Below are 288,358 nucleotides of genomic sequence, written 5' to 3'. Positions count from 1 at the left end.
CAGGTCACAGGCAATCTCAGCAACACCAGTTTTAGTGTGAGAGTGGGAAGTCAGAGAGCAAGAGCTGAAGTTTGAGAAGCGAAAGAGAAATGGATAGACTATATAGATCACTCTCTCAGAGTCTAGATGAGAAGGGGAGGAGAAGGTTGGGTAGCTAGGAGAGGAGTAGACAAGTGGTTCAGGGAAGGTTTTCTAGGACGAGAACCTTAGGAATAAGATAACGGGCAGAGAAAAACAGAGGAATCAAAAGCGAGACTCTAGGGATACAGCAAGGTTACTGAACCTCGGCACTACCAACATTTGGGACCAGGTAATTCTTTGCTGCAGAGGGCTGTGCTGTGCATTGTAAGATGTTTAGCAGCATCTCTGGCCTCTACCCACCAGATGCCGATAGCACACACCACCACCACTACCACCACTCTAGTTGTGACAACCAAAAATGTCTCCAGACATTGCCAAATGTCCCCTGGGGGAGCAAAATTGCCCCTGGTTGAGAACCACTGGGATACAGGATGGGGAGGATAAGAGGGAATAACTGATGGAAAAAGACTGCCAAGCAGCAGCACTGAAACAGAGGGCACTGGGCAAGGGACTGGCCTCAAACAGCAGCAGAAGCACCTCATCCTCTGAGACAAGAGGAAAGAGCAGCTCTGGGGAGAGATGGATTAATCAATTTACAGATGGAGCCAGAAGCTGCAGAAAATCAGCCAGAAGGCCCTCCATATTTGCAGTGGAGTGGAGGCAAGGCTGTGTGCTGAGTATGAGTGGTGACGATTTAGCGGCAGAGTTGAGAACAGTGGCTAGGGATTGTAACAATTAACAGGGACTGGTAGCTGGCAGGTCACACCAGAGAAGACCAATTGAAGTTGGAAACCATCATATTCCCTTCTCTCCCTGAGAATGCTAAAATGCACCTTCCCATAGAAATCACCTTCTACATACTGATTATAGTCCCAAAGAGCTCACAAGTCTATATGAATTAACAGCATCATGGAAAGAATAGACTCCTGAGGTTTACCTGGGAAACTAACCCCATTTTTTTAAATAACATAGTTCCTATAATATGAACTGTGTTCTATACAATCAATATCTAAATGAACTTCTGGAAAATAATCTGTTCAAGTTAGAGGTTGCCTGTAGTTGCAATTACTTCCTGGTTCTTTTTTTTTTTTTTTTTTTTTTGTGAGGCAGATCAGCCCTGAGCTAACATCCATGCTAATCCTCCTCTTTTTGCTGAGGAAGACTGGCTCTGAGCTAACATCTATTGCCAATTCTCCTCCTTTTTTTTCCCCAAAGCCCCAGTAGATAGTTGTATGTCATAGTTGCACATCCTTCTAGTTGCTGTATGTGGGACGCGGCCTCAGCATGGCCGGAGAAGTGGTGCGTTGGTGCACGCCTGGGATCCGAACTCAGGCTGCCAGTAGCGGAGCGCGTGCACTCAACCGCTAAGCCATGGGGCCGGCCCTACTTCCTGGTTCTTAACTGGATGAACTACTTCCTGACCAACAGTCAGGAAGACTAGAACACAAAGGAGTGACTGAAAAGACAAAAGCTTATTAAACGAGATTCTTCACAGGGCAAAGACCTGCTCACTCCTGCCCTCTAAACCAAGGGCTGCAAACTCAAATGATTATGGGACCAGGAAATTGGAGACAGTGCCTCAAGTCCATGCATGGGAAAGAAGCTGGAAGTGAACCACCAGCATAAAGCCAAGAGATACACAAGGCTGTCCTTCAGCGAATAAGAAAAAAGAAAAGCTACACACAGCAGCCCAGGGCTTTGTGTAGAAGGAATGACCAAAGCAAAAAGGAAAACCCAAGTCTTTGCTCTACCACAGATATTGATTCTAAATTCAATATCTGACCTCTGGATGCCAGAAACCCATCTGAGAATAGACCAAAACCTCTCCAGGAGCAGTGAACCCAAAGGGTCCCATCAGAGACAAATGCAAAACCACCCAAAGGAGCATCCCAAAAGACAGGCCCAGGCAAATAATTCCTAAATTGTCAAATATTGCAAACTACACAAAGAAACAAGCAAAACTTGGAGAGATAGAGGAAAGACAAATGGGAGATTTCATTCCTCAAGAACAACTAAGAAAATAATCCAAAGGAGACAAACATAACTATATTTTAAAATATTCCAAGAAAAGATGAGAAAATGCCCTTATAAAAAATTAAAAAGTAGATTTGAAAGAAAACAACACAGAAATTTTTACATTTAAAAATACAGTCAAGGGCTGGCCCCGTGGCTTAGCAGTTAAGTGCGCGTGCTCCGCTGCTGGCGGCCTGGGTTCGGATCCCGGGTGTGCACCAACGCACCGCTTCTCTGGCCATGCTGAGGCCACGTCCCACACACAGCAACTAGAAGGATGTGCAGCTATGACATACAACTAGCTACTGGGGCTTTGGGGGAAAAAAATAAATAAAATTAAAAAAATTAAAAATACAGTCAAATGTTTTTAGGGAAAATTCTCAATAAATAGATTAACCAATGAGTCTATTGCTAAACATAGCTCAACATTGCTAGACATAGCTAAAGAGAAATTAGTGAAGTCTAAGATGGGTGTCAGAAAATCACCAGAAGTAAAAATGGAAAATATTAAAGAAAATTTAAGCAACATGGAGGATACAATGAAAAACTCCAATATATATCTAAATAACCATTCCAAAAATGGAAAATGGAGAAGCAATGTTTAAAAAGATAATAACTCGAGCCAGCCCTGATGGCCTAGTGATTAAAGCTCAGTGCTCTCACCACTCCCACAGCCCGGATTCAGTTCCCAGTAACGGAACCACACCACTCATCAGCAGCCATGCTGTGACAGCAGCTCACATATAAGAACTAGAAGGACTTACCACTAGGTTATACAACTATGTACTGTGGCTTTGGGGAGGGAAAAAAAAAAAAGAGGAAGAGTGGCAACAGATATTAGCTCACAGCAAATCTTTCCCAGCAAAAAATATAAAAATAAAAAGATAATGGTTAAGAGTTTTTTCCACAACTGAAGGCATCATGAGTCTTCAGACTGACGGAGTACACCAAATAAAAGCAGGATAAATAAAAACCAATCTACATCTAGAGATATCGCAAAGAAACTGCAGATCAAAAACAAGGAAAAAATCTTAAAGGTAGCCCAAGAGAAGAGATAATTACCTACCTACAAAGAAACTACACCTGAACTGACTAAAGACTTCTTATTAAGAAGACTTGTCAAAACACAAGAGAAGAACATTATCAAAGTGTTGAGGGAAAATAATTGTCAATGTAAATTCTGTACCCAGCTCAACACTCATTCAAGAGAAAAAGTGAAGTAAAGACACTTTCAGAAACACCAAGACCAAGTTTACCACTAACAGGCCTTTAGTGAAAGAAACACTTAAGAACATTTTTTATAAAGAAGGAAACTGAACCCAAAAGGAAGAAATAGGTGAATGAAGAACAGTGAGCAAAGAAATTTGGAAAACATGTAGATTAGCTAATATTCACTATTTTCATAGGCTTCAGGTAGCTTAAGGCAAAACTAAAGCATAGATAACTAACATGGAAGAGGGGATGAGGGTTAAAAGGTAAACTATTCTAAAATCTTTGTCTTATTCAGGAGGATAGTTATAATAATTAAGCTTAGACTTAGTTAAATGTACATGTGAAAATTTTAAGGGTAACCAAACTTCTGTCTTCCACCCTAGAATAAGAAAGCTGGAAGGATCATAGTCGCCTGCCCTTACAAGGAAAAGAGCTGGACTAATTTCAAATTCATGACTTGCTTTAAATCCCTCATAGAACAACCAGTTGGCTCAAAATCTTAGGAGAGACAGGGCCTCCAAGGAAAGAGAAGACAACCTTGTACTCACCTGGGGTAGACTGCAACTGGATACTGATAAGAGGAGTTCAGCTAGAATAACCGGCAAATTGATAAAAACCTGAAGTGGCTTGCCAAAGGGACAGCGTGAAACCACTGGGGGTGGCAGAAACTGGGGAGACCCCAACCTTCTGCAGGGTCTTCCTCCACCAGCCCCACCAGGCACTCACAGAGAGGAAAGAGCCCTGAGGAGGGCCCATTGTGATGCAAACGTGGGGGGAAGGGAACTGCAGCTGTGCCTCAGGAGCCAGAAATACACTCAGATCCTTCTCTCCCTATCTCCACTAGGGAAGAAAAGCCTTCATCCGTGAAAGAAAGGCCAATAAGCACTTCTACCCTTAAAGCATTGGTGAAAACTCACTGCAGCTGGGGGAAGGGGTTGGCACCCTACTCCTGGGAGAGGGGCAGGATTCCACATTGAGCCCACCACAACAGCCAGGGGAGGGGCAAGATCTTGGGACACTGATACAGGTCTAAACCTGAGGTTTAATCAGAACAAAAGACCATACCCCACCATCACTCCCTACCTCCAAGCTCACCAACTTCCAGTAATAAGTAAACAGCAGAATACTACTGGCAGAGAAACAGGAGAAGAACAAGAGCATGTAAGGAGACCCTCTCTAAGCCACAGTTCAAAAGGAAGACCTGAAACTCAAAACAAAATAAACCAACTCCTCCTAATCACCAAGTCTGTCTATGAGAATTTGAAGCCTGAGGTACACTGAGGGTAACCACTGCAACAACCAAACTCAAACCCAGCCCAACTCCTAACTAGATTAACTCAAATCCCAGCACTAAAGGCCTAGCACAAGGAAAGACATGCCCATTTATAGACATAAATATTATGTATCTCAGTCTCTATTGTTCTACAAAATAAGTCAGGCTTGCAACAAAAAAATCACGAGGCATAAGAAAAGGCAAAGAAAAAACAACACTCAGAAAAAACAAAGAACATATCAGAACTAGACAGAGAATCAGATGTTGGAAATATCTAGAATGAAATTTAAAATACTATGAGTAACATATTTAGGGATCTAACCCAAAAGGAGAACAACATGCAAAACCAAATGAGTAATTCAGTAGAGAGATGGGAACTATAAGAAAGAATAAAATTAAAGTGCTAAAAATGAAAAACACAGTTAAGAGAAATGAAGAGTGCCTTCAACGAACTCTTAGTAGACTCAACCTAGTCAAGGAAAGAATCAACGAACTTGAAGATAGGTCAATAGAAATTACCCCAACCAAAACACTGAGTGAAAACAAAACATTCAAGAGCTGTGGGACATTATCAAACATACTGGTAATTGGAAACACAGACATAGGAGAGTGAAAGAGATAAAAGAAATATTTGAAGAGATAATGGTTGAAAATATTCCAAAATATTAATAATGAGATATCTAACCACTGGGATATCTAAATCCCAGGTGATCAGAGATTAGGAAGGAAGATAAATACGGAAAAAAAAAAAAATTTATTGCCACCACTCAGCACCAACACCACTCGAGACTGACTCCGTAAGCTCTGCTATTGCCACTCCTTAAAAACCAAACACCTCTGTCAACATGATCACCAGGTCATCAATTCAACTACACATGATGGCTACCTCACAATGCTCATCTCCATATGCAAGTCTCACCTGTGTAAATGACTGGTCAAACCTAGGTCACAAGCCTGTATCCTAGCTGTAAAAGAGATTGGGGCTGTGAGTTTTCTGGGAAAGTGGAACCCATAATGTAAGAAATTACCAAAATGTAGAGGGCATATTTAAAAGTCTACTACAGCATGCTAAAAAAAAAAAGAAAACCATCCATCTAACTGACCAGCTATTACTGTATGGTGGATTCTTTGGTGAAGTCATTGCATCCCCAGAGGGCCTTTCTGTAAGGCAAATATTTTACCTCAATGTGGTAACACTTTTAAAACCAGCTTTCCAATCTGAGGGACATAAGCAGTAATGGGGGGGGTGTGAAGCCACATGATAAATAAGCAAATATCTTCACAGAATGGTGGTTTTGTTAATGGTAAGTAGTATACAATGCAGAGATATCCAAACACAATTATGCACACACACACAAGAGTTTATTATGGAATAGAACTCAGCATTTCAATGAATTCATGCACTAATCCTGAAAAAACTCAAAAGAAATGTCACTCTCACAGTTGTCGACTTTGGCCTCCCCCTCATCTGCCACACTGTAAACATTGGTAGAAAAGTTTCAGGAGCCCCACAGGGAGTCATCAGCACCTAGTCATACACCAATATGGATCCAATTATAACACAGTTATGTCTGAGACTAGTGACTAGATATAGGACAAGCATGTCAACAGGGCAAGCAGAGAGGAAGATCCACTAAATATGTACCTGACAGAGAAGAGAAGCCACTGAACAAGGAAGGCACTGACATGAGAAGATAGGGAGGGGCCAGAGAAGAGGCACCTTTCATAAGAGAACTATTTATTGAGCATTTCCTATGTGCCAGGCAATGGGCTAGATGCTGAGGAGACAATAGTCAACACTCCATGCCTCCACGGAGCATACATGAGAAAACCAATTCCATCTGTTGATCCATTTTTCGAAAGGCCCACCCATATTTAAACTCCTGGTCTTAGTATTTACTTCGTATGCTCTCAGAGAAAAGTAAAAATGGACAGAAAAAAGCCAAAAGATGGCCATGAAGAAAGAAAATCAAGATCCTGGGATGGAGCTGGGGTAAAGGCATCAAAGCAAGACATGCAACACATAAATCCACGTGATTTCTTGCTATCCTCCCAGCTTTATATGTTCATTCTTAGCTCTATGTCTTTGAATACACCATCTGCCGGAAAACTCCTTCCCACCACCTGATATTCTGGGCCTCCTTTAAGACTCTTCACAAACAGTCAGGAATCACTGCCTTTCCCTATTCCCTTAAATCTGTATTAAGGGCACCCCTCCTGGCCTAGAACACCAACACCCTGTATTTCCACCTGAACGTGCATACCATCCTGGACTTCAGCCATTGTTTTCTGCCTCTTCTGCTGGATTACAAACTCCATGAGGGCACAACACTGCAGCTTGGCTGTGCATCTCCATCACTTACCATGATGCTGACATCCGTTCAGTTGCCTGAACACTTACACCAAGACCCCCAAACCGTTACCCTATCATAAGGTCAGCCAAAGACAGACAACGACGGCCTTCCTTTACCAACCCTGTGCAGAGGGACAGATTCGAAAGCACAACTCGAAATCAAGGGCAGTTGCTTTGGATGCTCAAGAAGCTGCTAGCACAAAATCATCAGCTTCAAACTCTAAAACCTGAGATGAGGCAACACTTTTAAAATAAATGTCCTAGGCTGGATAGGAAGTGAAAAAAGTAATGACACAAACCACTGCAAACTCTTCAAGCTACCAGCGCCAGGGGAAAAAAAAAAAAAAGATTAAAGCAACCAGGAAAGAATACAGAGCAGGTATAGCATGGTTCAAAAAAGCCTCAGAACTCAAGGCCAAAGTGAACTAAGCTAGAGGCTGCATCAAAATATAGATTTCAAAGGAAATGTTTGAAGGAGGAGGTGATGCTGTGGCTATTCTTGGTCTATGTGGAGGGGGAAAGCGGGCAACAGCATTCTATACAAGCACAAAGTGACAACTTTACACCGAGGGAGACCTGGATGAAAGCTCATTCAGTCATCAAGGCAAGCAAAAATTGAGCATGACTGAAGATTTCCAAAAAAGAACTGAACATGTAGGGACACTTACTGCAGAAAGAGAAAGAAACAAATCAGGATATATAAAATAACACCTTTACAGCACTTTTATATACATAAGCTCGCTTGAACATAAGCAGCTTGACAGAGACCAGTTTAACATAAAAGATAAGGTCAAAGAATGTGAACCCAACTTGAAAATGGTACTTTTGTTAAAGATTAGTGCTCCTAAACAATATTAACAAAATTCTCTAAAAACAGTGTAGGTGCTCAAATGAGATTTCATAAAATATGAAATAGCATAAATGCTGAAAAATATTAAACTAGATCTAAGACATTGTATTTGGGGGGAAAAAAGAATAAAGCAAATTCAACGTTGATATTTAATGAAACATTTCATTAAAATATTAAATACCTTGAGCAGATTAAAAGTGTCTGGGGGAAAAAACCAGCAAAAAGTTATGTTTAAATATGGAAGAAAGCTAAAACTGTCAGAAAAAAAAATTTTAACTCAGTTATAAATAGAAATGATTTCCTATATAAGGTTAACAGAATGGTGAAGGAAAAAGAAGCAGAGGAGCCTTTAGAAAATTAAAGGTAATTTCTATAAAAACAATGAAAAGAGTATCATAGACAACAATCAATCACGGAAGCAGTTGCAAAAATTTTAATGAGATGAGGGAAGAATATTTTACGTTGCAGAGATTATGACCTTTTTATTAAATTATCAAGGTTCCATTGAGCTAAAACTCGTTTTGGGAGGCATTTCACGTCATATCCCTGCTTAAAACCTTCAAAGCTTCCCAGGAGATTTAGGACAAGTTCAAAAACCCAGCAGATAGCCTACTAAGCCTTTTCAAGACCTGGCCCCAGCCTACTTCTGCTGGTCACCTGCTTTTCTACTTTCCAGCCATTCAGGATTTCTTTCAGTTCTTTCAAAGGTTGTGTTTCAAAAGCCTCTCTCTCTCACCTTGCCTGAGGGCATTTGGACCTTCAGACAGGAAAACTTATTTCCCCAACTAGACCAGGTCTTTCTCATCCTTAAGGTCTCACTTTAATGTTACCTCCTCAGTGTGGCCTTCCTACCTGCTCCCCCCAGGACAAATCCCCCATCCCTATCCTGTTTATATATTCCCACAGTGCCCTGTACTTCTCCTCTGCCTATATCTCAAGACTAAATTCTTTGAGGGCAGGACCTACTTCCCTTGTATGTACCACTCTATCCAGCCTCTATCACAGTTTGGTACACTATAGACATTCAATAAATATTTGCTAAATGAAGGACAGATCCTCAGGATGTAGGGCAGGTTATCTTAGAAACAATCGATAAAGTATGAAATACCAATTTGCACAAAATTAGCTTTTGTCTACCTCAACTATTTTCAATTTATTATTAACAATTAAAATAAAAGTTCTTTTCGTTTGCAATGCTAATCTTAAATTTTACTGGTAATATTACTAATAATAATTACTAGCAATTAAAGTTAATATGTCCCATGTTCCACAAGAGGCTGTCAAACCAGGGTGGCATGTGTGGATCAAGTCTAGGATATGTCACACATGAACCAGCTTTTGTAATCGCTGAAGGATTCCATTCATCAGGAAGCTAGTTTCTACTATTGGTCAATATCGGGGTATCTGGGCAAATTCAGGTTAAGTTGTTCTTCAACTATTACTTTTCACCATTTTTTATCTGCCATATCTTCCTCACATGATTGTGTGTGTGCTTAATCTGATTATTATAATATGATTTTACACTGCCAAGAACTTAATCTTTAGGCATAATACAAAATCTAAAATTGCAACTTACCTAAAATAATTTAAGGCAGTCTTAAAAAAAAAAAAACAACATAATGTATTCATCCATATGTTTTGTTAACTGCCAGAAACCAAAGTTCTTACTTTCAAAATCACTATTTCCCTCTAAGTCAAAAAAAGTTACATTGTCAGAAAGCACTTCATATGTTACTATTTGATATTAGGCCTTTCTCTTACACAGGATACAAAGCAACAACAGAATCATAGAGCCATAGCTGTTAAACAGTTAAAAAAAAAATAAACCTATTTCAAACCAGTTATGATTGAATTTACAGTAAATTATTATCATCAGAGCAGTGCTGTGCCCTATCTGTTTGTTATTAAAAATCCAGACACAAACTACCACACAAGGAGTTATTGATTTACCTGCCTGGCACTTGTAAGGGTCACTTTCCATAGAGAAAAGTTCATATAAAAGCAATGAAAGTTAGACAGTTTCCAAAACACTTTACTTCCAACCAAACCACTGCATTCCTCTCTTATGTGTACTCCAAAAACAACATCCCTAAGCTATCCTATCAGCAGTGTCCATCTACACACAGTACGCTGAGCCAAGGAGAACACCTGGAAATGTGGGGGAGATCAGCCTACCTTGTACAACTCGTTCCTAAGTTAGCTTTACTCCCCTGCCCACCCTTGGGGGTATCTAAAAAGAAAATGATGCAGGCAGGAAAAAGCAGCTATGGTACCTTGCAGGTTAAGTTGATGCTTAATCCCACTACAATCCAGTCTGAAGCAATGCAGAAAGTAGACAATGTGTTGAACATCTGAATTTAATGAAGCCCGCTCTACGCTTGCACAGTAGACATGAATCTCTCAGGGGGGATTAGCGCTCAAACAATAAAATGTACAATGTTATTGGCTTAAAATCAAGAAAACCAATTATTTTGCCCATGGTCTTAAATCTTAAAGGAATGTTTTCTTGCCCAATAATTATATTGGGCAAAAAATAATTATATTTTACCTTGATTTCTTATTCCTGCTTTTCCAACATATCACTAAGAACATTGTATTTTATTTGCTTGTTTAAAAAAGAGCACAACAAAATCAAATCAAAACCACAAAGACAATAATTTATACCATTTGCAGTACTGTCCTTTATATTCTGCTATGTATTAAGTTTAGGCAAAAACTTTTGAAAATATAAAAAGTGCTAAGAAATTGTAATATGTGCAAGAAGATATTTTTAAAAGATATCTTTTATGTTTTAAAGATATGTTTAAAGGGGCCCGCCCCGAGGCTTAGCGGTTAAGTGTGCGCGCTCCGCTACTGGCGGCCGGGGTTCGGATCCCGGGCGCGCACCGACGCATCGCTTCTCCGGCCACGCTGAGGCCGCGTCCCACATACAGCAACTAGAAGGATGTGCAACTATAACATACAACTATCTACTGGGGCTTTGGGGGGGAAAAAAAAGGAGGAGGATTGGCAATAGATGTTAGCTCAGAGCCGGTCTTCCTCAGCAAAAAGAGGAGGATTAGCATGGATGTTAGCTCAGGGCTGATCTTCCTCACAAAATAAATAAATTAATTAATTAAGATATGTTTAAAGATCTACATAACTTCGTTTATCGGTGTCTGATGATAAAGAAATCTAGATGGAAGCAAGTAAATAAGGTAGAAAATGCGCGTGTGGCAGGAGGGATCTTTTCGGGGTAATGGAAATGTTCTAAAATTGGATTGTAGTGATGGTTACACAACTCCATAAATTTACCCAAAAAAATCATTCAATAGTACACACTTAAAACAGGTGAATTTTATGGTATGTAACGTATACCTCAATAAAGCTGTTAAAAATGCATATTGAAAACCCATACTTGGCAAAGAAATCCACAAGGACTTATGTATAGGTCCCATCTTTGTAGAACAACTGTCCTGCTTTGGCCAAGATGACTTCCAGCCCTGAGGTTCTACAATATTCATCACTCCTTTCTAACTTTAATAAGTGACAAAAGTGATTTTCATCAATTACAGAATAAGATGTTAAGTTCTTTTCCTCCCTAACATGGACCTCTGAGCATCCTTTGGGCTAAGCAACTGTTTAGCTCTCTTATGATGGGTCTTCTTTAAACACACACACAATCACAAGAAGCTTTAAGTAGCAGAAAATTCTACTTTCAAGTAGAAAAATTTTTGTCAGCATCCAACTTCTATGTATTACGAAGCAGCAATAACATATACCTCTGTAGACTTCACCTCCAGATTTTATTTCACTGAAGTCATTACAATCACAGAAGAGATATCCATCTACAAATTGTAATGGCTGCCATTTTACTTCAAGAGTGCATCTAAACCACAAAATTGACTTCAAGGAATATCTTCATAACATTTATTAGTGTAGCAAATTTAATCAAAGTCAGTCAAAAGTTATAACGGAACATGCAGAAACATGAAACACCAAGCGGTTAATTAGAAACAGCTACCTCATTTTGGTTGTAAATAATTATGTACCACCTTCATTTATGCAGCAACAGAACTAATGGCCCTATGTTAGAAAAGTGTGCACTGCCAGGTGTCCTATCCAGCAGTGCTGATGAATCTGAGTTCAGCCTCCCATATGACTAAAGGTCAGAAGGTCTTGCCAACTTAGTGCGTGAACTCTAGGAGGCATATTTTATACCTCTAGTACCGCCCCAGGGGTGACTTACTTTAGGAACTCAAAATATGTTTGAGAAATCAGATTCCTAAAGAGAAGCAGAAAGCATGTTTTTGAAGAGCCCAGGTTCAAGTTAGACCGGTTTGGATGGAAATTTGGCCTTTGCTGCTGACTAGCTGGGTAATCTGGGCAAATTATTTTCTCTCTGAGCCCATTTAGTCAAGTGTATACTGGAAATAAGAAAAACATCTATCTCATAGAGATGTTGTGAGAACACACATATTCATGCAAGTAAATTATTTGCCATAGTATCTGGTGTCCAGTAAGGCTCAATAAATAGAATATTATAATTTAACTATTATAGAGAAGACTGCCCAAAAGAGAGATCACATCCAAAACTTGATTCTAATTAGATCTATCTCAAACACAAATGTTTCTAAGAGCTTAATTCAAAGTGTTGACAATCCATTTCAAAGACCTGAATGGGCTAAGTCCTTTTAACCTAATAAATAATTTTCTGTTAATTCCCAAATCTGAATTGTCAAAATGTTATCAGGCTCTTTAGGTAGAAACTCCTCACTCTCAGCTTTCACACCCGCCAACAGAATTACATCCAAGTTCATATCTCAGTATTAAAAGAAGTGCTATGCCTGAAATTTACACAATGTTATAAACCATTGTGACCTCAATAATAAAAATATAAAAGAAAAAATAAGTGTACAAACTTGAATTAGAAATGATGCCAGACCTTTGAGTTATCCATGCACTGCTCTATATAAAAGAAATATTCTAGAAATTATCAAGAACTTAAATTCAAACACTAAAGTAATGCATCACCAACAAAAGACTTCTAATGTTGAGTTTAAGATTGAAAGTAAATTGAAAAAGCCTCTCAAACAAAAAGTTTAAATGTTGTTGTCTTTTAATTGCATTATTTTCATAAATTGAAATATGTGATCCAACTGACACCATCATCAGATGATAAAGAACTTTTCAGATTCTATCTCCTCCTCTAGCAAGGAATTTGATGTTGCCAAAAAATAAAACTTCAGAACCTAAAATAAAACTCTGAGTAAACAGCCTTTTCTACTTAGAAAGCAAATTAATACTTCAAATTTTGCTATTCTTTTACCAAAGTTAAGGGTTACCTAAAGGATTTCCCTCACATTTTGGATCCATGCATGTGGATTTGTTTGTTCTTAAATGCCTTGTTATTATTTGACACAAATTTATTACATAAAAAGTCATGTCCCTACACTAACTGCCAAAAATAAAATACTATACTAGCATACTTTCTAATATCCAGAAGAAATAAAGGAAACCACCACCAAAGTTACCAAAATGGAAGGGGAAAATAGGTGAACTTTTAACAGCCACACTGAAGACGGCTTATGTTCTCTGCTCATTTCCTTACAAATTTCCTACAGCCATATTCTCAGATATAGCTGAATTTCCTATCCCAAAGTAAATTGAAATGTAAATCACAATGAAAGGTTAAATTTCTGCGAGAGAAGCCACTGTCATTTCCAACAATGCAACTATTGTTGAAAGAGAGTCTCTCACAGATTCTTGGACACAGTGGTGAAGCAAGGCTGAGAGGAAAAAAAGCATACTTGAAGGAATTTCTCCACCTCTGTATTTCAATTCGTAATGTAACAGTACTGCACCTTCAAAGTAGAAATACCATGCAAAATCTGGTTCTCATTAAATGAGACTGCCTTAACCCCATGCAGCATATTTGAAACAGAATACATCTGATTCGCAATCAGTCAACCTTCTATTACTCATCTATGCAAGATGGCCCTGCAATTTCCCTCAATGGGAGCCTTTTCTTTTAAAACCCCAGGGAATACTGTAGATGCCACACTCCGATTTAAATGACTCCAAGAAAATTACTATGAAAAAATAATGGCATATTTAGTCCAAGGAACTTGCATAAGTAAAAATCTCTACCACAAGTCCTAAACCACGAATAAATCTGAGCAGGAAAAAAAAAGGGGACTCCTTTCTGGAGAAAGAATGCTTATTTCTAATTGTTTTTCTTAATCCATCAAGTTTTGTTTTTAAGAATTAGGCTTAGGAAACACGCTAAATAAGCAAAATTTGAATACTAAACTGTTTATATATATATGTCAAATTAATTGTTGCACTGATTATGTTAAAAAGGCAAGACAATTCAAAGTATTTGACATTCTCTCCAATTGAAGACCCTCCAACTCCTCTGAAATGGTAGATTATTTAACACTCTTGGAATGATTAACTTTATTTAGCATGCCTCTTTTGGCGTTCTATTACTTAATACAGCCAAACTGAATTTTTTTATCCTAATTAAGTTTCCTTGTACTTGTGAAATGCTCAGCATACACTGTGCTGGCAGCTTTAGTTCTACAGCTTCTCTCTTCTGGCTCCTTCCCCCCTGACCCACCCCCCACCCCTTCCACCCCTCAAAAAAAAAAAAAAAAAAACAGATTTCCTTCCCAAATGTTCTCTTCTCTGCATTTGTCAACAGAAACACCCACTGGCGGTGTCAAACTGGTAATACCGCTGCAGGCTTCCTTACTCCTGTTCCAGTGTCAACGCCAAAAATGCTCAAACCTAAAACAGTACTTTTAATAAAGAAATTAAAAGGATTGCTAAGGTACTCAACTATCATGTTCTCAAAAGGAGGCACACCTTTAAAAAAATTTATTATTAATGAACCGTAATTAAGCTGTTAAATATAAGATTATACTACCCCCCTTCAACACTAAACATAGAGACAAGTAAACATAGGTTCTTCACATTTTATGAACATTTGAAAACACGGGAATTAAAAATTTATATCTAAATGTCATTTACATATAATTCCGAATAGCCTCGGTAAAGATGTCTTTTTTGTAACCCCACAGCAAGAAAGGAACAACCTGGAAATGTTCCAGCAGATGTTACCTAAAACGATAATCCTATTCTATACATACTTATGTCTCCTGTTTCAGTCAAATGCTCTCAGACAAATTAATTTGTGTAATCTTTTACATTAACTACATAATCATTACGTCCAAACGAACCTAATTTAGATGCACGGGAAGAAATTATTCTGTGTCTGCAATACTTTCTAAAATCAGCTTAAATTTCAGCCAATTAAAATAGATTGTGTTAACAGAACACTGATCTGCAACTACTTAAATATCACAGCATCCGTCTAATCTCACTGTGGAGATACTAAGGTCAGGCTTTTCTTATTCAGGCATATGTGCTTTATAACACTCACGTGAAGCGAAAAACACACGCTTCAAAAGGAAGATCTGCCTTTACACTGAAATATGTTCAGGTTATTTTTCCCCCAACGTGGGCACAAAACGTGTCAATGCGAGCTGGACCTGTTCTTTCTGGGAAATGGTTCCAAACCCCAGGATTTCATTTCTATGAGTGTGCAACGGGTATGAAGGTCTGGGAAGGGGCCAATTTCGGCTTCTCCCCACTCTGCCAGTCGTGAACTTCAAAGCGACGCCTGAAACTTGTTCGGGGGAGGCTGGAGGAGCCGCGGGGCAGGCAGTGGGGCGCTCGCCCACCCTCGCGGGCAGCCAAGGTCAGCAGGGCCGGGGCCGCGGCTCGCAGCCCCCGGCGGGTCCCGGGCTCCCTCGGAACTCGGGCAGGGGGCCGCAGCGCGCAGGCTCGTGCTCGGGGCCAGCGGGAAGGGGCTTCCCTCGCCGCAAGCCCGGGGGAGCTCGTGCCGCGGGGGCGGCGGGGCGGGGACGCCGCAAACCCGCCGCAGAAGGGAGCCCCGCGGGGAGGCCTCGACCCGCCGCCCCTCCTCACACCCTCCCGTCTCCCACCCCCCAAAATACAGCCCCAGCCCCGCGCCGGGGAAGCCCTTCCAGCGGCGCAATGGGGCGCTGGGGAGGGGCCACTCCGGGATGGGGCGCCCTTCGCCGCGTCTCCCCGTTCTGGGGCGACCCGCGCCGCCGCCCCTTCTCAGGTCTGCCCGGGGGGACCGGGTGGGTCCCCTCTCTCGGGAGAAGCTAGGTGGGCGCGGAGCGCATGTGAAGGCAAGAGGGCCTGGAGGGCGGGTGGCGGCGCGACTACTCACCCCGCCGAGTCCCCCACCTCCAGCCGGAGACCCCACAGCTCCTGAGGCCGCCGTCGCCGCTTTACCTTCCCCAGCGGCAGCGACAACTAATCGAAACCTCCGGCCCCGCCCTCTCGCAGAGGCGAACGCGCAGCCTAATTTGCTAACTGCCCCGCCCCGGCCGTCCCGTTCGGGCCAATGGAGAAGCTCCTCATATCCCGCCAGGTCCCGCCTCCGCCCCGCCCACTTCTGGTAGGAGCCAATGCGGAGAGAGCGCTCGTCCTCGGGTTCGGGCTCGCGCGCCCCGCCCGTGCCGCTCGTGCTCGGGTTCCCGAAGCCGAAGACGGCTGGTTCCTTGTATAAGCTCGCCTGCGCGCGCACGCGTGCGTCGCGCCTTCTGGCGCGCCAGGTTTGGTTGCCCCGCCAGGCCCTAGCAACCTGGGCTGGGTGACGGGGCGGGGCCCAGCCGCGAGCTATAGGGGGAAGGGGGTGTTGGGGCGAGAAGATCTTGACCGGGAAAGGGGCGGCTGCGGGGGTGGGGGGCCGAGGAGGCCCGGGAATCCGCCTGTCACTGCGGAAAAAAAGGGGGAATCCTGCCTGCAGCGCAGCTATCCTGGCCTCCCTCCGGAGGAACACGTGCGGGGGGGTAGGGAAGAGTGGGGAGAGCACATTTGGGGCAACAGCCGAGGCACTACTTGGAAATAAAGGATGGAGGACGGTTTATCTCTGTAGATGGTAAAAATGATATCGAAGTCCATTGCTGCTGCTGCCCAACTGTTGCAGCTGCGCGTGCACACACACGCACATATATACACACATTTATACACACATTCACACGTACACTCATCCATCAGCCTACAATCCCTTGGGTGAATTAGGAGCAAAGAACTAGTAGTCTGAGGATTCCTTACACAGCAGCTGGATGCATGCGAAGGGCTGTTGCAGCAGTGGCAGCAGCGGCAACCCACAGCTCCGCTTCGGTCCAATGCTCCGCCACGCAAGATTCCCCAGCTGGCATGAAAGCAATGAAGTCATCGCCCAACCAGTAGAAATGTACAGATCTTAATACCTACCACGGATCAGGTTTCCAATGAGGATGAAGAGGTGATGAAATGGAAGGAGATACATTTCCAATGCCAGTTTTTGAAAATTAAGAAAAATAATTTTTAAAAGACATTGCAGACAAATCTATGTAAAGCTGCATAATAATTCCCACTTAAAGCAAAGAGGAAAAATAGATTTTTTCCTAGTATTTAGGGAAAGCATAGAAAATAAGCAGTGTATGAGGTCATAGCAGCCACCAAATTAGAAATATGCAGTACTGTACTGTAATGGAAAATAGATAATCTTGGATAAAATCCACTTAATCTATTCCTGTCATGAATCTGGTAACAATATGTAACAATATGCTGGGTTTGGCCACTGGGTGCTAAGCCAACAGGGTTTTCTTTTTCATAAAATGGTGAATATTTGATGAGGAAACGAAGGTGCCTGCTTTCTCTTCAGCTTTTCAGGAAGCATATTAGAAAATTTTACAGGTAGGAACAATGAATTAGCAGTGAGGGAAAATGGAGTCAGGCAACGGCACAGAGTTTTTTAGTCTCCTGCCTCCTCCAGATGCAAAGTAACAGCACTGTGACCTCAAGCTTCACCCGTGTGGAGCCAGAATTCCTGGAGCAGTCACTCCATTTTCATCCCTGTATGTTAGTGCCTTTGTCCCAGGAACTGCAGCAGCAATTACCTTTGAATCAGAGGAAGAATGGTTTATCTGTATAGCTTCAGAATAAGATAAGGAAAAACCAGTGACTGAAGATCTGTTAATTTAGGTCCAATTTAATCTTAAAGGGTAATATTAGATGCTTTATAATGTGCCATCCCGTATATACAAATATGACCTTCCACTTAGGGACGTTTGCTCTGGTCTGGCTTTGAGTAGTGGTGAGGGGTTTCTTGGAGCCACATCCAGTTCAATTAATTGCAATTTTGATCAAAAGCGTGTATTTTCTAGGTTAGTAAGAGTTAAAAATACCATGCTGCCATTTAACTGAGCTCTTTTCTTATGTAGAAAGAGCACTAATACCACTGAATGAAAGCCTGATATGAGCGAAGAACTTTACATGCATTTAGAGTTGCCAGATAAAATACAGGAGGCCTGTTTAGTTTGAATTTCAGATAAGGAATAATTTTTTAGTAGAAGTATGTATTTTTATCCTGGATACATGTGAGACAAGGGTAGAAGACTAAATAAGCTTTCTAATCATTGTCAAAAAAAAAAACAAACCATTTTTGAAATGCCCCTCCGGACGCAGACCTCATAATGCAATCAGGATCTGGGAGAAAAGCTTAAGAGCCAAATCAATGTGTAAATTTGTAGTGTTTGTAGAAAGAGGCACGCATACTCATACTAAAAAATTATTTACTCTTTATCTGAAATTCACATTTAACTAGGCATCTTCTATTTGTATTTGCTAAATCTGGCAACCCTACATACATTATCTCTGAGCCTCATGATTCTCTGCAAGATTCTCTGTCAGGTCACCTTTTCCCAGATGAAGAAACAGCTTCAGAGCCTCCCCAGCCTCTATTTGCTCCTTCCTCCTTATAATAGAACCCCAGCTGTGTTCAGGTATCTACGCTTCCAGGGCGGTGGTGCTTATTAGTCTTAATCAATGTTTGGCCTAATTAGACTAAAGGAAAGGACTTAACATCCTGTGATTTGAGAGAGAGATTTTCCCTGTCTATCCTGCTGGATGAACAAGGAAGCAAGCACCCCGGTTGCCACTGGCAGCCATTTTGTGACTACGAGGAAAACCAGCCTAGGTCAAAGCCTATATATTAAGTGAGGCAGGTTGAAAAATAGAAAGAAAGAGAAAAAAAAACTGGGTTCTTGATGACACCACCGAGTTGCTTAATTAAACAAATTCTGCCTTTTCCTTGCATTTAAGACAGTTTGAGTCAGAGTTTCTATTAGATGTCTCAGAAGCATCCTGCTACAGATCCCCTGTGTGCTACTCATTATGGGACTCAATAATAAATAAACAAGTGGTCACCAAGATGTAAGAGATTTTTATCCTAGATATATGTGGGACAATTCCAGAAAATGAAACAAGCCTTCTAATCTTTGTCAAAGGTACTTATGCAATGCCCATCTGGGCCTAGACCTCATAATGCAATCAAGACCTAGGAGAAAAGCTTAAGAATCAAATCAATGTGTAAATTTGTATTGTTTGTAGGAAAAGGTGAGCATTAGTTATTCCTTGGCCCTGCTCAGACCTTAAATCAGACTGTCAGATCTTACATGTTTTCATTTAAAGTTCATACCATTTGGGAAAATGTCATTTTAGAAATGTGAGTCTAGTACCTCGTTTTAAACTATTAAAACCTCTCTCCCCGTCCTCCAGGCACTAAGTTTAACCACAAGCAGTGTAGAAAGAACAGAAATGTCAGCCTTGAAAGACCCAAGAGGGAAAACCACATCAGAATAGAATGCCATGTGAAAGTGGATGGTTGGTAACACAGTGTAGCTTAGTGGCTAAAACCACAGACTCGGGAGCCAGATTGCCTGCATTTAAATGCCAGCTCTAGTCATGTCCTTGGGCAAATTGCTCAACTTCTCTGTGCCTCAGTTTCCTCCTCTGTAAAATGGGGATGATGATGATACTAATAGTGCTCACCTCATAGGTCTATGTGAGTGGCTATTTGTGAAATGCCTAGCAGAGTATCTGGCCCATGGTAAGGACTTTATGAGGATTAGCTGTTACCGAGCAGGCTCAATTCTCTGGGGTATAAACTTGAAGCAGTTTATTTTTCACCAATCACGACTTCGAACCATGTTTTTCTGGCGAATTTGCCTTTTGTGTCCCTTTACATCTTGGACAGTTTTTCTGACTTTAAGGTCTTTTTCAGCTATTAAAAATCAATCCAATTTAAAACTCGAATGTTGCGTTTGATTTAAATCCTGTGTCCACGCCCCACTTCCCGCCATCATCACCTGCCTAGCTTGTGGCTCAAGGCACCTGAAGTGACCAGGGGGTGTGGTGGGCCCTTTCGTTTCTACTCCAGTTCCTTGTAGGGCATGCTCAGTTCCCTCACCAAACCTAATTCCTCTGACCACAGGGGTTCATAGGAAGCAGAGGGGAGAAGGAGCCCTCAGCTCTTCTCTTAACAACCCATGAACATCACCCCCCCACTTTCCTACCCACTTCTCCCCACCCCTCATCTTGGCTGTAGTTGACCTCTGCATAGAGGGTATCTGAATGATGGGTGTAAATCTCCCTTTCAGCTCCCATCCCCAGAGCCACTACCCACAGCCTCTAGCTGTCACTTCTCTGATGGAAGCCCTCCTAGGTGGGGGCAACAGGAAAAATCTCTCTAAAAATACTGTTACCCATGTGTCAACAATACACAGAAAACAAGTCAGAATCTCCTAAGGTCAACTCAATCAGTTAGAGCTCCAATAACTCAAAGAACCACTCCAGCATCCACAAAGAATGTTTCCATGTTTGCTGCCTGGACCTGAATAATGGTTTCAATGGTTTGAATAGTGTGTGATCTTGGACAAGTTACTCTCTCTGTGTCTCAGTCTCCTTATCTGTACTAGGGAAATAATAATGGCTTGTTATGAAGATTAATGTAGGGTTAGATGAGTTCATGCATGTAAAGTGTTTAAGGCAGTGCTGGCACAAAGAAACTGATCGATAAAGGCTAGCTGCTATTATTATACGCCAGGCATTGTGCATACATCATCTCTTTTAATTCTCACATTAACCTTATGAGCAATGTCTTAGTTTGGGTTTCCCCAAAAGCAGACCCTGAGACAAGGATTTAAGTATAAGTAGTTTTATTTGAGGGTTGATCCCAAGAAACACCAGAAGATGAGTGGGCAAGTGAGACAGGGAAGAGAAGGAAGCCAATAATAGGTGTGTTATCAAGCCAGTTGCTGATGTGGGCGACTGGAGCTCAGCAGAATTTGCTGGGGAGCTCTGGGAGATGATGTAGAATCTTCTCCCCTCCCAGAAGGTGAGGAAGCTGGAGTGTTTGTCCACCACATTGAAAGCTCTTCCAGGCATTAACTCTCCAGCATTTCCGGTTCTCCCTATGTGCAGGTGGAGTGTGCTCCCACAGCCGGGGAAAGAACCTCGGGCAGAGAGTCCCAGGTGATCACAATAAGTGGCATTGGGCGGGTGGAGGTGAGTGCCATGGAGACATGGCTGGGGCAATGACAGTATGTCCCCCAGCTAAGAATATTATTATGCCCATTTTACAGAAAACATATTTTACAGAATTGTAGCCATCTTAGGAAATGTTCTCCAACCACAGGCTGGCAGCAGAAATAGTGGAGAATAATATGAATTCCACATTTGATGAGCAATCGTGGAGAAATTTAAACCTTTGAGGAAGAAGCCTGAAACTTAGCTATTATGAGGATCCTCTGAGATAATAATTACATCTAGAAGCTTCCCCCAAACCCCTCCTTCCCTGCCCCATGTTCAATCCCCTGGTGTGGCTGTGGATTCCCTGGTCTACCTTCGTCTAGGAAGCCCAGATCATTTGAGATCAGTGGTATCCAGGGAGCTGGAGTGTGGCAGTGCTAATAGATGGTGTTACTGATGTAGAAGGGCTTTTTATTTCAAGAGGAATATCTAATAAGATAATGGAGATACGCTGTCGTTGGCTTTGTAAGAAGTGAGCCAGCTAATTTTATAGAGAGCAGCAGGAAAATAACAGTGAGAATTGGGGCACACAACGGACAGTAATTCTAGCATCTTTCCATCTGGCTTAAATAATTTAATAGTTCCATACACCCCTGACCTGATGATTTTAGGTATAAAGGCAGTCCCCAACATCCAGTTCCCCTTCTTCCCCAAGATAATGCACAATAAATTATGAAAGAGATTTAAAGCCAGAGGAGTATGTCAGAAATACTTGTTGCCTCAGATACCTGTTTCTACTGAACGTTCATAATTCTACATAATTTTTAAATATCAATAAATTAATTTTTCATGTGTTAATGTCTCAATTCAAATGAAACCAGATTTCCTTAGTTAAACAGCAGTCTTTTACATCTTTTAGTCTAAAGATCTTTCTTTAGAAATAATATTAATCAACATTTATTGAGTGTTTACTGTGTGCCAGGCATGGTGCTGAACATTTTGCATGGATTAGCTCATTTAATCCTCACAATACCCCTATAAAGTCATGTAGTGGTTTTAAGATATCCCCACAAATTTTTCCTCCTACTCCTTCCTTCAAAATGTAGAGCTAAATTCCCCTTTCTTTGAGCGTGGGCTACACTTAGTGACTCACTCCTAACAAATAGAGTATGACAGAAGTGATGGTCATAGATGGTCATGACCTGAGACTAGGTCATAAAAGGTGTTGCAGCTTCCTCCTTGTGCTCTCTCTTGGATCACTCACTGTGGGGGAAGCCAGCTGTGTGTTGTAAGGACACTCTCAAGACACCCTGTGAAGAGACCATGGGGTGAGGAACTGAAGCCTCCTGTCGATAGCCAGCGAGGAACTGCCAACAGCCATGTGAATGCTCCATCGTGGAAGCAGATCGTGCAGCCCCAGTCAAGCCTTCAGGTGACTGCAGCCCTGGTTAACATCCTGACTACAACCTCATGAGAGATCCTGAGCCAGAGCCACCCAGCTCAGCCACTCCTGAATTCCTGACCCACAGAAATTATGAGATAACAAATGTTTGTTGTTTTAAGCCACTGAGTTTTTGGGTAATTTGTTATGCGGCAATGGGTAATTAATGCAAGTGGATCCTATCTTCATTTTACAGATGAGGTTTTAGTAACTTGCCCAAGCTCATCCAGGCAGCAGGCAGTGGAACCAGGATGCAAACCCAGGCAACTGACTCCAGAAGCCTAATCCTTAACCACTAAGCTATACCCTCTCAGCAGTAGAAACCATTTATGTAATGGTGCTATGTGCCAGCAACTTTCCTTATGCTGTCTCATTTACTCCCACAACAGCTTCTGCAAGGAAGACTTTTTTCTGCCTTTCAAAGGCATCAAAGTAAAGTTACCATCTTCTTATGGGAATCGAATGATAATGCCATGCATGAAAGTATATGAGTGAGGCAACACTGTTGTCCATGTCAGTTTTGTCCTTTGTTTACTTTTTTTTATTACTGTGAGGTGGCTTGATAAGCACCTTACTAATATCTTTCCCTCAAAGGGTTTTGAAAGTTTAAAATGACCCCAAATGATGCCCTTCCCTTGAATATATGCAGATAGACTGAGACATAATATATAACATATATTATCTCAAGATTTTAATTAAAAATGGAAAAATTAAAAACACACAGCATTTAATTTGTAAAAGAAACAAATGAGTTCATAGAGTCTAAGTACTAAAAAGTAATAAAATGGCTGTGCCTTTCATTTTCTAGGTTTAATATCAGACCTGACAATGCAATTTCACAGACTTTTTATAAGGTGCCTTGGAATTCTGGGCTAGTTATATAAAAACACGTACAGTGGAAAACATATTGATCTTACTTCTTTTCAACTCCATAAAACAATCCTCGCTCTTTTAAAATGTTCTAATATAATAATGAGTCATTAGCATAACATTGGTCTTCTGTGTACACTCCTATTCGGTATCTGCACAACGTAAAATAAAGCAGAGATTGAGTAAAGTGCAATAGTTACTCTCATTGCAAAAGTGGAAAAAATCTTCTAATGGGCCTCAAATATCCAGTTTTGTCACCTATATTGATCAATGTAACATAATGGCTTTGCATTGAAAATAAAGATTGTCTTATTCATTTTTGTTTTCCCAGTGCCTAGCATGGGACCTGACACTCAATAAGTGTTTGCTGAATGAGTGAACCAATCAATGAAGTGATTGATGAGTTCCCACATCATCCTGTGCTATGTAGATACACAATAGAGAAAAAATTAAGGATTCAGACAATCACCTGAAGAATATACATTTTAAAAAAAGAAGAAGAAAAGAAAGATGAACACAAAGTGGCTAGGTAAATTGAGGCTATCCCATTTGGAGGAGGCGGCTGGGAATAAAAAGGTGTGGGAGCTGTGGAGTGAACCTGATCTACCTGTACAATTGCCTCAAGTCTTGATTTCATTTCTCCCAAAGAAATTCTTGACCAGCTTTACAGATTAAAATCCAAGATGGCGTCCAACATCCTTGAGGAAATGAAAAGGTACAATGCCTATTTTATTCATTAGTCAGCCTTTTTACTATCAAGGAACACAACTTTCAGTTCAAAATGTATAAGTTTTTATTACATTCTCAAGCAAAGGCAAAGATATGATCTGAAGCACATTAAATAATATGCATCAGAGAGCACAATCTTTATAGAGTTTGTTTCTCCAGCAACTTCTTCACTAAATTTTCATAGATTTCATTTTTAATATAATGACAAAAGATCAAGTTCACCTTATTTCATATATTTGTCAAATATAATTTTTACAAGGTAGATTGAAATAAGAAGAAAACTGTCCACATTTTTAAATAAAACTCAAAATATACTACTTTGTCTACTGATGACTGTAAGTTACTTTGAAATGTATAAAAAAACCAAGATGGATTGATGGATGGATAGAGGGATGGATGAATGGATAGATATGGAATGAAACAAATAGAGTAAAATGTTAATTGTAGAATCTGGGTGGTGGGTATGTGGATGTTCACTGCAATTCTTTCAACTTTTAGAATTTTGAAAATTTTGATTAAAATGTCAGGAAAAATGCTGCTTTTATGGAAATACATATGTTGCTTTATGATTTCAAGTTCAGGATTTCATGCAAAGTCATGACCAAAATACTGCTAGCCAGCCTCAGTATTCCAACTTAACTAGGACCGGATACAAATACACACACACACAACATAAATCATTAACTTTCATTGCCATGATAATCCCAAAACAGAGATCATTTATTATTCTATACATGTCTGTAGGATTTTCTGCTGAATCCACCCACCATCTGCACCATAGAACCTACCAAAATTTGACTTAAAGCTGCCCCAGGCAGTATGTATATATATAGTTCCTCATTTATTTTATTTCTTATATTTAGGGCTGTGCCTACCTGTGTGTTATTCTTTTCTCCAAACCAGATAGAGGTAAGAATTACTGTCTATAGAAGAATAAACCTAACTGGACACACCTCTATCCTAGAAAAATGCTCAGTGGGTGCCTTCAGTGGACTAGAAGGACAATCTTGCACACATAAATTATTTTAAAGAATATTAGCTTCTGAGATAGTATAGCTACCAAGTTTAGAGGGGACAGCAGGGAAAAAAATGATCATAAAGACAAATAGAAAAAAATCTTTAAACTTGGGAAATTGGGGATGTGAAGGATGATAAATAATCACTATGGCAAACTGTGTTTTCCAAAGATGGCTACAACAATATCTCTCATCCCACATGTCCTTCTTATAGTGTGACTTTGACACTCCTGCCATCGAGGGGTGGGGGGGGTCTATGTCCCCTCCTCTTGAATCTGGGCTGGCTTGTGACTATGGTGAAAGTGACATTGTGTGATTTCCAAGGCTAGGTTACAAAAGGCAATACAGCTTCCACTTGGTTCTTTTGGGGAGCTCATTGTTTTTACCTAACCATCCTATTGTGAGGAAGCCCAAGCCACCCTGTAGAGAGGTCACCATGGAAAGGAACCAACAGCCAGTCCCAACTTACCATGTGTATCACTTTTGAAAGTGTATCCTCCAGCCCTAGGAGAGCCACCCCAGCTGATGCCACCTGGAATAGAGACAATGAGTCTGCACCAAGCTCTGCTCAAACTGAGATTCATGATCAAAGTAAATAATTGGAAGCCACTGCATTTGGGGGTAGTTTGTTATGCAGCAATAGATAATTGATACAACGCCTTAGACAAAAACATGTGAATCTACACACACTGGCTTCCAAAATCAAGAGAACAACTATATTACTGTACTAATAGGAGAAAGAGATTTTGCAAGCAATTGACATCGATCAATAATCCAACTATTTCACTTAAACCAATTTTGTTAGTCTCTCACATATGAAACCTTTTTTTGTGTGTGTGAGGAAGATTAGCCCTGAGCTAACATCCGATGCCAATCCTCCTTTTTTTGCTGAGGAAGGTTGGCCCTGGGCTAACATCTGTGCCCATCTTCTTCCACTTTATATGGGACGCCGCCACAGCATGGCTGGACAAGCGGTGCATCAGTGCATGCCCGGGATCCGAACCTGTGAACCCCAGGCCACTGAAGTGGAGCGCGCACACTTAACCACTATGCCACCGGACTGGCCCCCATATGAAACCTTTCTTTCATGAAAACTGCTAGCAAATGCCAGGTTGGCTTGAGTTCATGCATCCAACAAAGATTAATGAGAGGCTATGATATAGAAAACACTGCACTTATCACAGTGGGGATACACAAATGGAGCAGCCAATCATCATAAGCTATATTTTCCTTATTATTTCTCCCTCAAACTGCTAACAAACATGGACGTAATCAAAAAGTAATCATGAAAAAAGGAAGAAAAGGCTATTACTTTACTGATTCATAAGTAAGGCAATCAACTCCTGAAAACATTGCATAGACTAACAACAACAACAAAAAAAGTAAGGTTATTGTCTCACTAATCAATTTCACTAGTGTAAAAGATATAACTTCAAGACTTTGTGGATAGGAGATTTCAATGTGTCTTGTTGTCTATTCGCTGGCTTCCAGGCAAAAGAGTACCTAACTAAACATACCAAATAAATGGTTGCAATATCTCAGTCCTCTCCGGAAACTTGATCTATAATGAATGCATTTACACAGCCAAGAGCAAGGAGTGGTGTTGGTTTTAGGGGTCACAGCCTCCCTTTCTGCTCCTTTTTCCAGCCTCCACATCATCACAGGTTCAGTACCCACCCCGTGCTCTCCTACCCTCTCCCTTTCAAAAGTAGCTCTGAGAAAAACCCCTGAAAAATCCATTGAAACTCACTGATAAATGGCTGTTAATGTGTTATATGTAATCTTTCCTGGTAGTTTGCACTTTAACAGTGAAGTAACCAATCAATCAATCAATCAATCAACAATGCAGAAGCAAAGCCTCTCATTACAAAATTCCAAGATTTAGTGAGACCACCAGCATTGTTCATGATAGTCAAAAAGTGGGAACAACCCAAATGTCCATCAACTAATGAATGGATAAACAAAATGCAGTATATCCATAGAATGGAATATTGTTTGGCAATAAAAAGGAATGAAGTACTGGTACATACTACAACACAGATGAACCTTGAAGACACTATGCTCAGTGAAAGAGGTCAGACACAAAAGGTCACATATTGTGTGATGCCATTTATATGAAATATCCAGAATAGGCAAAACCATAGAGACAGAAAGTAGATTGGTGGTTGTCTAAGGCTGGGGTGAGGGGTGGGGAGCTGGAGGGAAACGGGGAGTGACTGCTAATTGATATGGGATTTCTTTTTGGGGTGATGAAAATGTTCAAAAATTGAATGTAGTGATAGTTGCACAACTCTGTGACTATACTAAAAACCATTGAATTAGACACCTTAAATGGGTGAATTGTATGGGTTGTGAACTATATCTCAATAAAGTTGTTATTTAAAAAATGGGTTCAGGAGAATGTACGAGAGGTTACACTATAAAAGTCCCCAGCCCTGCTGCTATGTGCTACTCTGGTCTATCCCCTCGCTACTCAAATGTGGTCCTTGGACCAGCGGCACTAGCATCACCTGAGAGCTTGTTAGAAATGCAGAATCTCAAACTCAGATCCCCTGAGACAGAATCCATTCCTTGGGCAATGTCTTTTTAGCTGACCAAAAGCTTTTAAAAAGTTTTCAGCTATGTAGAACTGCAGACACTCCATCGGTGTTGCAAAACAAAGCAGGGAAAAGCAAATGATGTTTGTTCCCTTCAAGAAGAGGAATGGCTCTCATAAAATGCATGGTAAAGTAATTTATGGGTACCTGCTGCTTTCAGAAAGCAGAAGGCACTGTAGGACTGGGGGTGGGTGAATGGAGGGTGACTGCTCACGAGTACAGTGTTTCTTTTGGGGGCAAAGAAAATGTTCTGGAATTAGATAGTGGTGATCAATGCACAACTTTGTGAATATACTAAAAACCACTGAACTGTACGATTTAAAAGAGTGAACATTATGGTATGTGAATTACTGTATATTTCAATAAAGTTGTTATTTTAAAAAGTCAGTGAGACAAACAGGAGAGGCATTTTGTAGAGCTGGTAGTAGTACTTTTTAGCGCCTAGAAATTCCACTTAATTCCTTTATACCAGGGTTTCTCAATCTCAGCACTATTGATGTTTTGGGCTAGATCATTCTTTGTGGTGGGGGCTGCCCTGTGCACTGTGGGATGTTTAGCAGCATCCCTGGCTTCTACGCACTAGATGCCAGCAGCGCCCTCCCCCCAGTTGTGACAACCAAAAGTGCCTCCAGACAAGGCAGCCGTTGCCAAATTTCCCCTGAGGCCCCAAATCCCACCTGCTTGAGAACCACAGACTTGGACACAGTTGGCCACACTTTTATGATAAGGAAGCTTTTCCTTAAAATGAATCTGATTCTGTGGCTTTGAGAAAATTTCTTCTTGTTCTTTTCTCAGTGGAGATGGTAAATAAGTGGTCAAATTCTTAGAACAACTTTTCAGATGCCTAAAGCCTTTATTTGTTGATGGCCTTTCGCTTGTTCACTTTTGCGACATTTCCTCTTCTGCCCCATTTTTCAAGTCTGGAATTCTTTTTACAACAATCCAATTGACCTTTATCTACTTCTTAGAGTTGCTTTTAAAATGAGAAGCCAAAATGAAACATAATGTGTGTCTCCATCAGGTCCAAGCAGGAAAAGAGAACCCACTCTAGATATACCAAATAGAAAGAACTTACTGGAAGGAATTGCTTACAAAAGAGTTGGAAGGGCTGAAGAAGTAAAAGGGGAAAGATGAGGTTACCCAGAGATTACTGATTCAGGAAGCCTTCCCACTCCTCGGACTGGAAAGCAAAAGGGCAAATGGGGTTCCCTTGACCCCAGAAAGGCTGGGCTGCTGGGGTTGTTGGTGTTCTAAATGCTGCACTCCTTGCATGAAGCCAAGCACCTGTATTCCCACTGAAGCTGCAGGAATCCCACCGTGACCCCAACAAAGGGGGTTTTTTATGACACGGCGAAACTATGATGTAATGTTCACTAAAAAAAAGCAAAACTTATGTGATGACAACTGCCTTTTTTTCTTTTTTTGTGAGGAAGATCGGCCCTGAGCTAACATCTGCCAATCCTCCTCTATTTTGCCGAGGAAGACTGGCCCTGGGCTAACATCCGTGCCCATCTTCCTCTACTTTATATGGGATGCCGCCACGGCATGGCCGGACAAGCGGTGCGTCAGTGCACGCCCGGGATCCGAACCGGCGAACCCCAGGCCGCCGCAGCAGAGCGCGCGCACTTAACCGCTTGCGCCACTGGGCCGACCGCAACTGCCATTTTTTTGAGCGATTACTAGGTGCAGGCATTTTACACGCATTGTCTCATTTAACAAGATAATTCTCACAGAAACCCTATGGGGTAGGTATACATTATCTCCACTTTACAGGTGAGAAAGTGGAGACTCTTAGAAAAGTTAAGTTTCCATTAACATGCGAGCTCATGACGGAAAGGTTTTCTCTCTCTTTTTCACCCTCATATTCCCAGTGCTACATAATAGTCATTTTTTGAATGAATGAATGAAAGTTTCACCACTAAGAAGTGGCAGAGACAGAACTCAAACCAAGTCCTTCTGCCTTCGGAGTTCATGTTCTTAATTCCAACACACTGCTGCCTCCCAGAAGTCCAGCGTGAGCTTAACTATGGGTGGGGGGCGTATATATATAGCAGAGAAGATTAGAAAAAGTATGCTAAGATGCTAACAATGATTCTCTGATTACTTCTGGTTGGTGGACTTATGGGTGATTTTTCCCCTGCTTTTATACCTTTTCTGTACTATGCATATTTTTTTACAGTAAACATAAGTTGCTTTTATAGTCAGAATGAATAAATAATTGAATTCACCTCTTTTCTTAAAACTAAGTGATGAAGAGAGGCAGGCTCTTCTTCTTCCTGATTGCCATGGCATGTCTGCTGGAGGTTGCCATGGGAGAAATTGAAAGGTCTTGGTCTCAGCCCAGCTTCTGTGCTCAGCCACAGGTACGCGAACCTGTTGGCCCACGGATTGCAGTCTGTCACTCCTCCTGTTGAATGAATCAGTGCAGATGGGAATAGCAGTTTAAGCAGGTGTGCTTTTTGATTTTACACTATAAATTCCTAGTTATCATCATTTTGTATTTTGAGTGTCATGATAGGCACCTTGGTGCACCACGCCGAGCCTCCTTCAGTGAAGGGCTTGTTGTCTCAGAAGCTGGGAGTGCTGTCGACGGGCGGTCTCAAGCTATCAGCCATTTAAGGAGGTGCATCAGCTACAGAGAGCCACCTGGCCCAGGTGGCCTGCATCCGATGACTGATGGATGCGAGGTTATAAAGGCTGGGCCATCTTGACCCAACCCAGGACAAAGCTCCAGACCTTCCCTGAGGCTGTGGTTGGGCCTGTATGACAGATGGACTTCTCCCTCTGCCCACTCCTGCTTCCTGCCCCTCCCTAGCACAGGGAGTGACCTCCAGGGCACTCCCTAATAAACATCCTGTGTCCATCCTGTGTCCCCAGTCTGCTTCCTGGGGAACCCAACCTGTGACAAGTCTCAATTCTTATTTTATTTTTTTCACTAAAAATTCATCTCATATACAATAGAGAAAGTGGAAGATTATAGGAGGAAATGAGGAATGAAAGGGCATTTTATAATTTAGCAAGATATCAACACAGATAGCTAGCTTTTCCATTAACCCAAAAGGCTCCATTGTTGCTTGGCAGCTCTAGGATAATGTCTAAAGCATTGCTCCTCTCAGAGGAATCTGAAATGGAAAAGCCTTCCTAACCTGCACCTTCTCGAAAAAAATGTAATCTAGTGTGGCTATTTTGGGGTTAGTGGCCCTTCTGTTCTACTCAAATCTTCTTCCTCGTGGGAGATGTACTGGTCACAGTGATGTCCCCATTTCTCGACCATCTGCCTACCCAGTGGCCCCAGGCTTTATCCAACTTGCTACCAGAAGAAATCCTTATAGCTCTTAAGATAAAATGCAAGGAAAGCCAAAGTCGGGCCATTCTTCTAAAGTAGACTAAATTTCTACAATGGAAGATTCTTGCTTCTGGGACAGGAATGGAAAGAAAGAGCGTGGAGGCTGTGTGCTGCTCCAGAACACAGCAGGGAAGAAAGAAAGTTATTAGAAGCATCGGCTGGTAGTAGTAGGAAAGGAAGTAGGTGGGCCATCACTGGGTCCAGCTAAAGAACCAAGAAGGGGTTGAGGGAGCATCCCAGGCCCCATAAAGTGCCCTGTCACAACTCTCTGCTGTCCCCCAGGCCCCCCAGCCTGCTCCCAGCCCCATCTATCAGCCCATCCCTGACCACTTACCATATTGCACACCTCTGCTGCTGGGCACAGAAGCTTCTACCTGTACCTTGGTGTTAGGGAAGTGACCACTTCCAGTGCCCTGCAGGTGGGGAGGGGAGAAGAGGAGGATCCACAGGGAGATAAATCCCTGGCATTCCAAGTCAGACTTGTCAATACATTTTTCCAAAGAAACACTGCTATCGTAAAACGGTGTTTGTGCTCTCTGATACTACTGTGCTTCTGAGACATAGGTTAAATGTGCTTTTCCAGCTTGATCTGGGCCCTTAATCAACCTCTATAACCCTGTTTCTGAGAGAAATGGCCATCAATTTAAAAATAAACTTTCAGGGCCAGCACCGAGGCGTAGTGGTTAAGTTCCGCTTCAGCAGCCCAGGTTCGCAGGTTTGGATGCTGGGCGCAGACCTATGCACCACTCATCAAGCCATGCTGTGGTGGTGACCCACATACAAAATAGAGGAAGACTGGCATAGATGTTAGCTCAGGGGGAATATTCCTCAAGCAAAAAAAAGAGGAAGATTGGCAACAGATGTTAGCTCAGGGCCAATCTTCCTTACCAAAAAAATAAATAAATAAACTTTTGGAGCAAAACGTCTGTGTAAGTTGAAGCCTCCCCTCCTCCTCCCATTCTCCTCCTCCTCCTCTTCCTCACACACACGTACATATATATGTCAGACATTAAGCATTAATCAAAGGTTATAATCCTTACAAGTTTCTAAAAATATGAGTTTCAGTTAATATGTATTAAATTCCTTCATTTGTTAATTAAGTTGCAGCAAATTTCTATAGACTGAGAGAATGTATAAGGAAGGAAACCTGTGTGCAGGCCCACCCCTGCAGAACCACACTCAGATTACACACGCATATCGTGAGCTTGCTGTGAGCTCTGCTGCTCACCAGCAGGGTGACCCTGGGCAAGTATCTTTCCCTCTTTAAGTCTTGGTTTCCTCATAATTTTACCTTCCTTAGATTCGTTAGAGCTCAAAAAATATCAGATTTTATTACCATAATGTGACTCCCACTTAAATGATTGCAACCAGGCCTATATTACGCAGCAACCGAAAGGTTTCTTTACCTCTATTTCAGATTAAATACGATTCCAAAAGGTTTCTTTCAAAATGTCAAATTGGGGAAAAGAATCAGTCATAGTTAAACAATTTGAGGGAGCAATGGTGCCAAACTGACACCATCTTGGAAATCCTCTGTCTATATTTAATGTTTAATCTAACTTTTTTTATTTTGCTTTGCATTTTGTCCTGTTGAAAGTATCCAGTTGTAGTGGTGTCTGTTACTCAGATACCTGAATCATAAATATGTGCAAATCATGGGCAAAACCCTGACCCCACACCCTCTTTCCAGTTTTGTGCACTTTTTGCTTCTCTTGTAACCCGCATAAAAGTCAGCACTCTACATAATCCAGTCTACATACTGAGTGGCATTCAAAGCAGCACAGCCCAGCCTCCAGAAGTAACTATGCTTCACTGGAGTCCTTAGAAACCAACAAGGCAGGCCCAATTTGCAACTCCCACAATACTTACAATCTAGTTCTCCCCTTCCTCTCGCTTGCAATATCTCTCTCATCATGTAAGTGCCATGAATTCCTCAATCCTTCATTCTCCACTTAAAATTCTACAAAATCTCTCTACAACAGCTAACCTACATGAATTTGTACCTTTTTTAAAAATTTTTTATTGATATCATAATAGTTTATAACATTGTGAGATTCCAGTCGTACATTATTATTTGTCAGTTACCATATAAATGCGCCCCTTCATCCCTTGTGCCCACCCCCCAACTCCCTTCCCCCTGGTAACCACCAAACTGTTCTCTCTGTCGTGTGTTAGTTTATATTCCACATAGGAGAGAGGTCATACAGTGTTTGTCTTTCTCTGTCTGGCTTATTTCACTTAACATAATACCCTCCAGGTCCGTCCATGTTGTTGCAAATGGGATGATTTTGTCTTTTGTTATGGCTGAGTAGTATTCCATTGTATATATATACTGCATCTTCTTTATTCAATCATCTGTTGAGGGACACTTGGGTTGCTTCCGCTTCTTGGCTATGGTGAATAATGCTGCAATGAACATAGGGGTGCGTAAGCCTCTTCGCATTGTTGATTTCAAGTTCTTTGGATAAATACACAGAAGTAGGATAGCTGGATCATAAGGTATTTCTATTTTTAATTTTTTGTATTTTCTCCCTTTTTGACTGCCTCCCCAGTTCACTCTTCTCTTCTCCCTGCTAGCAGCTCTTGCTCCCCTTTCCATAGCAATCTTGTTAAACACAGTTGTGCGCCTTGCAATTCTCCAGCTCTTTCTCTTCATTACAACAATAGCCTCAGAATTTTTCACAGGAGGGGTTTCATGGAAGGAATTGTGTTACCCCAAAATTCATATGTTGATGTCCTGACCCCCAATATAACTGTATTTGAAGGGAGGGCCTTTAAAGTGGTAATTAAGGTTAAATGAGGTCATAAGGATGGGGCCCTAATCCAATAGGACTGGAGTCCTTATAAGAAGAGGAAGAGACACCAGGGATGCACATGCTCAGAGGCAAGGCCACATGTGGACACAGCGAGAAGGTGGCCATCTGCAAGCCAAGGAGAGAGGCCTCAGGAGAAACCAACCCTGCTGACATCTTGATCTTGGACTTCTATCCTCCAGTGAAAAAATAAATTTGTGTTGTTTAAGCCCCCCAGTCTGTGGTACTTTGTTATGACAGTCCCAGGAAACTAATACAAAGGGCTTAGGGCAACAAACTGGTCTAGGTAACCGCCCCTAAGGACTATGATTACATCAACACACTGTTTTTATTTAGACTGTATATTTATATAAGGTAGCTTCCAGGAAGGTGAGGGCTGAAGAGATGACTTCTAGCATTCAAGCCCCCCACAAGGCCCCTCTGTCCATGACCAAATCCATCTAAACCTCATCTCATTTACTTTGAGCTTATTGCCCCATCCACTCTGTGACCTAATTTCTCATCATTTCCCAGCTCTGAAGTCTGCTCGATCCTAACCAAGGGAACCTGCCTCCTTTTGACCACGGCCTCTATGACTGGGCCTCAGCGTACTTTCATCAAAGAAATGCTCATGCCATTTCCTGTAAGACTCAGTAGTCAGTGCATGTACTTACAGCACTGAACCCAAACAAGAGAGGTAGACATTCCTCCGCTGTATTAGCTTGCTAGGGCTGCCACAACAAAGTACCACACATGGAGGGGCTTAAACAACAGAAATTTATTGTCTCACAGTTCTGGAGGCCAGAGGTCTGAGATCCTTCTGATCTCAGGTTGGTTCCTCCCGAGAGCTGTGAGGAAGAATCTGTTCCATGCCTCTTCCTAGCTTCCGCTGGTTTGCTGGCAATCTTTGGCATTCCTTGGCTTATAGATGTATCATCCCGATCTCTGCCTTCCTGTTCACATGGCATTCTCCTTGTGTTCGTGTCCGTATCTAAATTTCCCCTTTTCATAAGGATATAATCACATTGGATGAGGGGCCCACCCTATCCTGTATGACCTCATCTTAATTAATTATGTCTGCAGCAACCTTATTTCTAAATAAGGTCACATTCTGAGGGACTGAGGGTTAGGACTTCAACATATGAATTTGGAAGGGGCACAATTCAACCCATAACTCCCACCTTATGCAAAAATACACCTGAAGATTCCCAGAGCACTTTAAACCCATCTGCTCCTCCTCGCTACTCCTCCATGGGAGCTGAAGATAAAAGGGAAAATGGCAGAGAACGCCACGGTAGAAAGGCCGTGCTGTTTTTAAAGAGGATTTGTGAGCATATTGTCTCTGCATCTCACCTTTCTCAGTTGTGACATGAAGGGGCTGGGAGCACTAAGTTGCTGATGATACTTCTAATTCAAAAATTCTCCAATTTATGGAAATAAAGTACTTCAATTTCAGTGATGAAAGGGGGTGAAATTAAAAGTTCCAAAGCAGGAATTCTTCCCCTGAGATCCATGGATTTATTTCTAGAGGGGTCCACTGTTCCCCCAAATTACATACAAAATGCGGATTGGTTGTGTATACCCCTACACATTTCTTAGGAGATGGTCCACATTTTTCATCAGATTTTCAAAGAGGCCATGCCTCCCAAGAGTTACAACCTCTGTTTGAGAGACTAAAAGGCTCGTGTCCAGCAGAGCTGACCACTCAGTGACCACCAGTTCCCTCTTGCACCCAAGCAGCACTGCAGTGGGCTGAGGCCTCCCCCAATCACCTGCAGCTTTTCTTAGGAATGGGGCTTCCCACTTGTCATCACCACTTCTGCTGTCATCCCTGACTTGACTTCACTCAACCTGCCCTATTCCCCTCACCCCTGAGGCGAGTCTATGGTGCCTGATGAGCCTCTACTTCTTTGTGGGCCAATTGCCCTGCATTCTAAACCTAATTATTTGCTCTCTTCCTGCCTCCATCTCCCAGTCTTAGCTGAAAACTGTGTCTGTCCAGACACCAAGACTCCAGATCTCCAACTCCTCCCTCTATCAGACATCAGAGCGGGTCATGGTGGGGAAGGGCCTGATCCCTGAGCTGCTGTGCATTTGGCCCCCCCATTGGGAGTTTAGCTGGACCAAGGCTGAAGGCAAAGTCTAGGGGCAAAGGAGAGTAAGCAGGTTTAGAGTGTCTGGGACCCGGCCCAAGGTTCCTGTTTTGGAGCAACATGGGTTATGGAGAGCCAGAGGGACAAATCTACTCAGAGTCGCTGGAGACTCCACTGGAAAGACCAAATAGAGACATTCATTCCAAAGGCTAGAGACAGGATCTAGATTGTCGTGCAGCTAAGAGTTATGACTCAGAGGGAGCCCAAACTCAGATGAAAAGCAGGTCAGGGAAAAGTGAGAAGGGTCCAGGACCATCCTCATAGTTGGTCTAAGGTATCCGTTTATATAAAGGCAGTAGAGTGGTTCAGAGCAGAGACTCTGGGCCCTGACTGCTTAAGTTCAAATTCTGGCTCAGCCACTTCCCAGTTGACCCTGGGCAAGTTACTTAAAATAAGTCATACCTCAGTTTACTCATCTACAAAATTGTTGTTAGTGCCATCGAGTCAATTCCGACTCCTAGTAACCCTGTGTACAGGGGAGCTGAACCCTGCCTGGTCTTTCTGTACCATCCTCTCACCTTCCAGTGCTGTATGAGACAATGCTCCACTGCTCTTCATGTGGTTTTCACGGCCAATTATTTGGGAAGTGGGTGGCCAGGTCCTTCTTCCTAGTCTGTCTTAGTCTGGAAGCTCCGCTGAAACCTGTCCACCATAGGTGACCTTGCTGGCATTTGAAATACCGGTAGCAGAGCTTTCAGCATCACAGCAACATGCAGCTGCCACAGTATGACAACCCACAGATGGCTGGTGTGGTTCCCTGACCGGGAAACGAACCGGGGCTGCGGTGGTGAGAGCTCCAAATCTTAACTAGACCACCAGGGCTGACTCAGCTACAAAATAGGAAATACTAATCATACTTACCTCTGGGGGTTGTTGAGAGGATTAAGTGAATTAGCACCTGTGAAGGTTTAGAACAGTGCCTGGCACACAGTAAGCGCCAAGTGTTAGCTGATATTATTATAAAGTCAGCACATGATGATTCACAGACAGGCACTTGAGAGATCAACATCCATGTGAACACATCAACTAAAACCACCATTTCTCCACCATTCTGGATCCGCTGCAGGCCTCCAATGACACCAACGATAGCAACACACCAGCCCAGAAGAAGCCTGAGTAGCTCACGTGTCACACGCTACTTCAAGATGCCAGACTGGGAATGCCAGCTCCTTGACTCACATCTGCTCAGCTTCTCCCTCCCAGAACCTCTGCCCAGCTTTTTACTGTCTAATTTGCAAACTCTGCCCCCTTACCCAAAAGCATGCACGATCCTAACTCCCTCCCAGCCCTGATGACCCAGTTAACCACCCAGTGCGTTCTTCACTCATACCCAAGTCTCCTGTTTACCTTCTGCCAAGTCCATTGTTCCAAACGTCCAAGCTGAATCTTTCTAACCATCTCACTTTTTATTCAGGTGGCCTACTGACCTTTTCTAGAGGACGTCACGGAGCAGTAATGCTTCTACAAGTTTAGGTTGTTCAACTTCACCCGCATGTTTAAAGCTGTTGTGTAGCCTTTGAATCATCTCTTTGTCTCCAACACTCTCTAAGACAGCTCTTCCAAAACTTCCCTCTCCCTTCAAGCCCCTAATCTTTCCCACCTCCCTTATCCGCGACTTACGCCACCCTCTACTTTACTCACACCAGGCCAGCAACTGGCTATCTTCCTCCTTCTCCGCATCTATCTCTTTCTTTCTTCTTCACTGTTTTGGTAGAAGTGTTGGTCCTCTTTTTAAAGGCAAACCCCTCCTGAAATGAAATATAATTCATGATCCTGGGTTAGATCACACATTGGGGAGGGGGAACATTTGCTGTAAAGAACAGTATTGGGACAGTCAGTAAAATTTGAATATGAACTCTATATTAGAAAAGTATTGTATCAATATTAAATGTCCTCAATTTGATGATTGCACTGTGGTTACCTAGGGAAATGTTCTTGTTTTTAGGCGATATTGTACCTACATTTTTAGGGGAGAAGGTGATGACATCTGGAATTTACTCTCCAATAGTTGAGCAAAATATATATATGTGTGTATATATGTAAATAATGAGTAATGTGTATATTATTATATATTTTATATATACATATATTTGAAAAAAGAGATAAAACATATAGGGCATAATGCTAACAACGAGCAGATCTAGGGAAAGGAAGTCAGGAGTTCACTGTAATATTCATGCAACATTTCTATAGTCCTGAAATTTTTTCAAAATAAATTTTAATTAAAAACCAGGCTGTACTCCAGGTGAGTTCAGTAACTCATTTAGCTTCTCTGAAGCTCCTCTTGAATAGAATTTCTAGATAGAATCACTTGAATTGAATGCATTTGTTAAGTCCTTTTTAGGCATACATGTACAATACAAGCACATATAACTTTATCAGTTCATGCATGAAAACGTCAAGGATTCAGTGAAGGATCAGTTTAAGTAATAATATATTCGGCATGCTGGCTTTCTCAGCTAACTACTGTTAATTGCTATTTAAGAAGATTTTTATTGCTTCCAAAGAAATAAAAAAAAATTTTAATAAAAAGAAGGCAAACTCCTTCCCTTGGTGCTCATGATTTAAATCCTTCCCGCCCTCTTCCTGGTTATCGGCCCTACAAGATTCGTTCTCTTTCCAGTTCTTGAAGCCACATCACTTGTTTCCTCCATTATTCAATTACATGCAGGACTTCACTATCCTGGAAAAGCCTTTCACTGCCTCCTGTAGTTACCATTCCATTTCTCTCTGTTCTTTACTGCTCTACTTCATGAACACGTGGTCAATATTCCCTGCTTTTCTGCTGAAAATTTTATGGTGCAGACAGAATGAAAATATGGAGACAAAGCAGGAGTGACCCATGGAGCCAAGGGTTTTGCAAAATCCGATCCAACTCAATAAACATTAACTGCATTAGTCACAGTGTCAGACCCCCAGGATACAAACTGAATCAAACATGGCAGTGTCAGTAATTGGCTCAAGGTCACAGATAGTAATTGATGGAGCCCAGACTTAAACCCAGGCGTGTGACTCCAGAATCTCCCTTTGAGGGGATAATTTGATGGCCAATGGAGGGGAAAGAAATGTGCTGTGGGGTTGCCGAGGAAGACACACTTAATTACTTGTGTCATTTCAAGATAGATGAGAAATGAGCGAACTGGTAAAATGATAGCTTCCCGAAAGAGATGGTGAAGATTCCAGGGCCTGGGCGTCTGTGACTGGCCAGAGCTGAGAGAAAGCTAGAGACCATTAGAAACTCTTCTGGACTTGGTACTGTCCTGCCCAAAGCATGCTAGGTGGGCAAGCAACTGCCAAAGCCCATGGAAATCTGACTCTCCCTCTTGTACTGGTCAGCATGGCCTTAGAAGATTCACCCCGAGCTAACATCCCTGCAAACCTTCCTCTATTTTTTAGTATGTGGGCTGCCAGCGCAGCATGGCCACTAACAGAGCCGTGTAGGTCCACACCCGGGAACCAAACCTGGGTTACCAAAGCAGAGCCCGCTGAACTTAACCACTAGGCCACTGGGGCTGGACTGCACTTCTTTTTCTTAATCATTCATTTCAAAAAGCAGGTACAATCCTGTGACCTCTAAGACAGCTCCCGAATCTGAATCGGCAGCTGTGACTTGCCTCTCAAGTCCCCAGTCTCAAATTTCCTGCTTTGGCTGGCCACTTAGATGTCACTTGAGGCTCAAAATTTATACAAGTGAACTTCTGCTAATCTTCCCAAAGCTGCCTGCCCCTCCCAATGCCGCTATGCCCTTAAGGACACCACTGTTCCCCCAACCCTTGGAGCCCTCTTCAATTTCTCCTTAGTCTTCTAGATATAACAGTTGCCAAGTTTTGTCAATGATTTCCCAGTTTATTTTCATTTCTTCCCTTATTTTCACTGCTGGGGCCATGGTCCTAGTTCAGGCCATTGCCTCCATGTCTTTCAACAATGACTTTGACCTCTGAACAGCCCCTCCTGTCTCTGGCTCTCTCTCCTCTTCAGTCACCCCTGTGTGGAGTTGCCAAGCTGATCTGCCTAAATCACAGCTTGAATCCTGTCACTGCTTAGCTAAGAAAAGCTATGACTGCCCACGCTCTACAAAGAGAGATCCAGGCTCCTCAAGGGACTTGGGAGGCCTTTTGCAGGCTGCTCTTTGCCTGGCAGGTAGAGGCAAGAGCAGAATGATCCAGAGGGAGAGAAGCTTCAGGCTTAACAGAGTCCTGCTCCAACCAGCTCGCCCTCCTGGGGCAGAACTGTGGACCCACCAAACACTCTCCTGACCATCCAGGATACCCCACTCTGTGACCACTGTGCTTTGAAACATTCAGTTTTCACTGTTTGGAGTGCTAACCTTCTTCCAGCCCACTACAAAGATCCCAGCCAGCATCAAGACCCCATTCCATTCCCACACTTCCAAGAAGCTTTCCCAGCATCTTCCCACTGTTCCTTCCCTCTTCTGAATGTCTCTAAAGTAGTCTGTTTCTAATACCACTCATTTACGCATCAATCTTCCACTGCCATCGCTATATTTCTTACACGGGCACGTTGAATTGTTAGTTTTCTCCATCTTTTTATGGTCAGTACCAAGCAAGTACTGACATATAACTTAAAAAGTTATATTTAATGACTATCTGCACAATAGTTAACATTGTTAAATTTTTAAGTATTTCAAACATACAGAAGAGTAAAGACACCAATATAACAGACACCCATGCTACCAACACCCAGATTCAACAGATGCTAATATTTAACAAAATTTGCTTCAGAAATCTTAAAAAAGAAAGAAAATTAAAACGTTACAGAGAATAGTTAAAACCCACCTCCCTCCCCCAACCCATAAATATGCTTGTTCCTTCCCTTTCTCTCCAGAGGCCATCACTGCCCTCATTCCCATGAATGTTTGAACTTCTAATGATATTTCCATAAATAATAATATATATAATTGTGTGCTTTAAAATTTTACACTAATATCATATTGTATCTATCTGTTCTGATGTTGCTTTTTTTCCACCTTCACAAAGGTTATGTCTTTGAGATTTATTCAGGTTGATACCTTCATTCACTGGGCCTGTCGTTCATCATAACAGTTGAATCAGTCAGTCCCTATGAGAAAGAGCTGGTGTACCCAAAAGATTGGACTGAAGAGAGTCCACTGAAGGGACTCTTTCTAGAGATGTGGGCAGGGTTAAGGGAACCAACAGGGATAGCGAAGCCCCAGGGACCAGCAGTGTCAGGAAGCTTTTGCACAGATCACCTTTGCTCCGAATGCGTCCTTCATTGCCAGCTCCATGACAACGGATCTGAGCCCTTTAAATACCTTGCCTTGGCCAGCTGGCACGATGTCAGTAGAGGTGGGGGCATGACACTGCAGGAGGAAAGGGTTTTGCTTCCCGCTCAGCAGGCTCCCGCAATGCGCACAGCTTCTGCAGTGTCCAGCAGCCAGCAGGTTCCCCTGGTAACCTCCTCCGGTAGGTTTGCAGCCTCCAGTGAGAGGCCTCCCTGTGAGCGGCTTTGCCTGGCACCCTAGAGGGACGATTCCCAGCAAGTTCTGGAGCATGGATTTCCAGCAAGTTCCACTGGTGCAGCACCACAGTGACTTCTCTGCTGTTTAGTGAGCCATGGCTGTGCCCTCTTACGAGGCTTGGAGGGAGAGGGCTCTTCCTTGGGTGCTCTATGGCAGCCATAGGGCAGTGGCTGCTCTCATATCAGCTATGCCTATGTTTCAGAGTTCTCTTGACTTCTTACTAGCCAACCTCTTGTTATTCCAATCCCCTGTTATAGTTAATAATTCTTTATATTAAACTTTCTCTGTTCAAACTACTGTGTGACTCCTCTCTCTTGATTGGCCCCAAACTGGTACATAGTCATCACTCCTATGCTTGAAGGGCCCGGGGGAGGGGACAGCTACTGAAAGCAGTGAGAAACGCAGTTATAGGAGAGTGGCTCCCTCATCAGGAGAATGATACATAAATGGAGGTTTATTCATACAATGGAATATGATACAACAGTTATGCTGGGTAGTGGCCATTTGCCACTCCCACACATTCTCAACCCTTCTCCGTCCTGCTCTGTATCTGGGAAACTGACCATAGGGTGCTGGTAAGCGGTTGACACAAGCACCATGGGAAAAAAATTTTTAAGATTTGTAGTGTTTGCTGATTTCCCTGGCATCAGTACTCCCACCATGGCCAATTCCAATTTATCGATGTGACATCACTGAACATGGAGCTGGGAGGAGGTGCTCATAATTGGCTCCAGCACATCCATGGAGGCTGACCTCTAAGGACTGCAAACTCCAGGCTCCCTTGCCCTCTGCCAATGGGAGTAACAGCAGGAGATGAGAGGGGGACTGAGAGAGCCCCTCTCTCCCCTGCTTCCTCCCTAACAGGCTATGGTTTGGGTGTTATTGTGTTTCTCTCCTCACAAGAGGCCTAGATAGGTTGTTTCTGCTCTCTCTCTATTACATAACAAGGCTGTGGTGAGCATCTTTGTGCATGTCTCCTTGACCCGTGTGTGAGAATTTCTCCAGCAGTAGGGTTGCCAGATCAAATATAGAATGCCCACTTAAGTTTGAATTTCAGAAAAACACCAAATAATTTTTTATTTTAAGTTTGTCCAAAATAGTGCATGGGTCATATTTATACTAAAAAATCATTCATTGTTTACCTGAAAATAAAATTTAACTGGGAGTCCTGTTTTGTTTTTGTTTTTGCTAAATCTGGCGACTCTACCTGGGGAAAGTTCTAGAAGTGGAATTTCTGTGTGGACATTGTTCTTCCTAAAAGAATATCTCCAACATGGTTTGGGGTCTGTAAATTATGTAAGATGAATTGGTTTCATGTTCTTTGGATATTCCTCAATTGAGTTTTCAGTCATCTGTAACCCCATGTTGGGTCTTCCTTTTGACGGGGTTCAGGGCAGGCTGCCCCAAGATGCACTACTCTGGTATGTGGATTATTTTGAGCTGAAGACAATAAAGGCTCAGAAGACTCAGGAAGAATATTTGACCTTCCTCCAAACTGCCTAAAAGAATTTAACATAGAAGGCCTGTTCCAGGAAGGAGCTAATACCATATGATAGCTATAGTATAACGTAAAATAGGTGTGCTAGAAAGACACCAACAAGCCCATTGTTAGCCCAGCAAAACTTGCTTAACAAACATTTGCATTTCCATCTCCATGTAAATTGTCTTCCTCCCCTCTGAAATCCCAAACCACTACCCCCAACATCCTCCTTGTCTTTAGCTGAAGATACTTAAGCTAGTAGCTTCTGCCAGATGGCCAAGTCGCTCAGTTTTTCCTGAGTTTCTCCCATGTATACAGGTTACTAAACATTGTTTGATTTTCTCCTGCTAACCTGCCTTTTTAATTATTTGACCAGCCATAAGAACCTCAGGGTAAAGGGGGAGAGGAATTCTCCCTTTTCCCCCCAACAGTTTAACATGGCTTGACAGTGGGTGAGGCCACGGCCACGTGATGACCAAGTAGACACGGGGCTCTCAGGTGCGGTGGAGCAAGACAGGCATATAAGACCTGTCCCCGGAGGAGGCTGAGGAGCGTGCTCTTGTCTCAAACTCTGGATCCCTGGACTCATCCTTCTACCCTTGTCCACCGGCAAATGCTTCTGAAGGGGCCAGTGGGAGTTCAGATTCGGGGCCCAGCTCCTTTCCCTTCCGGAGTCCCCTCCCCCTGGGACCCAGTGCCCAGAAGCCTGACTCTGGGGTCCCAACCAGGCTTACATCCTGAGCATCACACTTAATCTTCCCCCAGTCTCCCTGGTAAGTCTTGTCTGTGTGGGGGAGTTTCTTTGCTGCCAGGGAGTGACCTTTATCACAAAGCAAGGTGACAAATTAATGCCCAGAAAGGCATTAAAGATGGTGAAATGTGTTGCCTCCCAGGAGCATTTGTGTTTTAAGCAGTAATTCAAACGGCTGGAGTTCTGACAATGGATTTTAAGAGACAATTTCAGAGAACCTTTCTGACACATGTAAATCTTTCTTTCTCCCCTTCCGGAGGAAAGTCCTTGTCTTCTTTTTTACCACTCCTCCACAAGCTTATTTTATTTTTCCTCATCCAGAAGAGTTGCTAACCTTCTGATTTTGGAGATGGAGAGTTTTAAAAAGGTCCAGATCTAGCAGGAGATTGTGTCGGATCCTGTGTGTTTGCCCGGCTTCTTCCTAGCTACAGGAAAAGCAGTGGCTTTAGAATTGTCCCACAGTGCCATCTGCTGCCGGAAAGAGCAGGCACTGCAACATCCTTTAGCGTGTATTTTACAAAAGCAGTTTTTTTCTTAAAGGGACCAAAGATTATTTTGGTTTGGTTAGCTTTGCTCTGCTTTGTTTTGTAACACTGATGAACAGCTGCGCTTCTACATAACTGAAAACTTTTCAAAAGCTTTATGGTGATTAAGAAGATATTGCCCAGGGAGTGGATTCTGTCTCAGGGGGTCTGGGTCTGAGAGTCTGCATTTCTAACAAGCTCTCAGGTGATGCCAACACCGCTGGTCCGAGAACCATATTTGAGTAGCAAGGGGATAGACTAGACTAACACACGCCCCTGGGCAGGGGACTTTTATAAACAACCCTCCTTGGAGATGTGGATTTAAAATAGGTCGGGATCAAGCCTAAGATTGCTGTGTTTGATTTGGGTTCCCTGGCTTCCTTCCAGCCACGAGGAAAATAGTCGCTTATAGTTGTCCCACAGTGCCATCTGCTGTCTGAAAGCAGCAGGCACCTGGAAGTTATTTTGCTGTATATTTTATCAGACCAGTTCCTTCTCTCGAAGGGAACCAAGATTATTTGTTTCCTTGGTTGTTTTGTTTTGTAACACTAATGAATTTCTGCAGTTCTATATAACTAAAACTTTTAAAAGCCTCAAAGTTTTTTAGGAGCATTTAGATATGAATTTTAGAATTTCTTTGAGCACTTGAATGATCTAAAGTTTTGATTTTTATGTCTTCATTTGATGGTGCCAGAAATGATGTTTTCATTCAATTAGGCTGTTGGAGGAGGAAAATCGTTTCCCCTCTACCATTCTAGGTTCTTGGCTGAGACCCCCGTGTAATAAAAGACAAATTAACAGGAGAAAAACAAACAGAAGTTTAATAATATGTGTACCTCCTATATACATGAGAGAGACCCAGGAAAACTGAGTAACTCCCAGAAATGGCCCACGCCATCACCTTCAATACCATTTCCAGCTAAAGACAAAAGAAGATGTTGGGGAGGAGGGGGCAGTTATGGGGGGTGACCAGGAAAAGCACAGTAAAAAGGGTAAGGTTATTATGCAGCTTTAAGTCCTGCCTTCTCCATAGGTAAGATTTTTCTAGAGATTTGGCCATCCCCCTCTTCCAGTACAGAGAGGGTGATCCCCTTACAAATGGAGATTTCCGTTATAAATGTAAATGTCTCTTACAAAAGGGTAACTTCTACTTGGTTTTCAGAGCTTTTCCTATGTCTGCTGTTTCTTTAAAATAACTCAGAATAATCCTTATGCCAGAGAGGCATATTTTGGGGTGGCATAGGTTTTCACTCCATCAATATTTTTGGAGCATCTACTGGGGGCAAAGCTTTGTGCCTGGAACTTTGCTGGGACTCATGTAAGGAGAGCTCCCCAGGGATGGGGCTGGAGCAGTACAAAGTTCTGGTGGGTCACGAGGGAGCTGCTGGAGGGCCAAGCTTCCCCCTTGGAGAGAGAAATCTCGGAGGGGCTTCTTGGTGTCATGGGGGGAAAGATGCCAGAGAGCGGCCATCTCTCTCCCCGGGGTCTGGAAAGTAATCAGCTCTAGCAGGGACATTTACAGGCCACACCCAGTATCAGGGCACCAACCAGAAAGCCTGTCTCACCACAGTAACAGCTGTGGCTTTGAGACAGGGTTTTCAAGTCTACAAAGCCCCCACTGTGTTTTGTGTGGAAACAGTGAAAGCGCCTCTCCTTCCACTTGGTGTGATCCGTTGTCACAAGGGCGCAAATTCAAGATTGCTCTGCCCCAAACTCCTGCTGAGTTTATAATGAAACAATATTCCCACTTTTTAAAAAAACCCTCCTCCTTTACCCATAGAACTTAGACATGATTCTAAGGGAGCAAGGCCATGGGATAAATTTGAGTGCTGATTCCTTTCTGGGAGTTGCTCCTCACATAGCTAAGGCTCTGTCACTGCACCAAGTTTGGTTCTCTATTCCTGTAGGATGAGTTCATTCCTAGGAGGCTCCTCAAGCTGTGCCTGAGTCTGGCCCTTTTCAGTTGCAAGAGTCAGAAACCCAAGTCAACTGGCTTAAGCTAAAAAGGAGAAATGTATTACTGGGAAATCCCGGGGTGAACTTCAGGCATGGAGGGATCCAGGGGCCCACAAGATGTTAGCAGAGCTTTCTCTATTTGCAACTCTTAGTTCTGCTTCTTTCTCTGTTTGGCTTCATTTTCTCCCAGATTATGAGGGCTTCCTCCCTGCGGTTGAGAATGTGACCAGTAAAACCTTCCAGCTTATAGAATCGCAGCTTGAGATCCAAGGAAAACGAGAGTTGCTCTCATTCCTGGCAGCCATATATGTGATTCTCCGAGACGCACTCTGATGGGCCTCATTTGAGTCATATGCTCATCCTTTGAATAAATCAGTGACCAAGGGGAGGGGGTAGTGGAGTCAAGTGCTGTGGTGGCCTGTCTCCAAGATGGCCCCCAATGATCCCCACCTCTTGGTATTAATGCCCTAGTGTAATGTCCCCCTGAATTGGTCTGTGTGACCAATAGAAAAAGGCAGATGTGATGGTATGTGACTTCTGACACCAGGTCACAAAAAGCCCTGCAACTTTCTCTTGGTCTTTCTCTTGGATCATTCCCTCTGGGGAAAGCCAGCTGCACGTCCCAAGGAAAGGCCCATGTGGCAAGGAACTAAGGTCTCTGGCCAACAACTAGCAAGGGTCTGAGGCCTCCTGCTAACAGCCATGTGAGTGAGCTTGGAAGCGGATCCTTCAGCCCCATTCAAGCCTTCAGATGACTGTAGTCCCAGCCAACATCTGGCCTGCCACCTCATGAGCCAGAGCCACCCAGCTAAGCCATTTATGAATTCTTGATCCACGGAAATTGTGAGATAATAAATGTTTGCTGTTGTAAGCTACTAAGTCTTGAGGGAATGTGTTATGCAGCAATAGATGACTGGAACATGTGCCAACCTTTGTGGTCAGGGAAACCAGGCGATATAATTGGAAGCCCCCACCAGAACCAGAACCAGACTGAATGGGACAAGTGGCAGTTTCCCAAAGGAAAGCTGGGGTGCCAATACCAGAAAAATGCAGATCTTGCTGATCCATGAAAGGAGGCTGGGCAGGCCAAAATAACAGCTGCCCAATACCCTCCCTCATACAAGTGGGAGTTCAGCTGCCTGCCAGGCTTCGAACCTGCCCATGTGGGCCTTGGCTCCAGTTACGACCACTACTAGAGGATAAACTAGCAAATGTACTAAGTTATTCCTGGTCCTAATTTTCCCTGTTACCAAGAGATGGGGCTTGGGTGCCAGCTGTGTGACCATGGGCAAGTTACCTCTCTAAGACTCAGCTTCCTCATCTGTAAAATGGGGTAACAGGTGTATCTGTCTCTTGGGGTGGTGTTTAGGATTAAATAAACATATGTGCTTAGCCCAGTACTCCCATGTGATGAATCCTAATACGTGTTGCTCTTAGTATTATTTATATTTGTAGTAGGCTAAATAATGCCCCTTGAATATATTAGATACAATCCCCCAAACCTGGGAATACTGCCTCATATGGTAAAGACTTTACAGATGTGATTAAGCTAAGGAATTTGAGATAGGGAGATTATCCTGGATTATCTGGATTGGCCCTAAATGCAATCACAAGGGTCCTCACGAGAGGGAGGCAGAAGGAGATTACAGACACACAAAAGAGGAGAAGGCAACGTGACCACAGAGGCGGAGGTTGAAGTGATGCTGCCACGAGCCAAGGAATGCTGGCAGCCACCAGAAGGAGGAATAGGCAAGGTAAAGATTGTCCCTAGAACCTCCAGAGGGAGCATGGTGCTGTCAACACCTTGATTTCAGCCCAGTGAAACTGATTTCAAACTTCTGGCCTCCAGAACTGAAAGAGAATAAATTTTGGTTGATTTAAGCCACCAAGTTTGTGGTAATTTCTTACAACAGCCATAGGAAACTAATGCAGTATTATTATCTAAAAAGCCACCTGCAGGGGCTGGCCCCATGGCCTAGTGGTTAAGTTCAGCATGCTCCACTTCAGTGGCCCAGGTTTGGTTCCCAGGCGTGGACCTATGCTACTTGTCAGCGGCCAGGCTGTGGTGGCAACCCACATAAGAAATAGAGGAGGACTGGCACAAATGTTAGCTCAGGGCGAGTCTTCCTCAAGCAAAAAGAGGAAGATTGGCCGCAGATGTTAGCTCAGGGCGAATCTTCCTCAGCAAAAACAATAAATAAAAATAAATGAATAAATAAAAAGCCACCTGCAGGTGTCCAATCCATGGCAGGCAATATAAAAGAAGATGTAGAAATGGGCATGGCTTAGAAATTAGTAGACTTCTTCACAATTCCTGACCTTTCCTATGAAATATATAGAAATATCCTATAATATATAAATGCAGATATTCACTTTCATTTGGAAAGCTAAAGAGATAAGAAGAACTTGGCAGAAAATTTGACCTGAAAGTTCCAAAAAGGGAAAAAGAAATAAAAAAATGGTACTTATGCTTCCTTACTACCAATGGCATAAACTTCTGAGGCACCTACTCTCCTAAAAAAAACTTTAAGTTGCATTAACACACACCAGTTTCGGTTCTCTTTTCTGAAAACCCTCTTTAGTAGAATGCTTCTTTACCAGCTTGTTGTTATCATCTTCAAATTTTGGTAGACTGAGAATATTGCTAGTAAAATTTGTCAATGGAGCGAAGATTTATCTAAGCCATCTATTCAAATCCTCTTTGCAGGCTTCTATTTCAGGAATGTAATTAAAATTGACTACGGTAGCTTGAATTCTCAAGGGATATAATCTCTGCTGGCCGATCTCTTTTGTGGATTCCATTTCAATGTTATAGTAATTACAAATTTCATCTAATTAAAACTCCTACTTTGTGGTCTTTCTCCTACCTTTTATGCCTTGACAGTCCTAAGGTGAGCCTGGCAATGTTGGCTTTGTGTGTGCATCATGCTTGCATTTCTCTGAGTACTCACAGGCAGTTCTGCTATGTAGAAAATTAGAATTTGTGCCTTCAAATTCATATGGTCTGGGGGACTACTTCCAGCAAATGCTGCCCCCACTGATGGGAGATCTGTAGCTCTAATGTCTTGGTTCTCACCAAGCCACCTTCAAAACTACCCTATCCTGGGTGCTAGGGCAAAGTAGGTTAGAACTACAGGGCACAGACACCTGGGGGTTATACAGACAAAACCCCAGATGGTACAGCCACAGAGGCAAGAGCTCCTGCTGTGCACTGATTTAATTGTTGTGTGTGGATACCAAAAATAGAAGCAGATTCTACCTCTCCTTTTGTGGCTTCCCACTAATGACATAATGATGGAGCAAATCTCAAAACTTCCAGAGCTTAAAAATCCTGATTTTGCAGTAATTGAGTTCCTTTAAAATTGTCATGACCATGTGACACAATGACAAAGGAGGTGGTTGTGAGAGGCACAAACCTAGCAGAACAATAGCAGGTAAAAGAAAGAGGCCCGCAGCCCATATGCCCAATACGTGGACATCATGCGTGGCAGGTGGCTAGGCCAAGGCTCACGTGCACGAGGGGATCTGAATGTGAGATCTTTTTAAACCTCGAATTATACACCATGATTTTCAGTGTTTGGATCATCTGAGTCTTGACACCCTTATCTCACGAATGCTGAAACTTTATCACGACTTTTCATCTGTGGCCAGACACATGCTATTTATCTCCTGCGGCTGACTCCGCTTTGGGTTCTTGTTCAGTTTGTTCTAAACTGAAAATAAAATTACATTTAAAGATAACTGCTCAAGGTCAGACACTTGGTGGGTAGTAGGGTAAAGGGAGGTCCCTGAAGCCAACCAGATCCTTCCACTATGCCACACTGTCTGCCTAAGAGGCGGGACACAGATTTATTCATGGAACCCATTACTCACTAGAAAATTCAGAGGCAATACAAGAAGGCAGGTTGTCGGTTACAGTAATATAATAATATTTTTTCAAATGATCATTGTAGCTGCTACCACATCTAATAATTACAATTAAACTTCCTTAATGACTACACCAGTAACATTGACTTTCTGGTTGAGCTGAAGCATATTATTGTATTTTCTATAATGAAAAGTCCGTAAAACAAATTAATTGTGTAGAGAAGACTATTGAGTGGAGAGGCTGTATTCATTCCCTTTAGAGGCAATCATTTACATACAACATGTAAACACTTGATATGCTAAATATAAGCACTAAATCAATATGCTGATGGCAGAAATTTTTATCTGTTTGTTACAACTGGTTTCCTGGGAAATGCTTATTAGTCCAATTACCGATGCTATATATTCTTGAAAGCATGAAAACTTGATTTGTTTTAGATGAAAATATTCCTACTGTTCTCCAAATGAATATGCTATTCTTACTTCAGTGTAATTATAGAGTTTGACTACTTCTAAAGTAGTAGAAGTCTAGTCTTACCATGTCATTTTATGAGTTAGTAAAGTGAGGCTCAAAAGCTTCAATGATGGGAATATACATCATTTTGTGACAATCAGGTTACTGGCATAGACTTGAGCAGTTTCTTTCATGAGTACAAAGAAGGTTCAAAGTCATTGGCACTTCCTGCTGCTGCCGCCACTGTAAGCTTCTACTTCTGCCACCTATTTCTCCCACACCCGTTTGGTTGGTATGGTCGATTGGCACTTGGCATGCATTTCAACCTCATTCTCATGTGTATGCTGTACCACAAGGGCTAAAAAGCTAAAAACCACACTCCCAAGGTGGAAGTGAGGTGGAAGTCTCAGTGTTACTGCTGGCAAGCACAATCCTGAAGACATGGGGGTTTATGCACCCAAGATCTGGGGTCTAGTCAGAGTGATAGGTGCCAAAAGGCCATTGCAGCCATGGAAACTAGATTTTAGCTGTGCATCCACTCATTACAGTTGCAGTCCCTGCTCTTCACTTATTTCTTCACTGCACTCTGCTTTCTGGCCTCTCAGGCAAAAGTGGCTACTAGGACTTCCTGTCTCCCCCCTTCAGCTACTCTGGGCTGCTCTAGGACAGCTGGAGGACCCAGGACTCTATGCCCACCTTGTCCCCTGCACTTTCTGCAAATGGAAGCTGGTGGGGGGCCCCAGGAGATTTAATTCTTTTCTTGCAAAAATAAATAAATAAATGTACATCATTTCTAGAGAAAAAATGTATCTTCCTCATAATACAAAGTTGGATAGATAGCATAGGAAAAAATATGGAAGCCCTTGAAAACTTTTGCACTTGATCTTGTCAACACAAATAATCCATAACCAATATACCAAACAATAAGCCAAAATTTGGGGTGAGTTTGTTATGAGCCAGGTCTGAGGACTATAGCCCAGGCAGCTTCCTTCCCCCAAGGAAGGAAGCACGCCAAAGAAGTGGGGTGTACAAAGTGGTTATATACTGTCTCGGAACAAAGAGCATACAACATGTATGACAGGAAGGTCCCTTCTACTACTGTCACAAGATGCTTAGCTAGCACAGCAGGTCAGTGGTCACAAGGTGAGCACAGCAGGTTGGTAACTAACCGTTAGTTTCCAGGAAGAGATGCTTATCCTTAAAGAAATGCCAATATAGGGGGAAGCTACATCCCTATCTTTAAGGGCATCATTCTTGTCCTTGGGACATTGTAAACGTTTCAAGCAGATGAACAATGCATGCTCAATAGGCCATGTCAGGCCTTTCTGGAAAAATAAGGTCAGGCTGAATTAGTTTTAAACCAAATGACTTCCTCATATACTAATATATACTATAGCTTTTCATTTATTCATCAATCTGGTAAGAAACAGGCATCAATTAAATGTTTTTAGCATGATGACAGTGGTGTTTCAGAATGATAAGTCTAGCAAGAATTAGAGAAGTGAGCCAGCCCTGATGGCCCAGTGGTTGAAGTTCAGCACTCTCACTGCTTTGGCAGCCTGGGTTCCTTTCCCGGTCATGGAACCACACCACTCATCTGTCAGTTGCCATGCTGTGGCGGCGGCTCACGTAGAAGAACTAGAGGATTTACAACTAGGATATATAACCATGCACTGGGGGGCTTTGGGGAGGGAAAAAAAAAGAGGAAGACTGGCAACAGATGTTAGCTCAGGGCGAATCTTTCCCTGCAAAAAAAAAAAAAAGAATTAGAGGAGAAGAAAGTGGAATCAGGTAAGCTATCTAGGCGGCTCTTTTCACAGAGCATTGCTCCATTCATTTGACAGCTACTTATCAAGTTGTTATTACTCCCTGCACTGCACCAGATGCTGAGGATACAAAAGAAGCAAGACTGACCCTGCCTTAGAGAAGCATGCAGTAATTAAGTGAGAAATGACAATCCAGCGTAGTAAATGCTAAATAGTGGATACTCTGCAAACACACCAAGGACGACTAGAGAAAGCAACATTTAAGCTGACAGCTGAAGGATGAGTCAGGAGTGACTCAGCTGAAGGATGAGGTGAAGTGGTGGGAAGAGCCATCTAGGCAGAGGGAAGAGCACATTCAAAGGCTCAGAGGTGAGGGAGAGAGAGCTTCTTTGAGGAACTGAAAAAAGTTCAGTACGTCTAGAGCCTCTGACTTAGAGGATGGGGAAGAGGAGTGGGAAATGGGTAGAGATGAGGTAGGAGAAAGAGAACGAAGCCTTGAAGGGCTTTCCAAGCCTGCTGAGGAGTTCAGGATTTCTCTAAGGAGCAATAGGCAGCTGCTTAAGCAGAGCAGTGACACGATTACATTTGCGTTGTAGAAATTCATTCTGGCTGCCATATGGAAAATGGATTGCACAGGAGGAAACTGGAGGTTGAGAGACCAGCTGGGAGGCTGCTGCCCTAGGCCAGGGAGAGACAATGATGGCCTAGATTAGGGCAGTAGCAGATGGCAATGGAAGGGACCCAAAACACCTTTCAAAGAGGGATCTTCAAGACATTCCTTTGTACAATTTTTCTAAAAACTAATTTTAGTTTTTCAAATCGTGTAAGTAGAATTGTGGGTTTTGATACACCTTTTACTTGTCCACACTGGAGTGGCCTAGCCACTGGACACTTATTAACAGGCACCACCACACGCTCAGCGGCAACTGCTGAAATAAATGGCTTAGGGCCATAGAGAATATAACCAATTCCTATAGGCAGTCTTGCAAAATTAAATCAATTATGTGATGCCAAATATCTCCCTTGTTTCTCCAACTGAATTCGTAGTTTCTAAAAGGCAAGGCTTGTGGTATGAGATGACCCTGGAGAGGAAGGAAGGGATCAGCTCATGGAGGACCTTATAAACCACAGGAGGGACTTTTGTCTTTATCTGAAGAACAACGGGAAGCCATGGAGGGATTCTAGGTAGGGAACTGACATGATCAGACATGCATTATTTTTCTTGCATATTAAAAAAACTTTTTATATTAAAAATTCCAACATACTCAAAAGTATAGAGAATAAATATAACAAACCACCATATACTCATCACCCCACTTTTAACATTTCCCACACTTGATTCTTCTATCCCTTTTTTTCTTCTCTCACTCTCTTTTTTTTTTTTTTGGTGAGGGAGATTGGCTGTGGGCTAACATCTGTTGCCAACCCTCCTCTTTTTGCTTGAGGAAGATTGTCCCTGAGCTAACATCTGTGCCAATCTTCCTCTGTTTTGTATGTGGGATGCCACCACAGCATGGCTTGATGAGCAACGTGTAGGTCTGCGGCTGGGATCTTGGCCTGCAAACCCTGGGCTGCCAAAGTGGAGCATGCGAACTTAACCACTACTCCACCAGGCTGGCCCCTTTTCTCTCTTTTTAAAATTGAAATATTTTAAAATAAATCACAGACATTATGACATTTTACCCCTAAAACCTTCAGTGTGTATATCTAATAAATAACAATTTCTCACATAACCACAATGCCATTATTACGTCTAATAAAATTATCAATAGCTCCTTAACACCATCTAATACCCACCCCATATTCAAATTCCCCAATGGTCTCAAAAATGCCTTTTTATTTTCTACAGTTGATTTCTCTTAATCAGGATCTAAGCAAGATCCTCACATTGTGTTTATTAAGTCTCTTAAATCTATTTTCCTTTACTTTACAACAGTCTTCCCTCCCTTTTTTTGTTTCATACCACTGGCTTTTGGAAGAAACCAGGTGAGTTGTCTTGTGGAATATTCCACCCTCTGAATTAGTCTGGTTGCTTCCTCATGACAGTGTTTAACTTGTTCCTCTATCTCCCATATTTCCTCTAAAGTAGAAGTTAGATCTAAAGGCTTGATTGGACTCAGGTTCAATGGTTTGGAGAATACAGCATTTCATAGGTAATTCAAGGTACTTCATATTGATCACATCTAGAGGCATATAATGTCAGTCATCTCCCTTTTAGATTGAGCAGTGGGTTCAGGTGATGACAGTCTGATCCATCTATTGTTAAGATGTTTGTCCTTTACAAACAGTGAGTAGTCATTGGGGGTGATACTTTGGCACCCTGATAGTGTCTAGTTCCATGGAAGCCTTTCCTCTAATGGTTTTAGCATTCCTTGATGATTATTTGTATCAGTTATTTCATTAGGAGTATCAAAGTGGTGATTTTATAATTCTGTCATTCCTCTTGTGCTTATTAGCTGGAATTCTGTAAAGAACTTTTTTCCATTGACTAGGACTATTTGGCAATCCTAAAACAAGATTACTATGCTTAATAAAGGCTAATTCTTTCCCCTTCACTACCAATTTTCAAAGTAAGGTGTTGATAACCTAGCTACTTCCAATGGCAACAAATAAGTCTTTTTGTTTGTTTTGGCATTCTCTTTTTATATTATCAACTTGAACTCATGGATTTTTATATACTCAATATGTTTTAATCCATTCTGTGATTATTTTTTTATGCCCAAATTGTCCTATTTTAGGCCATTGGGGGCCCCTCAAGGTGGTTCCTGTTTCCTTTTGACACAACTCATTAGTCTTTGATAACTTTCTTGCTACCTGGCAAAAAAGGAGTCATCTCATGCATTTCATGCCCCAGACCTGGAATGAGCCATTTCTCCATGGAGCCTGGGTTCCTTTTAATGGAGAATGGCATTTAAAGACCATAGTCTGAGTGCTAGGAGTAGATTTGCTTGTGAATAGATCACTTAGACTACAGTGAGAACAGAATATAGGAGGGCAGAGTGGATATAGGTGGACCAATTAGGAAGCTATAGCAGTAGCCTAGGCCAGATGGCTTGGATAAGAGAGGTGGTGATGGAGATGGGGTGAAGTGGATGGACTTGAGAGCTATCAAAGAGGTGCAATTGACAGGGCTTGGTGAAGCATTGGAAATGATGGGTAACAGAAAAGGAGATGTCAGGGTTGACTCATAGCTTTCTGGTAGAATCATTTCTGGGAATCAATTATTAGAATTGATTCCCAGAGCATTGTTAGAATCAATTGATTCTGTCATTCCAATTGAAAAAATAAAAATGGTAAACTGATTTTTTCACAGAGAAAAAAGAATGTTGGAGAGGACTGGATATGTGTGGGATAAATTCAATAAATTCAATTGGGGGCCTGATGAGTTTGAAAAGCCTTTGAGCCATTCAAGAGACGTCACGTAGAGGGTGAATACAGAGGTCTGGCACTCACTGGAATGAACATAAAGGTTTGTGTGTAAGGCATCTATGCATAAGTGGCTGTTTCACTTTTTTCTTAACAAACTCTGGTTCTTTATATACTATGAATATTAATTCTTTGACTGCAAAATATGTTGCAAATATTTTCTACTAGTCTACTGCCTATCTTTAAACTTGTACTGTCTTTTAAAATGGGACAGGGCCTGCCCCGTGGCTTAGTGGTTAAGTGCGCGCGCTCTGCTGCTGCCGGCCCAGGGTTCGGATCCCGGGCTTGCACGGATGCACCGCTTCTCCGGCCATGCTGAGGCCGCGTCCCACGTACAGCAACTAGAAGGATGTGCAGCTATGACATACAACTATCTACTTGGGCTTTGGGGGAAAAAAATAAAGAAATAAAAATTAAAAAACATAAAATAAAATGGGACAGAAGGTTTTACTTTTTACTTAGTTAAAATTATCAATATATCCCTTGATGGTTTGTGAACTTTTTTCTTGCTCAGGATGACTGAGTCTACATCAGGTTTATAAACACATTCCCATATATATTCTTTTCATATTTTTAGAGATTTTTTTTTTACAGTTATACCCTTAATCCATCGGGAATTCCTTTTTGTTTATCCTGTGAGGTATGGATCTTTTTTTCCTAAAGGATAGCCAATTGTTCCAACACTTCTAACTGACCAGGCCATCCTTTGCCCACTGATTTGAAATACCACCTTTATCGTACACTAGCTTCTCATAGAAATGAGTCTGTTTCCAAACTCGCTATTCTGTTTCATCAATTTAGTTTCTTCATCAGTACCATACTGTTTTATTTATATAGTTTTAGAGAACATTTTGATATCTGGTGAAGTGTTTTATCTCTAATTGGGTACTATTAATTTCTAGTTCTGAGATTCAACTCTCCTCTTCTGCTAAAGAATCCATAAGGTCCACTCTGTTTGCTAGTATTTGTCATTACAAAATCTCAATGTACACATTACAGTTCCTAGGTTTACTGGAAATTTTCCTTTACATTTTAGATTGAGAAAAGATTATAATCTTAGCCTCAGTCTGTCTTAAATCAACACGATGCTGGTGGATCCTGGGACACTTCCCATCAGCCAAACCTCTCCATGGGGTCTAGATTCTGGTGAATTTCTAACAGTATTTATTTCCTTTTTGAACTCGGGTTTGGATTTGGGGGTCTTTCCCTGTTAATTTTGACTAATCTCTAGCTACCCATTAAGTATCTCTATTAGACTACAGAATTGAGGTATCTCAGACTTTTTTTTTTGGAAGACTGGCCCTAGGCTAACACCTGTTGCCAAACCTCCTCTTTTTGCTTGAGGAAGATTGGCCCTGAGCTAACATCTGTGCTAATCTTCCTCTACTTAGTATATGGGACGCTGCCACAGCATGGCTTGATGAGTGGTTTAGGTCCGCGCCCAGGATCCGAACCTGTCAACCCCAGGCTGCCAAAGCGGAGCACGCCGAACTTAACCACTACACCACTGGGTCAGCCCCTCAAACTTTTTGTATTTAGTTGAATGTTATCAAATGTTAGCTTTGCTTTTATTCCGACAGGCAGGCAAACTCTTCCCCGCTGTCAGAATTTAAGCAGCAAGAGAGCACAGAGGAAAATGTCTGACTTTTAAGCAGCTTTTGGGTTTCTTTTAGAAAAATGTTTTTCAGTGCCCCCAGACCATTAAGGCATCTGTGTGAGTGAAAGCTTTATGTGAAGCTAACTTTGTAGCTAGGAAAAGAGGGGTGGCTTCACTGCTATGACTTGCCCACCACATTTTTTTTTCAACTAGAAAAATGAAATATCTTTTAACTTGGAAAAAAATAGCATGACATGAATCTTATAAAGATGTGACTATTAAAAGTTTCCATCATTCATCAAAATCTTTATCATTTAAACTATTATAAGGATTTTTTAAAATGTGAAAAAAATGAAACAGAAATTAGTTATGAAAATAGCCTTTGTCAGAAATCCTTCAAGCCTAGAGCCTGCCACATGTACAGAATTGTGAAACTGATTAGACTTCAGTCTTTTTACAAAAGGAGTTTTTTTTAAAAAAGCACTTATTTACATACTAATGAGACAAGTCATTTGCATGCTCATTGAATGTGTCACAAATCTGCAAACTCACCTTGCCCTCACCGACAAAATTCCGTAATACATTTGTATATTTTTTTCCCTCAGTCCTTTATAGGGACTATAGTGACTTCTTCGTCTCTTGCCTGAAATTTTCCCAGGCAGAATTAGTCATTTTTCTCATAGGAGACTGTCCTTACCTCTGTAGGTATCAGTTTACTTGCTTACCTTCCTTTCAAACCTCCGAGTTCCTCAGCACCAAACAATATTCTGCGATAGTTGTGCTCAATAAATCGAATGAATGAAGGAATATTAAAAGTTGAGATTTTCTTTCTTTCTTTCTTTTTTCTGCTGAGGAAGATTCGCCCTGAGCTAACCTCTGTTGCCAATCTTCTTTTTTCTTGAGGAAGATTCACCTCGAGCCAACATCTGTGGCCAATCTGCCTCTATTTTGTATGTGGGTCACTGCCATGGCATGGCTGATGAGTGGTGTAGGTCTACACCTGGGATCTGAACCCACGAACCTGGGCTGCCAAAGTGGAGTGCGCCGAACCCAGCCACTATGCCACCAGGCCCTAAAAGTTGAGATTTTCTTATGTTTCTCTTCTTGATATTCCCGTCCTTATTCTTTTCCTTAATATGCTCTCAGAATCTTTTCAATCATAGTAGTGTCTTGTTTTTCACAGTGTTTTGCATTTTCTTAAGTAGTTTCCTTCATCTGTTTCTTTTCACTCTTTCAACTCTCTTTTACTGGGCAGGTAGATCCTCCCTCCCCCATTTTTGTCAATGAGGAAACAGACACCCAGAAATGCCAAGTTCCATAAGATTGCCCAATTAGTAAGAGAATCAGAAATGCATCCTTGGTTTTCTGACAAGTAGTCTAATGTTTTTTTCCATGATACAACAGTTTTTCTACAATATCTTCTATTTTCCAGAGATTTAGTCAAGTTATAATATAAAAAAAGATTCAAAGCAAATAGCATTTTAATGTGAAACTTTGAAAACTTTTCTCTGAATGGGGGAAAAATACAAAAATGACTATTCTTACCACTTCTAATTCATCATTCTTGAATATCTTAAATATTGCACAATTTAAAATTTATTAAAAGAATAGTTTAAATGGCAAAGTCTACTCTTAAACCACCAACTTCGTATTTTCTTTAATTCCTGCTCTAAACAATAGTATTTGTTTTAATCTGAAAAAAACCCAAATCTTGATTTTTTTTTTTGCTGGTACTCTAAAACACATACAAAAATTACACTGGCATGATTCACAGATTTTTGGATGAACTATGATGTCCCCTTGTAACATCCACATGAAAAGTTTTCTTTTTTTTTTTTTTGTGAGGAAGATCAGCCCTGAGCTAACATCCATGCTAATCCTCCTCTTTTTGCTGAGGAAGACCGGTTCTGAGCTAACATATATTGCCAATCCTCCTCCTTTTTTTTCCTCCCCCAAAGCCCCAGTAGATAGTTGTATGTCATAGTTGCACATCTTCTAGTTGCTGTATGTAGGACGTGGCCTCGGCATGGCCGGAGAAGTGGTGTGTCGGTGCGTGCCCGGGATGCGAACCCGGGCCCCCAGTAGCAGAGCGCGTGCACTTAACCGCTAAGCCGTGGGGCCGGCCCTTAAAAGTTCTCTAAATTATATAAAGAAAGAAAGCAATACCAAAATATGTTCTTGATTATTAGCCATTTCTTGAACTGGTGCAGGCAAATGCATGAATGTTCCAAAATTATTTATCTATTGATTTGGAACTTGGCATATATTGTTCCACAGAATTGGTGTTCCCAGAATTTCTTCCCTTGTTCCTCTTTTTGTCTTCAACTACATGTTCTCCTTGGATGACCCCAGCTCCTCCTATGGCTTCACCTTCTAGGTGCCAGCTTACAACTGCCAACATTTTAACTCCAGCTGTGATCAAAGCTCTTCACTAAAAATTCTCTCAGGCTACTTAATACCTCTCCCTTGATGTCTCAACCAAACTGAACACGCACTCATTATTCCTCCACTTATTGGTGTTCTGTCTCCTCCCTCCCACCCCCTCCACAAACCCCGGAGGACCCTCTTCTCTATTCCCAGGGCAACTACCTTGTCCAAGTCTTTATCTCTGGCCTGGTTTGTCCCAAGAGCATCTTATCTGATCTTTGGTTCACTTCTCTTTTGGTTCACCTATCATCCATTCTTCGCACTGCTGTTGGAGTTTCCCTCCCAAAACCAAATCTGACAATCCAATTTCCCCACTTAAAAACCTCCCCTGGAGAAGAGACAAATCTCCCATGCAGAGGAATTCCAAATAATTTATGTAGATACCCCACCCTCAAGGAGGTGGAGCTTAACTCACACACACACCTCTCTTGAGTGTGGGCTGCACTTAGTGACTTCTTTCCAAAGAGTAGAGTATGGAAATTGTGGGGGTTCAGGGGTGAGGGGAGTAACTTTACAGTGGAGAAGCCTGGCAAACACTATCTCAGCCAGGTGATCAAGGTCAACATCACCAGTGATAAGTCATATCGATAGCACATACCCTTCATATGACATGATAATAATGGCATTTCACCTCTGTGGTCTTCTTCACAGAAATGCATAACCCCCATCTAATTATGAGAAAAACACAAGACAAATTCCAATAGAGGGACGTTCTACAAAATACCTAACCAGTCCTCCTCAAAACTGTCAGGGTCATCGAAAACACGGACAGTCTGAGAAACTATCATAGGCAAGAGGAACCTAAGGAGATATGACAACTAACTGTGATATGGTATCCTGGATGGGATCTTGGAACAGAAAAAAGACACTGGGTAAAAACTAAGGAAATCTGAATAAACTATGGGCTTTAGTTAATAATAATAAGGTATCAATATTGGTTCATTAATTGTGACAAATGTACCATACCAATGAAAGATGTTAACAATAGGGAAAACTGGGTATGGGGTCTGTGGGAACTCTCTGTACTATCTTCCCAACTTTTATGTAGATCTAAAACTATCCCAAAATAAAAAATTTAAATAAATTTTTTAGAAAAGGAAAAAAAAAAACCCCTCTGCTGACTACCTGTTACCTATAGGATAAATCCAAATCCAATATTACTGACATTGGAAAACCCTTCACAATCTGGCCCATCTACCACTTTAGACTAGTTTTCTGCCACTTTCTACATATTCAATGCTCTACCCTCAATTAACTTTTTACTGTTCTCCAAATGTACCAGATTTCAGCGTATTCGTTGGGTCAATGATTAGGTCTGCCCACAAAGTCCTGTTTAACCCAAATACACATGATGTGTTGGTGGTACTCAATCTAAAAGACATTAGGTATTCCCAGCTTCTTGAAAGAGCAAAGTGAACTGCCTTCTCTGGTACCTTGCCAATCGCCCAGACAACCTCCCATACAATATCTTCTGCCTCTACCGCTATAGGACATTGGTCTTTCAAATAATTCCAGTAAGATCAGGCGAAATATTAACAAAGACAAAAACCAGTTTTGATCTCGATTTTATAGGTTTTGCAGTATAATCTCAATTTTGTAAAAACATACAAACCAAAAAGAGTATTTATGCCCAGGAAAAGAGAAAAAGAACAGGAAGGAAATTCATTAAAATGTAAACTATGTGTATTCCCAAGTGGTGGATTATAGACAATATTTCTCTCTTTTTTGTGCATTCTCATATTTCCTTTTTAAAAATTATGTATATAATGTACATGTATAAATGTGTAAAAATATGTATAAAATGTATATAATTTAAAAAATAGGGGGCCGGCCCCGTGGCTTAGCAGTTAAGTGCACGCGCTCCGCTGCTGGCGGCCTGGGTTCGGATCCCGGGCGCGCACCGACGCACCACTTCTCCGGCCATGCTGAGGCCGCGTCCCACATACAGCAACTAGAAGGATGTGCAGCTATGACCTACAACTATCTACTGGGGCTTTGGAGGGAAAAAATAAATAAATAAAATCTTTAAAAATAAAAAATAAAAATGTATATCAAATATATGTACTTTTTATTTTAAAGCCAAAAACAGAAACAAATGCAGTATAACAGTCACACATGTCAATAAAATAGAACCCTACAGAAGTTCTCCACACACCACCTCCTTGACCATGACCCTCAACCTCCTCCCCAGAGGTAACTCCTAATTCCTGATAATCAAGCCTTGTTTTTCATGTTTCTTTGTTTGTGTTTTGCCCCTAGCTATGCATCCTGCATTTGAATATTGTCTGAGTGGAATCACATCATTTGGGTTCTGTTTCTTTCTCTCTCTCTCTCACTCTTGCTCCCTCTCTTCTTTTGCTTAACATGATGTTTTTGAGATTTCATCCATGTCACAGTGTGTGGCTGTGTATTTTCATTGCTATAGAGTATTCATTCCACTGAACGGATATGCCACAATATATATTTCCAGTTTACTTTAGATGGACTTGGGGTTTTTGTTTTGGGCACAATGACACATCACGTTGCCATGAACATTCTTAAACGTTTACCTTGTTTACAATGTGCATGCACAAGTTTTTCCAGGGTTTATACACAAGATTAGAACTGCTGGGCCATAGGCTGTGTTTATCTTCGACTTTATTAGATAGTGCCAAACTGTTTTCTAAAGCATTTGTACCATTTATACTCCCACCAGTAGTGTATGAGAGTTCCTACACTCCATATTTTTATCAAAACCTGATATTGTCAGTGTTTTTTTTTTAACACCTTTTTATTGATGTATAATAGGCATTCTTTTCAAAGACTGCAAATTAAAATTTTTGCCAATCTGGAGTTTGTAGTGGTGCCCCACCGTGGCTTCAACTTGCATTTCCCTGATTGCTAATGAGGTTAATGACTGCTTAATATATTTATACTTAAAAACAAAAACAGAAAGTGAAATTTAAGTAAATACGCTATTTACAACACTGACAAAAATGCATCGTACTTTTTCTTTTTTCTTGGAAGTGCATAGACCTTAGGACAGTTTAACTCTACTTACCTACCTCCCAATTTATATCCAGGGTGATTATATACACCAGTTTGCCCAGCAAAGTCCTGGTTTACGCTTGTTGTCCTTGTGTAACTATCAATGTCTCACTCTTTCACTCTTGAACTGTCCCACATTGTACATAAAATAATATGGTCATCCTACTCATATGTCATTGTATTATGTATTTTTATTCTCTCTATCTCTGTCTCTCTCTGTGTGTCTCTGTGTCTCTCTCTCTCTTATATGTGTCCTCCCAAAATTCATATGTTGAAGCCCGAACCCCCAATATGATGGTATTAGGAGAAGGGACCTTTGGGAGGTGATTACGTTTAGATGAGGTCATAAGGGTGGAGCCCCTGTGATGCAATTAGTACTTTTATAAGAAGAGGAAGAGGTGCCAGAGCCTCCTCTCTCCACCATGTGAGCACACAGCAAGAAGGCAGTGGCCTGCAAGCCAGGAAGAGGGCCCTCACCAGAGCCTCCTCTCTCCACCATGTGAGCACACAGCAAGAAGGCAGTGGTCTGCAAGCCAGGAAGAGGGCCCTCACCAGAGCTTGACTATGCTGGCACCCTGATCTCAGACTTCCAATCTCCAGAACCGTGAGAAATAAATTTCTGTACTTTAAGCCACTTAGTCTATGGTATTTTATTATGTCAGCCCACGCTGACTAAGACAGATATATATCTCCCTCAAGACATCATTATATTGTTTCATGCAGTCAATATTCATTTAGACTTACCCATCTGTTTACCGTTTCATTAGCCTTCAATCCTTTTTGCATCTCTGGTCTTCCCTCTGGGATCATTTTTCTTCTGTCTAAAGAACTCACTTTAGTATTCACTTCAGTGCAGGTCTTCAAGAAACTCATCCTGTCAGTTTTTGTTTGTCTTCAATCTTGGAGAATATTTTCAGTGGGTATGGAATTTCAGGTTGGCAGTTATTTTATTTCAGCACATTGAAATTTGCCCACAGGCCGTAGTTTGCCAACCCTTCTTCTATCCAATAAGTCTTTTTTTTTTTTTTTGGTGAGGAAGAGCGGCCCTGAGCTCACATCTGTTGCCAATCTTCCTCTTTTTGCTTGAGGAAGATTGTCCTTGAGCTAACAATTGTGCCAGTCCTCCTCTATTTTGTGTGTGGGATGCCACCACAACACAGCTTTATGAGCAGCGTGTAGGTCTGCAACCAGGATCCAAACCCGTGAACCCCAGGCCGCTGAAGCAGGCTGCCAAAGTGGAGCATGTGAACTTAACCACTATGACCCTGGGCCGGCCCCCAAATGATATTTTTTTTAAAACTTTTTAAAAATTGAGATATAACATATGTACAGTAAAGTGCACAAATCTTAAGTGCGCAGCTTGATTAATTTCTGCCTATGTCTAAGCCCATCTTACCCCAACCCAGATCAATATACAGGATGTTCCCGACACCTCAGAAGTCCCTCTCATGTCCCGAGTCAGTAGTCCATCCCCCAAGGGTGACTACTATTCGGACTGCTGGAACTGTAGATTAGTGTTGCTTAAAAAAAGAAAAAGAGGGGCCGGCCCGGTGGCGCAAGCGGTTAAGTGCGCGCGCTCCGCTGCGGCGGCCCGGGGTTCGCTGGTTCGGATCCCGGGCGCGCACCGATGCACTGCTTGGCAAGCCATGCTGTGGCGGCGTCCCATATAAAGTAGAGGAAGATGGGCACAGATGTTAGCCCAGGGCCGTCTTCCTCAGCAAAAAAAAGAGGAGGATTGGCGGATGTTAGCACAGGGCTGATATCCTCACAAAAAAAAAAAAAAAGAAAAAAAAAAAACCCCAGATATCTCTGATAATCTCCTAGTTACCTAAATATAGTGAAGTTTCCTCTGGCATTGATTGGTGGCCAACGCCTCCTACTTGCAATTCCAAGCTTATCCTGTCTCTTGTCTAGCTTCCCTTTTTCCCATCCTCTAAGTTTAGATGAATACCAATGTCCTAGTTATTAATTTATCGATTCTGGGAAACTACGTTGTAATACCGGAGCGGGTCTCTGCACACCACGTTTTCTCCTTTGGCAGCTGGCTCGATGTTAGGCTCTGCCGATAGGGGGTGCTGGAGGACTTTTCTGCTTCCTGTTTGCTTGTTTGTTTCTGCTTCCCATTGCTGCGATGGATGGCTTGATCGGCTTGGTGTGCAACTGGCTCCCGTGGCGTTCTCCGGGCGGTGGGCTGCTCTTCCAGCTCCTCAGAGCCACCTTGGGCGCATGACGTGTTCTTGCAGCAGTCGCCCCATCTCCTTAGAGGTCTGAATCTCAGCTCGGCGGGGGCGGGGGCGGGGGACCTCCTCGAACTTTCTAAGTTCCTTCTTCGTTCACTTTTACCTCAGCCCTGGAAGTGGCAGCCTCTTTCCGCAGTAGTTATTTCTGTTAGACGTTTGAGTTCGCTACATTTCAGTAGTTAACCACCCGTTGCCTAGTTAACAATTCTTTATATTCAACGTTACCTGTTCAGATCACTGGTGTGGTTCCTGTTTCCTGACTGGACCTTGATTCTGATTTTGATCCTCCCCGCTCTGTCTCTCTATCCCTCCCTTATAAATCTCTCCCAAATCCATGACTTTCAAATTTATATCTCCAGCTGTAACTTTCTCTAAGATTCCAGTTTAGCATGATCAGTTGTAAGCTTGCTCTGATTTTCTTCCACCACTTCCTTCTCCTGCTGTGATATTGTGATTTATAATAAATATATATTTGGTCTTCTACCATTCCTGGCACAGAGCTCCTAAAACCCTTGGAATTTCCTGGATAAGAGCCATGAAAGTGCCTTTTGTTATGTTAATGAAGTGACTTTTGGAAAGCCCTTAGGTAACAAGAATGGGGCTGGTTGCCAGGGGAACCAATCAGGAGATTAGAGGATTGGAACTTTCAGTCCCTGGAGGCCTGCCCCCATTCCTTACCTTGAGGGAGAAGAGAGAGGCTGGAGGTTGAATCAATCACCAATGGCCAATGATTTAATCAACCATGACTATGTAATGAAACCTCTATAAAAACCCCCAAAGGATGGGATTTGGAGAGCTTTCGGTTTGGGGAACGTCTGGAGGTGCTGGCAGAGTGGCCCCTTGGAGAGAGCATGGAAGGTCCGGGCCCTTTCCCCACACCTCGCCGTGTGCATCTCTTCCGTTTGGCTGTTCCTGAGTTATATTCTTCTATAATAAACCGGCATTCTATTAAGTAAAATGTTTCTCTGCGTTCTGTGAGCCGCTATAGCAAATTAATTAAACCCGAGGAGGCGGTCGTGGGAACCTCTGATTTATAGCCAGTTGGTCAGGTCAGAGGTAGAGGTAACAACCTGGACTTGCAGTTGGCATCCTGAGTTGGAGGGGGTCACTGGAACCTCCAATTTGTAGCCATTTGGTCAGAAGCACAGATGATAATCTGGACTTGAGACTGGCATCTGAAGTGCGGTGGGGACAGTCTTATGAACCCTTAACCTGTGGAATCAATGCTATCTCCGGGTAGGTAGTGTCAGAATTGGGTTAATTGTAGGCCACTCAGCTGGTGTCAGAGCATTGTTTACTGGTGTGCGAGGAACCTCTCCACACATGTTGAAATTGGTGACTAGAACCCCAATTACTTGTGTTTTTCACTTCTGTCAAATACACAGTCCCATCCTCCTCCTTTGCAAGTCACAGACCTGAGTCATCTTTGAATACTGAAGCCACAGAAGAGCGAAGTATCAGTTATGGCATCCTATCTTTTAATTCTATCTTATCTACAACAATCTTGTAATTGGCCCTCCCTTTCCCTTCCCACCGTGACTGCCTTAAGTCGGGTACTCATTACAGGTCTCCAGTATATAGACTCTACATATGCTCCAGATACACTACTTTATACCTGGGGAAGTGCAGCTCTAATCATATCATTCTCCTCAAAAACCTAGGTGGCTCCCCATGTTCTAGTAAATAACATCCAGACTGCTTTGCCTGACCTTCAAGGCCCTCCACGAAATGGAATCAGCCAGCTTTTACCAAATCACTCCATTCTATGCTCTTTGCTCCAGCCAAATTGAGTGACTTGCTGTTTCCAATGCATCTCTCAAATTTCTTTACCTTTGTGCTTTTGCCTGAGAAAGCCCTTTGGAGCTTCCCCATGAAGTCTTCCCGAATGCATCCTTTTGTCTAGAAAGAAATCCCTCTGTGCCTCTACTTAACTCTCTAAACAGTTGACCTACACCTGTTCCAGCATCTTTTCTGTCATATCTCAGTATCCGGTGGGGGCAGGTCAATTATACCTGGACCTGGCCCCTCCCTAGTTGTGGGACAACAGCTTAGGGGAGCTGGAAAGACAGTGAGAGTGGACATATCAAGGGGCTTGAGGTCTAAGAGCAAATTACCATTGATTCACAGACAGAAGCAGAGGATAAGGGACCCAGGATGAAGTAGCCGGCATCCTCAGTAAATCATAGTAATCCCAGGAAGGTGAGGTTTGAAAGTGCAGATTATTTGGCATCAGGGAACGTCATCCAGAGGAATGAACAAGGCACCATCTAGTAGCTACAATTCGGTGACAGTTCCCCACTTCGTGCAAGGACCTCAGGCCAAAGAAAAGATATACTGTGCAAGTTACTAGAACCGAAAACGAGGAGCAGAGGCCAAGGTAGAATCCAATGATAAGATCTCGAGCCCCTAGTAGGGGACTGAGATGTTAAGCAAGTTTCCAGAACAGGAACTCAGGTGCAGTGATGAAGTCAGAATCTTGGATATAAGAATTAAGGCCCCACAGCCCGGTGGCGTAGCGATTAAGTGCATGCGCTTGGCCGCTGGCGGCCTGGGTTCAGACCCCGGGCGCACACTGATGCACCGTTTGTCAGGCCATGCTGTGGCGGTGTCCCATATAAAAAGTGAAGGAAGATGGGCACAGATGTTAGCCCAGGGCCAATCTTGCTCAGCAAAAAGAGGAGGATTGGCATGGATGTTAGCTCAGGGCTGATCTTCCTCACAAAAACAAAAACAAACAAACAAGAAAATTAAGGCCCCCATGTCAGAACCAAATGATGAGGAAGGGCAGCTGGGTGCTTATGTCCAGACTTCCAGGGGCTGGAGTCTGTTAAATTCATCCTGGGACCTGGATCAGTATTGATTTTACAGGTGTAGGCAAGACCTGACACATTCCTTTCTCCCTTACAATTATTTGTGCTGTATATATATGTTACCTCCTCCACTGGTGTGCGTGTTCCTGAGGCCAGAGCTTTCTCTTGTTCACCTTATTATATCTCCCATTGTACCTAATTCAGTGCATTGCACATAGTGAAAGTGGCTGGTAAATATTTGTTGAGTGAGGAAAGGAATAGGCCTGGATCTCTGGAGGGAAGAAATAGGGAAGGGAGTGTGGTTGTTGGGGATGAAGAAGCAGTTGTGCATTCAAAAAGCATAGTTCTGGCCCCAAAGACCTGCACAGGCAATGAGATGAGATGCGAAGTTAGGACCAGGGAGGCGTGAGAGAGATGCCAGGCTAGAGCAGGGTGAGCTGGGTTTAGGGGATGAAAACCCAACTCTGGCAAAGTTGGGAGAGAAGGGGAGTTGTGGGGGGTGCCCTGGGTAGCTACTTGTATGAAGGAGATTATATATGTAGAGATTTTATATATATAGAGAGAGAGAGAGAGAGAAGTCAGAGAGTAGCTGAAAGTGGAAACTTACTAAGTACATAAATTAGGAGATAATTATATGCACAACACAGTGGTTATTTACCTCATGGAAAGATTTGCTATAGGGTTGCTATTAAAAACAAAAATAACAACAAAAGACAAGGTCTAGTGAGACATTTGACATTTGATTAAATTCCACTGGCAAAAAAATTTTATGTATGGTTTTTCAGAAATACATCCACAAGTTCAAGTGAGTATATGCTTTCTTATTTTTCCATTTTCTTTAATTATGAAATCTTTGATGTATAACATGTTTTTAATGGGCTTTAGGTGCATAGATTTGGATTAATTATAATCCTTGGTTCAGGACTACTCTCATCATTGGTCCATTTATGACCCTTTCTAACTACTATGTCTGTCTGTCTATCTGTCTATCTATCTGTCTATCTATCTGTCTATTCCTCCATCTATCTAATTAAATTTAGAAATAAATAAGCTCCAGTGAACCTACCACCTAACGTGAAAGCTAGGACTCCTACAACAACATACAGCCAGGTATGTGGTCTTCAGCCGTTTCATCCCTGCTTCTCCTGAGCTGAGAGAACCTCTGAATCCTGTTAGTCATTCTCTTACTTCCCTTGATCTCATCTGTATTTAGACCTAAAAGTCCTTTTTTTTTTAACAATTTTTTTGTGTGTGTGTGAGGAAGATCAGCCCTGAGCTAACATCCACGCCAATCCTGCTGTTTTTTTTGCTGAGGAAGACCGGCCGTGAGCTAACATCTATTGCCAATCCTCCTCCTTTTTTTTTTCCCCTTTTTCTCCCCAAAGCCCCAGTAGATAGTTGTATGTCATAGTTGCACATCCTGCTAGTTGCTGTATGTGGGACGCGGCCTCAGCATGGCCTGACAAGCGGTGCATCGGTGCACACCCGGGATCCGAACCCGGGCTGCCAGTAGCAGAGCACCCACACTTAACTGCTAAGCCACAGGGCCGGCCCCTAAAAGTCCATCTTTAATTTTAGTTGTTTTTAATTTTTTAAAATGGTGTCAAGTTGTATGGAATATTTGCGGACTTACTCTTTTCACTGAATATTATACTGCTGAGATTTGTCCTTGTTGGTATGTGTTGCTGTAGTTTATTCATTTTTGACTGGGTATAATATTCTATTGTATGAATATACTACAGTTGATCAATCCACTCTTTCGTTGTTGGGTATTTGGGTTATTTTCAGGTTTTTGCTATTGTGAACAATGCTACTATGACCATATATGTACATGTCTCCTAGGATACATGTGTAAGAGTTTCTCTGTGATATGTTGATCATAGAGCATGTGAATGTTCAACTTCATGATATCAGGTCAAACTACTTTCTAAAATGATTATATCAATATACACTCCTAACAGCAGTATATAAAAGATTCCCTTGATCTGTATCCTTTTCAGGAGTTGGTATTGTCAGACTCTTAAATTTTTGCCAACGAATAGGTGTAAAATGTTTTGCATGTGATCCTGGTCTTGATTTGAATTTCCCTGATCATTAATGGTGTTTAACATCTTTTCACATGTTCATTGGTTATATGTGTTTTCTCGTCTGTTCATGCCTGTCTTAGTCCATTCAGGCAGCTATAACAGAATATCATAGACTGGGTGGCTTATAAACAATAGAAATTTATTTCTCATGTTTCTAGAGGCTGGGAAGTCCAAGATCAGGGTGTTGGCAGATTTGGTGTCTGGTGAGAGCCTGCGTCCTGTTTCATACATAACCATCTTCTCTTTGTGTCCTCACGTGGTGGAAAGGGAGCTCTCTGGGGTCTCTTTTATAAGGGCACTAATCTGTGGCCGGCCCCCTGGCTTAGCGGTTAAGTGTGTGTGCTCCGCTACTGGCGGCCTGGGTTCGGATCCCGGGCACGCACCAACGCACCGCTTGTCCGGCCATGCTGAGGCAGCGTCCCACATACAACAACTAGCAGGATGTGCAACTATGATATACAACTATCTACTGGGGCTTTGGGGAGGAAAGAAAAAAAAGGAGGAGGATCGGCAATAGATGTTAGCTCACAGCCGGTCTTCTTAAGCAAAAAGAGGAGGATTAGCATGGATGTTAGCTCAGGGCTGATCTTCCTCACACACACACACACACACACAAAAACATTAATATAAGGGCACTAATCTCATTCACAAGGGCTCCACCCTCATGACCTGATCCTCATGACCTGAGCCTCCCAAAGCCTCCACCTCTAATACCATCACATTGGGGGTTAGGATTTCAACATATGAATTTTGGGGGATCGCACATTCAGTTCATAACAATGCTTTTTGCCCATTTTTCCATTTGGTTACTCGTGTTTTCCTTATTTCTTTGTAGGAGTTTTTTATCTATTCTAGTTATATGGATTGCAAATATCTTCTCCCAGTTTGTAATTTGGGAGGAGAGCTGTATCTGGGATTGCTGGTCTATTCTAGTACCATGTAATTGTCCTAATTACTATAGCTTCATAATTAGTCCTGAGATCTGGGAGACCAAATCTTTTCTACTTCAGAAGTATTCTGGCTATTTTTGGTCATTTCCCTTTAAAGCTATAAGGCTGTTGTTCTCATCTGGGAGCAATTTTATCACCCCCTCCTCCTGGGACATTGGCAATGTCTATAGTCATTTTTGATTGTCACAACTTGGTGGGTGGCGGGGAGGGATAGGTTTCCACTGGCATGTAGTAGGTAAAGGCCAGGGATGATGCAAGACCTCCTAAAATGTGCACAGGAAAACTCCTCCAGGACAAAAAATTGTTTGTGGGGCTGGCCCCGTGGCGTAGTGGTTAAGTTCTGTGTGCTCTGCTTTGGCGACCCAGGTTCGTGGGTTCCAATCCCGGGTGCGGACCTACACCACTCGTCAGCCATGCTGTGGCGGCAACCCACATACAAAATAGAGGAAGATTGGCACAGAGGTTAGCTCAGGGTGAATCTTCCTCAGCAAAAAAAAAAAAAAAAAAAAATAAGTGAAAAATAATCAAGGTGTGATCAATATATCAAGGGTGAGAAACCCTGACATAAAGTTTAGAATCAGCTTATCAGAGTTCTTGAAAAAAACCCATTGGAGTTTTGATTGGAATTGCACTGAATCTACAGATTAATCTGGAGAAAATTGATTGAATATATGAATCATTTCTAGGTGTTGTTTTTTTCAAGAACCAACTTTCAGGTTTGCTAGTCTTTATTCTATCTTTGTCTTTCATTTCTTTGATATTCTCACTTGTTGTTTTTCTTTTTTTTTTTTTGGTGGGGAAGATTAGCCCTGAGCTAACATCTGTGCCATTCTTCCTCTATTTCATATGGGGGACGCCGCCACAGCATGGCTTGAGGAGTGGTGTGTAGGTCCATGCCCGGGATCTGAACTTGCAAACCCTGGGCTGCCAAAGCGGAACGTGCAAACTTAACCACTATACCACTACTAATTCTCACTTGTTTTTATTTTTTCTTCTACTTTCCTAAGGTTTATTCTTTTTTTTTTAACTTCTTAAGTTGGACAATTAACTAATTAATTTTAAGCTTTTCCTATTTTTTACTCTAGGCATCTAGGGTTATAAAAATTAAGTTATAAAGCATAATAATAAAAATTAATATCTGGGAACCAACCACCTATCTTTTGTTTTCTGATTCTGAACCCTTCCCTTTTATCTTTTCCTTATTAATAGCATATTTTGCCAGTTCTTTTTTTGTTATCCATTCCTTATCTCTATAGGACTGTTATTTCTTCATAGGTGGGTGGTCTTTTGTCTGGGGGCTTTTTATTCTGCTGCTGTTGCTGTTAAAGTACTGTGACTTTGTTTTATCTGGGTCTCATTATGGGTTAGTTTGAGTCAACAAGTATATATTTTATGGTAGGAGTTATAGGGTCCCAAAAATTAGAAAACCTCATTTTCATCCTGAAGGAGCTAATCATTTTATTCAGAAAGCCAACATATAAAAAAATAGATAGAAGGGGCTGGCCCGGTGGCATAGTGGTTAGATTCTCACACGCTACTTTGGCGGCCCGGGGTTCAAAGGTTCGGATCCTGGGTGCGGACCTACACACCGCTCATCAAGCCATGCTGTGGCAGCGTCCCATATACAGAACAGAGGAGGATTGGCATGGATGTTAGCTCAGGGACAATCTTCCTCAAGCAAAAAGAGGAAGATTGGCAACAGATATTAGCTCAGAGCCAATCTTCCTCACCAGAAAAAAAAAAAAAAGAAAAACATAACAAAGCCAAAAAAATACCATATAGAATTCTGTCTGATTATGTAATGTTGAAATTGGCAAAATACTCACCCAAAACCTTGTGTGGATACTTTTTGTTTTAGTCCATGGAATACAGAATAAGGAGATCTTTAGCTGTGTATCTAAGCTGCGTAGACTGTTAGATTTACTTTTTTGCCATTTAATTTTACCTCTTTAAGAATCTAATACTCAATTTTAAGACCAGAAGCTGTTTTGAGATCAAATCATTTATAGCAGTAGTTCTTAACCTTCGCTGCCCATCAGAATCCTGGGGATTTTTTTTTTATTTTTTAGGAATATCAGCCCTGAGCTAACATCCGATGCCAATCCTCCTCTTTTTGCTGAGGAAGATTGGCCCTGGGCTAACATCTGTGCCCATCTTCCTCTACTTTATATGGGATACCACGACAGCATGGCCTGACAAGCGGTGCGTCAGTGGGCGCCCGAGATCCAAACCTGTGAACCCTGGGCCGCCACAGCGGAGCGCTCGGACTTAACTGATCCGCCACCCGGCCTGCCCTGAAATCCTGGGGAGTTTTAAAAAAATATCTATGCTAGGGCCGGCCCTGTGGCTTAGCGGTTAAGTGCGCGCGCTCCGCTGTTGGCGGCCCTGGTTCGGATCCCGGGCGCGCACCGACGTACCGCTTCTCCGGCCACGCTGAGGCCGAGTCCCACATACAGCAACTAAAAGGATGTGCAGTTATGACATACAACTATCTACTGGGGCTTTGGGGGGAAAAAAATAAAAAAAAAAACCAAAAAAACCCAAAAAATATCTATGCCCAATTCCAGAGTAATGAGAATCACCTGGAGTGCTTGTGAAACATACAGATTCCCAAGCACCTGCTCTGAAGAGTCAAAATGAGTAGGTCTAGAGCAAGGTCCTGGGCTCTGAATGATTAATGAGCGCTCTAGGTGATTCTCAAGATCAAGCCAGTCTGGGAAACACTGATTTAGACCAGTGCTTCTCAAACTTTAATATGCACACAAATTGCCTGAGTGTCTTGTTAAAATGAAGATTCTGATTCAGTGGGTTTGGTGTGGGGCGTGAGATTCTGTCTTTTTAACAAACTCTCAGATGCTGCTGAAGCTGCTGGTCCATCCTTTGAGTAGATTTAGAACAATTCTGTGTAATAGAACTTTCTTTGAGATGGAAATGTTCTGCACTGTCCAATATGATAGCCACTAGCCACATGTAGTTATACAGCACTTGAAATGAGGCTAGTATGACTGAGGGACTAAATTTTTAATTTTATTTCATTTTAATTACTTTAAAGTTAAATTCAAATAGCTACATGTGGCTAGTGGCTACCATATTAGAAGCCAGATTTAGAACAAACATCCTTCAGGATATCTTGCTGAAAGAACTCTAGAATCATTTCAGGTTGGTAAGTTATGCTGATTTCTCAGAGCTTTGATTTAGAAATCAGCATTCTCATAGAGTAAAAGCTGTGGGTGAATATTATTCCTGGAAGCCTCAATAGTCGTGCTGTCTTTATAGTATGCTTTCTAGGAAATTTTTATTTATCTCAACCTGTGCAATTTGGCTACTAAAGTTTGTTTCTCATTTACAAAGTTTTCCAAAGTCATCAACACTTAAGAAAGGGAGTTAGGATAACTCATTTATTGAGATATTTGTTGTTGAAAAAACTCCCTCTAAAATAATCCTGAATGTCCGATTCAGAAATAGTAAAACATACTTGGGACTGTTCGCAACTCTATTTACTAAGGATTTAAAATACTTAAGGCTGTTCACACCAAAAATATTTGCAGTCATTTCCTTAGAGAGACCGCCAGAAAGCTAGCCCATCCTGTGCTGCCAAAACGTTTTATGAAAATTTAGAGCTTGCCTGTTATTTGTGGAAACCGTGCTAGCAAATGGGTAGACGACAAGGACTTGATTGTTCATGACACTAAACCTTTAACGTGTTGTGTCGTGCTTTGGAAGTTCGCAAACTTAGGCTTGGTATATTTTCTTTCCCCTTTCCTAGTCGATGCTATATAATAAAAAAGGTTTGCACACTGTGGGTTTACACAAAGCATCCCACAAAACCACAACTTTCCATCTTCTTTTCTCAGTCACCTGGGTTGAGGTCCTCGGCGCTAGAGGGGAGAAGAGAGGCCATTGAGAGCATTGTGCTATTCAAGGCCTGTTGGACCCTGGGCTTTAGACCATGTGGTTGCCTGACTCCCTCCCTCTAGATGCCTAGAGGCGACGTTTGGAAAGACAACTTGCTGGGAATATGAAGGAGAGTTTGGTGGAAATTTCCAAAAGCCAGGAGCTAAAGAATTACTTTAAGAAAAGGAGGAAAGTAAGTGTTCTCCGAGTGAATTTCATGTTAGCTTGTCTAATTTCACTGTGCCCTATATTCCAAGTTTACGGTATTTTGCATAAGGGATTATTTTTATTCATTTATGTAAACATGTAAGAGTCCATTTGCTCAACAAGTGAATACCTATCGGTGCCTATAATCAATGTGTTAACTTCATCGATAGCTCTAACCGTTAAGATGGCTTGTTTATTTGTCTGCAGACTGTATGCAGGTAAGCACAGGACCTGGCATGTAGTAGGCTCAGTAAATACTTCCTGCCTGAATGAGGAATGAATGTGCACAGGGTGTCCTGCACATGCATTACAATGCCAGACGCTGGCTTCAGACAGGTTGTGTGGACAGCCCGAGAGGGGCTTATGCCTGGCTGGTGGGGTTGTTTTCCACTCACTTTGGAATCCAGTGCACTTTAATTTTTTTTTTTTTTTTTTGCTGAGGAAGATTTGCCCTGAGCTAACATCTGTTACCAATCTCCCTCTTTTTTTTTTGCTTGAGGAAGATTCGCCCTGAGCTAACATCTGTGCCAGTCTTCCTCTACTTTGTATGTGGGTTGCTGCCTCAGCATGGCTGACAAGTGGTGTAGGTCTGCACCCGGGATCCAAACCTGTGAACCTGAGCCGCGAAAGTGGAGTGTGCTGAACTTAATCACTACGCCATTGGGCCGGCCCCCCAGTGCACTTTAAATCAGTCACAGATCCAGGAAGGAGCAGAGCCAGATTTAACCCAGGTCCCTCGACTCCCCATGCTTTCCATATTACTCTCGTGACAGACTCTATTCAGAAATCTTGTCCTTTGGAAATAGAGGTACTGCTGTAAAACCTGTACAGTGTTTGAATTGTGGTTCTATCTTTCTGAATTCAAGCCTTTGAATGCCGAAGTGCCCAAAGCATTGTCTTTTTTCCTTTGCATCCACTTGCTCATTAACTCCACATTGCTGTTGTTATTGTTCTTCATTTTTTTTTTCCAATTCTTTTCTTTTCTTTTTTTTTTAATTTTTTGTTTATTGCAGTAACATTGGTTTATAACATTGTAAAAATTTCAGGTGTACATCATTGTACTTCTATTTCTGCATAGATTACATCATGTTCACCACCAAAATACTAATTACAACCCATCACCACACACATGTACCGAATTATCCCTTTCACCCTCCTCCCTCCCCCCTTCCCCTCTGGTAACCACCAATCCAATCTCTGTCCCTATGTGTTTGTTTATTGTTGTTATTATCTACTACTTAATGAAGGAAATCATGCGGTATTTGCCATAAGAAATGATGAAATCCAGCCATTTGTGACAACATGGATGGACATTGAGGGTATAATGCAAAGTGAAATAAGTCAGAGGGAGAAGTTCTTCATTTTTTTAATCCTTCCTAAATCTCCATGAGACATTATGTGGATTCTAAAGCATTCTTAACTTACCCTGTTATTTCAAGGAAGTAATTTAAAATATTTTAAAAGGGTAAGCCTTTGTTTTTGAGTTTCTCTAATGTGTGTTTTGTTTTGTTTTTTAGTGGGTTTAGACCAGTATTTCTCAATCTTTTTTTTCCTTTTTCTAAATTGAAGTATAATTGACATATAACATTTTATTAGTTTCAGGTGTACAACATAATGATTCAATATTTGTATATATTATGAAATGATCAGCACAATAAGTCCAGTTAACATCCATCACCACATAGCTACAAATTTTTTTTCTTGTGATGAGAATGTTTAAGATCTACTCTCTTAGCAACTTTCAAATATACAATACAGTATTATTAAGTATAGTCCCCATGCTGTACATTACATTCCCAGGACTTAGTTTTTTTTATAACTAGAAGTTCGTACTTTTTGACCACCTTCACCCGTTCTTTCCCCCTAACCCCGTGCCTCTGGCAATCACCAAACCGTTCTCTGTATCTGTGAGCTTGGTTTTTCTAATGTGTGCTTTTCAATGAAGCAGTGTCGATTCCATATTTACACCTTTTCAATTCCCCACTTAAAAATATGTTTGTTCCTCTAGTTGCCTCTTGAGCATGGTCTTACTTTATTTTGGATGCTTTTCTGATTTTATTTTGCCTAAATTCTTTGAAGTTAATGTCAGTCTTAAATATCAGCATCGAGCAACCCTTGATAAACTAACATTGGGGCTTCTCAAACTTTAACCTCCATCAGAATCCCCTAGAGGACTTGTTAAAACTCACATTGCTGGGCCTCACCTCAGTGTTTCTGGTTCAATGGGTCTGGGGTGGGCCTGAGACTTTGCATTTTTGACAAGTTCCCAGATGAGGCAGATAACTGCTGGTCTGGGGACCACGCTTTGAGAACTGCTGACCTAACAGATCTAGGCATTGTATTTCGACATTGTACAGCTGCTGACATCATAAAATGAGAGACAAGTAGGCATTATGTGCCTCCTGATGGAAGAACACACTATCTACTACCCAGGAAGTGGTTTTGCAGGAAAAGAAAATAGAACTTGAATCTTACCAAGCTGTAAATTACCAATTTATAGGAAATATAGGGGACAGAGTAATGTATTAAAGCATGGGGATGCAATTAGCAAAATCCAGACCATGGGAAACCCAGATTCTTCAACTAACAAATTGCAAGGGGGAAAAAAAAGAGAGGTGGAGGAGGAACCTATAGATTAAAAGGGACTTCAAAGGATATCATCCAATTGCAATGTGTGGACCTTATTTGCATCCTTGTTTTTCTAAAGCTGTAAAAAAAGTATGATATTTTATGAGACGATTGGAGATTTGAACAGTGAATGGATATTTGATGATATTAAGAAATTATTTCTAATTATTTAGGTGGTATTATGGTTATGTGATTGTGGTAGACAGGATAATGCCTTTCCCCAAAGACGTCCACATCCTAATCTCTGCAACCTGAGAATATGTGGCAAAAGGGACTTTGCAGATGTGATTAAGTTAAAGATCTTGTATGAGGAAATTATTTTGGAGTATGTGAGTGCCCAATGTAATCATAGGGTCCTTATGAAAGAAAGAGCGGGGCAGGAGAGTCAGAGTCAGAGGAGATGTGATGATGGATGTAAAGGTCAGAGTGAGAGAAAGAAAGAGCGAGATTTGAAGATACTGTACTGCTGGCTTTGTAGATGGAGGAAGTGGCCACAAGCCAAAGAATGCAGGTGGTGTCTGGAAGCTGGAAAGGCAAGGAAACTGATTCTCCTCTAGAGCCTTCAAAAGGAACACAGCCCTGCCTACCCATTTTGGACTTCTGACCTCCGGAACTGTAAGATAATAAACTTCTGTTGTTTTAAGCCGCTAAGTTTGTGGTAATTTGTTATAGCAGTGATAGAACACTAATATGGTTATGTTACGTTATAAAAAGAGTCCTCTTTTAGAGATACATAATGAAATATTTACAAAATAAATGATATGATGTCTAGAATTGGTTTCAAAATAATAGGGGACGGGGAGATTGGAGAGGGGTGTGGATGAGGCAAGATTGGCTATTATCGTTGGGACTGAGTGATGGGTGCATAGGGTACATTATACCGTTGAACTTTTGTGTGTTTTAAAAATTAAACACATACACACACACAAGAAAAAAATATTTAAGTCTAAGTGTTATGACCTAAAAGACTTCTGAAGACCTAGGTTGGTGAAATCCTATCTGGACTTACTCAGGGGTGGTAACACAGCCAGAGCGAAAGTATTATCAGGACCGAAGTGAGAGGGGCTATTGGTCAAGCTGATGCTGGGACTCAAGAAGACCTAAGGAAGGCGGCCTAGGAAAGACAGGGGCTGGAAGGGAAGTGAATGGTGTGAGACCCCAGGGAAGTGGAAGAGGTGAACCAGCAAAGACATTGATATGCACAAAGGAACAGAAAGACAGTGAATTGAACCAGTCAAGAAGCGAAGAACATTTCATGCTCAACAGGGCAAAAAATGCTATGTGCTATCTCTTAGGCTCCCAGTTGCCTTGGCCTTCCAGGGTAGGCAGGTGACCACTTCTGTCCACCACTTTCCCAGTTTTCTTGAACCCACAGTCCCCTAATTATATTCTTCGTTTTGTCAGATACCATTGCCTGCTATTTCCAACATTGGCTATGTTAGTTTGCCTTTCTCCCTTTCCAGTCAATTTCTCTTGGTGGTTTGCTTTATTTTGTGTTTGTTTTTGGCACGGTAGAGGCAAACAACAAACAAAACCTAATTTCCCAAATCTATGGAATACATGGAATGCAAAGGGTCTCTAAATGTTTGTCTTTCCAACTACCATGTTGGTTTAGAAATCTGTATTCAGACAGAGGACCCCAAAGGGAAGAAGAGTCAATAGTTTACCTACACAGTACCCCGCACAGGTATGAAGTGAAAGGAGAAGGAGAAAATAATTGGAAGACAAATTACAATAGCTCTTAATCAAAAAGACCAGCTTGTGGGCAAGAGGGGGACAGCGAAGTTGTCTGCAACACTTGCTAAGAGTGAGGTGATGCTTCAACAATAGGGATATAATGTTAAATGAAAGAAGCCAGACACAAAAGCGGACATACTGTAGAAGTCCATTGGTAAGATATCCAAGAACAGGCAAAGTTAATCTATAGTGATAGAAGTCAGAATAATGGTTACTTGCGGGGGGCGATGTTCTTAACTGGGAGGAGTTATAAGATTTTCTGGAGTGCTGGAAATGTCTGTCCCTTGATGTCAGTGTGAATATATAGGTGGATTTGTTGTTAGTGCCGTTGCGTCGATTCTGACTCCTAGCGCCCCTGTGGACAGCAGAGGGAACACTGCCCGGTCTTTCTGCACCATCCTCTCACCTTGCAGCACTATATCACACAATGCTCTGCTGCATTCATAGGGTCGTCATGGCCAGTTTTTTTTGGAAGTGGGTGGCCAGGTCCTTCTTCCTAGTCTGTGTTAGTCTGGAAGCTCCACTGAAACCTGTCCACCATGGGTGACCCTGCTGATATTTGAAATATCGGTGGCACAGCTTTCAGCATCACAGCAACATGCAGCCGCCACAGTATGACAACACACAGACGGGCGGTGTGGTTCTCTGACCGCGAAATGAACCTGGTTCCTGGTGGTGAGAGCACTGAATCTTAACCACTAGACCACCAGGGCTGGCTACATAGGTGCGTACATATGTAAAGATTAATTGAGCTGTACATTTATGATTTGTGTGCTTTATTGCATGTAAGTTAAAGCTCAATTCAGGAACATTTGTTGAAGTGGCCTTGTGAGGTTGTCAATCCAGCCGGCCCGCTGCCCACTCTGGTCCTCATCTCCCTCCCTGTGACCATCAAACCCTAACTTTTGTGACTGTTCCCAGCCTCTGCCCACTCCAGCCCACGCTTTCCAGGGCTGCTGCTGGACCAGCAGTGGCCTCCTGCAGGTGCCCACCTCGTCGCAGGCTGCTGTTGCAGAGGTCAGGCTTCCATTAGCAGAGGTGAGCAGAGCCCTCGGACTGTAGCACCAGCTAGAGGGGGTGCGGGGATCTGCAACTCTAAGGTGTAGTTGCTTACTAACCGGCAATTGGCTTCCCGTCATCCAGTGAATAAGGTTCAAACACCTTAGCACGGCACTCAAAATCCTCTCTAAATTGACCCCTTCTTATTTTGTTTGGCACAATGAACCTTTCACTGTTCAAAGACCGTGCAGTGACTTTTCATTACTTTGTGCACACGCTGTTCCCTATGAGCTTCCATGTCATTTGGCAAACTGCATTCTTCCCCTCTCAGTTCAAATGTCACCTCTTTTACCCTCTTAAGAAATAGGCACATGAGGAACTAATAATTGTGGAGTGTTTATTATCAATAAACAGACAGCATTTAGGTGCTTTTCATACATTATCTTCTTTAACCTTTAAGACAATATCTCCAAGTTGATTTTATCCACCCTTAGCTCATAGTATTATAGTGACTTGTTTACACATAACAGGCTGTGAAACCCTTCAGTGCTATTGACACAGTGCCTTGGGTCTATAGGGTCTTATAGAAATATTTGAAACCCCTACCCCATCTTCTCAATTGGTTGGCCCGAAATATGAAAAGAAAACTATTTCAATAATGGTCCCAGCAGGAACAGAAGGTACAGTCATATGTGATTTTAAAGAGAATTGAATGAATTATTTACTGAGGTGTGGGTAAGTTTAAAGGAACTAATAAGGGATGCTGAGGTTGCCCAGGGATTAGGAGAAACTGGAAGCTGGAAGCTGTACCTGCTCCTCCCCCTTCCTGAAGACCCAGTGAGAACCAGCCCCTGAAAGGGGAGCCCCTGCTGGAAGCTGTCATTGTGGAGCCACTGCCACTGCCAGACCGAGGTCCTAGGCAGGAAGGGAGTGGGGAAGAAATCTCTCTCTCTCTCCCCTCACTCCCCACCTCCCTCACGTGGCTTCAGTCACTCCTGATGGTACCTGCCGTTGGCCAAACCGGCTGACAAAGAGCCAGAATGATGCACTACTGAAGGTAGGTCCCCGGGGCACAGAGTAAGGCAAAGAAGGGTGAAAATGCAGGGGGTGGGGGGATGGCTCACGTGGAGAATAACCAGCACAAAAAGTGTAAAATCAAAATTAATAAATGTTTTAATTAAATGTCCAAAGGTCATTATATCAGCTGGTCAGCTACAATTCCATTCATCTGGTTATACAGTATTACCTGGGTACATCTAAAAATGTTTGATATGATGCAGGGTGTGATAAGATCTTAGTTCTTTTGAAGATCTTAAACCGCGCCCCCCTTCTCCCTCCTCTTTGGACTGAGTGTAAACTCCTGGAGTGTTCAATTTGTCTTATTCATCCTGGTGTCCCCACCTCTAGCAGAGCCGCATACAAGAAGCATTCAATAAATGTTTAGTGTTTGAATGAAGGACTGAGTGAATGTAATAATGGCCAAGTGTAGTGTATAATGTTCATTGAGGCTATGCCAGTTTTCACAGCATATAAAATACTTGACTTGGCCAAAGTCAGCTTAGATCTCACACATTTTATTGGTAAAAGACTAATTTATGTCTAAAAAGAAGTGTGGGGATCAGTTAAGACCATGTGGTTTTCTGATAGATTTGAGTAGCACTTTCTCATCTGTTAAGTAAGTGTGGCAGATTTTATTATCCCCATTTTTAAAATGAAAAAAGCTGAGGCATGGAAAGATTCGAAAGAAATGTAGTTAGTGGATAATAGACTCGGGATTAAAGCGAGACTCCTGATGCAGCCGTGTCCTTCGACAAGACACAGCCTTCCTGTTAGACCAGCGTCTCTCTCTTCATATCACAGACGGCACCTCTTGATATTTTTCCAAGGAAGTTACTATTTTGAAGTCGGGAAAAGAGGTTTATTGTGACCAACAATAACAATACTAAAAACAATTTATATCTACTGATATGTGCTCTTGGTTTAATGGGGAAAAAGGGACAATTCGTTAGAAACAAGGATCCGAAGGTGTTTGCAGACTTAGTTACTATTTTAATTAATTTATTAGTTATTTAATACCTACTATATGGACTTTTTCACTACGGTGAAAATATGAATTCACGGTGAGTTTACCAGGAATACCTTGGATCTGTAGTGTCTGCCAGGCTTAGTTAGGCTTCTGTGTTTTAGGGAGAAGGGAGCACATGAAGTGGGGAAACTAGAGGGAGTCTTCGCTAATCATCCTAAAACTTTAACTTGACCTATGCAAATATCCTTTCAATCTAAGCATGTGTGCTGATGGAAATCTAGATTAAACTTGCTTATATAGGAAAGATCATCTTTTCATTCAGATGGACTAATATTAAATTCTAGAGAAAGGAAGTAATCAAACACATTTGCAACACAGGAGTATTTTGCATTGGATTTGGGCTGGATGGGGGTGACATATCTTCTTTAAGGTTGTCACAGGTTTTGGGCTGAGTCAGGAGAACTATAGGAGCAAATTGACAGAAGCAAATCTGAGGCTTGAAAAATAATCATGAAAATTTGGATTTTACCAGCCTTAGCTCATATTCTTTCAGTTCAATAGTCTCCTTATTTTCACATTTTCTAGGCAAAATTAATTGAACATCATAATAGTAGGTATTCATTCATCCATTTATCCATTCACTCATTCAACAACTATTTATCAAATTCCTACTATGTGCAAAACACTTCCATACAATGTAAAAGAAACAGTGATGTTCTGACCTAGGCTTACATTAAAAAGCAGTCTCAAGTTTATTTTGGCAAGGGAGGAAAAGCAGGGTATAAGTAAATAAATTATATACATAGTTTATAATAAAACCATATAATTGATGACAAAGGTGGAAAGGTTAGCTAGGAAAGGCCCAATGTTCAGAAGCTGATTCTGCCACTTATTTGCTATGTAATATTCAATTTCCTCATCTGTAAAATGGGAATAAGGGTACCTACCTTATAAGAACTTGATGAAAGAACATTGTGAATATTGGAAATTGTGTATCTGAAGAGGCTAGCGTGATTCTCAGCAAAGAGTGGGTGCTCAATAGATGGTAGCTATTGTTATTATCGATAATTCATATTTAATATAACAAAGAGTCACACTGCTATAAATCCTTTGGTGAACATAGTCATTGAGAAGATGTCCTAATATAGATGATGTGAATTATACTTTTAGAGTAAGGGCTTCAGTAATTTCATGTTAAAAACAGAAATACAGGAAGTAGATGAGGCATCTGTGAGACAGGCAATTTAACAATTAGACTAGTATTCCTACAATTTAATAAAGGGTCCATATATGTAAAAGAGGTATAAATGATAACCCAAATCTTCTACGTATAGAATGTAGAGATGAATTTCTAATATTTCCATTGCATCAGGATTAGAAAGATAGTGGCCACTAAGAATTTAAGTCCCCCCTAGCCCTGCTGTAGCCCATACTAAGGGTTTGCTTAGATTAAACCTCTTTCTTTTTTTTTGCTGATGAAGATTAGCCTTGAGCTAACATCTGTGCCAATCTTCCTCTACTTTATATGTGGGTCACCGCCACAGCATGACTGAGGAGTGGCGTAGGTCCGTGTCGGAGATCTGAACCCTCAAACCAGGCCGCGAAGCAGAGTGCGCAGAACTTAACCACTATGCCACCCAGCTGGCCCCTAATTTCTCTCTGTTAAAGATACTTTTCTCTTTTAAAAACACTTTTGAGAGGCCAGCCTGGTGGTGCAAGCAATTAAGTGCCGGCGCTCTGCTTGGGCAGCCCAGGGTTTGCAGGCCTGGATCCCAGGTGTGGGCGTGGACCTATGTACTGCTTGTCAAGCCATGCTGTGGCGTGTCCCATATAAAGTAGAGGAAGATGGGCATGGATGTTAGCTCAGGGCCAATCTTCCTCAGCAAAAAGAAAAAAAAAAGGAGGATTGGCATCAGATGTTAGCTCAGGGTTGACCTTCCTCACAAAAATAAAATAAAAATGCTTTTGAACCTTCATTTTAGACCATTTCAACATTCCCTCCTATGTGATAATATACAATTGATAGACCAAATCTCTCTAATATTTGCATATCAATGGCCCAGTTTTTCTCTTTTCGCCATAAAGTTTTCCTGAATTTTGCATTAACATTTATTCATTTTTAGAGGATCCAAGAACAATCAGAGCAATTTTATTTTGTGCCATTCACTAATGTTTAGATACAATAAAAAAACACTTTAATTTGGCCCTTGTTTAATATTGCAGAAGTTGCATATGAAAATAATTTTATTCTGCATTGTAGAAAATGAATATATTCCACGGGTTTTTTTTTAAGTTTTAGGTTCTGATCTCCAAATTATGATTTAAAAAATACATCATGCCCTATATACTAAGTTAAGGCGGTCACGGATGCAAAACTACATCCAGCTTTTGAAAGAGTTGGAGAGAGAGAAAAGGCCTGCCAATGGTTTACTTTTGGCTAACGCAGCACATTGTATTATTTTTCAAACAAAAGTTTTAAATCTGCTTCTACCCAACCTCACAACGAGGGATGGGATGTTTTTCTCCGGTTTTCTGTTTACTACATTTTGTGCTGAGAGCTTCGTGGGCCATTTTAGAGCTATTTTTACGCCCGCCCCCTCCTCCTCGGTGCGACCTCCACCTGTGTAACCGCCCCGCCCGGGGCGAGGGGGATCCAACAGAGGAGACCCCAAAACGCACTCTTGAGGACACTCCGAGCACCCTTAAACCAGTGAGCAAAATTTTTTCCCCCTCTGGGTGAATCTAGTTCCCGTTAGCTCAAGCCTGGGTTTAGAGGAACAACTAAATCCAAAATGTGGAGCTGGAGGGGAATGCGTGGCAAAAACCCATGGAAAAAAAAAAGCTGTTTCAAGGAATATGCTGCAACCCACGAAGGAGTGGCTTTGCTCAGGCTGCTCTAACGAGCTGCTTTTTCCTTGCTCATAGAACTTGCTTGAGTTTCTAGGGAAGCGCCTGCCTTTTCGGTGCGTGGCCAGGGTGGGTGGTGGCCAAGAGTCGAAGGCGATGGCCAAGGGGAGCGGATTCCCGGGATGGAACTTGACGCGGACACCGGGGGGGTCCAGCTGGGGGCCCACCACGGTCTTGGGTGCACGGGCTGCGACTGGCTTTTTTTTGGCGGGAGGGCGGATGGTGGGGGGAGGATGAGGGAAAACTGCCAAGGGCTTTCCTGGGCTCGCAGTGGCTCATCTCCCGCCACCTCTCGCGCGAGCTTCCGGCTGGGTCCCGGGCTCGGGCCCCGCACGCGGCGGCGGTCAAAGGGCGCGCTTGCGGCAACCGCAGGGCACGCGGGCTGGCTGGGGCGGGGGCGGGGCGGCGGTGGCGGTTGCGGGGCATGCGCGGCTCTGAGCGCGGCTTCTCAAACATGGCGGCGGCGGTGTGAAGACCGGTACCGGCTCGCGGGACCAGTGTGACAGGATTTCGCTCCTTTCGCCGACGAGACTCGAGGTGCGTGGAGACTCCGGGCCCCGTGAGGACCAGAGACGCGGAGCCGTGGCGTCCGGGCTCTGGCCGTTGTCCGCGGGCGGGCGGGTGGCTGGGAGGCTTCGGCGGCGCGTCCCGCGCGAGGAACGCCCCCTCACCGCCCCGCGGGGTCCGGCCTCGGCTCGGCCCCGCACCCCCGTCACCCACCCTCGGCGTTCTCACCCCCGAGACCAGGGCTTCCCTGCCCCACGGAGCGCCCTCCGCGAAGCCCCCCAACCGCTCTCGCGGCGCCCCTCACACTCCCCCGAGGCCCCGTCGCCAGGCGCGGGCCCATCCCGCTCGCGGCGTTTGGGCGCCGGGCAGTTCTCCTCCAACCGCCCCCGGCCCGAAGCGCGGACAGCACCCTCCCGAGCATCCTCCCGCCGTGGGTGGGGCCCCGGGGCAGCGCGGATGGGCGGCGGGGCTGACTTGGCAGGTCTGGGCTGAAACCCGCCCGGTGGCCTGCCGGGGACTTGTGAGGTAACTTTTGGAGTTTGGGAGGGAAACGTCAGCCCGGAAGGATGCGCCTGTGGCGGAGCGCGGGCTCGGGCCCGGGTGCCAGGTGCCCGTCGGGCTCGCGCCCCGGGGCTCCGGGCGGTTGGAGGGGGTGGGGAGGGTGCGCCGGTGGCTGGCCTTCGGGGTGGGGAGCGGGGCGGCAGGGCGCGGCCCTCCGGAGGGCGGGGGCCGGAGAGCGGGGCTCCAACTGTCCCGAGGAGCCGCGAGGCGGCCGCCGTGCTCTCGCGGCATGACTGGGTCTAGGGACCGTTGCTGCCTTCGTTTCGAGACAGCGTTCTCGCTTTTTCCACCTGGATAGTGGTTGTGCTACATCCTAGTGTGAATCGCGCGCGAGAGAGCGAGTAGGCGAACGTAATAGATTTTGCGCCTTGAGGTTGTACATAGCTTTAAATTCGGTCCCCAACCCCGCCCCCCAAATGTTTGGGCGGCACAGGTATTTAGTTACAAGTTCCCATTTAAGACTATTGATTTTATTAAAAGGTTGTAAAACATTTGTCATTCATTGCAAAATGCGATTGCAATTTGAAATTAGTTTCTGCTTTGAAGAATTAGAAGATTGGCATTTATGACTTACCTGTAGGGTGACATTAGGACATCTCTAGAAAGTGAATGGATCGGTTAGTAGGGGAAACTGAGGCAGGGGAAATGAGTACTTCCTTATGAGCATATGATTTACAAAATTATTGGAGATAGTTTTCTTTCCCAAAACAACTGCAAATGCTGCTGCATTTTTAATACTCTCAGAGCTATTCATATTTCTGTTTTGGGGAAAGAGTATTATAAGACGTGTAACATTTGTGGAATACAACTTCTGTGACAAGCAGTTGTATTATAACAATAGTTCATAGATGCATATTTAATTTTTTTCAATAACTGCTTGGGAATGTTCTTAGTAATGACAGTTTTGTCTTTCTTGTTCTTAATTGCTTATTAAATAACGTATTTCCAAGGATGAATGGTCTTTCATTCTGTTTGTGGTTTTGTATATTTAATGGGAGGAATGTGAAAATGAGCTTTTGGAAATGAGTCCAGTTGGGCTTTTGAGAAAGGAGTGAGTTTATGGGCATTCACCTGATGCCTTGTATTTGTTTGGCTATAGCTTTATCTATAGTCTTCAAAACAGTCTGATAGAAATTTTTCAAAAACTTGATCAAACACCATTTAAAAAATGGCTTTGAAATTTTTGAATAAATTTCGTATATAGTACGCATCCTTATAAGGTTCTTAAGAATGTATACCTGTTTCCCCCAGAGAACCTGATTTATTTTGAAATTGATAGTTTGGAAAAAAGGGTTAATGTAACTGAACTACATTATGTGTGAGGATGCTTTAAAGCTAATGATGCCATAATATGTACAGAAAACATTGGAGTCAGTCTTAAAAAAGAGGTGCTATCAGTTTTTCTCATGAGGTAGTTGGTCAGTCCTTTTGATTTATGCTTCAATCAACACATCTTTATTAAGTGCCTGTGCTGTCTGTAGTATGGAGTTCAGTTCAATGTACAGTTATTCAGAGGCTGCTATGTGTGCTGGTTTCTGAGTGTTTAAGGCTTCTCATCAGTAGTTTATTCCTGAAAATTTCAAGATTATAGCTAAGAAAATCGATATGAATGTAAAACAAGTAGTCCTTTTATTTCAAGGACAAATTCTGGGAGTCACTGTTTTGGTCATAATTCTGTAAACAGAATTCTGGGTGTAACTTTGAATTTTTTCTGACTTGTGTGATATTAACTTTGTCCCTCTTTTATTATGATTATATAAAGCTATACATTTTTATGAGAGATTATTTTCTGGGTCAAACAGATAACATATTGATTAGGCTTGAGGGGGAAAAATGAGTTACTGGTATAAATTGAAATCAGTGTGTGTTCTGGAGATGGGGTATTTTTAATGCTAAATAACTTCACTTTTATGACCAAGTAGTTTAGGCTGTAACCAGATATTAACTGACTGATCATTTACAGCACTTTCTTTTTTCAAAATGTTTCAGAAATCTCTCTGAGCTCAAAGATAACAAATAAAGGTTATAGTGGTCAGCTATAAGCCAGATGTGACTCTCATTTTCTTTTGGGTTTGTTCCTTTTTAAAAAGCTGCCTGCGTGTTTCTCCCAGATGCTTCCTATCACCCCTCTTCCTGCCCCTGTTCCCTTTGCTGTTGGTGTCTGTTTCCGCATCAGTGAAATGGTCAGGGTAATCCTGTGCTGCCTTACTGAGAAATAATTGATAGTAAAATGCCTTGAAAATGCTGAGTAAATACCAAGTCTTTTGAATGAAAATGACATAGTCCCTTGTTCCATTTAAGGAAGGTCCAAATCGCAATTTCAGTTTGAGCTTTTGGGTGGTGGGGAGAGAGGGAGAGAGGAGGCAAATTTCACTTGAATGTTTTACTGCCCCTCTCCTTGGGTTAATAGAAATGACTGTTGTAACTTTAGTGACTGGAACACTGGCGGATGCAAGGGATCTTCTCCTATTTGAGTTATTAGTCCCTTCTAGTCCTTTTTTTGCTAGGTTACCCTGTCTGCTCCTTTTTCCCCCTTTATGCCAGCTCTATTCTCATTCCAGTTGTGAATGGAAATCCGAGGTCATCTTCTCTATTAGCTCCCCTCCCTGGGAGTCTCATTGTCTCCTCATAGTCATATTCCTGGTTTTTAGGATATATAAGATATGAACAAAGTGAGCTCTGCCAGCCATCAACGTTAGAGCCATGAAGCTGTGGTCGGAATATTGGTCTGGCATTGCCAGGAGATGTTTTGTAGTTTGGAGTGAGCAAATCAAACACCTCTAAGAATTTTAGGAACATTATTAATGTCAGAAAATTACTACATAATATCTTAGAATTTGAAGCGATTGTTGATTTCAGGAGCCAAAAACCTGGAAATTTTGAAAATGGCACTTTTGGTGATTTTCAAAGAAAAAGTTTATCCTTTCCTGGCTTGGAGTCTTAATATTTATGATCCTTTTGTTTTGGGGAAATAGATGAAAGGAACCACTGATGTTTATCTTAGATTAAAATGGGTTGGTGTAATTTGGTGGTAAGTAAATTTTCCAGGCTCTAACTGGTTTGGGCTTTGGTTATTATTCTAAGTGTAGAAATGCCTTTATTGTAGTGAAAACATCTCATTTTTAAAACGATAGCAGGGGTGTTGGTTCTTAAAGCGGGATAACTTGAGAAAATTTCAGAAACCATTTAAGATTTGAAATGTGTATATGTTCTTTGGTTTTCATGAGTAAGGCATTTTTGCTTACTTTATGTTTTCTAATATAAGTAAACCTTGGCCACCTTAGAAATACTACTACTACTGATTTTTATGCTAAGTGATTTCTACTAAACATATATTCCTAAACCTTTCTCTTCCATTTTTTGGGCATGTGATGAAAAGGTTTTAACATTAGAAATTAGGATATCTTACTGTGTGAAAAGTGAAAGATTTGAGGCTCCTGTAAGCAGTTTATATGATGGTGCTGTTCAACTTAATTTCATACTCTTCTGACCTAGGCTAAGCTATATGAATTCCTTATTTAACCAATGAGTGGGGCAAAAAAAAGGAAGAATAAGTTTTGTATGAGTAAAGAGCTGGGAAACATTTGAAGGTAGAGAGCATTTGACTACCTACTACTTGTGACCTGTGTTTATGGCTGTGGCTCTGCCCCTTCTTAAGTTTATAGGAGCAAATTGTTGTAAGAGCGGAAAGAGAGTGCCTACCTTTTGTAGTAACGTGCCATCGTAAACTTCAGAAGGGACAGATATATTGCAATTCTAGGGCATACCTTGAGGATGCTTTCTTTTCACAGGGAAAAGTTGATGGGACTTTCTTTGCTTCTTGTCTTTAGAATACATATTTGACTTTTCTCGACCTCTGCTTCTCATAAGGATTGACTGGTGCTGAATTCCAGACATAAACAGCTCCATTTTCTTGGTATGTACCTTCTAGCCTTGACGTAGTCTTTTAAGCACATGTATTGACAAAATTCTTATTTTTTTTAACATTTGTTCACTTTTCCCACCTTTCTTCATTTTTAGCTGATTTAAGATTTTGATTATATATTTAGTTTTAAATTAAGCAGTGAGTGAATCAAATGTATTTCTTCAGTTTTCTTGCCTCTCTGAATACAGTTGTAAACATGTGCCCTTTGCTGTGAAACTGTTCTTTTTTTCTTTTGAAAGATTTAAAGTATTATTTGCAGTATTTTTCAATATACTGTAAAGTTATTTGAACAGTAGTGATCAGTATTTTTATTTTTTATTAACTTGATAGAATTTCATAAATCTGTTTAAATGAAACACATTGTCTTTGATGGTTATTAAAAGAATTAAAATATAGTACTCAATAATGATAAGTACATTTATATATTGCTTGGTTTTAGATTAGAAACTCTGATTTGAGATTTTTTGTGTTGAGATTTTAAGAGGTTGTAGAAATATTTAAATGGGTAATTTACTGACACCTGCCTCGTGTTTGAAGTATTGTCAGGGATGTTGAGTTTTCTGGTCACTTCAGACTGTGGTTTATTGCATGCTTTTCTGTAGTCTGTTGTCTGGCAGGGGTTGTTGTTGTCATCATTTCCATTATTTCTTGTAGGGCCGGTGTTAGAAACCATAAATCTAGACTGCTGTGATAATAGAAACAGGCTGTAACCTGACCCAGTTCTTTTGTCAAAATGTCGCAGAGAGCTGCCTGTAGTAAATTGACATGCCCTGCTATTAACTCCAGTCCTCCGCAAATGTTGGCGGGCAGCAGGTCTTTGGGCAATTAGCCTATGGCTGTGCTTCAAAACCTTAGGAATTTACAACTATAAACTGGGATTTTGGCAACACTTTACATGTCTTTCATTTATCAGTTTTCTGACATGACATACTTCTTAACCAAGTGCATAGCTTTCACATAAATTATTTTAAAATTGCAAGTGATTAATTATTTTACCGTGTAGGCTATAATTTTTTAGATAATTTAAATTAAAAATTCTTGAAAATTGTTCTTTTCTTCTTGGGTTTGTTTTGACGCAGAAAAACATTAATTTCTAATTTGTTGGGATAGACTTTACTAAAGCATAATTAAAATTGCTCCTTTAGAAACCTTAATTTCCTCCAGAAGGCTGGATTTGATAAATCCTTACTACTAAAAATGTTCATTCTTAATATTGATTATGCACAATTCAGAGATAGAATTTTATTTTTAAAGGTAATTACAACATTAGAATTTAGGTTTTTTTCCTGATTCCTTTTGTAGATGTATCAGAAAACGGGAAATTTGATTATTTGCTTGAGTGAATTGAGTAGATACTTGTGAAATCTTAAAGTGATGAATCACGTCCAATTCAACAATAGCCAATGGCTCTATACACTTTTTCTATCCTGTACTAGGATAACCACCATTTCTCAAGCAAAATTTTAGTTAAACGAGCCAGCTTCTCTTTGTCAAAGGAAAATATATAGTTATAATGTATTCAAATTAAATCAATATATGTTTTTGCGTTTAGGTATAAATATGAAGTACTTCTTGAAACCAAAGTAATAAACTATTTTGAAGTCAAAATGAAAAACTTAAAGGTGTGATTTTATGCAGTTAACTCAATCTTCCATATTATCTGCTCTTGCATATTGACAGGGCAATAAAGAGCTTTTTTGGTTGTTATTCAAGTTTGAAAACAGTGTCTTTATAACAAGATAGACTAACAAAGAAAAAAAAAGTTTTACTTGTGCTATTTCATTTATAATCTCTGGTGAATTATGTGTATGTATAATTTCCATCACTTATTCCAACATTTTCTTTAAAACGACCAGCAAACATATTTGTGAACCTCTCTTAGCCCTGCAACTTCTTATACTATTGATATATTTAAGGGGGTATAATGAAATACTTTTGCAGTTAGATTATGTTGTGTGTAGGAACTATGCCTTTTCTCTTTTTTTGTGAAGATTGGTTTAAAGCACATATTTTAGTTCCAACTGTTATGTAATTGGAATTTATAAACTGAATTCTGGTACAGCAAATATTCCTAGTTGTTCTTCTCCCTGAAAAAAAAATACTGATAATAGTAACACATTTATACTGGGGCCTGTCTTTTTGAGACCTCAAACATCCTGGAAATCAAATTCAGAGAAAAAAATAAAGGTCTATCAGATGTCAAGAAGGAGAGAGACAATGGGAAGTGGGGGACTGTCTCAGATCTCACAGAATTTTCTCCTTAGCCCGTTGACCTAGACTTATGTGTAATTAAGACAGCAGATGAGACGTTGCAGAAAGGGAATGGAGAAGAGCAACAATGACAGCCAAAAGAAAAATCTCACCCCAAGTTTTTTTAAAACCACAATGTTCTGGGACTATATGGTTTAGGTATAAGTAGCCCGTGGTGTGGCAGATTTTATTTATTCATTTAGCAAGCATTTTGGGGGCCCTACTATGTGATAGATACTGTGGATAGACACTGCACAATACAGAGATGAAGCAGACATGATACTGTCCCCAAAAGCTTATTGTCTTGCTGGGGAGATAAGGCATGTACACAAACATAACAGAAGCAATTTTAGAGTAATGGTTAAGCATTCATGGACCTAGGTTTAAATCTATCTGGGTGATCTTGTGCAGGTCTTGGAGCCTCAATATCCTTAACTTTCAAATGGACATTAATAACAGTATCAACCCTACGGGCTTGTAATAAGCCTTAGATAAGAAAAATGTATACAGGCCTTATTAGGGTACCAGAGATTTAGCAAGAGCTCAGTAAGTGACAGCTCTTAGTATTTATTATTATCACTGCCAGCAACACCGTCGTTAGACCCCAGGGACCATAATCTTTATTTTTTTCCTGCCCTCATGGATCCATTCTGTTCAGGGTGCATGGTGTGTCTCCTTACTTCTCCCTTTCAAAGCATGTACAGTGTATTGGAGCCCTGTCTTTTGGTGTCTGCCAAACCTAGGTTTGAATCATTTTTCTTTCACTGCCAGCTTTCTGATCTTCAAGAATCAGCAGAACTTGGTAACTGATAGGATATTGGACAAAGGAGAAGATGAAGCAAAGATGGCTTCTAATTCAGAAGGATTGGGAGTTTGTAATACCTATTAAAATAGGAAGCAAAGGAAGAGAGCTCATTTTGGAGGGCATACAAGTTTGATTTTTAAAATATGTAGTGTTTGAGGTGATTGTGAGGCATTCACAATCAAGATTGATGTTCAGTTGTTTAGACTGGAAATTTTGGAGAGAGATTGGGACTAGAGATGCTGATATAGGAGTCATTCACATATGGGTGTTGCATCAGCCATGGAGGAGAATGAGATTCTAGACTCTAAAATTTATAGAGGGCCAGCCCGGTGGCTTAGCGGTTAAGTGCGTGTGCTCCGCTGCTGGCGGCCCGGGTTCGGATCCTGGGCATGCACCGATGCTCCGCTTCTCCGGCCATGCTGAGGCCGCGTCCCACATACAGCACCTGGAAGGATGTGCAGCTATGACATACAACTCTCTACTGGGGCTTTGGGAGAAAAAAAAATAAATAAATAAAATAAATAAAATTAAAAAAATTAAAATTTCTAGAATCTAAGGGAAGAGACTGAATGACTAGAGAAGATCAATGGCTGGGACAGAGGGAGGAAGTAGACACAGAGGGATAATAGAGATAGGACAACCAGGGAATAACATATGCCTGAGGCTCAGAGAGAAGAGGTGTCTGGAATGAGGGGTGACCTATCACGGAGGGCTCCTGAAGTGTCAAGGAGAATGAGGACTGAAGCACTGAAATGGGGTTTGATGTCTGGGAGGTAATTAGGGCCTTGGAAAGCAGTTATAGGAGAAGAGGGAAGGTAGGGGCCAGATTGCAGAAAGTGAGGTATCCCAGCAACTCTTTATTATGAATGTTATCGTTATGTTTATTACCAAAACCCTGGTCAACAGGAAAAGGTTAGTCTGGTAAATATATAATATAGTTGAGAATCTTTCCTACACCGATAAAAATTTGATGTTGTTTCAATTTTAGGTCAATTTACTTTTTCAAAAAATGTGGATTTTAATATCGACCAAATGGGAGGTTCAGTGAACAAGCCTAATAATGAATGCTTAAGTTTAGACATTATTCCCACCTGTGGGACTTCTGTCTGGGAAATATGGCAGCAAACCTTGCTGTTGATATGGGAACAAATTTATTTTTTCAGCTTAACATCTGTATTTTGTTTATTTTTATACTCTTTTAGGTTAATATTCCATAATTCCATCCGTTTTATAACATCTGACCAATGGCCTAAAGTTGAAAAGGGCCCTGGGAGATTTCTTGCTTGTCAGACTTGTTTAGTTCCTGTCCTTGTCAAAATGTTTGCCCTTATTGGCTCTTCAGGTAGTGGTCTCTAATTTGAGACCCAAGCTGTATTACCTTATCTTCAAAACAAAACAAAACAAATGGAAGGGCAAAAACCCCCAAACAAACCAAACAAATAATGGAAGGGCCCTATAATCGTAGAATTATAGACTCATTAACTTGCTAAATAGTCCTTTAAAACTGTCTTTCTCAAAAAAACTAGAATTTTCCCCAGAATCAGATAAGAGTAATGGGAGTTTTAGGTTTAATAATTCCACTATTAATCACTGTTTACATTGTTTAATCGTATTGAGAGAATGGTTTAAAACAATGCAAGACCTTTCAAAGCATTTGTTGATCTCTTATTAGCTGTTTTTTTTTTTTTTGTGAGAAAGATCAGCCCTGAGCTAACATCCATGCTAATCCTCCTCTTTTTGCTGAGGAAGACCGGCTCTGAGCTAACATCTACTGCCAATCTTCCTCCTTTTTTTTCCCCCCCAAAGCCCCAGTAGATAGTTGTACGTCATAGTTGCACATCCTTCTAGTTGCTGTATGTGGGACGCGGCCTCAGCATGGCCGGAGAACCAGTGCCTCGGTGCGCACCCGGGATCCGAACCCGGGCCGCCAGTAGCGGAGCGCTCGCACTTAACCGCTAAGCCACCGGGCCGGCCCTCTTATTAGCTCTTAATTCTATAACAAGATATAATCTGCAAAACAAAAAATTGTTTTGTAAAAGATCCCAGACTCTCGATGCCTTCTCAAAGCCTGCTAGAAAAACTACTAGATTTAGTGTAACTTTGGTCTTTTGGTAAAGGATATGTCAATGTCAGACAGTATAAAATAGTGCTAACCTAATACCTTTTTTGGGGGGCCTTATTTATACTTGAATTTTTTTTATGCAATGGAGTTACTCCTTATATGCATTTAGTGAAGCACCTTCTCTTTATGCTGACAAAAACAAAACAAAGCTTTTAATTTTTTTTTTCCTCTCCAAAATTTTCTCTCTCATGTAACATGGAGAACTACTTTGGGGATCTTATTTGAGTTTTTCTTAAAGTGCTGAAGCAGTTTAAAGTATATTGAGAGCCAAGTTAAAACTTCTCTGTAGTTTCCTCTGCAGACTACCACTGAGGAAGTGAGGTGTGTCTTGATTTCTAAAAGAATGTCAGGCTCCTAATTTTTTCCAGAAATATAGCAGCTGTGCTGTCTGCATATCTGGTATGTAAGTCATATAGACATGTTCTTAACTCCACAGTATATCTTTACTTGTGGTATTCTGAGGATTCAGCTGTGAGTTGATGCTATCCAGCATTTACCAACAGATCATGGTCTCTTCCTTCAACTTCTATAATCTCTACCATTGTATTGTGACTGAAAGACATAGATGAATTACAGTATAATTCTGGGGCATTTTAAGAGGGTCAATAGAACTGTTACAAAGTATAGTCAAAGATAGTTTCTATTAAATTAGCCAGTATTCCTTTATATCAGAATCTGTACAAATTCCTCCTAGTATTCAGTTGTAGGAAAATGTTTATCTATTCTATTGAATTTGTATGTACTTTTATCTTATAGTGAGACTTATATAGACCAGAGAAAAATTAATCATTCAGGTTGAGTACTAAATTTTTTCCAACAAATCATTTTTATTTGCTCTTTTTAATAATATTAATAATAACAAAAAAAGCCCCACCCTGTTATAAGTGTATTTTTATATTGGACCTGCTAATCCTTTTTAAAAATAGCATGGTATGAGACGTAACAATTATATAGAAAATGGGGAGAAGTTTTGGTGGTCATACATTATAAAAAAATAATGTTTAATAAATATAGTCATAAACTTAAAAATTACCCCCAAATCCTAGAAAATGGATTTTCCTCTCCTTGGTGTTTATCACTTTTTAGATTGCGAAATAAGCAATAACTTTTGTCCTGTTTTGAGTGTTAATCTTGAGAATAGTGGAGCTTTTCCTTAAGGCACGAACTTTTAAAAGGCGTTTCTTATTGTCCAATTTTCATTTTAGCTAAAAATGTTGGCTTTATGAACTTATAATATGGGCAGAATTTCATTTGAAGATTATTGATATATGGAATTTGGAAAGCGTACATTTAAAAGTGATTCAAATGTGTATTGTATATGGATTTACATATATGATTTTTAAAAATTGAAAGGATATACACCAGATGGTTAACAGCAGGTATTGTTTGATGGTGGGATTATAGGTGATTTTTTTCCCTTTTACTTATATGTATTCTAAGTTTTTGGGGAGTGATGAATGTGTAAAAGAGAAGGAAAAAAACATTCTAGTTTCTAGGAGTCCACAAAAACCATATTGGTTCACAAAGGGCCAAAAGCTATTTCCAATACTTACCAACTCTAAAGGAAATAATATATTCATGAGTAATTATACCTCAAAGTCATTCAACACGGGGTGACATCAAGTTTCTTTTGGCTTTAGCTAGAATATATAAGTTTTCTGATAATGCTCATGGCTGCTTTCTTTGGTAATTATATGTTTGGGTGTTACAAATATATGTATATATTTATTTATTACTGCCTAATTTAAGAGTGACTTAAACGTGGGTTTGTTTCTTTAAACCCCTTTTTGATGTATACTTTGGAAGAGAATAATTAAGTAATGCTCAGGAATCAAAGTAGGAATATAGTTTCATTTTACAACATAGTTAATGTTTCATTTTACAACATAATTAATGTTAAGTGTTAATGCTGAAACTCACTCAGTTCAGGGAATTTTAATTAGGGTAGATGGGGTAGGATAGAAAAAAGTCTTTGAGCTTCCACTTGTTCATGATATTATGCTAGGTACTCTACCTACACTATCTCATTTCAATTTTCATGACTACTTTGTGAAGTATAGATAGTATTAGCCTTAATTTACACATGGGAAAACCAAGACTCAGGGAGATGAAGTAAATTGTAATGGCTTTAAGCACTTGAAATAGTATTTCTACGTAATTGATATGGCTACCAGTAGCCATCACAGTATAAATTATTCCTTTAAGAATATATTGTTAAAATATATTTGTTAAATTTATGTGATAGGTCAGCATTGCATATATAGAGCTTCTTAATAATATAACAACATTTAGGGATTATTAAAAATCAGGGTAGGGGCTGGCCTGATGGCGTAGTGGTTAAGTTTGTGTGCTCTGCTTTGGCGGCCCAGGGTTTGCAGGTTTGGATCCTGGACGTACCACTCATCAAGCCATGCTGTGGTGGCATCCCATATATGAAGTAGAGGAAGATTGGCAACAGATGTTAGCTCAGGGCCACTCTTCCTCACCAGAAAAAAAAAAAAATCAGTACATCCCCCCCATGAAAATAACTTTCTTTGATTATTTAATACATACCATTGTAAAGGATTCAAATAATATGTAAAAATATAAGGAAGAGAATAGAGGTCACCTAAAACTCACCATCTTGTGATGCAAAAAAGGAGGATCACCAAAATATTTTTGCATTACTTTATGCAAACTTACACACCATTTTATACAAATAGGATTATATCACATGGGATATATTTATAAAATACACCCCCTACTCCCCACCCCCAGTCAGCCCACACCATCATCTTTACCTTCCCAGGTAGGACACAAGCCTCCTAACAACCTAGTATGTGTCCTATGTTTCTCTTCATGCTTAAGTAATCTTTTACTCATATAATCCTATACAGACCTATATATACACTTATAGTGAAATTTTAGTCATGATTTAGTCACTGTCAGTGAACATTTGAGTACTTTTTTAAGTGCAGAGCTTTGTGCTAGCTGTGGGAGAGCTACAAGGAAGAGTAATGTATGGTGTATATTCTCAGTCACTTGACAATCTGTGAGAAGAGATGAGCAGGTAAACAATTTGTATTATATGAGACTTGCTTTGATATCTGCTAAATGTTGGGTGGAAACACAGCCTGGGAACCCAGCAGGGGAGCTCCCAGAGGGTAGAGGCCTTGCCCTGTTGGTTCTTGTGGGCATAAATCCTTGACACATGGGATTATGCCCACATGTCTGTAAATAAAGTCATGTGTTCAAGTGGAACAAAAAACATTATTCTGTTGACTGGTTTAAATAATGGATTAGCTCTTGTGGTTTGAGAACCCAATAGAGAAGCAGTTTGTTTATTTGCTTTGTTTCTTTGGAATGGAATTATCTATTCTCCCATTTAATTTTTTGTTTCCTTTAAGGTTTGGGCATTTTTGTAAGAAAGAGGAGGCTGTAATATACAGTTTTGTCTGTATAGTACATGGTAGTTTGAAGTTTAAGATAGTTTAAGTAGTTGGTGATACTTGCTAATACAGAAATCCTTTGCTCAAAAGTAAGCTTAAGCGTTCACTTTGATGTTACATCCAATGCCTAGATTGAATGAGAATTTACATATTTGCATATGCCAAATATAAAACTTGGATAGTAGGAATATTGGGGAGAGTTAGGGGGGAAAACAAATCCACAATGAAATGTATGAATTTCAGAATATTTGAAAAGAAATATTGTTTCATTAAAGGTTGGTGAATATCACTCAGTTGTTCAGTTTGAATCTACCTTGTGCTTAGCACTGTTCTAGGTGCTGTGGAATATGTATAAAGGAAATAAAACAGGGCCAGGATCAAATTCTCTTAAAGGGAAAACTATTTCATTTAACATTGAAATGATTGGTCTAGTGAAACATGGAAGCTCCATGGCTCAAGAGGGAAACCAGTAAAGGTTGTGTACTTTATAGTGAAAGAAAACTATTTAGGGCAAATGATTTTGATTTTATTGTGACCCTGAAAGAATCCTTAAATTACTGCAGTGGACACAAAGCACACTTTTGATGGTGTCTTCAGAGAACTCACTGCACTTTAACACCATGATGATTGAAAGGGAAAACTTATTGAATAACTGACTCATTTCCTAAACAGTTTGAGTTCTTTTTGTATATCAGAGTCTTTACTTGGTATGACTTTGGACTTCACAAAAGGATATGTCTCCTCAGTAGTGCTGAATGACTATGATAATTGAAAAGGAAAAGTTTCCAATATGGCTAATCTCAGACTAGAGGGATTTGGAATTCTTCCTATCTTTATCTGGGGATAAGTATTTATTTTATTCCTTGGTCTGTGGTTCTACCTCTAAAATAAGTGGTTTGGATTCCAAAGCATTGCTTTTGAAGTTAAGAATATTTGCTTTGTGTTTAACTCTGACAGTTCTGTTTTGTAGAAATACTTGTTTTATATTTCCACCAGCAATATATGAGAGTTCCAGTTGTTCCACATTCTCATCGACATTTGGTATTGTCAGTCTTTTAAGTTTTAGCCATTTATGTAGTGGTGTCTCACTGTGGTTTTAATTTGTGCTTCCCTGAACAATACTATTGATGTTGAGCATCTTTTCATGTGCTTATTGACCGTTTGTATATGTTCTTTAGCAAAGTGATTGTCTAAATCTTTTGCCAATTATGTTTTTATTGGGTTGTTTACCTTTTTTAAGTTGAGTTGTAAGAGTTCTTCATATATTCTGGATACAAATATTTTTATCAGATATGTGTTTTGCAAATATTTTCTCCCATTCCGTAGCTTATCCTTTTATTTTCTTAACAGTGTCATTTGAAGAGCAGTTGTTAGTTTTGATGAAGTCCAGTTTATCAATTTTTTCTTTTATGTGTTGTGCTTTTTTGTGTCACGTCTAAGAAATCATTGCCTAACTCAGAGTCACAAGATCTCTATTCTCCTCTAGAAATTTTCTATTTTTAGGCTTTACATTTAGATTTATGATCTATTTCAAGGTAATTTTTGTGTATTAACTTGTGAGGTAAGTTTTGTTTTTCATTTTTTTATATATGGATATGTTTCAGCACCGTTTGTTGGAAAAAAAAAAAAACAAAAATATCCTTTCTCTGTTGAATTACCTGGGCACATTGGTTGAGAAAATGTTGACTATATCTATATGGATCTTTCAGGACTCTATTCTGTTCCTTTGATCTCTCCTTATGCCAGTACCACTCTGTCTTGATTAAATAGTGCCTTTGGATAAACAGAAAATTTAATCACGATTAAATCCAGTTTATCAGTATTTTCTTTTATGGTTAGTGCATTTTTACGCCTATCCAAGAAATCTTCCAACTTGTGAACATGGTACATGGGTTTATTTATTTCGGTCTTCAAAGATTTACTTTTAATCATCTCTATATGTACATGTATCTTCATCTTCTAGGATTATGAAATCATTTACTCAACTAATGGGAGCAATTGATACCAGTTGAGATTAAGCAGTCACTTAAGAGTTAGACATTTGAGAAAAGGACATAGGAACCTGGGTATACCTTCTATGTGTGACCCATCCCTCAGTTTTTTGGACTGAACCCCTTTGTATAGTAGTGGGACTTACCTTAATGTAACTCACAACTTTTTGCCCTCTGGGTTGGTAAATGCCTTCGCTCCCTACCTGGATTACAGCTCCTCTCCCTTTACTATCTGCTTGGATTCAGCACCCTCTATATGTTTTCACTTTTTCTTTTTCTTTGTTTTTTGCCTCTTTGAGAATGTATATTTTTAAATTATTTTATTGAGGTCATAATGGTTTATAACTGTGAAATTTCAGGTTACGTTATTATTTATCAGTTTCTGTATAGACTGCATTGTGCTCACCACAAATAGTCTATTATTATTTTTTTTTTTTTGTGAGGAAGATTTGCCCCTGAGCTAATGTGGCTGACGAGTGGTGTAGGTCCGTGCCTGGGATCTGAACCTGTGAACCTGGGCCCCCGAAGTGGAGCGCTCCAAACTTAACTACTGTGCCATGGGGCTGGCCCCCACCAGTATAATTTTTATCCGTCACCATATATATGTGCCCCTTTACCCCTTTCACCCAAGCCCCTTCCCCTCTGGTAACCACTAATCTGTTCTCTTTGTCCATGTGTTTATCTTCCACATGAGTGAAATCATGCATTGTTTGTCTTTCTCTGTCTGGCTGTTAAGCGAAATAGCTTAACATAATGCGCTGAAGGTCCATCCATCTTGTTGCAAATGGGATGATTTTGTCTTTTTTTTATGGCTGAGTAGTATTCCGTTGAATATATATACATCTTCTTTATCCATTCATCAGTTGATGGGCACTTGGGTTGCTTCCACGTCTTGGCTATTGTGAATAATGCTGCGATGAACATAGGGGTGCATAAGTCTCTTTGAATTGTTGATTTCAAGTTCTTTGGATAAATACCCAGTAGTGGGATAGCTGGATCATATGGTATTTCTATTTTTAATTTTTTGAGAAATCTCCATACTGTTTTCCATACTGGCTGCACCAGTTTGCATTCCCACCAGCAGTGTATGAGGGTTCTCTTTTCTCCACATCCTCTCCAATATTTGTTATTTTTTGTCTTGGTAATTTTTTTTTTTTTTTTGAGGAAGATCAGCCCTGAGCTAACATCCGTGCTAATCCTCCTCTTTTTGCTGAGGAAGACCGGCTCTGAGCTAACATCTATTGCCAACCCTCCTCTTTTTTTTCCCCAAAGCCCCAGTAGACAGTTGCATGTCATAGCTGCACATCCTTCTAGTTGCTGTATGTGGGATATGGCCCCAGCATAGCCGGAGAAACGGTGCGTCAGTGCGCGCCCGGGATCCGAACCTGGGCTGCCAGTAGCGGAGCGCGCACACTTAACCGCTAAGCCACGGGGCCGGCCCCTGTCTTGGTAATTATAGCCATTCTGACAGGTGTAAGGTGATATCTCCTTGTAGTTTTGATTTGCATTTCCCTAATAATTAGTGATGTTGGACATTTTTTCACGTGCCTGTTGGCCATCTGTATGTCTTTGGAAAATGTCTGTTCAGATCCTCTGCCCGTTTTTTGATTGGGTGGTTTGTTGTATGAGTTCTTTATATATTTTGGAGATTACCCCCTTGTTGGATGTGTGATTTGCAAATATTTTCTCCCAGTTGGTGGGTTGTCTTTTTGTTTTGTTCATGGTTTCCTTTGCCTTGCAGAAGCTCTTTAGTCTGATGTAGTCCCATTTGTTTATTTTTTCTTTTGTTTCTCTTGCTGGAGTAGACATGGTATTCGAGATGCTGCTAAGATCGATGTCAAAGAGTGTACTGCCTATATTTTCTTCTAAGAGTTTTATGGTTTCACGTCTTACCTTCAGGTCTTTAATCCATTTTGAGTTAATTTTTGTGTATGGTGTAAGATAATGGTCTACTTTCATCTTTTGCATGTGGTTGTCCAGTTTTCCCAGCACCATTTGTTGAAGAGACTTTCCTTTCTCCATTGTATGTTCTTAGTTCTTTTGTCGAAGATCAGCTGTCCATAGATGTGTGGTTTTATTTCTGGGCTTTCAGTTCTGTTCCATTGATCTGTGTGTCTGTTTTTGTGCCAGTACTATGCTGCTTTGATTACTATAGCTTTGTAGTATATTTTGAAGTCAGAGATTATGATGCCTCCAGCTTTGTTCTTTTTTCTCAGGATTACATTAGCTATTTGGGGTCTTTTGTTGTTCCATATAAATTTTTAGGATTCTTTGTTCTATTTCAGTGAACAATGTCATTGGGATTCTGATTGGGATTGCATTGAATCTGTAGATTGCTTTAGGTAATATGAACATTTTAACTATGTTTATTCTTCCAATCCGTGAGCATGGAATGTGTTTCCATTTCTTTATGTCATCTTTGATTTCTTTCAATAATGTCTTATAGTTTTCAGTGTATAGGTCTTTCACCTCCTTGGTTAAATTTATTCCTAGATATTTTATTCTTTTTGTTGGATTGTAAATGGGATTGTATTCTTGAGTTCTCTTTCTGCTGTTTCATTATTAGAGTATAGAAATGCAACTGATTTTTGTAAGTTGATTTTGTACGCTGCAACTTTGTTGTAGTTGTTGATTATTTCTAATAGTTTTCTGATGGATTCTTTAGGGTTTTCTATATATAGAATCATGTCATCTGCAAACAGTGATAGTTTCACTTCTTCCTTTCCAATTTGGATACCTTTTATTTCTTTTTCTTGCCCAATTGCTCTGGCCAAAACATCCAGTGCTATGTGGAATAAGAGTGGTGAGTGGGCACCCTTGTCTTGTTCCTGTTCTATGCCTTTCAGTTTTTCCCCATTGAGTATGATGTTGGCTGTGGGTTTGTCATATATGGCCTTTATTACGTTGAGGTACTTTTCTTGTATACCTATTTTAATGAGAGTTTTTATCATAAATGGATGTTGGATCTTGTCAGATGCTTTCTCTGCATCTATAGAGATGATCGTGTAATTTTTATACCTCATTTTGTTAATGTGGTGTATCACATTGATTGATTTGCGGATGTTGAACCATCTCTGCGTCCCTGAAATAAATCCCACTTGATCATGGTGTATGATCCTTTTAATGTATTGCTGTATTTGGTTTGCCAATATTTTGTTGAGGATTTTTGCATCTATGTTCATCAGCAATATTGGCCTGTAATTTTCCTTCTTTGTGTTTTACCTTGTCTGGTTTTGGTATCAGAGTAATGTTGTCCTCATAGAATGAGTTAGGAAGCATTCCATCTTCTTCAATTTTTTGGACTAGTTTGAGAAGGATAGATATTAAATCATCTTTGAATGTTTGGTAGAATTCTCCAGAAAAGCCATCTCATCCTGGACTTTTGTTTTTTGGGAGGTTTTTGATTACTGTTTCAATCTTTTTACTTGTGATTGGTCTATTCAGATTCTCTACTTCTTGATTCAGTTTGAGAGGTTGTATGAGTCTAAGAATTTATCCATTTCTTCTAGGTTATCCAATTTGTTGGCATATGGTTTTTCATAGTATTATCTTATAATCCTTTGTATTTCTGTGGTATCCTTCGTAATTTCTCCTCTTTCCTTTTTAATTTTATTTATTTGAGCCTTCTCTCTTTTTTTGTTAGTCAGTCTGGCTAAGGGGTTGTCAATATTGTTTATCTTCCCCAAGAACCAGCTCTTTGTTTCATTAATCCTTTCTACTGTTTTTTTTTGGTTTCAATTTCATTTATTTCTGCTCTAATTTTTATTATTTCCCTCCTTCTGCTGACTTTGGGCTTTGTTTGTTCTTTTTCTAGTTCTGTTAGGTATAGTTTCAGATTACTTATTTGAGGGGCCAGCATGGTGGCGTAGTGGTTAAGTTTGACTGCTCTGCTTTGGTGGCCTGGGGTTCATGGGTTTGGATCCCGGGCATGGACCTACACACCACTCATCAAACCATGCTGTGGCGGCGTCCCACATACAAAATAGAGGAAGATTGACACAGATGGTAGCTTAGGGCCAATCCCCCCCCCCCAAAAAAAAAGAAAAAAGATTACTTATTTGAGATTTTTCTTATTTGTTAAGGTGCGCCTGTATTGTTAGGAATTTCCATCTTAGGACTGCTTTTGTTGTATCCGATATGAATTGGTATGGTGTATTTTCATTTTCATTTGTCTCCAGATATTTTTTGATTTCTCCTTTAATTTCTTCATTGATCCATTGGTTGTTCAGTAGCATGTTGTTTAGTCTCCACATATTTGTCACTTTTCTGGCTTTTTTCTTGTAGTTGATTTCTAGTTTCATAACATTATGGTCTGAAAAGATACTTGACATGATTTCAATCTTCTTAAATTTATTGAGGCTTGTCTTGTTTCCCAACATATAGTCTATCTTTGAGAATGTTCCATGTGCACTTGAGAAGAATGTGTATTTTGCTGTTTTTGGATGGAGTGTTCTATATATATCTATTAAGTCCATCTGGTCTAGTTTTTCATTTAATTCCACTGTTTCCTTGTTGACTTTCTATCTGGATGATCTATCCATTGATGTAAGTGGGGTGTTGAGGTCCCCTGCTATTACTGTGTTGCTGTTAATTTTTCCCTTTAGGTCTGTTAATAGTTGCTTTATGTACTTTGGTGCTACTGTGTTAGGTACATATGTATTCATAAGTGTTATGTCCTGTTGATGGAATGTTCCTTTTATCATTATATACTGCCCTCCTTTGTCTCTCATTGCCTTTTTTTATCTTGAAGTCTACTTTGTCTGATATAAGTATGGCAACACCTGCTTTCTTTTGTTTGCCATTCGCTTGGAGTATCATCTTTCATCCCTTCACTCTGAGCCTATGTTTGTCTTTAGAGCTGAGATGTGTTTCCTGGAGGCAGCATATTGTTGGGTCTTGTTTTTTAATCCATGCAGCTCCTCTGTTTCTTTTGGTTGGAGAATTCAGTCCATATGCATTTAGAGTGATTATTGATATATGAGGGCTTAATATTGCCATTTTATCTCTTGTTTTCCAGTTGTTCTATATTTCCCTTTTTTCTCTTCCCATGTATTTCTGACTGCCATTTCAGTTTGGTGATTTTCTGTGATGATTTTCTCAGTTTTCTCTTTATTTATCATTTGTGTTTCTGTTCCGATTTTTTGTTTAGTGTTTACCATGAGGTTTGTATAAAAGATCTTGTAGATGAAATAGTCCATTTTCTCCATTAGCCTAAGCAGGTTCCATCCTTTTCGTCTTTCCTAAGTTACTCTTGTCACAAATTATTCTGTTTTGTGTTGTGACTTTGTGATTAAAATGAAGTGTTGATAGTTATTTTTGATGCGTTCCTTCCCTTTATCTTTAGTGTTATAATTGTTTGCTAACATGTTCTGATAGAGAGCTGCAATTTTCTCAGAAAATCTGTTTATCTCCTTGCTCAAGGCTTTATAAACCTTTTCTTTTTTGTTTCATATATGAGGGAATTCTTGATCATTTCTTGTGGGAGGAGGTCTTATGGCAATGAACTCCCTCAGCTTTTGTTTATCTGGGAAAGATTTTATTTCTCCGTCATGTCTGAAGGATAGTTTCGCTGGATAGAGTATTCTTGGCTGAAAGTTTTTGTCTTTCAGTACTTTGAATATATCATTCTACTCTCTCCTAGCCTATAAGGTTTCTCCTGAGAAGTCTGCTGAAAGCCTGATAGGGGTTCCTTTGTAGATTATTCTCTTCTGCCTTGCTGCCCTTAAAATTTTTCTTTGTCGTTGACTTCTGCCAGTTTTCCTAATACATGTCTTGGAGAAGGTCTTTTTGCATTGATGTAATTGGGAGTTTTATTGGCTTCATTTACTTGAAATTCCAGTTCCTTCCCCAGATTTGGGAAGTTCACAGCTATTATTTCTTTGAAAAAGCTCTCTGCTCCTTTCTCCCCCTCTTCTGTTGCATTTCCTGATTGAATCGGATATTTCTGGGAGGATTTCTTTATTTTTTTTTAAGTCTTAGTTCTCTCTCCTCTTCCACCTGAAACATTTCTATATTTCTGTCCTCTAAATTCCTAATTCTGTCCTCCATAATGTCAGCTCTGTTTTTTACGATTTCTAGATTGTTTTTTATCTCATTCATTGTGTTCTTCATCTCCAGCATTTCTGTTTGGTTCTTTTTAGACTTTCAGTCTCTTTTGTGAAGAATTCCTTCTGCTCCTTAATTTTATTCCTGAGTTCATTGAACTGTCTTTCTGAGTTTGCTTGTAACTCGTTGAGTTTTTTATGATAACTATTTTGAATTCTCTGTCATTTAGATTGTAAATTTCTGTGACTTCAGGATTGGTTTCTGGAGACTTGTCATTTTCCTTCTGATCTGGAGTGTTAATGTATTTCTTCATGGTGCTTGATGAAGTGGACCTTTGCCGGTGCATAGTGGTAGTATCTGGTCGCAGATTCCACCTCCCACCATTGCGGGCGGGGGAGGAGCTGTGTTTTTTGAACCCACCGCATCCTCTGGAAGTTGTGCCTGTCTGCTAGAAGTTCTGCCTATAGGGCTCATCTGTGTTTGCCTGCTGGCCACCGCTACTTGGCAGGTCACACACACAGGTGCAGGTGCTCTGGTGTGGATCTGCTGCCCTGGCCATCCGGTGGAGCTGGTACACCAGGCAGGAGGGGAGGGGAGAGGTGCTTTCTTTCACATGTGTGAGCCTGCTCTGCACTCACTGGCAGCCCGCCTGGGCTGCTGGGCTTGATGGGGGTGCCCATGCAGTGGCTAAGCTGCCTTGGTGTGGAATGTTCCCACGGGCTGGAATGCAGCTCTGAAAGCGAAAGCATTACTGCAGAGGCCTGCCTGTTCCTCCGCCTCCTCTTAGAGTCATGCGCCACTGCTGCATGAGGACCCACGACTTAGATTGCTGCTGCTGGAGCAGGGGAAAAGATGTGCTCACCTCCTTCCACTGCTTCCTAGGGATCCAGTACCCCTACCTTCAGACGTATGGCTGTGTGGATCTCTCAGATGTCCTGTTGTGTTGTGTGGGTATCCTCTGTTGGTTAATGAATGTCCTTTTGGTTGTATCTTAGGGGGGAGAGACTAAAGGAACAGCTCACTCCACCGTGATGCTGACGTCACTCCTCCTCACTTTGTCCTTTTCCTTAGGCACTAGGCTATAATCCTTAATTGACAACACCCTAGCAGTGATATCAGCTATTCAACCCTTTTAATTATTCCAATCTGACTTTCAGAGGAGATGTCTGGGAAGGGGAGGTAATGCTTTGTGAGTCTTCTGTGTATGGATGGCTCCTGAAGCCGTTGGCCCTGAGGGACTCTAAAGGGAGATGAGAGCCCAGAAGGAACCTGAGCAACTCGGGCATTTCATGATCAAGTAGGAGAGGCAGGAGCCTCTTTAGTCTCAACTCATTTTGTGTCTTCAGTTTGAAATTCCTCTCTTGTCTTCTCTAATCATTGAAATGTCCTTCTTTAAAGGACTAGTTCAAGTGCCACTTCCTTTGAGAACGGTTCTTTTATATTTCCAATTAATTGTGCCTTCTATCTTCCCACAGAGCACCACTCTTACCTCTCTTAATAAAGCCTATATTTTATTCTGCTTTGTTCAATAATTATTTGTTAATATGTCTCTCCCACTAGATTTCCAGCTCTTTTGTAGTAGATTGTGTATCTTCTGTCCACACAGCACCAAGCACATAAGAATTCTGTAAATATTTGTTATAAAATGACTGGATCACACCTGGAAACAGATGGTGGTGATAGAGAAAGGAACAAGAAAGGCTTCAAGAAGGAGATTGCATTTATGCAATTAAGGCCTATTGCATTAGGCCTTAAAGGATAGATAGAATTTCAAGAAGCAGAAGAGGAGGAAAAGATTTTCTATGCAGATAGAGCAACATGGTGAGTTTTGGGCTAGGCCACAGGGTAGCTGTAGGCAATAGATGTCAGCTGGCTCTGAAATTGTGAGGGGCCTTAAATATGCTCCACAGAAGATTTTTTTGTTCAATTCAGTAGTCATTGAGATTATTGAAGCAAGAGGGTGATTTGGGCAGAAAACTATATGTCTGGCATTATGTATTAGGTAGGTTGGGGTGGACAAAGACCCTTGTGGCAAGATGAGTTAGGCAGCTATGGTGTTAGGTCAAGCAGGAGCTAATGAGAGTGTAAACCAGTTAGTGGCAGGGGAAAGGGAAGTGAGAGAGTGCATGTTGGCCACTGATTGAATGTGTGAGTGAAAAAGAAAACCTCACATTCAATCATACCTGGGGTTTTAAGGCCAAGTACCTGGAACTGTAGTGGTGTTAGTAAGAGAAACAAAAATGTCAGAAGGAGGAAGTTTGGGGGAGGTGATGCTTAAATGTAAGTCCGTTGAGTCAGAGGTGCAGAAGATGTTCTGGGTGGCTTAATGAATGTATTCTCCATAGGCTTCCTTTAAATAACAAATTACCCTCCATTATACATATCATCATGTTCTGACTACAGGCACACAGAGTAATGGGAGATAGATATCCTTTTGCCATATTATGTATTTCCGTGTACGTACCTCCTTTATAGCACTCGTGTTGTGTTTTGTTCATATGCCTATTTCTAACTAGATGGAATTGTTGGAGGGCAGGGACCAATGTTTATTTATCTTTGTTGTAGAGTGCCTGGCGTATCAAGGACATGCAGGAAAAGTTTGAATTAATGAATGAATTAGTGGCTCAAAATAGAGAGACCTTCTAACAAGTAGTTGTCTTGTTAGAAGACTTGACTCTTGCAGTTCTTACAAGTTTCACCAACACAGTCATCATTCTTCCACTTCTCAGTAACATGGGCTTAAGTGGGCTTTTGAGATAGGCCTCAGTTTGAATCCCAACTTTACCAACTTTCCATCTGCTCTTTTTTTTTTTTTTTTTGAACAGATGGAAGAATATTTATTTCACACAACATGCAGGGAAAATTTTGTGCTTCAATGGAAAATTGCATTGTCTAGAGCACACCTTTCTGGGTTATCTTCTTCTGATTCTATGGGAGTTATTTTACAACTGTATAAGTTTTAGATAATTGATAGCAAAGCAAAATAATTCTAGTCTATAGACATGCAAATGAATTATGTCCAGTAGAGGGACAGCTCTTCCCCACTGTCACTCACCCCTATGGAAAAACCAGTCTGCCTCTGTTTATATGTTCATTTCAATATTCGTTCCATCTGCTCTTTTTTATTCATTTAACCATAAAATTCACCCTTTTAAAGTGTACAGTTCACTGGTTTTTAGGGTATTCACAAGACTGTGCAACCATCACCACTATCTAATTCTGGAACATTTTCATCGCCCCCGAAAAGAAACCTGTTACCCATACCCATACCCATTAGCAGTCACTCCCCAGTCCCTGTTCCTGCAGACCCTGGCAACTAATAATCTACTGAACTTACCATTTTTTTATTCAAGGGAAAGAGATGAAAATGATCTAATTCTATAACTGATTTCTAGTAATACTACCCTTCAGTTAATACTACCAAATGTATTGTGCTAAAAGGAGGCATTAATTAATTTTTCTTGTAGGAAAGAATACCAGAAAGGGATATCATGGGACAAACAGCGAATGAAGGTAAGATTTACTTGTCTAAAGATGATAATATTTTTAGTTATTCGTTTGGAATGAATATCTTCTGGTAGACTGAACTTTTGAAAAAAAGCCTTTTTCAAAATAAAGTTATAGGAGATGTTAGGTGCTTGGAATTGAAATTTTAAAACTGAATAGCTATGAAAAGTAATCTTGTCTTCCCTTTCTAGTTTTATAAATGAGAAAACTGACACTCAGGAGGTTAAGTGAACAGGTCATGTAACAATCTGTAACAAAGCCAAAATCAGAATCCAAATCTTCTACCTCTAATATGAGTGATTAAAAAATGCTTCATCCTGGGGCTGGCCCCGTGGCTTAGCGGTTAAGTGCGCGCGCTCCGCTGCTGGCGGCCTGGGTTCGGATCCCGGGTGCGCTCAAACGCACCGCTTCTCCAGCCATGCTGAGGCCGCGTCCCACGTGCAGCAGCTAGAAGGATGTGCAGCTATGACGTACAACTATCTAATGGGGCTTTGGGGGAAAAAAAATAAATAAAATCTTTAAAAAAAAAAAAAATGCTTCATCCTGTCTTGCTCTAGTGAGAAGTCTGCTCACTGTCCCATGAATATGCCTCACTCATTTGCACTCTCTGTTTTGAGTTGTATTTTCTTTTCCCTAATACATTCTCCACACCTTTGCCATCCAAAATCCTGTTCTTCCTTCAAGACCCAGTTCAAGTCATGTGTCTCTCATGACTTTTTCTCTGGCTGAATGCTGAATCTTGTCCTCTGTTCTCAGTTTTGTCAAGTGATTAGTTTCGTGTAGTCTCTGTAACAAGACTCTTAGCTTCTCTAGAGCAGGAACCATGCCTTTACAGTTTCTTTCCTATTAGAAAATCTTATTGTAGAACTATTTAATAGATATAAATGTATATTTTCTTTGTACTAGTCAAATCATTTAAACAGAAAGCAGCCCATAGGGGCTGGCCCTGTGGCATAGTGGTTAAGTTCATTGTGCTCCGTTTTGGCGGTCCAGGTTTGTAGATTTGAATCCCAGGCGTGGACATACACTATCATAAAGCCACACTGTGGCAGCGACCCACAAATCAAATCGAGGAAGATTGGCACAGATGTTAGCTCTGGGCAAATCTTCCTCAAGAAAAAAAAAAAAAGAAGAAGAAAATAAGAGGAATACTGGCAACAGATGTTAGCTCAAGACCAATCTTCCTCCCAAAAAAAAAAAAGAAAGAAAGAAAGAAAGCAGCCCATATGTCCCAGACCCTCAAGTGTTCATATATCTTGAAAAGTCACTCAGTCTTAACCAGAAAGTAGATCTGTTACCTTAAATGGTATACCTGGCATCACTTATAGATCCTTCTTTAAGAAGCTTATCACTTGACAGTTCAAGCATCAATAAGGATAAAACAGCAATAGATGGAAACACATCAAGTATGGTTAAATCCATGAGTTCATAATGATACTAAAAAACAAAACAAACGTTATTGGTTATTTGTGGAGAATGCTAGGGATCCAACTCATTGTTTTGAAAACTAGAAAATAAAGGAAAAGAATAAAGCGTTGATTGTGACTTCCCTATGTGGTCTGTACCTCAGGTTAGTTAAATTGTTGAAGAGGGGAGGTTTTTGTCTATAGAAGTTTTCTGGCTAATAAAGACAGGATGATAAAATTAGCATACCTCCATTTTGCAACCTCTAATGAACTAATGGATCTAGGCAATAGCCATTCATGGCTGCGCATGTCACAAAAAAAGAAAGAATTAGATATTAGGAGCCTCCTGTGAGAAGTACACACCACCACCTGTGAAGTCATCTGCCACAGCCCCTCACCCCCGCAAAAAACCAAACCTGAATTTGATTAAGCTCTTCTGGATGGAAATATCAATACCAATTTAGAGAAAATATGAGGATCAGAAGAACCTGGCACCATGAGGAGACAGTCAGCAAAATCCAGACTAGAAAACTAACTGGTATCATCAGCAAGAAAATTGCTAGGGGAAGCAGAAAAAAAAAAGAGGAGGAGGAGCCTATGGATAAAAAAAACTTAAGAGCTATATTGACCATTAATATGTATAGACTTTATGTGGATCCTGATTCAGACAGACATGCTTAAAATAATTAAGACAAGTGGAGAAATATGAACACTGACTGCTTTTTTGATGATATTAAGACATTATGGTTAATTTTTTTCAGCATAATACCAGTATTATGATTAATTTTTTAAAAATGAGTCCTTTAAGAGATACATACTGTAATATATGTGGATGAAATAATATAATATCAGATTTGGTGAAGTCACAAGATCCAGCACTGTTTGATCTCCTCAGCTTGGTGCAGAGAAGACACTGCTTAGTTCGTTGAATTACATTGTATTCTAGCTTCCCTGTTATGTTGTTTTTTGTGTGTGAGAAAGATCAGCCCTGAGCTAACATCCAATGCCAATCCTCCTCTTTTTTTTTTTTTTTTTTGCTGAGGAAGACTGGCCCTGAGCTAACATCTGTGCCCATCTTCCTCTCCTTTATATGAGATGCTGCCACAGCATGGCTTGACAAGTGGTGTGTCAGTGTGTGCCCGGGATCCGGGCCTGCGAACCCTGGGCAACCGAAGCGGAGTGTGTGCACTTATCAGCTTGCGCCACCGGGCCAGCCCCTTCCCTGTTATATTTTAAACTCTCAAAAGTATCCACTTTATTTCTAGGGCATGTTAATTTAAACATTGTAAGGATCAGCTCAGCTCCTTGTGGTTTGTTCATTCATTCATCTAACAAAAATGCTTGAGGGTGTTGTACGTGCCAGGTCCTGTTCTAGGCACTGAGGATACAGCAGTGAACTAAATGGACAAAGTAAAATAAATAAATCCCTGTCCTTTTGGAGCTTACATTTGAGTGGAGTGAGACATACAATAAACAAAATAAAGGAGCAAATTATAAGGTGCATAGTATATTAGAAAGTGAAGTCCTATGCAGAAAATGAGGATATTAATTATAAAATTAAAACTGGCTCCTATTATAAAATAGTTTTAGTTTATAGTCTTTCTAAGTGCTCTTTCAGACTATGGCTGTGGCTTTTCAGTATTGTTCACTGTTTTCTTTTTGCTTTTTTTTTAGAATCAATGGATGTCAAGAAGGAGAATCAAGAGAAAGCTCCTCATTCAGGCACATCTTCTGTACAAAATGGTAGGTTTTAAAGTAGTCCAATACACCATATTTTTCTTCCTCAGTGTTAATATGAACTCTTTTCTTACTGCTTTTGGTATAGTCTATGTACAGTAAACTCCTATAAATATAAAATCTAAATAATAGGAAAGGTCAAAAAATAGTATTTGATTTTGAAAAATTTTCTTTGGTTTTACTTAGAGATAAATTGGTATGGGATTAAGTAAAAAGATAGCCATGTATTTCAATGCAAAGTTTGCCAAATTAAAGATATCTAGTTATTAATTACCATGTATTACCAATTTAAAATAATTTGATTATTAATAAAAACTCTTCTAACAGAGTCAATGTGAAAGTCCGTTTTTTGATGGTTCAGTGGATAAAAGCTTAGGCATTGGGAGGTTTGACAGACCTGTTCTAGAATCCTGGCCTCATTCTTTACTGGCCTTGTGACCCTACTGGCAAATTACTCTAAGTTCTTAGTCTCTTTTTTCTTTTCTGTAGCATGAGATAATACTACTTATCTCGTGGAACTATTGGAATTAAATAAAGAAAATGAATGTAAAGCACTTAATATAATAATACCTAGGCATATAGTAAATGTTCAGTAAATGTTAGCTTTATTAACCCTGAGTTATTAATTCATGTTTTAAGTTCCTTATTGTGAACAGCATATGTATATAGCACTGCATCAGAGTCAAGAGATAGAACCTGACCTATTGCACCCACTCTTTTTCTTTTTATTTGGTGAGGAATATCAGCCCTGAGCTAACATCCATGCCAACCCTCCTCTTTTTTGCTGAGGGAGACTGGCCCTGGGCTAACATCTGTGCCTATCTTCCCCCACTTTATATGGGACGCTGCCACAGCATGGCCTGAGAAGTGGTGCCTTGGTGCGCACCCGGCATCCGAACCCAGGCCGCCGGCAGCGGAGCGCGTGCACTTAACCGCTACGCCACGAGGCCGGCCCCCTATTGCACCTACTCTTAAGGAAAATGAGAAAATAAGTCATATGCACGCAGAAGGCTGGATAAAATAATACGGTAGCAAACTTACTCTGTTTACCAGAGATTTCTAGGCAAACCTCTTGCCCCTTGTCTTTCTGTTGTACCTGCCCTGCCAGCCCCACTCTTGGAGTAGTTCACCCATGACTTTCTGTTCTACAGGAAGATTGCCTGTAGAGGTAATCCTCGTGGAATCATTCTATTTCACTGTAGCTGGGTCCTCAGTGCTTCCTTCGCTCTCTTTCCCATTGGCCTTATTTGTTCTTCAGCTCTTCTCTCCAACCCCAAAACCCTCCAAGGAAATGGAGGCCATTAGGTTCATTGGGTTAGAACCTTCTTCCTCATTCCTACAAATTCCTATCCATTTTTTTAATATAACTGTTTTATTGAGATACAATTCACATAGCATACAATTCACCCATTTAAAGTATACATTTCAGTAGTTCTCAGTATATTCAGAGTTGTGCAACCATCACCACAATTAATTTTAGAACATTTTCATCACCCTAAAAAGAAATCCTATACCCAGTTAGCAGTCACTCCCCATTTTACCCCCAGTGCCTCTCCCCTCCTCCAGCTCTAGGCAACCACTTACCTACTTTCTGTCTCTATAGATTTGCCTATTCTGGAAATTTCATAAAAATAGATTTAAAAAATATATTCTTAAAGGTCGAAACTAGTAACTTTTCAAAATTTTCAAACTTTTGATTAAAAAAATGATATTACTTAATTGAATTGACAGACATCTGCAAATATTTCTCAGGGCTCTGACCCTAACATCTCATCTTAGAAATCGGTGAGTGACTGCTAGAAGGTAAGCTCAAGAGAGCCAGGATTTTTGTCTGTTTTATTAACTGCTACATCTGTAGTACCTAGGACAGTGCTTGGCACATAGTGGTCACCTTTTATAGGAATGCAGTGATGAATGAGACAAACACGATTCCTGCCCTCTTTGAGCTTAGAGGGCAAGACAGACATTAAACAAATGCCCAATTACATTTTGTGATAAGTGCTATGAAGTAGTGGATGCTGATCATTTAGCTGAGAAGCTTCCAGTTCTAGATATTTTCCCCGTCTTCTTTACATAGCCTCTGAACCCAAACCTAGTGCTGGTGGAAGACATTAGAATTCTGATTTGCTCTAGAGAAGACCAGAGGGGCTCATATAGATTGTGTTCAGTTTGCTAAAAGGTGTTTGGGCCAATGTATGGACTAGAATAGAGTACAAGTCAAACAAGGACCATGGACATGTGCGAATAACAATCAGATCACAAGGTTATTTGTGTACACCTGTCTCATGAACAAACCTGTCAGTTCCCAGGCCTCTTTTCTGAGAGATAATAACCCCCAGTCAGTCAATGAGGATAAGATGCAGAGGCAGACTAGGACCTCAGGCTTGGCTAAGACTTTCTGACTATTTTGCCTCCTGGTCAGGAATTCCAGCTGTGGTGGTGTTTTAGAGGTGTCAAATCTAAATTAGTAAAGCCTGTTGCTGTGTGTTTCCCCTATGTTACTAGTAGAGTTTCAGCACATAGGCAGCCAAGCTGAACAGTTTTGAAGACTAAAAATTTTGCCTTATGAATAAAGAAAAAAAATTAAGGCTCCAATGGTTAAATGCTACATATGGTCATTAGCTAGCAATGTGATGGGAAATGTTTATGTTACAGAACACCAATATAAAGGATTTGCTGGCTCAAATGACAGCCCATTCAGAGACACATGATGATAGAATATTAAAAAAAATTGTGTTAGAGAGATGGATTATTTTCCATTGTCATTGAAAAATTTTACAAGTGTAATTGGTTTATGGAAGACTCTTAGTTTTTGGGGGTATAATTGTGAAATGGCTTTAGTTTTCCAGTCATTACGTTCAACTTACACTCCTTTCTCCCTGGAATATTGGCTGCTTAACATCTTATTCAGATTTTTACCCCCATTCGTGTTTTGTGTTCTTTCTTTTTTAATGCTCTCCAAGATCATATGGCAGTAGAGCTTCAGTTAGAAACTTGGGTCTTCTGATTGTCAGATTAGTGCTTAGGAGGTCATTAAAATAACCTGGTCAGTTTAATTTTAGAGCCATGGATCTCAGTTTTCCTTTTTGACAAAGCTATTCAGTATTCATAAATTTAGTCACAACCATGACCTTTAGTTTTATAATAACACATACCATTTATTGAGTGATTTACATGTATGCTACTTCACTTAATTCTCAAAATATCTGTCACCATATATATTACTTTCCCCACTTTATAGATGAAGGAACTGAGGCTGAGAAAGTGAAATGCCTTCTTCTCAGGGTTACATTGCTAGTAAGAGGCAGAGCTGGACTGGAAGAAGGCAGGTTCGACTCCAGAGCCCATATTCTTGACATTCTGCTCCATGCCTTTCAGCACTGTGGTAGTGCTCGCTTCACATCATCTGAAAGTAGAATTAAACCCAGTATTTTTTTTCAATGTAACAATCTCTTAGATTTATTGTTAAGTTAAAAAAACGTAGGGTGTACAGTGTTATGTAAGACACTTAATACCATATATAACACATGTATATATACATATAAGTGCATACACACACATTATGGTGGTGTGCTAAAGCTGGCTCACACTGGCTTGGGAGAGCCAGTTGTGCACGTCTTGCCACCTTTGTGGTTGGTGACTTCGCCTTGGCACCTTGCAATCACCATACTGGTAGTATTTACACCACAGAAATCCGCAAACACTACCCATCAGGCTTTTTTTTGTTTGTATTTTCTGGAAAGCTGGTTGTTAAACATTTATCAGCACTCCATTTGTGTGTGTGTATGTGTGTCTAAGTGTTATATCCTTTGAAGGATATATAAGAGGCCGGTAAATGCAGATTCTTGCAGGAAGGGGAACTGTCAAACCCGTTACTTTTATAGTGAAGAAATTAAACGAGTATAGAAAAACCTCATGGTTGATAAGAATTAAACTTTGTATGAATTAATAGTACCTTTAATAACTGCTATCAAGTCTTTCTCTCAGTGTCTTGGCAGTCTGATTAGCACAGTGAATTGAAGTGTTCAAGCCAGGCAAAGTACACTGCTTTCTGACCTCCTCTAGCATTAAAAAATACCATGAAGACTAAGTGAGGGAAAAGTCAGCAAGAGTTTGTAGAAAATGTAGATCATTAAAATAATCCATATCAGTGACTGCACCGATGACTGGTTTACTGCTGTGTTCTGCCACCATATTTTTAACACCCTGGATGGTAAAATTCTGTTAGCTCACACACCTAAACACCTTTAGCTCTCCATGAAAAACAAAGAAGTGCCTTCACAGTAATGGGATGAAATGATAAAAACACGTTTTGAGTAAATTTATATTAGAGACAGATGAGTAGAATTTGCTATTACTCTGTAAAAAGTCCTTTAGTTGTTTCTCGAGTCCACATTTTTAGAGTCCCTGTGCTGTAGTCATTACATTGAAAGGATCTGGATTGTAATTTATATCAGAGCCATTATTATCAGGAAGTTGTCTGCTTTGTAATTTCCATGCTGGTAATCAAATGTAGATGAGGAAGTTTGAATCTGCTCTTTAGGGAGTATTTTTTTTTTTAAAGTAGGAAACTAAAACCCATTTTATTCCTGAAAGTTAATATACATATTGTATATACTAAAAAACTATTTTGTACATGTTTTTTTTCCAGATGATTTCCAGTGGGACAGTTACTTGAAAGAGACTGGATCTTTAAGTGCTCCTTCAGAGTGTTTCAGACAGGTATGCCAAAATTCTGTAGATGTTATATATATTAACGTAAACTGTTAACTTGTCAAAGGGTGTCTGTTTGATTGTTAGGTTCTGGTAGTGTGAGGAGATAGTGGGATTGATGATAGTGCCACTTAAGAGCCAGATGGTTTCTTTGCATTCATTCACTAAGAATTTACTCATGGGGCTGGCTCAGTGGCGTAGTGGTTAAGTTCGCATGCTCTGCTTCTGGCAGCCCAGGGTTCACAGGTTTGCATTCCTCGCGGACCTACGCACCGCTTACCAAGCCATGCTGTGGCAGGTATCCCTCATACAGTAGAAGAGGATGGGCATGGATGTTAGCCCAGGGCCAGTCTTCCTTAGCGAAAAAGAGGAGGATTGGCAACAGATGTTAGCTCAGGGCTAATCTTCCTCACAAAAAAAAAAAAAAAAGAATTTACTCTGTCAGGTATACTAAGTCCTTATGACTACCTATCTGGAGGGAAAGACAGACATGTAAATAATTAATTATGAGAAGTGTGTTAACTCTGTACTGGGAGGGCTCACAGAAGAGGTGCTATCCGAGATGGTTGCAATGAGGGGAAGGATATTCCAGGCAGACAGACCATCCAAAGCAAAGATGCATGGGTGTACAAGAACCTAAGTGCTGAGGGATGGCATGGAGTGGCTGGAACACAATGTGGGAATGAGGTTAAAGGTGTGGGGGCTTTTAAACTGTACTCTAGACTTGGACTTTATCTTAGGCAATGGTGAGCTGCTGGTGGGTTCATTTCAGGAAGAATAGCCTAATCAGATTCTTTTTTTTTTTTTTTTTGTGAGGAAGATCGGCCCTGAGCTAACATCTGCCAATCCTCTTCTTTTTGCTGAGGAAGACTGGCCCTGGGCTAACATCCACGCCCATCTTCCTCTACTGTATATGGGATGCCGCCACAGCATGGCTTGCCAAGCGGTGCGTTGGTGCGCGCCTGAGATCCGAACCGGCGAACCCCAGGCTGCCGCAGTGGAGCGTGCAACTGCTTGTGCCACCTGGCTGGCCCCCAAGATTCTTATTTTAGAAAGCCCCTCAGGGTGCATTTTAGAGGCTGTATTTGGATTGCCTGGAAGTGGGCAGATGAGTAAGACCAGCAGTGGGCAGTGGTTTTATGCTGCATGTCAAGCCAAGGAGAGGATTTGGAGATCTTTTTCTTGACCCTTATACACACCTCTTACTTTGCTCATTATCTGCTGTGACTGTTGCTTAAAACGTTCCTCAGGTATTCTTGTAACATAACTGACCATTTGTTTTTCTTATAGTTGATGCATCCTAACAAAATTTTATTTGTATATAAATATGTAGTCCAAGATTCCACCGGCTAATGACTTCAAAGTTGGTATGAAATTGGAAGCCCATGACCCTCGCAATGTGACTTCAGTATGTATTGCCACGGTCGTAGGAATTACTGGTGCCAGGCTACGTTTAAGACTGGACGGTAGTGACAACAGAAATGATTTTTGGAGGCTCGTTGATTCTCCAGACATACAGCCTGTTGGGACATGTGAAAAGGAAGGGGACTTACTTCAGCCTCCACTGGGTAAGGATACACAGTTTTTAAAATAATATGTTCTTGCTACTGTAATATTCAGTAGAAATAGTTTTAAGTGATCTTTTAAAAATCTCTTCTAGGCGTTCTTGCAAATTGATAGTCAGGTGGTTACTGTGGAGAATGTATGAGAGAGGAACTCAGTACTATATGTTATAGAGTTTCACTTGAGTACACATTTGGCATATGTTTGTTGAAGGTTCCCCACTCCAGGGCAAGACTCATGCTGTCTTCAAACTTGGAATGTCAAAAGCAGCTCTACTAGATTACACATGCAGATTCAGAAACCCTTCTTAGGTGAAGTTTGTAGCATTTTGATACAAGTCACTTACTCCCTCAGTATTGTCCACTGAGCCATTCAGCATGTTCAGTATGGGGGTGAGCACAGGGGAAGGGTATGATTCCACATCCAGACTCTAGTTTCAGACTTGGGAATTACATTACACCTATAGTGGGAAGAACTTATAGAGACAGGTAGGAGTCAGTACCTTTAGGTCTTTGAAAAGGAAGAGATGGATGGAACTTTTCAGCAAAGGTTTTTAAGTACAAAGCTCTCAATTTTGGCCAAGTTTTTAAAAGGTAAAAAGTATGTGACTCTAATTTGGGACAAAACTTTTCTTTTTAAATACTTAGGCATACCATGATATTCTGTAGAAAATAAGTGATTTAGTTTATTGTATCATTCCTACAATTCTGAGTGAATGGTGGGTATTGGTTTTTATTTGTTTCTTCTTTATAATACTGAAAATGAAAATTCTCTATTATAAAGCAGAATGAGAGAATGGATTTTTTGTCTTCTACTGGTAAAAAATTCCCTGACAACCCAAAATTTAAGATATTAATAATAACCACTCTTTCAGCAATACCTTTTTATACTGTCCTTGCTCTAATGGTTAATTATTCCTAATTTGGTTTAAAATATGTAAAAAAATCTAATCGGAGATGCGTTATTCCAAGAAGATAGTTTAGGTTGTGTGTTTTCTGCTTTTTGCCTTCTTTTCTTTCTTCATGTCATTCACGTTTTTGTTGTTTATTTTTGTAATATTTCTTTGATCATACAGAGTTCTATAAGAGATGTAAGTGTAAACCTGAAGCTTGGTACTTCCCTGTTTGTATTTTATGTCTCTGTTTGCAATATAATATGTTTTTGTATTTTCTTTAAAGGAAATGCAGCTATTGTGATTGTCAGCATTTCAAACACATAGCCAAATCTATGGTCATTCTTTTTTCAGATTACTTTGAGTTTACTGTATTAATTAAAAATATGAAATACATAGCAATGTGTGCTTATTAGTATATATTTTGACAGTACATATAAAAAATACATGATTTTTGCCAATTTGCTCATTAGGTGCTTTTGAATAGTTTATTTTCCATTTTAATATAACACAACTTATTTAATTTTCCTTTTTGAAAGGTTTATTTATTTAAACCTTAAAGGTTATTATTTTAAAGATTTTTAAGTTTTAACATACAAGCAGACAAGTATACAAATCATAAGTGTACAGCTTATAAATAAACACACCTGTATAACCACCACCCAAATCAAGAAATAGAACATTATCAGCACCCCAGAAGCCCCATTCCTGCTGATCTCCAGTCATAACCTCCCCCTTCCCAAAGGTAACCACTGTCCAGACTTCCTAACATCATAGATTAGTTTTATCTGTGTTTGCATTTTTTACATGCACTTTCATCTATTTTTGGCCTTTTAATTTATGTTTGACTTTAGGCAATTATAGAATTTAAAAAAATGTTAAATTAAGCACAATCATAATGCCTAATGTAATAGAATAAGATGGAGGTTAAGAGAGAGGCATAAGGACCAAAGAATGAATCTTATGCAATAGTCTAACCACAGTCTGGAAAATCCGTGCTGTGGATAACTATTTATTAGATATCACTAATAGTATTGTTTTATTATAAGAGAATATATAACAAAACCCCTTCCCCCCATTTTTTTCTAGCAACAATCATTTCCCTAGTCAGATTAAGGAGGTTTTAGTATAAGATTATTATAGAATGACTGTCTGTCTGAACTTTTTTGCATATTTTGTCCTATTCATGGACCTGTTGTTAGTGATTCATATGCCTCCCTATCTTAATGCATGTATCCATCAGGGATGCATGCCAAGTTCTCTCCAATTCTCGCATCAAGGCAGGCAAGTGTTGCATGAAACAGATTGCCCCCAGAAAACAGTAAAACTAGCAGACCCCTGTTCTCTGCTGCATGTGCCAGATGCTGTGATATTCACCATTAATTGATGAGATCTCTAGAAAAGATACCTATTGAGTCTGTTTTGATTGCATCTGATATAAGTTCTAAAAGAAGATCATGTTTAGTGTGTATAAAGATTGCTAAAGTGACAACTGTCTTTTTCCCTAACATATTGTATGAAAAATTTCAAACATACAGAAAAGGTGAAAGAATTTTACACTGAAAACCCACATACCCACTACCTTATCATTTTACAGTACTTGCTTTATCACTTAATTATTCATCTGTCCTATCAATTTATCAATCCATCTTATTTTTAAATGCATTTCAGAGTAAGTTGTTGATGTCAGTACATTTTCTCTAAATACTTTACCATGCATATCATTAACTAGAGTTCAATGTTTGTTTACAGTTTTTTTCTTTTGGGGTGAAATTTACATACAGTGAAATGCACCATCGTTAAGTGTATATTTGCTGAGTTTGACTGAAAACTGTCTTTTTCTGAAAGGAAATAAAGCAAGGGCTCTGAGGAAAATGAGGGGCAGGAAGTCTTTTGCAGCCTTTGCCCTGCTTGTGTGGCTGTTGGTGTGGAATGGAAGCTCTCTTTGGGTTCTGGCTTGGATCACCTCTAGTATTGTGGCCCATTCCCAACATATACATGTATGTTGGTGAACCTTAGCTAATGGCTTCTCTAAAATGAGAGTTTCTACCCCCCGCTGTAGCCAAACAATATAGTGGGTACAGTAGCACTGATTGGAGGGTGCATCTGCTCCTCTTGCCCATTTCCTGAGTTCCTCAATTAGAAAATCATTCTCTGGAGGAGAATGGTAAATGAAACCTATTTTTATACTAACTTGCTGTAATATTACAGGGAGGCTTTTTTATGATACTGATTTATTTTATATAATAGGGTACCAGATGAATACATCTTCTTGGCCAATGTTCCTCTTACGAACGCTGAGTGGATCTGAAATGGCACCTGCAACATTCTTTAAGAAGGTAAGAAAGGTGTTATAAAAAGCTTCCATCAACTGGGCTATGGTTTTATTATTTTAATGGGAGTGCTTATTAAATGCTTTGTCTTCTCTGACATGGAAAAGCAAAAATGCTTTTTAAATTACTAGATTGGCAAGTGTATTAGTCTCCTAGGGTTGTCATAACAAAATACCACAGACTGGGTGGCTTAAACAACAGAAATTTATTTTTTCATAGTTCTGGAAGCTAGAAGTCCAAGATCAAAGTGCCATCGGGGTTGGTTTCTGGTGAGGCCTCTCTCCTCAGCTTATAGATGGCCACCTTTTTGCTGTGTCCTCATGTGGCTTCTTCTCTGTGCATGCACGGAAGGAGAGGGATCTGGGGTTTCTCTTCCTCTTCTTATAAGGACACCAGTGCTATCAGATTAGGATCCTACCCTTATGACCTCATTTAGCCTTTATTACCTCCTTAAAGGCCCTATCTCTAAATACAGTCACATTGGGGGTTAGGGTTTCAATTTATGAATTTTGGGAGGACACTATTCAGTCCATAACAGTGGCTTAAACAAGAGAAATTTATTTTCTCACAGCTCTGGAGGCTAGAAGACTGAGATCAAGGTGTCGGCAGGTTTGATTTCTTTTGAGGCCTCTCTCCTTGCCTTGTAGATGGCTAATCTCCTCTTTGTGTCTTCTCATGCTCTGTGTGTCTGTGTCCTAATTTCCTCCTCTTACAAGAATACCAGTCATATTGGATTAGGGCTCACCCTCATGGCCTCATTTTAACTTAATTACCTCTTTAAAGACCCCATCTCCAAATTCAGTCACATTCTGAGGTACTGGGAGTTAAAACTTAAACATGAATTTTGAGGGTAGGACACAATTCAGCTCATAACAGCAAGTCATAAAAAAGACTCAATTATAGTCACCCTCTAGTCAAAATGAGTACCCTTTTTCTTGACCTTAGATATGAAAGGGGTGTTCTACTAGAAGCAAATGTTTATTACTATTTTTTTTTTTTTTTTTTTTTTTGGTGAGGAAGACTAGCCTTGAGCTAACATCTGTTGCCAATCCTCCTCTTTTACTGAGGAAGATTGGCCTTGGGCTAACATCCATGCCCATCTTCCTCTACTTTATATGTGGGATGCTTGCCACAGCATGGCTTGGTAAGCGGTGTGTAGGTCTGTGCCTGGGATCCGAACCTGTGAACCCCAGGCCGCCAAAGCAGAGCGTGTGAACTTAACCACTACGCCACTGGGCCGGCCTCCATTACTATTTTTTATTTACCTTCAGAAGTGAAGCTTCTCCTCACTTTGCTATGTTAGTCATCCCTTTGATATTGGAGAAGATGATGATGGGCCAAAAAACCACTCGAAAGTTACTTGGAGAGATTTGGTTTCAGAAGTAAAAAGAATGTTAAAAACAGTCATCAGAAAGAATTTGTTATAAGGAAATACTGATTATATAACAAAGAGGGAAAATTCCAAAAATTGTTTATGCTCTTGAGAAATGTTGAAAAGAGTACACTGTGTTAAGAAACAATGAATAAAAGCCAAGTTTTAGTTAAATTATGGGTCAAAATATTTCTTACCCTCTTTCCTGATTGTTTTCTCAATCACTTAAATTTTATTACAACTATTCATATCAGGAATGGTAAACATTGATCATAGTTTTAAAAAACTTTTGAAGAAGATTAAAGACATAAGGATATGAAACATCAATTAATAATGACTCCTGCATTAAGAAAATTCTTTGAGTGCAGCTTTGCGCAGCATGAATGCTGAAAGTGGGCTTGCACTACCAGCACGAGGCACAGGCAAATGCAAGCCCTTTGGGCAATGTGTAAAGCGTGTATGAGAATAGCTAATAACAAAAGAGATGTTTAGCAGCAGTCTTTATTAAATGCCTAATAGCTTGGGCTGTGGCTTTAGAAAAGCCATTGGATCTATTTTACTTATCACTTTGCTTTATCAGCTAGTTACATGCCACATGTCATACACATTATGTTTTTCATTTTTAAAATTATAAAAGTAATTCACGTTTGTGTAGGGGAAAGAAATAAAACTAAACACTTAGCTAGAGTGAAAAATGAGTGTCCCTTTATCCTGTCCATTCCACTTTTCTCTCTAAATTGAAGTTTTTTTTGTGTTCTTCCAGACATTTTTCTGTGTCCATAAATACATATGGACTTTTATTTTTTATTTTATTTAAAATTTTTTTTTTTTTTTTTGTGAGGAAGATCAACCCTGAACTAACATCCATGTCAATCCTCCTCTTTTTTTGCTGAGGAAGACTGGCCCTGGGCTAGCATCCGTGCCCATCTTCCTCCACTTTATATGGGACTCCGCCACAGCATGGCCTGACAAGCGGTGCATCGGTGCGCACCCGGGATCCGAACCCCGGGCCAGCAGCGGAGCCTGTGCACTTAACCGCTTCACCTCGGGGCCGGCCCGGGGCTTTTATTTTTTTAAACATAAATTGGAATACATTGTTTTGTTATTTAGTTTTTCCCCTAAAATATGCATATTTTGGAAATCTTTCCATTTCGTTTCATATGTATTTGAGGTTGTATTTTACTCTTCTGTGGTATGGATTACCATAATTGATTTAACCTCTCCCCAAGGATGGATGTTTAGGTTATCTCCATATTCTTGTTTAAATTGTCTACAGTGAGCATTCTTGTATAGAGTTTTTTGTATAAGTGTGAATGGCTGCATTCGTAGAAGTAGAATTGCTAGTTCAAAGGGAATGTATGCTTTGAGTGTTGATATATATTGTTAAATTGCATCCCAAAAGGGTGTTCCAAGCTATGCTCCACTATTAGTGTATAGATATGTTCGTATTTCCACACCTTCACTAACATTGAATATTATCAATCTTTTAAAATTTTGTGAATCTTTTTTTTGGGAGGTGAGGATGAGGATGGTATCCCATTGTTGTAATTTGCATTGAACTGGTTACCAGTGAAATTGAGCTTTTAAAATGTGTTTAATGGCCTTTTATTTTTCTGTGAATTGCCTGATTATAGCCTTTGCCTGTTTTTGCATTGGATTTATTTTCTTACTCTTACTGATTTGTGGGTGCCCTTTTCAGCAACTCTTGAAAGTTGGCCAGGAGCCATCTTAAATCCCCACTTCTTGACTCTGGACTCTGGATAGCCAATTAACTAGGAAGGCCTACGCGCTTAGCTTCCTAATTATTTCTTTGTTATGTCTCTTCTTTCTAACCTTTCCACCACTGCCCTTCATGCAGGCTTTCCTCTTGCCTGGACTGTTCAACTAGCCTTATGACTGCCTCTTATCTTCACCCTTCCATACAACTGCTAGAAATATCTGACACAACAGTCTTACCACGTCATTCCCCTGTTTAAAATTTTTTTGAAGTTCCCGGTTGCACTCAGGATGAAGTATAAGTTTGTTAATATGACCTTTAAGGAGCTGTATGATCTGGTTTACGGCTGCCCCTCCTTGCTTTGGATTTTATGTTCTATATTGCTTATAATAGCCTGTTGATACCGTGTTCGTCTTTAGAGCTGGTTATCTTTGGTTAACTCCTATTTTTCTTTTAAGATTCGAGCCAGGCATTAAATCCTCTAAGATACCTTCCCTCATTCCCCCTTTTCATTCTTATAATTCTGTAGCACCTTGTGCGTATCTCAATCTCTGTAGGTATTGGATTATATTGTTATTTTCACTGTCTCTTGCTTCCTAGACTAGAGTTCCTTTTGAACAGTTAACATGTCTGTATTTTCATTGCCTGTAATAGGTCCTGGTACATACTTGTTTGTTAAATGAAGGAAGAAAGGATGGGGAGTGCAGGAAGATGAATACATATAGAAGAAGATGGGTTTAGTTTTGGACATGTTGAGGTGCCTTTGGGAAATTTGAAGAGGGATGACTACCACCAGACTGTTGGAAGTAAAGTGTTTAGAACCTAGAAACAAGATTTGGCTTGGGTACTTGGATTTGGGAGTTTTTAGCTTAAATAGTAGTGATGGAAGCCTTGAGCATGAATGAGCTAGTCCCGAGAGAATATATAGAAGGAGAGGAGAGGAGTGTCAAGGTTAGAACCTTGAGAAATACCCACTCACCTTTAGATGTATAAGTACCCATATCAGGTACTTAATAGAGGTCAGTTAAGAGGAAAGCTAATTCTTGACTATTTGGTGGATAGGAAGTTCGTCAGTTACGTTAACAAGAACTAAAAACCAGGTGAAAAGTGTCCTCAGAGTTAAATATGTAATTGTGGGGGCAGAATATTGATAGAGTTCATTCCTGATGGCCTCATTTTACTCTGTGAAATAGGAAACTGACAAAGGCTGGAGGGGAGGATTCATATATAGATTGAAGGTCTGCTATGTTCCCACACTAAGGCAGAGAGCTTCCTCTCTGGTTAGGGAGAAAATCAGTTAACAAATAAAATAATGAACATATAATGAGGACACATTATTAGTCTTAAGACGAATAGTAAAGGTTTGGACTGCTATGTAAGACGGGAGAAGGAACAGCCTGGGAACACATGACAGTATTTTGGAGGGTTCAGCTAACGATTAAGACTAAATGTGTGTGTGGCACTACATGTAATAAGCATGTGGGACTTTTCTCCAGCAGTGCTCAGCAACTAAGTATAAATAGGTAAAGTGGATGGTGATTTTCAACTAATGTTTGGAGATAACAGAACAAAGATAAGGGAATAAGTTGGTTTTGGGTGCTGAAAAGAAAGTGGTGACATGATGCTGTATAACCTGGACGTGAAAGGGTGTGAGAGAATGTTACAGTGTTTGGTTCTCTTCTCTTCTTTATCTGTATCAGTGGTTCTCAACCTGGAAGGGGGGCAATTTTCCCCCTAGGGGACATTTGGCAATGTCTGGGGACATCTTTGGTTGTCACAGCTTTGTGTGTGGGGGGGTGCTACTTACATTTAGTGGGTAGAGAACAGAGATGCTGCTAAACATCCTACAATGCACAGAACAGCCCCCACAACAGAATGTTCTGGCCCCAAATGGTAATAGTGCCAAGGTTGAGAAACTCTGATGTGTATTAATTCCTTGGTGATCTCCTCTAATTCCTGGCTTTAAATACAGTTTATATTCATATGACTTTCAGATTTGTATTTCCTATCCAGACGTTTTGCTCCCAACTCAGACTTGTATATCCAGCCTACCTACTCAGCATCCCCACTTGGATGTCTAATAGACTTCTTGAACTGCTCCACCTGCAGCCTTTCCCATCTCAGGGAGTGGCAGCTATCCTTCCAGTTTCTCAGGCCAAAAACCTTGGTGCTTATTTCTTCCACACATTACATCCAGTCCATAAGGAAATCCTATTGGCTCTACCTTCAAAATATATTCAGAATTCAATTACTTTTTGTTATCTCCGTTGCTATCAGACTGGTACAAGCTGCCTTTATCTCTTACCTGGATTACTGCAGTAGCCTCCTCATTGGTCTCTTTATTTATAATCTTAATAGTCTGTAGTCAACACAGCAACCAGAGTTCCTTTTAAAAAAAATAAGTGAGATTATATCACTCCTCTGCTTAAAACCGTCCAGGGGCTCCCCATTTTACTCTGAGTAAAAGCCAGAGTCCTTACAGTGGCCTCACAGCTCTACGTGATATGACTCCTCATTATCTCTCTGATCTCGTTTCTTCCTGCTCTCCCACTTAGTATGTATACTATATTTTAGCCACACTCGTTTCCTTGTTCTTTGAACATTTCAGACATGTCTCCTGCTTTAGGGTCTTGGCCTTGGCTGTTCTTTCTGCCTAGAACACTCTTCCTCTAGATAACTGCACAGTTAATAATCACCTCCTTCAGGTTTCTGCTCACATGTCACCTTCCATATGAGGCTTGTCCTGATTACCCTATTTAAAATTGCACAGCCCCTCCTCTACATTACTCGCTGGATCTCCCTTACTCTGCTCCACTCTCTTTTTTTGAATAGTACTTATCATTTCTAACATAGAATATATTTTAGCTATTTTTTTATGTTTCTTGTCTTTCTCTTTATTACCATGTGAGCACCACATGGGAGGGGTTGTCTGTTTTGCTAGTTAATATATATCAAGAACCTTTAGTAGTGTCTGGCATGTAGTAGGCACTCAGTAAATATTTATAAATAAATGAAGGTTAAAGGACTAGAATTCTTTCTCTCTCTCTCTTTCTCTGTCTCTTCCTTTCTTTTTTTATGAAGTCACATTGGTTTAGAACATTATATAAATTTCAAATGTACATCATATTTTGACTTACATATAGACTGCATTGTTTTCACCACTGAAAATCTAGTTGCCATCTGTCACTGTACACATGTGCCCCTTTACCCCTTTTGCCCTCCCCCTGCCCCCTTCCCCTCTGGTAACCATCAATCTGGTCTCCGTATCTGTGTGTGTGTGTGTGTGTTTTTAACTTAGTGAAACCATACTGTATTTGTCTTTCTCCGTCTGACTTATTTCGCTTAGCATAATACCCTCAAGGTCCATCCATGTTGTTGCAAATGACAAGATTTCGTCCTTTTTATGGCCGAGTAATATTCCATTGTGTGTGTGTGTGTGTGTGTGTGTATACACACACACACACACACGTGCCATATCTTCTTTATTTATTCATCTGTTGATGGACACTTAGGTTGCTTCCAAGTCTTAGCTGTTGTGAATAATGCTGCAATGAACATAGGAGTGCATATATCTTTTTTAATTAGTGTTTTTGTGTTCTTTGGATAAGTACCCAGAAGTGGAATAGCTGGATCGTATGGTAGTTTATTTTTAATTTTTTGAGGAATCTTGAGACTGTTTTCCATAGTGGCTGTACCAATTTACATTCCTACCAGCAGTGTACGATGGTTCATTTTTCTCCACATCCTCTCCAACACTTTTTATTTCTTTTTAATAATAGCCATTCTTGATGAGATCAAAGAAGTAGCAGATTAAAAGTAAGGAAGTAGAAGTTAAGGATAGGAGTTTGTGGTCAGAGGTAGACTCTGGGAATACAGCTGTAAACAAAGCAGTAGAAAACTCCCACCCTTATGGAGCTTACCTTCTACTGGGGAAATGTATAATTAACCATGTTGAATAAATGAAATATATATTATGTTTGATAGTTGTACATGCTAAGGAGAAGGGAGGGTGACATTTTAGATAGGTTGACCAGGAAGGTCTTGCTGAGAAGGTGCCATTTGAGTGAAGATCTGAAGAAAGGGAAAGAGTGAACCATGAGGCTACAAGGGTAATGCAGGTTATGCTGCGACTGGCTTTGGTGTTGGTGGGATATGGGAAGAAATAGCCTTTAAGGAGAACCATATTGTATGTAAGCAAGGAGGGAGGTTAAAACAGCATTCTTTACTGGCCACCTTCTAGACCAGAATCATTTTTTTCTCACAATAAAAGAAAAGAGAATGATCCCTTGTTTATTTTAACTATTGCTTTTGCAAATTATATCTTTGTGCTTAGGAAGTCATTCAAGAACTGATGATGACAAACCATGTTCTTTAAAAACATATTTAAAAGCAACTTTGTATCATTACCTTTCATGGACGGCAGAGGGAACCATTTTGCCGATTATCTAAATCTGGAGGTAGCTTGTTTTGAGATAAAGCCCTTTCATTTACTATGTTATGGAAAAAGAGCAGTTCCTTTGATTTTTTTTTTTTTTAATAAAAATTTGTTTTTCTTCCAGACCTCTGTTAATTATTTGTATGGCTGTACTAATGTGAGTAAATTTGATAGAGTATTCATGAAATTTAGAAGAATTAATAAACAGTATGAAAATCTTCAGAGAATAAATTGTATTTTGTCCATAATCGTTTTCTTGTTTTTGTTACTTGCCAGCTAATAGTGGTGTTGATAACATACTGTCACATTGGAATATGTCTTTTTAGGTTATACATTTGAATGTTAAAAGTAGTTTGGTTTTCCTGCTCATTCCTGTCTTAATTCTGTTTTGTAGCAGAAAATGTATATTGCCATTTGAACTTAGTTTGCTTTGTTATAGAAAGTCTTTACCCTGTTACATGACAGTGTAAGGTCCTGGGATCTTTATGTGCGCCTTGAATGTTTTCTGCATTCTATGAATGTCCAGCACAAATTTATCAACTGCCCAGGTTATCCTTTGTTAAATCCAGCCCTCCCTCCTTTTTTTCTTCCCATGTATAGTAATAGACAATTGACCTTTAGCCCCTTCATGAAGTGGCAGTCTGTAACTCTGCTTCTTACTTGCCACTATTTAGTTATCAAATACTTTGATCTTTGATCAAGCTCAGTTTTGCCCTGCTGACTTTCAGGGTGGTTTTTAAGAATCAAATTAAGAATATGTGATTAAAAGGACTTTGAAGGCTAATAATTAAGGAACTTTCATATTGCCACTGTGTAAAGGATAACAGTGGAAAAGTATGGGATGATGAGATGGGTTTAAAGGGGCATTAAAAAAGAAACCAACCTACCAGATATGTTTTTTAAATTATATTTTGGTGAAAGAATTAGTTGAGACTTTGTTTACTGTTCTTCAGGTGATTCTTTAGTTCCTTCATTTTTTGAAAAAAATGCCTGCTGTTGGGTACTGTGCTGGAAATAACAATGCGAATTAGATGTAGTACCTGCTTTTGAGAATCCCTTAGTATCATAGAGGAGTGAACACATTTCAATAGTAGTTTCACAATTGAAGGCAAGAGCACCTCTGTTTGAAGTGGGCCTGAGAGTGGGCAGGAGTTGGTCAGGGAAGCCTTAAAGAGGGCAGGAGAGCTGAGCTTTTAGGTGGATCAGTTGGAGTTGGCCAGGCAGATGATGGGGTAGGGTGTTCCAAGGAGTTGGCTGCCTAGATTTAAAACCTAGCTCTGATACTTATGATGTATTCTTAGGCAATTATGCATAGGTTTTATCATCTATAAAATGGGGATAATGATTGCACTGACTTCATAGGGTTGTTGTGAGAATTAAATGAATATATGTAGAAACATTTAAAACAGTTCCTGACATGTACCAAATAACTGAGGGTTAACTTTTAATGTTACTGTTCTAGAGATCTAGGGGTTAGAATTGGCAGGTTGTGGTATTTGAATGTATTAAGGGAAAAGGATGCATCTAGGGCAGTGGTTCTCAGCCTTGGATGCACATTAGAATCACCAGGAGAATTAAAACGTGCTGATGCCTGGGCCCCACCCCAGATCAGTTTAGTCAGTATCGCTGGCAGTGTGGCCCCAGGTGATTCTAATGTTCAGTCGGGCTGAGAACCACTGGTCTAGGACTATTTCCAGGCTTCTGGCTTGGGTGACTGGATTGCTGATGGTGCCATTTACTAGGATAAAAAGCAAATTGAAAGAAAAGATGTTGCTTTTAACATAGTACTTGGGCTTTCTAAGAATCCTATTAGCATTTGCATGCTTTAACTTTTTGTTTTTTTATTTTATTTTAAATTTTTTTGTGAGGAAGATCAGCCCCGAGCTAACATCCATGCTAATCCTCCTCGTTTTGCTGAGGAAGACTGGCTCTGAGCTAACATCTATTGCCAATCCTCCTCCTTTTTTTTTTTCCCCCAAAGCCCCAGTAGATAGTTGTATGTCATAGTTGCACATCCTTCTAGTTGCTGTATGTGGGACGCAGCCTCAGCATGGCTGGAGAAGCGGTGCGTCTAACTTTTTGTAACTAAGGAATACTTTTTTTAATATTGGTTTCTGGATTGGATATCATAAATGACCTCAGACTACATGACTTGTATGTTCTTGTGTCTGCATTTTATACTTTGAGTTTCTTTTTGGATATTATCTGCTGCTGTTCCTTCTCTTTAGACTTAACCACCTTTCACGATACCCTATAATTTACATATTTATTAGGTTTGTTTGACTCCCTCTTTTAAAATTTCTTGTTGATTTTTCCACCCCTCTCCTCCACCCAGTCCCCAGCCACTACTGCCACCACCACTAGAATGTAAGCTCCACCAGAGCAGGGATCCTTGGTATTTTTGTTGACCAATGAATCCTAAATTCTTGGTACATAATGTGTAACACATATTTCTTTTTTCTTTCTTTTTTTTTTTTGAGGAAGATTGGCCCTGAGCCAACATCTGTGCCAGTCTTACTCTTATTTTATATGTGGGACGCTGCCATAGCATGGCTTGATGAATGGTATGTAGGTCTGCACCCAGAATCTGAACCCGTGAACCCCGGGCTGCTGAAGCGGAGCATGTGAACTTAACCACTACACCACCAGGCCGGCCCCAATATAATGCATATTTCTTAAATGAATGAATGAATTACTATCAGGCTGGTTTTGCTTTCTTCCAGGTTCTTGGCTCTGCTCCAGAGTGAGATGTTGTAGAGCAGAGTTTCAGAGAGATCTGTGAGAAAACTGTTTTCTTCCTGTATTTAATTGATAAGTATGGAACTTAATTTTTGGTTGTTAAAGGTTGTAAGAATACAATTGAGCAAATGTTTCTTAATATACCTTAACAATGAAAAATTTTTTTTCAATGTTTTGGTAGGAACCACCAAAGCCACCTCTAAATAATTTTAAAGTGGGAATGAAACTTGAAGCTGTAGACAAAAAGAACCCTTATCTGATCTGCCCTGCAACTATTAGAGATGTTAAAGGAGATGAAGTTTATATCACATTCGATGGCTGGAGTGGAGCTTTTGATTATTGGTGCAAGTACGATTGTCGAGATATTTTCCCAGTTGGGTGGTGTCACCTGACAGGAGATGTATTACAACCACCAGGATCTCATGGTAAGATAATAAGTAATAACGTGTTCTTTTATTTTACTGACCTTAGATCTAACTGTATTGGCATTGAGGTTAGGACTAAATGCTCAATTGGAGCAGTAGGCAGAACAGTGAGGGCGCTGTACGGGCTAGAGAACCTAGAGGTAAAAGAAGGCTATGATTAGAATTCTTGAGGGCCAGCCCAGCATCATAGTCTCAATTGAGAGTCCATACTGGAGAATATGGGCAAAGCTACAAGTCACAGTTGGACCGTTGAAGCCTTGCTACTATCAGCATTTTGGGGTGTTCAGCTACCTTTGTAGTTGATATTAAATTTAAAATTACACATGGTATTCCATTGTTTGTATCTTGAAGATAGTTTTTAAGAGGTTGGGCATAATAACTTACATGTTCTACATGGTTTTGGTGATTTTTTCAGTTTAATTGATACTTTGATAGTCTTAAGTAAAATCTACACATCAGTGAAAATTTTCAACTCTATAGAAGCCATCATAGATTAGGATGTTATTTTAGTCATGTTTTATCAGCTGTAATGCCTTGCTTCCTAAGTTGAATACTATGATCGTCTAGATATTTTCTTTCAGAGAAAAGTCATCAAAATATTGAAGCTCCTTGGTGACTCTCCCAAGGACTTAGTCATTCCTAACCTGGTCTTCTGTGATGGAATAATTGCTGAGATTTAAGTGGGGTCTAAGCACGGAACCCAATCATTGGCCTAAGTTAAATATAAACTTGTTAGTGGAATCAAATGTTAACATACTTAAAACTTACCCTACTAAATTTATTTATTTATATCAGAATAAAAGAAAGATGGGTATAGAAAATGAGTAGGTAAGATGTGTGGAGGAGGGCAGTGGCTAGGTAAGAGCATATAGCCATATTATTCTTGTCACTGCTGTTAGAATCTTCTGTAATTTGGGACTTTTAATACATCCCATTATACTACAATACATACCGTGATGTTCTTTTTATTAGATACCTCTTTTACTAGTTCCCTGCTGCCGTAATTTTAGGAAACAGATATTAATGGTTGATTTTTGTAAAATTTAGTATGATAACGGATCTATATGCATATGATACTAAGATGAATAAGGCATAGTCTCTGCCCTGAAGAAGTTTACCTTCTAGTGGGAGAGGGATGAATGGAGGGATAGACTTTTTAAAAAAATATGATACAAAATTAGCAATGCAAAAATAGATATGTATGCTAGATATGAAGGTGGCCCAAAGATATCCAGTCTGTTTAGGCTGGAGGGAAAGGTGTTTGTGTAAAGGAAAGCTTCACAAAAAGACACATTATGTGACTATTAAGAGAGGAGAAGGATTTTGCTGGGCAGAATGGAGATAAAGGTAGGGTGGCTACATCACAAAGGTGTAAAATTGCACAGTTTATCTTGAAAACTGATTAGTTCAGTTTGGGACACGGTGACTTTGGAGTGTGTGACCAGGAATGCTGTTGTCCTCCAGTATTTGGTCTTTCTTTTTTTTCTTAGTAACATAATTTGGCTGCCTAATATAAAGACTGTATTACCACCCGTCCTAGCAGTTAGATATAGCCATGAGACTAAGCCTGGTCAATGGGATAAAAGCACAGGTAATGTGTTCTACTTTCAGGAAGTTATTACAGAGAGATGAATGTACCTTTCTCTCTTTCTTCTTCCTGCTTCTATCCTGCTGCTCAGAATGTGGTTGTTTTGGATGGTGCTCCATCTTGGACCATGAAATGACGACCATGTTCTAGGCATAGTGGAGTGCAAAGCAGAAAGGAGCCAGAGTCCCTGAGAACTTTGTGGAGCAGAACTTTCATATTAGCTTGTTCCATACTGTTATTTGAGAGAAATAAGCTTCTATGTTATATAAACCACTATTCTTTTAGGTTTTTCTTTTACTGTTAGTTGAACTTAATCCTAACTGATTCAGGGTAACTGTAGGACATCCAGGTGGACATGTCCATTGGATAGCTAGCTGCACATGCAGGCATGGAACCTAAAAGAGATAGTTCTTGGTTGACAAAGCAGTTTTGAGGGTCATCATGTTCATTCAAACAAATGTTTTTTGTGTCAGGTGGGATTATACATGCTGGCAGGGGGAGGGGCTGGCAGTTTACACATCCTATTGATAGCAGTAAGTGGTAGCAGTTTTGGTGTGGTTTTAATTGTTCATGTGTAACAAGTAGAGGTAGAAGAGGACCAGTGACAGAACCTTGTGGATCAACATTTCAAACAATAATTCGCACACTTGAATTACCTGGGGGAGTTTGTTAAAAGGCTGGTGCCCTGGAACTCACATCCAGGGGTTCTGAATCAGTAGGTCCAGAGTGGGACTGAGGTGTTTCCATTGCTCATGGTTTGAGGCTCAAATTTTGAGAAACACAAAAATAAGGGATGGGTAGAAGATAGAAGTCAATTTAGGATACTGAGAAAAAGTGTACATAGATGTAGGAGAGTCACTAGGTTGTTTCCTCGAACAACAGGAGAGGAAGGATTTTTAAGGAGTATTCAGCACTATCAAATGCAGCATAAAAGTCAAGAGGAGGGCTCATTAGTGGTCCTAAGTAAAAGCATGTTTACTAGACTTCTTTGAAAAGGCAGATTCAGAGAGTAGAGGAGTAAACAGGAGATGCAAAGCACTTTTAAAAAATGTGGCTTCACCAATACTTTCTGAGATCTGCCTCCTCTGTCCTTTACCCCACTAGACATTTCACCCGTTAAGGTGAAATTTAGAAACCTTACCTTGATGATGTTCCTTTATCCTCCACCATTTATAATATAAATGTTCCTTTACCCTCCACCATTCTATTATGGTCTTAAATATTTCCTCTACACTCATTGAGAATGGCATTAGACAGTGTTATAATTTTTGCTTCAACCATTAAACATGATTTAGAAAACTCAAGGAGAGAAGGAAAGTCTATTGTATTTACCCACCCTTTTGCCCTTTCAATTGTTCTTCCTTCCTAATTTTCAAAGATTTCTTATTTTATCATTTTCTTTCTGTTTAAAGAACTTGTTTTAGTCATTCTTTTAGAGTAGGTCAGCTGGCAACAAGTTCTTAGTTTTCCTTCATCCAAGAATGTCTTTATTTCCCCTTCATTCTTGAAGGGTAGTTGTTAGATATAGAATTCTAGGTTGACAGTTTTCTTTCAACACTTGAAAAATGTTGTCCACCTTCCTTCTGGCTTCCGTGGTTTCTGATGAGAAGTTTGCTGTCATTCGAATTGTTTTTCCCCTATAAATTGCATTATGATTATGGGTCTTTTTTTCCTTGTTCTTCCAGTGTTTACTTTATGCTTTATCTATTTTGTGACTACATTATCAGTTTTGTACAAATTTTGAACTGTTACAGCTTCTTGGTCAGTTGAACCTTCTGTAGTAACCTTTATGGAATTTTTTTTCTTTTTTTACCTTAAAGTCTACTTTATCTATTAATGTACCTATACCGGCTTTTGTTTTGTTGGTGTTCTTGTTCTCTGTCTCTCTCTCTGTCTAATGTTCAGCCTTTATCTAATCCTTATATGAAAAGATGGCTTTCTTGCAAATAGTTGAGTTTTGATCTTTTGGCCAGTCAGCCAGTCTGTCTTTTAACTGGAGCTTTTAATCTATTTATATTTATCGTGATTACAAATATATTTGGTTTCCAGTGTGCCACCTTATTTTGTGCTTTTTATTTGTCCTGCCTTTTCTGTGTTTTATTTTTGTTTCTTATCCTTTTTTGGATTTTTTTCCCCTCTTCTTATTTGGAAGTTATACACTCTATTTTCTGTTCTTTTAATACTCTAGGAATTTTAACATGCTTTCTTAACTTAATGGAAATCTGACAATCAATATCTTTATTCTGCACTAAGACAATAAAAGGAACTTAGAATATTCTACCCATTTACCCTCTTCAAATTCAAGAGAAATGTTGAAATAAATTATGGTATAGTTATTTTTTACAATAATATAGAACAATTTACAAGAATGAGAATGTTTCTCTTTACTAAGAAAGAAAGCTCTCCAAGATGTATTAAGTAAAAAAAGCAATCCCTCAAAATACACACAGTATAAGACCATTAAGTCAAAACAAAACAAATATGTATTTCTATATGTAAACATAGATGTACGTATATAAATACATAGAAAAGATCTGAAAGGATATATATGAAATCTGTAATAGTAATTATTTTTGGAAAGGAGTGTAGAGTGATAAAGGAAGTAGTAATGGGAACTTTTGCTTTTGTCTGTGGCTTTTTTTTTTGAACAAAAATTATTTGTATGTTACATTTGTACTTTAAATTAACAATTTTAGTTTGAAAAGGGATTATCCTGCACATACTACTTTCTTGCCTACCTTTTCGTAATATATTGTGACTGTATTCCCAAGTAAAATATATCCCTACAAATTCAATTTTATTTCTATGTTGTATTCTTTCATATGGCTATACCATAATTTATTTAACCAAACTTCTATTTTGTTTGACATTTAGAATGTTTCCAGATTTATGTTATTAAACTAGATGATGTGATGAATATGTCTTCGCATACTTCTCTAATTATTTTCATAGGATAAATTTGCTGGGTCAGGTGGTATGTTTCTAAGGCTGTGTTTCCCAGATATGTATACCCATTTCCATTCCTCCTTCTCTAATCAACTCTGGGCATTATCTTGTAAAAATAACAAGCTAAAAATTACCTTTTCACACTTTTTTCTTAGAATGTTCCTTTTCTTGTTGATTTGTTTGAGTGCTTCATTTATTACACATATCAACCCTTTGTCATAAAGGTAAAAAATTTTTTTCAGTCATTTGCCTTTGTAATGTTATTATGATCTTTTAAAAATGTACAGGAATATTAAATTTATTGATTTAAATATTAAATAATTTAAAGACAGAGTTAAAGAACTTCAAAAGGCACAAATAATATTAAAGTAATTGAATTTCATAAATTTAAAAAAATCTGTTGTTTTTGTTCATTTTGGCTATTTCTTAAACAGACTGGAAGTGTTTGTTTTTCAATATTTATATAATTGCTTTTCCAACATATTTTTAAGATATACACTTAAAACTTTTTCAAATAATTAGTGACTAAAGACAATTCACTTGCATAGTTTCTTAAAGAAATGTAGTGAGGCATCCATGAATGCTACTTGATTTGACTTTAGATTAAAAAACTACTTATTTAAGCTTTACTGGTTTTCTTTTCAAAGGTAGTAATAAAGTTTAATTTACTTTAACACTTTTTCTAACAAAATCTTTTACCCCCTTCGTTAACACTTCTATAATCAGAAACAGCCAAGTTTTTATCAGGTCTGTCATTGGTAGAAAAACCCACTGAGAAACATACCTTGGATAGAAAATTCAGCAAGCTGTGTGGCTTTTTTTCTCTTGTTTATTTAGGTTTTTCTTTCTTGGCTCTTGTTATGACCCTACAATCTTTCAAAGCCCTTTGCTTTTGGTTGATGCTGTCACAGCTCATCAGATTTATTCTGGCGACCTGTACAGGGTGTCTGGTGAAAAAGAGGAAAGAAATATGTATGCTGCTGTGTCCTTGGCAACTTAAAGAAGGCTGAGTCAAGTAAACTAAAACAAGGCCCATTGTAGATTTTCTTCTTGCAGAATTTATTTGATCTTGCTGTTTTTTATTTCAACTTCTTCCCCCCACCCCATTGTATCTTATATCTTAGTGCTCTCTAAAAAAATGATTAAAATTTAGGAATGCCCTCAAAGCTACTGATTTCTTCTCCTATTGCCCTTCCTTTGTCTGTGGCATATACAGTTAGAGGAATTTCTAGCCAGTCATCGCATTAAAGTCCGAATATTTAATACATGAAGGAGCAAGACTTAGAATCCAGCAACTTAGACTACTGTTATTTTAAAGGCTATGTGTTATTTATTTATTTATTTTAAAATCTTTTTCCTGTCTTTATTTGGGAAAATTTGTAAATAAATAGGTTACTATTTTGTTTATGTAATTTTGTTTATGATCACAATAAATCTAGGCTTTTAGTCTTTTGAGAAATTCAGAAGCAGAGGATTCTTTTAAAAAATTTGTCCCCATATAAATTCTTTTCTAATATTGTGGCATATTCAAAAATTTTTTTCTTAATATAAACTGCTACATTGTAAACCATTCTACCTGGCTTTAAAGGTATTTAAATACTTTTCAAGTTAACTATATAAGTTAAATTTTGAACTTAAATAGTTTCTAAAACGTTGGTGAATTAGTTTTATTTAGCTTAACTTCAGACTTATGCATCATAGATGGTAAATTAATGACCTACACTGGTCTGAAGTGTCATCTTGTAGCCTAATTCTTTAAGCAATTGTGACCATACAGACCAGGAAGGAGAGCAGTAAACTTCCAGATGCTTTGAGTATAAAGTTGCGGGATCCCAAGGGTATAGAGGAATTCCTCTGGTCCAAAGGGAACTGTGGAGGAAGGGAAAACCTAGAATCAGGAAGGTGTACCCAAGCATTCCTGTCTAGTGGCACCATAGGCTATCAGTGACCATCTTAACTCTTTTCTTGATAAAATCCTTCAGTTTATTGGGTTCCCTCAGACATAAATTGTATGAATAGGAACTTTCTTCTTAAGATTAAAGTAAAAATATTTAAATAGATTTTAAGTGTAATTATGTTGGGCACTGTTAACTTCTTTGAGTACTGGTTTTATTTTATGTTGTGTGTGTCTGGGCACACGCACGCGTGTGTGGGTAGTTTAGTTTTTTCTTAATTAAAATTTTAAGGGAGTAGGTTTTAAAATCTAGACTTGATCTTCTTAAAAAATGTAACTAGTCATTTTATATAGTAGTCTAATTTTGTCAAGTCCTTCCTATGTTAACATTTTCCTTCTCAACTGTTTCAAAGTTAGTCTTTTGAGAAGTATTTCAGAGCTTCTATTGAGCAAACAAGAAGTAGCTCTACTCCCCACCCCTACCTCATTCTTATTTTTTAAAAAAAGAAAACCAGAAATCATGGCTGCTTTTGCTCTTTGTTCAGACGTGTGCAGAGGAGTATGTGGTTTCTGTAACTTGTTCTTCACCTCTCTCTAAATTTTAAAATTAAGATTTTATAGTTTTTAGGACATATCTTTACCAACTATTTTCCTCCTTTTGTCCGACTTTGTATGTTCAGTAAAAACCACATAAAGCAGCACTTTTCATTTCTCTATGTTATGGTGGGTCAGAAGTAACAGAGGTACATATAATTAAGGCTGTAAAAAGTTCAAGGTGTGTCAGTTCCACCAGAAAGCTTCTGAATAAACACTCAAATATTTGTTTAGATTTTTGCCCTTAATGTAGCTTATAATAAAATATGGACTAATATACGTAGTATATTCAGTACTCTTCTTGTTTGGTATAAATGAAATAGTTAGAAATGTTATCAACCCAAACAACTCACGCAAAGGCCCTGAAATTTAAAACAGCTGATGTTTTCTTTTTCATACGAACAGCTTGGAACAAATGTTTTGCTTGTGCAAATAAGATGGCTATTATGATGCAAAGAAGTATCTTGAAAAAAAGCAAGTGTCCTTTCTCTGTTTTAAGTATTTCAGCTAACTACTGCAGTAATTGCAAGCAGAGCCTGGAGCTTCTTGTTTCTGTTCTATGATATATTTTAACAAGTTCTCTTGAGACTATTAAAATGTCTTGGTTTTTAGGACATGTGGTCCAGCGGGGATAACTTTGTCTACAGATGCAATGGGTTGGCAGTTAGATTTTGCATGTCTTCTCATTTCTTTCCAGATTCTCTGACCCAGGGTAACCTTTGGTTCTTCTCTAAAGGCAGGAGTGAAGGAAGTTTGAGCAGGTGACTGATGATCACTGTCTATACAGCCCACAGACAATATGCGAATTACTTTAGCAGTCTTCTTAGTCCCCTCCTCCCACTCCCCCCACTTAAACCAACAAATGCAAATAGGTTCATCCTCATTTGCTGGAAATTCAGGCTTGCTCTGGCAACATGGGCTTTGTTGTTGACTCGCTTTCTCCAGAAAGGCATTTTTATTCCTAGTAAAAGAGAAAGGCTATCAAGTGGAACCTAAATCACCTTAATGGTAAATACAGCAACAACTTGTTTCTCTGGAATATTTCTAAAGGTAGGAATTACCCCAAAAGTTTCTTTATATTGTAGTTGAAGTGTGGTTATAAAGAAATTCATTGTCTGCTTTGTTAGCTTTTGTATACTAAATATGCCAGTCATTTCAAAAAAATCTCAAAAAATTTTTATCTCAAAAAATCCTCTATTTTGGATTTTTATCTCAAAAAATCCTCTATTTTGTTCTAAATATTACCTATTGAAGTTGTTGGCACTCTTATTTGGTTAGTCACTTCTAAAAATTGTTGTATGGTACAAGGGAAAAGTCAGTCTTTGGTTATTTCCACCATAAAAATGGTTTAAAATAAAAAAGGAACAATCCTGTTGTAAGTCCAACTTGATCATTTAAATCTCCAGTTTGTAAAGGGAAGTGTTACCAAATTTTTTTCTGTAGCTTTGAGGAACATGACATGATTTTTTGCTGGTATTACATGAGACTTATTAAAAGTGTTTTTATTATATAGAAAAGTGGATAACTTTTAATAGTAATTAAATATTGTGTCAATACATTTAATGTGCTTTGTGGAAATTATAGCGGTGACTGCTATGTTTTTTTTTTTTAACAGCATAGTAGAAGTCTCTCTATAGAAGTCTTTCAATAAGAAAAAAGATGCTATGGTTTAAAAACTGAGTGGCTTTTAAAAGCTCAGTATTGTTAGATGAATTATGAATTGACCTGAAATAACTGAAGTTGCTTCTTTTCGTGTGAACTTTCTTCTGAAAATATTAAAGGTTTTGGAAATTGTCATCTTTGTAATTAATGTCATTGTGACCCAAATCTTGGTTTCTTTTGAAATGAGCAGATACGAGTAGTGATTGTGAAATAAAATGGTCTTCATGGAAAGCACCCCCCATGAAGCTGAAGGGAGTAGTTTACAAAGCATTTATGATTGGCAAGTAGAAAACAAATATATTTTTTAAACAACACTCTTAAAGCCCTTCTAAATTCTAATTCTGATTTCTAGATTGTTCTTGCATTTTTATGATTTCCTTTCTAGGCTGAATACTTAGGAGATATAATTATATAACAGGGTAGGAGAACCATGAAAATTCTACTAAATTAGATTTTCTTATTTTAATTTAGCATATATGCCAAGAAAAAAGGTACTGTCATTTAGGTATGGAGATAACTTTAACTGGACTTTTGTATTTTGTTTAAGTTAGAGAGCTGTCCTTTAATCTTTCAATTGTGTTGGGTGAAATTTTTCCCAGTGACATTTTTACAAGTTTTCAATAACCTTAAGATAAAATATTCTGTGTTTTATAAGGTGTATGAAGAGTTTCTTCGCTCTTTTTAAATCTGTTTATCTTAGATCTCCAAGCCCTGTTTTGAAATGAGGGAGTGAATCAAAGCTATAGATCCTTTCAGTGTATTTGGTTGTGGTTTAGTTGTCCAGACATAATTTTTAAAAGTTGCTGGAGGGCCGGCCTGGTGGCGTAGTGGTTGAGTTCCTGCTCTCTGCTTTGGTGCCTCGGAGTTTGCGGGTTCGGATCCCAGGTGCAGACTTACACACCACTCATCCAGCGTACATATACATGTACAAAGTAGAGGAGGATTGGCACAGATGTTAGCTCAGGGCCAGTCTTCCTCAAGCAAAAAGAGGAAGATTGGCAACAGATGTTAGCTCAGGGCCAATCTTCCTCACCAAAAAAAAAAAAAAAAAGTTGCTGGAAAAGACATAGCAGCACTTCCCAAATGGGAATGCTCTGTGAGACCCCAAAAGCAAACTCTTTTAAATGAGATCTGTACTTTTCTGAGTGAATGATTCATTTCTTTTTGTGGGAGCTATCTTTTGTTATATGTTTAAGGTATTTTTAATACTATAAAACTGTGATTCTTGCTGTTAAGAGGAAAACCTACATGGTTCATCAAAGAGACTTAGGAAGGACAGTGGAGGAGCTAGGGCAACAGGGTTGAGCTTGTTCACACTATTGGACTCTGACCATGCCAACCAAACCATCTCTGCTTGGTAAATGAGCAGGGAACTCGGCAGAGCCCTCAGATTAGAATAGGTAACTTGATGCAAAGTCCAACAGGGGGTAAAATATGAAAAGAGAGGTCCCATTTCCATAAAAACTGAGACAGCTACCACTAAAAATTAGAGGCCTCGTTTTCCTTTGTAACTTCTCCAGTGTTTGCCATCCTTTTTCCTTGTAGTGATTAGTTGTAAAACAAATAAACCTTTAAAAATGAAACGTGGGAGCTCAAAAAGGACCTTTATGCTTGCTTTGGGTACAGTAGGAAAGTGAGAGAGTGAAAAAGCAGTATCGTAGAGAAGTCTTTAAGTGATGATAAAAGGAAGAGCGATAAGCAGATACCTGTAGGAGGCAGGATTGACATGTGTTGGGGGGTCTGCCCAAGACAGAGAGTGCCCTTGCTGCTATGAATGAGAGTGGACACTGTGTGTCTCTGCAGGTCAACTGCTTGGGCAAATACAGATGCTTTTACCATATGTTTGGCTGAGTCAGCTTCTCTGAAAGATTTCTGCCTGTGGTACTAAGGGAATTGACTCTTTAATTCTGAAATTGCTGGAGACTTGTGCTGCAGATTTCTAAAGGTCACTGCGGGTATGCAGTCAGCCTGCATGGGTATTTCTAATGTTCATGTATGCTAGTCTTAAAAGTTGTATGGCTTTTTATCAAAATAGAATATTGTAATGCTTATGTTGAATAATTTTTTTCTTTAGAGACATCTAAATATTTAGAATGGCTGGGTCTATTAGTCAAAAAAGTGGCTAAGTTATTTATCTTTGTTGGGCATTTTATATTTTTAATGACAAAATTAGTATTTATTGTAGAACATTTAGAAAACAAAGATAAGTGATAAGAGTAAAATCTAAAAATTGTTTGTATTCCTGCCATCTGGATATAATCGCTGCTAATATTTTGGTATATAAGCCTTAGGGTATTTTAATTAAAAAATCAGAAATGTTAATTGCCAATAGTCATTGAGACCAACTGAGGACATCTTCAAAAGCCTATGTTGTATTCTGTTCTGTGTACACAGAATTGTATTGGTTTGGTCCCGTCTACTTAAGTATTCTTACTCTGTTATTCTAGTAATTAATAGACATAAAATGTGTTTTGATTGTAAACATTGAATTAGAGAAAATCCACAAGAAAATTTAGAGTAAAGAATATCAGAAGGTACTCCTCCGATACTCGATGCAGTTTTTTTTTCTTAAGAGTGTCTTCAGCCAAGAGAACTGAAAAAACTAAAGCACCTACACGCTGGATTATTAAGGGCATGTGGATAATTTGTTTTCAGTACTACTTTAAATATTTTTCTTTGTGGTTTACACGTGAGCTCCCTCAAATTTGAACCTGAAAAAAATGTTTAACCAAACTATTTAATTCTGAGTTTTGTTTAAAAGAAAATATTTTAATTAAAAGACCATGTTTTTTCATTTTTTCCCCTCACTGCTTAAAAATAGTATTCAGTTTAAGCAAAGAGCATGGTGGGGTGGGCAGTGGGCAGCGGGGGGTTTGGGTGAGAGAGTCCTGAATGTGAATCTCAGTTCTACCACTTCTAGACTAGATGTGTGATACTGGATTGGATATTACTTATCTCACTGAGCCTCTTTCTTTATATGTAAAATGGAGATAATACTTGCTTTACAAAAGTGTAAAGACAAATTTTAATAATATATGCAAAGTCTCTGGCCCATTTGAAATATACAAATTTCTCTTCCTTTTTTTCCCTCTGTTTTTTTTTTAATGAGATGAAATTCGCATACCATAAAATTAACCGTGTTTTTTTTGTGTGTGTGTGTGAGGAAGATTGGCCCTGAGCTAACATCTGTTGCCAATCCTCCTCTTTTTTGCTGAGGAAGATTGGCTCTGAGCTAACATCTGTGCCATCTTCCTCTATTTTGTATATGGGATGCCGCCACAGCATGGCTTGATGAGTGGTGCGTTGGCCCACGCCCGGGATTCGAACCTGTGAACCCTGGGCCACCAAAACAGAGCGTGCAAACTAAACCACTACGTCACCAGGCTGGTCCCCAAAATTAACCATTTTAAAATGCACAATTCAGGGGCACTTAGTACATTCACAGTGTTGTGCAACTACCACCTCTGTCTAGTTCCAAAACATTTTCATCACCCTAAAAGGAAATCCCATACCCATTAAGCAGTTGCTCCCCATTCCCTCCTCCCTCTTTCCCCTGCTAACCACCAGTCTGTATTCTGTTTCTATGGACTTAGCTCTTCTAGATAGTTCATGTAAATGGAATCATACAGTATGTGATTTTGTGTCTGGCTTCTTTCACTTAGCATAACGTCCTCAAGGTTTATCCATGCCATAGCATGTATCAGTACTTCATTTCTTTTTATGGGTGAATAATATTCCATTGTATATATACATCACACGTTTGTTTATCCATTTATCTGTTGATGGACATTTGAGCTGTTTCCACCTTTTGGCTACTATAAATATTGCTTCTATGAACATACCCATAAATGTACTTATTTGCTTCCCTGTTTTCATTTCTTTTGGGTATATACTTCAGAGTGGAATTGCTGGTTCATATGTTAATTCTGTGTTTAACTTACATTCCCACCAGCAATGTATGAGGGTTGTAATTTCTCCACATCCTTGCCAACACTTATTTTCCTTTTTTTTTTTATTATAGCCATCTTAGTGGGTGTGAAGTGGTACCTCATTGTGGTTTTGATTTGCAGTTCTTCCTTCCTTTTTTTTTTTTTTGTGAGGAAGATCAGCCCTGAGCTAACATCCATACCAATCCTCCTTTTTTTGCTGAGGAAGACTGGCCCTGGGCTAACATCTGTGCCTGTCTTTCTCCACTTTATATGGGACACCGCCACAGCATGGCTTGACAAGCGGTGCCTCGGTGCCCACCCGGGATCCGAACCCGGGCCGCCAGCAGCGGAGTGCGTGCACTTAACCGCTACACCATGGGGCCGGCTCCCTTCCTTCCTTTTTGAATGGAGTGTATTCTAGAAGTTTATTTTTAAGTTGCTTGATTAGTATTTGAAGCATATTTTTCCAAGAATACCGTAAAATGTTGTGAACAAGCCATGGTAGTCTATTTAATGCATAAACTACCTGAATTATTTCTACAGGAATATAAGATTGGAGACAAAACTTGAATATTAAACATTTATTTATTTAGCAAACATTTATTGGATGCCCATTATGTGGCTGGCCCTAGACCAGATGTTGGAGGTATAACAATGGAACTTACATGGTTCCTTCCCCCAAAGGTGCAGTGGGACAGATATGTAAGTAAAGATACTATAAGATCTGTGCCAGTTGAGATAAAGGCAGTATGTGCAGTGTATGAGCATTAAGGTCCTATGGTTTGCCTGGGAGCTTAGTGCTAGAATTTTGTACAGCTGGTAATTGAGAAGAGTCTCAAATAATGTATAGTAGTTTAGCAATTGACAAAGGAGGGAAGGCCTTTCTTGGATCAGCCTCTGTAAAGGCAGTAAGAGTCAGAATGTTTGGGAACTTGAAGCAGATGATTATGGCTGAATCTATAATGATAGTTGGGGAAGAGAGGATATGAGGCTGTGAAGATATGTAGGGGGCCTTGGACACTAGGCCAAGGAGTTCAAATTTTAGCGTATGGGTAATGTGGCATCACTGAAGGTTTTTAAGTGGAAAAGTGACATACAATTTATATTTTAGAAAGATCATGATTTATGGGCTTACAGAGTATGGATTGGAAAGGGCAGCCAGGAATGCCAATTAAGAGGCTAGTGTTGTAGCTTATGTGAGAAGTAATGAGGTCCTGAACCAAGTCATTGATGGGCATAAGAAAGAACAGAACTGGGAAATACTTAGGAGGTAGGCTTGGTTAGACATGTGGAGGGAGGAAGAGTACAAAGATGACTTTAAGATTTCTGGCTTCTGATAATTGGGTGGGAAAAGGTAATGTCATTCATCAAGATAGAGCATATAGGATAAGCATAATGAATTCTTCTTTTGGACGTGTTGAATTTGAGATGCCTGTTTAGATTATCTAGTTGGTTATTGGAAACACAGCTCTAGAACTTGAGACAGGTGTATGCTGGGGTGGGGCTGGGCATGTGAATGCTTGAGTGAGCAAGAAAACATGAGAGCAGCAATTTGGTAATCACTATTATATGTAGGCAGTAGCTGAAATCAAAGGAGTGAACTAAAGCACTCAAAACTGAGGTGAGGATTGGGAGAAGGTGGCTAATCCTGGGGAACATCGCGGGAAAAGTGACAGGAGGTAGGAGGGGAACCAGGAGGGAGTGGCTGTGTGAGACCCAAGAAAGAATTTTAAAAAGAAGACGTTATCAAAAGTGTTTAGTGCTGGAAGCCAAATAAGATCAGGAAAAAGCATCCATTGTCAATGGCTGTTAGGAGGTTGTGGATGATCTTAGTACCGAGTTACTCTAAAAAGAGGTGTCTGGAAGTGTTATTGCAAAGGGTCGAAAAATGAGAAAATGGCCGTAATAGTGAACATGGGCTAGTCTTTCAAGAAGTTTGGTCATAAAAGGAAGGAGTGAAGGTATTAGCTAGAGAGAATGTAGATAAATAGGGGTTCCTTTTTTGGAGAAAGCTTTTTTTTTCCATTCGTTAGGCATTGGCAACAAGGTTTCCACCATATCCAATCCACTGATGGAAGAGGGCAAGGAGCACCCTCAGGGCCTGGGAAGAGAGTGTGAGAATAGAGACAGATGGTGATGGTAGTGATGCTGCTGCTGGTGATAATAACAGCTAACATTTATTGAGTGTGTACCATGTGCCACATGCAGAATTTAAGCAATTTGCCCAAGATCTCATAGGTACTATGTGGTAAAGCTGGATTTGAACCTAATTAATCTGGAACCAGTGTCCCTGCACTAGATAGTAAGAAGCAGGGGAGAGAATAGGTATAAAGAGCAGTTGGTACCAGAGTCCCACATCTATATGATCTCTACCATGTCTCTTCCAAGAAAATTCGTAGTACGCAGCTGGTTTCTGGCTTCCAAATGCCTACTGTGATAAGTGTCAGGCACATGCTTCCTTGTTTCCCTTTCCACTAGTAACTACCCTTGTAGTTTCCTTCAAGAATTTTTCTTAGCTTATTTGATGTTTTCTAAAAGGATTTTTTTATTGCTGACAATAAGGAAATAAACATGCATTTAAAAGACTCTGAGTATGCTTATGGAAAGATAAAGTCACTCTTATGTGACAGTAACAGTCCTTGGGTATTGAGAAAGGCTAGTTTCAGAGGAAAAGCAGACTCTGGCTGTTATGAACGTTTAATTTCTGAAGCAAGGTTGGGCTTCTGGGATGGGATGGGTGGCTCCTCTGATAACAGGTATGGGGAGGGAGAGAAGAAATGGGACAGTGTCTGAAGACACCCGTCAAGGAAGCCAGTGCTATGGCATGGGATGGCAGCAGGAGTGAGTGAAGTAAGCTCAGGGGGTTTACACCTGACTCTGCCTGCCTTTGCTCTTATTGCTGCCCATGACCAATCAGTTTGTGGCAACATGGGCTCTATGGGATAGGGAGCAAAGTTCCAGGTAGAGGCATTGGGCACCGTGACTGAGTTTCTGTGAATATCAGGCCTCAAGGTTGTATAGTTTAGGTGTAACCATCTCTATCAATATCTCTGTGTCTTTCAAAATTGAGGTTTATACAGTTTCTTTGGTTTTATAGTTATTGGTATAAAAGACTCTTAGTATAAATGGTAGTTTCACTCTATATGCAGTTTTAAGAATAAGGAAGATGACTTGCAAAGAATTTCTGAATCTGAAAAAGTTTCCAAAGTCAAATGTTTTACTCAATTTTGGTTTCTCCAAACCATATCTTGCTTTTCTGTTTTTGGCTATTCAAATTTTGATTTTGTTCATTTCTAGCCTCAAATTCAGGGCATCTGTTTTTATAGTAATTTCTGCCCTTGTTGTCATATGGTTACATATATAGCATTCAATCTATTTGAGGAGAAGGAAATCATCTACCTACTTAAAGAGATAGGAATTTTATGTATACACAAATACACACTCATATGAAATATGAACTATATGACTGGGACCATATTTATTTCTTCTGGATTTCTTAAATTGCCTAGACTAGTAAAAAGAGCACACTTGGTATTAGGTAAATGATGGATGGAAAATCTGGAGAACAGTGAGCAACGATATCTCTATTAAGTCTTTTTAGATCAAAAGCAAGATACGTATTAATTTGTATATCTTATCCATTTTAGTCCCTGTTCAAGTCAGCCATGTGTAAGCCAAACCAGCATATGTGGAAATAGGGAGTTACTGTTCATTTCTGAGTGTATTTCCTTTTCTGTGGTAATTGTATGTGCTGCTGTCTTTTCACAGTTCAGAGAAGGCAAGCACTATCTTTCAATAATAAAGCATGTGTCAGCAGAAATGTATATTTAACGAGTACTATTTGGAAATAAATATTAAATAAGATTAAAGCCCCAGGCATGAAAAGTTTTACCAGTATGTTTTTTCTGTACTTGTTAATGTTTTCTCATTATAAGTATGCCTCCACATCTGCTTTTAAAAAAACCCAAGACTCCCTCTGTCAGAGAGCACCTATTGACTGTCTGGTGAGATATCACATAGGAATTCAAAAGATTGTCTTTTGGGCCGTTTTTTTTTTTTTTTTTTTTTAAACACGTGCAGTTCGACTCAGGGGAATGAATTTAATAGCCTTTTTTGTTAGAGGAGAGAAAGCAAAGTGGCATGTTAGAAAAAGCATGCACTTAGGAGACAAAACTCTCTTAGCCAAAAGGGTAATCTTGGCTAAGTTAACCTCCCAGAGCCTAGATTTCCCCATGTATAAAGTGGGGAAATAATACTTACCTCATAGGATGCTTGGAAGGATTATATGCAATGATGCCTACTGTGTAATGGGTAGACAGTAACTATTGGCATCTGTCTCCTTGCTTTCTTCAGTTCCCCGCTGTTCCAGGTTTCCAGGCCTCCTCTTGATTTTATTTCCTGCCTTCTGATTGTTTCTCATTAATTTCTTTTGCATTTCCACAATTCAGTAACTTCTCATCACCTGGACATTTTTCTTGCCTGAATGTTGTCAGTTCTATCTGAAGATAAGCTGAGGAACCAGATAAGTTTTTTGTTAGATATTCACATAAAAATTTTATTAAAAATGATTAGCATATCCTTCTATATATTTCAAAATATACTTTTTTAGAAAGATTTTTACTCACTTTGTGACCACTGTGAACACATGGTTATAGTGCTATATAATTAATACTGAATAGAGTTTCAGCATGGTGTATACATGTTATATGATTGCTCTTTGGAGGAGAGATAATAAATACATGTAATGTATAATGTAAGCCAGCCTTGGTGGTCTAGTGGCTAAGATTAGGCACTCTCACTGCTGAGGTCTGGGTTCATTTCCCGGTCAGGGAACCACACCACCCATCTGTCAGTTGTCATACAGTGCTGGCTGCGTGTTGCTGTGATTCTGAAAGCTATGCCACCGGTATTTCAAATGCCAGCAGGGTCACCCATGGTGGACAGGTTTCACCGGAGCTTCTGGACTAAGACAGACTAGGAAGAAGGACCTGGCCACCCACTTCTGAAAAAATTGGCCACGAAAACCCTATGAATAGCAGTGGAGCATTGTCTGATAGAGTGCTGGAAGGTGAGAGGGTGGCGTAAAAAGACCGGGCAGGGTTCAGCTCTAGAGTCACTAGGAGTCAGAACTGACTCGACGGAACTAACAACAAATGTATAATGTATATAGTTTAATTTTGATGTCCAATATATTGAATGATTACTCTTTCCTCTTTAGTTAAATTAGTTTAAAAAACATTTTGTTCTAGGAGCTAGGGATATGGCAGTAAACAAAACTGAGTCTTTGCCTTTGAAAAGCTTGCTTTCTAAAGTGAAAATTTTTTTTCATATTTTTATAATGCATTTTTCTTACTTTGCTCATACATATGCATATAACCGTGCATCAAAGAGTTTTTATTGTCATAGAATATTATATTTTAGGGGTATATTTGAAGCTATAATTCAAATATTTGTTTCCCAAGATTTATTAATTTCAAATGTCAAATTTCAAATTTTCAAACGCCAAAATTCTTAGGTTAATATTGACTTCATTACCGTTGCCACGTTCCGCAAAGTTACTGTTTTGTAACAACTTTATTATTATTATTTTTTTTTAATGTCATCTTTTTCTTTTTTTTTTTTTTTTTGGCAGGGAAAGATTTGCCCTGAGCTAACATCTGTTGCCAATCTTCCTCTTTTTTTTTTTTTTTCCTCTCCCCAAAGCCCCAGCGCATGGGTGTATATCATAGTTGTAAGTCCTTCTAGTTCTTCTGTGTGAGCTGCCGCTGCAGCATGGCAACTGACAGACAGGTGGTGTGGTTTTGCGACCGGGAAACTAATCCGGGCTGGCGAAGCGGTGAGAGCACCAAACTTTAACCACTAGGCCATCAGGGCTGGCTCGTACAACTTAATTATTTATTGTATATAGAATATACTCATTTTGGAGGTATAACATTGGCTTGCAGATTGAAAATATTTTTCATTCATTTAGTAAATATTTTTTGAGGACCTTCTATACTCCTAGCTTTTGTCTTAAACCAACCTGGCCCAAGAATTTAAACTCAGGTCCAGAGGCCAATCTCTTTCCTTTCCTTTATGCCATATATTCAAAGGTGGGGACCAGACCTGTGGAGATGAATAGATTTGTCAGCAGAATGAGGATTTATTTGGATTTAGTAACTAGGAAGGGGTGATTAGTGACCTTAGAAAGAATTTCTTTAAAATATGTTTGGAAGAAGAAATGCTTATTACAGGGGGCTAAGGAAACATGGAATAATAAGGAAATTGAAGTGTCAAGTATAGATGTGGGGTATTTTGGTAGTGAGTAGAAGGAGGATTCATGCAAGGGCTTGAAAGTACACAAGAAACTAGAGGAGGTAACTTCAAAATAAGGGATATGTGAGGGTCGTAAGAGAGAGCAAGGAGTTGGAGATCAATGAAACCATAATGTCCCAGAGGAACCAAAGAAGATAGTTATCAGGACATAAGGAAAAGAGGATTAGACTTAGAAGAGTAGAGAGAAGACTTTTCATTTGATACAAAAGGAAGAGATGAGAAAGAATGAAAATAAAAGTATTTTAGGATGGAGAAATGGGATGGTTATGGTCACTCCCAAAAGATAGCCTTTAATCTTTTCATAAGATAGAAGGTAGGGTCATTTGCTGAATGGAATAGAGTGACATGGAGATGGGAACTTAAGCAGGGGAAAACGTTCTGCCGTGGAAACATACTTGGAAATCAGTGAGTTGCTGCAGTGACACCCCAGTTGAGGTTAGCGTGGATTTTATAGTGATCAATAATAGCCTAATGTTCTATAGCAGGAGTTGGCAAACTACACCCCGAAGGCCATATCCAGCCTATTTAGCCTGTGAGCTAAGAATGGTTTTCATATTCATAAAGAGTTTAAAAAAACACAAAGAAGAGTGTGTGACAGAGATCATGTATGGCCTTCAAACCCTAAAATTTTTACTGTCTGGCCCCTTACAGAAAAAGATCGGTGACCCTTGTTCTATGGCTCAGGACCAGAGAAGACAAATGATAGTGTGACTTACAGGTGGGAGCTGATATGTTGGACATGAGCAAAGATCAAGGGGTGATAAAGAAAGGGATACTAGTTAGAGAAGTGTTGGTGAAGGTGGACGGTTGGCTGCAGGTTGATAGGGAGAAGAGTAAAGCCAGAAGAAAGCTAATAAATTGGATGAAAATGGAGAGAGCTTATGGCTAGATCTCATAATAAGAATGAAAAACATACTCAGTTGGTATGAAGCAAAGATGACAGGTAAGGAATTTGGAGATAGAGAAAGGGGGCACAGTTGGTTATCTAGGAGATAGAAGAGTTTCTGAAATTGCTAAGTATTAACCATTTTAGAGAGGAGCTGAAATCTCCAATGATGAGGTCAGGATGATGAAGCATCAGAAGTATGATGGTTAAATTTCTGAAGATGATGACAAGGAGACTGTGTAAGAGGAAATAATGTGAATTAGGTTACTGGAGTTATTGAAGAAAGTGGAAGTGAGTGTGGAGTAAGAGGTAGATGATGGTAAAGAGATAAGAAGAGACTGGTGTAAGTAGATGAATTACTATAAATAAGGGGGAAAGTGATGGTGGCAGTTAAGTGGTCCTCCGTTTGCCCTGGCAGCTGAGAGAAGGCTGTTCTCTCCTCTTGGCTTGGTAAGTGATAGAAGGTAGATAAAAAGGCTGTGGGGAAGATGTGGTATTTTCCATCAAAGGTCAGATTTACCCATAGTCTTTGAGTATGGGAGGAGCGAAGCAGTAGATTGGGTTCAAGTTGTAAAGTGAAGTCCTCAAAATAAAAGTAGTTGATTTATGCATAGATATGTAAATGTTTTCCTTATACAGCTCTTCTTGTAAAGATTTTTTATTTGACATTAGTACTTCTTAATATGTGAAATTCATTTTGTTGTAACAATGAAATTATTAAGGAATTAATACTAAAAATATATTTTTTACTTAACTGTGAACATACACAAAAGTAACCTGGCAGGTAACCTTCATTTGAAATATTAAAACTGTCTGGATTGGGCTACCAAGTAACTAGTGGATACAAATCACTTAGACGTGATAATGGTCCTTCCATGACAACGTTGGAGTCTATTTTGTAGTATATGAGCCTTTATTATTAGACATACATATAGGAACATAATATACTTTAGCCATTAAAAATCAAGTGCAGGGGATTTCCCAGGCCTCTGAAAAATGAAGCAGGAGCTGTCTGTATCTGCTTTGCTATGTTTTTCTATATTGATGGGCAAAATGATTCCTGCATATGGCATAATTGGATAGTATTTTCTAAAGGAAAAACTCTTTTCTGTGCTAAAGACTAAAACTGTGAGAAGCAGACAAAAGGTAAATTGCTAGAAATTTTCACTATGCTGAGTGTGAAGTTACTGGTTCCTCATTAAAAAAAGCCTCTATTTTTTCTGGCAAATTAGACTATTTCCTGATAATCTGAAATCTTAAATACCTAAAACTTCATTTTAAATGGTACCTTTATTTTAAGTGGTTTTCAGTGAATAACTTTTGGAATGTTTTTAAAGATTGAGTTAAATTTCTTTTGAGTCATAAGACAATACCTTAATTATGTCATTTACTTTAATTTTATTTTTGTGTTGTGTTTTTTTTTCTCAGTTCCCATTACAAAGAATATAGCAAAAACAAAAACACAGTCTTCCCCTTCCAAAGCAACCCAGAGTTCAATGCAGTCTCCACAGAAAACTGCTGTAATATTACCAACACAGCAGATCAGGAAATCAGGTCGGACTAAACCACCTGGACATACTTCAGTCCCCAAGAAGGGAAGTTCTGTTAAAAATCTCACACCAAGGAAAAAAGGCCCAAACTCAGGAAGAAAGGTTAGTTGTATCTCCTACTAATTTGTAATAGGTCTCTGTAGTGCCTTATTATTTATAACATACAGTTTAGGATTTACTAAGAGTATGATGAGGCCCTTTAGGAATGTACTAAAAGGACTATATAAGGCTCTTTAAGGCCTACATAGCCATCAAAATTGGTATTTCTTTTTTTGGGTAAACTTAAAACTCTGAATAGTGTTCGACCTCTTCAAAACCACATTGAAAGTAGTACTGTGTGGGTGTATTTATGTTCAGGCCAGTTTATTTAAAACTCAGTATACTTTAAAATCAATGTGAAGTGAATTTTACTGTACATAGATTATACCTCAGTAAACTGTGAGGAAGGGGCAATCAATGTGATAAATTCAGTGATGCTAGTCACATCCTGCCTAACTGACTCCCTCAAAGAAAACAACTTTAAAACCTGGAAATAATAGAAAAGGAGCTACCTGCAGACACTGGAGAGTGAATGGAAGCAGACAGACTCTAGTGGTCAGGAGTGCACACAGGAGGGAGGGAGGGGTACAATATACAAAATTCTGTATCTGGCAAAAATACTCTTCAAGAATGAAGGTGAACATTTTCAGATAAAAGCATACTAAGAGGATTCATCACTGGCAGACAGGAACTATAAGAAATGCTGAAGGAAGTTTATCTCTGGGTAAATGCAAATGACTTTCTTGTTTTTTTCCTCTTAATTTCTTTATAATAATGTGACTATTTAAAGCAGTAATTATAATATAGTCTTGTGGGGTTTATAACATATGTAAATGTAATACATAAAACAATTATAGTATAAAGGCTTGGGGTGGGGATATGCATTTGTATCATTGCAAGGTTTCAACATTTTATGTTAGGTAGTACAATATTAACTTTATGTGGATTGTACTGTAATGGATTGTACTTTATGTAGATTGTGTTGTAATCCCCAGGGCATATTGTAAAAACACAAATGCAAAAAAGTATAGCTAAAAAGCCACTAGGAAAATTAAAATGGAATTTTAAAGAATATTCAAGTAATCCAAAAAATAGACAGGAAAGGAGGAACAGAGGAACAAAATACAGAGGAGACAAATAGAAAACAAATAGTAAAGAGGTAGAACCAGACCCAAACATATTAATAATTACTTTAAAAGTTAGTGGACTGAACTCTCCAATTAAAAGACAGAGATTATCAAAATGGATTTTTAAAAAGAACTAAATATATCCTGTCTACAAGAGATACACTCTAACTATAAAGACACAGAGTTTTCCTAGATCTATTGGAACTAAATTAAATTTCAGCAGTATTACCTTAAACGTTTCTGAGGTCAGCCATCTGATATTAATATATAAAACATTTGTTTTGTTTCAACTAATGTTTGCAGTATGGAGCAAAATGACAATACCCTTTTGATTTAAAAATACTTACATTAATACTGGTCTTTTTATTTTAAAAAGCATTCAAAATTTATAAAATAAAAATCAAGTCAATAAAACTGAATATATTTCAAATATGAAATCATAAACATTGAAAAAATCAAATACACATATTATTCTAATGTAAATCATTAGCAGATGAAATTTTTCAAGTTAAAAATAAATTACCTAAAATTAAGCAAAATTAATGAAATTTAAAGGAAAATAATATTTTAAATGCATTTTAAAAATTAAAATGTATCAAGAGTGTTGTTGATGTATATGTTTAATGATATTTTCCAGTTACTGAAAAAAGTCTTTGTGATAAGTTGGTATAATGGTGAAGATATAAGATAACTTCTTGACTCCTTTATTTTCAAATAATTCCAATGCTAATTTGATAATTTTGAAGAGATCGTTTTGAAAATGTTGTTTATATGGTGGTGAGGAGGGACGAGAGGCAGATACTATAATTTTTTTGTAATAAACTATTTTTTGTTTCAAAGGAAGCATTTTAATTCACCTTCATCTTCTCTAGCTTCCTCATTTCATCATGAAAAGATGAAGATTCTCATGCAGTTATCCCTGTTTCAGTACTACCGTGTCATAGTTAGTTATTGAGAAAGTCTTTGAAGTAGAGTAAGAATTATTCTTGCAGTACTCTTTCCTTTCTCGACTATTTTCTCCCTCCCCTTAAGGATTCTAGAGGTATAGAAGCACATTTTCCAAATAAATGTACCTTTATTCAATTTATGTTAATGCAAACATAACTGTCTTTGTATGTCTTAAGTCAAAGGATTCAGATTGCAGATGTTTAAAATACTGAAAGAATGAGAACATATCAACACAGTATTTGTAATTCAATACTTAAAAAATAACATGATTTACTAGAATGCTGTGAACCCAAATGACAGTCATTAATTTAAACTAGTAAAGAAAAATCCAACAATATTGAATGTTATCCTATTTTTCCCTCCTTTGTCCCTGCCTTTTAAATATCCTCTATTATTACCTTTTCTAGGCACAAGAGCCCCTTCTCTGATATTGGTGAGCCTGTTTGCAGGTAGCTCCAAGAAAACCACAAGAGTTGATCTAAAATAAACAAAATAGTAGTGATGGTTAATAATGCCCAGAAGACATTTGGTTCTTACATAACGATAGGCATAATTTTGTATGGACTTTAGCAAGCCACTTGTAATTTGGTCAAAATTATCATATGTAATATGGAGAAATGCAGGTTAGATACAGTAAAAACCAGATGAGTGACTGCTTTCTAAAGACAAACTCTGTCCTTGGCCTTTTTGAGGTCACCTACCCCAATTTGATGTATTGCTGGGTTAGATTTACAGACTTTTCTTTAGCAGTGTGAAAACACTTGTCATACAGGGAACCTCAAAAAATAAAACAAGTTTTACGGAGTGAACTGTTGTGGCTAAGGTGTGACCAGTTGGAGCCAGGGCAGCGCTGGGAATCCCAGCCTCTTGGTTTCTTCCTCTCCCACTTGTCAACAACCCTCATGGGCCCCTCTGAGGAGCACAGTTTGGGAAGTACTGTAGTTCAGGACACATACGGGGGTTTCCAATCCTAAGGACTTCTGACAACTGATCATTTGTGAACCAGTGATGCAGATAATTTTCTGACCTCCTTATCTGGGAATTTTTTTAAAGGGTAATGTATACTTGTGTTCTTTTTTTTTTTAACAGGAAAAATGTATTCCTGTGGTGTGTTCCACATCTTCAGCTTCTTTAAGTTTTTTGACCAGAAACCGTGGCCTTGCATATAAGGATGACGCTCCTGGGACATCTAAAATAGTGATGTCTACAGGTAAATTAGTACTTTTAAAAGAGTATTAAATTACTAGTCTTTTATTCTGTATTATTTTCAGTGTCCTTGAAGTCCTGGAAATAAAATAAGAGGAAAAAAGATGATGATAAGCATTTCTTTTAGCATTTTTATATTAAAGTATTTTGAAATTCTGGTTGTTCATTTTGATGTTGAGGAAAAATAGTCTGTTTAAATACATGAGTCACTTGAAAATTCAACACCCTTAAAGTATTTTTCATCTTAGTAAGATTTATATAAATTTACATAATTGTCAAATCTATTCTTGTTTTCCCTTTGTCTCATTTTACAATTTGTCCCTTTGTCTTGTATGTATTTTTAAAGCTACCTCAAACCTTTTTTTAATACCTTTTAAAATCTTGACAGATCTTTGCCTGTCAAGGGGCACGATGACTTTAAATTGTTATCTGCTATTTGAAGAGTATGAAATGACACAGACCCAGACTAATCAATCCCTTTTATTTGTCATCTCTTTCACATTTCCTTATTCTTTTTTCTATTTTTTTAAAGAATATTCTATTGCTTCCTCTTCTAGATCCTTAATTATTTCCCTTATACTCTTCTGTTTCCTGGACTTTTCCCCTCAATTTTTCTTTCCTGACTAAAAAGAAATTATAATTTAGTTTTTTGAAATAGAAATCGCTTTAAATGATTATTGTAACACACCTCATTTTGTCAGTTTGTTATTTCTTATTTTTAGTCCGTTAGCAGGAGAAACTAGCTAAATGAGTATAATGCTAAGGAGATATACCATTGAAATCCTTTTTTAGCTTCATTTGTGTTCAGTAGAACTTTGTCCATGCTATCAGCAGCACAGGTTAAGTTTTTAATAACTATTTCATTTCTGTGACAGAGACCATCCTTCCTCTGGCTATTGCCACAAAGTTGAATATCATATATTTTAACATAGTGAAAGAATAATGGGTTTTATTGTACTGAATATAGACTGTGAATATATGAAAATTTTCCAATATAAGTGAAGTAATGGATAAAAATAATATACTTGTTGATTTAGGGGGACAGTATATTTTATATTTGGTAATGATGTACCCTCGTTACATTGTATGTTGATTTGTATTTGTTGATTCTCAGTGAAGAAAAATTATGGAAACTTGACATTTGTGTTGATTATAGATGATTTGCTTCTAAGTCATATGCTTTTATTGTACTAAGGAAAGTGTTTATTTTTAATATTTTTTCAGTGAACCTCGGCATATATATAAAGAAAATTTTTTTTTTTGGTGAGGAAGATTAGCCCTGAGCTAACATCTGATGCCAATCGTCCTCTTTTTGCTGAGGAAGATTGGCCCTGGGCTAACATCTATGCCCATCTTCCTCTACTTTATATGTGACGCTGCCACAGCATGGCTTGACAAGCGGGGTGTCGGTGTGCGCCCGGGATCCGAACCTGCGAACCCCGGGCCACTGCAGTGGAGTGCGTGCACTTAACCGCTATGCCACTGGGCTGGCCCCTATAAAGAACATTTTTATGAACATTTTTATTTTCTTAAAATTAATGAAAAAATTTGTCTAGGTCATTGGAACTTACTGCGACCTATATCTTAAATTATTTGCTTACTTTAGAAAATATAATGAAGGTGCAATATTGGTGATTTAAAATAAATTCAATCCAAAAAGGAGTGTACTAACATGACCAGTTTTGAAAGAAAATTCTTATACTGTGTGTATTGTTAAAAGGTGAAAATATTTATCTTTATACTTTTTTATATAATGTGGGAATGTGGGAAAGAATTGTTTTGTGATGCTACTAAAACTTCTATAGTTTTTATTATAATCAGTTTGGGCACAATTCTAGAAAAGTGAATAAACATTCGGATTATTTTTTCTAGGTTTAATATCTTTACACAAATGTGAAAATATATTTACATACGTATTTTTATGTAGCAGAAATGATTATTGATATTAACTATATTTAGGTTCTCTTTGAGTGAAGTGTGGCTAGTGGGATATAATAATTGACTGTGTAGTTTGTGTTTCTTTTAACTGATCTCATTGTTTATCTGTATACACATTTTTCCTCAAGTCTGTGTCTATGTAAACAAACATGGAAACTGTGGCCCTCACCTGGATCAGAAGAAAATCCAGCAGCTGCCTGACCACTTTGGCCCAGGCCCTGTGAATGTGGTGCTCCGGCGGACCGTGCAGGCCTGTGTAGATTGTGCCTTTCAAAGTAAGACTGTTTTTGGATTCCTTAAGCCAGATCATCGTGGAGGAGAAGTGATAACTGGTATGCTCATCTAATCCTTTATTCAGCTTTTTTCCCGGAGTTGATGTTAGGTTTTGAGAAGGCAAGGATTTTATATAATATAGATTATTTTATAATATTTATATTCTTTAGTATATTAGAATATTTACAGCATTGATATAATAGAATATTTATAATTATTATATATTTATAGACTTTTATCCCTGGTTTGGAAAGTTTAACTTCACTTTCAAAATAGACAAATAATGTCAGAGTAATACTGTAAATTGAGGTAAAATGTACAGATCTTTCGTTTTACATGCTATATTAAGCTCACTATAGACAAAGTACCTTGGTTGATAATATATTTTAATTTTTTTAGAAAACAGACTGATGCTCTAAATAAAAATGTGACTCAAGAAGTGATTAAGAGATAAGATACAGCTGGCTTTCATGATTGTATGATCAGATACTACAACGTTTGTACCCATGGAATGAATAGCAGGAAGTGTTATTATAGATGAGTGGTTTTCTGTTGTTATTGTTTACTTTATGAATATTTTTAAATGATAATGCTTTTATCAATACAGGCTATTGTGTTTGAATTAGAGGAACTTTTATAATTTAAGATTATTTCTTTATAAATTACAAAAACCACAAATTGGACTTCTAATACATTTCCTAAATTGATGGCTTTTTTGTTGATGTTGTAGTTCTCATCTTTCTATGATGTAACTTTGACATCTTTTTCCCCCCTAATAATTAGCCTCCTTTGATGGGGAAACTCATTCCATCCAGCTCCCTCCAGTGAACAGTGCATCATTTGCTCTTCGCTTTCTTGAGACCTTGTGCCATAGCCTGCAGTGTGATAACCTTTTGAGTAGCCAGCCTTTTAGCTCTTACAGAGGTAATACTAGTAGTCCTGCAGAGCATGATAAAAATCAATCAGGTGAGAGAAAATGTAAAATTCTATACCATGCTTCTATTTTATATTACATTTTATAATTAACTTGAGAATCTTATGTAATTTAGTTTTTCCTTGTGTCCTCCTCAAAGTAAACATATTAGCCACAGTGAACTAATTAGACATGTATAATATATAGTTTTTGTTCATTTAAAGTGGGAAAGTAATTTCTTGTTGTATTCGTAATGAACTTGAGAGTCAAAACCTGAAAGGTATCTCATTGTGGTTTGATTTGCATTTCCCTAATAACTGATGTTGTTGAGCATCTTTTCATGTGCTTATTGGCTATTTGTATATCTTCTTTGGAGAAATGTCTGTTCAAATCCTTTACCCATTTTTAATTGGATTCTTTGTCTTGTTATTATTTAGAAATATATATTTATATTTATTCTATATGTATATATTATATATTTATATTTGTTGTATATGAAGAGTTCTTTATACATTCTGGATACAAGTTCCATATCCGATATATGATTTTCATATATTTTCTCCCATTCAGTAGGCTGTCTTTTCACTTTCTTGGTGGTGTCCTTTGAAGGACAAAAGTTTCTAATTTTGATGAAATTCAGTTTATTTTTTCTTTTATTTCTTATACTTTTGGTATCATATCTAAGAAAACATTGCAAAATACAAATTCATAAAGATTTACCTCTCTGTTTTCTCCTAAGAATTTTATAGTTTTAGCTGTTATGTTTAGGTCATTGATATATTTTGAATTAATTTTTCTGTATGTTGTGAGGGAGGGGTCCAATTTCTTTCTTTCACATTTGGATATCTAGTTGTTCCAGCCCCGTTTGTTGAAAAGACTAGTCTTTCCCTATTGACTTGTCTTCCCTTGTCAAAAATCAATTGACTATGAATATATGGGTTTATTTCTGGACTTTCAATTCTATTTCATTGATCTATATGTCTATCCTCATGGCAGTACTACACTATCTTGATTACCGTAGCTTTTTGTAGTAAGTTTTGAAGTTGGGAAGTATGAGTTTTCCAAGTTCATTCTCCTTTTTCAAGATTGTTTTGGCTATTCTGGGTCCCCTGCATTTCCATATGAACTTTAGGATCAGTTTGTCAATTTCTGCAAAGAAGCCAGCTGAAATTTTAATAGGGATGGTGTTGAATCTGTTTATCAATTTGGGGATTATTGCCATCTTAATAATATTGAGTCTTCCAGTCCACGAACATGGGATGTCTTTCCATTTATTAAGGTTGTCTTTAATTTATTTCAACAATGTTTTGGAGTTTTCAGAGAACACATCTGGCACTTCTTTTGATAAATTAATCCCTAAACATTTTATTCTTCTTCATGCTATTGTAAATGGAATTATTTTAATTTAGTTTTTGGATTGTTCATAGCAAGTACATAGAAATACAGATGATTTTTTTGTATTAATCTTGTATTCTATAATCTTGCTGAATTCACTTTTTAGTTCTCATTGGGGTTTTTGTATGTGTGTGCATTCCTTAGGATTTTCTTAAAGTCTATTTTGTCTGGTATTAGTATAGCTATTCTAATTATCTCTCTCTCTCTTTTTTTTTTTGTGAGGAAGATTGGCCCTGAGCTAACATCTGCCAATCCTCCTCTTTTTGCTGAGGAAGACTGGCCCTGGGCTAACATCCATGCCCATCTTCCTCTACTTTATATGGGACGCCGCCACAGCATGGCTTGACAAGCGGCACGTCAGTGCACGCCTGGGATCCAAACCAGCGAACCCCAGGCCGCCACAGCGGAGTGCGTGCACTTAACTGCTTGTGCCACCGGGCCTGCCCCTCTAATTCTCTTTTAAGCACTATTTCTATGGTATATTTTTTTCCACACTTTTACTTTCAACCTATTTGTGTATTTGAATTTAAAGTGTGTCTCTTGTAATAAGTATGTAATTGGAACTTTTTTTTCGGTCCATCATTCTGCCAATCTGATTTTTTGTTGGAGTGTTTATTTCATGTACATTTAATATAATTACCGATAAGGTGGGATTTATATCTACCATTTTGCTATTTGTTTTCTGTATATCTTATATTATTTTTGTCTCCTTTTCCTCTATTACTGCCTTCTTTTGTTTTAAATAGATCTTTTCTTGTATACCATTCTAATTCCCTTGTGTTTTTTGAGTTATTTTCATAGTAGTTGGCTTGGGGATTACAATTAACATCTTAATTTAAAACATTCTAGTTTGAATTAATACCAACTTAATGTTAACGTTGTACAAAATCTTTGCTCCATTATAGTTCTGTTCCTTGCTCCCTTTGTGCTATTATTGTCATACATAGTATATTTTATACATTATAAGCCCCCAAATACAATTTTATAATTATTGCTTTATATAGTTGTCTTTTAAATGAGAAAGGAGAAGAAAAGTGTTCATAAACACAAATATATTTACTGGTACTATTTATTTTTTTATGTGGATTTGAGTTATTGTTTAGTGGCCTTTCATTTCAACTTGAAGGAGTTCCTTTAGCATGTCTCGTAGAATAGCTCTGGAAGTGAGGAATTCTGTCAGTTTTTGCTTATGGAGAATTTCTTATTTTCTACTTCATTTTTTTAAAGGTTAGTTTTGCTGGGTATGAAATTCTTGGTTGACCATCTTTTTGTTTCAGCGATTTGAATATGTCATCCCACTTCTAGCCTCTGTAGTTTCTGATGAGAAGTCAGTTGCTAATCTAACTGAGGATCCCTTGTATGTAATGATTTTCTTTTCTCTTGCTGATTTCAAGATTCTGTCTTTTGCTTTTGACAGTTTGTTTTTCCTAGGTGTGGAAATCTTTGAGTTTATCCTAGTTGGAGATTGTTGAGCTTTTTGGATACACAGATTAATGTTTTTAATCAGATTTTGGAAGCTTTAGCCATTATTTCTTCAAATATTCTTTCTGCCCTATTCTCTCTTTCCTCTCCTGGGACTCTCCCATTTAGTGTGTTTTGATATGCTTGATGGTATCCCACATGTCTCTGAGGTCTGTTTGTTTTTCTTCATTCTTTTTTCTTTCTGTTCCTCAGACTATATAATCTCAGTTGACTTTCTTTAAATTTGATTCTTTCTTCTGCTAGTTCAAATCTGCTGTTGAGCCCCTATGGTGAATTTTTCATTTCATTTATTATACTTTTCAAGTCCTGAATTTCTATTTGGTTCTTTTTTGTAATTTTTATCACTTTATCGATAGTCTCTACTTGGTGTGACATTGTTCTCATACTTTCCGTTAGTTCTTTGGACATAATTTTTTTAGTTTCCTTTAGTTCTGTAGACATCATGTCTCCTAATTTTTTAATTGAAAACTGGGCATTTTAAAATATGATGCAGCAACTCTGGAACTCAGATTCCCTTCTCCTCCCTAGGATTTTTTGTTGTTGCTGGTGCTGTTTGTTTGTTTAGTGATTTTTCTGGACTAACTTAATGACTTTTCCTGGGCTAATTTTGTCATATATGGCCACTGAAGTCTCCTCAGTTAGCTTAGTGGTCAGCTAATGATTGGACAGGGATTTCCTTAAATGCCTGGAACCGGTATGTCTCCCAGCCTTTGCCAAGGATTTCTGTGTGTTGGTACTTACCTTGAACACTCCAGGAGGCAGTTTACAAGTCTGCTTTTGTGCAGAGCCTCAAGGTCAGCAAGAAGTGAAAGATTAAGGCCTTCTCGGGTCTTTCTTGAGCATATATACAGCCCTGCACGTGCATATGGCCTTCTAGATTCCTAGGAATATCTCAGTGCTTTTCTTTTTTTTTTTTTTTTTGTTTTTTGTTTTTTGTGAGGAAGATCAGCCCTGAGCTAACATCCGTGCCAATCCTCCTCTTTTTGCTGAGGAAGACCAGCTCTGAGCTAACATCTATTGCCAATCTCCTCCTTTTTTTTTCTCCGCAAAGCCCCAGTAGATAGTTGTATGTCATAGTTGCACATCCTTCTAGTTGCTGTACGTGGGACGCGGCCTCAGCATGGCCAGAGAAGCGGTGCGTCGGTGTGTGCCTGGGATCCGAACCCAGGCTGCCAGTAGCGGAGCGCGCACTTAACCGCTAAGCCACGGGGCCGGCTTCTCAGTGCTTTTCAAAGTCCCCAGTGGGCATCTCATTCTCCGGTTTTTCCTTTTAAGCTTTCTGGTCATTTTCTTGTCAGCCCCAACTGGTAATGCTGCCTCAGGCAGCTGCAATGTTAAACAGTTGCCACTGGTTTGTGTGTTGTGTGTGTTTGTTTTTTGTTTGTTTGTCTTTTTGACTAATGCCTTGGAGATAGGGCTGTTCACACAAAGCAGGCTCTGATTCAGGTCAAATTAAAGAAGCCCTGAGATCAGAGCTTTTCAGTGAGTTGCAAGATTGGTCAAATAGTGACAGTTCTCTGGGGATGGAGCTTTTGGAGAGCTCCAAACCTATTGTTCCCCCTCCAGTGACTGCTAGTATGCTGCTTTTCACAGCTACTATAGTTGCAAAGCTGTTGGTTTGCAAGGCTGCTGTGAAACTAGGGTGAAGGGAATGATATTAGGGAAGGTAAAATGCCACAGAATTTGCTGTTCTTTATGAGATTCAGCCATTTTTCTTGAATAAAGACTTTTTGGATTGTTGTAAGCCCTTAGTTAATGTCCAGAGTTTTGAAAAAGTTAATTTTGCCAGTGTTTTCATTTTTTTTATGAAGGAGTGGATTTTCAGAGGTCCTTAATCAGTCATCCTGGAAGTGCCTCTCTATGATGACTTTTAAAGTATTTTGTAAATTACCTCGCTTTTTCTAGTTATCTCTGCAGGAACAGTTTCATGCCTGAGTTTACTACGATACCCAGAAGCAGAAGTCAAGAGTCAATTTTATGTTTATATCAGCCCCAGATAGTAGACTATACACCAGCTTCATAAACTTTTCATAAAGAAAGCATTATAATATTACAAGTAAAAGATAAGTAAAGACTTTTTCTGATCTTGCTAAGATTCTGAGGTAAACAAATATCTATAGAAAACTATAGTATTCGAATTTTCTGTTTCATTAAATGGGTATGAAAAAAGTCAATTATTTCTTTCCTTACAATTTAAATATCCCAAATGTAGAAATATTTGTCATTCACTGAAATATATTTTGCCTCTTGGTTTTGTAGTCCATGATTAAAAATAAATCAAGTGGTAAGAGCTCTTTTAGACTCATTAGTAATCATTCAGTAACTGGATGGCTAAAGGTTGCTCATCAGATGATTTTGAAAGGCATGCCTGGCCCCCAGCCATTTTGAACCAGATGGAGTTTGACTTTGGTTCTTTTTCTTTGCAATCTTCTTTCTAGAGGTCTATTATCAGACTTTTTAGATTTCTAGCATACTTTATTTTTCCTTTTAGTTGAAGGTTAAATCAAGATATTGATTGATATTTAGAGAATAATTTATCATTTGAGATGTCTTTACTTTCAGGATCATGCCTTAAAGAGTGATCCTTTAGGTAGAAATGCGTTTGGTTAAATGATAAGTAAGCAGTAGAGTTGTTGTAAGGGTAGCCCTAGGCCAGGATTGTTGCCTATAGAATGGGGTGTTCATTGTACCCTATCTTCTCCTTAACTTCTCAGAATTCTTAACTTTTCTTGCTCATGGGAGCAATTTTCCCGATCTTTTTAGACACATTATTATTAGTTGCCTCACTGCCTCCTGAGATGTTTAGAGAAATGTGATGACCCTAGAATAAATGAAGCCTAGACATAATGCATTTAACTCTGGAATATGATGTCACTGAAATGTTTAATAGGGTGAAATGAACGTGTTATTCATAAACAATCAAATAATTGATGAATTGTTGAACAAGTTAATGGTAGGCAAATGATTTAGAAACAAGTGCTTTATGCTGATGATATGAAAATGCTTGAGTATATTAATTAGTTACAACAGCCACCTTTTTTTTATTTTTGAAAAACAGTAAAAGAAGACATAGCAGAAAAGCAAACCACCAAACGACCTTCTCAGGAACCTCTACCTTATGTAGTTCCTCTCTCTCCTAAGTTCCCCAAAACAAACGTGCATGCCTTTAAAGGTAAATAGTATTTCCATGTCCCAGGATTGGGAAGAAAAGTCACTCTACTACCACTTATATATGCTCTTGGGTGGTGGTAGGGGATGGGTAGGGGGAGTGTATTTGCCCAAATCAGTTTGGCAGTTAGGCCACTACTTTGGCAGCTTTGTTGAGCACTTCATTCCCTTCAGAAGTGCACAGTTGTTGTTTCTCCTTAGGTTAAAAAGAAACAATTATAATAACATTTTCCATTCAGCTTTATATTCTCCAGTGAAAGTTTTAAGTGTCCAAGTAGTAATAAGCAAATGTTAGAAACCAACTGTGTGATTGTATTATAACAAATAGTTTTAAAGAACTGCATTCCTGAAAATGAATGCTTTAGTGAGGTGTTCACAACCTTGGTGGCAAGACTGGCAAGGGATAGTTGCCATGAGAAATATAGGTGATGTCATAGAATCCATTTGGATTTCATGACAGTGTCCATTGCTATAAACGCCAAGAAGGGGATGGCCATGTACTTTGTGTTAGAGGTTTGTGGTTCAGTATAGCATGGCTTAAGTGAACTGTTGTTGGACATTAGAGATTTTTGACCTTTTAATAGTATTTGAGCTGTGTCTGTTGAAGATAATTGTCTTTTTTCGTGTAGAAGAGGGAGATGGCATGCCCAAAGAGGAAAAGCTTCCTGAAGATTCTGAGAACTCATCACTAAATCCAGCAAGTTCTTTGAATCCTGCCAGCAGAAATCCTATAAGCACTCATATCGTAGTCTCCAAGAATTTTTCTCAAAGTGTGCCAGGCACCTCAAGTTCAGCATTCGTGGGGACCACATCATCTCCCAAGAGCAGTCACCATGAAGTTCAATTCCAACCGCAGAGGAAAAGTGAAGGTATATACAAAAACAGGGATTCTCAACCAATGTGTTTTGTCATTCCGTTTAAGGTTTCCATGCCCAACAACATCCCCAGAGAGTGTATCACATTGGAGAAAGTGCCAAAATTGAGGAGATCAAGTCCTCCCCTTCACGTCACTGTCAGGGCCAAGCCACTACAGATGCTCCAATCCTCATGGCATCACAGAACTGTCTCTGGGGATCTGGATCACTGACCATGTGTTTGATAGAGACTTCTCAGATTAGTGGTTCTCGATCCATTGTAATTTTCATTTCCTTGGGTGCTGTCGGGACTCACAAATCTCCCATGACTCTGAGGCCTGGAATGATGCACTCCATCTCCTTTCTGACGTACTCTCTTCCTTGTCTCTTTTGAGACCTTTCCTGGCCCCAACCTGTGTGTGGCTCCCAGATCTGGGCTCTGACATCCTGTTGCTGCATCCATTTCCCCATTCTCCACACTCTCAATCATTCCCTCAGACCCACCAGGAGGACATGACATGTATAAACAGAGCAGCATCCTGTTGCCATTTGGAAAGAGCCAGAACAGCCTTCCATGTGCAAAGATAACTACTACCCGGTACCCTTTTAAGGATTAAGGGTGTGGGGGGGCGCAAGGTGAGGGTAGGAATAAGTGTTTTGTCCTTTTTCTCTAGATCGACATCTAGGCAAGGTTGAAAAGTGAAGGAAGTAGGAACGAACTAACTCTCTTGCCTTTCATCATGGATATTATCTTTGGGCAACTGCACTGCACATAGGCCGTGATGCATTTAATGTCATTATCCTCATCTCCCACCCTGTGTAGATTGTCTCTGCTTTTAGAGTGACATTGTTTGCAGAGAGTCTGAAGATAGTTGTTTATTCCATAAAGGGGTAGTGTACCCTGAAGTTTTAGGTATTTTCACAAAATAACAGCTTTTGAAGACAGGCCTTCTCAGTAAAAGGCTCTAAAAGGTAACCTCTAATGCTGAATATCTCACTTCCAAATGTATGCCTAACACTACCATACCAAAGTAGCCTATATTTGGGCTTGAGAAGGCTGGCTTCTGGTCTTCCTAGGAGCAGAAAGACTAATAGTAATAACATTACTTACTAGTATTTTACTTAATAGTAATAGAAATCATCATCATCATCATCATCACCATTTGACGTAACGTGCCAGGCACATAATATTTTACATGGCCTTATATATTACATCTTTACAACAATTCCTTGAGATGTCAGTGCTGGTAAACATTTTCAGGTGAGAAATCTGAGAAGTCATTTGACTAAGGTCCCCGAGCTAGAAAGTGGCTGGGCTAGTCCTTGAACCAGGTACGCTGGCTCCAGGGCTGTACTGTGAACCACTGTGCTGCCCGCATCTCCAGAGAGTAGGTAAGTATTTCACTTGGAAACTGTCTAGAGGTGTCATTACTATTATTTTATTTAAGGTATAGGAACTGTTACTTAAAGCTCAGTCCACCTCGATTGCCAGTGATGCTGACACAACCTCCTGTCCTGCCCTGTTATTTGAATGAAACACATTATTGATTTTTATTATAGGAAAGAAATCCAATAACCTCATTGGGGATAAAATCAAATCACTTTCATTTTATTTATTTCAGAAATATTTATTGCTATCCTAGTATATAAAAAGTATAAAAAGTCATTCAGGAGAAAAGCATGACTGGACTTTGATTATTTTTCACATAATTAATTTGTTTCATAATTATTTCACAATTTTTTTTGTGAGGAAGATCAGTCCTGAGCTAACATCCATGCTAATCCTCCTCTTTTTGCTGAGGAAGACCGGCTCTGAGCTAACATCTATTGCCAATCCTCCTCCTTTTTTTTTTTCCCCAAAGCCCCGGTAGATAGTTGTATGTCATAGTTGCACATCCTTCTAGTTGCTGTATGTGGGACGCGGCCTCAGCATGGCCGGAGCAGCGGTGCGTCAGTGTGCGCCCGGGATCTGAACCCGGGCTGCCAGTAGCGGAGTGCACACACTTAACCGCTAAGCCACGGGGCCGGCCCTCACAATTTTTGAATAACACTAATGTAATGTTTCTGACATTACAGTCACCTTCTCTGATGGTTTAGAAGATATGGGCCCAATTAAATTATTTTTCCATAATAGATTAAAAACAGATATTACAGTTTTATTTTTAATATAAAATTATAGTTTTATATCAGAAATCATATCTTTACATATAATTTATCTGTAAAGCTAGTTACATGTTGTTCAAGATATAACTATACCAGATTCTGATGGCAAAAACCAGAAATCCCACAAAGACATAAGTTAATTTAGAAGTGTAATTAGCTTTGCCAATAATTTAATGTTAAATTGAGTCTTGCTTAAAGGAAAAGACTTTTCTGTCTCAATTATTAGAATTTCTTAGGCCTGGCCTGGTCTACACCACTATCATTTTTACTTGGGTTGATACAGCCCAGCAGCATTTCTTGGTAGATATGACCAACATTTTTATCTCCAACAAGTGGAAAGGAGGATATATTTTAGTAAAGACTTCTTATTTCACATCCAAGTTGCAATATTGAAAAAGAAAATAAAATTCTGAGCTACACACAAAAAATTGACCATTGTGAGTTCTTTTATTTTCTGTTTTTCTTTGTCCTTTCCCTGGGTAAATACTCACAATGTCCCTAAAATGGCCAGAGCCTAGATGACAGGAAAGAAAAGATACACCTTTGGCTAATTCACACACAAAAAAATCAAATATGTGTTGACAGTCCTTGGCTAGAGAAACAGATCTTCCTAGCAAATCACAAAACTCACTTCTCTTATCACACACTAACCTTAGAGATTCAAGCGCTCTGGTTGAATAAATGAATACTTGTCTAGACACAAAGAAATTTCAGTACAACTTAATGAACAGCACAGCTAAAACTTTTTGAGGTCTGAGCGCTTAAATTGTTTCATGTCTTGGTTATTTCTTTTTTAAACTTAGAAACCTTCAACCAGAATATCTATTGCTATGCAATTAAACTTGAAAGAGGTATTCAGTATAATGTTAAAGTTACTTCTGACGTAACTAAGCATAAAATAATCTTGTTTTCTTCAAAATGCAGATAAGCGTCTAAGTCTGAGAGACAAGAATTTAAAGAGCCACGTGATGCTAAAAATATCCGTATTGAATACAGGAAAGAGATTCAGGAAAAGAACTAATTTGGTTCTCTAAGATAATGGGGTTATTGAAATGTGTTGGTTAAAGTGAATAAATTTGAGCAATTATAAAACTGTAAATTTGGGGAATTTTCATTGTATTTAATCCAGTAAAATAAGCCTAATCTAGACAGACCAAGAGGAGAGCGATTGAGAGAAATTCATTGACATACTCAAAGTAAGAGAGTAATAGGTGAGCGTAGATTAACCTAATGCAACCCAAGTAACGGATCTTTGGCTGTATTTGCCTGTGGCCAAAGAGGCCTCGGATTGCTCAGTCTGTTATATGATCTTTGAAGCTTTACAGTAACTTCTGAAGCTGCTTTTGTTGTTTGGGGGAGGTCAGATGGGATGCTCCTGGGTAGCCATCCTCAGGTCATCTTTATCTAGGCTTTCACTGGATTTACACTTGGAGTCCTGGGTCCTTGCTGGGGTACCTAACAGAAGGTTCCAGGAATGAGCATTACTCCCTACCTAACATCTCTTCTTTCAGGATAATGATCAGGTCAAGTATGATTTGTCTTTTTTCCCCCCATTGAAGCTCCAAGTTATATAGCTGTACCTGACCCCAGTGTCCTGAAACAAGGCTTCTCTAAGGACCCTTCAACCTGGTCTGTGGATGAAGTGATACAGTTTATGAAACATAAAGATCCTCACATATCAGGCCCCCTCGCCGACCTCTTCAGGCAACATGTAATGTATCTTTTGATCCGGTTTTCCTGCTGTAATGCCTTTGAATGACCTCTGTGCAGGCCCTTCAGATGGATACTGATTAGTGTGGATGGTGGGGGGACCCTATCAACTGATTTTTCCATATGTGAGAAAGGTTACTTTGCCCAAAATTAGATCCTTAAATGGTCGAGGCTGGATCTGTGCTTTAAATGGGTACCTGAGTACCTAAAATAGTATAAGTCTTCAAGTTCTCAAGAGAAAATGATTCAGCATGGCCATTCTCAGGTGTCTTCTCCTTTGTAAGGGCAGCTACAAGGATCCTCCTCCCCCCCTGCTCTCTGCTCGGCCCTAGGACCGTGAGTAGGAGGGGGTGACCATAAGCTGTGACAGGGTGTCTTTCTTGTTATGATACCCGATGAATCCAGCAACTGTATGAGATTAAGTGCAGCTATATTTTAAATAGAAATTGAGGAATGTCAAATAATATGCTTCCATGAGATAAATTGGTTAATTAAGGAAATAAAGAATTTTAGGAGGATGCCTTGTATCTTTTAAGTAATATGTTTATACTCTTTTCTGAAAAATCAGATTAATGACCAAATATCTGATGTATCCTTTTCAATATTGTAAGAAAATCAGTAATTAGTTTTACCATCTAATTAGTTTCAGACAACTAACTGATGAGCTTTCAACATAAAGACCACACTGTCGAGCACAGTTTACAGTTTGCACTGATGCTGACATACTCATATTCCCAGTCTTTCTAAGAAAGTTCATAACCGTCTGAAATTTATTTCTAGAATTCATAGTTTTCCACCCTTTGTCATAGATGTATAGTATTTTATTCAACACACAGTATTTAAAATCAGATAGTTTGATGCTTAGGCCATTTTTCAAAGATATGGGGTTAAATTTCCTTATTAAAAGTAGAAGTGGATTAGAAATTATCAAATTATATTTCACTGTATAAATTGTATTTTTAATAGTTTTCAGGAAATAAATGTATATTCAGAGAATATATATCAAGAATGTACAGCTACTCTCTATTTTACATGTTCTTATATATGAATAACTTTGACAAAATGTGAAAGCATTATTAATTATTATAATTTCTCTCTGTAGGAGATTGATGGGAAGGCTCTGCTACTACTCAAAAGTGATGTGATGATGAAGTATATGGGGCTGAAGCTGGGGCCAGCATTAAAGTTATGTTACTATATTGAAAAACTTAAAGAAGGAAAATACAGTTGAAAAAAATTTGTAAGTTTAGATTGGACATAATTCTCAGTTGTCCTGATAACTTTTTAATTTAAAAGTATTTTTATTCTCTTAGCAGTTTTTGTTTTGTAGACAGTTCCTCTAAAAATATATCCAGAATTGCAGAACTACATTACAGTCCATCTACTTCTTTAAAAACCATTTAATATCTTAGTATTAGCTTATTCAAATTGGCAGTTCTTTATGTCTTTTTATTATCTTACATTTACAGTTTATTATTTTATTGTACAGTTTACAAATATACTTCATGTAGGAAACAGAAACACCTTTAATTTTGGTTAACGTTTATATATAGAACCAAAACAGCTAAATCCCAAAGGGGAAAGTATCAGGGACTGACAGGTTCTCTAATGAAATCCATGAGAAGTTTTCCTTAGAAGGGAATTTAAAGATGCAGCTGTAGCTATCATCTCTTTCTCAAATATTTTGTCTGTCACTGCAATGTTCTGTTCATGTTCTACCAGTGTCCAGAAAGGGAATAGCCATATAAATTATTTTCCTTTCATTATTATTTCTCTGTATGTTGTATTTGTTCATATTTAAAGAAAAAAAAGGAAACATAAACTTTCATAAAGTGTTCTTATCAGTTTTTGATAAATTTCAAACCATTATAGGATAGATAGAATGGTTTTTTTATGCAGGAGATATTATACTACAAGGGTGGTTTGGATGGAGTCTGATTAAAGTTTTTTCAATGAAATACCTGTTATTTTAAAACTTTACGTATTTTCACTAAGCTTAGACATTTAACGAGGCGTTCATTTCTTACATCTCTTTATGAAGACACCTGTGCCCAAATTTTTAAAAGATATATATTTTATTGTCTGTTTATTCTTCATATGGATACTATACCATATTTATATATTATTCTATACCTGTAGGTATACAAACAAGTAAATCTGTTCTTTTTGAATTTAATATGGCACTTTGCACCGCCACAGAGTTAATAATGAACTATTTATATAGTTAGATGTTTTTATTCTGTAAAAAATAAGTGCATTGTTTGGTATCACTAATACCTCTCAGCATAGTCTTCAGGGTATAAGAAACAATCCGTAGATTGGTTTCCATACAGGGAAGTTCTCTGTCCTATGCAATGTTTCCAGTTAAATTGATTAGTTCTGAGCCATTTATTCTGCTAAATTTTGGAAGGTGCATTAATTCTGACTTATCATTTTGGACTTTATTTTTAAAGTTATAACTTTCAAGGGGAAATGGTGCTATATGTTTATTGTTATTACTTTGTATAACTTTGGTGTGATGTTTATAAGCTATGAGAATCTGTGCTAAAAGTATTAGCCATTTGTTGTAAATGCCAATAAAATATACACCAGGGGCAAGAAAGAATGTACATTTTATTTTTTAGAAAACCAAATGTACTTTATACAAGAATGCAACTATTTAAAGGGTAGTTTCATTTATGTTATTCCTTTTATGTTATAAGACAAAATTCTAATTTAAACTTGGTCTTCTTTCAAATTGTTTGTGTGAAGATGCTGTGCCCAGTTGAACAGTCCTCAGGTGTTTGTATGAATACTATGTTTTACAGTTTTCAGATTTTAAAATATAATAAAGTTAAATAACCACAAGAATTCATGTCAAAGCCTCAGATTTCATTTTACTTGCTTTTACTTGATTTTATTGTTACATGAGAAGCTAGACTGGGTTTTGGAACTGGAACTTTGGGGCAACACCCTCTCCCAAGTTTTCCTCTTGTTGAAGTGCTGCAAATAAAGCATCTGCCAGGCAAGGGTGTTTGGGGAAGCTACGTGATGTCTTAGGATACCCTAGGCTGTTGGCACTAATAGAGCCAAAATGTATTATGTATTATGTCTCAAGTACAGTAGAAGGGTATTTCTTGCTCACAGTCCAAAGCAGACGTCCCACTTCCCTGTGGTGATCTTGGGGACCCAGCCTACTTCCATCTTGTCACTCCACCTTCCCCTAGAGCCTTGGGATCCTCTGATTCCAGGTGGGAGGGGAAATAGCACACATCACTTCTGTTCCCATTCCATTGACTGGGGCTCAGTCACGTGGCCACACCAGACTGTAATGGTGACCAGAAAAGTAGTCTGTGGGCCCAGGAAGACGAGGAAATGGATCTTTGAAATAACTAGCATTCTCGATCATATATCATGATCCTAATAGCAAAACATAACACATTAATCCCTCCTTGAAATGTGTCAGTTTCCCTGTTACTCCCCCACCCCCATTACACTCAACACACATGGCTCCCCTAATCCTCCCTCCCTGCTTTATTTCTCCACAGCATTTAAACTTGAGGTTGGTTATATTATTGTTCCCAGTCCTTGACTCTTCCCTTCCGTGTCAAAGGATCTTGCATCCCATCCATTGCCAAGGGACTTGTAGTTCCTCCTTGAAGGCAAAATCTACTGCCCACCCCTTTGTTGGCCCTGAACTCTGCTTAGGCCAATGGGACGTAAGTGGACCTGAAGCACACCACGTCCCAGCAGAAGCTTTACAATAGTTTCTTGATCATCTCTCTCTCTCTTTCTTTCTGTTTTTCTCTCTCTCTCATTCGTTCCCTTCCGCTACAAGCACAGAGTATGCCAGATAGGGGCTGCTCCTTCAGACTGGGTTCTGGAGCAAGAAGGCATGCGGGTGGGCCAAGCCATCCCGCCGCTTCGTACAGCATATGTGAGGAGGAAGCCCATGTGTGTGGTTGTAACATACTGGGTTTGGGGACTTAGTACCACAGCTCAAACCTATGGTGAAATGTAGCTGATGCACTTCCTGACATCGTGTTTATTTGTACGTTGGATGCTTCCCCACGAGAATGAACTCTTCATAAGGGCAGTGAATCTCACTGGCTTGTTTCCTGCTGTCGTCAGCGTCCAGATTGGCACCTAGCACAGAGTAGGGCTCAAATATTTGTTGACTGAATCATACTCCCCGGGAATCAAATTTAGCTTGATTTTTTTTTTTGGTATCAAATTCTTCCTGAGCTTTTCCACAAGTATGAGAGTTAATGCCGTAAATTGCCATTTGGCCTTGAGATTATTTTCTGGTTGGTTTTACATACATACTGCCAAGCATTGAAACTATAGAAAGAAGGAGTGAATTATTAGAGAACAGTGTGGTTCTGATGAGAATTAAAAACTGTAAAATTCCCAACCAGTCATCTGGTTTAACACGACATCTTGCTAGTAGCCATTGAATCACTCATTCTTGGCTTCTCACTACCTGTAAGAAAATGAAAATGATGAAAATGCATGGTACGCCCCAAAACTAAGATGGGCAGGCTAGCTTTTGCTAGAGTTTTGGGAAATGTTCCTACTAACTCTAAGGTCCTGCAAGCTGGAGTCAGAAAATACCCACGCCATCAATTTTAAGATATACTCTTTTCCGCACGCGTGAACATGTCTGATTTCTGCATGCATTTTGCAGTCCAGGGCAGCTTCAGATTCCGTGAAGCACAGTCATTCATGACTCGGCCATGCTCCACCTCTTGCTTTTTCGTTCAGGTTACGTCAATTCCAAAACACCCAGCAAACTGTAGGGAAGCAGGCAGAGGAGACTGATGCTGTTTTTGGAGGTGGGCGTGTGGGTCGTGCACCGGGACCCCCCAGGCACAGCACTAGAGGTGGGGGCTGAAACAAGAGGCGCCCTGTGGGAGCACGTGCTGGGAATAGCATTTGTTTGTTAATGTATTTTAAAAAGTGGAAGTAGGAGAAAGTGCCCCCAGAAAGGTACTAAATAGCTGGCAGGCAAGTTGGCATATGAGTAAACCAAACAGGTGAGATCGCTGACCTTAGGCAGCTTACTGTCTGTCTGGGAAGACAGCACTAAAACTGAAGTATACAAAATGTGGCAGGTGTCAAGTAGCCATAGAAGTACACCAGATGACCTTTTCCTGCTGGAGAGGATCACGAGCAACTTGCCTGAGGAAATGTCATTCAGCCAAGACCAGGACCATGAGGAGGGCCAGGGATGAAGGGAGGTGTGCTTAGTTTAAGGCTGAAGACACTGAGCGGGGGAGAGCATCTATAAGTGCACGGCTGTGGCTCTTCTAGAAGATTTGTGGGTTTCTTTTTAAGATGTCACAAATACATCTGGTGATCATTTTATTGAAAACCTTTATCTTTTTCCCTCATGGTAAATGAGTTGTTCCCACGTCATTTACTGAACAATCATCTTTTCCCAAGTAGTAAAAAAAAAAAAAAAAAAAACACACCTGTATCATATGTTAAATCCTTAAAGAAAAATATTAAGAAAACAGGAAAATGTTCAACTTGACTGGTAACTAAACAAGTACAAATCAAAACAGGATGCACGTTATTCTTCACCTTTCATCAAATTAGCAATGGTCAAAAACAGTAGTAAGTATTCATGCCGATGAGAAGTAAATTTGGTACAGCATGTCGAGAGGGCAGTTTGAAAATATATGTAAAAAGCCTGAACAGGTCCACCAGAAGGGGACTTTCAAAATTATCTGGAGGAGGTGTATTCACACGGAAAGACATGATAATATACAAACATGTTTACAGTGGGCATCTCGGGATGGGTGGGCTTCTGCATGTGTTTCACTTCATTTTGCTTACCTTTACCTTCTGATTTTTCTGCCGTGTATTGCTTTTACAATAATTGTTTGATTACAAAAACACAGGCCATATCACGTTCAAATCACTGTGCAAGATAAAAGGAAAAAGCACATTGCCATTCAGTGGGAGATAGAAACAGCAAAAACAAGAAAAAAGCAAAACCTATGTCAGAAGACCATCTTAATGATATTATGTATAAATAGATTAAACCTCCATATTAAAAAGATTCAAGATGGATTTTAAAAATAATTACATGCTTTTACTTACCTTGTCATTTGCTTTAAACATTAAAAATAAAGGACTGGACAGGAATTGATCTGCAAATAAATAAAAAGTAGGCCACGGTGATAATACTGATCCCTGCAAGGTAGAATTACAGGCAAGAAGCAGTCAATGCATCAGGAGGCGTGACACTGGTAAGAGGCACAAGTACAGGGAAGACAGACCGTGCACTAGTGTGTGATCCATTACAGAGAATCACAAAGTAGAAGCAAAACCAGATAGACCGTATGGATAATTTAATAGAAATGCAATAGAAAAAATGACTGTTGTATCTCTCAGCCTTTGACGTCAGTAAGCATGTGTGTGGGTATGTGTGTTAGAGTAGGATTTGAAGATATAACTATGACCTATAAACGCTTAAAACAAGTTTTAATAAAGCTGTCTTATGTCCTAGAGACAACTTATGTCTCTGAGCCAATTGCTGCATGATTCCATTTTTATTGAGCAAGCTAATATTTTTCTAATTTGGGAGCCACCTTTTTCATGCTTTGGAATTGGAATTTAAAAATAAAAATATAGAAGGTCAAAGTAGTGTTTGGTGTTGGTATCTCCTATAAAACATCTGTTTCCATCAACAAACACTGGCTCTTCTTTTTAAAAAGGTTTATTGTAGTACATTTTAACCACCTGCAAAAACAGAATAGTGAAGGAATCCCCCATCACCCAGCTTCAGTAATTAGCAGCTCATGACCAATCTCGTTTCATCCACACTCCAACCCACATCTCCCATTTCCATGTTCTTTTGAAGCAAATATGACTTATCATTTAATCTAAATAGGTCAGTATGTATATCAAAAAGATAAAGAACCTTTTAGAAAAGTACCCCCGTTATCACACTTTAAAAGTTAATAATTCATTTCTAACACCATTCTCTAATAGCAGAAACCAGGGCTCCTTGGTGACACGACTGATTCTAGGACTGGGACAGGGAATTTACATGATGAGTCTGGAGCATCTTGTAGCATCAGAAGGATATGTTCAAGAAAGCATAATGATGAGGTATGTCAAAGGGACACAGGAGCCAACTGAAAGAGCTGCCAATGGCCAAATCTGGAATGATCTGAGCAACAAAATAAAGCAGTACTGGATTACAACCCAAAGCATAAAATAGGTGTCCCTGAGTCCATACTGCCGTCAACAAGTGATTGAGTAAATGAACAAACGGGGGAGAATACACAAATCTGTGCAGGAGAATCCCAAATTATGTAGATCCTCACCCTCAAGGAGGTGGTGCATTACTCCAGTCCTCAGGTGCGGGCTGCGCATAGAGATTTCCTCCCAAAGAGGACAGTATGGAAAGGGGGAAAAAGTGACTTTGCCGTGGAGAGACCTGACAAACACTACCTCAGCCGGGTGACCAAGGTCAACAGCAAGAGTGAGAAGTCAGGTTGACAGCATGTGTCATTGATAGGATGTGATGAGAAGGGTACTTCACCTCTGTAGTCTTCCTCCCCAAAACTCATAACCCCAGTCTCATCATGAGGAAAATCATCAGACAAATCCCAATTGGAGAACATTCTAGAAAATAGCTGAGCAGTACTACTCAAAACTGCCAAGGTCCTCAAATACAAGGAAAGTCTGAGAAACCGACAAGAGGAGCCCAAGGAGACAGGATGACTGAACATAATAGGGGATCCTGGAACAGAAAAAGGTAAAAAGTAAGGAAATCTGAATACAGTGTGGGCTTTAGTTAATAGTAATGTATCAGTATTGATCCATTAGCTGTGGCAAATGTACCATATCTCGCTTCAGCCTGGCCCCATCCAAGTGCTCAACAGCCACGTAGGGCTGCAGTATTGAAAGGCCCAGCCCAACAGACCAAAGGTGGGTCTCAGAGTGTGGTCCCCTGGCCAGCAGCATGGGCCTCACCTGGGAACTTGTTAGAAATGCACATTCTCAGGCTCGCCCCAGACCTGCTGAATCAGAAACTGGGAGTGGGGCCCCACGTTTTGTGTTTTAACAGGCCCTGCAGGTGCTTCTGGTGCACTTTGAAGTTTGAGAACCATTGCTGGGTGTTAGAAGACAAACGATTTAAATGCTGGTCTGAAGCAACCAATGAGTTACTAGAGATGACAGGATATGTCTCTCTCTTCTTGAAGAAGGGACAGATGGAGGTGAGAGGCAGAGAGGATGCTTTTTTAATGGAGGAAGTAGGCTTTGACCTGGTGGAGATGAGAGAGGGCTTTGTAATCGTCAAGAAAAAGAACGTGAAAGAGAAAGGAAACGGGAGCCGCCTGGGCAGTGGCAGGCGAGCGGGAAGATCCATCCTCCCCCGGCCCCTCGTCCGGGAGCCTAGAGAGCAGCCTGGGCAGGGAGGAAGGAGGCGGAGGGGGCCTGGAGGACCATGAGGACCACGAAGAGGAGCTGGTCAGTCCAGAGCCTGCGGAACAGGCGTGTGGCCCTTCCGGAGAGCTGCGTGGAAGCCAGGGCTCCCTGTGGGAGAAGTCTTGTCAGGAGTGTGGGTTTCCTATCCACCGCTGCCTGTGGCACACCCGCAGATCATCAGGATACCCCCCGGACCCCAAGCTGCCCTTGTTAACCCTCCTACCTTCTCAATGGCCTAGGGCGCTAAACAAACAAACACACAAAAACCCTGGAGGGGACAGGGTGGCGTGCAAAGGAAAGCGTGGAGTGGTGAAATGCCTCCCTCCTCTCCTGCAGTTGTCAGTGCGGTAGCTAGGATACGGGTTTGGGTACTTGAACAGAAAGACCTCAAATCCCAGGAGCTTCAGAAAGATAGAAACATAGGTGCTCCATATATCTCAGAGATCCCTACTCCTTCCCTCTTGTCCTGCTTTCCTCAGCTTGTGGCTTCCATCTCGTGACCTGATACGGTTGCTCTAACTCCTGCCATCACATCCACATTCACATTCAGCCACTCTGGGGAGTCTTTTAACTAGGCGGCCGTGTGCCCAGCCATAAGGCTCTTAATCTAAGAACAGGAGAACTGATTTCGTAGACAACCAGCAGTCTCTGTCTCATACGTGTGTTTGATCATCATCCACATAGAAATGAAAGTTGAATTTTATGTGTCGGTAAGATAGCAAATGTGGCAAGAACAAAGTTTATCAGCGAGTTTGCAGCATAGCTTGCGGTGGGCAGATGTGGGGGGAGTGAGAGCTGGACAGGACAAGGGAATTTTAGAGCAGGCACAACTGATGATTTGTGACGGCTCCTTCAATGGTAATGTAAAAACGAGTGAATATTAGAATTTTTCAACCTATTTTTGGTTACTGACCTGTTTATTTGAAGCCTCCCCAGGCTAAGACTGGACCTAATTTTGGGTTAAAATCGGAATGAGAAGAGCAGAGGGAAATGGAGCAAATCTTGGGGGAATTTTGATATTCCAGGAGTGCCTCTAGCAGTGGTGTGAATGGAGTACAGAAGGGACGAGAGATGCATCAGAATCACACTTCACGTCTTCTTTCCCCCAGTTCCCCTGCTGCCTGAGCCCTGGACCTCAGCAGCACACCTCGATGGTCTCCTCCTTTCCTTCTTAAACATTGCACTCCAGTCTCCATACAGTAGCCCAAGCGATATTTTAAAAATATGTACAATATCATCTCAAAACTCGGTCTTCCAGTGGCTTCATTTTGTGCTTAGAATGAAATTCCAAATCCCTCCCCATGGCCCACAAGGCCCTACATGATCTGACCCTGCCCATAACTTTCTGTCTGACTATGATCCATATGACACACGATCTGGTCCTTTGCATCTCTTTCTGTCTTCCTGTGATCCATATCAACATGTTATTTGCCCCGCCCATCTCTTTCTGTCTTATTATGATCCACACCCACACATGATTTGGTGCCTGCCCATCTCTTTCTGTCCTGCTATAGCCCATATCCGTACATAATGTGGCCCTGAACATCTCTTTCTGCCTTGTTGTAAATCCAAACCCACACATAAACTCGCCCCTGTTCCTCTCTTTCTATGATTCACACACACATATTATCTTGTCCATGCTCATCTCTTTTAGTCTTACTGTGATCCATACCCACATGATCTGGTCCTGCCCGTCTCTTTTTCTCTTACTGTGATCGTTATCCACACATGAACTGGTCCTACACATGTCTTTCTGCGATCTATACCCCAAAATGATCTCATCCTGCCTGTCTCTTTCTCTGTTGCTGTTATCCTATCCCATGCATGGTCTTGACCCAGCCCATCACTACCTGTCTTCCTATGATGCCACCCCACACAGGCTCTAGTCCCAGCCATCTTTTCTTTCTTCCTCTGACCCATACCCGCACATGATCTGGTCCCTGCCTGTCTCTTTCTTTTTTTTTTAAATCAGCTTTATTGAGGTGTAATTGATATATTAAAACCACATATATTTACCATATTTCTGTCCTACTATGATACACACACACACATGATCAGGCCCCTGCACATTTTTTCTCTTTTACTTTGACCCATCCCCACACATGATTGGCCCCTCCCCATCTCTCTGTCTTACTATGATCCATATCCACACAAGATATGGTCCCTGCCCATCTCTTTCTGTCTTAACTATGATTGATTCCCACACACGATTTATTCCCTGCCCATCTCTTGTTGTCTTCCTGTGATCTGCACCCACACGTGATCTGGTCCATGCCCATCACCCTCACATGTCCATGTCCTCACTCGCTGTTACCAAGCGGCACCGGCCATCTTTCCAACCCTTCAGTAGCTCAGGTTTTTTCTTCCTCGAAGGCCTGTCACTTCTTATTCTCTTTTCCTGGAATTCCATGGCCTCAGGATTTGTGACTGGCTTCTTTGTATCATTCATATCTCAGCTCAGATGTCACCTCTCAGAGAAGTCTTCTGTGACTGTCTAATCTTGGGGCCTCCTCCTTTCCATAGCATCTAGTTTCATTTTCTTCATATCCCTCAATACCATCTGAACGACTTTGTCCATTTCTGTTTTGTTCTTACCTTCCTTTCTCAGAGGGTGAGCTCACTGCAGGAGTGACTGGCGTGTTTGGTCAACCGCTATGTCCCAGCCTTAGAATTGTGCTTGGCACCACAGAGGTATTCGGTAAGCCTTTGTTAAGTGAATTCCGGGAGTAATTACACCCTAGGCAGGAGTGGTCAATAACGCTAAAATCTGTGGAGACACCAAGGAAGGTGACAAGCGAGACTAGCCAGTGAATTTGAAATTTGAAAGCCATTGGTCACCTCTGGGCAAGGTGCTCGTTAGAGGAGCGTGGAGGAGGTAGAAGGCAGTATGGGAGAAGACAAGGAGAGACTGGGTGGTAGATGCAGTGGGAAAGGCAACTTGAGAATTTGGGCGGCCAAAGAAGAACAGACCTGCCTAAAGGGGGTGAGGTAAGCCTCTGGCCAGGGGTTTTGTTTTCCTTCAGGGTGGTCTGGCCCTGCTGTTGAGGCCCAGTCAGGGGAAAGGACCTGGGGTGTCCGGTGTGTAGGCAGAGCGCTTGACCTGAGGCACAAGGAGCCCTTCTCTTGTACCCAGAGGAAGGCAGAGGAGCCGGGGAGTGGTGTTTGGAGGAGGCCTTGCCCAGAGGGAGAGTTAGAGGCAGGAGGCCTGGCTGGGGTGGAAGTCACTAGTGACGGCCTCAGGCTCAGGGAAAGGAGGGGGCTTGATCGGTTCCCAGTGGAACAGTGGGATTCGAGAGAGCAGTAGAAATGGAGACCGTTACAAAGAGCCACTGGGCTGGACAGGGGAGGGTCCAGTTGTCATCGGCCTCTCGTTGTGGTGGGATAAGTCATAGAGCTTGAAGGGATGGTTCAGAGGCTTCTGGAGCAATCCTCGGAACATGCAGGGTAACAGGGCCCCAGTGGAGAATCTCGAGTGCTCCATTGTGGGGAGCCCCAGAGTGGGGGTCTGTGCAGGCCACCGGGTGTGCTGGCCCAGTGTCCTCAGGGCATGACCCTCCCCGCTTTACCCCCGTCCATAAAGGGCCCTTGGGCGTTTTCCTTGTCTCTCCTCTTGGAGCATCTCCTTGGCCCGAGAGAGTCGGAGTCTTACCAGGTATGCTACAAAGAGGTCTGAGAGAGAAAGACCTACCCAAGGGACTCGAGGATAGACCCCCTCCTCTCCATTTCTCTCTGTGTGACTTTGGTTACACTGCTTAAGCTCTCAGAGTTGAGGATCTCCCTTCCCCCAGGGGTGTGAGGATTCAGGGAGATGGAGGATGGAAAGCAGCTTGACACAATGGGCTGGAACTCTCCCTTCCTTTATTCCTGCACTGCCCCTCCCCTCAGTCCCTGCTGCTCCCTTTTCCATGTCCTGTTCACAGCTCACCCCGATTGTACTGGAGCCCCAGGAAAGCAGCTGTGTGGCCTGGATATTAAAGAAGACTTTAAATTTGTTCTTCAAATAAATCTCAGCATGGGTCCTGAGTTACTAGCAAGCACGAGCTGTGCAGTCTTGGTCTCTGTTTCCCTTTCAATGGAGGATTACACCCATCTATATAGACTGGCTTCACACAGTGTCCTGGGGTAGGGAGATCACTTTTTCCCAACAGTGAAGGCAGCTAATTATTGGCCTCTGTCTCCATTTTGTGTACTTCATCCCTGGGGAAGTGGGGGATGATCGGTGATTTGGGGAAGAATAACTGGCTATGTTTTATCACCACTGTCTTCTTCCCCTTGGGAGAAAGACTGCTGGCAGGGCAGGATTTCTGGGTGGATGAGTCCAGCCAATGCTGGACTTCACCTGCAGGCTCCTTGGGCTTGCACACCAAGCTGTGTCCTCCAACTTAGCTCTAGTAGGAGGAAGATGTTATTCAGCCTCCATCTTTACTCTCTTATTTCTCAACTTTCCAGAATCGGGGAGCAGGGAAAAGAGGGGTGATGGTTACCGGAGTCCCCTTGGAAATCTCAATATGCAGCATTAGTAGGTATCTAATTTCTCTCTCTCTCTCCCTCACACACACACACACACAGAGTCAGTTATCAGGTTCTGTTGCTTCCTTCTCCAGCACACAGCTGATTCTGTCCATCTCTCTCTCTTTTTTTTTTTTGTGAGGAAGATCAGCCCTGAGCTAACAACCATGCCAATCGTCCTCTTTTTTTGCTGGGGAAGACCGGCCCTGAGCTAACATCCATTACCAATCCTCCTCCTTTTGGTTTTTTCCCCAAAGCCCCAGTAGATAGTTGTATGTCGTAGTTGCACATTCTTCTAGTTGCTGTATGTGGGACGCCGCCTCAGCATGGCCAGAGAAGCGGTGTGTCGGTGCGCGCCCGGGATCTGAACCCGGGCCGCCAGTAGCGGAGCGCGCGCACTTAACCGCTAAGCCACGGGGCTGGCCCCCCGCTGTCCATCTCTTTTGGCATCATTCTTGCTGCATCATTTTACAGACACTAGTTACCTGTGTTCATGGTCAAGAATTCCTATCTTTTCCAGAATGTTATGTGCCATGAATCTAAAATAAATTTTTATGTCAGCTAAATACATATTCAAAATTACGGCCCTCAGAACTCAAATACAATTCTCTCCTATCTGGCTAATCTCATTTCTAGCTATGTCCTGGCCCACACCTTTCATACCAGCCAAGTTATCTTTACACTATTTCCATTTTCTATACTCAGGTCTTCCTCTCACCTCATTAAATTCATAAACCCCATCAGAAATATTTAAAGCAGTTTTCTTCTCACTAGTGAAGATGTGCCCATGATCCCTGTTCCTTGGTACCCACACCCTTGTGTAATCCCCTCCCATTGAGTGTGGCTGGACTTACTTCCTTCTAATGAACAGAATGCAGAAGTGAGGAGATGTCAATTCTGAGATCAGATTGGAAAGACTGTGGCTTCTGCCTTAGGCACTCTCTCAAATTGCTCTCTCCAGGGATAGCCAGCAGCCACACGAGGCAGCCCTTGAAAGGTCTCATGAGTGAGGGCCAAGGACTGCCAACAACATTGTGAGTGAGCTGGGAGGTGGATTCCCACTTCACCACCCATCGAGCCTTCAGATGAGATCACAGCCCCAGCTGACAGCTTGACTGCAAGCTCATGAGAGACCTGGAGATAGAGGCAACCAGCTAAGTCAGTCCTAAATTTCTGACCCACAGAAAATGTGAGATAACAAACGTTTGTTGTCACACAGCGATCTATATTTAAAACAATAGTTTCTACCTTTTCTGCTCTGTTTTCAAAGGCAAAAGTTTTCTTTGATTATTACTCTATTTTCCCCAAATCTCACTGCCAAGCCATTCTCCCCCTGCTTCCCTCCCACCAGTGATAACAGCCACAAAACCCGGTAGAAAAGCTGCCTGTTGCCTATGGTGCATGGGAACTTCTTATTAGCTGGTTTCTGTTTAAAGTCCTGATCTCTCAAATCTGAACTGTGAAAAATCTTTGCCCAAAGTCCCAGTGACATTTTGAAGGAGTGAATGCTCTTCCTTGAAAAGGAAAATATGCAAAGTTTCCTCTTGGTGCATGAAATATTTGATATTTGCAACCCGCTCTGGTAGTTATTTTTAGATCTTTTCTCTGATGGAGTGCCTGGGTCTTGTTTTCACTTGTCTTTCAATGTTTGTGTATGACTGAATGACGTCAACTCCCAGGAACAAGAAGGAATTACCACACATGTTTTACAGGGAAATTATGTATGTGCATGTAGATTTATTTCTTCTTCTTTTTATTTTTTCCCTTTTAGTCTTTTAAAAATATTTTGTTGTTTGCTTTTCCTATACATGAGTATATATTTCATTTCTATATAGAAAATTTATCTATAATGTAGAACCAGCATGGGCTCTGCTCATGTAACACACGGCCTCCAAGAATCTTTATGTTGCCTCAGCCCAGAGGTGACATGTGGCACTTCTACACAGAGCCCACTGGGAGAACTAGTCATGTGGCCCTGCTTAAGTTCAAGAGAGCTGGGTAGAGTGCTTTTCCCAAGAAGAGGAGAGGAAATGGAAGATTTGGTGAACACATAGCATTGTTTCTGCCACAAGGCTTTAGACATTTTTCAGGCTAAAATGATTGCAGACATCCTTTGGGGCTGGCCCAGGATGGTGGCCTAACTGTGAGAAGCTGGCTGGGTGTAGTGCATAGGTGTGCACAGGTGACTGGAGGGGGCTGGGGCTGGCTGGACCCCACCTGTTGCTCCTAAGGAAGGTAGTAATCCTTGCAGTTATTGCCAAGCAAGATTTTGAGTCTTATGTTACAGATCTTCCCGTTTTTCAAACACAAGTAACAACACAGATTTTAATGTGAAATCTCCCAATTTTAAAATGTAGGCTTAAGCATATGAAAACACAGGCCAACCAAATGTGCTTGCAGGCCTAATTTGACCTATGTGCTACCAACGTAAGATCTTAGCACTTTGGCCTAGGAACTGGGGTCTTGACTGGCCCTTTATTTATATGTGAGGTAGAGCTAACCCCAAATTTCTAAGAAGAATCTTGGCCCTGCCTGTGAGTATTCCCTCAGTCTACCTTGGTTCAGGTTCAAATCTTTCTTCCTTGCACTACCCCATGCTCAGCTGACTGCTTGAGCACTTGGGGCCACACTTAAAGGAAAACAGATTCCCTGCATTCCAGGTCATTGCCAGGCTGTGTAATCTTGAGGCATTTGGGACACCACAAAGTGTTGAGAGAGGCTGAAACACGGAACGGGTACTGGGGAGTCATTATGAACTTGGAGAGCTGGAACAGGAAGGCTCTTGGGTCAGCTTTGGATCAGATCCCAAGGGCCGCTGGAAGCAATTAAAGGATTGTCAATGGAGGGGAGGATCACACAGCCAGACCTGCATTCTGGACAGATCATTCTGGCAGCTATTGGGGGTGGGGAGGAGAGCTCTCAGCAAGCAGAACTGATGGTCCACTATGCGCAGTACCCTCCATGTAATCCCATCCAGCTATTTTCCTTGGCGGTGACTCCCGCGATTTCATTCTACCTTTTTCTGGATTGTTCTCAGAAGTGTAGGTGTTCCTCTGAGGGTGGCCTGAGTTGTTGGGTTAATTATAGCCAGCGAACAGTCAAACACAACCACTTTTCTCTTTAAAATGATAGAAGTAGTCATGTACTTTAAAGATTGCCCCAGCTCTGGGAAGCCCAGCTTTTTGCAGAGGTCTTGAATGAACTTTCGCCCAGAGGTTTTTAATGACTGTATCTCCCATTTGCTTTCTCAGCATTAAAATGTAGGCCCTGAGCTCTGCACCTGGCAGCCGTCATGCGGCCAAGGGGACAGGACGAGGTGTCACCCCCTGGCCGTGCTGCTCCCCGGAGCTGGGCCGCCCTGCTGCCCGCCTCCATCCTGCTCCCTCGACCTCCCGCTGGGGGTCTCAGGCCCAGACTCAGCCTGGGAGACAGACTGGCTGTGGGTCAGACTTAGCTCGCCCGAGGCCACCTCCTTGGAGGTCCCACAACAATGGGGAGGTGTTAGCTTTTCTTTGCCCCTTCTGCTTCCGAGGTCCTTTCCTCTTCTCTGCCGCCGTCGCATCTGTCTCTCACACGCATCCTCTGTCTGTGTCTCTCCCTCTCTGTCTCATACACACGCGCACGCCTGCGTTAACGAGCCCAGGAGAGCCAGTTTCACGAGCGCGAGGACGCAGCCTGGCGCTCCGTGCCTCTTCTGGGCCTTTCCCTGTCTTTACAAAGAAAACTAAGATGGTCCGGCTTGCTCCTGCGTTCTTGCCCCGCCCCCTGTCCGCGGCTCCAATGCCGTGGAGCCGTGCGTGACCCCTGCCGCGCCTGGGGCAGTGCATCCCGCGGGGGGCAATCGTTTTCATGGAGTCGAACGGAAACCGTCAGCGTGTACTGCACGCCGGAAGGGTCAGTGCTGCTCTGTGAGAATGTTGTGTCTGTTCTGTGGCTTGCGGGCAGTGGGTGGCGGTGCTGGAGCCTGCATTTAAACTCACTTCACACGCTCTTCTTGCCTGCGCCCTGGGCGCGGCCTGCTGGCTTCTATGTGCACATAAACCGGGTTGATAGCACGAACCCGCGCGGGGGGGTGAGAGGTAAATGCGATGATCCTGTGACCCACCCACCTGGAGTACAGAGCAGTGCCCCTCGGCCTGATGCCCGTGAGAATGCCCTGGAACTTTTCAACCCCAGTGCCCGGCCGCCCCTGACCAGTGACATGGGAATCTCTGGGGCCCAGGCCTGGCCACTAGGAGTCTTTACAGCTCCCCTGGCGATTCCGGGCGCAGCCAGGGTCGGGAAGGCGTGTAGAAGAGTGACCAATGCTAGTTGTAATGCAGCTGGGCCCCTTGCCTGCCCTCCCTCGGGGGCGGTGGCTGGAGTCTGGGCCCGGTGCTCTCCAGCTGGCCCACCCTTCCCTCTGTTGCATCCAAGAACCCCACCAACCTTTCCCTGCTGGAGTTTTCTGGTCCCCACAAATGTGGAGGTCGTCGCTTCAGCTCCATACACTCTGCAGCTTGTATTGCAGCCTGTGAGGGAAGCTGGAAAGATCTGGACCAGCGAGACCCTTTCCCCAGCTTTGCTGGAACAGTTTTCTGTTACTATAGGGGTGAGGAGGCTCCTTGCTGAAAACTTGGCCCTCAAGGATTTTCACTCTGGATCCTTTCTGCGGATGTCCTAAGATGCTCACAGACTAGCTTCCTCCAGAGGACCAAGGTCACTAGCAACGTGCCTGTGTCAGGACCACTATGTGTGGGAGTGCCCTGTGGCTTGCACCGCAGCTGGCAGCAGAGGGCTCTGTCCCTCAGCATAGATGCTTTTATTGCTTCTTTCTTCTGCTGTCTTATCTTCTCCTATACCTGGTTATATTTCACTTCGTTCTCGATATTCTACTTAAACATTATTTGTAGAAATAACTTGACGTTGTCTTTACAGGAATGAATCTTTGTTTGCTTATGCCAGGCACTTGCGAGTGCTAAATCCCCGGATGATTTGAGACTGATCTGCAGTCCATGTGGTTAACTGTTGGTTAATTCTGGATCATTCTTTCTCCCAAGCGATGATTCTTTGTAGTCGTTGTCCAAGGCAGGGGGTGGTTTTCCAGTTCCCCTCCTTTGGTGGGTCCCAGATTCTGACTTTTGTCCCTCAGACCCACAAAGCCACCAGAAGTGCAGCCCAGCCTTTTCCCGATTTGTCTGGATCAGTAAATGCCCTAGAGCAAAAGCGGTCTTCTCTAGGTTTTTTTCATACCTCTCTAGGTTTCTGGTCTTTCTCAGCTCTTAGATCAGTAATCGCGCGTTGTTTCGTTAACTTTTTGATGTTCTTGAGACTATTTTTATAACATTTCATCCAGTTTTTTAGTCTCTTTCACGGGAACAGCTCCTCTGCATTACTCAGTCCACCATTACAGGAAGCAGAACTCCAGGTTCCCATGGCTGCACTGGGTATTGATAGAAATACCAGCTCTGTCCGTAGCCTCTATGGTTCAGCTCGCACCTGAGAACACGTAGATGGCACTACCAGCGTCTCCTCCACTTCTCCCATTGCTCTGAGGTCTGCTTGCCTGTCGGGCACTGTGTTGTGCCCTATTCAGGTTGATACGGCTCAGGCAGACCAGGAGAAGAAAAACCAGCCTTAGGAGTGACAGTAGTGAGAAAACATTTCCGCCTTCCATTCTGTGTCCCTCCATGGAGAGGAGGGGTCAAGCGAATGAGTGGAGAGGACTGAATAGAAATGAAACTATGGGGGTTGTCGAGCATCTGGTGGGTGTTCAGTTACATCCCAGGAACAGACGTTGTGCTGGAAGGAAACCCAAAAGGGTGAGTGGTCCGTCTGGGTCCAAGATGAAGAGAAAAACCACACAGTAATTTGCACAGAGGAAGTTTAATATAAAGAAGCATTAAGTATAATAGAGGATTGGAGTAATGATGATTGGCTAGTAAGAAATAAAGAAAACTCTAAAAAACATAGGAATAACAGCTATAAGGAACAGCTATTACCTCTAGGGCTGAGATAGCGCACCCAAGAGGGCACAACTACGACCCACTTAATGAGATAAGTCGCTGTGGTGCTGCACTGGTGGAACTTGCTGGAAATCCACTCGCTGGAACTTGCTGGAAATATGCCCTGTAGGGTGTGTGTGTGTGGTGGGGGGAGCTTCATTCTTCAGCAGCCTGCCTAGAGAGCAAATGGGAACTAGGAAGCAAAACTCTTTCCTTCTGTAATCTCTCTTCAGCACCTACTACTGAAGAAAGCTTAAATTGTGCTACTGGCAAAGGAAAAAATATTGAAAGGGCCCATATCTATTTTCCCAGAGCAGGCAAAAGGAATGAACTTGAAGCTGAGAGGCAATACATCGATAACCAGCATAGTGCATCCATTCTACTACTCAGCTTCCCTACACACCCTCCTGCACACATTTACACTCCCACACAACAGCGAAACAACTCGGCATTTCTCCATATTAAGGTGCACCTTTCCTTCTTACAAGTGAAGAAACTTGCACCCTTCCTCCCAAATGAGGAGATGCACAGCGCCGAGAGTCACTGTATAACTGACACACTGCAACGGAACCAAAATTCCAGGCACTGTGCTGGCTGCTTTATATCTTATAACATTTAATTCTTAGAACCTTGTGAGGGAAATGCTATTTAAATGTAAATAAGACGTGGTGCTGTCCGGGAACTTAGAAGGAGACAGGCATGTTGACAAGGATTTCTAATATTAGGCAAAGTGATTTAAGTTCGAAAAGGCAGTGAAGGTAACCTGTTGTGGAATCCTAGAGAGGGAGCTACTCATTCTCACCAGGGGGGCTGTAGGAAAGTGTCTTGGTACAGGTATTATTAGAACAGATGTCATCCTGGAAAAGGCTTTGAAAGATGTGAAAAACTTCCAGAAGCAATTGAGCAGGAGGTAGAATGACATAGGGAATGTGAATGTGTGCTATGGGGGGAGGTGATACGTGTGTTCAAAGCACAACTCTGCCACTAGCCTTGTGGCTTTGAGCAAGTTAGTTAAACTCTGTAAGCTTCAGGGGCCGGCCCCGTGGCTTAGCGGTTAAGTGCGCGCGTTCCGCTACTGGCGGCCGGGGTTGGGATCCCGGGTGCGCACTGACGCACCGCTTCTCTAGCCATGCTGAGGCCGCGTCCCACATACAGCAACTATGACATACAACTATCTACTGGGGCTTTGGGGGAAAAAAGGAGGAGGATTGGCAATAGATGTTAGCTCAGGGTCAGTCTTCCTCAGCAAAAAGAGGAGGATTGGCACGGATGTTAGCTCAGGGCTGATCTTCCTCACAGCAAAAAAAAACAAAAAACAAAAAAACAACAACTCTGTAAGCCTCAGTTTTCTCATCTTTAAAATGGGACAATAATACCGACTTCTTATAGTGTTGAGGACCACATAAGGTCAGACATGTTAAGTGGCTGGCTTGTGGTGAGCACTCAGTAAAGGTAAATAGTAGCTATTAATACATTATGGAGGAATGAAGCACATGGCTGTTTGGAAAATGGCAATTAGAGAGCAGTGCAGCTGAAGGGCAGGGTGGTGTGGATTTAGTGGGCCTTATTAGGGGCACATTTTAAAAGTTGGATTATTTTCGGATTTGTTCCCAAGCCAGCATTGGACGTGAATAGGCAACCCGGAAAACGTTAAAAGTCTGAACGCAAATCTCTTACATTGTACACTTTTGCTATAAGTGTTAATGTGTGAAGAGCATTTTGGGAAGGGCGGAATTACACTGGTGGCTTCCGGATCACGATTTTTTTTTAAAAAAAGGACACTTAAAAATATATACATTCAGATAGAAAGCGGGGGAGCAAGACGCCAGACGTGGTGTCCTCCCTGCCCCCTCCCCTCAGTGGCGCTCTCCCTGCCCCCTCCCCTCAGTGGCGCTCTCCCTGCCCCCTCCCCTCAGTGGCGCTCACACACCGGACGCTACTGCGCAGCTGCAGAAAACTCGCTCAGGCTGGGAGTTTTGCCCCGCCTCCATTTGGCGCCTCATTCTACCACAGTCGCCTCGTGTGCACCTTCGCGGTCGAGCCGCGGCAGACGCCGAGCCTGAGACTCTCAGAGCTGAGCTCCCTGCTTCACGATGTCTGAGGAGCAGGGTAAGGGTCCCTCCCCAGAGCTGTCCCACTAGCCTCTGCCTCTTTCCTCATCCGGTCTGGGGAAAGGCTCTAACAGTGTTGGCACAGCGCCCGCCTCGAGGGCTGCACAGGCGACCGCGGGATTGGCTGGTCATCCGCCAAGGCGTGCCGGGGAGCGGCCTCTGGGTTGCTGTCCCCAAATGGTCGGTGTGCGTGTGGGAACCTGGGTGATGCGGGCCAGGTCTGGCCCCAGATCCGGGGCGTCCCCAGGGCTCGAGGCCTCCGAGGAGCTTGTGGCGTCCCCGGGGCTCGAGGCCTCCGAGGAGCTTGCGGCGTCCCTGGGGTTCGTGGTGTCCCAGGGGCTTGAGGTGATCGTGGGGCTCGTGGCGTTCCCTGGGTTCATGGCGCCCCAGGGGCTTGAGGTGATTTTTGGGCTCGTGGCGTCCCCTGGGTTCATGGCGTGGCCAGGGGCTTGAGGTGATCCTGGGCCTGGCGGCATCCCCGGGGGCTTGAGGTAATCGTGGGGCTCGTGGCGTCCCCTGGGTTCATGGCGTCCCAGGGGCTTGAGGTGATCCTGCAGCTGGTGGCGCCCCAGGGGCGTGAGGTGATCGTGGGGCTTGTGGCGCCCCCTGGGTTCATGGCGCCCCAGGCGCTTGAGGTGATCTTTGGGCTCGTGCCGTCCCCTGGGTTCATGGCGTCCCAGGGGCTTGAGGTGATCCTGGGGCTGGTGGCATCCCAGGGGCTTGAGGTAATTGTGGGGCTCGTGGCGTCCGCGGGGTTCATGGCGTCCCAGGGGCTTGAGGTGATTCTGGGGCTCACAGCGTCCCCGGGGTTCATGGTGTCCCAGCGGGGCTTGAGGTGATCCTGGGGCTAGCGATGTCCCTGGGGTTCATGGTGTCCCAGGGACTTGAGGTGACCCTAGTGCTGGCGGCTTCCCCTGGATTTATGGTGTCCCAGGGGCTTGAGGTGACCCTGGGGCTGGCAGCGTTCCTGGGGTTCATGGCGTCTCAGAGGCTCGAGGTGACCCTAGGGCTGGCCGCATTCCCATAGGCTCGAGGTGACAGTGGTGCTCGTGGCGCCAGCACGTGGAGAGGCTTCCGGCTTGAGGGCTGCGGTTCTTTCCGGATCCTCTAGGGGCCATAAAACAATGTCGGTTGCCGCCGCCGCCGCCGCCTCTCCGGAGGCTGGGCCACGGCGATCTGTTTCCCCGTGCCCTCCAGGGGGTGGCGTGGCAGCCTCGGGCGCTAGAGCAGGTCTGTACAGCCGCGCTTTTTTCTTTGAATTTTTTTTCAAGATCTCGTGTGCACGCGCCACCAACTGCCGTTGAGCATGGCCGGTTAGGGCAGGAGAGCGATGTCGTTTGGCAGCGGGGGCGCTCCTGGGAGGAGATTTGCTTTGCTGGAAGAGTGAGTCTGCACTTTGCAGCCTCAAACTTCAGCAGCGCTGCGGTGGGGTGGTTTGGGGGTGGTTCCCAACTGCTCTCTCGGGATGCCAGCGTGTGAGCTGTTGAGATCTGGCCGCTTCATAAGTACTTGGTGCGGACTTGCTGGGATGAGTTGATCCTTTCTCCTTTCCCCTTCCCTGTGCGAGGAGGTAGGGGTCCAGGAAGGCGCAAGACTCTCAGACTTTATGTAGAATTTGAGTGTAAAGGATTGAACAAAGTGGCTAGTCGATTCGTTATAACGTCTTTTGAGATTGAGACGTTGATTTTGAGGCTTTGATGGTAACCGCGTTTGATCAAAGACACATCGTGCAGCCTCGCTGTTTTATTGTAAATACGTAAACGAGGAGAAAGATGTAGGTGTGGAGAAGTCCCCACGTATAGAACCTGTTCTTTGCTTCAAGAGGGCAGATGCAGGAGTCAGAGAATACTGCAAAATGTGAGGAGCCCTGGAGAGCAGAGCCCTTCCGTGCGTGCTCCAGGGCCTGTCCCGCCTGCGGTACGGTTGAGCTCGGGTGTTCTATAGAAAAGGCTTTAACTTAGTCTGTTAGGTATCGCTTCCTTCCCTCCTCTACCCGGCTCTCCCTGAATTCGGACTACTCTAAGGCTTTCTAACCTGAAGTCGTAAACTGGTTTAATGTTTACAAATAGTGATTTTACAAGCAGGTTTTCTGCATAGTGTTTTATAAAGCAGGGCACGGGCTCGATTCAGTTTCAAGCCTGCCTGCAGCAAGTGCCCGGGGGGTGGGATACAGTTGTGGCCGCATTATCCCCCATCTGGCCGACTTTGTAGTTTCTAAAGTGTTTTTTTTTTTTTTTTTTGCTGAGGAAGATTCACCCTGAGCTAACATCTGTTGCCAATCTTCCTCTTTTATTTTTATTTTTATGTTAGCCACCTCCACAGCATGGCCACTGACAGACCAGTGGTGTGTAGGTCCCGCCCAGAACTGAGCCTGGGCCTCGGAAGAGGAGCACTGAACTTAACCACTAGGCCACTGGGGCTGGCCTTCTAAAGTTTAATATGGACAATGGAAGGGCTGCTTTTGAGAGTCTTGACAGGAGATTTAGAAAGTGATTGTTTGGTGTATTGATGCACAGTTTTGCTAAAAAATCAGAGTGGCCTGGCCATTGTAATCTGCCTTGTTTTGCTATGTATTCCTTGCAGTGGTCATGATGTGAAACGCAGGTTGCAGCCCTCACCGTTGTGAACTATGCCTTATCTGAAAAGTTCATGGCAACTTAATTCCTTGCTCCTTGGGAGCATAAACTTCAAAAAACTTCTAAATGTTATAACGTCTTTTAAAAATTGCTTATGAAGGTTGTGTATATACCTAAAGGAATTAATTGGAATTTTGCAAATTTACTGAGAAACTTAGCGGAGTTGTCAATAGCTTTACTAGTGGTACTTTGAAAAATCTGTTGATATACAAGAGCTTGTCTTAAAAATAAAATTTCTATTACCTTTGTTATTTTCTTCTGGTTGTAAACTCCAAAGTTTATTGTAGAGAACCTTAACAAATACAGAGAAGTCTAATGGTAATTTTGCCACCCAGAGATAGTGACTTGGAGATAACTATTGGTATGTTTCCTTCCACTCTCAAAGTTAGGATTATACTGTATTTTTCTGCTTTGAATCTTTTTTGTCTCTTTAACATTATTTCACAAGCATTTCTAATATCACTATCTTCTTTGAGAATATGCTTCTCATTGGCTATATACCATTCCATTATCTGGAAATACCATAATTTATGTAACTAAATCCCTTTTCTTTGGATAATTAGGTAATTTCTAATGTTCTATTTTTTTCCATAAAGACTATTAAGTAGAGTCCACAGTGCCTCTCCAAACCCAGCCCCACATTTTATGGATGACAAAACAGAGGCAAACAAGTGGATGTATTTGGTCCAAAGGTCATACCTCTGGATGGCTACAGAGCCTGAAATGGAACCTACATCATGTGATTCCTAATTTAGTACCATTTTTACGTCACCACACCCCCTCACACTAGCTAATGACTTTATTCTAATGCTTTGGTCTATTTTAAATAAATGTAGTAAGAAAGCCCATTTATATATCATACATTTTGCATAACGTGCTATTTTTCATACTCATTAGAATGGCTTACCGAGTTGATATTTCACATCTAGTTTATTAGTTGATATTCCACATCTAGTTTATTTGTGGCCACCTATTTCACATTTTGTGAGATTAAACTTGAATTTAATTTGTTTCATAACAACATTTATTTTGTACTTTATTTCTGCATTTATTATCATAAAGGTTAATATTAATTTTTAGAGAACAAGTTTGGAAATTCATAGTCACCACAAAATATGGCTATGTAACATCAGTTGTATTATTTAAAAGTTAAAGACATGTCATCGAACACATAGTAGCATGGACCAGGTGGTCATGTTTCTTAAATGAGAAGAAATTTATTGCTTTATAGAATTGGAAGTACTAGAAATAATACTATGTGTGTGTGTATACATACATACAAACACACATATACACCTCAAATCTTCATACTAAGCAATTGATTTCTTAGTTAACTTGCAATGATTAGAGATATGAAAATATTTAATGCAATTTTTTTCAGCTAAAATATGTTTTTCAAACATTCCATAACTTTATAAAGTAGTTTCTTCTAGAAACTATTTAATGTGGTATCTAATCTAAACTTTGCTTATTCTTAGATAATATTATGGAAACTGTTGGAGATGACAGTGATGGCAATGATGACTATATTAAGGTTGTGATAGATTCTGACACAGAGTTTACTGAGAATGGATCTTCCACGGATGGCATGTTGACTATACAACCAAATTTTCAAGGCAGCCATGGTAACTATCAGCAACCATACCAAATGTCATATGATAATTTTCTTAAATTTCCTCCTGTGTGAAATTTTGCTCCCTGGTCCCCATTTCCAGTAAATTGCTTAAATATTCCTATAACTTTTACATTAATTAATTATTATCAGAGGGCCAAGCTTCATGGTAATATCACAATGTTTTCTTGTGCTTGCATTTTCCCTTCATTTAAGCTTTGTCATGTCTCCTTTTTCATTTTTGCTCTATGGGGGGTGGGGAGGTAGCCTCAGAAGGCATTGGGGAGAGTATTATTCTCTGTCTCTGAAAAATTTTTTATACCTGGCAACTATAATTATAACAATTTGGTGGCAAAGCAAAAACTGAACTTATGGGAAAAACGGCTTGGGTCAAGAGTCTATGGAACAGATGACATGATTGTCTATATAGAAGATCTCAAAGAATCAACAAAAAACTCTTGGAACTAATAAGCGATTATAGCAAGAATGTAGAATACAAAGTTAATATGCAAAAGTCAATCCCTTTCCTATATATCAGCAATAAACAATTGGAACTTGAAATTAAAAACACAGCACCCAAAAAGAGTCCATGGAAAGTGGGTCCTGTAACCAGAACTGCTGTAGCTGCTTGTCCTTCCACTGGTTGTCTCTGGATCACAATAATGAAGGAAATGTGAGGCCATTCACCTCCTCACTTATACACAGAGCCAAGAGACATTAACCCTTTGGAACATTTTGTCAGTAGCTATATGACAATTTGTTCTTTGCCCTTTGCTTAGAGAATAAGGCTTCCTACTCTTTAAAACATTGAAACGTTATCGCTTAGATTGGAGGTTGGCATACTTTTTCTGTAAAGGGTCAGATAGTAAATATTTTAGGCTTTGCAGCTGTAGGTTATCTATATTCATAAAGGATAGTGGTCTGTAATTTTCTTTTCTTGTAATGTCATTGTCTGGCTTTGGTATCAGGGTAATTCTGGCCTCATAGAATGAGTTACGAAGTGTTCCCTCTTCAGTTTTTTGGAAGAGTATGAGGAGGACTGGCATTAATTCTTTAAAATGTTTGGTAGAATTCACCAGTGAAGCCCTCTGGTCTAGGCCTTTTCTTTTCTGGGGAGTTTGTGATGACTGATTCAATCTCTTTACTTGTTATAGGTCTGTTGAGATTTTCTATTTTTTTCTTGAGTCAGTTTAGATAATTAATTTTTTAAATTATAAGAACAAATTGTTTTCTCATAGACCAGCATCAAGCAATTAGGAAATATATAGGCAAAAACCCCAATTGATAATGGCTACAAATAAATATTAAAAATTCTAAGAAATAAATGAATAAAAAATAATAGAACCTAAATGAAAGGAAAGCAAATACTTTACTGAGGGTCATAAAATAAGGCTTGAGTAAGTGGAGAGACACAAATTGTTTCTGGATGAGAAAAAACACACTAGTATACCTTAAAAAAAAAAAAAAGCCTTGGGAAAACCTGTTTAAAGAGACAGGTGGTCATTTACCATAGCAAGCACTAAAACATTTTAAAAGTACAATTATTGAAATATTATGGTACTAATTATATAATAAGGAGCCAGATTTAATGCAGTAGGAAGCTCATAAATAGAACATAGAATTTAGAGTTAATATGCTAATATGCTATAGTATATTAATATGAGAAACATCGATAGTAAATCATGCTGGTACAAATGCTTAGCTATTGGGGGAAAAAGCCCAATGGATTTCACCTCACATCGCACACTTAAACAGTTTCGAGATGGATTAAAGAGTTGAATATCTAATAAACGGATGTATGGAAAACTAGAAGAAAATATGATTGAACGTTTTTCTAATCCTACTGAAAGATTGAGCATAGAAGCAGCACAAGAAATCACAAAAATACTAATAAATTTGATGAAATAAAAAAAAGAACCCCTCTCTCCCCTCCCTATCTCAGAAACATCAGACTTCAAAATCATAGCACTACCTGAGAAAAGTATTTGCCAAAAATATACATTTTCAAGGGTTGTTATCCTCAAGATAGCAAGACCTTATACAAATCAAATGGGAAATACTAAAACCCCAATAGGGCAATGAGCAGAAGACACGAAGAATAACAAGTCACAGGACAAGAAACCTTAATGGATAGAAAACATATGAAAAATATTCAACTGCATTTGTGGAGCCCTGAAATGTTCATAGCCTTTGACCTAGTGATTCTTCTAGATACCCAATTATAAGGAACTATTCAGAGATGTGCATAAATATTTATATTTGAATGTGTACACATCATTATAACAAAATAGTGAAAAATTAGAAGCCACATAAATGTCCCACAACAGAAAACAGATAAAATAACCTTTGGACATTCACAGAATGGAATATTATGCAGGCATTTAAAAATATTTTTAAAATTATAAATGACATATAAAATTGCTCAGAATATATGTACAGTATGATTCAAACTATATAAAATATATACAGAGTAAGAAAAAAGAAGGAAATGTATCTAAAGGTTATAATATTTATTGGTGATGGATTATTTTGATTCTGAATTTTTCATAAACAGCTGATTTTTTTTAGATAGACTTTTTACAGAAATCTGTCACATACAAAAATATGCACAAATCATAAATATACAGCTTAAACAATTTTTAAATTAACACACACATATAACTAGCACCCACGTCAAGAAATAGAAGATTATGAGCTCCCCAGAATCAACCCTCACCTCCCTCTTGTTACTACCCCCCACTTGCAAGGTAGCACTATCCTGACATTTCCTGCCATTGATTACTTTCGCCTATATTTGAGTTTTAGATCAATTGAGTCGTACACTATCGTTTTAGGTTTCTGGACCCAATTCCAAGGTGTGTATTTCGAGGGGCTTCCCACACAACACTGAGCAATTCTGGGACACCAGCAGGGTGTCTGAGAATTCAACTCAATTCTGACACTATTTGCCCAGAGATAACGTCAGATTGCACAGATTGAGGGCTCAGTCCTACAAGACTGTCCCCCTCCCCGCTTCAGAGGCCAGTCGCAAGGCCAGGCTGTTACCTGTGCTTCTGACCAGTAGGCGATAAATCAGAGGTTCCCACGACCCCCTCCTCGGGTTCAATTAATTTGCCAGAGCAGCTTACAGAACTTACTTACCAGATTAGTGGTTTATTATAAAAGGATATAACTCAGGAACAGCCAGATGGAAGAGATGCATAAGACAGGGTATGGAGAAAGGGCAGGGAGCTTCCATGCTCTCTCCAGGTGCGTTATTCTCTCCAAATCTCCACGTGTTCACCAACCCGGAAGCTCTCCAAACCCGGTCCTTTTTGGGTTTTTATGGAGGCTTCATTACATAAGCATGATTGATTAAATCATTGACCATTGGCGATTGATTCAACCTCCAGTCCCTCGCCCCTCCCCGGAGGTGGGGGGTGGAATGGGACTGAAAGTTCCAACCCTCTAATCACATGGTTGGTTCCTCTGGTGACCAGGCCCCTCCTTAGATGATCTAAGGGCATTCCAAAAGTCACCTTATTAGCATAACAAAAGATGCCTTCATTCTCAGCACTTAAGAAGTTCCAGGGTTTTAGGAGCTCTGTTAGAAACAAGGACAAAGACCAAATATATATTTATTATAAATCACAATATCACAACTATATTCTCTTTTGTGTCTGGCTTTTACTCAACGTTATAGGTTATGAGAGTCATCCTCGTTGTTTATAACAATAGTTGGTTATTCTCATTGCTGTGTAGTCTTCCTTTGTATGAAAACACCACAGTTTATTCATAGCTTGTATTAGTTTTATAATCAGTTAAAAAAAAGTTTAAAAAAATTGAAGTTACAGCTCAAATTGGAGGTATTTTATAATTGAGTTTTCCCCATAATATTAGTCTGCATTTCTCTAACTTGTGAGTCTTTCTGTCCTTTTGCTTTCTCTCTTCTGAGCCTTTCTTCATTAGGATCTCCACTACAGAATGAGAGGGAAACATGAAAGGAGACCAAAGGGGCGGAAAAAATTTCCCTTCTTCCCTTCTAGGTTCTTTGGCCGGTCTAATAATCAAATTGACATAAGATAGATTAACAGGAGAAAAACAAACACATTTTGTATGTACGGGAGCCCCATAAAAATATGAGACCCAAAAGGAGCCAGGTGATTGAGGCTTATATACCCTCCTAAGCTAAGGAAAGGGGTAGTGATCTGGGGATACCAAGGGGAGGAAGGCCATTCACGAATATACAAAGGGAAGGAAGGCGAGGAACTATTTGGAAAACAAAGGCTGTCCTGTTATGCAGATAAGCTTCTTAGGTAAAAAGGTGTCTCTGGTAATAACTCTCCTTCTGCTACAGTCCCTCTTTCCAATGAGAATTTAGGTAGTTGAGGGGGAGGTAAAGAGCTTTTCTTGAATCTGCTGGGTTTTGATTGCCTTTAGCTCAAAATAATCGTCATGCCAAAGTGGCATATTTTGGGGTGACAAATTCTCCTCCCCTTCAAGATGAAACTTGAATTCCTTCATCCTGCCTCTCATTACTGCCCTGGCTCAGGATGGACCAAGGGAGTCAGCTCTCATTAACACGCCCCTCCCAGTACCATGCCGCCAGCCTTCCAGTCTCTGCTACAAGATATAATATGATAACGTCGCACTCAGTGTCTTTCTATAGTTGCAGAGTTAAATGACTCAGAACCATAACCAAGCCTATGTAATTCTGGAAGATTTTTTGGCTTCGATTTCACATATATTTATTTAGGTTTAATATAAAATGTAACTACAGAAGCAATCATAATCTTAGAGCTGAAATGACCTTCGAGACAATCTCAACCAGTTTTCACCTGGCAGGTGGTCTGCCCAGTCCACACCGTGGTGGGGGCCCAAGCTGGAATAGACTCCTGACTCACATTTGGAGGCCTGTTGCCTCCCTAAGTAAAAAGCCTTTTTGAGCCCCTTGACAAAAGCAGTTCTCTTGTTCATCTGTTTCCAGCATTTACTCTATAGCCTTCATGTTGTGAAGCATTCACTTCACAATTTGGAATTGTGTTCGGTCTTGATTCTTATTCGTAGGCATGGGCAGTATAGCCCTTCAATTTTTAAAGATTTATTCTAAATCACTAATGGGAAATTAATTGTTCTGTTACTCTCTAAAATTCAACCAGGACTCCAATTTAAGTTGGCATTCTGAGAACATATCCATATTATGTTTATTAAGGTAGTAAGTGTGTGAAGTTAACTTTTTTATGTGTTGCTTTTCAGGAGTTGAAGGTTTAGTAATGCAGGGTGACCAAGCAGTTTCACAAATGAACCATCTAGCAAATTTCAAAAGATATTGTCCCAACTCAGAGGAAGTGGCGTTTAACCCATTGCACAAAAAAGCACGATCATCTTTTCCAGGGGAAGATAATATGGTTTGTATATTGAAGTGAAAATCTTTCTTTGTTTTTCCCATTCTGCTTTATTTCTTTTTTAAAAAAATTGAGTTTAATTTCATACAGTGAAATGCACAGATCTTAAGTGTATAGTTCAATGAGTTCTGACAGATATGTATACCCACCCCCCATCAAGGTAAACAACATTTCCATCACCCCAGAAAGTTCCCTCATTCCTCTTTCCAGTAAATCCCCATTCCCCTGAACCTTGGAGAAATACCATTCTGATGTTTTTTCCATCATAGATTAGTTTTGCCTGTTCTAAAACTTCATAGGAATAGTATCATACAGTATACACTCTTGTGTCACAGTCTCTTTTCCTTAGAATCATGTTTTGGAGATTCTTCTTGTCGTAGCAATGTTTCATTCCCATTTATTGTGAGTAATATTTCATTGTATGAATATCCATAATTTGTTTATCCATTCTCCTTTAGATGGACATTTAGGTTGTTTCCAGCTATTATGAGTAAAATGGCTATGAACGTTATTATGGAACTCTCTTTGTGAACATGTTTACATTTAATTTGGGTCAATACTCAGGAGTGGAAATACTGGAGCATGTGGTAGATGAAAGTTTATAAGAAACTGCCGAACAGTTTTCTGAAGTGGTTGTACTTTTCCATTATATTCTACTCTGCTTCTTGATGTCTGAAGTTGAATAAAATAGATTATTAAACTATATATAGTTTAGCTTAACAGAAAATGCTTTTGTTTACTTACATAAGGATGAGGATAGTAATACCATGTACGTAGTAAAGGCAGTTCTCTTAACTTCTATCAGCCCCGGTATTTTCATCTTCGGGGGTAATTTTAATTGTCTACCAAGAGTCATGGTTTCTGACATAATTTTGTGAAAGCACTTTGAAAAGCAGAAAACACTATACAAGGGTAAGATGGCAACATTGTTTTCCTAATTACTAATCTATATTATAATTTCATATAATTTTTGCTGTCTAATAAGTTTATAATGCAGGGCCAAATCAGATACCTTTTAAAATGAAGGCATTGATGACTACTTGGTACGTTTATATTAAAATTATTCTTATACTCCATAATTCATCCTTAGAACAAAGAGTTATTATAATTAAATGTAATGGTTAATTGCTGTCTATTTGCTTATTTATACCCTGTTTTATTCCAAAAAAGGATTTAAGGTGACGTAGAGATTAATTTATTAAGAAAAATAGGTAGTTTAAGTGTTTCCTATTTTGTCCACAGAGTGGCGCTGTTGGATTATTTGAAAATCAAAAGCCATGTAACATTTGGTTCTTTGTTCCTGGTTAGAAACATTTGCTTTTAAAGCAGTTCTGGTGCCAGATTACTGGAAGACTAGTCTTTCTACCCTAAAGTACATAGCGGGTTAAGCTTGATGGAAAACAGTGTCTTAAGTGTAGGTGGGTGACTGAGAAAACAGTTCTGCTAGTACCTCTTTTCATGTTGTTGTAGTATTTACAATGAGCAGAAGTCCTTTAGGCCTTGGGTGCTTCTCGAAAGGGAAATTGAAGTCCTGAACTTTTCTTTCAGTTCTTTCTTTCATATTTCCTTTTGGTTTATTAATAAATCTTCCCTAGGCAAGAACATGAATACCTGATTGTGAAGAAGGTGGAAGTGTCATTTAATGAACGCATATCAGACTGAATACGTAATATTAGTTGCTAATTGCCAAACGTATTCACACTATCATAAAATGATTTAAATTCTTTTTCAGCCTTCATATGCTGCAGAGTTACTCTGAACTTGTGAGCTCAAGGAAATATTTCTCTCTCATGAATTTGTATGCTTCCTTAACAATGAGCACTTAATAGGACAATGAACACTTAACCATTTTATTTTCCTCTTTTCCTTATCTATTAGGAAATTCACAGCACTTTTATACCCTGTTTCAGTAGCTTTTCTAATTTTTGAAATCATTTTAGATTTACAGAAAAGTTGCAAAAATATTACAGAGAGTTCTCGTGTATACACTTCACACAACTTCCCTTAACGTTAACTTACCTGTATAACTTAAAATTATGGTAACTGTATAACCACAGTACAGTTTTCAAAACCGGGATATTAACATTGGTACCGTACGTTAGCTAAACTGCAGTCCATGTTTGAATTTCACCATTCCCCCTCCCCCATGTCCTGTTTCTGTTCCAGGATCCAGTCCAGTATCCCACATTGAACTGAGTTGTGTCTCCTTAGTTTCTTCTACTCTGTGACACTTTCTCTTTCTTTCTTTGTCTTTCATGACCTTGACATTTTTGATGAGTGTACTGATCACTTATTTTGTAATATGTCTCTCAATTTTGGTATGTCTGATACTTTTCTGTTGAATAGATTGAGATTGTACGTTTTTGGCAAGAACACCACACAAACGATGTTGTCTCCTCATTGAATCATATCAGGAGTACATGTTGTCTATATATCTTTTACTGGTGATGTTAACATTGATCACTTGGTTAACATGGTGTCTTCTGGATTTTTCCACTGTAAAGCTACTATTTTTCCCTTTGTAATTAATAAATATCTTGGGTGCGAGGGTACTTTGAGACTATGCTAATATCCTGTTTCTCCTAAACTTTTTGCCCACTGAGTTGAGTTAGCTCATGGATTTTACCTGCAACATTCACTACTGTGGTGTTTGCCTAATGGTGACTCTCTATTGCCCTCATTTCTTTGTATGTATTAATTGGAATTTATTTGTGAGGAAGAGCTGTCCTTTCTCCTCCATTATTTATTCAGTTATATATTTTATATCAATATGGACTCATGGGCATTTATTATATTATATGAGTTGTAATTCAATAGTATAATTTTATTGATCAAATTTTTTAGCTTTGGCTATTGGGAGCTCCTTCCAGTTGGCTCCTGTGGCCTTTTGACATGCCCCCACATTTTTTGAGCACTTCTTTATTTTCTGACATCACAAGATGTTCTGGATTCATTTATACTTTCCCTGCCCCAGCCATGGAATTCACCTATCTCCAAGGAGCCCTGGTTCCTTTTACTGGAGAGTGGTATTTAGAAACCAAGATCTGGACACTGGGAGTGTTCATTGCTACTCTTGTGTCATTGATCTTAAGCCGTCTTAGTGGACCAAGCTAGGAAATAAATGTATGTATACTAATCCATGCATACACATAAATCTATATTTTTATATATGGCTTTATGTATATTATAAACTATGTGTTCATACTGATATTCAGTAGCTTTCCTTAAACTTAGGTTCTTATATGATAACTTCTTTCCTTACCCCCCTTTTTAATCAGCTCTTATCTTTTTCATTCTCATATGAATGTGGGTTTTGGTTTTATTTTATGTCTGCTTTATGTTATAAGACTTCTGAAATCCTTTTGGAATGTAGGTGAAAAAGAAAAACAATTCAAATCGATAAATATATAAAGTGTTATTTTTTCTAGTGCTTAAATTGGCTCTTAGGGTTATTAAGCATTGACTATTTTTATTATATTAACAGGCGAGCAATGCATCTGAGGTTTTCTATGCTGAAAATCATCAAAACCGACTTATGGAAGTGCAACAGTGTTGCGAGGTATCAAAGTTCTGTCTCTTAAATGTAGTTTTCCAAAATATTGAGCTAAAATTTTTTTTACCTCATTTAATGTCATTGTACTATTAATAGAAATTTTGTTATGCCAAGTTCTGTATGATTATCACTCAATTGTGATGCATGAAAAAATTTCTAGTTAGAACAGATTCCCTAGGTGAAAAACTTGAGATAAAAATATGGCTTTTCTAGCTTTAAACAACAACAACAGCAACAGCAGCCCATAACTGGTCAAATGTAGTTAAGTCTCTTTCATCTAGATTGTTCAATATTTAATTTCTCCAACATACTCTTTTAAGGAAATTGGCTGATTTGGATGAAATTTATGATGTGCCTAAATGCATATCAAGATATCTCAATTGAAACAAAATGGCAGCCCACTGCTGTTCTTTAAAGAGTGTATCTTGCAGAGTTTTGAGGGGATTTTGTAAAAATTAGCATGTTGGTAGAGATTGATAGAAGTATGTAATTATCAAGGATTTTGTGAGCTGCATACCCTAGAGCTAATGATGTTTATAAAAAATAAATGTCTTAACATACAAAGTTTCTTGAATAAAATGAGCTAGCATACTTTGAAAAGTAAAAAATGTTTATGTGAGTCTTTATCATTATCATCATAGAGAACAGAAGTGGAATGCTTAAAGGGAACATATCAAGTCTTCTGGGGAAGGATGTATGGAGGGTGGGATGCCGGGGGGAGGGAGGGGGTTCTGATTGTGAGCAGGGCTATCCCTGGCCTGCCTTACATAGGCATCAACGACGACCTAGGTTGACACTGCTTTGCCAGGGCCTTCTGAGCAATTGTACAGGTGTGGTGAGATATAGCATCTACGATAAGAAATGTCCAGGTTCCAAAGTTACCCCCCTGAAATGGGCCCTGAGGGCTCCTCTTCGTTTCTGCTCATGTGCTAGCTCTCTGCTTTCTTCAACTCCTTCCCTTACCAGTCTAGACCACATGGTGCAGCACTTGCATTTTTCCTTTTTTTGTCCTTGCCCAGCATCCTCTTCAGTAAAACTCTGTCCAGGCTGTGAAGCAGAGGGGAGGACTTCTGCTGGGACCCGTCCACAGCCCTATAATCCTTCAATAGCTCTCTAGTCAGCTCTCTCCCTCATCCCCCAGGAGCTCCAGGCACCCCAATCCTTGCCTCTTATTTCATGGAGTAAATGGAGGGCATAGAGCAGAAATCCCCTCCAAGTCGTGATTCCTCTCCTCATAGCAAACAAATTTGCCTGGATCCACCCCTCTGCTGACTTCCTTCTCGAGCATTCGAATGGGAGAGGTGTCTTCCTTTGTAAGGCTAACACCTTTGCAGGTTTCTGCACCTGACCCTCTTTCCCTGAGCATTCGAATGGGAGAGGTGTCTTCCTTTGTAAGGCTAACACCTTTGCAGGTTTCTGCACCTGACCCTCTTTCCCTGTGCTCAGACACCTCCCTTCACGGGTCATCCCTCTCTCTCCTATATCTTCAGCTTCTGTCTCTATTGCTTTCAGCATATTCTCCCACAGTTTAAAAAAATCTCTTCTTTTCGCCTCCCATCCCTCTTTAGCTGTCATTCTTTCTCTTTCCTTCTCCTTAATAACCCAGCTCTTTGAAAATCATTTATATTCACTGTCTAAACATCTGACTTCCTGTTTTTATCTCTCTTTTTTAATCATAAAAGTAAGACATATGCACATAGTTCAAAGAAAAGTTAAACAGTAGACAGTGGGCTTCAATGAAATAAGGAAGTGCCCACCCTTTTTCTCTTCACCCTCAGCTCTATACTTTGGAGGTAACCACTTTTAATAGTCTTTACTTTAAATTCTTCTTGTGGTTTCTGCCATTATCTAAATAATATGCCTATACTCTATTTCTTTTGGTGTCAACTTTCAGTGTTAACTGTTAACTTTACCACTATGAAAGATGAGGAATTTAGCTCTTTCATCTTCCCCAAGTTGTAATTAGTTATGCTATTATTTGTAGTTCTTTATTGCTTACTGTTAGTTTTTACTAATGAACTTCTATTACCTGTTCTATTAGCTTTAGACAGCAGTCGTGCTCCATCGCATAAGAATTAGAAATTAGCAATCCACACACTATCTTCTACTTGTCTTCCTTCCAACTCCCGTTTCTCACATTCCTAACACCAGCAAAGTTTATAAATTCGGCTCTGTAAACTGTCAATAAGCCTTCCATGTTTTGGATGTAGGTTATTTCTAAAAATCAAAAAGAATCAGTGCTTACAATAGTAGGATTTTGTAAACATTATTTTCTATGGAACCAAGTAATGTCATTGGCCTCTCACAGGGCAAGAAATAGAATCTTACGTTGCTGATTCTCTACTGATCAGTGTCCTGAGCATCAAGGTCAATGGATTCTCTCCTGTCTTCTAGCAGCACTCAAAATCACGTCCGATTCTACTTAGTTTTCTATTTGGATTATGGCTTTACTTGTCTAAACATTTTCTTATGTAGGAGATTTTTTTCTCTTGGAATTTCTGCTGACCTTTTATTTATTTAATTTTGTTAAAAGAAGAAATACACCTTTTTCATTCCTTCACTGGGATTTTGAAGCTTCAGCTTCATATGGAATGGGATCTACTTTCTTCTTAAAGTCACTTTTACACAAATCCTTCCTGTTCTAACTTGAACCAATTACTTTATAGACACAAGTGTCACCTCAGTACTTCTTTCGGTGGCCTGCTGTTTCTTGGAGCCCATGGCTTCCTCATCTTGATTCCCTCTGGTTTTCTTTTTCATTTTCCCTGAGTAACTACCCCTTAAACATTTTTTTCCCCAGAAATGTGCATATGAGTTAAATTTCCAGAGTCTTTGCATATCTGAAATTGTCTTTGCGTCCTTTATATATCTTATGTCCCACATTTGTCCCTCACACTGAGTATGGAATTCTATGTTCAAAATTACTTTCCCATAGAAATTCTATTCTAGCGTCCAGTGTTCTTGAGAAGTCTGTTAGTATTATGATTCTGTATAGGTGAAATTTTTTCTCTGTCTTTGGAAACTTTTAGAATCTTTTCTTTATCCCTTTTCCATATATCCTGCTTAGCCCTACATGGGCCCTTTCAATTTGAAGATTTGTGTCATTCTTTAGCTCTGATAGAATTTTTTCTTCATTTCCTCCTTTCCATGTACTCTGTTCCCTCTATCTGGAATGACTTTTAGTTGGATGTGACAACTCCTATATCATCCATGTTGCTTAATGTTCATCTCATTTTCTGGATCTTTGACCTGTGTACAGTGTTCTGGGTAATACCCTTGACTTTATCTTCCTGATGTTCTATTGATTTTTTTTTTGGTAGAGTCAATCATATTTATAATTTTCAGTAATTTGTTCTTATTTTCTGATTGCCACTATTTTATAGTGTTATATTCTTGTTTTATGGATGTGTGAAATCAACCCGAATAATCTCTTCAAGCATACTATTTGGATTATTAAAAGTGTTCTTCTTCTGGGGCTGCCTGGTGGCGCAGCAGTTAAGTGCACGCGCTCCGCTGTGGCTGCCTGGGGTTCGCAGGTTCAGATCCTGGGTGCGCACTGACGCACCGCTTGTTAAGCCATGCTGTGGCGGCGTCCCATATAAAGTAGAGGAAGATGGGCACGGATGTTAGCCCAGGGCCAGTCTTCCTCAGCAAAAAGAGGAGGATTGGCAGATGTTAGCTCAGGGCTAGTCCTCCTCACACACACACACACACACAAAAAGTGTTCTTCTGTTTTTGAAACTACATCTTTCTCTTCTAAGTTCATTTGTACTATCGATTGGTCACTCTCTGCTCAGTCTAAACCTACCTGAATGATTTCCTCTTCACCAAAGGTTTGATTCAGTACAGTTCCGACTCTCAAATCTGTCTTACCCTATGCTGCTCTCCCCAGAATCATGTTTGTATCTAGCCGCCTGCTGGAGAACTCTACATAATGTGCAAAAAATTATCTTTTCCATATTCTCTCTCTCAGGTTAACTACCATCATCTCCTTAATTGTTTAAGCCAGAAATTCAGACATTGTCCTTGATTAGTTCCTTCCCCTCTCCCCCATTTACCAAGTCCTGATGATTCTCTCTTCTTAATATCACTCAAAACAGTTTTTTCCATCCTAACCAACACGACCTTGATCCAGACCCTCATCATTTTTCATTTTGAACTTTTCTAAAAATGAGTCTGCCTCGTGTCTTTCCCACGCTTGAGTTTCTATTGCCTTCAGGGTAAAAATCTAAATATGGTACTACTTGCCTCCCCAGCCTCCTTTCCCAACACTTTTTCCTCTAAGTCTCATGCTTTACTCTAAACTAGAAATAGTTCTCTAAATATATTATGATTATTCATGTTCTGGCATTTTTGAATATGCTGTTCCTTCTGCCCTGTATGCCCTTCCATGCATCTTCACCTGGAGAACAATTTCTCATCTTTTAATTCTCAACACAGACATATCCTTCTCTGAAAAGCCTGCCATAACTGCCAGCCTGGGTTAGGTACCCTTTTTCTGTGCACATTTAGCCTCCTGTTCTTACTTGTGTTATGGCACTGGTAATAATAGTGATAATAGACAATTGAGCACTATTGGACCAGTCATCGTGCAGTATTGTTATTATTGTGTTAGTATTAACATAATATTATAGCACCTTGCTTTGTCCTCAAGAGAACTCTGAGAGAGGTTTTCACAATCTATTGAGAGATTGAAGCACAGAGAAGTTAAGTAACTTGCCCAAGGTCACAGAGCTAATAAGTGGCAGAACTCTAGTATTTGAACCCAACTTCATTCCCCTAGAGCCTCTGCTGTTTACCTCAGTGCTAGAGGCCAGTGGGTCTCACACTTGATCGTGCCTCAGAATCATCTGGAGGGCTTGTGAAAACACGGATCTCGGCCCCCACTCTCCGAGTTCCCGAGTCAGTAGGTGATATTGATGCCGCTGGTCCACAGACCACACTTTGAGAACCACTGCTCCAGCCTGCTAATCCCTTTCTCTATTGGGATCGTCTCTTTACTTGTCTCTCTCTCCAGCTAAAATGGGAGTTCCTTAGGGCAGGAGCTGGCTTTTTTTGTGGTTTGTTGTTGTTTTTTTTAAGATCTATGTTCCCAGCATCTAGCAAAGTAGTTCTGACAGGTGGTGGGCCCTCAATGAGTGTTTATTTGAATGCATGAGTGAGGAAATGGTTCTGGCCTCTTATTTAAGTGTATCTTCTGCCCGAATGAAATTTCTGTGTATTTCAAGAATTCTCAGGTTTTATCAGTCACACAGCTGATTGGCATGCAGGGGACATATACTCAAAGGTTTTGTAAGGTTCATTGTTGATTGCATGATTTTAAAATACTTTGAAGCCGGAAGTCACATGTGTTCTGTTTGGCTCATTGTTCTTTCCCGAGTGGAACGCTCACTGCCTGTTAGTTCAATGCCATCATCATATGGAAAGAGGCTCTTTGGCCTTTTAGCAGATTTGAAAATTTCTTTCCTAAAATGGCACCTTCCTTGATGTAAAATGACTCCATCATAAGTGTGATGGCTTATAGGAATTGTGGGACATTGACTTTCCAGTAGTAAAGCTTCTTAAAATGCTAGAATGACATGGAGTGGTTGAGGAGGAGGTGGGGGCTCCTCACCTCAGCCAGCTCGGCTCTATGTCACCTACAGCCAGGCATCAAGTGGAAAATGAGACGTTTTTGACGGCTTGAGAACTTTGTTTCTAGCAGTAGAATTTGGCTTATTGATCTTTTTATATGTTACTTTTCATTTGAAATAGGAACTACTAAAATATTTTTTTACTATAATAGGATTTACGTGAACTTATTGAAAACACGAATAGACAGGTGAACCACCTTTATGGAATCATTTCAAAAGGTCAACATCCTTGGGAGAAACCATTATCATTCAACTGCGTAAGTGTTATAAAAACATTTTTACTTCTTCGATAAACCTCTAGTTCCTAAAGATGCCAATCAGTTAGAAGTGAGTGAGAACTAATAACTCTGTGAGATTGCAAGGCTGATCTAGAATTACTTTAGCAGCCCCTAGAAGACTAAACCTCTGTGGGAAGAATGCTGAAGTTTAGGCTTGAGAAATTATGACACTGAATATTTTTATGTTTGTAACCATAACGTATAAAATGCAATCAAAATGTAGGGTTGAAGAGGAATAAAAATCATATAATAAAAATTCAGCATTTGTCTTTAATTGTGGAAAACGATATTGCAGGGAAAATAGGTATTCATGCTTTCACACACTTTTTAATTCTCAGTTTCACTCACAGGTGATTTATACTGGGTTTGTGTCATTTTAGAGGTCAACTGGATTTACACAAAAAAGTTTTGATTGTATACTTCATGGAGAAATTAAAGTGCAGGAACCAGAGAAGAGAGCTTAACCCATTCTGTTCTCTTACCTGGACAGGGAGATGGCAGCCCGTCTTTACCAGCGGAAAGACAGGAAAGCTGTGTCCAGACCAGCCCTGAGGGCACATCGCTTCAGTCAACAGCACTCCCGGAAGTGCAGCAGCTGGGCCTCTGGGATAGTTCACTTCCCAAAATCGTCTCTGTACATTCGTTACAGCCGTTTTACACACCAGGCGGCCCAGTACCTGGTCTCTCTGTCCTCTCCTGCCCTGTGGGTGAAGGTGCTGAAACTACCAACAGTGTTACCTCGTCTGCCCAGCCAACTCTGGCAGTACCTACAGCAGTTCTGCCACAAGGAGAACCCAGTCTGGCCAACATCCCTGAAATAATGAAATATGCAATTTTGCTGGGAAATAACAGCATAGGTCCAGACACTGTCTCGTCATCTCTCGGCATCCCTCCCAATTTTGGTGAGTTTGAAGTGTCACATGTTATAAATAGCATCCTCTAATCTAGATTAAAAAGCATCCTTAATGCAAACTAGCAAGAACTATTCTTTTTAATTAAAAGTTTTATATTGAGATAATTGTAGAGTCATAAGGGGTTGTAAGAAATAATACAGAATGATACCCTTTACCCAGTTTCCCCCGATGGTAGCATCTTGCAAAACTATAGTAAAATATCACCACCAGGATATTGATGTTGATATAATCCACGGATCTTATCCAGCTGTCCTCAGTTTGACTTGTATTCATTTGTGTGTCTGTGCATCTAGTTCTATGTGATTTTATTACGTGAGAAGGTTTGTATGTCCACCACCAGAGTCAAGGTACAGAACATTTTCATCACCACAAGGATCACTTGTGTTGTCCTTTTATAACCACACTCATCACCCTCTGGTGGCCCTGCCCTCCCCATTCCCCTGTCCCTAACTCTTGGCAACCAGTGATCTATTCTTCATCTCTAGAACTTTGTCACTTCATCATTGTTATATAGTCGGATGCGTATAGGATGTAACCTTTTGATATTGGCTTTTTTCACTCAACTTAAGTCCCTAATGGCAACCAAGTTGTTGCATGTGTCTCTAGTTCCTTCCTTTTTATTGCTGAGTACTATTCCATGGTATAGATGTGCCATAGTTTAACTGTTCATCTGTTGAAGAAAATTTTACATTTTTTTTCCAGTTTTTGACTCTTAGGAGTAAGGCTGCTGTGAATATTCATGTACAGGTTTTTGTGTAAATAGAAGTTTTCATTTCTCTGACATGAATACCCAAGAGTGCAATTGCTGGTTATAGGTTGATTGCATCTTTAGTTTTATGAGAAACTACCTGTTTTCTAGTGTAGCTATACCATTTTGCATTCCTGCCAGCTATGTATGAGTGATCCGGTTTCTCTGCATCCGTATTTCTGCTCTTTCCATTGTTCTTTCTTTCTTCTAATGTTTCATGATTCCGTCTTTCATCATACTTTTTCTGATAGGTTTTCCCTTAGTCTTTCTTTAAGAATGAGTCTGCTGGGGACAAAATCTTTTAGTTTTCTTTTGTGTGAGAATGTCTTTATTTCCCCCTTCTTTCCTGAAGGATAGTTTCACCCAGTATAGAATTTGCGGATGAGAGTTCTTGTATTATAGCTCTTGAAAACTTTTTATTTATAGAAATGCCAGGAATAGGAGAAACCAGCTTTGAATCAATCAACAGCACTGAATCAATATATTACCCAACTTCATTGGGAAATGACAGTGGCCAAGATACTGCCTCTTCATCTGACTTCATCCTTCCCAATTTTGGTGAGTTTGAAATGACACATATTACAAATAGCACTGTTTAATCTAGATCCAACATCCTTAATGCAAGTCAGTGGTAGCTCTTTTTTTAATTAAGCTTTTTATTTTGAGATACTTTTAGATTCACATGTAGTTGTAAGAAATTATACAGAGATCCCATTTGTGCTTTACCCATTTTCCCCAACGATAACATCTTGCAAAACTATAGTAAAATATTACTCAGGATACTGACATTGATTAAATCCACATTTGTGTGTGTGTGTGTGTGTGTGTGTGTGTGTGTGTATTTGGTTCTGTGCAATTTTATTCCATGAGTTGGTGTAACTGTCCACCACCACAGTTGTGATACAGAACACTTCTGTCATCACCACAAGGACCCTTCATCTTGCCCTTTTATACCACAGCCACCTCCCTCTGGTCACCCTTTCCTCCCACCCTGCCCCATCCTAACCCCTGGCAAGCAATGAATTCATCTCCCTTTCTATAATTTTGTCACTTGAATATTGTTATTTAAATGGAATAGAATACTATATAACCTTTTGGGCATGGCTTTTTTTCACTAAAATTAATTTCCTGGAGATTCATACCAATTTTGCATGTACCAATAGTTCTTTCCTTTGTATTATTGAGTACTATTCCATCGTATGGATGTACAACTGTTTATCTGTTTACCCTTTGAAAGACACCTGGGATATTTGCAATTTTTGGCTATATCAGGTTAAGCTCTATGAACAGTCATGTACCAGTTTTTGTGTAAACATAAGTTTACGTTTCTTTTATTATTATTATTATTTTTTTTTTGTGAGGAAGATCAGCCCTGAGCTAACATCCATGCTAATCCTCCTCTTTTTGCTGAGGAAGACCGGCTCTGAGCTAACATCTATTGCCAATACTCCTCCTTTTTTTCCCCCAAAGCCCCGGTAGATAGTTGTATGTCACACTTGCACATCCTTCTAGTTGCTGCATGTGGGACACGGCCTCAGCATGGCCGGAGAAGCGGTGTGTCAGTGCGTGCCCAGGATCTGAACCCGGCTGCCAGTAGCAGAGTGCGCGCACTTAACCGCTAAACCATGGGGCCGGCCCCTACATTTCTTTTAGATGAATGCCCAAGAGGGCAATTCTGGGTCATATTGTAATTCCATGTTTAGTTTTATAAGAAACTGCTAAAATATTTTTTCAGAAGAGCTGCACCATTTTACCTTCCACCCATAATATATAAGTGATACAATTTCTCTGCATGCATATTTCTTCTCTTTCCATTGTTCGTTCTTCTTGCTGCTCAAAGATCCATTCTTTCATCATATCCTTTCTGTTTGAAGATTTTCCTTTAGCCTGTCTTTAAGGGTATGTCTGTAAGGGACAAGTTCTTTTAGTTTTAGAGAGTGGCTTTTAGTTTTCCTTCATGTAAGAGCATCTTTATTTCCCATAGATTAATGAAGGATAGTTTCGCTACATATAAAATTAATGGTTGAGAGTTCTTTTCTTAAGCACTTAAAAAATGTTCTTCCTATATATATGCCAGAAACAGCAGAAACCAGCCTGGAAAACAACCTTGAGAAAATGAATTACCCAACTTTATTGGGAAATGACAATGGCCAGTGTTCTTCCTCTTCATCTGTCAGTCTCCCACCCGGTTTTGGTGAGTTTCACTTGCTACATATTACAAGTAGCACTATTTAACCTAGATGCATCAACATCCTTAGTGCAAGCTAGCGGTAGCTCATTTTTTTAAATTAAACTTTTTATTTTGAAATAATTTTAGATTCACATATATGTGTAGAAAACGATGTAAAGAGATCCCTTTTGCACTTTACTCTTTTCTCCCAATGATAGCATCTTGTAAAACGTCACAACAAAACTATAGTAAAACATCACAATTGACAATGATATAATACACAGATGTTATTGAGATACCCCCAGTTTTACTTGTAGTAATTTATGTGTATTTATATTTATTTCTATCTAATTTTGTCACAAGAGTAGGTTTGATATCCACCACCACAGTCAAAATACAGAACATTTCCATCACCGTAAGGATGCCTCACCTTGCCCTTTTATAACCACACCAACCTCTCTCAGGTCCCTGTTTCCTTCTCCACTGTCCGTTCCCTAACCCCTGGCAAACCCTGGTCTCTATAATTTTGTCACTTCAAGAGTGTTACATAAAGGGAATCTTATGGTATGTAACCTTTGAGGATTGTCTTTTTTTTTCACTCAGCATAATTCCCTGAAGATTCTTCCAGGTTGTTGCATGTATCAATACTTCCTCCCTATTTATTGATGAATAGTTTTCCATGGTTTCAATATGCAATAGTTGTTTTTAACCATTCACCCATTGAAGGACATTAGTTCTTTTTTTTTCCAGTTTTTGGTATTAGGAGTTAAGCTGCTATGAACATCCATGTACTGGTTTTTGTATAAACATAAGTTTTTATTTCTCTGTCATGAATGCCAAGAGTGCAATTGTTGAGTCTTATGGTAATAGCATGTTTAGTTTTATAAGAAACTGTCAAACAGTTTTCCAGAGAGGCTGTACCATTTTTCATTCTCACTAGCAATGTATGGGTGATCCAGTTTCTCCTCATCCATATTTCTGTTCTTTCCATTGTTCTTTCTTCCTTCTTGATGCTCCAAATTTCCTTCTTTCATCATATCCTTTCTGTTTGAAGATTTTCCTTTAGCCTTTCTATATGGGTAAGTCTGCTAGGGACAAATTCTTTTGGTTTTCCTTTGTTTCAGAATGTCTTTATTTCATCTTTTTCCTGAAGGATAGTTTCGCCTTAGGATTCACTGTTGAGAGTTCTTTTCTTTCAGCACCTGAAAAACTCATACTTATAGAAATGCCAGGAAAAGAAGAAACTGGCCTGGAAAACAGCTCTCAGACAGTGTATTACCCAGCTTTGGTGGGAAGTATCGGTGGTCCAGATACTGGCTCTTCATCTCTCTCCCTGCCACCTGATTCTGGTGAGTTTGAAATGATACATATTTTAAGTAGCACTGTTTAATCTAGATCCATCAACATCCTTAATACAAGCCAGTTGCAGCTCTTTCTTTAACTTTTTATTTTGATGTAATTTAAAATTCACATGCAGTTGTAAGAAATAATACAGAGAGATCCCATTTATGCTTTACCTATTTTCCTCGATGATAACAGCTTGCAAAACTGTAGTGTGGTGTCACATCTGGATATTGACATTGATACAATCCACAGATGTTATTGACTTGCCTCCAGTTTTATTTGTATCTGTGTGTGTGTGTGTACACGTTCATGTGTGTAATTAGCACTATGCAATTTTATCACATGAGTAGGTTTGCATGTCCACCACCACAGTCAAGGTAGAGGCCATTTCCATCACTCAAAGATCCCTTGTTATTGCCCTTTTACAACCACACCCACCCTCCCTTCCCGCAAGATCTATCCCTGACACTTGGCTACCATTGAGCTCTTCTTTGTTTCTATAATTTTGTCTCTTCAGATTGTTATATAAGTGGAATCATACCCTATATAACCTTTTGGGATTAGCTTTTTCACTCAGCTTAATTCCCTAAAGATTCATCCAGTTTGTTGCATATATCAATAGTTTATTACTATTATTCCTGAATAGTATTCCGTGCTATGGCTATACTACATTTTGTTTAACTGTTCACCTGTTGAAGGACCTCTGGGTTTCTTTCAGTTTTTGGCTATTAGGAGTAAAGCAGCTATAAATATTCATATATACATTTTTGTGTAAATATGAGTTTTCATTTCTCAATAGGTCCTTTCTATCGATGAAGAGTTTTCCATGATATAGATATGCAGCAGTTTTTTTTTAAAAAAACATTCACACATTGAAGGACATCTGTTTTTTTCTTTCCAAGTTTCTGGATACTGCAAGTAAAGCTGCTATGAACATTCATGTACTGATTTTTGTGTAAATATAGGTTTTCATTTCTCTGTCATGAATGCCAAGAGTGCAATTGCTTGATCTTATGGTAATAGCATGTTTAGCTTTATAAGAAACTGCCAAACAGTTTTCCAGAGAGGCTGTACCATTTTACATTCCCAACAGCTATGTATGGGTGATCCAGTTTCTCCCCATCCATATTTCTGATATTTCCATTGTTATTTCTTCCTTCCTGATACTCCAGGATTCCATCTTTCATAATATCCTTTCTGTTTAAAGATTTCCCTTTAGCTATTTTTTTTATTGAGTTTACACTGGTTTATAACATTATATAAAAATCAGGTGTACATCATTATATTTCTGCTTCTGTGTAGACTACATAGTGTTCACCACCCAAAGTCTGGTCACCATCCGTCACTGTACACATGTGCCCTTTTACCCCTTTCACCCTCCCCCCTTCCCCTCTGGTAACCACCAAACTATTCTCTGTGTCTATGTGTTTGTTGTTGTTTTTATATTCTACATATGAGTGAAATCACATGGTATTTGGCTTTCTCCGTCTGGCTGATTTCGCTTAGCATAATACCCTCAATCCTTTAGCTGTTTTTTAAGGATAACTCTGCTAGGGACAATTTTTAAAAAAATTTTCCTTTGTGTCAGAATGTTTTTATTTCCCCTTCTTTCCTGAAGGATAATCTCACCCAGTATAGAATTCACAGCTGAGAGTTCTTGTCTTTCAGCAGCTGAAAAAATTATGCTTATAGAAATGCCAGGAAAAGCAGAAACCAGCCTGGAAAACAGCTCTCAAACAGTGTATTACCCAACTTCACTGGGAAATGACAGTGGCCCAGATACTGCTGCTTCATCTTGCTCCATCCCACCCAATTTTGGTGAGTTTGAAATGATACATATGTCAAGTAGCACTGTTTAATCTAGATCCATCAGCATCCTTAATGTGAGCTAGTGGTAGCTCTTTTTTAAATTAAACTTTCAATTTTGTGGTAATTTAAGACACACACGTAGTTGTAAGAAATAATACAGAGAGATACCGTTTATGCTTTACCCATTTCTCCCAACAATAACATCTTGCAAAACTATAATAGAACATCACACAGGACATTGACATTGATAAAATCCCTAGTTTAATTGTATTGTATCTCCCTAGTTTAATTGTATTGATTTGTGTGCATGTGTTTAGTTTTATTTGATTTTATCACATGAGTAGGTTTGACGTCCACCATCACAGTCAAGATATAGAACATTTCCATCACCATAAGGATGCCTCATCTTGCCCTTTTGTAACCACATCCATCTCAGCATAATTCCCTGAAGATTTATCTGACTTGTTGCGTGTATCACTAGTGTATATTTTTATTCCTGAGTATTATTCCATGGTATGGATGTACCACGGTTTGTGTATTGGTTCACTGTTGAAGAACTAGATTTTTTCCAATTTTCGGTATTACGAGTAAAATTGCTCTGACTGTTCATGTATAGGTTTTTGTGTAAACATGAGTTTTGATTTCTCTTAGATAAATGCCCAAGAGTACAAATGCTTGGTTGTATAGTAATTGCATGTTTGGTTTTATAAGAAACTGCCAAACAGTTGTCCAGAGAGGCTGTACCATTTTACTTTCCTACCATCAATGTGTGAGTGATCCAGTTTCTCTGCATCCATATTTCTGCTGCTTTCATTGTTCTTTCTTCCTTTTTTATGCTCCAAGATTTGTTCTTTCATCATTCTTTTCTTTCTTTTTTTTTAAATGAATGTTATTACTGTTGTGTACAGACAGCCTTCTTTCTTTTTATTTATTTATTTATTTTTTCCCCCAAAGCCCCAGTAGAGAGTTGTATGTCACAGCTGCACATCCTTCTAGTTGCTGTATGTGGGATGCGGCCTCAGCATGGCCGGAGAAGCAGTGCGTTGGTGCGCGCCTGGGATCCGAACCCGGGCCGCCAGCAGCGGAGCACGTGCACTTAACTGCTAAGCCACGGGGCCGGCCCTCATCATTCTTTTCTGATAGAAGATTTTCTTTTTTTGTTGTTGTTGTGAGGAGATCAGCCCTGTGCTAACATCTGCCAATCCTCCTCTTTTTTTTTGCTGAGGAAGACTGGCCCTGGGCTAACATCCGTGCCCATCTTCCTCCACTTTATATGGGACACCGCCGCAGCATAGCTTGCCAAGCAGTGTGTCGGTGCATGCCCGGGATCCGAACTGGCGAACCCCGGGCCACCGCAGCGGAGCACGCGCACTTAACCGCTTGCACCACCAGGCCGGTCCCTAGAAGATTTTCCTTTAGCTATTCTCAAGTGTAAGTCAACTAGTGACAAATACTTTTAGCTTTTCTTCATGTGAGAATGTCTTTATTCCGCCCCCCCCATTTTTTTTAACAATTTAGATGTTCATTTCTGTTTTTCAGTTTTATTGAGGTATAATTGACAAATAAAATTGTAAGATGTTTAAAGTGTACAATGTGGCAATTTGATATATGTATACATTGTGAAAAGATTCCATCAATTAACACATCCAGCACCTCACATATTTACCTTTTTATTTCTTAGAGGTGAGAATGCTTAAGTTCTACTCTCTCAGAAAATTTCAACTATACAATACAGTGTTATCAACTATAGTCACCATGTTATACGTTAGATCCTCAGACCTTATTCATCTTCTAGTTGCAAGTTTGTACCCTTTTACCAACTTCTCCCTGTTTTCCCCACTCCCCAGCCCCTGGCAACCATCAGTCTACTCTCTGTTTCTATGAGCTCGACGTTTTTTTTTTTTTGAGATTCCATATATAAGTGAGATCATGCAGTATTTGTCTTTCTCTGTCTGGCTTGTTTCACTTGGCATAATGCCCTCCGAGTCCATTCATGTGGTTGCGAATCTGCTTCATTCTTTTTTTTTTTTTTTTTTTTAAAGATTTTATTTATTTATTTTTCCCCCCAAAGCCCCAGTAGATAGTTGTGTGTCATAGCCGCACATCCCTCTAGTTGCTGTATGTGGGACGCGGCCCCAGCATGGCCGGAGAAGCAGCGCGTCGGTGCGAGCCCGGGATCCGAACCTGGGTCACCAGCAGTGGAGCGCGCTCACTTAACCACTAAGCCACGGGGCCGGCCCGATCTGCTTCATTCTTGAAGGATAATTTTGCCTGATATAGAATTCATGGTTGAGATTTCGTGTCTCTCAGTACTTGAAAATATTTTATTTATAGAAATGTTGGTAAAAGCTCAAACCAGCCTGGAAAAGAGCTCTGAGACAACAAATTATCCACTTTTATTGGAAAACAACAGTGGCCAAGACATTCCCTCATGTTGCTACATTCCTCCAAATTTTGGTGAGTTTGAAATGATACTTATGACATGTAGCATATTTACTCTAGATTCCTCAACATCCTTAGGGCAAGACAATGGTAGCTTTTTCTAATTAAAGTTTTTATTTTCAGAAAAATTTAGCTGCACATGCAGTTGTAATAAATAATACAGAGAGATCCTGTGTTCCCATTTCCCAGTTTTCCCCAATGGTAGCATCTTGCAAAAGGATAGAAAATTATCACAACCAAAATACTAACATGATACCATTCACAGATATTATTGAGATGTCCCCAGTTTCACTTGTATTAGTTTGTGTGTGTGTATTTAGGTTGATATAATTTTATCATATGTGCAGGTTTACGTATCCTCTACCACAGGCAATCCCCAAAACAGTTCCATCACTACCATGATCTCTCATACTGCTCTTTTATAACCACATCCACCTCTCTCCAGTTGGCATTTCCCCCCCCACCCCGACACCCTGCCCTGTCTCTGACTGCTGGCAACCATGAATCTGTTCTCCAGATCTATAATTTGTGCCTTCAGCATTGTTATATAAATGGAATCATGTGGTGTTTGAGATTGGCTTCTTTCTCTCTGTGTAATTCTCTGGAGACTCATTCACATTGTTGTGTGTATCAGTTAGTCCGTTTTTATTCCTGAGTAGTATTTCATGGTATGGGTGTACCATGGTTTATTTATCTGTTCACCTTTTGAAAACCTCTGGGTTTCCTGTTTTTGGCTGTAGGGGTGAAGCTACTATGAATACTCGTTCATAGTTTTTAATTTCGCTTCATTTCACTCTTTCACACAAGTTTTCATTTGTCTGGGATGAATGCCCAAGAGTGCAATTTTTGGGTCCTCTGGTAATTGCATCCTTAGTTTTATAAGAAACTGACAAACTGCTTTCCAGTGTGGCTGTACCATTTTCCATTCCCGCCAGCGATGTGTGAGTGGTCCAGTTTCTCTGCATCTATTTCTGCTCTTTCCATTGTTCTTTCTCCTTCTTGATGCTCCAGAATTCTATCTATTATATCCTTTCTGTTTGAAGATTTTCCTTTAGCCATTTTTTAAGCATAGGTCAGTTACTGACAAATAATTTTGGTTTTCCTTTGTCTGTAAATATCTTTATTTTTGCTTCATGCTTGAAGGATAGTTTCATCCGATTTAGAATATGAGGTTGGGAGTCTTTTCTTACAGCATTTGAAAAATATTTTCCTTGTAGAAATGTTGGTCAAAGCACAAACTAGCCCAGAAAAGCACACTCCGATGGTGAATTACCCACCTTTCTTGGAAAATGGCTGTGGTCAAGATACTTCACCATGTTTCTTCATCCCTCCCAGTTTTGGTGAGTTTGAAATGATACATATTACAAGTAGCACTGTTTAATCTAGATCCATTAACACCCTTAATGTGAGCTAGTGGTAGATTTGCCTAATTAAAACTTAATTAATTAAAAATTGAAAGTTTTATTTTGAGAAAATTTTAGCTTCCCATGCAATTGTAAGAAATCATATAGAACGATCTTGTGTACACTTTACCCAGTTTCCCCCGATGATAACATCTTGCAAAACTGTAGTACACTATCACAACCAGCATATAGACATAGATACAGTCCACAGATTTTATTGAGATGTTCTCAGGTTTATTTGTATTTGTATGTGTGTTTCTGTTTGTGTGTGTATGTGTATTCACTTTTATATAATTTCATGACATGAGGAAGTTTCCATATGCTCCATCACAGTCAAGATTCAAAACATTTCCATTACCACAAGGATTTCACCTATTGCCCTTTAAAACCACACCTGCCTTTTTCCTCTCACCTTCCTACCCCTACCCTGCCCTGTCCCTGCCCTTGGCAACCACTAATCTGCCATTTCAAGAGTTTTATATAAAAGACCCACATAGTATGTAACCTTTAGGGATTGCCTTTTTTCATTCTGCATAATTCCCTGGAGATTCATCTAAGCTGCTGTGTATATCAGTAGTTTTTTTTTTTTTATTGCTGAATACTATTCCATGGTATGTGTGTACTGTGGTTTGTTTATCTGTTTGCTGGGTGGAGGACATCTGGGTTGTTTCCAGTTTTTGGCTATTAGGAGTAAAGCTGCCGTGAACACCGTGTACAGGTTTCTGTGTGAATATCAGTTTTCATTTCTCTGAGATAATGCCCAAGAGCACGTTTGCTGGGTCCTCTGGTAATGGTAAGTTGAGTTTTGTAAAATACTGCCAAATTGTTTTCCGGTGTAGCTGTACCATTTTACATTCCCACCAGCAGTGTATGAGTGATCGAGTTTCTCTGCAGGCATATCTATGCTCTTTCTATTGTTCTTTCTGCCTTCCTCATTCTCCAAAGTTCTCCCTTCCTTCATCATATCCTTTTGGTTTGAAGATTTTCCTTTAGCCATTTTTTAAGGGTAAGTCAGCCAGTGACAATTTTTTTTTTAGTTTTCCTTTGTCTGAGGATGTCTTCATTTCCCCTTCATTCCTGAAGGATAGTTTCGTCTGATATAAAAATTACTGTTGAGATTTCTTGTCTTTCAGCACTTGAAAATGTTTTACTTATTGAAATGTTGTTAAAACAGAATCCAGCACAGAAATGAGTTCTGAGACAATGAATTATCCAACTTCAGTGGAAAATGACAATGACCGAGATACTAATTCAGAATCTTTCTTCCTCACTCCTGGTTTTGGTGAGTTTTAAGTGATACATATTATAAGTAGCACTCTTTAATCTAGATTTACCAACATTCTTCATATTAATTCTTAGTGATAGCTTTTTCAAAATTAAACTTTTCATTTTGAGATATTCTAGAATCACATGTAGGTGTAAGAAATAATACAGAGAGATCTTGTGTACCCTTTACCCAATTTCTCCCAATAGTAATATTTTGCAAGAATATAGTAAAATATCACAACTAGGATTTTGACATTGATGCAATCCACAGATCTATTCAGATGTCCCCAGCTTTACTTGTAGTCGTTTGTTTGTGTGTATGTGTATTTAGTTCTCTGCGCTTTTGTGACACGCTTAGGTTCAAGTATTCACCACTACAGTCATGATACAGAACTGTTCTACCACTTCCAGGAACCCTCTTGTTGCCTTTTTATAACCACGCCCACCTCCTTCATGTCATTTCTTCCCTGGCTTCATCCCTAACCCATCCAAGTACTAATGTGTTTTCTCTCTTGATAATTTTGTCATTGCAAGAATGTTATATTAATGGACTCATATGGTATTTAACCTTTTGGGATTGCCTTTTTTTCACTCAGCATAATTCCTTGGAGGTTCATCCAAGTTTCTGCATGTATCAGTAGTTCCTTCCTTTTTATTGTTGAGTACTATTCCATGGTGTGTCTGTACCACAAGTTGTTTATCTTTTCACCCATTGAAGGACATCTGGGTTGTTTCCAGTTTTTGGCTGTTAGGAGTAAAGCTTCTATAAACACTTGTGTACAAGTTTTTGTGTGAACATAAGTTTTCATTTCTCTATGGTAAATGCCCAGGAGTGCAATTGCTGGGTGTTATGGTAATTGCATGTTTAGTTTTACACGAAACTGGCAAACTGTTTCCAGAATGACTGTACCATTTTACATTCCCACCAGCAGTGTATAAGTGATTCAGTTTCTCTGCATCCTCACCAGCATTTGGTGTTTTCACTGTTTTTTTATTTTAGCCATTCTAATAGGTGTATAGTAATGCTTCATTGTAGGTTTAGTATTCACTTGCCTTTGGATAATGATGTACAACATCTTTCCATGTGCTAATTTGCCATCAGTATGTTCTTTTCTCTGAAATATCTGTTCTATCTTCTTATAGTAATGTTTATGTTTTTATCGCTGAGTTTTTTTTTTTTTTTGTGAGGAAGATCAGCCCTGAGCTGAGATCCATGCTAATCCTCCTCTTTTTGCTGAGGAAGACCAGCTCTGAGCTAACATCTATTGCCAATCCTCCTCCTTTTTTTTTCCCCAAAGCCCCAGTAGATAGTTGCATGTCATAGTTGCACATCCTTCTAGTTGCTGTATGTGGGACGCGGCCTCAGCATGGCCGGAGAAGCAGTGCGTCGGTGCGCGCCCGGGATCCGAACCCGGGCGGCCAGTAGCGGAGCGCACGCACTTAACCGCTAAGCCACGGCGCCGGCCCTACTGCTGAGTTTTGAGCGTTGCTTAGATATTTGTAGATACTGGTCTTTTGTTGGATATGTGGTTTGCAAATATTTTCTTCCTGTTTGCAGCTTGCCTTTTCATCCTCTCTACAGGTTTTTTTGCAGAGAGAAAGTTTTTAATTTTCATGAGATTCAATTTATCAGCTTTTTCTTTTATGGATTATACTTGACAGTCTGTGAACTCTTTGCTTAGTCCTCAATCCTAAATTTTTTTCTTTTGTTTTTTTCCTAAAGGTTTTATATTTTACATTTCTCATATAAGTTTGTGATCCATTGTGAGTTAACTTTGTAAGGTGTGAGATTGAGGTTGAGGTTCTTTTTTTCTTGGCCTATAGATATCCAATTCCAGCAGCACCAGTTTTTGAATGGCTATCTTTCCTCCACTGAATTGCTTTTGTACCTTAATCAAAAATCAATTAGGCATATATGTGTAGGTCTACTTCTGGGTTCTCTATTGTGTTCCACTGATCTATGTTTCTATCCCCCTGCCAAACCACAACATCGTGATGACTGTTGTCCTACAGTAAGCCTTACCATCAGGTAGAATGATTCCTCCTACTTTATTCTTTTTTTTCAAAATTGTTTTAGCTATTCTAAGTTCTGTGCCTTTCCATGCTAATTTTAGAATAACTTTGTTTATGTTTCCAAAAAACTTGCTGGGATTTTTTTTTTTTTTTTTTGGTGAGGAAGATTGGCCCTGAGCTAACATCTGTTGCCAATCTTCCTCTTTTTGCTGAGGAAGATTGGCTCTGAGCTAACGCGTGTGCCCATCTTCCTCTATTTTGTAATTGGGATGCCACCACAGCATGGCTTGATGAGCAGTGAGTTGGTTCGCACCTGGGATTCAAACCTGCAAACTCTGAGCCGCCGAAACAGAGTGTGTGAACTTAACCACTACGCCACCAGCCCAGCCTGTTGCTGGGATTTTGATAGGAATTGTGTTAAACCTACAGATCAACTTGAGAAGAATTGACATCTTTAGTATGTTGAGTCTTCTCGTCCATGAGCATTGTATGTCTGTATGTATTTATTAAGGTCTTCTTTGGTTTCTTTTATCATCATTTTGTAATTTTCAGGATACAGATTCTGTACATTTTTTAGAATAAGTTTTTACCTAGGTATTTCATTTTCTTTGGAGATGTTGTAAATGTTATTATGTTTTTTAATTTTAGTTTACACATTTTCATTGTTAGTATATAGAAATGAGCTTGATTTTTGAGTGTTGATCTTGCATCCTGTGACCTTGCTGAGCTCACTTATTAGTTTTAGGAATCTTTTTTGGCAATTCTTTGGGATTTTCTATATAGCTGTCTTTCTTGTCTTATGCCATCTGCAAATAGGGACTGTTTTATTTTTTCCTGTCCAATCTCAATGCCTTTTATTCCTTTTTCTTTCATTGTTGCAATGACTAGAACTTCCAGTGTTATGTTGAATAAGAGTGGGGAAAACAAACATCTCTGTCTTCTTTCTGATCTTAGGGGGAAAGCATTCAGTCTTTCACCATTTAGTATGATGTTAACTGTAGGTTTTTGATAGATGATCTTTATTAAGTTGAAGTAGTTTCCCTCTATTCCTAACTTGCTGAGAGTTTTTATCATTAATGGGTATTGGATTTTGGCAAATTATTTTTCTATGTCAATGATCACATGGTTTTTCTTCTTTACCCTGTTGATATGATGGTTTATATTGATTGATTTTTCAATGTTGAACTAGGCTTGCATACCTGGGATAAATCCCACTATGTCATGGTGTATAATTCTTTGAATACATTATTGATTTGGTTTGCAAATGTTTGATTAAGAATTTTTGTGTCCAAGTTCATGAAAGATATAGATCTGTATTTTTATTTTTTGTACTGTCTGTCTGGTTTTGGTATCAGGACATACTAGCCTCATAAAATGAGTAAGGATTTCCTCCTCTTCTATTTTATGGATAAGTATATGAAAAACTAATATTAATTCTTTAAATATTTGGTAAAAATTTCAAGTAAAATCGTCTGGACTTGTAGATTCCTTTTTGGGAGATTTTTAATTGCAAATTCAATTTCTTTGATGGTTATAGGACTATTTAGATTATATCATCTAGGTTGAGTTATAGTATTTGTAATTTTGGAGAAATTGGTCCATTTCTTCTAAGTTATCAAATTTATGAGTGTAAAGTGGTTTGTAGTATTCCTTATTATCCTTTTAATGGCTGCTGGATCTGTAGTGATATCCTGTTTCATTCCTAATATTGATGATTTGCATCATCTCTCTTTTTTTTTTTTTAATTATTTATTTATTTTTTTCCCCCAAAGCCCCAGTAGACAGCTGTATGTCATAGTTGCACATCCTTCTACTTGCTGTATGTGGGACACGGCCTCAGCATGGCCGGAGAAGCGGTGCGTCGGTGCGCGCCCGGGATCCGAACCCGGGCCGCCAGCAGCAGAGCGCGCACACTTAACCGCTAAGCCACAGGGCCGGCCCTGCATCATCTCTTTTTATTTTTGTAAGTTTTTGTAGAGGTTTATTAGCTTTATTAATCTTTTTGAGGCACCAGCTTTTTGCTTCATTGATTTCCTATTCTTTTCATATTTTAAGTTTCATTGATTTCTGCTCTGTATTATTTCTTTTTTGCTTATTTTGGATTTATTTTACTTTTCTTAGTTTTTGTGTAGAAACTTAGATTATAGATTTGAGACCTCTCCTCTTTTCTTTCTTTCTTTTTTTTTGTGAGGAAGATTAGCCCTGAGCTAACATCTGTTGCCAATCCTCCTCTTTTTCCTGAGGAAGACTGGCCCTGGGCTAACATCTGTGCCCATCTTCCTCTACTTTATATCTGGACGCCGCCACAGCGTGGCTTGATAAGCGGTGTTTAGGTCCGTGCCCGGGATGCGAACCTGTGAACCCTGGGCCACCAAAGTGGAGTGCATGAACTTAACCACTACACCACCAGGCTGGCCCCTCTCCTCTTTTCTAATGTAAGCATTTAGTGCTATAAATTTCACTTTCAGTACTGCTTTAGTTGCATCCCATATATTTTGATGTGTTGTATTTTCATTAAGTCCTATGTACTTTATTATTTTCTTGGAAACTTGTCTCTTTGATACATGTATTATTTAGAAGTGTGCTGTTTGATTTCCAAGTGTTTAAAGATTTTCTCCTTATCTTTCTATTATTGATTTCTAGTTTGATTCCATTATGGTCAGAAAATATACTCTATACGATTTCATTTCTTTTAAATTTGTTGAGATTTTTTTCTCTGGCCCAGGATGTGGTCTGTCTTGGTGAATGATTCACAGGCATTTGAAAAAAATATGTATTCTGCTTTTATTGGGTGGAATGTTCTATAATGAGAATCCTCTTGGTTGATCGTGTTGTTCAGGTCTCCTGTATCCTTGCTGATTTTTGGTCTGGTTGTTCCATCAGCTGCTGAGAGGGGAGTGTTGAGGTCTTCAACTATAATTATGGATTTGATTATTTCTCCTTTCAGCTCTTTCAGTTTTTGCTTCATGTATTTTTGAGACTCTGTTGTTTGGTATGTTGAGGGTCATTACGTCTTCCTGGGGTTGATCCTTTCATTCTTGTTTGTCTTTAGTAACTTTCTTTGCTTTGAAGTCTACTTTGTCTGATATAAATATAGCCACTCTGCTTTTTGTTTGGATTAATATTTGCATGGTATATATTTTCCCATCTTTTCAACTTTCAATCTACCTATATCATTGAATTTGTAGAGTTTCTTGTAAACAGCATATAGTTGGGTCTTTTTTTAAATCAACTTTATCAATTGCTGCTATATAACTGATATGGTTAGGTTATTTGCATTTACAGTAATTATTAATTGTCTGCCATTTTATTATTTTTCTCTTTGTTTCCTCTGTTTCTCATTCCTCTGTTTCTCTTTCTTGCCTTCCTGTGGGTTACCTGAACATTCTCTAGTATTTCATCTTGATTTATGTTTTTGAGTGTATTGCTTTTTGTATAGTTTTCCTAGCGGTCACTCTGGGTGTTACTATACGTATGTAACTTACCACAGTCTCCTGGTATCAACATTTTACCACTGAGAACGAAGTGTGGAAACTTTAATTCCACTTAGGTTCCTTTGCCCTACTCACTTTTAACTATCACTGTCTCAGGTGTCAGATGGGTGTTTCCATTTTTTGTTTCAGTCATCACGTATGATTTACACAACTCATGATAGTATTGTATTTACCCATATTTCTGCTCTTTCTGTTCTTTATTCCTTTTTATTGTTGAATAGTATTCTACGGTATCGGATTTACCACAGTTTAACTATTCACCTGTTGCAGGACATCTGGTTGTTTACAGTTTTTGGCTATCAGGAATAAAGCTGCTAAGAACACACATGTGCAGTTTTTTGTGTCATTACGAGCTTTTATTTCTCTGGGATAAATGCCCAAGAGTGAAATTGCTGTGGTTATAGCATGTTTAGTTTTATAAGAAACTGCCAAACTGTTTTCCAGTGTGGCTGTTCCATTTTACATCTCCCCCAGCAATGTATACATGATCGAGTTTCTCTGCATGCATACTTCTGCTCTTTCTGTTGTTCTTTCTTCCTTCTTGATCTTTTAAGATTTTTTGTGTCATCATAACCTTTCTGTTTGAAGATGTTCCTCTAGCCATACTTTAAGAGTAGTTCTGCTAGCGACAAATACTTTTGGTTTTCTTTTCTCTGAGAATCTATTTATTTCCCCTTTAGACTTGAAGGATAGTTTGCTGAATATGGAGTTTATAGTTGAGAATTCTTTTCTTTCAGCACTTTTACCTATAGAAGTATTGGTAAAAGTAGACAACAACGTGGAAAACAATACTGCAACAATGAATTTCCCAATTGTATTGGAAAATGACAATAGCCAAGATTCTTCCTCATCTGCTCCCTGCCTCCCTTCCAATTTGGGTGAGTGTGAAATGACACATATTATAAGTGGCACTATTTAGCCTATATTCCTCAACATTTTTGATGCAAGCTATCGGAAGCTTTTTGTTTCCTATTTTGAGGGCTGGTTTTAGGTGTTATTAATAATGATGACTAATAGTTATGGAGTATGTATTATGTGCCAGGTACTGTGCTAATCAACTGACATGCCTCTTCTCCACTAATACTCATAATGACCCCATGATGTAGGTACTTTTATTACCCCCATTCCCAAAGTCACAGAGCTGGTGAGTGGCAATTCTGGTACTGTAACCCAGTTCTCTCTGACTTTAAAGATCATGTTTGTTAACAGTCTCCTGTATTGCTTGCCTAGCCACAATGGCAGAGATGAGGAGACCCCAGGTTCCATGGCCTCTAAGGGCTCACCTTCCTAATATTTTATAGTTTCTTTGTGTCTCTATTTCTAAGTAGCTAATCTCTTATTAATATCCTAGCACAAGGCTCAGCAAACTTTCTGTAAAGGGCTAGACAGTAACTGTTTTAGGCTTTGTGGGCCTTCTGGTGTCTGGCACAGCTATTCAACTCTGCCGCTGTAGCATGAAAGCAGCCACAGATGTAGGTAAGTGAATGAGCGTGGCTGTGTGCCAGTACAACTTTATTTACAAAAACTGGTGGTGAGATTGGCCTGTGGACTGTAGTTTGCTGACTCCTGTCCTGGAGGAAACCCTTTTCCTTGAAATTACTTTGTTACCCAAACTAGGAGAAACTTTAAAAATTGTGCTCCTTGTACTAAATGGGTGCTGTGATATGCTGTTGGTAAAAGTATAAATTGGTGAAAACTTTCTGAAGGGTAATTTGTATAAAAATCCATAAAAGTATTTATACCAGTAGACTCAGTAATCCTACTTCTATCAGAAGATATAATTTCAGTGGGCTGGCCCCGTGGCCTAGTGGTTAAGTTCAGTGTGTTCCGCTTCAGTGGCTTGGGTTCGAGTGTTCAGATCTCAGGGGTGGACCTACACCACTCGTCAGCCATGCTGAGGTGGTGACCCACATACAAAATAGAGGAAGATTGGCACAGATGTTAGCTCAAGGCTAATCTTCCTCAAGCAAAAAATGAGGAAGATTGGCAATAGATGTTAGCTCAGGGTGAATCTTCCTCAGCGAAAAAAAAGAAAAAAGAAGACATAATTAAAAAAGAGATACATACTAAAATTTTGGTACAAAAATGTTCTTTACAGAATCATGAAAAATTGGAAACAGCCAAATAAGCAATCATAGGGAATTAGTTAAGTGACTCATGGTATATCCACAGTATGTGAGACCATAATGCATGCTGGTTAACAGCATGGGCTCCTGAGTCAGACTGCCTGGGTTCAAATCCCAGCTCTGTCTTACTAACCATGTGACCTTCAGCCACTTCTATCACCTAAATATTAGTTTTTTCATCTGTGAAGTGACAAAAATTATAGTAGCTACTTCATAGAATTGTGAGGATCAAATGGGAGAATTCATTTAAAGCTCTTAACACAATGCCCAGAACATAAGTGCAATGTAGATGTCACCTGTCAGGAAAATCATGATGACAGGGAGGCAGACATGAAAGAAAACAAGAGAAAATGGGGAAATGCTCAAAATATAATGTTAACTGAAAAAGCAGGATTCAAACTATATATAAAGTATGATTTCAATTTTGTGTTTAAGAAAAGAAATAGAAAAAAGAAGGGAAGACATTAGCAGATTAATGGTTCAGAGCACTTGGTTATAAATAGACAGACTTAAAAAGATTTTAAAACTGGCTCTGTAACTAGCAGTGTAATCTTGTTCAAATAACTTATCTTCTCTGGGCCTCAGTTTCCTCATCTGCTAAGTGGGAATAAGTTGTTAGGATGATGAAACTGAGCTTATAGATGTAAAATATTTAGCACAGTGCCTGATATCTGGTAGATAGTAAATGCTAGCTATTTTAAAATTTTCTTAATTATTCCTACCCATACTTTCCAAGTTGTATTCAGGGAACATGTACTCACTCAGTAATATAGCTCTGAGTGCACTTTTAGAGTGTAAAAGGGAGCAGTGGGGTCTCAGAGCAACATGTTTACATAGGCACCTGCAGCCTAAGAATTAAATTTATTCAAGACAATGAACAGATTGTTTCAAGTATAGCAAATTCAAGACGAGCAAAAGTGAAAAATGCTAACAGTTATGCAGATGGCATCAGAGAGACTCATTTAAGGAAAAGAAGAGAGAAGTGTAGAAAAAAATTCACCCAAGTAGAAATTTGTGAATTAGAAATCAATTAGTTTAATTTTCTTAGGTACTTTCATGAAGTAAATCAGGATTCTACTTTTTCCCTGTATTTTTAAAGGATATCTTGGTGATCCAAAGAGAAATGTCAGAATACTTGATACTCATTTGACTATTGCAAAAAAGAAGATCAAACCTAAGCATGCAGCCCGCTACTTGGTTCGCATTTTGTTCTCCAAGGAAGTTCTGATTCGCAGCTCTGTAGGTGTCACTTCCCAAGGCCGCCAACCCCTAGATCCAAACAAAATAGCTGCAATGAGAGGTATGTAAAGTCATTATGGAATCTTGTTTCATCATCATTTGGTCATCTGTTAATGTTAATGGCAGTTGAAGAAGTAGTGATGAAGTCTGTGTAAACCTTAGAACTGTTCACTTTACCTGTCTGACCTAGATTTTACAATTGAATAGTATGTAATGGATAACAACTTCTAAAGAATAAAACTTGTCTATAGATTGGTGGAATAAGACAAACTCTATTGATTACAGTTACTTATGGTTAGTACTAAGTCAATTCTTCAGTGCTGAAACTTGGTACTAAGAAATAAAGAAAAAGCCAAAAAAAAAAATGTGGAAGAATAAAACACATTTCAATGCTAGTAACTGACAACACAGAACTAGAATCTCTTGATTAATCCACTTTAGCCTCCTGCCTTCCTGCCTTCCAGAAATGTGTATGGAGGTCCTAGAACTCATAGGCGCTGAGGATACAACAATGAATCAGTCTTTCTGCCTGCAAGGAGACCATAGTCTAGAAAGGGGTGCATCGAGGGAAACAGATCAATTCCAATCCAGCGTGGGAGTGTGGAGGATCAGAGAGCAGAGCAACTACTTTGAGGGCATTCAGGAAGGCTCTCTAAGGATAAGACATTTGAGCTAGATTTGGAAGGATTCCTTAGCTAGGTGAAGAAAAGAGGAAGGGTATTCTAGGCAGAGGGAATAGCTTACGGGGAAGATAGACATGTAATGTGCACAGATAAATAGACCACGGTGTAATAATGTTTGCAATAATACTATTTTCTCTTTGCAGGTTTCCTTTTATTTTTAGTTGTAACTTACCTATAGGGTTATTAAATGGCATTAGAACCCTGAAATAGTTGACTTTTTGTTACTTGCCTTTTTTTTTTTCGCACCAAAACCTCATGACTGGCTCCCTAGGTCAGTGTTTTAGCAGAAATGAGATATTCAGCAAAGCATCCTCTTTAGGTGGAATTTCTAAACTCTCAGAGAGAGAGAGAAAAGAAAGACAATTAAAAATAGAAAATTTCAGTATTTTAAATAAAAAATTTCTCATCAGTTTCTTAATTTTTTTTTTCTATTTCATGAATGCTTTCTGCTATTTGTAGAATATCTGGCAACCATTTTTCCCAACCATGATTTGCGTGAATGTGGAAAAGACTGGAAAATCTGTGTTTCCGATATCCATTCTCTGATCCGCTATTTGTGTTTTGAAGCCAGAAAAATGACAGTAAGTTATTTTCCATCTAGATATAGTCACTGCTGTATAAGTGCATACTATAGACAACTCCAGAAGTGACAGCATGGCACACAGGATCTTCAGGCTATGTGCTTAAATCTAGTTTATTTAATTTAGGGGCAGGGTATGTTCTCGCAAAAGCATACTGCCTGTTTATTTCACTCTGATATTTATGTTCCATAAAAATTGCCCTAAGATAAATCAATTATAGTGTAATAATTAGTATATTTGAAGCCAAGGGCTAGACTAGAAAAAGGTTTCAGCTACAAAGATATTTGGCAAGTCTTTTTCAGTATCCCACTGGGTAACACAGAAAAGAGCAGCCTGGCGCTGCTTAGCTGTTCTAGTGGCAGTTAAGGATGGCACAGGAGAAAAGGAAGGCACTTTATTACTTGTTCACTTTCAGTGATGGCAGAACCTGGTGAAAATAATGCATAGCATGAGGTTGAGCTATCAGAGATATTTTATACTCTGTATAGTTACACGGTGAACGGGACTCTGGCTTCCCTCTCCTCCGTTCTGTCTTCAAAGTGCATTAGAGATTTTTTAACTCGAATGGGCCAATAGGGAAGACTGTCATGTCTATTGCCTTCTCCTGAGGAAACATTAACTTGACGACAATTCCTAATTTCCATTCACCTCTCTAAAAACCCCATTTTATTCTCACCATGTCTAGTCACTCCTGGGTCTCCAGAGTAAGTTTACGGAAACTATTTGCCAAGAATATTTGTAGCCGAGCTTATGTTTTCTTGGTAAATGGCTGGATTTCAGTGGCAGCTCAAGCACCATCTGTCTGAGACCAAATCTGCTTGTTTTTCACATTCTCTTTTATATCCTACAAAAATTGCACCCTAAACATTTGAATGCAAAATTATGATACTGCCTGGAAAATGGTAATTTGCATATTTGCTTAAGCGTCAGAAGAGAAGGAGCATCTGCTGAGTGCCTGCTATGTAGTTGACTAGGAGAGGGACAGGTCCTCACCACCAGAGTGGGTCTGCAGACCAGCAGCAGCAGCAGTGCTGGAAAGCTTGTGAGAAATGCAGAGTCTTGAGTTCCACACCAGACTCACTGAGGCAGAATGTGTAGTTTAGCAAGACCCCCAGGTGATGTGTGTGTACATTGAACTTTGAGAAGCCTGGACCTAGAGCAGTGGTTGTCGACCCTCATTATCTATTAGAATCATGTGAGACACTTTGAAAAAAGTTATTGATGCCTGAGCTCTCCCACTCCCTCCACCAGAGATTCCGGTTGAATTTGCTGACAGTGGGGCCCAAGCACAGCTTTAAAAAAAAACGATCTCTAGGGTGATTCAAATGTTCAAATGTGCAGCCAGATTTGAAAGTCACTGGGGAAAGAGAAAACAAACAAAAACATTAAAAAACAAACAAACAAAAAGTTGTCGTCTTCAAGAAACTCATTTATTCGTTTATTCATGAAATGTTTATTAAGCCCTTCTTTTGTGCCAGCAATTATCACTCAGTTCATTAGATAGAGCTTCCAGGGCCCCAAGAAGCAGCGAGTCATGGCAGCTTGAGGAAGATCCACACCTGTACTTCCTTTGTGATGGTACACAATATTCTCGGGCTGCAGCCCACCTTATTAGAGACAGTTGCTTCCCCACCAATCTGGGGCGCCCTGGTAGATGATGGAGCATGTCCATATTTCTCACTACGGGACTTTGTTTATAGATACACTTTTTATTTCAGCGGACTACCAATACATCACAATCTGCAGATGCAAATAATAAAAGGGATGGCGAGGGAAGTGAAAGCGGTTCTCAGTTATCTCAGCAAACAGCTGCCTCAGAAACAAGAGAAAATGGAAATCCTCAGCAGAACAACAGTGCTCTCCCTGAAGGAATGAGAGCACCTTCCACTGATAATTCTGCGGCATCTGATGAAACACTGGGTGAGTTTTAAAATAAGTTCTCTTGATGATAAATGTTGAATCCAGGTGATAAATTTATGGGGCTCATTGTCCTATTCTCTCTACTTTTATGTATGTTTGAAATTTTTCATAATAAATCTAAACAACTCGATCTCTTATATTAATGAGTTAATGAAATATAGATACCTAGTTCTGAAACTGATAGTTTTTAACATTAAGCTAAATCTGTATTTTTCCTTCGGAGAGCAGTTCTCGGCTGACTCCTTCAGCCAGCGTGACCTCTCGGGTTAGGCACCTTGCTCCGCAGGTAAAGGAGGAGCAGCTACAGCTGGATGAGCCAGAAGCAGTTCAGGGGTGTTGCTCTCTGTGTGCCGGGCACATTGCAGGTGCTTCATAAAGAGTTTTTGCCTGAATTAATGACTCCCATTCCTCAGAATGCTAGCTGTCTGCTGGAGGCACATCCTGCTTCATTAGTGTCAAGTGGCAGTGGGTTCCATAGGTGACTGTGCCACCTGCCGCTCATGCTTCCCAATGCCTCTTCCCCAGGATACTGGGGTTTAGTGGCACCTGAGGTAGCAAAACTATTTTCCGTCTCTCCCCTGCCCCCATGTCAACCCTAAGTAGAATACTACCTGTGAACCTGTTCAAGAGAACTTATTTAAATGATATATCTTTGTAGTTATATGATATAATGATATATGATATATGGTTTAAATGATATATCTTTATTTTGTCCTTTATAAAAGTGATGTAACTGCTATGTTTGTTCAGGTTGTACACCATAGAAACAGGCTCTGGCAAAATTAAACCACCACAACAAAAATCATTGGACGAATAGCTCCTAGATTTAAAGAAGCAAAGAACGAACGGAGCCGCAGGTAGGGGCCAGAGTGGCCTCAAGACTGTGGCATCTGGAGTCCATCAAGGTCTCTGGGGCTCCATATCTGCATTCTCCATGAGAGCTAGGTTCTAGTTTTCTCTTGTCACTGTTTAGATTCCCAGGAGAAAGAATCTGATTTGGGGAGCTTGGGACATAGGTGTCTGCCCCTGACTCAGCTAGAACAGGAGACAGGGCAACTAAGACGATTGTGAGCCAGGAAGCCACCTCAGTTTATGTGTAGTCTGTTAGACCATTTTATTTAAAAAATTGGAAAATACTTAGGAGGGAAGAAAAGCTCCCACGGTCAAGATACCTTAAAAAACTATTGTGGACATTTTAATTTTTTTCCAATTTTTTTTCTTAAAAATCTTTTAAAACATTGTGCTCTCTACATAATTACTCTTCTTTTTTAACATAATATGTGTGTTTTTCCTCAAGACTCTCCAATCTTCATAGTCATTGCTTTAAACAGATATATAACATTCCATTCAGTAAGTGGACCTAATTAATTTAACTATGTCCCTCTTTTTGTTGTTATTTAAAAAAAATTTTTGAGGATTTTTGGAGGGAATTATCAATCATACAAATCATGCTGCCAAAAAAAAATCTTTATTCATATAGCTTTTTACATATTTTGGATTCTTTTCTTAAGTTAGGTTCTCAGAATTCAAATTACCAAGTTAAAGAGTATTAACCTTTTTTCTGACCCTTGCTAAATATTGCTAGGTTAATCTTCCAGAGTTAAGTCTTTTGACCCACTGAATGAATTTTTAAATAATTTAGACCCTTGCTAAATGTTGGACCTGGAGGATTCAGCAATTTGTACTGTCACTCATGAAATGATGGATGTTCCAAGATGAAAAATGTGCTTATTGACTTGTGAGAATCATATCGTTTTTCTCTAATATATTTTCTTTAACAAATAATTCTTTATTATATGTAAAATATATTTTTGAAGTACAGTTTGGTTAATTTGAATCACTATGGACTGAAGAGAGATGGTGATGATTAAGCTGTAGAGTTGAGAAATGAAAATAGGCTTAACATTTATTTTTCAGTTCAGATAAGTTATCTAAAATATGATATCTAAGATGAGCTTGTTGATTTTTATATGATTAGTTTAATACCGAATAGAAAATCTACATTTTTAAAATTATAAATATTTCAGTAAGAATCATGATGCTTATTTTTGAAAATAGCCTTTTTTGTAAGTAGGAAAACAATGCATTAAAATTACTTAGAATGTGTTACTAAATGTAGTGTTAAAACTGCTTATGTCCTGTAAGATAGAAGAACACAGAATCGTCCTCGTGAATGATCCGAGCCCACGTCATCACATCAGCAGTGATTCCTGCCTCATTTCTCATGCCGTCTCAGGACACCTTAAAAACTTCAGGCTTTAATTTTTTTAACCTCTCAAATTCTTGAGCCTAAAAATTCAGAAAAATCAACTTTTCTATTACAGCCTTTTAGAAACCTTAAACCTAACATCTGCCACGAAAATTGACATCTTCTTTCTCTTTTGCTTCTAGGATATCTTGGAAATCCATGTAGAAATATACAGATGCCACGTTCGGTTCTGAATATGGCGAAGGAGAAGTCTCGCCCAGAGCTGTCAGCCAGATACCTTATTCGCAGCCTGTTCACCGACGATGTCCTGATCAAAAGTAACGTGTATGGCAGTCAGTCGCGGGGCATCTGTGCCCTGGACTCCAATAGGATCAACGCTCTCCGAGGTTTGTGACATGTCGAGTATGTGAGAATAAATAAAAGCAAACTGTGTTAGAGAGGGGCAGAAAGAGAAATCCATTCAGTGTGTGTGTGTTTTGAGGGGAGATGGAGCCCTTTCTAATTCCCTTTTTAGGGTCTAACAAGGAGCAGTTTTGAGAATTGTGGTTCTTGTTGCGTCTGGGTTCTCAGGGCTAATTGCTCTGTCTTGAATGGCATTATTAGAACAGGAAAGGCATTACTGACTGTGGCTCCCTGGTATGGACGGCAAGGCGTAGGAAAACTCAAACACCTTCTTTTACTGAGGATCAAGGTCAAAGCTGCGGGGCTTTCTCAGTCTGCAAAAGTGTCAACAATAGCACAGCAGGGTAATTTGCTAGTCTTTTCTCGTGCACATGAGCATAGTGTAGTCTTTATCTATGACATAACTAGATGAAGTAACAAAGCTTCTGATAGCAGTTCTGTGAAATCTCAAATTTGGACAAAGCAGGAAGCAGAATATTTCTTACTTGTGTCACTGGTACCCAGCAAAGACGTAGTTCTGAGCCCCAGACTGGTCTCAGTTGGTTCCTCTTCAGTTCCTCCCTCATATCACATGTTTCGTATCCAACAAACTTGAACAACACTTGTGTTTCAGACTGAACGAAAGAAACCTGGCTTACGGCACTTTTTGTAAGCATTCGCTATTATCTAATGCAATTGTTTTCAAACTTTTTTTTTATTTTACTGCAACCCATAGTAACAAATACATTTTACACTGTGACTCAGTACGCATGTGTGTGATTTTGAAAAAACTGAAGCAAAAGTTTCACAAACAATACTTACTCTTTCTATGAGAATTACATTCCAATGTTTTCTAATCTGTTACATTTTTAGAAAAGTGCTGCTGTCACTGATTTCATGACCTAGTAATTGGTCACAATTTGCAATTTGAACATCACTGAGCTAACTCACTAGGCAAAAAATCCAAAACCCAATTCCTCTTATCTTATGGTAAAAAAAGAACACAGAGTTTGTAACCAATCCCGAAATGAAGGTGTTTATTGAAGAAATAGTGTCTTTCTGATTAAAAAAAATTTTTTTAAGTGAGGGGGAAAAGGTGACTTTTATAGTTCTTTAATATCTGGAATAGATTAGTTCCTTAAAAGTGGACTAAAGATATTATTCTATGTATTTCATTTTGTTTTATCCTTTGTTGAATTATATTACAAATCAAGAAGATGTCTTTTGTAGTAAAAAATATTCAGCATGAATTTGACATACTATCCACATAGGGCATATTTTAACAAATTTCCTATAAGACTCAGAGTTCTACTCCTTTGTAGAAGGGCAGCTATGTGAGTTATTTCAGCAGAGAGAATATAGTAGAATCATCGTTGTCCTGGGGGCAGAGCCAGGCCCAAGGAGAAGCTGACAAAAAAGCATATTTTACTTTAATATAAGGACAAAATGAACTTGGAGAATGAAAGGCTGATGACCAGAGATGAGAGGAGCTTCGTGCACTAGTAGGGGGACTGGGTTTGATGGCCTTTAACATAATTTCTTTAGAAGTATCAGTTCAGTATCAACTACAGTCGTTCCTCGGTATCCCGTGGGGATTGGTTCCAGGACCCCCGCAGATACCAAAATCCGCGGATGCTCAAGTCCCTTAGTTGGACTTCCGTATTTGCGGGTTCCTCATCCACTGATTTAACCAACGGATTGTAGTACTTGATCCATGGTTGGTTGAATCTGCAGATGCGGAGCCCGCAGATACGGAGGGCCCACTGTATTTAAAACATACAGAAATGTACAGAAAATAATACGTATAGTAATATAATAAACACCTGTCTACCCAGTACAGATATAGATATTTCGCCTTTTGTGCTTCATGTTTTTTTTTTAAATGATAAAGCATTACTGATATTAATTAAAACTCCCTCCCATCATCCCTTTCCCTTCTCCCCAGAAGTAATCACCATCTTGGAGTTGGATATATCATTCCCATACATACTTTACACTTTTGCTACCTATGTTGATAGATCCATAAATAGTATGTAGTATTGTTCTTAGTTGTTTTAATGTACATAAATGGGGATATATAGTGCATACCCTTTTGCAAATTTTTTATCCCTCAACATTGTGTTTTTGAGATCTAGTTCATGTACTTTAACTGCTGATTGGTAACTCATTGAATGAATAAACCAGTTTATTCTTCTATTCTAATATAATTTCTTATCCTAAGATTTTATTATTTGGGCAGAACTCTTCTGGAAATTAGTAGTCAAGGGTAAGTATGTCCGGTAGCCAAAGGAATTGATTTCACATAAGAACCTATTATTTGATGCTGTCTGATGAGAGTTCAGTATCGCTTAAGGGCTCTTTAGAGAATGGTTTATATGGAGAAAGTTAGTAGGCTGCAGATTTGCAATCAGCGAACAACCCTTACTCCTACACCCTCCCATCTATTTCTACATATTACAGAATTGTAAAATCTTAGCAATAGGAAGTACATTACAGGTCCTCTAATACAACTTCTCACCCAGAGCAGGAATTCCCATCTCAGCTTTGACATATAGTCTCCTCCCCTTGGCTTGAACTCTTCTGTTGATGGCAGTCCATTACATTTTACAAGGGCTTTAATTTGTGAGATAGTTCTTCCTCCAAGTGACTCAAAATTTACCTCCCTGCAAGTAATGCGCATTTCTCCTACTTATCCTTCCAGAGCTAAAGAGGGTAGATCCAATCACTTTGTACATGGTAGGCCACCAAGTATTTAAAGGCAGTTATTACTTCCTATTGGAGCATTAGGAGATAATAAATCCACCCTCTCCCCCCACTTTCAAGTTCAGAACCAAGTGAGAGACAGCCACTAGGATCTGGCAGGTGGAGATTAAAATATTAGCTTTATTTTTGGATCGTACATGCCCAGTTCTTCCAAACTTTCAATTTAGAGATGCCTCTACATGGAAGCATGAGGATTGGAGAATAAGTGTTATTCCCAACTTTTCCCCACTAAGTCTTACCCTTTTCCAGTTAAATATCTCCATTTCCTTCAGTAATTCCTCATATAAATATTTTCCTAATCTTTCATGATCTGATTCAGTGACTAACTTCAGATGTGCTCAAGTTAACTCAGAATACAATAGTACTGTTACCTATTAGTCTGTTAATGCAGCCTAAAATGGCACTTGCCATTTTAATTTTTTTAATTTAATTTTTTTGATAAATAAACTGTCTCTGAAAAATCATTCCTGCACAAGAGGTCATTCTTTCACTTTATTTTTTCATATGTGTATACATGTTGCAACGTGTATTCATTTTATTTATTTATTTTCTTACCTTTTGACCACCTTCACCCATTTCTCCCTCCCCTCACCCCTGCCTCTCACAACCACCAATCTGTTCTCTGTATCTATGAGCTTGCTTTTTGCATGTTTGTTTTTTTAGATTCCACGTATAAGTGAGATCATATGGTATTTGTCCTTCTCTGTCTGACATTTCACTTAGCATAACGCCCTCAAGCTCCATCCCTGTTGTTGCAAATGGCAAGATTTCGTTCTTTTTTATGGCTGAATAAAATTTTTGTGAATATATACCACAATTTCTTTATCCATTCATCCATCGATGGACACTTAGATTGCTTCCATATCTCAGCTATTGTAAATAATGCTGCAATGAACTTGGGGGTGCAGATATCTTTTCGAGTTAATGTTTTTGTTTTCTTCCAATAAACACCCAGAAGTGGAATTGCTGGATCATATGGTAGTTCTATTTTTAATTTTTTGAGGAACCTCCATACTGTTTTCCATAGTGGCTGCACTAATTTACATTCCCACCAATAATGGATAAGGATTCCCTTTTCTCCACATCACCACCAACACTTGTTATTTCTTGTCTTTTTGATGATAGCCATTCTAATAGGTGTGAGGTGATATCTCATTGTGGTTTTGATCTGCATTTCCCTGATGATTAGTGATGTTGAGCATCTTTTCATGTACCTCTTGGCCGTCTTATATCTTCTTTGGAAAAATGTCTATTCAGATCTTCTGCCTATTTTTTAATCAGATTGTTTGATTTTTGCTGTTGAGTTGTATGAGTTCTTCATATATTTTGAACATTAGCCCCTTATCAAATATATGATTTGCAAATATTATCTCCCATTCAGTAGGTTGCCTTTTCATTTTGTTGATGGTTTCCTTTGCTGTGCAGAAGCTTTTTAGTTTGATGTAGTCCCACTTGTTTGTTTTTACTTTTGTTACTCATGCTTTTGGTGTCAGATTCAAAAAATTGTTGCCAAGACCTATGTCAATGTTAATGCAGCCTAAATGGCACTTGCCACTTTTAAATTTATGGTCAACTAAGACCCCTAGATCTGTTTTTTCTGTATATGGACATTTATCCAGTACTTATATTGTTAGTGTTTAGGCTGTTCCTATTTATACTGTTAGTATTTTTTTAATGCAAGTGTAGGATTTTATATTTATTCCTCCTGCATTTTATCCTGTTAGTATAGAGCAGCATTCCCCAAACTATATTTCTTAAAGACAGCGGAATGTTAATAGGTGCTTCATGAATGATGTGCATTCTAGTCAAATGGCTAGGAAAGATCTTGATCTGGCACCCCAAGGGCCTCAGTCTGCAGATCTGTTTCACTTGACTCAGTTTTAAAACATGTTTTGAATGCCTTTAGCTGTCAGGCCCGCCCAGATCACCACAGTCCTGATTTTCGATTGTCTAATGCGTTGCTACCTTCCTCATTTATGAGTCCTCTCAACGCATCTGCATCTGTCACCTTTGAATCAGCACATCTCTTTACTGTGGGAGTTGCAGTGGGATCTAACTCTGGAGTGTCATATTTCTCATTTGCACAACTGGAAACTTTTGCCCCAAGAAGCTTCCTTTATGACTAGTGTTTCAGAGAGCACATTTTGGGAAACACCAGCCGATTTAGGGTCCTTGTTGCAGCCTGTTGAAAGCTTTGCAGGGGCTGTATTTGTCTTACAGTCTGTTAGTTGTCCATCCCAGCTTTACTGTCATGGGCAGATGGAACAAACCTGCTTTCCATCACTTCTTTTTTTTTTTTCCCCCCTAAAGCCCCAGGCGATAGTTGTATGTCATAGTTGCACATTATTCTAGTTGCTGTATGTGGAACGCGGCCTCAGCATGGCCGGAGAAGCAGTGCGTCTGTGCGCGCCCGGGATCTGAACCCGGGCCGCCTGCATCGGAGCGCACGCACTTAACCGCTAAGCCACGGGGCCGGCCCTATCACTTCTTTTTTGTTGATAAAAATGTTCAGCAGGCTACAGCCCAATACTGAATCCACTGACACACTACTAAAAGCCTCCTTTGAGGCTACCACTGATCTATTAATTAGTCCTTTGAGTGTGAAAGCTTTTTTTGTCACATGCCTTGCAAAAAAATTGGGATATATGTTGTGTTTATGACATTGTCCTGATTTCTCAGCCTATTAATCCTACCGAAAAACAAATGAGATTAATGTAACCAACTAACTCTGGCCTGTAGTGATCACCAGATCCTTTTCTGAGAGCTCAAAGGTACTTGGGAAGTTACTTAAAAAAGCATCCGAGGGCAGCTCTGCTCTTCTAGTTAACACCTCTCTTCCCTATCTTTCCCTTTGTCTGTCCTCCCACTTTCTCTAAGAGTGCTCCTTGAGCTAGGTTGCTCTGTCACCTTCCCTTATAGAAGTTTTCCTCCAACTGCAAGATAAAGACTCTTATTCTTTTTGTCTGAGAAAAACCAAACAGTACCAAAAAATTTAGCAGTTATAGCCTCTTACTTCTAAAAGCATGAAAGACACTGCAGCCTCTTGTGCGTTACAAAGCTTTAGCACGTCTCTGATGTAATGAATAACATGCATGTTTGATGAGTTTAAGAATAAGAGAAGTTTATGTTGGGTACTAAAGGCAGCAGAGGATTTCCATTCTGGTTATATAGCAAGATCATAGGATATTGTTGCTTTATTGTGATTTAAGAATGGTGCTATTTCATATTATCATCCTTTAGATGAAAAGATTTGTTCAACTAATTTAATAACAGTTATACTCCATGCGTTTTAATTAGTTAGTCTTAATGACCCTTTCATAGACATAGCAATAGAACTGAAGTTGAATAAATACATTTCTCTGAGAAGTGATTTCTAAGTAATTTATGTTTTGAAACTTTACCACCAGAGTTTCTCCAAGACGTCTACCCGACTTTTGATCTGTCAGAAACTGGATTTGAGTGGAAGTTGTGTGTGACGGCTATCAACAGCTGTATCCGTAGTCTTAGACACGACTCCAGGAAGTCCGCGTCCAAATCGCAGCCGCTTCCAGCAACGACCCCTTCAGCAGAGTCCGGGCCAAGAGATCCTGACTTAGCTGACTGAAGTACTTGAATGTCAGCCAGCCTAATTTTTTTTCTTTTTTTTTTTTTTACTGTTGCATCATTCTGTAAGTTTCTCAAGTTCTAATTCCAAAGTTAGTCTGTTGTAGTGGCAGTGTAGTTCCGCATTCACACCTGAAGAAACAGCCAGTGTCTTTCTCTGCCCACCTAAGAGGCGGAATTGCATTAGGAAGCTGTGTGATGTTTCATCTCAAGAGCAAAGCTGTGGGCAGTGTTCCGATGAGAGCCTCTGATTAAGGGAATGGTAGTAAACTCCTAAGGGTTGTTTTCATTGCTGTTTTAATGTAGAATGAGAATAGCACATTTAACTCTTAATGACAGATGAAATCTGAGTGCCAGTGATGCAGATATAGGTAGTGAGGTAGAGAGCCATAGTTGGATAGGCAAACCATAATGCTGAGTGTAGGAACTTATAGGCAGGGGATTCAATATTTCTCAAGTGAATCGTCACTGCAGAGCTTAGGTCTAAGCCTCACTGAGTCAGAAGGGAGTTATGGTTTACATCTGACCAAAAAGCCCATGCTGGCTTTCTTATACATCCATCAGAAGGCGATTCCTAGGGTTGACACCATATTGTTTGACTTAAACTTTCCAGAGATGAGACCCATGTTCTTTAGATTTACTTCTGATGAGAACAGCATTTTTTAAATTACCTCCTGATAATATTTTATCACAGAAGTTTGCTAAGAGTCAACATAGAAAATCATATCAGGAGACTTTTTGGTTCCACTGAAGTAATTTAAATTTAAGAATACATCACTATGAATAAAAAGAATTTAACCACAAATAGACTCGAATATTCTTTTGGGTTTCTGAAACGTCTGGGTGAGGGTTTAATATGTTTGCTGTGTTTTTCTGATTGGTTCTACTAGTTGAAATGCATACAAATTTAAATCTTACAATGTTTAGATGAAAAAAATATTGATCAGAAATTCAATTAGAAAAAAGTGATCTTAAAGGATATTGGCAGGGTTATTGGAGAATTAAAAAATAATTCAATTTTGCTCATGAATGGGATTTTATTTCAAACTAAGCACTTCATTTTAAAGTTCCTGAATGTTTCAGCCATAGAAAAAACTGTATAATTTCATTGTTTGATCATTTGTGTTCAAGAAACATTTTGTCAGTTATAATGCCATCTTTCAGCTTTCAACTTATTAAACACTCTTTAGATTACATGTGTTTTATAGCATTCTTAGTTATTGTTCAAAAGGCAAATTTTTTCTTTGTGAGAGTTCAATCTTTAGTTATGACCATTGGCTTGTGACCTGTGGCTTTGTCTTAGATAATTGACATTAATTAACTTTGGTTTTTTAATAAAGCGAAGAAGAAATTCAATAGAAAGTAATAAGTAGGTCAGTCAAACAATATAATTTGTGTGAAAGTTGACGTCTTGTTATTTTTGTTACTTGTGAGACAGTTTAAGGTGGTTTTATATGATCAACTTGTAGAATAGATACATATTTTCATATGATTTATCTTTTGAAAATTAAACTTATTAAACTTATAGAGGATTTCAGTGAAATATAGTATAATTAGCTTTATCAAGATAATTTTTAAGACTCTGTTCACCAAATAAATAAATTACTGTTAGTTGCCTTTAGCTTAATAAAATTATAGTTTTTCTGTGCATATCTTTATATGTTTAGGCTACACCTACAATGGTCTTAACAAGTAGATAATTCAAGCCAAAAAAATCTTCCATAGAGGGCAAAAGAGTTTTGACCAGAGTTATTCAGATTAATTCATTTAAGATAGTCCTTGGCTTCACCATTCAGTTAAAAATAATTTTACTAACTACTGGTAAAAAGTAAAATTACATATCTTCCTTGACTTATGAGGGGGTTACATCCTGATAAACCTATCATAAGCTGAAAATATTGTTAAGTTGAAAATGCATTTATTTTATTTATTTATTTATCTATTTATCTATCTATTTATTTATTTATTTTTGTGAGGAAGATCAGCCCTGAGCTAACATCCATGCTAATCCTCCTCTTTTTCCTGAGGAAGACAGGCTCTGAGCTAACATCTGTTGCCAATACTCCTTTTTTTTCCCCCAAAGCCCCAGTAGATAGTTGTATGTCATAGTTGCACATCCTGCTAGTTGCTGTATGTGGGACGTGGCCTCAGCATGGCCGGACAAACGATGGGTCGGTGCGTGCCCGGGATCCGAACCCGGGCCGCCAGTAGTGGAGCATGCGTACTTAACCGCTAAGCCACGGGACAGGCCCGAAAATGCATTTAATACACCTAACTTACCGAACCTCATAGGTTAGCCTGGCCTACCTTAAACGTGCTCAGAACATTTACATTAGCCTACAGTTGGGCAAAATCATCTGACACAAAGACTGTTTTATGATAAAGTGGTGAATATCTTATGTAACTGAATAATGTACTGAAAGTGAAAAACAGAATGGTTGTAAGTGTATCGGTTGTTTACCCTTGTGATCCTGTGGCTGACAGGAAGCTGTGGCTTGCTGCCACTGCCCAGCATCGAGAGAGAAAGAGAGAGAGAGAGAGAGAGAGAGAGAGACAGACAGAGACAGAGAGGGAAAGAGAGGACGAAGAGAGAGAGAGAGGAAAGAGAGTGGGGAGAGAGAGAGAGAATCCTACTGCATATCGCTAGCCTGGGAAAAGATCAAAATTCAAAATTTGAAGTACAGTTTCTACTGAATGTGTATTGCTTTCCCACCATCATAAAGTCAAAAAATCATAAGTCAGGGACTGTCTGTATATCCTAGGCAAGATTAAATTTAAAATTGTATATGCATTTTTCAAATTCGATTTGTATTTTGTGGTATCTGAAATATTCCCTAGATTAGAAGCAAAATTACAAAAACAAAAACTTCATATTTACAAAATTTTTTCAGGATTTATATGATTAACTTTATTATGATGGTTGCTTATAAAAGTTATTAGACCAGCTGTGTCCAAAAGAACTTTCCTTTATGTTGGTAATGTTCTATAATTTTACATTGTCCAATATGGTAGTCACTAGCCACGTGTGGCTCTTGAGCACTTGAGATGTGGCTAATTAGACAATGGAACTAAATTTTGAGTTTTATCTCATTTTAGCTAATTAAAATTTAAATTGAAATAGCCACATGTGGTTAGTGGCTACTGTATTGGATAGCACAGTTTAGAATGCCCTTTAGTTTTAAAAGAAGTGTTTAATATGGTTCCCATGGTTTGAATCATAATAATATACACATAACTTTTTTAAAACCACATGATAGAGCAAAATAAATTTGATAAAGGTGTTTCATATTTTATTTTAAACTAAATTAGACCTTTTCTGTCTTCAAATTTTCACAGGTTCATTCTGTTATTGTATTAGTCCAATGTTAAACATTTTAAATGCCTGTCCATAAGACTTGTTTTTGATAAATTTATATTTCATATATTGTTTTGTTTTCCAAACAAATACAATGAATAAACATTAAAAAAATTCTTAATACAGGGGCTGGCCTGGTGGGGTAGTGGTTAAGTTTGCGCACTCCACTTCAGCAGCCTGGGGTTCGCAGGTTCGAATCCCAGGCGTGAGCCTATGCACTGCTTATCTAGCCACGCTGTGGCAGGTATCTCACATATAAAGTAGAGGAAGATGGGCACGGATGTTAGCCCAGGGCCAATCTTCCTCAGCAAAAAAAGGAGGATTGGCAATAGATGTTAGCTCAGGGCTGATCTTCCTCACCAAAAAAAAAAAAATCTTAATGCAGATGCTTAGGTTGTTTTTTTTTGTGTGTGAGGAGATCAGCCCTGAGCTAACATCTGCCAATCCTCCTCTTTTTGCTGAGGAAGACTGGCCCTGGGCTAACATCCTTGCCCATCTTCCTCCGCTTTATATGGGATGCCGCCACAGCATGGCTTGACAAGCAGTGCATCTGTGCGTGCCCGGGATCCGAACCGGTGAACCCCGGGCCGCCGCAGTGGAGCGCGTGCACTTAACCGCTTGTGCCACCCAGCCGGCCCCTGTTTTTTTTTTTTTTTTTTTTTTTTTTTTTTAATGGAGTAACTTTACAGAACTTTTACTAATGTCATCTACAGTGTTTTTTAAAAATTAATGATAACATATTTTTCAGCCAGTTCCATAAATGTGGCACAGTTAGAAGGTTTGCTCTCTTGCTTGATAAGCAAAACAGAATAGTTTAACCCAGTAACAATAATTTACTATTGCGGGTGTAATTGTAAGGATATTGACAGCTTTGGAAGTGCTCGTCCTTCCTGGGTAAAATATAAGTGTTACTAAAGCATAATATTATTTTATATTTTAATATTTATTTAAATATTTTTATTTTGGCCAGCAAGGCTTAGATTTTGAGCTCTGGTTTTCACTTTTCTTTATAGCCCATATCCACACCTAGTAGAGTAATATCAGTGCAGCGTTCTGCGACAGTGGCAATCTAACCACATTTGCTCTTGTGTAGAAGTGAACACTTGTCACTTTGCCTTCACCCTAACTTATTTTAACTCCCAATACGTTAAATGGCAATGACCTTTTTCACCATGATAAAAAATCTACTAATCCACTTTGAGATGGAGTAATCAGTAATCTCAAATAATCAGTAAAATTAATTTCGAAGATTGATGGATGACAGGTACAAAGCTCATACACCAACACAGGTGGACAAGAAATATTACTTTATTTTTCTATAACCACTTAATTTCTATTTTGATTACACAGCTTCCAGGTGTTCTCACCAGCCCTTCTGGTCAGATGGGGTCCCGGGAGCCACAGTGGGTGGGGCTGTTTCAGCTCACTTGTTTGGGTGGGATGGGGAAGGGCCATTCCAGGCAACTCTCAGTTTTTTTCTAGCATGCTTTCTGGTCGAGAGGGGCCAGGAGCTACCGTCAGCCTTGGCTATGACTTATTCTCCCTGCCTGGGCCAGGCGAGGCCGGGGAACCCTCCACCTCCAGTACCGGTTTGCTTTGGGGGCGATCAGCTCCGCCCACCCTCCTCTCAGCTCCTCCCATCTACCTGCGCGGCCCAGCATCCAGGTGTTCCCACCAGCCTCTCTGGTCAGATGGGGTCAGGAGACGCTCTCCCCAGCTCCTTGGCTGGGCGTGGACAAACCAGGCGCTAGCGCGGGCAAAACTCCTCCTTTGGGGACCCGATTCAGGCAGATCTGCACCCCAATGAGTTATCTAGTCAGAGTGCGCCACCGACTTGCTTCTGCAGATGAGCAAAGCCGCTGGTTGGGACTAGCTACTTGGGCTCTGCAGGTGTGAACTCAGCTGCCCAAGATCAAAGTGCTGGTTGTTGTAAGCCCCTCCCCACTTCTCCGTCACAGTCAGATTCCCCTGGATCCCGGGGCGGGGGGAGACCAGAGTAGAGGCTCCCACGAAGAGACCCACAATGCTGGGGCTGCTGATTGTTCCCCCCTGGGCTCTCTTTTCCCACTAGAGGATCCGGAGGCTCAAAGGAGACCTCTCAGCATGGTGCTGCACTGGCCTGGGGGAAGGGCAATGGGTCGGCATGCAGCCATTCTTCTTACCCTTCTGTGCAGTCTGTCTTGGTCCTGTGGTGCAGGGTGTACTTCAGCATCCCCTCAACCCCCTCCCGTGTTCTAGGATTCTCTCAGTGGTATCTTGTTCATGAATAGTTGTTAGCTGTTTTGAGGGGGAGCAAAGTCAGGAAGAACTATGTCACCATCTTGGTGATGTCACTCAATTTTTACTTTGAGCCTCCATGTACTGGGAGTAGAAACTTAGCCTTAGTCATTCAAGGCTTTTGAGTTTCCCAGGAATTCAAGGAAAGAACCCAGGACATGGATGGAGATAGGTTTGGGAGAATATCAATGGGTGGGTATTTTCATCCTTTTCTCCAGAACTGCTTCTAAGTTTTAGGGGTCTTATACAATGCCAAGGCTGGGGAGAGGGTTTCAGAATCGGGTTCTTGTCATTTTTCTTAGCCATCGTCAGCTGAGAAGTTTGTCCCACCTGGCCTTTAGTCATTGGCCCAGAGCCATTCTTATTCCTATCACCAAGACCCATTCAGATGGAGGAGCTCCTATCTCTGCTCCTTCCAAGTCCCCCTCAAGCTCATGGGAATCCTTTTGCTGCTGCTTCATTATTTTGCATCACAGGAAACCGATTTCATCCAGTTCTCCGTATGCTTCCATGGCTACCTAATTTGCAGAGCCCAGTGAAAATGATTAATTAACTGATACTATTTAAATAGCACAGTTTATTTTTTAACATTTTACTTTGGGATAATTTTGGATTTACAGAAGAGTTGCAAAAATAGTACAGAGAGTTCCCATACACCCTTCACCCAGCTTCTTCTAATGTTAACAGCTCTTATAACCATGGTACAGTTATTAAAACTTGGAAATTAACATTGGTACAATACTATTAACTCCAGCCTTTATTTGTATTTCACCAGGTTTTCCACTAGAACTCTTTTTCGCTTCCAGGATTCAATACAAGATCCCATATTGCATTTAACTCTCATGTCTTCTTAGTCTCCTCCAATCCATGGCAGTTCCCAGTCTTTCCTTGTTTTTCCTGACCTTGACACTTTTGAAGAGTATATTGTCAGTTGTTTTGTAGAATGTCCCTCAATTTGCGTTTGTCTGATGTGTTCTCACAATTAGACTGAGGTTATGCATTCTTGGGAAGAACATTCCAGAGATAATGTGTCCTTCTCAGTGCCACAGCCTTTTGAATTTTTCAATAAAACAGTTACAAGAAGGTTCAGTGATGTGCCCAAAATCATAGAGCTGCTAGCACCAAAGCCAGGGCTAGACCTCAAGCCTCACTTTTATGCTAGTGCTGTTAACATAAACCTATAAGTCCTTGAAAAATACTACTGAATTATTCAGCAGTTGTCTTCTAGGATTGTGAGTGCCAAGTCATTGTTTGGCCCCTGCACAATGAAGTGGGGGCCAGGGGAGGCTGGGAGATGGATAGAAATCCTAGGAGAAAAATAGTGCTTTCAAACGCTGAGAAGTTGAGCACTCGCTCAGTGTCCTTGCTGCTTCATGGATGGCAGTTATGATGGTCACTACTTAGTGAGCCCCAGCTGTGTGCCAGGTTTCAACTCTGCATCACCACCTCCCCCTTCTAGAATCTCTGCTTTGCAGAAGAGAAGCTGAGAACCACATTTCCCAGAACCCCGTCTCAGTATGGTTCTGGTTTAAAGTTTGTTGATGAGAGGAACTTGCATGAAATTTGAAGGCAGAAGAAAAAGAGAAGCCATTTTTCTCCACAACCAGGACACAAGGGCAGATGTGAGAGTTATAAATAGAAACTTCCTGAAGAACTCATGAGAATCACATACTTCACTGCTGCAGAAGGGTAGAGTGAGGGGATTTTCAGAGATTCTTGAGAACTTCAGCAGCTTCCCAGTAATCTTTCGAGAATTTTCCAACTTGTTGCTTCAGGCCGAGGTCTCTAGTGTCTGCTTTGTTGATCTTTTTGACCTTGTCTTTCCCACCTCTTTTGATAGTCCTGTAAACCACTAATTCCTATGCTAAAACCCTTTGTGCCTGGTACGCATAGCACGGCTTCTGCTTTCCTAACCAACTCCTGACGTAGTACAACATGTATTAATGCATTCGTCCTCTCACCACCCCAGGAGTTGGGCGCCATTGGAAATGGGGTAACTCAAAAGTCACTTGTGCCACTCCCACATCCACCCAGGAGCAGTTTAATGACTATTTCAGATATTTCTTAGCAATAAAGCTGAACATCTTTGTTGTCAGAATGAGGGGTTCTTAACATGAAAAGGATGAAGATCAAGACTTAATTTATTTTTCTTTTATCTTTTAAATATAAAAGGCTATTTCTATATGAAGTCATTCTCAGGCACTCTGAAAGTTTTCAGAGACCATAACTTGAGGACCAGAGATTGATCAAGTCCTTTCCTCCAGCTGGTGTATTAGGGCACACATAGCCTGTCCCCACATTACTTAATTACTCGAGTATTTGTCTTCTCCTCTAGCCTGAGCTTCCTGGGGGCAAAGATTGTGTCTTCAGTGCCTAACACAGTGGTCTGGGAGTAGTAGGTGCCCAGTAAACAAAGGTATTTCTCATTCACCCTGCCTTACCATGCCTGAAATTCCACCATTAGCTTGATTTCTTTGGTTTGAGCCTAATTTGACTTTTTCCCTTGTTAAAATGTCAGTTCTGTTTGTGTTCATCCTCTATGCCATCATGTAGCTGAGCTTGTTAAAGCCGTTCCTCAAAGTTGGTTTGATTTGGAATGTGAGAGAGCATGAGGACTTCTTAGTCTTGAGAGAGACTTCTACACAAAGATAGATGTGCAATAAGGGTTGCAGCATCCTCTGTAAGAGGATAAAAATTTGGAAACAATGTGTTAAAGAATAAATTTTTAAAAGCAAAGTTATGGCTCTCATACAGATATAAAATGAACATATGTTAGAGATTTTATTTAACTCATTACTAATGAGGGAACTGGTAAGATGTTACAACCATTTCAAAGGACAATCTAAAGAGCGGACACACATATAGATGAGGAATATTAAAATGAAAGTGCAAATGGAAGCAAAATTGGCTTCTTCTACAGTTGGAGAAGGAAGTCAATTGAATCTCCACCAAACAATTTATTTGCGTGCCTATAGATAAGAATTATTTTGCATTGCTATCAGCTATATACAATTTACAGAGTGTAAAATTAGAATCAGATAACGAAGAACGGTGTGATCTAAACAATGTACAGTTTTCCATTGAAGCACAAATTTTTCCCTATGAGTGTAAATATCTATTAATAGAGAACTGGTAACATAAATTAAGAAACTGCTACTACAGTGGGAAAATATGCATCCATTCGAAAGAATGTGGCAGATATTAAAGTGAAAGGCAAGCCATAGATTGAAAATATTCACAATACACATGTCTGATAGAGAACTTGTATCCATTATATATTAAAAATTCTGTAAATCAATAACAAAAAGATGAACAACCCAATTTAAAAATGGGCAAAATTATTGAACAGGCACTTCATAAAAGAAGATATAGGAATGGTCAATAAGCACATGAGAAAGTGCTCAACATCATTGGTCATCAGGAAAATACAAATTAAAATTGTAATGAGATGCCAGCATCCACCCACTAGGATAGCTAACATTGTAAAGACTGACAGTACAAAGTGCTGGTGAGGATTGGAACAACTGGAACACCAAACACTGCTGGTAGGAGTGTAAAAAGACATTGTCACTGTGGAAAAATGCTTGATAGTCTCTAATAAAGTTAAACATAGACGACCTATGACCCAGCAATTATAAGTATATTCTCAAGAGAAATGAGTGCATATGTCCACAGAAAGATTTCTAAAAGAATGTTCATAGTAGCTTTATTTGCAAGAGCCCCAAATTGGAAACAACCCAAATTATGGTGGGAATACCACTCAGCAACAAAAACAAAAAAACACAAAGCTACCAACACATGCAAAAACATAGATGAATCTCAAAAATATTAAGTTGCATGAAAGAATCCAGACACAGAAAAATAGCTACTATATGAGTTCACGAATGTGAAGTTTAACAGGCAAAACTAATGCATGGTATCACAAGTCAGAGTAGTGGTTACCTCTGTGGGACTGGTATTGACTGGAAGGGGCATGAGAGAGCCTTTCTGGCGAGATGGAAATGTTCTACATATTGATCTGGATGTGGTCACACAGGAATATACATATGTAAAAAGTCCTCAAGCTGTACTTAAGTTATGTGCATTTATAATATAAATTATACCTTGACAAAGTACTATTGTAAAAAAGAATATAGTCAATCTAGATAAACCGATTTGAAAATTGTGTCCTGACTAGCAAAGACGTATCTCTTAAGTTCAAACAGCAAGTCACAGAACAGTAAATGTAATACAATTCCATTTCCATTGTAAAAAACCATATGTGTGGTTATGTGTAATATGTGAATGAATCACAAAAATGGAAGATATTTGTCTGGATATTTACTGTGGCTATTCTGGGAAGTGGGTAGAAACAGGTGTGGAGAGGCATTATTTTTGGAATCATTTACAATGTAAATGTATGCATAATTAAAAATAGGTCAATTTTAATTCAAGTAATATTTATAGCAAATGGAATCCCTGATCTAGAAGAAGAGCCGAAAGGGACAGTTACGTAGTTGGACCAGGCTGGTCTTGAGATCTCAACTTGATATCTTATTAGAAAGGTTCCTTTGGTTAAACAGTGGGATTTTAGTCAGCTCTAAACAATGCCATAGCCAAAGAACTCCTGCGAATCCAGTCTAGTGCAAAACTACAGTTCTGGTCTTGGCCCTCTAGCATTCTATCTTTCGCACTGCAGGCCATTGCCCGTCAGTGGGTGGTGAAATCAGTTTAATGAGTTGGGACTAGCATTTTTAAAAGATGTAGTAGAATAGAATAGAAAATATCAGAGGACAATATTATTTTGGAAAACATTTGTCCCAGTTTTGTATCTGTACTGTGTGTAGGAACTGGGTTGCCATGTAAAATGCATTTCTCATTCTGGTCACAATTCAAAAATATTTGAAAACCACTGGCTCTGGTAACTTGAGCTCTGCTCTGCTTAGCTCACTGCATTGACAGGTGCAGGTGACTGGTTTTCCGTTGCCCTGTGATTTAGAGAAGTTTGGGGGACAGTCCATAGGAATGGGTATGACTTTCCCTTTGGCTGTAAGGAGAACACTAGTCTCTCTTCAATCCGAGTCACATGTGACTCCTTCAGGGCTGGCCTCTGGCAGCCAGATTGGCCTTGGGAAGCAAGGCCTGGACCACAGTGGATTGTGTTTAGTGGAATGAACTTCTCTGTCCTTATATTCCACCTGTCCTTTGACCCTTGAAATACTTCCTTTTTAATCCTTGAAATCCTCGTTGTTGTTTTTTTAAACAAAAGCTATTTCAAATGTCTGTTTAAAGGAAATGCCAGCCGCCAGCCTTCAAGATGTAGGCAATGGTAGGTTTCTTTTCTTTTCCCATTTCACACACAGGAAGAGTGATGTGTGTGTGTGTGTGGCGGGGGTGGGGTATAAGGAACATATATATGCATGCTTATGGTCCAACATATTATCTTTATCCATAAATGGCCAGATAAGGGCCCTGCTTAACTGAGGTATCTGACTTGAACAGGACCATCTAAGCCCAGCCCAAGGAGGCACTTGGCATTCATGTCGCTAATATACTCCATTTCCCAAGAATGTTGACACTTCAAGTTTTTAATGGCACCGTTTAAGTGAGTTTACAAGTAGGTCACTTTCTTAAAAGTGGTGTTCCCAAAATAAAATGTACCTTTTAGTGGATATCAGTGGATATCACTTTTCTCTATTAGCACTTGTGTTTTCAACCTAATTATTGGTTTACTTAAGTGGTGAATGATGTCTATTTAAGGGAGATGTAACACATTGATATATTTTTGCAGTGCCTGGCAATGCAGTATCCTGTACTTATACTTACTTACTGTGTTCCAAGAGTAATTATTGTTTAAACACCCTTCTGATCTGCCTAAGAATACCAGCCTAATAAGAAAAGCTGTTACGAATTTACAAACTGTGGGTTTGAGAATAGAAGTGTTCACACAGGCTCACTTACCAGCTTGTCAATTATTAAAGGATATTAACCAATTCACAGACCTTAGTGTGTGTCTGTGTATGCAGGTAGCTATTCTAATGTGTGATGGGTCTGATACACAAGGCTACAGAATACTATTTGGGTCTGAGGGCAGAGGGAGTCAAGCTTTGTTAGGGACTCTTTCTATATTAAACAGGTCATAGATGAAATTAGAGACTGATCTTTTGTTTTCTCAGATTGGACTGCACTCTCTAGATATTACTCTAGAAAAGTGGTTTTCAAACTTTATTCCAAGAAACTCCAAAGGTTTCACAAATCTTTGATTAGAGTATCATTGAAAACAACATTAAAAAAATTAAAACCTGGAGGAGTGACGTCAGAATCATGGCAGAGTGAGCTTTCCCTATAGACTCTCCCCTGATAAGATACAACAGAAAGGACATTCATATACCAACAGAGGACATTCACACAACACAAAAGACATCTGAGAGATCCACACAGCCATACATCTGAAGGTAGAGGTGCTGGAACCCCCAGAGGAAGTGGAAGGCGGTAAGGAGAACGCCTCTCCTTCCTGAATGATAGCGACCCTGGGACTGGGTCCGTGTGGTTCTCAGAGAGAGAGGAGGGAGGGGCTGCCCTCTGTGGGAAAACCGTTGCTCTCCAAGCTCTCACAACCTGTGGGAAATTCCCATATGGAGGGGACTGAACTGTTGCGGGGGTGCTTTCATCAAGCTAGCACCCCAGGAGAGCAGATAGCGAGGAAAGCGTTAGAAGCCCTGGGGATCCGGCAGGCCAAAGAAAGAGCCCCTCGCTGCTGCCTGGTGCCCCAGCACAACCGGTCAGCCAGAGCACCTGTGGATTGCAGCTGGCTCCAAATACACAGCTCTTGACCCCCACCTAGTGGCAGCAGGTGGAAGCTGCAACCAGATATTTTCAGAATGAGGAAAAATAAGTCCAGGCTCTCAAGCAGTATGCAAAGATATATTAAATCTCCAGACCAGAAGGAAAATGACAAGCACCCAGAAATCAATCCTGAAGGCACAGAAATTTATAACCTAAACGACAGAGAATTCAAAATAGCTATCATGAAACGCTCAGTGAATTACAAGAAAACACAGATAGACAATTCAATGAATTCAGCAACTTCTTCACAAAAGAGATTGAAACTATAAAGAAAAACCAATCAGAAAAGCGGTAGATGAAAAACACAATGGAGGAGATAAAGAAAAATCTGGAATCTTTAAAGAAGAGAGCTGACAATATGGAGGAAAGAATTAGAATTATTGAGATTAGCAATGCAGAAATGCTCCAGATGGAGGAGGAGAGAGAACTAAGACTAAAAAGAAATGAAGAAATTCTCTGAGAAATATCTGACTCAATTAGGAAATGCAACATAAGGATTAGGTATTCCAGAGGGAGAAGAGAGGGAAAAAGGAGCAGAGAGTTTGTTCAAAGAAATAATACCTGAGAACTTCCCAAACCTGGGGAAGGAGCTGGAAATACAAGTGAATGAAGTCAATAGATCTCCTAAATATATCAACATAAAAAGACCCTCTCCAAGGCATATAGTAGTAAAGCTGGCAAAAGTCAATGACAAAGAAAAGATATTAAGGGCAGCAAGACAAAAAAAAAAAAAAAAAAAGGTACAAAGGAATCCCAATCAGGCTCTCAGCTGATTTCTTGGCAGAAAATCTACAGGTTGGGAGAGTGGAATGATATATTCAAAATTCTGAAAGACAAAAACTTTCAGCCAAGTATACGCTACCCAGCGAAAATATCCTTCAGATATGATGGAGAAATAATAACTATCCCAGATAAATAGAAGCTAAGGGAGTTCATTGCCACAAGACCCCCCACTATAAGAAATGCTCAAAAAGACTCTCATGCCTGAAAAAAAAGAGAAAGGGGATACAAAGCTTTGAGCAAGGAGAAAAATAGGTAGACAAAATCAGAAAAATTGCAGTTCTCTATCACAATAGGTTAGCAAACACTTAATTATAACATCAAAGATTAAGGGAAGGAAAACACCAAAAAGAAATATAACCTCATCACTTTAAACACAAACTCACAACACAAGATGGAATAAATTGTGGCAATAATAACTTAGAAGGGGAAGAGGAAAGGGATGGGATTGAGTTAGTCTAAGGAAATAAGAGGCCGCCAGAAAATGGACTATCTCATCTACGAGATTTTTTTATACAAAACTTATGGTAACCACTAAACAAATAAACAGAACAGAGACACATACGATAAATAGAGAGAAAGCTAAGAAAACCATCATACAGAACTACCAAACTGAATTGGTAGTCTGAAACACATGGGATAAGAAAAAAAGAAAATGTAAAAGAACTGGAAAATGAGTGATAAAATAGCAACATTAAGCCCTCATATATCAATAATCACTCTAAATGTAAATGGATTGAATTCGCCAATCAAAAAACACAGAGTGGCAGGATGGATTAAAAAACAAGATCCAACAATATGCTGCCTTCAGCAAACACATCTGAGCTCTAAAGACAAACACAGGCTCAGAGTGAAAGGATGGAAGACAATACTCCAAGCTACTGCCAAACAAAAGAAAGCAGGTGTTACCATACTCATATCAGACAAAGCTGACTTCAAGATAAAACAGGTAATGAGAGACAAAGAGGGGCAATATATAATAATAAAAGGGACACACCACCAAGAAGACGTATCACTTACAAATATATATGCACCCAACACAGGAGCACCAAAGTACATAAAGCAACTATTAACAAACCTAAAAGGAGATATTAACAACAACACAATAATAGTAGGAGATCTTAACACCCCACTTACATCAATGGATAGATCATCCAGACAGAAAGTCAATAAGGAAATAGTGGACTTAAACGAAAAACTGGACGAGATGGACTTAATAGATATATATAGATATATATAGATATACATATCTGCAGCAGATATGTATCAGATTCTTCTGCAGCAGATCACAGATTCTTCTCAAGTGGGCATGGAATATTCTCAAGGATAGACCATATGTTGGGAAACAAGGAAAGCCTCTATAAATTTGAGAAGATTGAAATCATAACAAGCATCTTTTCTGACCATAATGCTATGAAACTGGAAACCAACTACAGGAAAAAAACTGGGACAGTGACAAAGATCTGGGACTAAACAACATGCTACTGAACAACCCATGGATCATTGAAGAAATTAAAGGAGAAATCAAAAAGTATCTGGAGACAAATGGAAATGAAAATACACCATACCAACTCATATGGGATGCAGCTAAAGTGGTCCTGAGATGGAAACACATAGCAATACGGGCTCACCTTAACAAACAAGAAAAATCCCAAATAAACAACCTTAAACGACACCTAACAGAATTAGAAAAAGAAGAAAAAACAAAGCCCAAAGTCAGCAGAAGGAAGGAAATAATAAAAATTAGAGCAGAAACAAATGAGATTGAAACCAAAAAACCAGTAGAAAGATCAATGAAACAAAGAGCTGGTTCTTTGAGAAGATAAACAAAATTGACAAACCCTTAGCCAGACTCACTAAGAAAAAAAGAGAAGGCTCCAATAAATAAAATTAGAAATGAAAGAGGAGAAATTACAATGGATACCACAGAAATACAAAGGATTAGAAGAGAATACTATGAAAAACTATATGCCAACAAATTGGACAATCTAGAGCCAGACACGGACAATACAAAGAAGGAAAATTACAGGCCAGTATCGCTGATGAACATAGATGCAAAAATCCTCAACAAAATATCGGCAAACTGAATACAGCAATACATTAAAAAGATCATACACATGATCAAGTCGGATTTATACCAGGGACGCAGGGATGGTTCACATCTGCAAATCAATCAATGTGATACACCACATTAACACAACGAGGAATAAAAACCACACGATTATCTCAATAGATGCAGAGAAAGCATCTGACAAGATCCAACATCCATTTATGGTAAAAATTCTCAAGAAAATGGGTATAGAAGGAAAGTACCTCAACATGATAAAGGCCATATATGACAAACCCACAGCCAACGTCATACTCAATGGGGAAAAACTGAAAGCCATTCCTCTGAGAACAGGAACAAGACAAGTGTGCCCACTCTCACCACTCCTATTCAACATAGTACTGGAAGTTTTGTCCAGAGCAATTAGGCAAGAAAAAGGAATAAAAGTAATCCAAATAGGCAACAAAGAAGTGAAACTCTCACTGTTTGCAGAATACATGATTTTATATATAGAAAACCCTAAAGAATCCATCAGAAAACTATTAGGAACAATCAACAACTACAGCAAAGTTGCAGGGTACAAAATTAACTTACAAAAATCAGCTGCATTTCTATCTCTAATAACGAATTAACAGAAAAAGAACTCAGGGAGACAATCCCATTTATAATTGCAACAGAAAGAATAAAATATCTAGGAATATATTTAACCAATGAGGTGAAAAACCTATACAATGAGAACTATAAGACATTATTGAAAGGAATCAAGGATGACATGAAGAAATGGAAAGACATCCTATACAAATGGATTGGAAGAATAAACATAGTTAAAATGTCCATACTACCTAAAGCAATCTACAGATTCAATGCAATCCCAATCAGAATCCCAATGACATTCTTCACTGAAACAGAACAAAGAATACTAAAATTCTTATGGAGCAACAAAAGACCCTGAATAGCCAAAGCAGTCCTGAGAAAAAAAAAACAAAGCAGGAGGCATCACAATCCCTGACTTCAAAATATACTACAAAGCTATAATAATTATAACAGCGTGGTACTGGTACAAAAACAGACACACAGATCAATGGAACAGAATTGAAAGCCCAGAAATAAAACCACACATCAACGGACAGCTAATCTTTGATGAAGGAGCTAAGAACATACAATGGAGAAAGAAAAGTCTCTTCAATAAATGGTGCTGGGAAAATGGACAGCCACATGCAAAAGAATGAAAGTAGACCATCTTCTTTCGCCATACACAATAATTAACTCAAAATGGATCAAAGACTTGAAAGTAAGGCCTGAAACTACAAAACTCCTAGAAGAAAATATAGGCAGTACACTCTTTGACATCGGTCATAGAGGGATCTTTTTGAATTCCATGTCTACACAGACCAGGGAAACAAAAGAAAAAATTAGCAAGTGAGACTTCATCAGACTAAAGAGCTTCTGCAAGGCAAATGAAACCAGAATCAAAATGAAAAGACAACCCACTAGCTGGAAGAAAGTAATTGCAAAGCATATATCCAACAAGGGGTTTATCTCCATAATATATAAAGAACTCACACAACTGAACAACAAAAAAAGAAACAATCCTATCAAAAAATGGGCAGAGGATATGAACAAACCTTTTTTCAAGGAAGATATACAGATGGACAATAGGCACATGAAAAGATGTTTAATGTCATTAATCATCAGGGAAATGTAAATCAAAACAACACTAAGATATCACTTTACACCTGTGAGAACCGCTATAATCACCAGGACAAAAATTAAGGAATGTTGGAGAGGTTGTGGAGAAAAGGGAACCCTCATTCACTGCTGGTGGGAATGCAAACTGGTGCAGCCTCTATGGAAAACAGTATGGAGATTCCTCAAAAAATTAAAAATAGAAATACCTTGTGATCCAGCTATCCCACTACTGGGTATCTATCCAATGAAACTGAAATCAACAATCCAAAGAGGCTTATGCACCCCTATGTTCATTGCAGCATTATTCACTATGGCCAAGAAGTGGAAGCAACCCAAGTGTCCCTCGACTGATGATTGGATAAAGATGTGGTATATATACAATGGAATACTACTCAGCCATAACAAAAGACAAAATCGCCCCATTTGCAACAACATGGATGGACATGGAGGGTATTATGTTAAGCAAAATAAGCCAGACAGAGAAAGACAAACACTGCATGATTTCACTAATATGTGGAAGATTAACACACAGACAGAGAGAGCAGTTTGGTGGTTACCAGGGGGAAGGGGCTTGGGGAGGTGGGCACAAGGGGTGAAGGGATGCATTTATATGGTGACTGACAAACAATAATGTACAAACGAAATCTCACAATGTTATAAACTATTATGACATCAATAAAAAATTTTAAAGCCTGTAATTAATGGAATTATTGTTAATTTTGTTAGGTGTGATGATAGTATTGTTGTGGTGTAGGTTGCATTTATTCTTGGGTGATGTATGCAGAAGTATTTAGGAGACAAGCAATATGATGCCTTCAATCATCCTTTCAAATGGTGTAGCAAAAAGGAAAGATAGGGAGAGAAAAAGTATGCTAAAATGCTAAGAATTATTGAATCTCAGTGAGAGTATATGAGTGTTTGTGGTATTATTCTTTCTGTTGGTTTTACAATTTGCAAAGTAAAAATTTGGGGAAATATGTCTAAATATATGTTATAAATACGCATATATATGGAGAGAAAGAGTTAAAGTAAATATAGCAAAATGAAAGTGCTTGTTGGATCCAGGTGTAGGCTATATGGGTATTTGTTGTACCTTCAACTGTCTGAGAGTCTGAGACAGATGTTTATGTGCAGAAGTTAATGATGGAGTGCTCTGGATTCAGCAGGAGGAGTTGAGCTGTGATGCAGTTGCAACAAAGGCCTCAGCCTGAAATGTGGGAGCTCTGCAGCTGGGATGGCCCTTCCCAGTTGTCCTCCTTGAGGCCAGGGGGCCAGGGCTTTATGCCTCCTCACCCACCAGTCACTGGAGGTGAGCTACCCCAGGGATGGGGGTGTGACCCTGGGTGAGGTGGCTCTCTTTCCTTGAGGGCAATTCCCAGGCAGGTCGTTAGCTGAGTGCTGTCAGCCTCAACACTCACAGCAGCGGGGGATGGGTGTGTGAGTCTTGAAGGGAGGGTCTGGGTGGCTCACCAGAGCATCCACCACAGCTTGTCTTTGTGGCATGTTAATTTGTTTATTGGAGTCACATTCTTGGTTTGTTGTAGGTTTTAGGTTTTTTCTTTACTTTCTTTCCTTTTTTTCTTTCTTTTTTCTTTTTTGGTAAGCCTGGGGTGCTTCTTCTCTGATTTAGAGCTTACGAAATAAATTTCAACAAATAAAATACCACTTTTAAATCTGCTTTATATGTTGAAGATTCAAATAAGATTTATTTTGCATAAAAAGGGATTTGCCCTTGAAAACCCTTGGTCTACAATCTCTCTCCTATCTCTAGCCAAGGGAGACAGTGCTGGACTTCCAAACATGGAATGAGAAGTTTGAAAACAATAAAAGATAAAAACAAAAGGTTTATGATGCTAAGCATAACTGGCATCTGACTCTGCTGAGCCTATCCATCCTGATCATGACTGAGCAAGAACACTTTGCCCTTTCTGCCTGCACTAGCCACTTTCTGGAACAAGGACAAGAAAGAACAAGGGAAGTTCTCTTCTGGTTGTTATTTTAAGCACTGTTCTCTTCTGATTTTCTTGTTTCCCTCTTTGTCACAGTTTTTAATATGTGCTTCATTGATTCAGACAGGGGGACAATATTATCCCTCTGGAGAAGAAAAACAATAGTCCCAGAAGCAGAGTCCATGCATTGCAAAGAACTCAAGGTCACTATTCCTAGGGATAAAGCCTTATTTATCTTAGAACAGATTTGGCCTTTTAAAACATGGATACAAAGCAGGAGGGGGGAACATAAATACAACCCCCAAGTCTCTCCAAAGCTATTTAAACTGCAGAGTGGTGAAGCAAGATCTTAAATTCTTTCAGAAAACAAAAGATCCTTTTGAACTGTTTCTCATTATCCACCTGTTACTTCAAAGGAAGATTTGGCAGTCTCTTTAGAGACTTCTGTCCAAGGAAGGGTGTAAGGACACTGGAAGGGGTAATTTGAACAGAGTTACCCATCTGCAAATCTCCCAGCTTTCCCCTGCATTTCCTCCTAGGACCATTGTAAGGAATGAGCAAAGAATGGTTGCAAACCATCTTGAAGAGAATAAAGGGCAGAAGAAAAGTTCCTTAACAATTTCCTCCAGAAGTGGTGTGAGCTATAGATTTGGGCAGTCTGGAGCCAGGCCTCTCTCTGATTTTACAGAGAGTGGGCAGGTTTGCCCAGACAAGGTCTCTGCTTTGATGGAAGGTCTCCAGGAAAATTGAAAAGTGACAGCAATGTTGGGTGTTGCAATTCCCACCTGGAATCAGGACCGTGTGAAACCAAGCTGCAGTCTCAAGGAACCTTTGGAGAGTTGACCTGTGCAGCTTTTTAGAGCACACACAGGCAAATCATTTGTGACATCCATAATATGAAGCATTGTTAACCCATCCCTGGCCCCATGTCTTTACTAAATTCCAACTTTAAATATTCTACTCTTCTTTCCTTTCTCCCTCTGCAGTAGCCCAGTATAGTACCTACTCTGCGGCATTCTGTTGTAAATAAGGCCATTAGTACCCAGCTATGCACGCTGGGGTGCTCACTAAATACCATGTTCATTGGTTACATTTTACCATGAATTCTCTACATATCAGGAGATAAAAAACAAGTGTTAATGGCTCAATTATCTCTGACATTAAACAAGTAGAAATTGTGCAAAACGTGATGCAAATTTTTTCAGAATGAAAGATTGTCTTACTTTGGGTTCCTGCAGAAGTAGAACCCGAGACAAAGATTCAAGTGCAAATCATTTAATTGAGAGGGGAGGGAAACACTGGAGGTGGGTGGCGAAATGAGACAGACAAGGGGAGGAGCCAATATAGGGTGCTACTGGAGCTTAAGCCTGCTGGGGATCTTTGGGAGGTGGTATAGAAACGTGCCTCAGGGTTCTCCCACCCCAGGGCGAGGAAGCTGAAACATTTATATACCAAGTCCTCTCAGTTCTGGGTTGAGGACTGTTGAGGGAACCTTAATTTCCCAGCACTTTCAGCCTGCTACCCTGGTGGCCAAATGGGCTTTGTGCTGGTGGGTTAGGGATAGAGTGGGCACTGCAAACATGCTATTGGATATCCAGAATAACATTCAGATATTTTTCAACAAGATCTGGCACTTCTACCACCAAAGAATTGTTTTTTCTGGTGATGGGCAAGAGGCAGGTTTTATTTACTTGAGTTTAATAAATAAGAATGATACTAGTTTTTCAGCCTCACAGGCTTATTGTGAGGATCAAGTGAATTAATAATACCTGTGCAAGTACAACAGAAATGGAAGATGGTAGCTGAAACGATTTGACAGTTTGCAACTGGATAGAAAAATGAACCAAAGAAAAGCAGTAAACTGGAAAATAAAATGATCACAGTTGTTTCTCATTTTATTGCATTTTAAGTAGATTTGCTTCTGAACCCCAAAATATGGAATTTCCAATAATTTAGTTTATGTCATGTTTCTGATTCATCCGAAAGCCTTCTTGGAATCTGACATGATCTCAGCTAGGGACAGTTGGCCAGCTGCTCCTGACCTGGCCTCTTGGAGGCTTAGACTGTCCCAGTCTCTGAACAACAGAGAACTAACAGTATTAGCAGATCTCTCTCCACCAAGAATGCAAGGTTGAAATTCTCTTTATAGCCTACTTAATATGTAGTCAATTTTTAAAAATGTTCCATATGGTCTCAGAATGAATGTGTATTTCTCTATTTGTTGAATGTAATATTCTATGTATAAATATTAGATCAAGTTGTGTTTTTAGTGTGGATTAAATCTTTGATATCCTTAATATATATATTTTGCCCATCTTATTGATAATTTTTTGAGAGAAGTTAACCAGAATCTCCTATGATAGTGGATCTGTTATAAAAATGTTGCTTTATACATTTTGAAACTATGTTATTCAATGCATACAAGTTCAAAATTGTTATAGCTTCTTGGTAGATTGTTCTTTTTACCATCAAGTGAGATCTTGCTTTATTCCCACTAAGTCTTCTCCTTTAAATTCTATTTTACCTGGTATTAATTTTGCCAGATAGATTTTTTGTTATTATTTGCATGGTATATCTTTTCCCATTCCTTTCATTTTAGCTTATGTATGTCATTGTGCTTTAGATGTGCCTTTTGTAAATAGCCCATGTCTAGCTTTTGTTTTTTACCCACCCAATATTTAACAGATTTACTTATCTATTAAAGATAGTGATTAAAAACATAGATTACTGATGTATTTGGGTTTAATTTTTGCTTTCCTATTGTTCTTATTTATTTATTTCATTTTTGTTTTTTCTTCTTCTGGTTTGGAAGTTATCCATTCTATTTCTTTCTTTTATAAGTTTTTTTTAAATTTTATTTATTTATTTTTTTTCCCCCAAAGCCCCAGTAGATAGTTGTACATCGTAGTTGCACATCCTTCTAGTTGCTGTATGTGGGACGAGGCCTCAGCATGGCCGGAGAAACAGTGCGTCGGTGCATGCCCAGGATCCGAACCCTGGCCGCCAGCAGTGGAGCACGCGCACTTAACCGCTAAGCCACGAGGCCGGCCCTCTATTTCTTTCTTTATTTGCCCATTTCCTGTTCTAATTCTCCATTGCCTTTTGACCTTTTATGTTGCTGGTGAGATGTTTTCTGCAAGGTTAATTGTCTTTACTTTGCTTGGAATAGAGTAAAAACATGATAAATATTTATCTCATGGAATAACATTCATTACATATTTGAGGGTTGTTGCTGTGTACCTAATGGCATATAGTGTATATGTTGCTTTACTTCTTTCTCACAGAGAGTGTGGGGGCAAGCTAGTGAAATCTTCCCCAACTTTCTGTAGTGTTTCTGTCCACAGAACTCAGCTAACCCTCCCTCTTCTTCCTCTTTCTCTTTCCTCATGATTTTTCTACAGTAGTCTTTGAAAAAGAGCCTTAAAAAGTGTTGGCAGGAGCTGCAAGAGGTAACATGAAAGAAAGTTCAGTATTTCAAATCATGAAACCTCAGCTACCCAATTCTGAGAAGTTAATCGTTTTTAAAGGGAATCTCTTTTTTTCTCGCTGCATTTGTGTGAGTGCTTTGTCCTACGACACATGAACCTTCAGCTGACTTTTGAAAGCCTGCTATTTTGGAGGTCATAATTTTGACTGATGGACCTATAATTAGTAAGTGCTCATTAAGTACCGTGTCCTGAGTATTTCTGTGGGGTGGTAGAGAATGATCTTAGCAGCTGCCAGGGTGATAACAGTCCCGCAAACTGGCCTAACTCCAAAAGTAGCCAAAGAACTTTATAAAGATTAAAAGCGAACAAACAGAAAAGCACGGCAGTAGCTGTAGAAGCAGCTACAGCAAGGGAGAAAATAGTATGAAGGCCTCCTGGTCACCAAATCTAAGGCCTTCCTTACCCTTGTTTTCTCCATAGTGTTCAAAGCTTGATACTCTCAGTTTTCCTTCCAACCCATCTGAAGTCATTCCTGTCTCTACTGGCTCTTTGTCCTCCTGCCTCCTAGCTACAGGAGTTTTCCAAGTGTTGATCTGGAGTCCTCTTCTTTCTTCCGTAATCCTCCCCCACATAGAGCATTCCATTCCAATGGCTTCAAATATAAGCTTTATGTTAATGTCTCCCAAGTCCACATCTCTGGTTTCTACCCAAACTCCAGTCCCACATTTTTAATTGCCTGCTGAATATTGCCTCCTAGAGGTCCTCCTGAAGCCTTGACTCAATACACCTAAAGCCATACTCTCCTTAAAACCAACGTCCACACTCTATGACCCAGCAATTCCACTCCTATATATATAGCCAAAAGAAATGTGTGCATAATGGACCAAAAGACATGTATAAAAATGTTCATAGAAATGATACATCATGACCAAATTGGGCTTGACCCAGGGATGCAAAGTTGGGTTAAAATTAGGAAATAGAACAGTTTAATTTATCACATTAACAGAATAAGGGGAAAAAAATCGTGATCATTTCAATGATGTAGAAAATTCATTTGATAATATTAAATATCCTTTCATGATAAAAACTCTTAGCAAAGTAGGAGTAGAAGAGAACATCCTTAATCTTCAAAAGACCTACTGAAAACATACTAAATGATAAAATGTTGAAAATTTTCTCTTGGAGGTCAGAACAAGGCAAGGATGCCCCTGACAACCATTGCTATTCAGCATCGTTCACAGTATTCTGGCCAGTAAACAAAACAAGAAAAAGACATAAGCACTGGAAAGAAAGAAACAGAAAACTGTCATTATTTGCATATGATATGATTATATTCATAGAAAATCCAAATGACTTGGCAGATAAACTATTGTAATTAATAAGAGAATTTAGCACAGTCTCTGAGTATAAAAGCTCAGTGTCCAAAAATCCAATATATTTCTTCATACCAGCAACAAACAGAAAATGAAATTAATATGAAATACTAAGGAATAAATCTAATAAAGGATGTGCAAGACCTCTACAGAAAAAAATGATAAAACCTCATTCTGAGACATTAAAAAAATAGAAAGGAGAGGTATACCATAGTAAATATGAGCAAAAAAGATGCCAATTATCCCCAAATTTATTTCTAAATTCAATGCAATTCCAATAAATGTTTTTTGGAACTTGACAAACTGATTTCAAATTCATATGGAAATACAAAAGGCCAAGGATGCCATTACCCTTTTTTTTTGTTTTTTGTGAGGAGATCAGCCCTGAGCTAACATCCGCCAATCCTCCTCTTTTTTTGCTGAGGAAGACGGCCCTGGGCTAACATCTGTGCCTATCTTCCTCCACTTTATATGGGACGCTGCCACAGCATGGCTTACCAAGCAGTGCGTCGGTGCGCGCCCGGGATCCGAACCAGCGAAGCCCGGGCCGCCGCAGCGGAGCGCGCGCACTTAACCGCTTGCGCCACCGGGCCGGCCCCGCCATTACCCTTTTGAAGCAGAAGAATAAGGGGAAGACTTGATCCACTGGATAAGAAGACTGTTAATAAGCTATAGTAACCAAGACAGTATATTATTTATTCAGGGATAGAAAAATAGACCAATGGAATAGAATGAAGGACCCAGAAACATATCCACATATAAGGTCAATATTTGACGTATGTTGCACTGTAGATCAGAAAAGAAATGCCAGTCCTTAGAATAAATAGTACTGAGACAATGGATAACTATAATTAAATTAAACTTCTATCTCACGCTATACCCCTAAATCTATTCCAGGTGTATTAACAAACCTAATTTCGAAAGGAAAAATAAGAAAAAGCTCCTAGAAGATAATATAGAAAATATCTTCACGAGCTTGGGAGTAGGGGAGAATTGCATGAACAAGTTACAAAAGATATCTTACCATAAGGAAAGGGGAAGTATTGATAAATAAGATATTAACTTGAAGAACTTCTGTTTATCAAAAAACACTATAAGGAGTGAAAAGATAAACCATAGAGTAAGGGAAGGTATTTGCAACTCACCAAAACTAGTATTTTGATGTATTAAGAACTCTCATATAGGAATGGCCTGAGGAAAAGGATGGGGCTGGTGCTGACAGACAAATATGGGGAAGACTGAGGCCAGGGAACTTTTGCCTCATGTATTGTTTGAAAGTCCCAGAGGAGTCTGCTGGACAGAGACACTTTTGCCAACATGGGATGGCTCAGCCTGGTAAAGAGAGCCATTATCAGGCATAGTGAGTATCTTAGGTCAGGTTCACTAGAAGCAGGGCTTGAGACAGGGATTCTGGTGTTAATTGGAGGAATGCTCTCAGGAGAAAGGGAGTGAGGGAAGCAGGACAAGGCAAGGGAAGGTGCTAAGCAAGGATGTGTTCTTAGCTTCAGCCTGATCCCACAGGGAGTTCTGTAGCATGAATTGCACCACAGAGTTGTTTCTCCTTGAGGCAAGGAGGCCAGAATTTTATACCCTGTGGCGTTTAGTCATTGGCTGTGGGCTGTACTCCAAAGGTGGAGGTGGGCATAGCTTCCTGGGGGGAAATACTGTAAAGAAGGGGGCATTTGTAAGATGTTAGCAACCAACACACAACATCTGGAGGGATGGGTGAATTGGTTGGTAAAGAGGATCATGTGGAGCAGCAGTAGTGTCCTGTGCAGTGAGGACTTGGTTAGCATGCCTGAGCCAGCCTCAGTTCCTGTGTGGTGCGGAGCCTGTGCTGGAGTCTGGAAGCCTGCCATGGGGCTGGCCACCACAGGGCACAGTGATCGGCAGCCGAGGACAAAGGGTGAATTCTGTTCCCAGGGGGTGAGAAGGAGGTTGTGACAGGGACTCAGAGGGATTTCTAGAGATGAGATTGAAACAGCCAGATGGAGAGGGCCAATACTCTCCTAGAACATTGAGCCAAAGAACAAAAACAGAAACAGACCACAAGTTCACCAGCTGCAGATGCTGACCTCAAGGCAATCAGGGACCGCAGCACAAGAGAATACAAGGACATCTTCTCTCCAAGACTAGTCCCATTTCCATCATCCACCCTCTAGCCTCGAGAGGACCCCAGGGCTTAGAAATAAGTGCCATTGGAGTTTGTGAAGAGTAATATATCAGGTTTTTAAGAAATAAAGAGACTACATTTACACTGCATATCTGAATTGTAGTATAAATGAAATTTCAACACCCACTTTAAAACACTTTAAGGTAACTAGATTGTTATATTCAAACACAAACGAAGTAAACAAAAGTTTGACCTTTCACAACAAGATTGTAAACTCTTTGAGAGCAGGATGGGGCAACCCACACAGTAAAGTATTAGATAATTCCATTTTATCTCATGTTACTTCCTCTCATGAGATTTGAAACTCATCTTCTTTTGTTTCAACCCACACATGTAACCAAGAGCCACTGGTAAAAATCAAAAGATACTGTGGAAAAAGAAGATTTGACTATAAATTGTATTGGGATATCTGTTACTAATTTAAAGAAAAATTAACTTAGACCCACACTTCACACCACAATGCCAGATGATATATAAAAACTTAATTTTTAAGGAAAAACATTGAATTTTATGAGGTCTCTGGAGTTCTCTATGAGTTTTATAAGCTTTATAGTTATAAAATATCACAATTATGACTGACAAATCTGAATACATAAAAAATTAAAAACTGTGTATATAAGAAATTAAAAAACACAGGGGAAATATTTTTAACAAATGTGGAAAACAGAGGCTTAATATCTTAGGCAAATTAAAAAGAAAACACTAATATCTCAATAATAAAGAAGAAAAAGACATAGGCTTTTTTTTTTTAAATTTTATTTATTTTATTTTTTCCCCCCAAAGCCCCAGTAGACAGCCGTATGCCATAGCCGCACACCCTTCTAGTTGCTGTATGTGGGACTCGGCCTCAGGATGGATGGAGAAGTGGTGCCTCGATGCGCACCCGGACTCCGAACCCAGGCCGCCAGCATCGCAGCTCGCGCACTTAACCACCAAGCCACAGGGCCGGCCATAGGCTTTTTTTTTTTTTTAGGAACTATGCTAAGTAAACAGATATATGGGAAAGTGTTAAACCTTTCACTTCATCCTTAAACAAATATTTATTGAGCATATACTATGGGCCAGACATAGTCCTAGGCACTTTATCAAAGTAATTCTATGTACAAGTCATCAAAGAATACAAATCAAATTGCTAATGAGATACCAGTGAAACTGATACTTTCATACACTGCTGATGGAAGTAAAATTACACATTCCCAATTGGATTTGGCCATACTTGTCAACTGATAGCATTGTTTAAGTCCTTTAACTCAGGAATTCTACTTTGGAGAACATTTCTCCAAAGGAAGAAATAATCCCAAGAGGGGAAAAAAACTTATATTCCTGAAGATGTTCGTTACATTGTATTTTATAAAGAGAGAGAAAATATATATGAAAGCACCTTACGTATTTAGCATTTTTATCCAAGGTTTCCCAAATTTATTTTTCTACAGAATCCTTTTTCATAGAATATCTATTAACTTGCTTGAGAGCACACCTTCAGTAAGAAAGGGGCCCACAGTTTTGGTGATCCTTCTGTTAGGGTTATAGGGCTAACAATGCAGTTCATATAGTAATAAGGTTTCAGTTGGGTGAAATATTTGGAGCCCAGGCCCACCTAAGTATCAGCCTCTAACCTAGAAGAGAGGCAGTTTCTAGAACATAAACAATCAAAGAGGATGAAGTCCCTTGATTATGTACTTTTCTAGATTTTCTGAAGTGTGAGCATCTCACGTGACCTTTAGGAAGGCTAGATGGGACAGCTCCAACCTACCCACTGGACACAGGCCCTGAAATCCTCAAAAAAATGAGAATGAATATTTTATTCTATAGAGACTAAGACATTCATAGAAAGGACAAGATCCCTTTATCAACCAGAGAGTTCAGAAGAAAGGGAAAACTACCATATTGGGTCTCAGAATATCTCAAAGCATTGGTGCTCATTAGGAGCTCTCCAAGGTCCTGAACAACTGCCTGCATCTCTCCAGGCTGCTGGAACCTTCCTCTCACTAGTGTCTCTCACCTAAAGGACTCACTACCTCTGCTTGCCTCGGCACTTGCCCTCTGGCCTCTGACTCCTTGACACAATCTGTGTGTGACCCATACCTGATGGGATTTCAGTTACTGCCTGTTCTCGGCATGTACTGGCAGCTTCATTTATCAGGTTTCTTCTAAAGGAAGTCTATTTGAGGTTATCTCAGTAGGAGAGGATATATGTTTTATTAACTCTTAGTTGTACTATCAGGAAAGAAGGGAACTCAGATAATTTTCAGATATAGATCCTCTCAGATCAGTAAGGCCTGGTATCTGTTACTGTATTTGGTTGTTGCTGGGATACTTGAGAAAGTAACTACTAGAAGAACACATGGAGGAAACAGAAAGAGGAGACCATCAGGTAGTTAAGAGATATAAAGAGCCTGCGTGTGACTTATCTGTCATACTTTTCAATCCTTCAATTACTGGATTGGCAACTGAGTATGGCAGGGTGCCTTACATATGGTTGGTGCTGGTAAACAAATGAATATTAAACTAAGCACTAGAAGAACAGAGTTCTAGTCCTGGGTTTTTTTTTGTTTAACTAGTTGTATAACATTGGGTAAATCATTAACCTTCTCTGTATTAATGTAGAGTAACTGCTGCAACAAAAAACCCCCAAATTCCAATCACTTAAAACAATGTAAGCTTGTTTCTCACTCACACAACAATCCAATACGTATTCCCGATTGCCTGGCTTTCCTGGACAACTCTCCTCCAAGTGGTGACTCAGACTTCTTCCATATTATAGCTTTGCTGTCCTCTTGGAGTAATCTTCATTCAGTTAGTCAATGAGGAAAGAGAATGGGGGGCTTATATATTGGAGGATTTTATGGGTCAGCCCGTGAAACGGTACACATCACTTCTGCCCACATTTTGTTGGACAGGACCCATCACATATTCACACTAATGGCAAGGGATCTTGGGAAATGTAGTCTTGCTGTGTGCCAAAAAGGAAAGGGACACAGTTCGGTCCCTTAACAGTTTGGTCCCGTAACTGGCTATTCTCTGCCATACTCTCTGGGTTCTGGCTTCCTCAGCTGTAAATTATGCAAATAATATCTGCCCTTCCTTCTTCATAGAGTTATTGTGAAGATCAAAGGAGATTATCTGTGTGAAATGGCTCAAAAACTGTAAATCAACATATACAGGAAGGGAATCATCATTGCTTCACTTACCTATCTTTGGATGTTAATTTTAGGAGTGAAAAAAAGGTGTTCTTTCTTTGGTAGGACTCCTTATAGTTGGTCCCAGTATATACCAAGTATAAATATATTTAATGGGATAATATACAATATTTTTTTCTATGGGATTGAAAATAGAGATTGTAAATGGACCTCTGACATTTCATAATTTGAATGCCTTGATAGAAGTATACAGTACTGGGGTGAAATTAAGGGAAAGTACCATTTTGCGTTCAAGCTTAATTTCTTGCCAGGCTCCTTAAGATGCTTATAACCTCCCAGACAATAAAACCTATCATAGTTTTGATAGTAGGTGGTAAGTTCTATTATCTTTGACATTCCTCCCTGGACTGGGTATTGGAAATGGGATATCTATTATGATTGTTGTGTATGACATCTAATTATGCACATACACACACAGCTCCTTTTTCACTTTTCTGAGGCCCTTCACCCTCAGCAGCCAGAAGCTCTTGTTCCTTCTAACTCTCAAAGCAAGCAAACCAAAAAAATTGCCTTCTCCAACTTCTCCTTCTCAGGTTTGCCATGAATCAGAGGATCTGATAGAATTGCATTATGCGTAAACACCAAGCAACACACCAATGATTTCTGAACACTGATCACTCTTTAGTTTCACTATATTTTGACCTGAAGCTAGTATCAGCCCTCAGGGAAGTGCTGTTATTTAAACAAATATCACTCAGCCAATTGTGACTGAGGCATTGGATCATGCTGAACTGCGAGATTTCTTCTAGGGATGAAAGGAAATAATAAGAAATCACAGTAGCAAGGAACACACTTTGAGACCCAGCTTAGTTTTCTTAAAGGAGAAAAAGACATTTGTTTGAAACTCCAGGGCCCTAGGGTTGTTCACCAGAGCACACTAAGCCTTAGGAATAATGCCTAATTTATCTTAGAGCAGACCCAACTCACAGCTTAAAAACTCAAAGCAAAGATAGCTCTATTCTCAATAAGTATAAAATAACTGAATGTGAACACGACCTCAAAGAAATTAGACTGCACATAATCATGCATTCTGGCTCACTGTGGTATTAACTTGAAAATATAAAGCCTTGGGTTTTGCAGACGGAAATAGAAGTTGGGGTGTAAAATGAAGCAAAGAAGGAGATGCCCTTGGAAATATGAATCGCTAGAAAATGAAAGCAGAGTCTAATCAAATAAGAGCCTTCTACAGGTAGACTATCCCTCACATCTGGGTTTCTTGGCTATCTATCTCTTATTAGGAAAAAAGCAGACAATAATCATGAGATTTAAAAAAAAAGAGATCTGCTAGACAAGCTTTGAAAAAATTAAAAACAGTCTCCTCCTCTTTTCTAGTGCCTCTCAGTGGGAATTTTTGTATTTATTTTAATCTCTTTCTACTAGCCATTTTCCAGCTACATATCTACTTGGATTTCATTCTGGTCTGTGTTCTGCTCATCCTGTGTGTCTCATGAATCTATGCAGATTGGCGTCAAAACCAAGCGTGCTAAAAATGCTGGAGTCCTGAAGCATGTTGGACCCCCCATTTATTCACTGACTACTTGCATTAGTGAATATCCTCTTCTCAGCTTGATGATAAAGCCAGGTTGACTGTTTTGCTTCCAAAAGGATTTAAGTATTGAATTGTTATATTTGGAACAAAAGTTTCCCCCTTTCCAGAACAATTCACATGGATCTTCCCAGATATTATGAGAGGGAGACATGGGGGAATGTGGAGACAATATGAGAGAGTGGAGGAAGAACTGGGATTCAGGGGTTCAGGAAACCTGGAATCTTATACTGTCTCTCACTGAATCTAGGACCTTGGCAAGTGGCTGATCCCTCTGAACCTTAATTTTCCCACTTACAAAATAATAGAAATAATAGTACTAAACAATTGAGAGTCAGGGTGGTATAGTGGGCAAGTGCACACACCCCAGAGAAAGATCGCCAGGGTTAAGATCCTGGCTCTGCTGTTATTACCTGTAACACTTCTGTGTCTCAGTTTCTTTTCTTTTTCTTCTGATTTTATATCTAGCTGAAGCTTGAATCATATTGCTGGTTGCAGAATGTCCCACTTTACTTTTTTTAAATTAATAAACTTTATTTTTTAGAGAAGTTTTAGGTTCACAGCAAAAGTGAGCAAAAAGTATAGAGATTTCCCATATACTCCTCGCCCCACACACGCTCAGCCTCCCCCACTAGCAACATCCCCCACCACAGTGGTACATTTGTTACAATTGATGAACCTATATTGACACATCATAATCACCCAAAGACCGCAGTTTACATTAGAGTTCATTTTTTTGTGTGTGTGTGTGTGTGTGAGGAAGATCGGCCCTGAGCTAACATCTGCCAATCCTCCTCTTTTTTGCTGAGGAAGACTGGCCCTGGGCTAACATCTGTGCCCATCTTCCTCTACTTTATATGGGACGCTGCCACAGCATGGCTTGACAAGCGGTGCGTTGGTACGCACCCGGGGTTCGGAACCGGCGAACCCCGGGCCACCGCAGCGGAGCGTGCGCACTTAACCGCTTGCGCCACTGGGCCGGCCCCAGGGTTCATTCTTGGTGCCGTGCATTCTATGGGTTTGGATAAATGTGTAATGACATGTATCCACCATTACAGTATCACACAGAATAGTTTCACTGCCCTAAAAATCCTCTGTGCTCTGCCTATTCATCCCTCACTCCCCCCTAACCCCGAGCAACCACTGATGTTTTTACTGTCTTTATAGTTTTGCCTTTTCCAGAATGTCATATGTTTGGAATCATACAGTATGTAGCCTTTTCAGACTGGCTTCTTTCGCTTAGGAATATCATTAATTTTCCTCCATGTCTTTTCACTGCTTGATAGTTCATTTTTTCTTTAGTGCTGAATAGTATTCCACCATCTGGATGTACCATGGTTTATTTATTCCTTCACCCAATGAAGGACATTTCGGCTGCTTCGAAGTTTTGGCAGTTGTGAATAAAGCTACTGTAAACATTTGTTTGCACGTTTTTGTGTGGATATAAGTTTCCAATTCCTTTGGGTAAATACTGGGGAGCGCAATGGCTGGATCATATGGTAAGAGTATGTTTACTTTTTAACAATTTTATTGAGTGTGCGTTTTGGCAGATTGTGTCTTTCAAGGAATTGGTCCATTTCATCTAGGTTATCAGATATGTGGGTATACAGTTGCCCATAATATTCCTTTATCTTTTAATATCTACGAGATCTTTAGTGATGCCTTCTCTTTCGTTTTTGGTACTAGTAACTTGTGTCTGCTCTCTTTTTCTCTTAGTTAGCCTGGCTAGAGCCTTGACAATTTTATTGATCTTTTCAAAGAAACAGCTTTTGGTTTTGTTGATTTTCTCTATTGGTTTCTTGTTTTCAATTTCATTGATTTCTGCTTGAATTTTTATCATTTCTTTTCTTCTGTTTACTTTGGGTTTAACTTGCTCTTCTTTTTCTAGTTTCCTAAGGTGGAAGCCTAAATTATTGATTTTAGAACTTTCTTCTTTTATAATATATGCGTTCAAGTCTATAAATTTCCCTCTAAGCACTATTTCTCTGCATCCCCCAAATTTTGATAAGTTGTAATTTTCACTTTTTTTAGTTCAAAATATTTTAAAATTCCTTTTGAGATTTCTTCTTTGACTCGGGTGTTAATTAGAAGTGTAACGTTAATCTCCAAGTATTTTGGGATTCTCCAGCTATCTTTCTGTCATTGATTTCTACTTTAATTCTATTGCGGTCTGAGAGCAGACATGGTATGATTTCTACTCTTTAAAATTTATTGGGGTGTATTTTAAGTTTATTAAGGTTTATTTTATGGTCCAGAATGTGGTCTTTCTTGCTGAATGTTCCATGTGAGCTTGAGAAGAATGTGTATTCTGTTATTGTTGGATGAAGCTGTCTATAGATGTCAATTAAATTCTCTCGATTGATGGTGCTGTTGAGTTCAGCTATGTCCTTACTGATTTTCTGCTACTGGATCTGTCTTTTTCTGATAGAGGGGTGTTGAAGTCTTCACTTTTAACAGTGGATTTATCTATTTCTCCCTGCAGTTCTGTTTTTGCCTCAGCTATTTTGATGCTCTGTTGTTAGGCACATACACATTATGCCTTCTTAGAGTATTGACCCTTTAATCATTATGTAATGCCCCTCTTTATCCCTGATAACTTTCCTTGCTCTGAAGTCTGCTCTGTCTGAAATTAATATAGCTACTCCTGCTTTCTTTTGATTAGTGTTAACATGGTATATCTTCTTTATTCCTTTATTTTTAATTTATATGTGTTGTTATATTTAAATTGGGTTTCTTGTAGATAACATATAGTTGGGTCTTGTTTTTTGATACACTCTGACAATCTCTGTCTTTTAATTGGTGCATTTAGACCACTGATGTTTAAAGTGATTACTGATATAGTTGGGTTGCTATCTACCACATTTGTTACTATTTTCTATTTGTTGCCCTTATTCTTTGTTCCTATTGTCTTCCACACTTTTTCTGCCTTTTGTGCGTTTAATTGAGTATTTTATATGATTCTATTTTCTCTCATTTTTTAGCATATCAATTATATTTCTTATTTTATTTTTTTAGTGGTTTCTCTAAAGTGTGCAATATACATTTACAGCGAATCCAAGTCCACTTTCAAATAACACTATACCACTTCACGGATAGTGCAGGTACCTTATAATAAGAAAATAATACTAGCTCCTCCCTCTTATCCCTTGTATCATTACTGTCAGTCATTTATTTCACTTATACATCAGCATATATGCATATACACACACATAAACATACATAGTTGACTATATTGTTGCTATTATTATTTTGAACAAACTGTTGTCTATTAGAGCAATTAAGAATGAGAAAAACAAAAGTTTTTATTTTACCTTCTCTTATTCATTCTCTCATGCTCTTCCTTTCTTCACGTAGATCCGAGTTTCTGACCTATATCATTTTCCTTTTCTCTGAAGAGCTTCCTTCAACACTTCTTGCAAAGGCAAGTCTACTGGTAACAAGTTCCCTCAATTTTTGTGTTAGAAAGTCTTTATTTCTACTTCTCTTTTGAAGGATAATTTCAAAGGGTACAGAGTTCTAGGTTGGTGGATTTTTTCTCTAACACTTTAAATATTTCACGGCATTCTCTTCTTGCTCTCATGGTTTATGAGAGGTCAGATGTAATTCTTATCCTTGCTTCTCTATTGGTAAGATATTTATTCCCTCTGGCTTCTTTCAAGATTTTGTCTTTATCTTTGATTTTCTGCAGTTTGAATATGATATGCCTAGGTGTAGTTTTTTTGGCATTTGTCCTGCTTAGTATTCTCTGATCTTCCTGAATCTGTGGTTTGGTGTCTGATATGTCCTTCAGTTAATCCATCTGTAAAGTGGGGATTATAATAGCAGATACTTCATGAAGTAATTGTGGGAATTAAGATGAATTCAATACGTTACAAGCACTTAGAGGGGTACCTGGAATGTAGTTAGTACTACATGAGTGTTAGCTAATATTTAATAGACACTTGCTAAGCAACAGGCTAAGTGCTTTTCATACAGGACCTCATTTCTTCCACACAGCAATCCTATCCTCAGGATGTACCTATTATTGTCCCCATTTTACAGATGGGGAGATTGAGGTTTAAAGAGATTAAGTGTCTTGTCTGTGATCACACAGCTAGTTAAGTGGAAGGTCTGGAACTCAGGTCTATCTGACTGCCAAGACCTTGCCCTAAATTACCAAGAAATAGCACCTTTGAAGGGGTTGGATTCTAGTTAATCTCTATGGTCCCTTGCAGAACTAAAACTCCATTGTATGAAGTTGGAAGTAACACCAGAATATTACTGTGGTAGAAGCTTGGGAGTTGGAAAGGCTGCGTTTAAGCAAGTCAGGCACACCCTCTGCTTCCCCTGCTGTGACATGAAGCTAATCCACTTACCTTTCTTATCTGGTTGTTTTTGAGAATTGAATGAGCTACTGTATGTAAAACATTTTGCACAGTGTTTTATAAGTGGTACTGGCATATTGTAGGTGCTCAAAAAAGTTGGATAATAAAATAAATATAATTTAAAAATCTTCTCTAGTCCCTATAGTATTAGAAGGAGTCATGAAATGCCTTGATTTAGAGGCCCCCATGCTGTCCAAGCAGGAGGACATATGGTAGGAAAGTGTTGATGTGGGACTTGGCTAGAAGAGATCATGCTAAGTTACATAATAGAAGCCAGCCCTTGGGCTGCACAGAAGCCCTCCTGGGCAAGAAGCTGAGATGACTCTGGTATGTGGAGGTTTTATTTCTAATGCTGAAAATCATAAGAGAATCAAGACACTCTAGGGCATTGTGGCAGGGCTCTTGTTTATGACCAGTCTCATCCAGAGGAAGGATTAAGTCAGAGGGAGTATTCCCAACATGGTTAGTCCTGATTAGAGAGGGAGCAGATGGCCTTAAGCCAGACATCAGCCATGCCAGACAATGTTAGGACTGCCTGATTTCTGAGCTTCTCAGAGTGAAAGAGCTGCCACAGTGATGTGACAAGGGCATGATGTTTCTTACAGCATGGTAAAGGGATATATGCTTGGTAGAGTCAGAGGTGACAGCTGCTCTGGGGGCCAGACCTACGGGGCATGGTGAAGGGGGCAAAATTCCTGTGTCTCACATTTCAGTGTGTGTGTGTGCGTGCATGTGTGTGTGTCTACAATTCTGTTACTACTATTTCAATCTCCTCTGAAGAAACAGAGGGATTAGAGGTAGCAATTCTACTCTCTTTCTTTGGCTGCCCAAGCAGCCCTACCTCCAAAAATGTGAATTATAATCTCACAGCCCCTTGCTAGCCTCCTTCAATACCCGCTGCCTGTCACACACCACATTCCGTCTACAGTGCCACTGTTTTGGTTTTCAGATCTTTCTCCTCAGTCAATAAGCATGGATGGAGGGCAGATCACATGCCCGACACTGTGTTACGATCTGAGGATACAAAGGAGAATTATATAAGGTCCTGGCCCTCAGACAGTTGAGAGTGCTTAGGGGGATAGGGATGTTTAAACAAATAAGTACGACACTCTGTAATGGGCTATGAGAGAAGGGTCTTAGTTTGGGTTTCTCCCAAAGCAGGCTGTACAAGAAGGATTTAAATGCAAGTAGTTTATTTGGGAAGTGATCCTAGGAAACAGTGGTAGAAAAGATCACAGAATTGAGGCAGGGAATGGAAGAAAGCCGATCAAGGCACAGCGTAAAATGTGCCTCATTCTCCCCACCAAGGGGCCACGCAGCTGGGGCAGTTAGCCATCAGATCCCTCTTCATCTGTGTCTGAAGGCCGCCTTGACTCCCTGGCACTACTCCCGAACACCTGGCCAGATGTGCTCCAGTTTGGGCAGCTAATACCGTCCCAGGTGGAGCCACAGGTGTTCATAGTAAGCAGCCTTCCGTATAGAGGTGAAGACCAAGGAGCTGTGGGCAGAGCCCAGCAGCATCTACTACAAGAAGCACGTTGGGTTTACAGTGAGGGCACATGGAGAGGATTAGCCATTCCTAGCTTGAGTGATCAACAAAGACTTCATAGAGAAGAGCTTTCTAAGCTGGAACAAAGGCACAGAGTGTTTGGGAGAATGCAGTGAGTTCAACGTGGCTGGCGCAGGTGTGGTTGGAGAGAGAGTGTCGACCATGGGAAAGGAGAGTGCTAGCGAATGGGCAAGGGTCAGCTCCAGGAGGCCCCTATGCCAAGCTACACTCCAGACTGCTGGAGATGCAGAGAGAGCCACGGAGTTGCTTTAAGAAGGCTTGTGACCCAGCCACATTCGCTTTTTAGAAAGATCAATGTGGCTATGGTAGGCAGAACAGGTGGCCGCTCCTTCTTGTGGGTTTCCTGTCTATTTCCTGTTGCTGTGAGAGCATCACCCCAGCACTGGCGCTTCATTCCCATCCAGTTCACAGTTTTCCCAATACTCTCAGAATCAGCCTCATTGTGTCCCCTCAGAGATGGATGGAATCTCCTCTTTCGAGATCTGGGTTGCAGGTCGGCGGGGTCCCTCCTCTAGGCTTCCAGTTTCTGATACTTTGTCCCCCTACATCCGGGGGGCGGCCACTGATTCCTACAGCTCCCATCTCTGTGTTATCTCAGCATCCCCTGTCTCCCTTCTGAGTCCCCCAGTACCCGTTTCAGCAATTGCGCCTCCAATCCCTTATTTACCACTGCTGAAATCACTGTGGGGCTTTGTCTTTCTGCCTGGACCCGGACTGATGCAGGGAGGCACAGACGATGCAGTATCTGGGGAGTGGGCTTAGCTTGGAGACCGTGAGTTTACAGTCCACACACTTGTTTGACTTTCCCCAGAGCTCTCAACAGCCAGGACGTAGGCATGGAGAAGGGACCTGAACCAGCTGGGCTGATCTGACCTTGGGGGTTTGAAGAGGAAGATGTTCAAGAGGGCACATAAGCATCAGAGGTGGGCAGACAAGATCGCAACAATAAGAATTGCAGCAGCAGCAACAAGAATGAGTATGCTCATAATTTCGTGTTTACTGTGCACCAGGCACTGTTTTAAGCACTCTACGTATACTATTAATTCATTTCATCCTCCCGACAACCCTAGGAGATAGGTTTCTACCTTTATTCTCCATTTTACTGATGAGGACACCAAGGCACCAAGAGGCTAAGAAACGTGCCTAAGGTCAAAGAGCTAGGAAGGGACAAAGTTGGTATTTGAACCTGGGCAGTCTGCCCCCACAGTTGGGGCTCACCATCATTACAAGGGGTGATGGAAATTTGACTTAATGTCTCCATGACAATCTGTGGCTTGGCTGTAAGGTTTTAGTGATGATGACACATTTCCAAGAAGCCCTTGCAGAAAGTCAGAGAAAGCTCGGCTTAACCTACGAAGATGAGACTCAAGAAAAAGCCGAAAGAGAAGGCATGGACTGCTGAGGGCAGAGTTCCCCTTCTGCAAAGGCACAGATGGAAACAAGACAGAGGGGCTGAGAGTTTATCATTCTCTGAAAGCTTAATTAGGTCATTGGTGAGGACAGAATATTAAAAAAAAATCCCATCAACTAAACACCCGTGGGATTTAATTCCCTCATTCCTGCTTCTTAGTCTTAGAATAAATGAAGCCTTTTCCTAGTTACAAAAATGATGTTGAAAAATGATTGATTGTCCTAATGAGGAAAGAGAACAGCTGCCTGAACAGCAGATGTAACTTTTATAATCATTTCCTCTTCATTGGTTTTCTCCCTAACGACCTCGGCACTGATGATAGTATTTAAGAAGGAGGGTGTGTGATGCGCAGAGGCCTGGAATGATCAGGAAGCCTGGGCAAAGAGGCAAATGGTTGGCCCAAGTCCCTCATGATCGGCTGCGTTTCTAAAAAGGCCAAAGTCTTCAGGCTGGTTGAAGACGACGGAATCAGAATTCGTGGCAACCCAGTGTCCCAGAATTGAAGGCCGGACCCGGCAGAAAAACCACCCACAGTTACCACATGCACTTAAATCTGCTCTAGCTTCACTAAGGCCCCATGGGGAACCGTCATGCAGACAAGAGTCCCCACCAGGGGACATTTAGCAGCAAGTCTGCAAAGAAACGGCAATGTGATAGAGCATGGTGGTTAGGAGCATGGGCCCTGGGGGCAAAGTCTGCATTCAAATCCTGACTCTACTACTTACCAGCTGTGTGACCACGGACAAGTCACTTAACCTCTCTGTGCCTCACTTTCCAGCTGTGTGACCTCAAGCAAATTTCTTAACCTCTCTGTGCCTCAGTTTCCTAATCTGTAAAATAAGGATGATACGAATACCTATTTCATAGGGTTGTTGAGGGGATTAGATAAGTAACTGTTTATAAAGCACTCAGAACATTGCCTGGCGTATAGCAAGTCTATTGATATGTTTCTTAAATAACATAAATGGCCCGCAACAGGCAAAACTATGAATCAGTCAAGTTTTTCTGCCATCTGCAAAAGTGTGACTCAGCAAAGTTAATCTTCAATGCCCTCCAGGTTCTGGGACATCTTCCTCTGTCCCTTCACCTTAATGGCACGGGGACCGCCCCCCCCAACCCACTGTTCTCTTATTCTGCACAAATATTCCACACAAATCCCAGGAGGGGCTAAAAGCCCCAATTCGTGGCGAGATGCCGGTGACTGGTAAGCTTCGTCATATTCCTCCTGTCGGCCTTAAGTGAAGGGGCTCCTGTGGCATTTCAGGCACCGGCCAGAAGTGGCGGACCTCTCGGTGCCATTTGGTGTCCATTTTGAAGACCAGTTTTGTGTGGACCCTCCTGGCGCCCCTCACCACACACAGCTCAGAAATCCTGAGCTTATGGTTCCCCAACTGGGATCCCAGACCCATACCACCACATTCTGCTCAGACACTCCCGAAACTGCACCCCCAAAGCAGTAGTCTATTTGGCCTACAGGCATAGCCACTGTTGATTCTGGATATGTTGGACCGGTTTTCGAAGCATTTGTCTTCAGTTCTTTTAGCCTCATGATATCTCCATTCTGCAAGTGGGAAAAATCAGGTTTGGTTGCACATACAAGTGGCTTCAAAAATATGGGAAGTTAATTGCACCAAGTAAAGGAAGGGCCCAGTAGCAGGGCAGTGATCAGCTCTGGTTCTATCAAGACTCTGACTTCTTTTCTTTTCTTTTTTTTATTGTGGTAACATTGGTTTATAACACTGTATAAGCTAACTTATTTTCTCTTGAGAATCTCTCTGCTCTCCTCCTCCATGAGGTGGCTTGATTCGCAGGCTGGTAGAGGGTGCTGCAGCACACTTGGGGCTCAGGTCCACACCCCAAAACACCCGAGGAAGACAGGACCTATCTTTTCTGGTGGCTCTTTTAAGAAGTGCCCTCAAAGTGTCCCCTTATGCCTCATTGGCCTGAATCTGGTCATACGCCAACCCCTGGATAATCCTGGAGGCTGGGAAGACGCCATGTGCCAACTGGCTTAGGCCTGGGAGCCTGAACCAATCACGGTCAAAGGGGCTGTAATTACATTAGCCCAATTAGCCCCATGAATGGTATTGGGGATGGGTCAGCTTCCTTTCACAGTGGCTGGAGGAGGGAGGGGGGAGGGAGCAGAGGAAAGCCACCTAAACAGAAGTCTGTGGTATTGTCAGGAAGTGGGCATTGTCAGGATGCTGGATAGGTAACTGGGCGATCACCCTCCATGATGGCCTCCACTGATTCTTTCTTGCCTCTTGGTATCCCCCTCCACCCCCTCCCCTGCCATTGAATAGGACTGACCTACATCACCAGTAGGGTATTGCAGAAGCGACAGTGTGTGACTTCCGAGGCTAGGTCCCCAAAATCATTGAGGCCTCTGCCTTGGATCACTCTCTCTGGGGGAAGCCAGCTGCCACGCAAGAAGGACCCTCTGTAGCTCTTTGCAGGGGCCCACAGAGAGAGGAACGGAGGCCTGCGGACAAGAGCCTGCACCAATTTGCTGACCATGTGAGTGAGCCATCTTGGAAGTGAGTCCTGATCCAGCTCTAGTCAAGCCGACCTCTTAATGCAACCTCATGAGAGACCGTGAGCCAGAACCACCCAACTAAGCTGCTCCTGAATTCCTGAACTTTCGAAAACCATGAGAGATGATAAATGATTCCTGGTTTAAGCCACTAAGCTTTGGAGTGATTTGTTACACAGCATCGTACAACCGGAATAGTGACCTTCAATGGACACTGCACTGATTTCTTTTTTTTTTTAGATCCAAGGGGCTTCCCTCCTCCCTCTCGTTTCCTTTCTAAATAATTCGAGGGCTGGCCCCGTGGCTTAGTGGTTAAGTGCACGAGCTCCGCTGCTGGCGGCCCAGGTTCGGATCCCGGGTGCGCACCGACGCACTGCTTCTCCGGCCATGCTGAGGCGGCTTCCCACATACAGCAACTAGAAGGATGTGCAGCTATGACATACAACTATCTACTGGGGCTTTGGGGTAAATAAATAAATAAAAAAAAATGTTTAAAAATAAATAAATAAATAAATAATTCGAAGTGAAATGAGTGCTTTTAAAAGAATTCTCTACTTTTACTCCCTATTACTTCTGCTACTCCATTGAGTATGCTGCTACCAACCAAATATGTTTTCTGAGGAATTTCACCTGAGTTCTTCAAAAATTCAGAACTTCCGAGTTGTGCCACAGACAAGACTGGTGTGGAAAACACTGACCTGGGAAGTTGCAGCAGTAGCAGAGTGGGAAGTTTACCAGGTCCGCCCAGATCGCTGACTTAGAGTCGGTCCTTACTGCCTACAGGCGCTAAGTCGGAAAAAACCACGTTCAACCTTATGAATAATCAAGATAGAATTTCCCTCTGGAAATACGGTAAAGCTTAAAAGGATTATAACATTTCATTTGCTTTTTTCCTGATTATAAAGGTAAAAACTTTTTATTATTGAAAATGTGGGGGATAAACACTGGAAAGAATTAAGAAGAAACTAGAAACCACCCACAATCTCACTATAGAGACTACTATTAACATTTCTTCATTGCTTCCCCCATGTATTTCACTATAAAATCACAATATGAAACACACAATTTTATATCCTGCTTTTTCCGTTATGTTCTGCGCATTTTCTCATGTGGTTAAATATTCTTTGAAAACATGTTCTTTAATGGATGCTTCAGGTTTTACTAAATAAGTGTGCTGTCATTTATTTAGTCATTCCTCTAGGTTAGTTCCAATTTTTTCTATTATAGACAAAGCTGGAGGAACAATCCCTGGACATTCACCATTCCCCACTTTCCTGATTGTCTTCTTAGTATAATTCCTAGAAGTAGAATTATCGGGTCAAGTTCATGGTGATTTTCTAAAGCCATTGATCCATATTGCCAAATTACTCTTCAGGAAGTCTTACCAATTTACAGCATTTAAAGAAGGCTGAGACTATTCATGTCACGCACACTTATCAAACAGAGTAGTGCAATTTCCAAATTATTATCAATTTGAAAGGTGAAAATATAGAATCATTTTAATTTGCATTCATTTATTGGTTGGAAGTTGAACATTCTCTCACACATTTATTAACCACTTGTATTTCTTCTTTTGTGAAGTGTCTATCACAACCTTCACCTATTTTTTCAATTAGCATTTCATCTTTTAAAAGAAAATGATTTTTAAAATATCTAGATCAATAATATGAAATATAGTGCCGATATTTTCCTTGCCTGCTCATTTGCCTTTTAATTGTATTTATGGTGTTTTTAGACGACCATATTGATTTCTTTCTCTGCTTTTATATTTTGAAAGTTTGTTACCATGTCAATATGATGTATGCATTTGTTTTTAAATGTGTGTTTCTCTTTTAATCATTAACACATCAAGATTTATGTTGTGGTATGGTCTGGGGTAAGAATCTAACTTTTGGGCTTTTTTTTTTTTCTGATTTAGTCAACTGGTTGAGCTGGGAGAGTTTATTTAATAACCCTCTAGTTTGTCACTGATTAGTAGGATGACCTTTGTTATCCGCCAGAATCTTATGTATATGTGTCTAGCATGGTTCACTATAGCTTTAGGTAGAGGACATTTAGATACAGAAAAGGTCTCATTTCTTCTGATATTCAGAGTATTAACAAGGACTGATTAGACTCTACTGGACTGCATGTTCTCTACAGCAACAGAAACAGAATTGGTGGTCTACCAGGGAGTGAGATGGCTCC

General features: G+C 39.9%; 2 protein-coding genes and 1 long non-coding RNA gene across 11 annotated transcripts; 2 read left to right on the top strand and 1 right to left on the bottom strand.

The window, feature by feature from the left end:
- The first annotated feature begins 65,025 nt into the window (after positions 1-65,025).
- On the top strand, positions 65,026-175,266 carry SCML2 (Scm polycomb group protein like 2). Of its 8 annotated transcripts, XM_058535515.1 has the most exons (19): positions 65,032-65,143; positions 74,820-75,052; positions 78,173-78,309; positions 90,262-90,347; positions 108,604-108,818; positions 110,465-110,510; positions 113,585-113,653; positions 118,299-118,369; positions 119,694-119,928; positions 123,066-123,154; positions 133,593-133,836; positions 155,079-155,302; positions 158,404-158,524; positions 160,587-160,790; positions 161,515-161,697; positions 167,580-167,693; positions 168,319-168,558; positions 172,266-172,417; positions 173,519-175,266. In XM_058535515.1, the coding sequence occupies exons 5-19, from the start codon at positions 108,816-108,818 to the stop codon at positions 173,645-173,647; spliced, it is 2,124 nt and encodes a 707-aa protein (XP_058391498.1). In that variant the 5' UTR covers positions 65,032-65,143; positions 74,820-75,052; positions 78,173-78,309; positions 90,262-90,347; positions 108,604-108,815; the 3' UTR covers positions 173,648-175,266. The 8 variants fall into 8 exon arrangements, with proteins under 8 accessions (XP_058391496.1, XP_058391503.1, XP_058391498.1 ...); XM_058535516.1 differs by lacking the exons at positions 74,820-75,052; positions 78,173-78,309; XM_058535519.1 differs by lacking the exons at positions 90,262-90,347; positions 108,604-108,818.
- LOC131400785 (uncharacterized) lies at positions 116,790-201,135 on the bottom strand. Of its 2 annotated transcripts, XR_009217454.1 has the most exons (7): positions 200,837-201,135; positions 178,504-178,553; positions 157,713-157,792; positions 150,710-150,959; positions 139,155-139,317; positions 128,543-128,623; positions 116,790-117,053 (listed from the first exon to the last, which is right to left on the bottom strand). It is a non-coding gene; the product is annotated as an uncharacterized LOC131400785 (long non-coding RNA). The 2 variants fall into 2 exon arrangements; XR_009217453.1 differs by lacking the exons at positions 116,790-117,053; positions 128,543-128,623; positions 139,155-139,317; positions 150,710-150,959; positions 157,713-157,792 and adding an exon at positions 176,376-176,878 and having other exon boundaries at positions 178,500-178,553; positions 200,837-201,120.
- BEND2 (BEN domain containing 2) lies at positions 193,430-245,652 on the top strand. The gene is made up of 18 exons (XM_058535512.1): positions 193,430-193,445; positions 197,562-197,740; positions 202,930-203,082; positions 206,564-206,638; positions 212,418-212,522; positions 213,034-213,445; positions 214,632-214,763; positions 216,289-216,399; positions 217,575-217,724; positions 219,388-219,537; positions 223,188-223,310; positions 224,548-224,655; positions 230,884-231,024; positions 233,372-233,572; positions 234,654-234,775; positions 236,494-236,695; positions 239,087-239,290; positions 245,456-245,652. The coding sequence occupies exons 1-18, from the start codon at positions 193,430-193,432 to the stop codon at positions 245,650-245,652; spliced, it is 2,781 nt and encodes a 926-aa protein (XP_058391495.1).
- The last annotated feature ends 42,706 nt before the right edge of the window (positions 245,653-288,358 follow it).

The sequence above is a fragment of the Diceros bicornis genome, chromosome X (assembly GCF_020826845.1).
Source record: "Diceros bicornis minor isolate mBicDic1 chromosome X, mDicBic1.mat.cur, whole genome shotgun sequence".
Classification (NCBI taxonomy): Eukaryota; Metazoa; Chordata; class Mammalia; order Perissodactyla; family Rhinocerotidae; genus Diceros; species Diceros bicornis.
This window is presented reverse-complemented; position numbering and strand designations above follow the sequence as displayed.

Excerpts from the sequence above, each read along its gene's own strand:
- SCML2 (XM_058535513.1), top strand. The coding sequence starts at position 65,105 with ATGACGTGTTCTTGCAGCAGTCGCCCCATCTCCTTAGAG. Across the intron at positions 65,144-110,464 it reads GTCGCCCCATCTCCTTAGAG|GAAAGAATACCAGAAAGGGA; the intron begins GTCTGAATCTCA and ends TTTTTCTTGTAG. Across the intron at positions 158,525-160,586 it reads TAAAATAGTGATGTCTACAG|TCTGTGTCTATGTAAACAAA; the intron begins GTAAATTAGTAC and ends TTTTTCCTCAAG.
- BEND2 (XM_058535512.1), top strand. Across the intron at positions 203,083-206,563 it reads TTCCAGGGGAAGATAATATG|GCGAGCAATGCATCTGAGGT; the intron begins GTTTGTATATTG and ends TTATATTAACAG. Across the intron at positions 213,446-214,631 it reads CGGCATCCCTCCCAATTTTG|AAATGCCAGGAATAGGAGAA; the intron begins GTGAGTTTGAAG and ends TTTTATTTATAG.